Below are 288358 nucleotides of genomic sequence, written 5' to 3'. Positions count from 1 at the left end.
TAATGTTTATTTTTCACATATCCTGCCCAATGCTCCATTAATAATGTCACCAAAATCCTGGCTTAAATTTTTTTGTAGCATTATCTTTTACCTTTATCATTCAATATCTGCTCTAATTGTGCCTTGTTACAATCTGACAAGCGTTTTGAGTGTCGATGAAAAGCTAATATTATTATTCATTATTATTGTTGTACCATGGCCTGGCATAACACAATTCCTTTATCTTGACACACAGTGTTGGGAACAGACTGCAGGTGCACATGTCTAGCTTAACCAACCCACATAGCATGGAAGAGGTGTGCTTTAATAAGACCATGCTTTGTTGCTGACTCACACATTCTTAACATGAGGAGTTTCAACTCTGAACAATGTTTTGTGAAGGTGGCGCACAGGGTGGACCCAGGCGTGCCGTGGCCCACTCCTGTAGGAGACATGATCTGCTGGTGCCTTGCCTCTGTCCTCTTGGCCTCCAACGTCAGATCAGTCCACTTCTTCTTCACCCCTGCCACATTTTGCTCCATGGCACTCACACTATTCATAGCAGTGACGACTGCTGTCACTAACTTGGTTTTCATTTATTAATGATGTCACTAGATGTGACCACGAACAATGTATTTTTATGGCTACTATCACCAGTGCTCACCTCTACCTTGTTCTTTCCTTTATAAATATAAAATGAATTCACCTGTGAATCACTTTCCCTGGTGGGTTTGTTGCATACTGACTATCAGGTAGACCAATCTATACACTTGATACACTCATTTTACCAATAGCGCCAAGATTGAGGGATTGAGGGTTGAAATCCCATTAGTAGTTCCTTTATCTGTGTATTTATTACTGTTGGTACTGAGGTGGAGTAAAGTTTTGTCCAAGGTGCGGGTGTGCCTCGGACTCAAAATTATGACTTTCTTGCATGCATTAATAATAAATGAGTCCAAAGATCAGTCGTCATTACTCATGTTTTTTTTATTTTTTTTTTATTTTATTGAGTTTTTAGATAAAGCACACAGACATTAACAAATGACCCACTGTTTTTGCAGAAAATTGTTTTTAAAATATGTCGTGTTTTCTATTCCTGGTTTCTCCAGTATAGGGTCATATAGTTTTAAGAAGACAATCATAGCTGACTCAGGACACAAGGCTGGGTGCACCCAGTCTAACACATGAACTGACAATCGAGTATGTTTTTGAATTTTAGCAGGATGTAAAAAGTGATGTTTCTTACTGTTTTATGTTCTTATTTTGTTTCTTGTGACGATAGTTCAACCTCAGGAAAAGCTCGCCACATCGGTCTCACATCAAGTTCTTTTCTGTCTAGTAAAACCTTCAAACTTGTTTCATAGTCTCTACATTACTATGTCCAATAAGAAAACACATTGCCATTCTTTTTCAACTAATGCTTGTGTAAGAGCATGTTCTGTTTACTTTTCCAGGCCATCCATCTGGCGTGTCACCAGTCTTTTGTTACTACTGATAGGAGACAGACAACACAATGACAGAAATCATCCTGGTTAGCCAATAAAGATGGCCGCATCTACAGTGGAGATGCTGCACAGTGCAATGTTGTCACTGCACACAGCCCTGGATGCTGTTGCCCTGCTTAAAAAGAAGACAACATTTCATAAAAAGGTTGCCCCCTGGTATAAATCTGAATTGCGTTTTCTAAAACAAATTAGAAAGGAAGTGGCTCACCTCAAACATCATAGAAGTTCATGCTGCCTGGAGAAAAAGTGTGTTAGCTTACAAAAAAGCTCTCCACAAAGCTAGAACCTCTAATTATTCAACTTTAATAGAAGAAAACAAGAATAATCTTCGGTTTCTATCAAACACTGGAGCCAGGCTCACCAAAAGTCAACCTGAGCAGTAAAGACTTCATCAATTTCTTTACTGATAAATATCTAACAATTAGAAACACAGCTAATGTCCCCCTTGCAGGAGTGCACAATATTTTCTTGAACAAAACAACTCCTGAAATATCCACAACATGCAACGTTTATCTACATAGTTTCACTCCAATTGGTCGATCTGAACTAACCTCAATAGTTGGTGCTTCTAAACAACAACCTTTTTTTTTGGATCCAATCCCAACTCCACTATTTAAAGATGTTCCTCCACTCTTTAGCACTAATATGGTGAACTGGATTAACACATCTTTAGTAATAGGTTAGGTGCCACAGGCCTTTAAAACTGCTGCAATCCAAGTTACTTGTCCAATTATAGGCCAATATCCAATCTCCCTTTTGTTTCCAAAATTCTTGGAAAACTCATTGCAGGTCAACTACGTGAACACATAATATACATTTCCATTTGCTATGGGGATGATACACAGCTCTATTTGTCAATGAAATCAGACAAATCAGTTAAATAAAACTCCAAGCTTGTCATAAATATATCACATCCTGGATAAGCTATAATGTTTCTTAACCAGAATAAAACCAAATTGATTTTTTTTTGTCCAAAACACCTTAGAAAGAAAGTATCAGAGCAAATAGCATCTCTGGCATTACTCTGTTACTCAGTACCACAGTAAAAAAAACTAAAGCATTATCTTTGATACCGACTTAAATTTTAACTCTCATATTAAACAAATTACAAGGACAGCTTTCTTCCACTTCCGTAATATCTCTAAAATCAGGAATATCTTGTCCCAGAGTGATGCTGAAAAACAAATCTACGCATTTGTTACATCTAGATTGGATTATTGCAACTCCCTACTGTCAGGATGTCCTAGTAACTCACTAAAAAGTCTCCAGTTTATTCAGAATGCTTCAGCCAGAATACTAACAGGTACTGTTAGAGAGCATATTTCTCCAGTGTTAGCTTCCTTTCATTGTCTTCTTGTAAAATCTAGAATAGAGTTTAAAATCCTCTGGTTAACCCACAAAGCTCTACATGATCATGCTCCTGGATATCTTAGAGACCTATTAGTGCCTGTTCGTCCATGCAGATCACTCCATTCTGACCCACAGTTTCCACTGGATGCGGCTCCGCTGCGTTACGTCACCGCCGCGTCACCGGAGCTGATAGGTTTCCACTTTAGTCTGTGTTAATTTCCACCGGGTCCCCTGCGGTCCGTGTCAGCGCCTTCCCAGATGCGATAGTCCGGTGCCCTCCGCCAGATATACGCAGGGCTTCTATTTCTGGCGGACACAGGAGCACGAAGCATCAATCAGCACAGAGCAAATGAAGCTAAACAGGAAATTATGCACGTACTCTGCAATAAAATATTGGGTTAACATCGCGCTCAAAACGCAACCGGTGTGAATTACCGGACGGCGGACAGCGGGGAAATACCGGATCGGTGCCGTGGCGCAGCGGAGACGTATTCAGTGGAAACCCCGGGTCAGTCTGCTGGTCTTCTTGAAGTTAATAAAGTGTCCAGAAGTAGAACAGGTGGCAGAGTGCTCACCTACCAGGCTCCTCGCCTTTGGAACCAGCTCCCAAACTTAGTACGGGAGGCTGTTACTCTCTCCACCTTTAAAAATAAACTCAAAACCTATTTATTTGCTAAAGCATATATCTTATAATAATTTATAACCTAAAACCGACATGGTCTCGTTGTTTTGGTCACAATAACAGACCATTACATGTAAATTATCAACACCTCAGACCATTGTGAGAGATCGTTACATTCAAAACCTGCTTCTTTACTATAAAGTACACCTTACAATTGCAATATTTACAACGGACAAGCATCACCTCTGTGGTGATTGCAAGATCACTACATGCGCCCAGTAATAGGTGAAACCTCATCTGTAGTGGTAGCATTTGGGCATGGAGGATGGCCACATGACATTTAACATTAATATTAACCTAACCACCAACGAGTGTATCATGTTTTTCCTGCAGTCTGTGCCTTTTTCTCGCCCTCTGCTCTGTTTTCTGTTTTAGGTGTCTTGATGCTAGAGCTGGCAGTTCCTGGTTGATGGTTCATGGCTCAACTTGTCTGGGACACTCTGATGGTCTAACCCTCCCTCCTGTTCTGATCTTCCTTCTGTTCACTAAACCCCAAACAGTCGGGGCAGATGACTGCTACCCCTGAACTTGGTTCTGCCAAAGATTCCTTCCTCTTATGAAAACAAAATAAGGGAGTTTTTTCTTCTCACTGTCATGTTCATATGGATCTTGTTGGGTTCTTTCTTTCTCACAATTAGTTTTATATGGTTAAGTGCTTTGAGATGACTTTGTTGTATCCTGCACTACATAAATAAAGTTGATTTGAATTGAAATAATTTTACATCAGCCGGCATGGTATGCAAACAAGATCTAAGTGTAAAAAGGTACAGCCTTGGAACATCTAAACTGAAAACCAAAGATACAAAGATTTAAAAAAGAGGTGATGTTCACCTTTGTTAAAGATGTGAACTTTTTTAATGTATGCTGGCATTGTGAAAAATGTCTTACACGTGTGCATTTGATTTTAAATGAAAATGTAAGATGACCACATTAGTCACTTTTAGCTGACCTGGTATGTCACTAAATGGGTAAACATGAAAGCTAGATATAATTTGGAGTTCATAAGATACAGACAGTAAATGGTAAATGGACTTGATTTTATATAGTGCTTTATAACCACACTGAAGCAGTCTCAAAGCGCTTTACACATCAGCTCATTCACCCAATCACTCTCACATTCACACACCAGTGGGACAGGACTGCCATGCAAGGCGCTAGTCGACCACTGGGAGCAACTTAGGGTTCAGTGTCTTGCCCAAGGACACTTCGACACATAGTCAGGTACTGGGATCGAATCCCCAACCTCTCGATCAGAAGACGACCCACTACCACCTGAGCCACGGTCGCCCGTGGCTCAGTGAAGTGAAGTTATTGACTGTATATACAGTATTTCGCTTCCCTAATTGCTTCTTTTTTTTTGTCCCCTTGGTGCAATGCTACATAACTTTGGTTCTGTTAATGTGTGTGAATGTTTGACAATTTCCATTTGCTAAGGGGAGCATATAGGAGTTCATCTCAACCCTTCTCACTCGCCTTTCTCCCTTTGTTATATCCACAACTCTCTTATTACCAGATTCCTTCTCTTAATTCTGGTGGATCCGAGGAGCCTGTCCCTTCCTCTCCTATCCCTCCACACAAATTCCCTGCCAATTTAACTGGGAAAGAGTGTGAGTTGGGCAGGCTTACAGGCGCCTTTCTAAACAGGCTGAATATTCATCTTCATTAGTTTTATCAACACCCCTGCTCCAACCAGGGCTGGGCCTTTTTAAAAGAAGCAAGTACTCTAAATTTGAAACGTGGGTGGGGGTGGTTTTGACTGGAAAGGAGGCTTAGAGTAAAAAAAAAAAAACACTATACTTTTCCTATTCTTTTTCTTGTGTTCTGTCTGCAGTTTGGAAGTAATAACAGATAATAGAAATGTTTATGCTTTTGTTGTTTTGATACAGCAAAGGAAATACATTAGCACACATATCTTAGTTGGGGAGCCATTGCCACAGATCCATCACTGCTGAGTGCATATGAAATAGAAAAGAGTTAATTGGCCCATTGTGTGGTGTAAAACATATCAATTGTTTGCTCGTATTGGTTTCATTCAAATAGATTGCTGAGTCGTCAGTGGAGTGAACAGATTAGATTATAGATTGTGGATAGGATGTGTCTCTGCCTCACTTCTCTGTTCAAAGATGTTCCTGCTTAAGAGAAGCATGGCCAGGGAATGAGGCACTTCCACTTATTTAATGTATTATTTGGTGACTATTGGAAAAAAAACAGGTAATCCCAGAGCAGTGAAGTCTCCTTCGTACTGATAGCAGGTAAAGGTCAATGTGCAGGATGTTCTTTAACTTTTCAATACACAATTTCTATAAATAAGATAAAAACATTATGATTAATATTGGTTTAATGTCACATATATAAAGGTACATACGTGAAGTTTATTCACATTTTACCCGTCACTAAGAAGGAATGGGTAACAACAGGTTGGTCATAGTGGGTCATATTTTCCATGCGCGTAAGTCAGAAAAGCCACATAGCGGCTCTGATTCTGCCAGCATGCTATTGTCCCCCTTCACTTAAGTTTTTCAATGCACGCTTTCATCCCAGATACACGTCTGCTTGAGCTTGTTTTCCAGTTATGTGATCGCTTCGATTAGAGACACCTGAAACATTCATTGAGATGAGAACTATTGATGCGATGAGATGAGAACAACTATTTTAATAATATGTCCAACGTAAAGCCACAGTTTGACTCACTACAAGTGAAACAAGCGTCCAAGGTTGGTGAAATGTACATTAGAGGATGGATACCCAAAACGGTTTAGACACATTTAGAAATGATGCTCGGCTTCAGGTTGTGCTCGGTCACATCAGCTCCATAAGGCATTGCACATTTTAAATTTAAAACAGCTTATTATAGGAAACCAATAGGTCTATTTCACATCTCTGTCTACTCAGTAATAAAGCAGGATGCTCTGCAGGATTGCAAACACTGTCAAAGTCCACCTTGCAATATTTCTTTCATTCTAGCAGCACATCACACTCGTGCAGGCACAAGAGCTCACAGGATATTGATGACAGATGATGATAATGACTGACGCATAATAACATTGGGCTTCTCACATAAACAAATGTCAATGTGTTGTTCGTTTGAAAAAAAGGCTTTTAACTGTGGCTTGGACAGAAAAATGTGGCAGATAATCTTATCAAATAAACTGTTACATTGTTCTTCATCTCATCTTATTTCAGCTATATCTTTTTCACTTTTTTTCAATGATTTCCAGACAGCCGGAAAAAAGAAAAAAAAAAAAAAAAACATCATGGCCCAGTCCGCCTCCTTGTAAATCAACATCGGACCAATTTCATTCACACCTTTACATGCGTTGGGTTTATTTACACACGGTGGGCATGTCAGGAGTCTGGATAGGAGAATATGCATATTTAAAAACCTGCTTAAGCACACACCAAAGAAGCGGGCCCTCTTGTTTTTCAACTAGGTGTGCTTCATTTCCTGGTTAGCCTCCTTTGGTGTTTAGCAAAGTGTTTGGACATACAAAGGTTCCTGGATCCTTGTCATTGTTCAGAACGAAATACAACTTGTTGCATTAGTTTCTAGCATTTAAAATATGAAGAGTAAAAACAGATCAGAGTGCTGAGATGGTCACTAGCAGACCCTCTTGATTCTGAACAAGATGAATCATCAATTAAAGGTAGATAATATACTGTAGTAAAAAAGGGTTCATGATCGTCATTTCATTCCCATTCTTTACATTGGTTGGAACTGAGCTGACTAGCACAAGGCATGTTGGACACCATCGAACATTAATAACGTTCACTCCAAGAATTAAAAATTTTGTGAACAAAACATGCATATTTTGGAAGGTGGGTGGATACTGGCGCTAAGATTCACAACAAGGGGGGTGGCTAGTGGACGCGGACAATGTATGACATGTGTCGTGGTAGCTCTGTGGGAATGTGATACTTTACATTATTATTCAATGTTATAAAACTTTCCACTGGTAAGACTCACTCCATGCTGTGCAGTGCTGCTTCTTTGGAGCCTTGAGTGAAGGAATGGCGAGTATTCAGTCGAGAAATGATCCACCTAAAGCCGGCCGTGGTAGGCCACTGCAAGCCTCGGGGGCTGGGTCTCCGGCACAGTCGGATGCTAACGATGTTTTACTACACTGCATTAAAGACATGATGGACAATCTCCAGGCGGAAATCATCACTAAGTTTGAGTCGATAATGTCCGAGTCTGTTAAGACACGAAGTTTTACGTGCCCTGACACTGCTGGAAGAGAAAGTTGACTCCCAAAAAAAAGACTATTTCAGACCTGGAGCTTTCTGCTAATGGTTACGAGGCTCAGCTAATGCAAGGACTTAGAGGCACGTTCCAGGCACAACGATATTCAGCTTGTGGGCCTGCCTGAAGGAACCAAGGGTCCTAGTCCCACAGAGTTTGTGGCTAAACTGTTGAAAGACTTGTTGAGTCTCGATGCTCAGCCTGAGTTGGACAGAGCCCACCGCACACTGCGGGCCAGGCCGCATGGGGACGAGCCGTCTCGACCAATGGTTGTCAGAATCAACAAGTTCCAGCTCAAAAACTTCATTCTGCGTCGTGCTGCGGAGGCTTCACCTCTGATTCACAACAGAAAAAAATGTCTATATATTCCAGGATTTTACCTCTACTGTGGCCAAGCAGAGGGTGGCATTCGTCAAGGTAAAAAGGGAGCTACATGCTTGTGCTAATGTGAAATTCGGCCTCCGGTACCCGGCCACACTACATATCATCCTACCCAATGGCTCAACCCAGGGATTTGTCAACCCGGATCAGGCAATGGAATTCATGACTAAAAGGCTGAGGAACACCCAGGATCCAGATGAGGACTGAGACTGACATCAGGGCAGTGAAGCTACTGTTTTGAGGTTACATACTCCTGTTAAATGTTATCATGCACCATTTCTGTGCCTTCCAACTTTGTTTACTGTTTTCAGATATTATCTATAAGGTATTCCTGCCTGGTTAAGGACTGTATTGTGGGCTCCCGGGAGTGCAGCATTGTCGGTGCAGAGAATGTTTAATATAAAAAATGTTTTAACTGATATCGTGGGACAGTTCGTTTTCATATTCCCCAAATTTATTTTAGGTTAACAAATTGTTATATCTTGATTTTATTTGTCATTAATCATTAATAGCCTCTGAAAAAAACAACTCTTTATTTCAATACTTTTTTAAAGCTATAGGGAGCCATTGCATAAGAGTCAAAGAGCCACATGAGGCTCCAGAGCCACTGGTTGCAGACCACTGGCCCAGCCCAATAGTACACCGCCTAATGTGGATGGAGATATTAAGTTTGAACAATCTGATTAAACAAAGTAAGGTCCTACATTATCTACATCTTAATGCTCATGTCATTTTTCTGCAGGAATCCCATTTGAAAGATACAGACAAATCTTAGATTAAAACGGAGTTGAGTTGGTCAGATATTTCTCTCCTCTTTCTCCAGTAAAGAGAGAGGCGTTGCAATATTTTTTTACATAAAACTATTCCTTTTGTTCATATTAAAACCATATCTGATCCTACAGGCAGGTTCATTATTGTCATTGGCCAAATTTTTGATGGTAGTTTAGTGCTTGCAAATATATATGTGCCTAACTGAGATGATGAGGCTTTCTTTAAACTGGTATTTTCAATGTTACCGGACCTTTCACAGCATAACTTAATTCTGGCGTTACTTTAACCCAGGCAAAATCAGTCTCCTCTAATATATATATTCAGAAATCACATGTGTACGGCCGCCTTGGCGCCTCAACACGCCACTTCTCTTGGAGAAAGAGTTTGTTGAACTTATGTCAATGCAATTTGATTTTTTCTTTCAAATTAATAAAACCTCAGATATTTCAGCTTCTGTGTTGTGGGAATCAATGAAGGCCTTCCTAAGGGAGGAAATTACAGTATCTCCTATGAGGTACACCAAAGGCGACCTATGAGAATGAAACTGAATAAATTATCCCAGCGTATAGCGGTGTTAGACTCTTAGTATGCTACTTCAAAATCACCGGAAAGCGTGTTTCCTTACAAAAAGAATATAATCTTATTACCTCTCAACATTACACCAGACTTCTACTTCTTTCAAGGTCAAAGTTTAATGAGCATGGAGATAAAACTAGTAAACTACTGGCCCACCGATTAATCCCACAGGTGAAAACATCATCAGGTGTCACATCAGACCCATTAGAAATTAATAAAACCTTTACTGAGTTTTACAAATCACTGTATGCATCCGACCATTCTTGTGTTCCTGAAGGTCTTGAGTCTTTCTTTAGTAAGGTTACCCTTCCTGTTTTGAATCGTACTGTGAGTGAAGAACTGCGGTAATTTTATTGAGCCATAAATTAAACTGATCTTACCTTTATAGGCACATCCCCCATTGTTTTCAAATCCTTTTGAAGCTCCATTCATGGTGGTTTTAATCATCAGAGAGATTCTTCATTTTCAATAAATCCACTGCTATTTGGTCTGTTTTAATCTTTCTCTGTCTTTCTCACTCACTTGGTTCTTTCTCTGTCCCTCGTGTCGATTTCGTCAAAACAAAGCGGTATCTTTAATGTTTCTGTTACGTGTGAGTAAAATTACCGCAATGTACCGATACTGGCTGTAAAGAGCAACTTCTTATCTTTCATAAACTGGTGGAATTTCTCTGATAGAGCAAATATGAGCAGAGTTACCTTCATTTAAATTGACGTCTTTCATTCAGGAGCCCTGGGAAACCCAGTTCGTTCGTATAATCCAACCGTAAAAAGAACACATGTCTGGGTATTTCTGGATGTATAGTTACCCTACACAACAGAATATATAAAATTAACAGCATATGCTGTCAACAACAAACCCAGAGTCGCTTAATGGTGATGTAATGCCATATGTGTGTCGTAAATGAACGTGATGACGTGTTTGTCTGTGGGAACCGAGTTGAGCTGGTGATCAAAAGGGACAGGGAGGGGGGATTCGTGCTGTGAACTTGGAACAGCCCGAGTTGGCAGTATGAGTACACCCTTAGTCAGCTGCTCTAAAATCTCACTATGATCTCAATGGTATAACAAGAAATGGGGTGGAGTTGAGGGTCGCCCTTTATACAGATTACCTTTTACTGTTCCTGTCTGACTAATCTTGCTCCATCCCTGCAGCCGTTTCAGTCCTAGAAACTTTTAGTGAGATTTTGGATTATAAATTGAATTTGGATAAAAGTGAAAATTCTCCTGTGAATAAATTTGCGAAGGATTATCCTCTAAAAAAATTTCATTCAAGATGTTGTCGCCCTGCTTAAACAAATCAAGTTAGACTTTGAAAGATGGTCCTTACTTCAACTTTTTGTTGCTGCTAGAATTAATTCTATCAAGAGGAATATTCTTCCACGCTTCCTGTATTTATTGCAATGTGTTCCAATCTTCCCTCCTTTTTCCTTTTTCAAAACAGTAGATTGCCTTATGACATATTTTATTTGGAATAAAAAAAATATCCAGGTTGCGACGTGAGATCCTACAGCGACCCAAGGAGTCAGGTGCAATGGCTCTGCCAAATAATTTATTTTATTATTGGGCAGCAAACAAATGGAACTTAAACTACTGGCTTTGTTTTGAAAGTATTGAGAGCCCTCCACTATGGCTGGCGGTCAAGGCAAATTCCGCACTTCCGGTGACATTGAAATCCTTACTGTACTCACCTATTTTATCTTCCACTTCCATTTATTCAAAAAATGTAATTGTTGCCTCTTGCCTCAAAATTTGGAACCAATTTAGGCGCTTCTTTGGGCTACAAACCTTTTCTCTCCAGGCTCCAGTCTCAGCAAATCATGCCTTTCCTCAATCCCTGATAGACAGTACATTTTCTTTGTGGACTAGGTGGGGCATAAACACTTTTGTAGATCTATATGTAGACTCAACATTTGCCTCTTTTCATCAGCTGGTTGAAAAATTTTCTTTATCTCAAAGCCACTTTTTCAGATACCGCCCTGTTCGTTCTTTGAGTCTGAATTTTCCTACCCTCCCTTCTTCTTCAAATTTAGATATTTTCCCGGTGCCTCTTCCCTCATTGAAGGCTGCAATATCTGTCATTTATTCAAATATTCATAAACTCTGCTCAAATTCTTCTTTAAATACTCTTAAAACTGGGAGATTGATTTGGGACAGAATATTTCAGTTGACGCTTGGGAGGGAATTCTGCAAAGGGTTCACCACTCATCTATTTGTGCTAAACGCAGTTTTACTCAGTGTATGATTTTACATCAAGCTCACTACACTAAAGTGAGGCTGTCCAAAATATTTAATACAGTATACTCTCTCTGTGATAGGTGCAAAAAAACTCCGGCTGATTATATACATACATTCTGGCACTGTCCCTCTTTGAGCACATATTGGTCTGAAATCTTTGTTGTGTTATCCAAGGTCACAGGGAAAACTATAGTTCCAAATGCTTTAACTGCTCTTTTTAGTGTGTTGCTGCCTTTGTCTTTCCTCTAACAAGAAGGACCTGGTAGCATTCTTGTCCTTGCTAACAAGGAGGCTGATTCTGCTGAGATGGAAATCTCCAGCCCCACCTACACATGTGTACTGGATTAAACTTAAAAACTGGAAACAATCCGGTTAACCCTGTCTGGATCTGAGAGGTTCTTTGTAAAAACTTGGAACCCTTTTGTTTCATATGTCAAGAGCACAGAATGTCATCGAAAGTTACGTATGTAACTACGGTTCTATGAATCCCGGATGACCTCCAGAGGTGGTGCTTTAGCACTGGATATCTACATGTCACATATGCACTGGTCGAGCACCTATACCAACAAAGTCACCTGTGACCCCCGAGTGACCCCCGGAGTCTATAAGTTCCGGTGTCACGTGTGGATCTTTTCCTCATTAATCTTCTCACGAAACCACGGTGATTCCGAGTGACTGAACGCTCTGGCGGTCATCCGGAAGCCCACGGAGTAGATACACTCCTCGTTGAGTGACATCTCACCCTGGATGGTGGAGGGAGAGCACTGGCCGTGTAGGCGTGTCTAATGGCGTCCCCCATTCAATGGGATAGCCTCTGTTTTGACAGGGCCCTGCCCTGCCTCGGGCCGCCTTAGCAGACAAGCAGCTGGCCACATCGGCGAATGCTCGATGTAGCGTTAATGTAAGTCTCCAGGGCCCGAACTGGACACAGCAGTTCTGACACCCCTTCTGACGCTGGTACTAAGCATGCCAACCGGATCGGCTGATTAACGTACAAGGGTGACAACACCTTTAGAAGAAAGGCCATGTTCGGCCACAACATGACCCCACCCCCTTCAGGGTGCCACCTCAAACTTGTGTCTTCCACTGAAAGGGCATGTAGCTCCCCAACCCGCTTAGCCGAGAAAATGGCTAAGAGAAACGCGGTTATCACCGACACCCACTTGAGCTCCACTTGTGCCAAGGGTTCTAAGGGATGTCGATCCAGCGCCTCAAGTAACAGGGGCATGTCCCATGCCGGGGCCCTCTGAATCCTCGGAGGCCCCTTTTAGGAAGTGGGTCACCAACCGGTGGGAGCCCACTGTGGCCGAGTCCACCAGGGCACGCCTGCTGAAAATTGCGGCAACAAAGACCTTCAGCGTGGACTGCGAGCGGCCACTATCCAGGAGGGACTGAAGAAACTCCAGGATAGCAGTTACCGGGCAGTGGACAGGGTCCAGCTGCCTGTCAGCACACCAAGCGGAGAACTAATTGAGCTTGTTTTTCTATTGCATTTGGGTGGATGGTGCCAGTCATTCAGCAATGGGTCGGCACCTGCAATGGCCAGGCCCATAGTCGGAGACACCTCGGGTCAAATAGCTCTTCCTCATGTTCACCCTTAGCCCCAGGTGGGCCACATGGGCCAAAAGCCGGGCTGTATCCCTGGCTGCCTGAGCATGAGAAGGCGCACAGACCAGCCAGTCGTCGATGTAGGGAAAAATCTTCAGCCCGTCTGCTTGCAGAGGAGCGAGGGCAGCAGCCACACACCGAGTGAACACCCGGGGAGAGAGGGACAGCCCGAAGGGCAGTACCCTGAACTGATAGTGGTGCCCCAAGAAGGCAAATCGCACATGGAAATACCGATCTTGAACCACTCCCCTTTTGTGATTGTATGCAGGACCTCTCCTGCAGTGAGCATATGAAATGGCAGGACTTTAGGAACCTGTTGAGTCTCCTCAGGTCAAACACTGGTCAAAGGCTGCTGTCCTTTTTTGGAACCAGAAAATAATTTGAGTAGAACCCCCCCCTTGGTTGCAGCAAGGGGGTTGCTATGGGCTCAATGGCACCCTTGGCCAGGAGTGTGGACAACTCCTGGCTCAGAGCCAGGGCTTTCGCCGGGTGGTGGATGACAGTCATCCTTACCCGGCCGGTAAGTAAGGGCCGGCGTCGAAACTGCAAGGCGTGAAGCTCCCTGACATAGTCCTCCGACGGAGGGACTGAAAAGACGCTCGGCGCCTGAAGAAAGCGCTAACGGGAGCAGGGTTTTCCAGTGGGGCATCAAGCTGCAGTCAAGCTAAAGCCCCACGGATTATAGACCCCATAGGTGTCCTCAGCCCCATGCAACAGGCTCTGCCTTGATGAACGGGAGAGCAACCCGGAGGCATGCGACTGGGAGTCCACCCCAAGATCTGCAAACTGATGCAGCAATAGACACAGCGTCTTCGTCAGCCAAGGTCTCCATCTCTGGAGGTGCCAGTGCGGCGGCTCTAGGCTGGAGAGCCTTTCGATGGTTTTTCACGTGAACCAGCTGACAATCGGTCGACCTTTGCTGCAGGCTTATTACCCCTAGGTCTCTTGGCCCTTGGGGCCACCACAGCCCCTTCGGCTGGTCGTTTGACCGCTGGGCCTTGGCAGGGGAGAAGCGGGTCAGCCAGGGAGGTGTCGGCCCCCTCCGAGGCCTAATCCACCTCTCTCAGCCCGGCCATGTGTACTGACCATGGCATGTAGCCACAGTTCACGCACGAGTCCTCAGATAAGCCTGTCTTCACATGATAGATGTCCAAAGAGGGTGGACAAAGATCATGACCGTCCTCCACTTCCAGCGGGGCCAGGCAATCCACACAGGAGTAGGCCATGGCAACAGTAGCGCACCGGGAGCGAGGACACTGCGCAGCGCGTCAACGGCTTGAGCGGGAGCACTGCTGCTGTTCGATGGGCTAACCAGGTTCTAAGCAGTCGTTAGCTTGCGCATGTACATTGCTACTAACGATATGCCACCACACTGGCTGAACGGAAAACAACGGCCCGAGCTGGAACTAGATGGGCTCTAAGCGCCTCGTTAGCTTGAGCGGGAGCGCTGCTGCTAACAAACCGCTACTGAAAGGAAAACAACAGCCAAGGGTGAGATACAGAAAGCGACAGCCAAAGCCGTGAATAACACCGACCGAGGCTGCAATGGCCTCGTTAGCTCGAGTGACAACACTGCTGCTAACCGAGGACAAACCCTGTGTAGGCCAAAACTGCGGCCAAAAACAACATAAAGCGACAGCCGTAGCTGTGAAAACACTAACCGGGGCTGCAATCGCACATTAGCTTGAGCGAAGGCACTGCTGCTAACTGCTAACACAGCGCACACAAGGCAACGTGGAAAATAAGCCGGTTGTACGATACTGTATTACTACGTCTCCTCCAGCCCTTTAGAGGGCGAAAACAGGCTCGCAGCTACAATCTGTAAAGGTCGCGGGGCTGCCGACACTACGGCTCGTTCCGGGTCTTCCTTTCCACGATCTTCATGGGACTAACGTCCAAGCATATGCGCGAGAAGATTCAAAGGAAAAGATACACCGGTGACACAGGAACTTTTAGACTTCGGGGGGTTACTCGGGGGTTGCAGGTGACTTTGTTGGTATAGGTGTTCGACCAGTGCATATGTGAGACGTAGATATCCAGTACTAAAGCACCACCTCTGGCGGTCAGTAGGGATGAAATAGAACTTGATCTTAATAAAAATAACAAACTTTTCTATTGTTCACCTCATTCATAAACAGACCAGAAATATTGTGTTTTGTTTTCTATTAGTTGAAGAATACAAGAAAAATAATGATAACTATACATAGGTTTCAGCTGCAAGCACAAAAACTTGTTTTCAACTCTGCCAGGAGCAGGAAACAAATGTGCCTTTAGCACAAGAAGCTACACGCTGACATTCACATATTGGCACATAATTATGTATAAAGGGGAATATATATTGCAAAGGAACTCTCCTGAGTAGATATGGTAAGTGTTTTGGAAGACTATGACAAATATTGCATCTTAGAATAACATGGATGTAAAAAATACCACTTGTGCCAAAGCATGGCTTGTAAGAGCGTTGGAACATGAGTGTTTCAGAGCAAGTTAGATTTCAGGGCTTGTCTTGGACCTGAGGGCAAAGAGCTTGACGAAGACAGCGAAGCTTCTTCATGCAACCTTTTCAGAGTCTGAGAAAATTCTTTGTTATTGCAGTATGTGTATAAATCTTACTTCTGTTAAAGCAAAGGAAGAACTTCAGCATAACACAAAGCTTCAAATTTCCAAACATTTTCTGACAATTACATCATTTATTCCTCCCAGTTCAGAGTTGAAAAGGGATTTGCCTTTTTTTGTGCCTCTATTCCCAGATGTTTGTCAGATCGAGTGTCATGTCTGTGCCTGAATCTTTTCAGCTGAGCTCTGAAAAATACTTTGTTTGGGGATTGTTATACCTGCCTGGCAATTAGGCACATGATGTGTATAGTTAAAATATTTAATTGAGGCAGCCAGACTGGTTCTAACAATCTCCTGAATATGCAGCACAATTAAAGGCAAAGAGTAGATACTTGTAGGTGTTCCTGCAGCTAATGATTTATGTATTCCTTTTTGTAAACTCAAGGAACACATTTCTTTCTTTCTGTGCAGGTATTGCCACCCGCACATGCATTTATTAGCTAATAAATTCACTTAGACTCACTGTGTTTTAAGATTTTAACTATTCTCTTTCAACAACGAATATTTTCCCTGACAAGTTATACCTGAAAGCTTTAAAGACCTTGGCAAAGTTTAAAATATTAATGTGTTTTGTAATCACATTTCAAAATAGAGCCATATTTGTTTCTCCCAACTAAAGTTTAAAGGGAATTTTCTTCTTGTCAGCGAGCCAGCATTTTTCTATTAAAGTATGACAGAAACTGTCTGTGACAACCGCCACTCAAACTGAAAGGTTCATAATGACAAGAGAGCCAAGAACAGGCTTAATACTATTTATGAATCTTTGAAATGGCAGGGTTTGCACTAAAGTGTGAAGGAATGAACAACGGAGGGTAGGAGGGGGTTGTGTGTGGGTGTTTTTCCTCACCCCAAAGCTTCTTATGACTTTAGTGTTGCTTCAGTCTAAACATAGTTTCAAAATACGAAAAAGCCTTCCATTCCCTAAACAAGCTTGCGTTTTAATCACTGCCACTTCCTTGAGCTGCTGTCCGTGTTTAGTGTGAATCAACTCAAAAAGATTTCTTTGTTGTCCTCTTTACAAAAAAAAACAAACGCTTTTCCACTTCTGCACCAGTTTGTTCATTAATTTTCCAAGTGAGATATTCCTAATCTCCAAAATAGTTTTATCCTGCACGCCATAATTTCAACTTTTGACTCAAAGGCATCTTAATTTTTCAAGAGCAAGTGTTCCGTCGTACAACATCCAGTTCTCAGAAGTCCCAAAGGATTAGCCAGATTATTGAATCACAGCTTTAGATAATACCATCAGTTACAGTTAACTTCAGAGAACAGATGCAGAAAAAAAGTTGGTATGGTAATGTTGTGAATGTGCTAATGATAGCAGCAGACTTTTCCTCCAAACAAGCAGATGTGGCAAAGTTTGAACAGCTGTCAAACATGATAAGCGGGACACAAGCGCCTCCAGTGAGAAAGCTAGGACTCCTCCTATGATACAGCAACCTACACTTCAGCAGAACACATCAGATGACAAATCACACTATCATTTAAACACCTGGTGCTTCTCTTTGAGAGAAGATTTAGGGTTATAGAGGAATTAGAGTTTAATCAAACGCAGAGTACTTAGCTAAAGTGTGTAACGACTGAAAAAATATGAAAAATGAATTCATGTAGACATCAAGTGCACAGTTTTATGTCAGCTTATTTGCAGTGCAGTCTAAAGCCATTGGGTCATCTTATATGATACCTATTCCATGTTTTAGTTTTTTTGAAAACCTATTGAGTGAGAAAAAAAAAAAACCTGGGTGCACAAATATGTGATACAACATTTGTTCTAGTATACAATTGTTGGTTGAGCATTTGCAACCATGCATCACTTCACAGAGCTGCCAAGTCTCACACTTTGAGCGTGACCGTCAAGCAATTTGACACATTCTCACACCACACTTGACATTTCTCACGCTTATATTTCCCCATTCAGTACTCTTTTTATTTTTTTTATGATAATGAACTTTGGTCCTTGTGGCTTGCCGTAGCTCGAGTAACTCTGATTGACTGACCAAGATAACCAATCCCAGACCAATCCATGTCTCCTTGTGCCAAAATCTAACCAACCACGGCAGGCATCACACAATAATAAACCAATCAGAAGCAATGCAAGATGGGTCTTGACGAGCCTAATGACACCTCACATAACACGCACAGAGTCGTCGGCATGCTTTCAGAAAGAAAATATTTCTAGAGAACAGAAGCCGTCTGAGATGGTATGTGACTACCCAATTTTGTTCATTGTTTATATTTCTGTGTGTGTGTTATAGTGTTAGTTTACCTGTCTAAAAAACTAACATTTTGTGTGTGTGTCTCGCGCTCTCACTCACGTGTGTATAAGGGTGTGCGATCTGACAATATTAGATTGTTAAGGATTAAAACATGAGATCGTAGAACCGTCTGTAGTTAACCCTCGCGGTGCCATGTCTGCGTCATGTGTCTGTGGTTCATACACAGTACATCCAAAGTTTTTTTCTCTGGCCAAATCACACCATTTGCTAGTCAGCATGTCAGCATTACAGACACCGAATAATTATTAAGCGCTTAAACAGCGCAGAAGTACGCTATTTGAAAATTACCATGTCTTAAATTATCTTTTATTCCTTTATTCCATTTACGCCAATTATTTTAATTAAGTTAATTGGTTTGTTTTATTGGTAAACAACTTTAAAATAGTCTAAATGAATTGAATGAAAAAAATCGTATTGTTATTGTGATTTTACAAAGAAAAAATTGTGAGATTTTTTTTCCCCATATCATGTGTCTGCGCTCGACGTTAACTTAAATTAATTAAAACTGCTATTCACACTGCTAGTAGCTGAATTGCACTTGTAGGTTTTATCAGCATAAATACATAGTAAATGAAACAAATGCCTTGTCTAATCTAATGTTCATTTGAACTGTTCTTATTTGATTATTTTTGTATGTAATAGTGTCTTTCTATGGACCTTGCGTCTGCTGCTAAGACGTTTATTCAATCACTTGACGTTTTAATGTTTTTTACATGATTAGCTTTTTAACTCACTCAGGGCCATTGATGAGATAACACGTCATTTCAAATCCAAACGCTCAGTGCCACTGATGAGAAAACTCGTCATTTGCGTTTTTTCGCTGAGATTACTAGAAAACACCTTGGCGGAGGTCCCTCATCAATATCTAAGCTGTAATGTGATGTAGCGACCAACTGGTGCCCTAAAGGTGGCAGCAGCGCACTTTTAGATGTGAGATTAGCCACTGATGCGACCTTAGCTAAGGAGGAAGACGTAGGGACGAGTGATATTATGGCGCTACAGAGTGATATTGTGAAGTATCCAGCAGCTCACAGCACCACATACTAACACATAACATGTGTGGACCTGAGTGGATTATTCATAATGTTGCGATCGTGAGATAAAACCATCAACAAACCGGGTCAAAAACGGCCATCGCTGCGTGTCCAGAGGAAGAGGAAGTAACGTCTGTGTGATCGACGGGGGTTAGGTGGGCCTCAACTGTGAGCCAGATAGCAAAATAATAGGTGACATGTAGGTGGTATCAGCGCACCTTTGGATGCAGAGCTCAGAGGGAGAGGAAAGGAGTTTACGAGACAGAAAATGGTGCTACGAGAGATGATGTTGCTGTTGCCACCAGCACACATCGGCTCACAGCCAACCAGAGCATGTGTGTAACTTTAGTGGATTATTGGAGAGTGTGGCGATGGTGAAATTAAATGATATAAAAATGGGGCAAGCAGTGAGACTCGGCATGTCAGGGAGGAAGAGGAAGTTGCGTATGTGCAGACTGATGGGAGAGAAACTTGGAGGAAAGCTAAAATCCATTCAACTCTGACCCAGATAGCAAAATAATAATTTTGCCATCAAAAGGCCCTGTCTGTGTTTTTTTTTTTTTTTAATATTGAAATAAGGAAACAATGTTCAGATGTTAGAGGTGTCACTAAAGCAAAAAATAGCTTTAAAGTCACTGACAGCATTTTTTTTTTTAGAAAAAGGCTGTTTTCTCAGCTTTTTTCTCTGAAACTGAAGATTTGTGTAAAACTTGCTCTATTTAACGGCTGATTACGGGAGAACAAAAGAAGCCAGAAACAAAAAAAATGCTGATGAAATGCTTCAATCTTTCAGAATCTGGTGTTCGATTCAGATAGTCATAGTACAAAATACTCTGTGGGTCTTTAAAATCAGTCAAAATGCTCAAAAAACGGCTTGCCCTGAGGGGGGTAGAAATTCAGAAAATGGCTGGAGTTAATGACCTCCTTTCTGTTGCAGATAAGGAGAGCTGAGTTGAAGGTGGCACTGCCTTGGACCACAGTGTTTTAAGTGGGAGCCCCCTGCCTCTGTCATCAAGGCATCAAAATCTGCGACAAACACCTACAACATGAGACATGTCCCCAGCTAATGATTAATTAAGAAACGAGGTTGGATGTAAAATTATCTGTGTTCAAATTAGGGGACGGATCTAGATAAGCATAATGCTTTTTCCGTCGCCCTTTCCGGCATGAAAAAAGGACAAAAAAAAACAAAAAAAAAAACAATGATGTGATTTTGCTCTGAATGTCAAATGAATTTCTGTGAATGCAACCATGTCGGAAATGAACTGAATAAATAAATAAATAAAAAATGCAGAGTTGGTTGAAATATTGACAAATAAATGTATTTTGTTAAAACTCTTGTTAATTTTCATTTCTAATTTCTGGTTGATTAAAACTAGCATTAGGAGGCCACAGTGCAGGGAGAGTCGCTGGCATGGAGGTGAGGACATCAGTCTTATGGTATAAATCAACGTTAAAACAGGCCAAAGCCAAAGATTTTCACCATTTCTTTTCACCGCACGCATCATGTCACTAAAGTCTCACTCTTGTCATTTCTGAAACTTGGCAGCCCTGTTTCAGCACACCCATGTTAATAGAAGTAGTATAGACATAATATATTGGTGCAATGCCTCACAGAACACCAGTCACCAAAATATATTCAAGAGTGGCAGTCGGGCCGACCTTTAGGATCAAATATTTCTCTGAGATATCCCATAGTAAGTCGTATGGGATAGTTATTATTAGTTTGTCCGATTTTGACAATTAAGATATTAAAAATGTCAGAAAGTTACCAAGATTTATGCTTGTACTATATTCAATTTTTTTTCTTTCCCATTAATTTCTATTGGAATTTTCATCTTTTTTAACTTCCAAGCCTTACATTCCCAGCCATTCTTAAACTGATTGTGACCAGTCAACCTTTAACATGTTCAGCTACTATCTTCAACCCATTTCAATCATTTCAACCCATTTTGCTAGGTTAATGCTTAGTTAATGCTACGTTAATACCATTGTTAGTTTAGCGCTAATGCTAGATTCATGCCATTGCTAGGTTAATGCTAATGCTAGGCTGATGCTAATGCTTGGTGAATGCTACGCTAAGCTAATGGAAGCCTAATCAATCAATCAATCAATCAATCTTTTATTTGTATAGCGCCAAATCATAACCAATGGTATCTCAAGACACTTTACAGTAGAGCAGTCTAAGGACGGACTCTTCATTTTATGGATACACACATATGCATATATACGTATATACACATACATATGTATCCCACACCCAACATGAATTCATCATGGCAGCAGGAAAACCTTCTTTAAGCAGCAGGAACCTTGTGTGGATCCCATTCCTATGGTGAACAACCATCCATGTTGTGTTGGGTGTGTGCAGAGGAAAGGGTGGAGACAGAGTTGTTGAGACTCTGTAACTCCACACTGAGGATCCCACGGACCTGCAAGACAAAAGCCAGAAGGAGTACAGGAGCAAACACACAAGGGAAGAAGCAGACATAGAGGGGTGTTCGAGAGAGGAATGGGACCCTCTCCGTCCCTCTCTAACCTAAATGACCTCTCTCTTAACGCCCTCTCCAACCTCTCTCCAACCGAGCATGCCAGACCCCGCCCCCCCCCCCCCCCCCCCCCGGCAGTCTATGCCTATTGCATCTTAATTATGAGCTATGAGCTGGTTCCTAACTAAAAGCTTAACCAAAGAGGAATGTTTTGAGCCTAACCTTAAAGGTAGAGAGGGTGTCTGCCCCCGAACCGTAGTTGGTAGATGGTTCCAGAGAAGTGGGGCCTGATAACTGAAAGCTCTTCCTCCTATACTACTTCTAGAGACAAATGGAACAACGAGTAGTCCAGCATTTTGAGAGCGTAGTGTTCTGGGAGGATTGTATGGCACTACAAGCTCCTTGAGATAGACTGGTGCCTGTCCATTTAGGGCTTTATAAGTGAGAAGAAGAATCTTGAATTCTATCTATATTTTATGGGAAGCCAATGCAGAGAGGCTAATACAGGAGTAATGTGATCTCGCTCCTAGGTTTAGTCAGTACACGTGCTGCAGCATTTTGAACCAGCTGAAGTGTCTTAAGCGACTTGCTTGGCAGCCTACTAAAAAAGAATTGCATAATGCAGTCGAGAGGTAACAAAAGCATGGACTAGCTTTTGGGCGTCGCTCTGAGACAGGACAGATCTGATTTTAGCAATGTTACGGAGATGAAAGAAGGCAGTTCTTGAAGTTTGTTTTATGTGTGAGTTGAAGGATAAATCCTGCTCAAATGAACCCCAAGATTTCTAACAGTTGTGCTTCGTGCCAGAGTAATGCCATCTAGGGCAGTTAGGCTAGCATAGGTTTTCTCTAAGGTGTCGTGGGCCCAGTACAACGACCTCAGTCTTGTCTGAGTTAAGAAGAAGAAAATTTTGGTCCATCCAGCCCTAATGTCCTTTAGACAGGCCTCAAGTTTAGATAGCTGATTTGTCTCACCTGGCTTCATTGATACATACAGTGGGTATCATCAGCATAGCAGTGAAAGTTAACAGAGTATTTTCTCATAACATTACCAAGGGGAGCATATAGATACAGAAGAGGATTGGACCTAGCACAGAGCCCTGAGGAACCCGTAGCTTACTTTAGTGTACACAGAAGACTTATTATTCACGTGTACAAACTGGTACCTATCAGATAGTAGGACTTAAACCAGTTTAGGGCAGTCCCTGTGATTCCAAGTAATTTCTCTAATCTCTCTAGTAGAATATAGTGATCTATAGTGTCAAAAGCTGCACTAAGATCTAATAAAACCAGCACTGAGAGTCGTCCTTCATCTGAAGCCCAGAGTAGATCATTAGTTACTTTAACTAAAGCAGTCTCTGTGCTGTGTTGAGCTCTAAAACCTGACTGGAAGTCCTCGAACAGGCTGTTGTTTTGAAGGAAGTCACAGAGCTGAGCCGCCACAACTTTCTCAAGAATCTTTGAAATAAAAGAAAGATTAGATATAGGCCTGTAGTTTGCTAAAGTGCTGGAATCAAGAGTAGGTTTTTTGAGAAGGGGTTTGATTACAGCTACTTTAAAGGACTGTGGCACGTAGCCTATTGATAGGGATATATTATTGTCTCCAACAAATATGGGCAGACTAGGGGAACAACTTCTTTAAACAGCTTAGTTGGGATCGGATCTGAAAGGCAGGTTGATGGTTTGGAGGATGAAATAATAGAGTTAAGTTCCTGAAGTCCTATATGTGTGAAACAGTTTAGGTTAGGCCTATTTACATTTAATGGTACAGCAGGCCCAGGTGAAGGCAGGGAGTGGCTAATTTTATCTCTAATCTTATGAATTTTATCGTTAAAAAATGTCATAAAGTCCTCACAGCTGAGGGCTAGAGGAATCATGGGTTCAATAGAGCTCTGACTTTGTGTTAGCCTGGCTACAGTGCTGAAAAGGTACCTTGGATTTTTTATTTTCTTCAATTAGTGAGGAGTAGTATGTAGATCGACTATGTCGTAAGGCTGTCATGTATTTACTATGGCTTTCTTGCCAGAGTATTCGTGACTCCTCTTTTATTGGAGCGCCACATTCTCTCTAATTTACGGGTTGTTAATGCGATGCTAATGTGAATGCTATGCTATGCTAATGCTCATGGAACCAAATACTATTACTAATGCTAACTAATACTAATGCTAAGTAAATGCAGTGCGATGCGGGCCAGCACCTGCCTCTTCACTTGATTTTCTTCAGGAAATGCAAAAATTCTAGTTCATCTTGGTATTTTTCTTATTTTCACCCTGTATGAATCTCTATATGGAAAGAAAACATGTCTGTCAGTTTGTTTGGTTTTGTTTGTTTAGCCTTGGTGGTTCTCTTTTATTTCTATAAGTCTTCGTTTATTCTGTTTAGTTTCAGTTCTAGTTGTTGTTTCATGTTTTCACTCGTCTTTCTGTGCTTCCAAGGTATTCCTGAGGCTGCTCGTGTCTTCACCTCCCAGTGATTATCTACCTCATGTTTTGCACCCATTCTCAATCAAGCGTACCTCACTATTTAGCTGTGTTTGCACACAGAAAAATTGGTGGTTCGTTGTTGATGTTATCGTCCTTGTGTGCTGTGGTGTTTTTGTCTCCTACTCCCAGTTTTCCTTGTGCCTCATTATGTCTTTTGGATTTGGGGTTTTTGTTAATTTTGTTAATAAACGTGGACTTGTTTAATGAATGCAACGCTGCCTGCTGCTTGCATCTCTTTCTGCGCTTGGGTCCTCCACCACCACTGGTTTCCCTGGTGCAAAGCGGTCCTTGGACCTTTCTGTGGGATTTTTACATATTATCTCTGTGCTTCACTGCGTTTCATCAGAGTGCTCTGTCTTTCTCTCACAATGAAAAAAAAAAAACATGACAAACTGGTGACCTGCACAGTGTTTACCCTGCCTTACACCCAATGTGACCATGGAGATACTGTCCCATGGGACCCTGAGTAAAGGAAGACGCAGGTATAAAAAAAAATAGATTGGTGGATTAATTTCTGTTTGAGGAGGATTGATGGAATTGACATGTTTCTAAATAACTGTGGTTTTGGTACCAACTGAAACAATTAATGTGTAATGATAAACAAAAATTATCATTAATCACAGTCAAAAGACCCATTTGCTTCAAGTGTTCTCTGAGTGTAATTATTGTATGGATTGAATAAAGGAGCTTTTAACTGAGTTAAGTTGTCAGTCAATGACAAATTAGATTTTTTACAGTCTTAAAGCAATATGCAACTCACCATGCACTTGGTGATGATAGATCTAAAGCAACAATATGTTACCAAGAAGGTAAGAAAGGTCTTTAGAGTCATTTAAAACACTTCCTAAGCTCCTATTGTGGTCACCTAAAGTGAAGTTTTGTGCTACGCTATAGTTACAGTGCCTGCTTTCTCAGAGTGGCATTTTGTTCCCTGCACTATTATCGCTAAAACTGTGAAGCTTCACTTCTCAGCTGATCTTCATAAATTCAAAATGCTATTTCTTCTGAAATATTTTGTTCGGTTCACCACATATAACTAAGGCTGAGACTTTAACTCTGTAATTTTGTGTGGTGCTACAGATAGTCAGTTGGGTCGATTTATGAACTGCTATGCAGAAAGACAATTTCAAACAAAATTAATCAGCTTAATCTATTTGTTTATTTCATATCACATATATTTTAACTGTTTGCCAATGTTCTGTTACCACTTCTTTAAAATTTTTGTAGTAAGTGTTGTTTTTATTTCAATAAACACAAACTTTTTTTTTTTTTAGATAATTTACAAAAATCCGGAAAAACATGAATATATCTTACTTCAATTTAAGTTTATGCTTTGAACAATGCAATCATAATATTATTTATTCATATTGGATGTTATGCTAGCACTCAGTGAAGAACATGATAAACACAATTTTGATAAAGATTAATTAGAGTTTCTAATCAATTAGATCTTTTTTTATTTTTTTAGCCTAGTCCATCATTAATAGTAACACCATTCTTTTTGACTACACACTTTTGGACAGGCAGGTGTTAACTGTCATTTTCTGCTCACAACTGCATCAGCCATAAATGAGGGATAAAGTAGAATGGATCATCCCAGCTTATGTCAACATTCTTGAATGAATCAATTGAAATTACAACCACGGTGACTCGGTTCGGTATGGTACAATGACGACGCAGCACCAAGCCGCTCACCCGAGCCACGCTAAGTCAGAAAGACCCACCACCCCTCCATAACAGCATAGGCACAAAATACACCTCTCTGCACTCAGTGCAACAGAAAAAAACACACTACAAAGCTGCTCCCCAACAAGGAAAACAGGTATGCAGTGCACTCCCCGTGTCAGAAAGCACAGAGTGGCCATGTTTGCTCCACCCACTGACTGTGAACATCTTTCCAACCCAACAAAACTCGGGAGCAAAGCCCGTCACAAAACGGATCAGCACCAATCATGGCACAGCGTGAACCACGTCCCTGCCTCCCTTAGGGCAGTGGTTCCCAAACTTTTTTTTGGTGTGACCCGTTTTTTAGAAATGACAAACCATCGAGACCCAATTCACAATCGGCCTTGTATATAAACTGTATAACATTCTTGACTATTTTCATCACAATTTCTGCATCACCTTATCTTATCTTGAATAGGTAAAGCAACAATTTTGTTTCATGGCTGTGTTATTGAAAACATATACACGTTAGATACTTTATAAATCACACCAAATAAAAGCTTTTAGGCAGGGTAAACATGCTATATCATTGTTTTTATTTTCTGTCATCAGTAAAACATAGCCTACATTTTAATTGAAGTAGTCCTTCACTATATCGCAGTTCACCTTTCGCGGCCTCTGTGTTTCGCTGATTTTTTTTACCGTGCAATTTTGGATGCATTTTTTTACAGCGAATGAATGCGCATTGTGTTTTGTGTCCTGATTGGCTAATGCTGCGTTCACCCACCAGCGACACATCCAATTCGGTGAGTTTCACTGCCTGCTGAAGCCTCCTCTCGCAAACATAAATCACCAGTGAAAAAAGACGCTGTGATTAGCAGCTAATGCTATTCGAGCTCAGCAGCCCCGGCTCCAGAACCATATTGTGAGGGGGGCATGTGATGACCACGGGGGGGCTGATGATTTTCCCACAGATCTGCACCTACATATGCATACAGTACTTAGGTTACCTAAGTACTCTACCTAAGTTAGGTATTGTACTATGGTCTCTATTATTACCGGGACGAGCACACATTTCAATTCATATGCACATGAAAACCAGTTGTAAAACACCAATCACTCATACAAACTTTATTTTTTTTTTTATTTACAAAAAAAAGAAAAAAAAGGAAAGGAAAATTAAGAACAGGGAGGGCCCAGGGCGCCAGATGTCTCGGGCAGGATGGGTGTACAGGACAGTGCGTCTGCTTTGTTGCCTACCCGGAATAGGACGCAAGGTAGCTACTGGGCCCACTTTTAATCGCATCTCACTCTCCTAGCCTAGGGAAAAAGGGGAGAGAAAAAAATTAAAACACCGGTTGGGTGCAGCATGTTGGGAATGCTGCTGCTGATGATGATTATTATGGTTGCTATTATTGTTATTACTATTATTGATGTTATTATCATTATTATTATTATCATCATTGTTTTTTATTACTATCATTATTCATGTTGTTATAATTATTGGTAGTATCATCATGATAATTATTATCACCATTATAACTGTTATTATAATCTTTGTTATTGTAGCACCGCCACTATATGCTACTATTATTGCTATTATTGATGTTATTATCATTACCACTAGCTTGGCACCCCCTTATTTTGAATTTTATTTTGAATTTTATCTATTTTAATCAAACTGTATACTCAACCCCCCTCATTTTTGTTTTTTGTTTTCTAAATTTATTTAGTTAATTATTTATTTAGTTATTTATTTATTTTTCTTTGTTTCACGATCATTGTCCTTTTCATTTAATTTTACCATACCAAGAAGTGCATACTTGTCTAATTTGTTCGTTTAAGTATTAGTATAATGTATCACGTCTATTCACCCTTTGTTAATCTGTTAATGCACACCTTATCACAATAAAAAAAATAAATAGATATCGTCTCAACTCACCACTTAGTAGAGCTGCAATCGGCGTCTCCCAGAGTTGAACCTCTTCATTACTGCTTCCTTCCATTCAGTAGCAAATCTTTTAGTTAAGTCTCTTTCAAAGGCCAGCTGCACTAAATGTGCTTTTCGTTGGTGCAACATGCTGAGTTTATTGTCTGTGAGAACACTTTTTAAAGTAGAAAAAGAATTCTCACACATGGCTGTTGATGCTCCAAACGTCAGAGCATATTTAAAGGCCGTCATCACACTTGGCATAGCCTCCAGGCTATGCCAACTTTGTAACCTGCTCAGCTGTCGGTCGTGCAGTTTGCGGTAGCGGTGATCGGAAGAATTTTCTGGTATCCATTGTTTAATGTAGTGACTTGTGATATTCGTTTTTTGTGATAACCGTTTCCTTACTTAAACAGACGTTGACACGTCACTTGCGGCAGCACGCACGCGTCACACGACACAAGCCGAGAGTATCTTAAAATATTTCTTTTGAATTTTACATTTTATTGATTTCAGTTAAATGAATATGAATTGATACAATGTGACAAACAAAACGAATAATGGCTCGTTTTAGAAAAAAAAAAAAAATCAGCAGGAAAAAAAAAAATCATTAGGCCTACCACTCTGACAGCCAATGGGGGGGCAAGGAGGTACGGCAGGGGGGGGCATTGCCCCTCTAATTGACCCCCTGACGCCGGGGCTGTAGCTCAGTGCCGACTTTCAAAATGAAAACTACTGAGAGAACATTTACCTGCTACTACCACCTCCTCGCTGATTCTCTTCCAAATCCTTCCTAGTCCGGTCCCGGTTATAAAGGCTGTGTCATACAGCTCCAGGTGGTCAGGGTGGATGAACCATTGACCACCACCAACACTCACTCACACACTACATTCATACTTGGCAATAAGAGTCTTGCCCAAGGACACAATGACAGATACCACTGGAGCGACTGTCCCCCACTGTGGCACCTGGAATTCTCAGTGGGCTCCCATCCAACTACTAACTAGACCTGCTTAGCTTCTGAGACCTAACGAGTCCGGGCAGTGACAGGCTGGTATGGCCACAACTGCATAACATCCAACCGTATTATGAATAATGGTTGGATTATTCATGTATGCTAGTCATGTATGTATTTCCCCAAACTTCTAGACAGTAACTCAAATATGGTAAAACAAGTGTACAATAAAGAGTGTGCAATGCTTTTTGAGTAAGAATGTGCCTTAGTGACTATCCTCAAGCTGCTGCAAGTCCATATCAGTACAAAAACATTGGTATCATCTGCAAATAACACATTTTAGTTTTTCAGTTACTTTACAAATATCATTGATATACTGTACATTATTAACATTTTCGGCCCCAAAACTGACCCCTGTAATACCCCACATTTAATATTAAAACAACATTTGTCCTAGGATATCTGTAACTCTTTATCCAGTCCAAAACAATACCCCTAAAACCCTACTTTTCCATTTCTCTTATAAGTTTAATGGACAACTGTATCAAATGCCTTCTTAACATCTAAGAACACTCTGACTGCATATTCATTTTTATCAATATGTGAATGTATAAACTATATATAAAACTTGTGCTGAATATATAATGAATGTATAGTGTGAAAATAGCAATATAAGTGAAATATTTTTTTGTGTGTGATGTTATGTAGAACAGTGATTCTCAACTTGTGGGTCATGGACAGCAGATCAAAAATAAATAATAGTTTACTTAATGTATCTCATGCTTGACTTGTCTTTTATTTAGAAATAAACTTTTCTTTTAACAGACATGCTGTGAAATGCATGTAGCACATGAAATTATATAAATGTATGTTTTAAAAAAGATTATAAATGTGTTTTTCAACAGCTATTTTTGAAAAATTAAATTTGCTTGAATTCTATAAAAGTGGGTGACGATTTAGTAACCGTGGCAAAATGTGGGTCTCAGGGTGAGACCAGTTGAGTTTTGGTCCAATATTTATAAAATAATGATTGAATCTATTTACTATGTCCTCCTTTTCCTAAATCATATTGCTGTTTTCCATAAAGTATGGGATGACAGTTATCATTAGTTTAATTTCTAATTATACTATTTAATATTTTCCATATACCACGTTATTCTTGTTGTATTCTGGTATATTTATATATTATTATTATCTACACATTCTTATTTTTTAATGAGTTTTTCTATAGTTCTATTTTTTTTATATAAATTCTCTATATAAAGTATTTTGAAACCCTTTTGTCATCCACGGTTTATCACAGTACTTTGACTTCCTTTTATATTTTACTGCTGGACAATTTTCATCATACAGCATTTTCAAATGCTTGATAAGCTGTATTTACTTAATTTTCCTCATATATATAGTATTTCAATTTAGCTTTTGTAGTTCATTCTTGAATTTATTGAGCGTTTTCTCTGTTATGATTCTTTTATACACAGTTTCATATTCTTTCTTAACTTTACAGCCATAGTTGTAGACCGCAAAGACTGCAGATGGTCACTTATATCATTTATTGAGTTTAGTTTACTCATACTGTGCATTGTGTCAATAAATTCAGATGTACCTCTAGTGATACCTGCATTTAATAGGTTATTGTGTATTATGATTTATGTTACAGAACAGTTATTCCATACCTTTAGGGAAAGTATCCATTTTGGATCCCGGAGTTCTATATACACAACTAACAAGGATATTTTTCTTTCTTTCCCTGATAATCTTTACCCAATGGGGTGGCAAGAGGGAGTCAGGAATTTTTTAGAGGTAGCAACATGTAGCAGACGTACATAAAGCATACTGAATTATAGTGCTGGGTACCTCGCAATGCGATATTGTTGGTAATCAATATATCCGGGAAAATTCATCCACGATACATCACGATAACTGTCACTGAAGAAATTCTGAATTTATCTACTGCACTGAATCCATTTCACAGGAATTACAAAACATTGTCAATCAATTTCACATGAATGACAGCCAAATGTATACTGTACAGTGGCTCTTCTTAACACACACTGACCAATGTCCTTGTGTTATGTTTTAGTCTTTAAGGAAAGCCTGATACAAAATATTGACGACTTTCTTTCAGTCACCAGAAATCACCACAAAGAACCGTGGCATTACATAATGAGTTGGTGTGCTGAGGCACACTGAATAATTGATTTGGCATAAACCAAAAACAATTGTTTAGTATTGTTTTATTTCCTGTGTGTTCACCTCATTAGTTATAGCAGCTACAGGGCTAACAAGTTTTAGAAAATGACAAGAGTGAGACTTTAGTGACATGATGCGTTTTAGCAAAAAAAAAATGTGGCCTTTTTTAACATGGCTTTGGCCTTTTAACATTGCTTTATACCATAAGAGTGATGTCCTCACCTCCATGAATGCGGCTTTCCCTGCACTGTGGCCTCCTAATGCTAGTTTTAATCAACCAGAAATTAGAAATGAAAACTAACAAGAATTTTGACAAAATGCATTTATTTGTCAATATTTCAACCAACTCTCCATCATTTAGCTGGGGACATGTCTCATGTTGTAGGTGTTTGTCTCAAATGTTGATGCCTTGATGACAGAGGCGGGGGGCTCCCACTTAAAACACTGTGGCCCAAGGAAGTGCTACCTTTACCTCAGCTCTCCTTGTCTGCAACAGAAAGGAGGTCATTAAAAAGCAAATCATGTAAAAAACATTAAAACATCAAGTGATTTTTGATTGAATGAATGTCTTAGCAGCAGACTCAAGGTCCATAGAAATAAACTATTACATACAAAAATAATCAAATAAGATTAGACAAGGCATTTGTTTCATTTACTATGTATTTATGCTGATATAACCTACAAGTACAATTGAGCTACTAGCAGTGTTTATAACACTGGCAGTAGCTGAATAACAGTTTTAATTATTTTAAGTTAATGCCTAGTACAGGTACACACGCACACACACACGCACTCACACACTCTCACACACACACACACACACACACACACACACACACACACACACACACACACACACACACACACACACGTAAGAGTGGACGATATGGGGGAACAAAAAAAATCACATCATGAATTTTTATTAAATCACCATCACAATACAATTTTTTTCATTCAAATCATTTAGACTATTTTAAAGTTATTTACTAATTAAACAAACCAGTTCACCAACTTAAAATTATCGCCCTAAATGGAAAAAAGGAATAAAAGATCATTTAAGACAAGGACATTTTCAATTTTTGTCGACGAGTCGCTGTGTGTTGTGTGAGGTGTCGTTAGACCTGCCTTACGTTGCTTCTGATTTATTCATTATTGTGTGATGCCTGTCGTGGTTGGTTAGATTTAGGCACAAGGAGACATGGATTGGTCTGGGATTGGTTATCTTGGTCAGTCAATCAGAGTTACTCAAGCTACGGCAAGCCATTAGGACCAAAGTGTATTAATAAGCATGAGAAATGCCAAATGCGTGAAATTGTGTGACTGTCACGCTCAAAGGGTGATGCTTGGCAGCTCTGCTGCTAGTTAAACGTGCACACACACACACAGTGTGCTGCTAATGGGTAAAGTATGCCAGGCTTCTTGTTTAATTTGTCATGAGTAAAGTACTTTAAATCATACTTTCAGAGCAGCTTTGTTTTCATGGAGGCAAAGCCTAGTATGTCACTGACACTATGGAATTTTCTCGAGTTAAATTTGACCAATGTTGCTGCAACATGTGAATTTTCCTTCTGGTGATCAATAAAAGTAGCCTGGAATCCATCCTAATCTCCTTGTATTATTCATACAGGCGATTAGTCTGTATGAGTTCTAGAAGAGCGCACGTGACGACAACCTGCAGATGAAAATGGTGTGCAGTTTGGTACAGATTCCAGTTAATGATTGCTGTCGTTTGTGTCGGAAAAAGGTGTGGTTCATGTTGGGAGCAAATTTTTGAAAAAAAATCACAAGGAAACACGATTTTCAATAGGTGCATGGCCTTGGGGTTGATTTCTAGGCAGGATAAGATCAAGTCATCTCGAAAGGGACTTGCCTTTATTCAATGGAAACAACATGAGGAAAACACTGGCCCTGTCACAGATGAAAGACAAACGCCAGCTTCGCCAGTCATTCCACTCCAGTGCCAAACGTGTACTTGTAACACCATCAAAAACACAGAGAGCTATACAAAAGATTTGTCTTGTTTCTTTGGAACAAAGAGCATAACGCAGGTAAGCTGTACACATTTGTGTGTGTGTGTGTGTGTGTGTGTGTATGTGTGTGAGGTTTAAGATAGCTGCTCTAACTTGTTGCATCTGTATAAAAAGAGACTCCTAATATAATATGAACTCAGTAATTAGTGTTATATGTTTTCCTATTTTGGTGCTGAAAGTAGGCAAGTACATCCTTGAATTTGTTAATGTTTTTTTTTTTTTTTTTTTTTTTTTTTTTTTTAATAATGCTGTAATATAATTATCTCAGTTAGTGTAAATTTGGCAGACCAATTGTTTGATGTTTTGATTGAGTAAGGGGCAGTCACTATAATATTTTTTCTTCTCCCTGCTCCTTTCTGGACATTTAATTTAACAAGGTTAAATATTCCTTGTAATCTGTATCATGACAGATTGAAAATAAATGCAATGAAAAATGACACGATACATTATTAGTCAGCGGTTATTAAGTTTTTGTCATAGGAACTTGGCAAATAAGAATGTTTTTAATAGAGCTGGGGATTATCATGGAATTTTCAGTTTGCCTAACGTCATTTATTGTTAATTCTTATCGTTCCGTTTTCGGGCTCTAAAGCTTGATAAATGTATCCACAGTAATGACACTGCAGTTCATCAAATTGTAATACTGCTCATGCAGTTCCTTTTTTAATATTTCAATTACAAATGCATTGATTGGGGGTGTAACACCTTTCAAATGTAGCTTTAAGCTTTTGGTGAGTTTTTGACATTCAATCCCGAGCTTTGACATGCACCTATATTGTGATTTACTGTCTCCACTATTCCTACCATCCCCCAATAAGCCTGAGTATCTGTATGTGTACACTGATTATAGTTTTGTTCTTGTAGGTGTCCACAAAATATCCTTCAAAAGTGTGGTTACTGTTTCAGCCCAATCTGAAGCAGGGTTAATCCGTCATTTAACACCAGAAACTGGAAAACATCAGCAAATTTAATTTCAAAACACAAAGATCTAATGGAAGAGTTAAAACCAAAAAGTATCAACATTATCCAAGACAAATGTCAGACTCTAACAAATCAACAAAATGGCTGCATGCTGTAGAATATCACTCCTGAGGTCCTCAGAAATGTCTCCATGGCATGATTACTTGTAGACCTTGAACGTCTTTCACCGTTCTTGTTATCAATTTTCAAGATCATCAGCAAAAAACACTATTCTTATTTTATATGCTGCTATAGCAATAGCATGTCTGCTTTTGCTTATTACATTAACTACTACTTCAGCACGTTGGAACAAAGAAAGTACCTTTCAATAGACTTTCAAAAATAAGTATCACCACAGCACACACAAAATTCAGCAATTGGAAAGCAAAAGGAAATAGCTACATGTGGTGAAGCTCTGCAGCTATTAAAAGTTCCTAGGATCTAAAGCAGAAGGAGATTCAGGTGGTCTTTATTCAGTGCATAAGAGCATGGAGGAGCTGTCATTATCAGGTGAGAATTTATTGTAATATTTGCCATTAAAATGAGTTTTTTTATATAATAAAAAGCTAACATTTCTGAACTTTTAATATGTATATGTTTTGTGTTGTGTGTATTTCAAACAGATGACTGCAGGCCCAGAAAATAAAATGGCAGAGCTGATCATTGTACTTCAGTATTTTCAAAAAGAGTAAGTATATGTAATATTTATTTTGAAGTGAAAAGGCCATATCCTGACATTACCTTTCTCTGTTAATTTTCAAGCTATATACCGAGGACTGAAGGAGCCTACAGAAACATTCAGTGGGCTTTTGTAGATGGTGCCACAAAAGAAGACCGATTTGAGGAAATGGTCTTCATGTTTGAAGACTGGCATGCCATTCATAATCTATTTGAAGTTAGTAAATGTAAAACTTTGTGATTATATAATTTTTGTATCATATTTTGTAAAAACCTAAGTCTATTAATTGTATCTATTTTTAAAGATAAATTACAAGATATTCTTCAAGCAGATGTCCGCCAAAGATCCTAGCACCCTCTGCACTAACATGAATACACTCAGGTTAGTGATGTTTAATCTTTATCTTTATAGTGTTTTCTCAAATATTGTGTCTTCAGAGGTTTTTATTTTAATTGTTTACAGTGTTTTTGTGATCATTGTTTTTGATGTACTGAAATTCCTCATTTGTCTTTTTGTGCAGTTTATTTCCGAGACTACATGAATTGTCTGGATACGTCATGAACTAATATTGTCGTGTGACCAGCCACAATGAATTTCGGCACGGTCTTGTCATGTTCTTACTATTACGAAATTTCAAAAAGAGCCATGCATTTTAAAAATAATGAAACGTGATCTTAGTATACATGACTTTAGAGGTCTTCAAATGCCAAGCAGGGTCCTGGTCCAGCTTGCAAAGATTTTTTGAAGAAGGATACAACAACACTGTTTCTGGCTGCAGCCATGGAGCAGTTTGGCCCTAAAGATCTGACAGATACTTATTTGGGTAATATTTATTTTTTTCTGAAGCTGGCCATGACATTTTTGAAAATATGAATGTAGTAATGATGCTGTTTTACATCTCTTCACAGACCATCCCAGTGACTTCACTCCCAAAAATGTCCAGACAGGGACACCTGAGGTGAAAACGGAATGGTTACATCAAAAAGCAGCCAAAGTGGAAGACGCATTTGTCATGCAAAAAAACATAATTGAGACAAGTGATACTGGGTCTGTTGACAAGAGGATTGTGGCAAAAAATGTCAATATGAAAAAGCAAGAGAAAATCATGAAAACATAGCATAGTCTCACACTACATACTATGCTAAAAAAATCACAAAGAGGCCAGACTTGGCTTAGGTTTTGTGAACCTAAACATGCTGGATGCTGTGAAAGAGGGCGATGTCGAACGTCTTCTGAGGCTTTACAGGGTGGCACTCCTACTGTACAAGGCATATGGTTATAACAATATGCTTACAGTACATTTTTTCTCACACTGCAAGTAAACTACACATTGTCCCCAAGGATGGCACACACATGTCAAATGGAATCGGTTCTGGAATGGTAGAGGGGGAGAGACAACAACATCCCACTTGATCTTGACTTGAGTCATTCCTAAAAGGTCTTGGTCCTAACCTGAATGAGGATTCTGCCACTCGAATAAGCAAATCCATTTGTGACCTCAAGGAAATGATAGACAAAACAGACAGAGAGCTGGCAGTTATAAGTCGGAGCAGGTTCTACCATTCTCCTAAAGATGACGATGATACTGTATAAGGATTCTTTTTGCTATTTCTGTAGACTCTGAACTTTTTAGACATCACCCTCAAAGGGAATATAAGTCATTCCAAGCTTTAAAAAAAAAGCTTCTTAGAAACTTGAAGTACGCCGAGTTGTGTCAGTGGATGAGGGCCAAGTGAGAGCATCTAATGAGGGGTTCAAAATACTGTACATACAAATCAATGCATATTTGTTGTTGCTGCTGCTGTTGTTGTTTACAGTAAAGATGACTTTGACTTGACTTTATTTGTCATAATTTTAATTTACTTTACTTGTTAATTTTTCTAAATATTTTTTATTGTTTACTGTTGAGTATGTGTTAAAACATATTTCAGATTTTTTAATTGTACCCTTTGCTTTTATAGTTTTTATGTGGATTTGCAGTAAATCATTTGATATTTCAACTTTTTACTTGTACTGTTGGTATACATTATTTTACATTTGTCAATAAGTGTAAGACCAGTAAATATACTTTATTCTTAAAACTGTTGTTAAATCTTTAAACATTGAACAAAAACTCAAACATATATAAAACTATTATTCTGAACATTGCAGTGCTGATTCCTGACTGGTGAGAGAAGTTTCCTGGCTTTCCATCTCATCAAAATAACCTGTACAGTTCAGATCAGGCAGTGAAGCACTTGGAGAGGAAAAAGTAGCTGGACAGTCATCAATATCCTCAAACACCTCATGCATTATTTCTAATATATTCTTAGCATATTCCAGGGAAAAAAAATGGGAGGTTGGTTAAAATGTATTTCAAATCAAATATTTTTTTAACTATGCAGCAAAATGTTATCTACAAGTTCATCACTGAACCCTGTGTAAACGGCTTTGGTGTTGTACAGGTGTGATGACTCTAGCAGTAAGCTGTTTTGGTATTGGCCTAGCAGATTGGTTAGAAGTGATTTATCTTCATCTGTAACTTCTCTACATTTAGTCAGGGTTGAAATCTCTTTTGAGGGCAACTCATACTGAGGTATGGGTTCTTTACACCCCTTTGGTTTACACTGACATTTAATTAAGGGCTGATGCACGAAATGTTGAAACAAAGACTTCCTATTGCATGAACTTGTGCTTACTTTCAGTAAGCATTTAACTTTATCATTCACTACAGTACGTTGTTTAACACAATACACATCAGCATGGGACTGACTGCCATCCCTCCCAGCTCCCCCAGGCTGTTGTGGCAACTACAACCCTGCAGTTACCTTCTCCACATAAAGAAGACAGCACTCTACACTTGTTGACCTGAGTTTTGCTATGGAACATACCAATCAACATATTTTCTGGCCTCTGCTCAGGATCCCTGCCCACTCAAGCATATTCCCCTAACTCAGCTTTGAGGTAACAAAAAAGTCTGCCTACATCCTTTAACACTAGCATGCCCAAGGTTTTCTTACTCCTGCTGCCCTGCCCAGAGGCCACCAAATGACACTCATTTGCAACTCAGTGGGCCACCTCTCTTATGTAAATAAAGCCATTCGATCGGAATGTGCAGCTGGGCAGTGACAAACTTTGGGGGTTGGTGTAAATGATGGCCAGTGTTGAGAAACCAGTTTCTCCCAGGTAGATGTTTGTTAATCCAAATAACATTATATGGAATTATTGGATAAGAATGGCCAAATTAATATGAGCCATGTGTGTTGTGATCAATTAATAAACCACAATAAATAAAATTAGAAAAATAAAAAAAGTAATAAAGCAACCAAGCTCCTGTTTCCTACTCCTGTATTTTCACTATTTACCTTTATTGTTTTTGTGCTTATAAATCAAATGTATTGTTGCTATTTATGGTAAAGCAAGATTTCCGAGTGTGAAAAGGACTGTTTGAGTTCTCACTTTAAAAAGGTAAATTCACGAGGTCCACCATTCACTAACCAGGTCCATGAATTATTTTATTAAGCTATTATTTTACAAATTTGAAGAAAGTGCACAAGATGCACAAAGAATCAATGCTTCAACAGGGAAAAACAATCTCAATCTCTGTTTACACCATCAGTTATGCTGACATTATCCCTCTTGACCTTTGACCCAATGCGGAAGTACTGAACCATAGTGAAAGTTTGAAAAGGCTTATCACCTCAAGGTGAAAAAATAGCCAACTCAGGGCAGATATTTCACTGACTCTGGCGACTGAGAAGCAAGGATGTCAAAAGTTTACAGCTCTCAGCAGGCTTTGGAGATGATCCTAAATGACGCCAACCCCTGTGACTTCGATGGAGAAGAAATATCCCTTCAGCTGAGTTCTGACTCTGAAATTTCTTCCGGTAAGATTTTCTAAACATCCTTTTTTTTGTTTGCTGATTATGGCAGTTGTGTTTTTAATGTTTCATTAATCACATCTCAAAAATATGATCACCCTATACATGAGGAGGATTCGCCACCTTCAGAAAAGAGAGGTCGCCTGGAGACACACGAGCGGCTGACAGAGACGGCAAAAGACGGCACAGTGTGGCGTGAAGAACAGGTCGGAAGGCCTCTCCATCACAGCCCAATTGAAGGTCACGTCACAGATGGAGAGCCAACTGCTTTGGCCAGAAGAAAGGTGACGAGTCGCTTACAGAGTTTCTTCTGCTTCATAACTCTGGAAATGTTTCGGACCATTCAGGAGTGGACTGTCCAGCATGCACTCCTGACACAACATGAGAACTGGTTCATGGCCATACCTGAACTAATGGCGTTCATTGCCATCCTGCTTCTGTGGGGGATTGTCCGCCTTCCATCGCTGCATGACGCATGGTCAGCAAAACTGGGACCGCCCCTGATCAACAGGATTATGGCTCGAAACCGTTTCAAGGACATCATTCAGCATCTACGCTTCGACGACAAGGACACACGTGGTGAACGAGTTGCGACTGACCGGTTTGCTGCAATCTCTGACGTTTGGGAGTCTTTTGTTGCCAACTGCATCACTTCGTACAACCCAGGCAGGCACATCACCATAGATGAGCAACTTTTTCCAACTAAGACTCGCTGCTGTTTCTTGCAATACATTGCAACGAAGCCGGACAAGTTTGGTATCAAGTTCTGTGTGGCATGTGACCTTAAATCCAAGTATGTGTGCAAAATCATCCCATATCTTGGCAAAGACCCCAGTCGTCCACCTGGGGAGAGATTGTCTGAAAATGTGGTGATGAAGCTTATGGAACCGTTTATGGACAAAGGAAGAATTGTTACAATCGACAATTTTTTCACTTCATTGTCACTAGCACGTCGACTGCACAGCCGGAAGAGCACCCTCCTTGGCACAGTCAATAAGATTCGCCGGGAGCTTCCAGATTCAGCTAAAAAGAATTTGGCCCGTGAGGAATTCAGCACACAAGTGTTTTCAACCTCTGGTGCCACACTGACTGTTTATGTGCCCAAACGAAAGAAGACTGTCTGCCTCCTCAGTAGCGTGCACAGCGTGGTGGAGACTGAGGCTACTCGGAAAAAAAAGCCGAACACAGTCACCGACTACAACAGCATGAAATGCGGTGTGGACGTCATGGACCAGATGGTTCGAAAGTACACTGTGCGTTCAGGAACACGGCGTTGGCCAGTCGCTGTGTTTTACAACATGATTGACATTGCAGCGCTGAACGCACATGTGCTTTATCAGGCATGCACTGGGGTCAAGGAGAGGAGGGTGGACTTCTTGCTGGAGCTTGCAAATGAGCTTGCCCAGTCTCATATGGCAGCCAAGGAGGTGAATGAGCAAAACCTTCAGCAATAACCACCCACACCTGATGTGGGGAAAAGGGCATTGTGCCAGGTGAAGTGTTGCTGCAGGAAAAACCGTGCCACCAAGCGTTGTATGTATTGTGACAAGTTTGCATGTGGCAAATGCATAAAGGAGGTGTGGCAGTGCCAGAAATGTTCACAAAATCTCTATTAAATAAATTTCACCAAGAATGCAAACAAACTGTTGCCGTCTCACTATTACTACTTACTACTTTCTGTTGCAAAAGTTGAAATATAAGTTGCAACCTCTATGTAGCTGCTGTATGGGAAACACAAAGGAGATTACAAAAGGTCTTTGTGTCCTGGAACCTACCTAGCCACCCCCCCACCCTAGCTGAGGGGGGAGTAGTGGCCTCAGTAACATAACAATGGTCACAAGCTGAGTTGTTCACACCCGCCATCTGACACCAGCTTGGACATTAAAGGTATAGGTGTCAAATGACACCACTCTGGTCATGCTAGTGTTAATGTTCGTCCATAAATAATTATTGGTGACATGCTGAGACTGTTTTGTTTCATCTCCCAGTTACAACCCAGTCTAAACAGTCGAGGGATCCATCAGAAAGATGTAAGAGTCCAATTCTGCTATTTAGTCTGTTTGGGGTTTCATTCACTCCTGCTGCATTCTCCAGTAGAAGTAGTTTCTTCACCGTGTTTCTTGACTCAAGGTCAGCTGTTGCTGTAAGTGACAGTGTTGGTGTACCTTTGAGACAGAAATACAATCATTTGAAGAGTATAAAATTTGTATTCAATTTAAATTTCAATATTTAATAAATTAAGGTTGTTGTTTTTTTTCAAACATGGGGGTAAGACAAAAAGAATTTAAACGGTGCAAAGAACTTAAATGTTTGAATTTGTTCATGCTTTGACATTGCTTGAGCCCCGTGTAAGTCTGTTACACAGTGTAACCCATACATTGAAGTACAGAACATTCTTAAAGTTGTGCGCTCAAAAATACATTTTCTCCCTAAAATTTTATCCCCCTCTCTCTGAAATAATTTTTTTCAGAATAATTTTGGGAGTAGTGTGTTTGTTGCTATGTACATGATTTGTGTGGTTTCAAAAATTAACCAGATTACTAAATTTCAAAGTTTTGAATTTTAAGAATAAATAATTAGTGTATTTTCTGTAACCAGTATTGTGGATTATCCTTATGGCTCTTTTCTGCAGTATGGTCAGTGGTTGTAATATAGATTTGTAAATATTTCCCCAAATATCTGCATATCTTATCTATACTTATCTATACTCAAGGGAGGTCTGTGTGTGTGTGTGTGTATGTGTGTGTGTGGATGTGTGTGTGTGTGTGTGTGTGGAGCAAATATCTCCCAGACGCGGTGCCAGTTCGACTTGAAACTCGGTCGACGGGTTCAAAATACCCCGAGTGTGTGTATCTGTTATTTTGGAGTAATTTGTTCATTTCAAAATGTTTATTTAAATGTTATTTCACTTCTGGAAGGCCCCGAAATGAAACCTATTCAGCTTTTGACCTCAGGGTGTGAGGGGGTGATAGCGCACCATGTGTTGAGAGACGACTTCCGGCATCTATTTTGAAAGCGAAACAGATGAACTGTGAATTAACTGCTATTCATCCACGTTCCAAATACCCCGAGTAAGTGCATCTGTTATTTTGGAGTAATTTGGTGACGCAAAACGGTCAAAACATTAATTTTATAAATACGGCTCCCTCGGTCAGAGCGTGCCACTTCCGGTTCCGGGTTCATGACGTCACCGTGTCACAGTTGTTTGAGTTAAAAAAAAAAAAAAGGTCAATATTAAAAACGTTTTTGTACCGCTAAAAGTCATTTAAGTTAATATTTCATAGTTATTTAATATTATTCCCGTCATTCCAAACTTACTTTAAATCTCGGGTCACAGACTTCACTTCCTCCTTCATCTCTATGAGTGTGGGCGGTGCCTGTGCTGACGGTTGTTAGCTTATCGCAAACATTCTGCTTCTTCAAACAGAGGAATGTAACGTTTTTGTGAGCGGATGGGTCCACTATGATTATTGTTTGTTCTGCACAACGGTGAGTGTTTCTTCTCATATTCTACTATGTGCTAAGAAAGATGCTAGCAGCTGCAATGTAAACGAACAAACACACACACACACACACACACACACACACACACACACACACACACACACACACACACACACACACACACACACACACACACAGTATTATATTATTGTTATTGCTATTCTTATATTATTCTTTTTTTGTATTATTCTTTTATTTTATAGTTACTGGTATTCTCATTGTATTATTATTATTGCTATTACCTTATTATTTTATGTTGTTATTGTTTTTATTGTATTATAGTTACTGGATTTTCATTATATTATTTTGTGATTGTTATTGTATAATTTTACTTTTGTATTGAAGTTATTGCTATTCTTATAATTACCATCATATTATTTTTCATTATTAATATATTTTTTTTTATTATAGTTACTGGTGTTCTCGTAGTATTATTAGCATTGCTATATAATCATTATATTATCATTTTATTACCTTATAATTATTTAATATTGTTTATTATTAATATTGTTTTTAGTACATTATTATTTTGTTTTTGCAATTATTACCAATAATATCATTACAACATTAATTGTATTATTATTACTACTTTCACTATTAATATTATATCCCTATTAACATATTTATTATTATCAGGGCTCTACACAAACTTATCCAGTGGTGGCACTGGTGTGACAAACTTTCTCTGTTAGTCGAGGGGTTGTACAGCATAGACATACATGCTGATGAACAGTTGACTTAACTGGCGTACCGTAGTTACCGTGTCTCTCTTAACAACCTGCGATGGTTTATGTACAAGAAGCGCGCGTGCATGTGTGATAGATAACGCACGGAGGAGATGGCTGGCACACACACACACACACACACACACACACATACAGTATTTATAATAAAAAATATACTAAATGAGTAAAATGAAACTAAAAACTAAACAATATTTATACAAAAAGTACACAAAATGACAACAGAAATGCATAAAGATATACAAAAAGGCTCCAAAAACACACAAAATGACTCCAAAATACATTACATACTAAATATTTATACAAGAATACACAAAATAACAACAGAAATGCACAAAACTACACTAAAAAAGACACAAAAATACACAAAAAGATTGCAGAAACACACTGCAATGGCAACAAAAAACTATTATTATACAAAAAATGCACAAAAACACACCAGAAAGATACAAAAATACACAATTATACCTCCCATGAATGCAAACTTCCGACGGGCACTGTACTAGTGAATTTAAATATGGTAAAAATCAATTAATTGTTTTGACTTATTCATTATTGAGATGCTTTGTGAAACTTTGTTTTGAACATGTTTATGTGACTTCCATGTATTGTTTTCATCCAGAATTACAACAAAAAAATTATTTTCTTGAACCCTCATAATATCTACCCCACACACCTTATTAGTACTTGTGTAGTAGTCTTACAATTCCCAAATAACATGAGTTTAGTTTTTTAGATTTAATGCTAATTTCTTTATATAAAAAATCAGCAGTTGTGAAAGATAATTTAAGCAAATAAAGGTCACTAAAGGTTACTCACCAGCTTTCATGAGTGATTTCACTTCACCCAATCTAAAAAAGGACTCACAAAAGGCACCCTTTCCGTTTTCACTTTGTTCCCTAATATAAAAAGAACAGAGCACATTTTACTATAGTTGCAAACCATTCTAGCATAAGTGAATTGGTAATCCTATTTACCATTTAAAAATAAGTTGAACCTCGTCAACAGCAATCCCCACCAGATCTTTCGAAGTAGATAACAAACGTCACCACTTGTTATTTAGTAACCAGGACTCCGGTCTTCCAAATAGCAACATGGTGGCAATGCTTAAAATCTCCGCCTCACTATTCACGCCGACCTGCATTGCGGTGACACCTTGCTTCTGCTTGGTGCAGGGGATATGACGTTTTTCACTATTCGGCTCTGATTGGCTCAATCTATTCTGGATCAAGGAAGTGAGCAGAAACGGCGGCATCACCAGACAACTTACAACAAGTAATGAAGTGGGTGTGGCTTCCCCAGGCAACCTAAATAGGTCCAGTTGTTTGTACATCATCTTGTCTTTTCAGGTCTAGGGGGCATTTCCTTAACAGGTCTCCAATTGTTGGAGAAAACAGAGCACATTTGTCATTCCATTAGTAAATCTTTTCTTGTAGATCTAGTAGGAACTCCTCCGGGTCAGCTATCTTTGAGTCCACCTCAGTGTCCTGCCTCTTCTTCTTTTCCCCCCAAGCCACGGGGGTTTCACTTGGCCCTGGAGCCGCCGAAGTGCACCGGAGAGGTTGAGGTGTTGCCGGCAGATATGGAGCCGGTAAATCTGGCGTAGAACACAGGGAGGTGCAAGAAGAAAGAAATTGCGGTAAACATTATCGCACAAAGGAGAAGAAGAAAAGGGGAAATTTTGTGTGACAGCCTCCCCCCAGGTAGTTATGAGGCTTTCTGCCTGTTTCTTCTCAGCTGAGTTGATTATGGTGTTGTGTCTATAGTGGCTTTCCCACAGGTGTGAGTCTGCATAGGTGTGTGGAAGTGTGATCATTATGGTGTGTCTGTCCACCAGCTCTGTGTCTGTGTCTAAATTTTCAATTCAATTAAAAAAAAGCTTTATTGGCATGACAAACATCTTTACATTGCCAAAGCAAGTGAAACATTGAACAATGTGTGTGATAGTCGTCATACTTATAGTTTTATTGAAGTTCGTCAATAAGCTGCTGTGTCTGTTCTTGACCTTCAGCTCTTCCCCTCTTGTATCAGTTGTCATCAGCAGTCTGTTTGAAGTGTAAGTGCACCCTAAAACCACTTTTTTTCTGCTGAATACATATATGATTAGGTATGAAGTAATGAAGTTTATTGATCCTAGTCCAACTCTTCACAGTTTAGTAATTATGCAGTTTTTGTTGGTAAATGTCAGTGTGACTACCCTCTATGGAGTGAATGCCGGTTATTGCAATTGAATTTAGCTATTGGCTGAGATTAGATCATTGATGTCTTTTTGGATCAGTGATGTCACTAACCATCACTTTTGACCCCGCCCCCCTATAAAAGGTGGGTGAGCATTTATTGACAGCTCCATGTTGAACTGCGCAGCACTTGGGGCCGGCCTGCTGTGACTGGGCGTGTCTTAACTACTGTAGGAGCAACGCCCATAATCAAGCGATTTTTTTTTTTTTTCCTCCAAGTGGCAGGTCAGTAAAAACCTGTGGGTGTGCTTACACATGAAGTTTGGTTTGTGAATTGGCGTTGTCATTGCCTTGTGGACCAACCGGTTTTAAGATACAGTGTTTACCTGAAGAGAAGCCTGAGCAGAGACATTTACAGGTTCACCCAAAAAAACAGCGCTGCTATATACGGTATATTGTCCTTGAAGGAGGCTCATACTCCCACACTTTAAAAACCCCTGCTCTACATGAATACATTTTCCTTATCTTGATATCAGATATTTTTCACTTTACATTTGTGTTTGTTATGTGTGTGAGAGAAACAGCTGAGGAGAGAATTTCAGACTGGTGGTCATTATATTATGGCTTATAGCATAGTACTGGTAAACAGTGTATTATTAAAAAGGACTCTGGATATTGTGATAGTTTTTTTATTCTAAAACTTTAAAACTCTTCCACTGTCCTTGGTTTTAACGGGACTCACACAGGACAGAGTGCAGCCTCTGAGCCAGAGCGCAGTTTTAAATGATCCTCCTCACTCAGACAATCTCCTAAGCTGATCTGCTTCTGGCTCTGCAGTGTTGTGGAATGTCAACGGTTCTAGGATCCATTTTGAGTTTCCAGTGATGGGTATTGGCAAACAGCTTGCCTCTGTGAGCAAGGATAACCTTCCATTTGATCAATCTTGCATCCGTCTCTAAGACTATACCCTCCAATAAATCAATAGCCTTGATGTGTTTACCCTCGTGCTTTTCATTCTCCTCTAGCCCTTCCCATATGCTTCTGTCCTCAAGTGCCTAGCTTTACCATATGCATTTCTCAACATGTCGTCTTCCATGTTATTATCCTTTTATTCATTAGCATTCTTTTTAAAGCCCATTTGTCCATTTGATTTATATGCTGTTGCAAAATGCTTCTCCCTATTTCCCAGCATACAGTGTTTCTTAGTGTTTGCCATCAAATGCTATTTCACACAATTGTGTCTGTTTGGGGTAACTTAAAAGAGAACAAAGGGGAGTTTATTCCGGCAGTGTCGAGGGAGAAACTTTTTTGTGCATGTTAAGATATGGAAATCCAAAGACAGGGGGAATCTATTCAGTACAAATGGCAATTTACCATCAAACAATAGAACAAGACAATAAAAACAAGGGGACTTAAGATATTAGCATTAATATTTTTTCCATTAGGATCATTTCAGCCTAGAGATTGAAGAACGTTTTCCGCTTTTAATTTTATGTTGATGCTGTAACAAAATATTTGCTGTACGGCTGTGCATTCCTTGTAGGTTTAGTGGTTGTTTTCTTTTCCTCATTATTTAACAGAAACGTGAAATGAGATGTAGGGGTTCAAAAGACTTCAAATAATCTCACATTGCATCCATCACATATTCCCATTATTTAGTCGAAACTGGAATCCCTTAGAGAAATAACGTTCATGAAAGAAAATAATTAGTTTGCGACAGATCAGCTACCAAACTGCAACTAATTTTATTCATTTTAAAATTCAAGCTACACTACAGAGTATTGCCACTAAAAGTGATAAACAAAAAATGTTTACATGATTCCCACACTGAACCCGGCTACAAAAATGTATACATGCATCGCCAAATGTCTTTTGATAACAAAAATGACAACTGTTTTGAGCATGTTACTCATCAGGTAGGGCTAAGATGGGCTTTTTAAATACTGATACTTAATGCAGTAACATACACAAATAAGCTGTAAAAAAATCCATGTTTTCACACAATTACAACTTGCAAATCATATTCTGAATCAACATACGGGGCTATAAGGGCTAAGAACCTGGTTACTCCATGCTGTTGTTTTTTGGCCATTAAATTGAGTAGGGTCCTCAAGCCAAGAGCTCCCCAAAGCCTTCAGATTACATACTAAGTTTCCTTGGTTCAGGCAAAAAAAAACAAAAAACATAGAAACCAAAGTGGTTTGTAATTAAATATTTTACTGCAAGGTGGTCTCCAACTATTAATACAAAATAAGTTTGTCTCACACGTAAGATATTTTGAGCTCATTATTTTACTTCCTTTTGTTGATAGATCTAGCCATCACACCAGTCTGGCTTCTTGTTGTAGTCATGCCGCAGACATCATGTGCCTAGCTGGACAATCAGGACACAGATAAGCACCAAAGAGGCCACCTTCACGTTCCAACCAAGAAAAAAGATTGAACCATAAAAGCTAAAACATTTTACAACATCTGACAGAGTTTCACCAGTCAATCACACATCAACACCCCAAAACATACCAGGTAGCCTACATGGGAGTGTAGTGATGAGTAACACACTATTACTCTGTGAACTATTATGCACAACTGTTCACATTAGAATTAAGCTTCAGGATGGGGCCATGTAGGCAATTATTAGATTTTATTATTTCATATACCTAACAATACACTCATTAAATTAAATGCATCTATTAATTTCCTCCTTCTCCACACACTCAAACACATATGTCCAGACTTTGTTTACATCAATCAACAGAGCTGCAGACTCAGCATCAGAATCTGGATCAGAACTACCTGAGCCTCTGTCAGTTATGTACCTTTAAGAGAAGTACAGAAAATGAGAAGGCAACACACAATTAACAGACTGAAGCATATGTGGCTTTAGAGCCCTTTTATTGGCCTAGACATATTATACAATTTCTACCAATACTTTTGCTGGTTTTGCACAATTAACAGCACAACAATTCTTGTCATATTTTGCTGCTTGATTTCACTTGAAAACAATTAGAAATGTCCCGCTTTCTGCCCTTTGGTAGCGCACGCATATCGGTGATGACCTTATACAGAAACCTGTCTATAGTGGTTTCACAAGCACAAAATGTAAAGATCCTCGACGTCCTCAACGGAGAGTAAAGCCTAGCACACGACCTTCCACGAGGCCCAGGAATCCATTGTGTATCCGGCTGCAAATTTTTAAGACTTTTAAGACCTCAGCTAACTCTTTTTTGAGGACCATGCAATTATGTTTAGATTTATTATTCATGAAAACGACATGTCTTAGTCAAATGTCACACATCTAAATGTGGACCTTGAGTTGAGCAGCTTTCCAGATTCCATCCCTTATCCTAAAGCCTAGGTTCCCAAAGTGGGGTATGCAAATTGTTATAAGGAGTACATGGGGAAAAAAAAAAAAAAATAGCATGTCAACATTGGAAATTAGAAAATAACAGCCAGCAGCCAGGAGCCTCCCTGCATTGCCACAAATTACACATTGGCCTATGTAAGACTACCCTCTAGTGGTGACAAACATGAAAACAAAATAAAGAACAAGACTTTGCGTGGAGACCAATTTAGGACTCAGACTTTCTCTAATTCAGCCAAACATTACAAAGTTCTGTGCATCCTCTCAACCTCACCCTTCTCATTAAAGTTGTAGTGAGTTGTATTTCACAGTCTCCGGCTGATTAATATGTTGTATTACTGCTATATGTTCAATCAACAAATGTTTGGGTAGATTTTGTTTTCCAAAACAAAGAGATTGATTCTCAGTGAAAATGTCAGTAGGCATATTAAATAAATAATGTGAGTGATAGTTCTGAATAAGATGTTTTTTTATTGATATACATTATTCATCAACATGATTGGTAAAATTCAGAGACACATTTCACTGTAGGGATACAATTTACCAGTATATGACATTACAATATTTTTTTTTTTAAGTGTGCAAGAGTAAGGGGGTACATGGCTTCAGGTCAAAGGTCTGAAGGGGTACTGCTGTGAAAAGTTTTGGAACAACTGTCCTAAAGCTTGTGTTGGTTTCGCTCTTTATGCTTGGCTGTCAACATGCAAACTGCACAGAAAGTGTCACACCTTTGAGATGGTTTGGTTGTGGAGGACCCAAGCGCAGAGAGAGATTGAGGCTTGATTGGGAACAATTGCATCTGAGTGCAAAACATGAGAGCTAATCATTCAACCCAAACACACTGATGGGAACACAAAGACAATAGTTAAAACATGAAACTAAAATTGAAAACAGAATAAAGAAAGACTCACAGAAAAAACAAAAAGGGGACCACTAAAACTAAACAGAACCTGACAGAAAAACCAGGGTTTTGGAGACTCAAATCAAAGAATAAATAAACTAAACCCTATTGTTACCTTTTTAAAACTGTGCTTTTTGTTCCATGATTAAGTGTATCTGCCATCCCTCAGAATAATGACTTTAAACTTGACATGCCTAAAATACATTGTCACAATAGATAGATATGACCTGCCCACATCAAGATGGAAGTTTCCTCGACTTGTGTCGTGGCGCCGGGTGGGCCTGTGCTGGCCCTGGTGCGGGCACGGGCCTCCCCCCTGCTCGGCCGCTCTCCTTGGCGGCGGGGGGGCGTCGCTCTGGGCAGGCGTGCGGCGGGGGTCGCCCCCTGGGGCACCGGGGGACGGGGTTGGTGCCTGGCTGCGCCCGGGGGTGGGGGGTGCCGCCGTGCTCCGCGGGGCCGTCGCGGTCTGGGGGGTGCCTTGGGGGGGTCTCCGGCTTTGCTGCTCCGGGGCCCACATTGCCGCTTGCCCGTCTGCACCATCTACCATCTCGCGTGGCCCGCCATGCGGACGGGCCCGGCTCACACCGGACAGGCCTCCTACATGTACACTTCACCTCACTCCCAGCTGGTCTGGCCCATTCACAATATGCACCACACACCCATACCCAACCCTTGGGGGGCTGGATGGTGGGACTGGAGGTGGAGGGGGCCGCCACCTGTGTCACTATGTAGTGGCGTGCGCGGCACTCCCACCTCTAGTTACCCTACTAATCCCTCCAATTTTAATCACACCTCAACATGCCATCCCCCGGAGGGTGTATCTTCACTTACACCCTCCGGCCTATTACACCACATACACATATATCCACAGAGGCAGGATGGGGAGCACCGCTCCCCTCCATCCCCCTTCTTTTAATTACACCCCATACATTCACTAAACACACACACTCACACAGGGGATAGGGAAGTGCCTCTCCATTGGGGAATGGAGAGGCACCATAACAGGGTGGTGGGTTGGTTCACATATTTGGGCCTCTCCGGTGGGGGCCTGGCCCCTCTGTTGGTGGCTGGGCCACTGCATAGAGTAAAAATACATCAGGATGGTGCGGTCGGGCGTGGCGGTGGGTCTCGGGGGGGCTTTGCTGGGGTCTCTCCTTGCGGGGTCTTTCCGGGCGGTGTCGGCCTGGTGGGGCACGGGGGCGCTTCCTCCCCTTGGGTGTGGCTTGGTGCATGTTTCGTCGGCTGGTGGCCTTGGGGGCGGGCCCCGCGGTGGGCGGCCTGCCTCGCCGGTTTGGGGGGTGGGTGTGCTGGGGGTGTGCTGGTGTCCTCGCCGGGGTTGGGGCGGGGTTGCTCGGCGCCTCGGAATGATGCTGTTTACTGGGGGGCGGCACTAGCTGTTCCGGTGGTGGAGGTTGCTGTCGGCCGCCTGGTGGGTCTGTCCTGTCATCTGCGGACTGGTGGGTGGGTCCGGGGCATCTTTGGCTGGGGGCTGCTGTTCCGCACTTGATGTGTGCCATTGGGGTGCCTCCGTCCGCGCGGTGGGGATCGCCGGTTGCTCGCGGGCCGGTGCGAGGCGCTGCTCCGTGGCTGGCGCTGCCCGGGGGGCGGCGGGCCCTGGGCTGCTGGCCTTGGGCTGTCCGGGGCTGTGCGGTCCTGCTGGGCTGTGGCCAGGTCCTGGGCGGGGGTGGGGGGTGCGTCCCGGGGGGCTTGGCCCGGGGGCTTGCCCTTGGGGGGTCCGGGTCCCGGGGGGTGCTCCTGGGGCCCGGGGTGATTGGCTGGCTGGCCGGGCCGGTCCTGGCGGGGGTCTTTCGGGGCGGGTGCCGCGTGCCGCGCCCTTGCATACCTACTGGTACGGCCCCTGCTTGGGCAGTGCCCCGTGAGGCAGGGTGTCGGGGCAGGTATAGGGGGCCACATCCCGGCAAGGCGGTCTGGCTTGGCCCTTGGAGGGGGCCCTGGCTTTAAAAAAACTGAAGCCCGTGGCGCGGGCGGCATCAACAAAAGATTATTTGGGGCGCCATGGGGGGCTAGGTTGGGGTGCCTGGGGGCAGGCGGGGAGACTCCCGGCGGCCCCCTGGTGCCTTATGCGGCTTGGGGTGTGGTCGTCCTCCCTGGGCGGGCTGCTCCTGGTGCTGCGTCCGTTCCGGGTCCCTCTGGCCTGGGGTCGGGTCCCTGCTGGCTCTGGGCTCGGCGGCGGGTGCCCTCCGGCTGCCCGTTCGGCGTGGCTCTGGTCGTCTGCTGGGCGTGGGCTTCGGCTCCTCCGCTAGGGTCTCGGGCGGGGAGCTCTCTGGGTTGATAACACAACAATAAGCACAATATAGTTATACACAACCACAATGTATCCCTCTTCCCTGTTAACTTCCCCACCCCCCTCCACCCCCTCACCTTGGTGTAACACTGCCCTCTCTTTTTTACATCCTCCCTTTAATAAAGTATTTCTTACCCTTCCCTAGGGAGAGCTGGTGATGGTCACAATTATGCAATGAAATAAATAAATTTATTTAATTGCAATAACAAAATATGCATTGCTGTTAAAAGATTGCACTTCTTGTAGTGTTAACCTTCAACAGCATGTGCAGACAAAAGAAAAAAAAAAAAAAAAAGATGGAAGTTTCCTATATCTCAAGAAGCAATGCTCTACTTTGGCCTCAAGACTACTGGTGGAGTGCATCCTTTCGTACAGTTAATCTGAGTGGCTACTGCTCTTAATGAGCACGATTAAAGGTAAAGTGTCATTACAGCAGCACTTTATCTCTTCATTACATGCATCAATGTCTGCTGATGTCTATATTCACCTACTAGCAGCACTCATTGGTGAACACTTGTCTCATTCTGTAACCTGCTTTGTATAACAGCACACTTTTTATCTGTGACCTTTTTCAGCAAGTGCTGTCTTTGTTTTCTGCATCAGAAAGCATCAGGGAAATCAGAAAGCAATCACGGTGAGAGACAAACTCCCTGTATTCATATTTCTATCAACATTTTTTCAACTGTGCGAATGGGACATTATAAAAAAAAGTGAGACAGTTATGGAATTACATAGGGTGACCATATTTTGATATCCATATAGGAACCTATTTTGCTCAACCACAGTATGTTTATTTATATAAGCCTTGTAATAGAAATGTTCAATATAGTAAATAAGTAGTTATTTTTTGTTAAAAAATATTATTTTTAGACAAAAGAACATTTCTCTTTATCACATATATAATATGAATTATCTGAAATCCAGAGGTGACTCAAGTCAATTAACGTTAATATGTTTTAAAATAATATGTCCTTGAAAAGTCTCAAAACAATTCAGAAAGGGAAAAACATGTTACAGTTCATTTTGGTCTTCTAGATTGTGGAAATATGGACAGATTAAGCTAAAGTGGAAAGCAGGATGCAAAATAGTGAGTAAGGCTCATAGTGAGGAATCCACTGAAGGTTTGGGTTTAAGATGTCGCAACCCAACCCTAAATAAGTAGAAGAAGACAGAGCCAGGAAGAAAAAATTGAGAGGGTTCTAATTATATTTTTTTAATCTATTTTGGTATGCCAGATAATGAATATAGATTAATCCATAGTGGAGAGGGAGAAGGAGAGAACCTGGACAGCGAGAAAGGCTATTGGTGGAGAATCCACTTAGTGGTTACTGTTTTGCAACACAAATGCAGATTTCTCAACAAGTCCTTTTAACTTCACAGTAAGTATGAATAGAATGTGAAACTGATTGGAGGACTGACAATCGATTATTGCTGTCATCTTACACATGAACATGTCAGATTTTTTTTTAATATGTATTTTGACATTTTGATAAATTATTACTGTTAAAACTCTGAACTCATGCTGTAAGAAGCTTATCCTTTCACCATGATAAAAACGATTAAATGCAGGTTGCTAGTAGGGCTGGGAAATATATCGAGACTCAAGATATATTGAGTTTTCTATTTTGGTGATATAGAAAATGCCAATATTGCCGATATCAATAGTGTATATTTTTTAATAGCTTGTTTTGTTTTTAAAATACTTGTTTTAGGAGTTGCTGCTTTCGCTTCATCTTAGAACAGCATGAAAAGCAGAGTTTGATGGATTACTGAGTGCGTCCTAACCCAGACCTTCCCCTAAATAAGTCACACTACAAAATACACTCACACATAAAGTCCTTTATATGAAAAAAAACCCAACAGTGGCACTTATTATGTAACTGTTAATAAATGTGACTTTTACATCAGCAATTTTAACCCAGAATTATCTTTGGTCAGACTTAAGAATTAAGATTTAAATCGTATATCGCCATTTTGAGGACAAATATTGAAATATGAGTTGTGGTCCATATTGCCCAGCCCTCGTTGCTAATCAACATGCTAAGGTGGGACACGGGAACTACCAACTGCTTTTTTTCACCCTACCCAGTTCTACAAAAGGTAGTGTGAAATTACCAGACTGATACTTTAGGAGTTGAGTAATATTTGGGAACTGCAAAAATTATGAAGGACCAAAAAACTCATCAAAACTAGCCTAGACAAAGAAGTGGCACTTTAAATATCCAAGTCTTAAAGTCAATCTTGGCAGATCAAGGAATGAAAATATCACACATAGAAAAAAAAAAAATACACTTTCTGACAGGTTGAGTCAGTTAACTCATTGAGTGCCGTTCACGTCTATAGACGTTATTTGGTTCAGTAACGTGGAGTGCCATTAGTGAATTGTGTTTTTTGGCTGGGGTTTGGCTGAGGTTGCAGCAGTGCACCGTTGGATGAGAAATCACTCGTGATGAGCAGAGCTCAGAGGGAGAGAAAAAGAGTTTACAAGACAGAAAATGGCGCTATGAGAGTTGATGCTGAAATTCCCACCAGCTCAGAGCAGCGCACACTTGACCAGAGTATGTGTGGAACCAAGTGGACTATTAAGTAAGCAAGCCATTCAACTCTGACCTAGATAGCAAAATAATAATAATGTTGGCATTAAAAACCCGGTCTCAGTGTTGTTTTTATAGTTTTATAGAAGGAAACCAATGTTGAGGTGTCTCTAAAGCAAAAAAAAAAAAATGCTTCAAAGTCACTAATAGGTTTTTTCAGAAAAAGCTGTTATTTTCAGCTTTTTGTCACAAACTGGCGATTCGTGTGAAACTTGCCTCTATTCAACTGCTGAAAGTAGAGAGTCTAATCAGATTGTCATAGGACAAAATATTCTGTGGGTCTTTAAAAATCAGTCAAAATTCTTTAAAACTGCTGGCACTGAGGGGAGTAGAAATTCTGAAAATGGCTGGCACTGAATGAGTTATTAACTCCGGAGATGTGACCTCTGACAGTGTGATAAGGATAGTCTACATTTTTAGTCTTTAAAAACTGATCATTGTCATTGATTGTGTCAACAGGATTGTTTATCATAGCAGCAGTTGTCACTGTACGTGAGCAGTGAGGGGTGGTATGGTTGATTAATTTGCATTATTCAAGATGAGCCCTCTCATCACGTATCTCATTACCCTTCCACTATACACAGTCTTTACAAACACGAGAGGATTAACCAAAAGTCTAACAAATATCTCTGTCACTAAGGACTCATGTTGCTGCACCATCATATGCTCATTTATCCCTCTGCATCTTATTACTTGCATCCTCTAATGAACTAGGAATGGAATTATGGTTTGTTGTGTCAGTGGGGTTCCGACAATTGTCCTGCATAATTGGGAATAGATATGTGAATGTGAATAAATAAACTCAATGTAATTAATGAGGACCAATAATTTGACAGGTGATAATTAAATCTGTCGTGTTTTTCAATTTGCATGATTAATGTTAGTTAACGTTATGTTGTGCTCACACGTTACAGGTTGTCCCTTCTAAAAATGTCATATCAGAATTCTCAACACTGCACTTAATTATCTTCAGGAGCTTTAAAACCATCAGCTAAATCAATTAGGTTTAATATGCAACCGATTAAAGCATGCCTTTTAGGAATGCTAATGCAACACATGTTCGGCCTACCCCAACACACACATTAACCAAAATTTCCTTGCTACTTCCAGTGTGCGTGGGCAGGGGAGATTGGTTCTGCACTGTGCATGTTATGTGCCCCCCTTATTTTATATTCCTTGTTCACTTAAAGTTGGGTTTTTATTCTGATGGTTTATGACTCAACAGAAGTCAGGAGCTATTTGTATTTTTTTGAGTTGGTAAACATTTCAGAGCTCCAACAAAAGGAGTTTTCAAAAACTGTCTGAAATTAGCAGCAGAGGGCTTGGTGAATGGGGCTAAATATAAGGAACCCATCTGAGTTGTTAAATGCACCAATATTACTTAACCATCCAATAGAGCAATAGGCAACACATGACTTTAAGAACATTTAGTACTTCAGAGGCATTCATACGGCTGCCTGCTTGCCACATATTCATTGAGGGGGTACATTTTACAGGTAATGTATGCTTTTTAAACTTGCATTAGTCAAAACAGCTGGAGAAGATGAAGAGTCTGAATAAAGGGATAATCTATCAATATATATATATTTTAGAAGGATGTTTTTTATGAGTTGGCTTCACAGACTGTCCTGACACTTGGATTTTTCGTGGTGAAAAAAAAATATCTTGCTTGCCTAAATCCTGGGACTAACAAATAATTAAATACTTATCCAACTACCCCCGCCTTTCACAATCTCCACAGCTTCACTGGTGGATGATCCAGTTTAACCTCCATGGATAGTTAACTTTAACCGTATTTTTTGTGGAGACAATAACAGTTTCTCAAATGGGTGTATGTGCATCCCTAGGGGTACGCAATCACACTACAGGGGGTACTAGAGAGAGAGAGAGAGAGAGAGAGAGAGAAAGAGAGAGAGAGAGAGGAAAATTAAAAACTTTGAAAACTGTCATTAAGCATTAAACATGTTGATGAAGATACGTTCCTTTAAGTTTCAACTCATCTTACATTTGTGACACTTTAAATTATGCAAACCGGTAACACAACATAAAAATGTGTATCACACCCATTAGATATTTGGGCATCAAAAGCATGAAGTTTCTTAATTTTCTCCTTTCCAAAACCAGAATCTCCTTTGAGAAGCTTTTACTTACTTGAAATGCATGAAAGTGGTCATGGAAAAGAGTTTCATATTCACCATTGTATAAAATAATTGTGGGTATTTTGCTAAACATTGTAGTGTTTATATCAGTGCCTGTGCAAACAAAGTGCCCAACCCATATTCAACACCATCACACTTCACCCTGTTTGTCAGGTTAACAGTGGCTCGTGAATCAATGTGAAGGTGTGCAGAAATATCTTCAGTACATTCTAGTGTTTCAAGTAAACACATTTTGACTGGACCAGACTCAACTGTTTTTAAAGACAAGCATTCCCAATGATAGGCTACTGCAAAATGATGTTTCCTTGCAAGTGACACTGTCAAGTTTTTGAAGTTCTTTACACAGTCCTTGAAAAATATTCTTTGTAGAGTTGGTGATCTTCAATAATAAGATGCTTGATATACACAGTCATCCCATCAGTAATTGAGTATGAAAACACAATGTTTATGATGTTCAGTAACAAAAGCATTAAGCGCCACTACAAATCATCCTTTGGTAGCAGGTCACCAAATATTAAAGGAATGTTTTTGATCAAACACGGAGTTTGTGAGGCATTTAACCCTATTCCATGTCCCACACAATCAATTAATTCAGATCATCATTTAAATCAGTAAAATGCTGGTTCAGAACTGGTGATCTTAAGGTCAAACATGGGTCATCTTCAGAGAAAACTGACTAAGTGGTAGATTTATCAACAACGCAAAATCTAAAATATTAATTTGCACTAAATGATCTAAGAATCCAAAAATGCTGTGCACACCCAAGTTATCACCAGTAACTTGCGCAAGAGCGCCGCGCACAAAAACGTTGGAAAACGGAACAACTACCCCATTTGTTTCTAATATTTTCAAGGGTTTCAGTATTTCATCTAAGCCATATTTCTTAACATCTTGTGCATGGAACAATGATAGCAGATGAATGTTCATTAAGGCAGAATTCATCCTGGGCAGAAGATTCCTGAGAATGAAACCAAGGGAAATTGCACACTCAAATTCATCAAAGTATAACTGAATCTGGAGAGCAAACTTTTCACTTGAAAACAAGGGATGATTTTTGAAGTAGCTCCCATCACAGAAATCTTAATCTGAATTTGTCACCTTATGTAGATTTTTGCATCATCTCACATGTACTTTAGTTTTTTAAAATAAACTGCAGTGTTTTGAGTATTGGAATACATATGAATTTTTCATTGATAGGAACTTGCTCGTTTTTCCATGAAATATTTTTTTCCATTTACTGTCAGAATTCAACAGGCTAAAAAGATTGTCAATATGCTTAAACAACTCTTCAATGGCTGTTCTGGAGAGATTGCTGGCTGGTATACATAAGTTCAACACTTGTTACTGGATATTTGATTGCAAATCTACCACAAATTCCGTCAAGTTCTCAATGGTAGAAAGCACTACAGTATTTGGTACACCACTTCCTAATAGTTTGGCAATATTGCCACACATGTCTTTGCTGGTTGATAACACTGAAGAGCCTGATTTAACATGTTGGTGTTGAGATGAAGAGGAGGGTGTTCATTCAATTTGAGAACTGAAGATGATCATGCTCATGACATCTTCATGAGATGTCTTCTAAATCCAGAATAACTTGATAATTGCTTTAGGCACCTTTTTTGACCACATTTTAGTCTTAAATGCAGATACATTCCATGAATTAGTTTGAGGTGTCTGAACAAAAGTAAGGCTGTACCAAAGGATGACTAACAGAGGAAACAACTCAACATTTTGCTAGTTGGTTGATTGCTGCTTGTTCAAAAGCCTAGTTCTCAACTGACTTTTAGTGTTTCTTCTGTTGTGCCTATAATGATGTTGTACAGAGCAGAAATGTGTACAGACTGGACAGAGCAGCATCATATTTCACACTGAAAACAAAGTGGAACTTGAACAGCTCATCAAATGCACCCAATGCTGCACTGATATGGAAGAAGCTTCCTATCCAAGACTATGTTGAAGCTGAAAACCTGTGCTTTTGATGTTCCTGAGGCCAGAAGATATGGCTGTGGGTTTCCTTCTATTGTGGTGAGATGATTCTGCAGGCTCTGGCAAGCATGAAAAACAAGACGCGTAGATTTTTTTTTTTTTTTTTTTTTTGTGCGAAATGCTGGAAAAGATTGAGTTGCCTTTACAAACCTTCTGAAATTTCACCAGATGATATGCTCCTTCCCTGGCACTGATCTTCTTTGACTGCTTAATTCCAGCTGATTGTGGTGTGAGAAGATGCAGCAGGACAAGAAGAGAGGCCATATCACTGTCCCACTCTGCAGACAGTGTACAAAACAGTGTTAATTTTGACAAGAAATTTTTATTTAGTCTTTTGACTGAAATTCTTTTTAGTTTTAGTCAAGACTTAGTCATCTGATTTGTTTTAATTTTAGTCTTATTTTAGTCGACTAAAATACCAAGCAATTTCAGTCACCTTAATCAGTAACAGATTTACTAGACATTTTTTTTTTACTGCTGGTATAGGAAACAACCTACTAAATTCATATTCCTTGATAACCTTCAATCCTGATGGCTTTGACGTTAGAATCTGTTCAACCGTCTATTTACAATAAATAGATAAGAAAATTGTACTTTTTTTTTTTTTAAACAATAATCAAAATCAAATTATCATAAAAATTATTAATAAGAATACTTTTTCAATTTATGTAACCACTATGTTGAATCTAAATTACAGTTACATTTCTCGCTCGGATGGTGTCCAAGTCAGGCTCAACAGTTTGATGTCCAGCATTACTGATGTCGCCGCTTGGGCTGCTTAAGGTTGAGATGGATAATATATCTGTTAGACTTGAGGAGGAAGGCCCTCCACCTTGCTGCAGGAACTCTGTAAAGTCTGAGGATTAAAAAACAAAAAAAAAAAAACATTTGAGTACAGGGGAACCCTGCCCTGTCAAAATGCCACCATTTACCCTCTGATACAATCAATGATGAATTTGAAATTCCCAGGAGTCATTGACAGACTGGCCCACTTCATGCGCGGTATGGGGAGCCAGTCAGCTTGCCGGCAACACAAGTGTCATGTCCCTTGATGAAAAAAAACAGCATTTAATGTTGCTTTTGGATCATAATCACATAAGCATTAACTTGAATCCTTAAATAGTCTACAGTAATATAATTACAGCAGTAAAGGGATTTTACTGCATGTAGTGATTTTAATGCAAACAGGTCATTGATACAATATAATGTGGCTGACCCACCACCCCAAATAAGTTCCAGTATCCCTTATATTTTAAGACAAGTGTACAGGAAATCTAAAATAGCCACTTGTCAACCACTTACAAATACATTTAGGTGATTAGAATCTGGTAGGCCTACCTTTGTAGACATTGAAATGCTGTGAACATTCCTACTAGGGCTGGGCAATATGGACCAAAACTCATATCTCAATATGTTTTCTCAAAATGGTGATATACAATATAAATCTAGATACTTTTATTTCAAATGAAGTCTGACCAAAAAGACAATGCTGGTTTAAATTTGCTTATGCAAAATGCCACACAGGCTCATGGCTTTTTTACCTGTAAGGGACAGGATGTGTGAGTGAGTTCTGTAGTGTAGCTTGTTATGGGGAAGATTACGACGCACTCAGAAATCCATCTAACTGTGCTTTACATGTTGTTCTGAGAAGTAAAAGCAGCAACTCCTACAAATATTTTTATACAAAATGCAATATACATTGATATATGCGATATTGTCGTTTTCTATATTGCCAAAATAGTAAAATCGATACATCTGGAATCTCGATATATTACCCAGCCCTGATTCCTAAATTATAATACAGCCTAAAATAAAACATAAATGGGTATATGAAGCACATTTTTTATTTAATATACTTACAGTTCATATACAAGTCAACACATTGCATATTTACTGTTAATTTCACGCTGCTTGTCTTTGAGTTAGACATTAACATTTTATTTTCATGACATATTTTCTCATAGTTTCTCATTCTCACTCATGTGGTTCTCCGGTATTCATTAATGACTTATTAGACACATTTGGTGCAGACTTTGACACTTTTTGAAAGGTGTGTTTTTGTGGCGCTGATTTTTCATGCTGACTTACATCGTTCCTTCCCTCGTGGTAGATGCTAAAATCTCAGTTACTAATCTTACAGAACGTGTAACTGTGTCCCATCCTGCTGCTCTTGAAGAAGGTAAACTTTCTGTCCCATTTTCCAAAGTATTTACACTAGTTCTTTGTTTTTTTTTTGCCGGAACGTCTTCTTACATCCATCTCTCTTCTGAGTTGTTTCCAGGTTTGTTACCGCTGTCGGCACTAATCTCCCGAGAACTGCCACTCAGGCCATTTCAGGTGGTAGTTCTCACGAGTCTAGTGACAGCGTTCAGTTTAGTTGGCAGAGGAATGTTTTTATTTATTTGTTTTTTAATTGTTATTACATAAAAATACAGGATATTTACGGGGAAATACTAATATGGGACGACGGCGAGAAAGAGGGGTAAATATGATCAACTTTTGTGGCCAAAACGGGATACGTGACAGGTATGTTTATTTCCCCTTTCTTTTTCTCTTTCTCATGGCACGACCCAGCGGCCCACCGGGGAAATCCCCAGTGTCCCTGTACACCAGTCCGCCCATGGTTTTATCACATACGTCTGCGTATATGCATGTATCAATTTATTTGTTGCGTGTGTCTATATATAAGGGGTTGAACAACTTCATAATTTTAAAGGTCGACTTTATGTGCAGACTAGTCGAGTCGACCTCGACTAGTCGATGATGTCACCAAGAGCGGAAGTCGAGCTGAGTGGCAGCCAAGTGCCGATGTTGTGCCAAAATCTGTAACCCCAAAAAATCTATGACCGCAGGTGGCGACATTTCCAACCCGACGTTCCAGTGGTGGTGTAAATGCATACTGGAAAAGAACGTGTTTAAGGGGAGTGAATGTCCGCTGAGAAGACACAGGGGTTGGAACTGTCGCCGCCTGGTCTCATATGTTTATGAGAGGAGAAAAAGGAGCAGAGCTCCTCGCTTCAGCAGGCAGTGAAACTCACCAAGTTAGATGTGTCGCAGGTGGGTGAACGCAGCATTGACTATTCAGGACGCAGAACACAATGCACGTTCGTACGCTGTAAAGAAAAATGCATCCAAAATTGCACTACGCTGTTGCAGATATGTGTATGTTGTAAAATGATGTTATCATGAGCTTTATTATTTGGGTTTAAAGGGCCCGGTCATTTGCCCCGCCCCCGGCCTTTCCTCTTCTGGCTCTTCATCATGTAACATAGCAACCTCCAACCCAATAAGCAACGGACTTTCACAATAAAATAATAATTAAAAAACTGCGTTAATGCTTGATAAAATAATTGTCGGCGTTAATTAATTACTGCATTAACGCGTTTACTTGCCCAGATTACAGATTACATGCCCAAAAATGTGATTTGTAACGTAATTCTTTACATTACTCAATCTGAATGCTGTAATCTGATTACTTGGATTACTTCCATATTAATTTATATTTTTTGTGTACAAATGCCGCTATCATTGAAAGGAATAAAGACTATTGTAAATACAACATTGTTTATTGGTGCTGATGGTGATATTACACTTCACAGTAATAACACACACTCATAGCAATCATCTGTTTTAAATGTAATGTGTGAAGTCCAGTCGTCTATTCAACAAACCATGTTAGCACATCATAAAGGACTTGGTATGTAAGGAACACCAGACAGTAGCCAGGCGCTAACTGTAGACAGTAGGCTGTCTGTAACTAACTACACATTAATAAGAAAATAAAGATTAGGAATGTTTCTTTATTGACTAGTCTATTACAGACAGTTCAACTTAAGCACAAAAATAATCTATAAGGTCAAATCAATGTCTTTAATAATATTGTGTGTATTTAATATTTATCTGAACCCCTCCTCTGTATAACTAGTTAGTATATTTTAAATACTAGTGAGATATTCACACTGAGAGACGAGCAGCTGACCTCTGGAATCAATGTGTGCCATTTCCAAGCATTCCTTAAGTTTAAAGCTTACAAATATTTGGACAATAAACAGGCATACAGGCAGAACCGAGAATATTGATCAATAATCAATGTGATCAACAACTGCAGCACATATTATTGAACAGTGACTTGTAGAATAAGAGAACTGTGGGATATCCTCCTGTTACTGAACACAAAATAAAGCTTTCACTACTTCATCATACAAACAGAGCAGCCATGGAATTATTAGCAGGTAGTAAACCTTCACGTTAAAAACATCTGATATATAGCCTCTGTTTGGCTGCTGTAAGTGACATTGTGCTGATGCTGCTGTTGCTGAGGTGTGTGCACATAGAGAGAGAGAAGCGCTACAGTAATACGCTTATAACAGAGCATGTTATATTACTATGATGTTGCCTTCGGGCTAACGTTAGCTTGTTAGCTCCTCTGAGGGAGGAACTTTGGAAAGTTTGGAGGCAGGGCAAGAGAGCAGCAGGGAGGGAGAGGGAGAGAGGGATCTGAAAGGGACTGCACCTTTAAACAATGACGCAGCTAAATTGTGGATTTTTCCCAGTTTTATAAGCTTCATGCCGCCACAAAGTTGAACTCCGTCACATTAGACCAGGTGGAACAATTTAAATTGTTAACATTAAATTGTTCTTGCTCGCAGTGAATAATTTTGATCACATTTTGTCATGATGCACACTGCCTCATCATAGCAACGACACACAGAGAGAGAGAGAGAGAGAGAGACCACTGCAGCAACAGCAGTGGGGATGAAGTGAAAGTCAGCCAGTTTGTATTAGAAGGAAAAACATAATAAAGTTGTTCCGCGTTAGGTTTGTTCAGGATCGATCGGTGCTCTGGACTCTGAGGCTGATGGAGACGCTTCCGTAAGGACGGAGATCAGAACAGCCTGGATAAGGCTGTATCCAGGCTGTTCTGAATTTCGCTCCGTCTACAGTAAAAATCAGGCAGTTTTTAATAGTAGCATAACAGCAGGAAGTTGCAAAATCACCACGTTGGATTTGTTCAGAAGCAATCGCGTTTGTATTTCGACTCAGAGTCCGACTCGCTGTGATCACTCCACGGTAGTTCATGGTAAGAAGAGCGGACGAAGCGGTGTATCAGTCTGGTTCCAGTAAAAAGTCACCATAAAAAGCTGTAAATGGACTGATATGTAGACATGGGACAGTGAGGAGGAGACTTCATGTCGTAAAGGAAACTTATCAGTGGAAACACGGACACTTCCGTGCAACTTAACTTGAGTACAGCAGCCAGCCTACCTGCCCGTTCTGATGGGCCGAGTTGTCTGAAGGGCACCCTCATCAGCCAATAGAGTGCGGCCTTGGCTGCGGCATTTGTGTGGATTTTTCTTTGAAAATGCTAAATTATTGTAATACAGCCAATAAAACAGTGCACTTTGTAGCCCGGAAACTACGGTGCGCACTTTTTGCCTCTTTCCTGTGCGTATTCTTCGGTCCAGGGTCCTGACACTCCAAGTGTGCGTAAATCGACCAAAAGCTCGTAGTCTGTGAATGAAGGCGGTCTGAAGCCAGGGAGACGGACTGGGCCATGATGTCATTTTTTTAAAGGAACATGGAGTTTTCCCAGCGCTTGTAAATGTCAATGAAATTTGTGAAAATTATAAACCAAACTTTTAATTTAAAACACCTTTGTTAAAAAAACAATGTAACAGGTTGATTTGATCAGATTACTGCAGTGTGAGGATTGGATACATTGTTCTGTCTGAGCGACAGTTAAAATCTCTTTTTTCACCCTCATATTAACGCCAGATTAAAGTTTTGTTTGTGTGGAAAGCCTGATTTTATTTACTTCTTACATTTCTGTCATTGTTGACCTCCCACATCATGAAGACCCTGTAGAGACTTAACCAGGTGCAGCTCCGACCATCTATAAGACCACACCTGGACCCGCTACAGTTTGCCTAGCAGCCCAAGGTCGTAGTTGAGAACGCCTTCACCTTCCTGCTCAACCATGTCAACTCTCATCTGGACAAGCCGGCGAGCACTGTGAGAGTCATGTTCTTTGACTTTTCCAGTACTTTTAACACTATTTGTCTGGTTCTACTGGGTGAGAAGCTGACAGAGATGCAGGTTGACTCCTCCATTGTGTCCTGGATTGTGGACTACTTAACTGACAGACCACAGTATGTACGCCTGCGACACTGTGTGACTGACAAAGTGGTCAGCAACATCAGGGCCCCTCAAGGGACTGTACTCTCTCCCTTCTTCTTCACCACCTATACCATGGACTTCAGCTACTGCACTGAGACCTGTCATCTCTAGAAGTTCTCAGATGACTCTGCAGTGGTTGGATGTATCAGGGAGGGGGATGAGGTGGAGTACAGAGCTGCTGTGGACAGCTTTGTCACATGGAGTGAGCAGAACCATCTACAGCTCAATGTGACAAAGACCAAGGAGCTGATTGTGGACCTGAGGAGAACCAAAAGGCCAGTCAGCCCTGTCTCCATCCAGGGGGTCAGTGTGGACATTGTGGAGGAGTACAAATACCTGGGAATGGTGATTGACAATAAGCTGGACTGGGGAGGAACACTGACTCCCTATACAGGAAGAGCCAAAGCCGCCTCTATTTTCTGAGAAGGCTGAGGTCCTTCAACATCTGTAGAAAAATGCTGAGGATGTTTTATGAGTCTGTGGTGCCGAGTGCAATCCTCTACGCCACATGTGTCAAACTCCAGTCCTTGAGGGCCGGATTCCTGAGACTTTTTGATGTGTCCCTACTCAAACACTCCTGGTGGAGACCAATGTGTTGTGATCAAGCTCTGCAGAAGCATGATAACGAGCCATTCATTTGATTCAGGTGTGCTGGAGCAGGGACACATCTAAAAGTCTGAGGAATCCGGCCCTCGAGGACTGGAGTTCGACACCCCTGCTCTACGCTGTTGTTTGTTGGGGGAATAGACTGAGGGTCGCAGACGCCAACAGACTAAACAGACTCATCCGCAAGGCCAGTGACATTGTGGGGATTAAACTGGACTCTCTGACAGTGTTGACACAGAATAGGAGCCTGTCCAAGGTGAAGGCCATCTTGGTCAATGAGTCCCACCCACTCCATGATGTGCTGGTCAGTCACAGAAGCACCTTCAACACCAGGCTGATCCAACCACGGTGCTCCACAGGAGGAAATCTGCCTGTTGCAATCAAACTGTATAAATAATCACTGTAACCTCACAGCTTGATTGTTGTAAATATCTCTATCATATTTGTTTATAATTTGTATATTATTATTATTATTATTATTATTATTATTATTATTATTGTTATTATTATTATTATTATTATTATTATTATTATTATTATTATTATTATTATTATTATTATTATTATTATTATTATTATCTACACTACTATATTTTCTACCACTGTATTGTGTGTGTATCTGATCCCTATTTTTTACCAGTCTTTTATTTAATTATACATTTATTTAACGTTTTTTTTCTTTCTTTCGTCTTTGTTAAACGTTTTATTCTTTCATTTGTGATTATTTTCTGTGGCTGTAACATAAGCAATTTCCCCCTGGAATTAATAAAGGGATTCTGATTCTAATTCTTATCAATATTTCACTTGTTATTAACTCTTGAAGTGGATCAAACAGTGGCTTTACGTCATACACAGTGTTAAATTAGTTTAATCATTCTGACGTCGGTCAGAGTTTCATTTACCGAGGTGCAGCCGACGTGCACACCTCGGGTGCACACAGCTGATCAGCTCCGCAATGCAGCAGGTTCAGAAGAGGAAAATAACTTAAGCAAATGGGAGAATGCGCGTATGGCCAGATTTGAATGGGAACACCCATTTCAGGGCAGCTCGACCCAGAGTGCGTAACTGGGATAAAGGCACGCAGCGACTGATTAAGTACAGGGGCAAAATGGCACGCAGCCAAAAACAGAGCTGCTGCGAAATCTGGTGTACATTAGAATGATCAGTTTTGGAAATCATGTGCAGTTTCAAACAGTTATGACACTGCAATGTCCTACAGATTACCCAACTTTTGTAAATGGCCTGAACTGTTTCCTAAACACAACAGTTGCTTCCCATTCTCAGACACTAATGAACGAATGAACAAAGGAATGGTTTCACTTTGTTTATCAGTGTTCATGTTGTTATGCCTGTTTAGTGTGAGCCCAATCTGTTCCCCGAGGACAACATGATCCTGGTCAGCATAAGTACTTATAAAAGGTGATTTAATGTGATTGTAAATGGTTAATGGACTCGGCTCACATAGCATTTTTATTACCACCAAAGTAGTCCCAAAACACTTAACAATATCAGCTATATTCACACTCACACACCAATAGACAGAGCTGCCATGCAGGGTGACAATCTATTTAGTACAGTGTTTTGCTCAGGGAGACTTCCACACACGAATCAAACCCCTAACCTCTCAAAAGAAGATGACCCCTCTACCACCTGACCCATTGTTGCCCTTGTTTAAAATCATCAACTGTAATTTTGACCTACTTCCAAACAATTTATTTGCAGCAAAGTATTGTAGCAGTGTTGAAAATGGAGTCCAAAAAGGGATAGGTACATGTATATGTCAGAGAACTGCAACAGCTTTTTGTTTTTAAAGGTCATGCATTTAACATCTGTTAATGGTAGCTTGTCATATACACTCTTGTTTTCAGACTGGTATGGTTCTTCTTCAGGAACACTTGGGCATCAGATTTCTATGAGTTTCTGAATCATATGTCCGGGTTTTGTTGTTTTTTTATTTTTGTTTTAAATGGTTTTGGCTATTTATTAAATGTGTTTATTGAAGTAAAATACATTTTGTACTTAATTTGAAACTGTGCAGCCTGAGATCACCGTGGCACACAATGGTAAACCATCACAGAAACCTGAACTGGGACATTTCTTTGTCAAGTTCTCTTCATGCTTGTGTGAGTTTTGTCCAAGTATCTCACTCTTTTCCACCTCAGTCTGAAAACATGTCAGGCCAGGCAAGGGGCGGCAGATACAAAATACAGTAAGCAAACCATTCAACTGTGAGCCAGATAGCAAAATAATTATAATTTTGCCATCAAAAGCCTTGTCTCAGTGTTGTTATTTTTTTTATTTTTTTAGAAGGAAACCAATGTTCAGATGTTATAGTTTTCAATAAGTCACTGACAGATTTTTTTTTTAAGAAAAAGCCTGTTTTCTCAGCGTTTTGCTCTGAAACTGGCGATTTGTGAAAAACTTGCTCTAGTCAATGAAACAAGCTACAAACAATTTTTTTTCTGATGAAACTACAGACTAATCTTTCAGAATCTGGTGTCATATTTCAGATTGTCAAAGTACAAAATATTCTGTGGGTCTTTAAAAATCAGTCAAAATGCTCTAAAACGGGTGGCACTGAGTTGGTAGAAATTCTGAAAATGTCTGGCACTGAATGAGTTCATTTAAAGCCCTGGTTGTGACATATTCATTCAAATGCATCTTGCCTTAGTGGAGAATGTTTTACTTCATTTTGTGATGGAAGCGATTTGCAGAGGCAGCAGAAGTACTAGTCTTTGGTAATCAAGTAAAAGTATAGATACAAAAAAAAATTATAGCGGCATTCGTACACAAAAAAAATTACTCTCGGAAAAGTTAAAGTATAAAGTTCCTCCCTTCCTTGAGTAAAAGTAAAAAAGCGCTATATGTACTAAAGTAAAAAAAACAAAAGTTAAAAGTAAACCAAATTGAGGCTCATGATTGAGGTTCCATTGTGATAAAGGGTGCACTGTAATGTTAGCCGTAATGTTTCACTGACAAAAAAGAAGTAGAACAGAATTCAGCTAAGTGGATTAAGAATCATCAAGTTTAAAGCATAGTTTACACTTTCTGGTTATCTTAACCTCAAGCTGAATTTGTTTCGTGCTAGGCTGCTCATTGTGATGAGTATAGGTGCTGAGTCCGTAACAGCAAACTGAGAGGGGATACTATTGGTAGTGGTAGTGGCTATTAATGGCTCCTGTTGTTTAGATTGACCATTCTTTGGTGTACACATGAGTAGACCACTACATTAAATGATTTGGGAGGGAAAGAAACACCACAACAACAAACTGTGTAGATAAACAGTCCCTGTGCAGTGGGGATTTGTGTTGAAGTCTGGGGCGCACGCTGCAATAGCTCTGTGATTAATACCACTGACAAAGCAGTAACTAATGATCGATTGAGGATGCCTGTGATCTAAAGACCATTTCCCCTTCACTTACTTTGCCTTTTTCAAAGCCATCTCATATTTTGATCAGTGGCAGAGGCCATGTCAGTGGAATTAATCACTGATTTAAAGCTGCAACCCTCTCATTTTGCATAGCAATAATATATATATATATATATATATATATATATATATATATATATATATTTTTTTTTTTAAAGTTAAAATAAATTAAAAATAACAAAAACTTGGCGAATCCTGAATGATTAGTCATTTTCGGATTCACCTGACAGTCTGATATTAATCAAGAGTTTGTGTCTGTGTTTTGAAATCTGACACTGACTGTCTTTTGTAGGGGGCACTAACAAATAAAAAAAAAGATTAAACTGCACCACAGAAATATTGGCTCCCTCACTGTAAACTCCTTTTAAGCTTTAAAAAAAATCTAAGCTTTAACACTTAGAGAAATTTTAAATGAACAACCCTTTTTGAAGCTGTCATCTTCACACATCGCTCTCTCTTCACACACTTTCTCGACGCCCACAGCGTGGGTCAATGAAATCTTCATTCATATAGCAAAAAGAGAAACATAGCTCAACATTTACAGTCTAATGCATTATGTATCAGGAGCTTTTAAAGAGATGATTACGAAATTCCCATATGAAGTGCAGCTGTAGCATCAAAGCACGAGTGGGAGGAAAATTAAATGTACAGAAATAAATAATGGTCGACTTGATGGCTTTGTTAATTGGGATCTCTGGCTCTTTGGTTGAAAGGCCTCTCCCCATAGAGACATGGGTATATTTTGCTGAAGCGGTGAGGTTCAACGTGTATCAACTGCTAATATTTCATAAGCTTGCAACAACAACAAAAAAGTTAACTATTAAACTAAGTTATATTTTAAAATGTACATTCCAAAATAATTGCATGAAGATGATAACAACTGATCTAATGTATTCTGTCTTGCACAATACACAACAGTAAATCACAGAAATATGCACATTTATGTTTATCAATTTAGAATCTTAGATTAAGTTTTGTGTTTTTGAACAATAAATAAAAAAAAAAAAAACGATGTACCAAAATAAAACTCACACCACAATGAATATGCCATGTGTCGTATGTCATTTTCTTTATTTTCACCTGTGTGTGGTGGAGGCAAGGGTTTATAGCGTGTTAACGTTGTAAAGCACTTTAATGATAATCAATAATAATAATAATCAGCCTTTATTGTTATATACTGTATATTTACAGTCAGGTACATGCACAATATTAGTATTCCCTGAGGAGCAGTGAGCTGCCACTGTGCAGCCCCCGGGGAGCAGTTATGGTTTAGGAACTTGCTTGACATCCCACAGTGATGGACCTGGTTGGATTTGAACCTGTGACCTACTGATTATTAGCCAGTTTCCTTAACCATTAGGCTGTATGAAAAGTGCTTTTAAAATTAAAAAAAATGATTGATTGATTGACTTATAACTCCAGCCATTGAGGTTCCATCCTTATGCCTTCTTACTGTGAGGTCGTAATGACAAAAAAAAAAAAAAGTGTATTAATCAATGTCTTGAATTTGACAGCACACTCCCTGGCGCTGAACGAGATGATAGAATAAATAATGCAGCAAGACACCTCTTTTGTGTTACTGAATAATTAAAATTTTGCTGAATATTTTCACATGACAGTTACTTTATGGACTTTTGAACCAAATTTTAAGGCTTCAGACTAAATGTAACATCACTGGATTTAATACTTAAGTGACAAAAATGTTAGAGTTAAAAATGAAAACAAACAACGAAAAAGTCATCCTTCCTATTTGTAAGATGCCATGTGTAGGCGTGCCTGGGTGTTGCCAACTAGGCACACAAACACTAGAGGGCTCTGTTTATGGACAGCAGCCTGCACCACGCGCAACAAGCAGTCACACACGGGGACACAAATAAAACTGTGGCAGATGTGACGTGCCTTTTTTTTTTTCTTTTCTTTTTGTGTGACGTGCCTTTTAATAAACATGTCATTTTTACGCACGGCTATACGTGCAGATGGTAGATATTATAACTCAAACTGTGAAAAAGGAGGAAAGTAAAACATTTAGTGGCAACATTTATTTAGATTTTGTATTTGTGTGAGTTCTTTCATTGGTAGTTTAACGCGCACATCACATGACGATGTAAATAAGCAGCCCCGGTGTCATCTCACAGTCACCTGGACTCTTTCTTGTCATTAACCGTCGGGAAACCCGTGCGTCACAGGAAAGATGTGGGAATATGATTAATTAATGCATTTGGTATCTCCAAAGTGTGCGTGCACAGCTCTGTGTGATATTTGCCTATCATATTCTGTGCGCGTCCTTGCCCATGTGAGCTGCGCAGCGCTCATCCATTTGCGCGCCTGTTGACCCGGCTCTTCACAAACCCAATGAGCGCACTGGAGGGGAGGCTCACTTCACTGCCTGCATCTCTCCACCATCTCCTCCTCACTTTTCCAGTCGGCCAGCAATCCTGTCGGATCTCCTCTCCACTCCGAGCACCCAAACCCCGTCACTCCGCAGTGACTCACTGCACAGCCGGACATTTTTTTTGCCTTCCTCGGCGTCTGTTTAACCGTTTCCTCTCTGCTTGAGGAAAACGCATCGGAGTTTTTGGGCGTTTTTTGTTTGTTTAGTTTTTTTTTTTTTTTTTTTTGTTTTATCAAAGAGAGGCGATATCATGCAGCACCAGCACCAGCTGCAGCTGCAGCAGCAGCGGGGAAAGATACAAGTCTAGTAAGTATCATCCACGACAAAATAGGTTTGCTGTCGTTTCATGGACTATTATTCATTTATTTATTTTTCCTGTCATCAAGGCTTCAGTGCATTTTTACCTGGAAAATAACATGGCGGAAGACCGACTGAAAATTCAGCAACTTAGTCTCCAATTCTACCTCTAAGTTAAATGTTAACTGGCTTCTCCTTCAGTGTAAGCCGGTCATGTGCTGCCTGTGTCCGGTTTGTTTGGCGTAAATCGGACGGCTTATCCATACCGGTGCCACATGAGACAGACGTATTTTGAGGCTAAAACTTCAGCGAGAGAGAACGTGGGGAACCATCTATGTACTAAACACTGTTCCAAAAGCGTAATGCCAAAAATCAGCGCAAATTATCCACACTTGCTTTTATTTTAATCACAAATTGTTCAAATCTAACAGTTTATTACTTCATTGGTACCATGGACAGCTCCTCCGCTGTAACACTGAGCTTTGTGCACCGGTTGTGCCGCTGAGCTGTCCGTGGTGTTTGTTCTGCAGCGCGGTCAATGAAAACGCACGGATTTCTTTACTATGTAATCCAATTTACTCACATTTGATTTTCACATGTAAAATTGCTCTTCATATAATACACAACACTTACTATCCATTACTCACTATTTTGATATTATAGTTTCCCCCCTGCTGATTTACAACACCCAGACTGGTTTGAAAACGCTATGGCTCATTGTTACTGAGATAAAACAAAGCGCATTAACCCCCCGTGTTGCAAAAGTTGCTATGCCGTCCAAAGCAGCCCATCATACATTCCTTTTAGATTTACACACAAAATCAAGCACCTGACATGATGATGGAAGCCCAAACTGCTTCTGATTAAAGGGCAACATTACCATACGAAGTAGCAGCTTCTTATTTACTGGATTTTTAATTTATTTGTTAGAATGCAATTTTGAAGTTCTTCACAATCAGAAAATATAATCAATTTGTCCCAAACAGACTCATTTAATATCTCATTGAGCTGCTGACAGTGCTCACCTGCAGACCAGTCCCTGTCCGTCAGAGCCAATGAGCTACTGATGCCCATATTCATGCATAGAACTATAATTATGGATGTAATTACACAGGAAAACATTGTGGGAAAAATATTTCATAAAGGCCATGTAAACATTTAAACCCTCAACAATTTGAAGTAATGCAGTGATATTGTAGGATTATGCCTGAGAATTAAAGCATCCTGTTTGTTGTTCAGTTAGAGAAAGATAATCTTGAACTGAGAAGAAAGACAGCTGTGCTGCTGCAAACGGATCATTAATGGAGATAATGAGTTTATGTTTTCAAAAGTTTCATTGAATATTGAAAAAATTTATAGTTTTCAGAGAAAGCGTTAAAAACAATAAAGCAGTCCCAGCTGATTGGTTCCAGTGTTTGTTTGAATTTGCTTTGGTTTCCCACCTCACCACCAACCCCCCAGCCCCTGACAACTCTCCACAAGACTTTGAGACAGCTAACAAACTGCGATTGCTTCCTTATAGGTCTCCACCTCGGAGTAATGCCAAATGGATGCTGCGCTGAGAGCTTCACCCCCTCACCAACTGCTATGGAGGCATGCCAAGCCATGCAAGTGACCTTTATCACGCCATGAATGCAAGCTCCACCGGCCAGAGAGGACACAAGTAACCTTTTCTTGGTAACCAAGAAGGAAACCGTTGATCTTAAGAAAAGGAGGAGCGGGAAGGAGGAGGTGGTGGTGGTGGGGGGACCGTGAAGGCAGAGACACAGAGAGAAGAGTCTTGTAAACAAACAAACAGAACAAAACACACAGCGACAGGATGCCAAAGAGGTCTGAAGAGATGCCCATGGATCTGTGCATGTCCTTGCTGCTGGTGTGGATTACTTGTGTTCCATGCGTGTCAATGGCTTCTGTCATAGGCCAGTCCAAAAGTATACAAACTGGTGGGTCCACGGCGATGGCGAGCAGTTTTGGCGAAGGACAAAGATTACTGAGCCGAGCCAAGAGAGGATGGGTTTGGAATCAAATGTTTGTGCTGGAAGAATTTTCTGGACCAGATCCAATCCTGGTTGGCAGGGTGAGTGCAGTGATTGTCAGCATTATATTAAGCTTGCTTATCATGTGGAAACATTGATACCAGCATTTGAATGCTGCGATCTTTGTTTCTGCTCACGGGGCAGTTGATAGTGTTTCTAGTTATCAGGGGGAAACTAGGATATTGGCACTAGAATGGTGGGCAGTGTAGTTGTCATGTTCAAGCGCTCATCTTTTTAATTCTATTATTGTCCAAAGTAATACAGTAACTTTAAATAAAGTTACTTTATTGTAGAAAATATAACATAATTCTGAAAAAAATGGTAGTGATTAGAACTATGTTACAATAGTTCATCTGATTTCAATATTTAAATAAATCCAATCACATGGTTCTCTAATATAATCAAGAGGCAAAGGCAATTATTTCAAATATCAATTACAGAGAAAATTCATCTTTTTGCCAAATGAATGGTTAAACATATTTTATTAAGCAACAATGATTTAACATTTGTTTTTGGCTGTGAAATTCAACACAAAGAGTTGCTTTACAGACACAAAACAGTTTATTTTATAAATACATAAGAACTCAAAACCAACACAGACAAATGCTTCCTTTCATATTTGTTTCTTCTATCTCCAATTTTCTTTGTAAACGTGTTCATCATAGATTTGATCTAAGTTGTGAAAAGAGAGGTTGTTTCAAATGTGTTTTTTATTTTCTACTGCATGACAAAACCCTGTGGTGTAAGGGCCCCCTGGTCCAGGGCTCTTTGCTGAGCGGAAATATGAGCGCAGGTTTCAGAGTGGAAGAGTAGAAAAAGGAAAGCAGATCGAGGCTGCCGAACAGCCTTGGCCAAAGCAGCTTGTTCGCAGCTTGTGGCTGGGATTTACCTGGGGAGAGTCAGGCTGGCAGCTCGCAGAGCTCACATCCCTCTCATAGAATCTCTTCCAATAACTGAGGCACCGGGTAGGATCTCAGTGCATCAGGCATTATATTTGATCCTGTTCTAAAACAGCTTTCACAAACAGCTAATCACCACCTATTGTTTAATGACTGCTTTGTGTGCCTTTACTGTTTATGATGCATCATCATTGCACTGCACTGAGATAGTTTTGAATGGAACAGCTGAAGCAATAAAAGCTGCTCTATATTTTATGTACACTGAACAATGTAGTCGTCCACGTTGGAACCGTTTCTTTTACTTTGCCTCTTTTTCTTTCTTCTATTGTGAAAATTGTTGTCTGACAGCATCAATTAAACATGTGCAACCATGAGGGATTTGCACCTGTGTTTTCTCAATACCATAGGAACACAAAAATGCTGTTAAGTGAGGCATTAATTTTTCAGGGGAATCAATTAGCCAGCCTCTGCTGGATTCGACAATGACTGCTCATCAAAATGCTGAAACAAACAAATGCACGCTGGGGCCAATGTGACCGCACGTGTACTTTCAGTGTAGCGTGTGGATTATAGTGCATTGAAGGTAAGAAAGACCTTGACATAAATTAATGAAATATGAAGCTTTTTTTATTTGGAGTAAATTGTGTGTTATAAAAACAATATTACATATCCAGTAGATGAGGAGAATTTAAAAGAATACTCGAATACCAGATGAGATTAAACAATTCTTTGGATTGCATAAAATAAATATGAAGGTGCTTACAAAAAAATGTACATATTCATATTTAAGACTACTGACAATCTATAAATATATAAATACAAAATGTTTTTGGTCTTATCATTTTCAAATTTCTATAAAACAAACGTGTTTACTAATGTATTTACACTTAGAAATAGAAAGATACAATATGTGAATATTTTTCAATGTCCAGTATAACCGTATGGCAAATATCCCAACATTAGTCTAAACAATCCTCTCCTGGTTGAATTTGTAGATTACAGATTTTTTAGTGCAGTTGGGCTCGTTCAAGGCTCCTCCTGTCAACCTTTGCTTGTGTACAAGCATTCCTTCTAGTTGAAGGACAGCGGAAAGGATGTGGGTGGAATGGTGCAGAATAAAAGAACGTTGTTATCCTTTTTTTAACCTCTCCAAAGCGATGATGATGTGTTGCGTTCTCAGCCAGGTTAAGTGCTCATGAGTATGCCTGGCAGAGCTCAGATAAGTCCTGTGTCTGAATAGGATGGCACTGAATTTGTTGGAAACCATAAATCTAAATCCTGCTCATTCCCTCGTGTGGTTTTTCTTTCCCTTTCTCTGTTTTTCACACCTAATTTGAAAATGAATCACATGGGTGGGAGGTGGGATTCAAATGGGTCAAACTGTTTACTGTGGGCTTTACATTATGTTCTCTGCTGTGTGTGATGTGGCCTGTATCTGTGCTTGAAGGATGTTGAAGAGAGATTTGACTTGTTCATTCACATTTGTATTGCTGGTGTAATCATAAATATGGAACCTCTTTCTCCCACTAGTAAATCTTAGGCAGGGACTGGAATTACCTTCAACTCCATGTAACGCAGGGAATAAGAATAAGAGAAAGTGTTTCGTGAGTGAGATTGCACCATCGATTTTCAACATTGTGTCATCCACACTGTTTCTCTCTCTGTCTCTCTCTCTTCTCCCGCAGCTCCAGCTATTAGCATAAACCCAGGAGGGGGTGAGGTGGGGGCGGAGGTGTGCAGAAGCAAGAAGGACAGCCACAAGGCGTGACAGCACACCCTCCTCCGCCCCTATCTACCACCACCCCTTATCCTTCGCTGTTCTTCTAGTGTGTCGTTTCTTGACATTGTGATTCAGTGAGCGGCGTGTTCGTCAGCCCCCGTCAGTCCTGTTGTCGTCTAGGAGGCAGACATGCAGTACCTGTTAAAGTGAAGCAGGGGAGACAGCTGTGAAGAGCCTGTTGCTCGGCTGTTGCTTAAAAGGAACACAAGCGTTGGAAGGGATTTTCAGGATTACTCATCAGGAGCCAGGAAAGGCTTAGATATAACCCATCATTAGGAACAGAAATAGGCAAATAAAGTGTGGAGATAGGCAGACTTAACAGTATCCTTCATGTGGGTTTGAGCAAAGGGTGGCACACTTGTACTCATTTACGACAGTAAATGAGAATTACCACATGGCAGACATAGCTTAGCAAAGACCCTTAGACCACGATGGCTGGTTGTACAATTCTTTTTTAGGCAAATTAGCTCTTGATACCTTCACATGCAAAAACTGTGGAGTGTGTACAGTTATAATCTTGTAGAAGACCTTTCGTCATGTCCCTCCTCTCATATGCTTCTTCAATCAAGGCTATTTCAATTATTCAAACATATTCCAAAGCACATCATTTACAGCGGGCCATTAAAGACAGAACACTGCCTTAGAAAAAAAAAAGATAAACAGTGAACAAATTGCTGTGTTTATACCAAAGAGATATGAGAGTGTGTTTTCTTTGTAAAACGAGGCAGATTGACGGCAGCTTGCACTGGAATATGTTCCAGCTTCAGACGTAACTTCCAGACTGCTTTCCTTCTAGCTTTTCGTATAGCATACTAAGTCTTAGAACTGCTAATGACGGATTCCAGCGCATGATCGACGGGTAGAGGCGGTAAATCCACTGATCCCTCATTCCCATTGTCCAACACTTTAATCCACCGCAGCATTGTGTGTGTTTTCACACAAAGAGAATTGATAATAAACCATTAATATTCATCGTTCGCAGGGAGAACTGGTAGATTGCATCGTCTTGACAGTGATACAGAGGGAGAGAAGTGAAAAAAAAAGCTTTGATTCCTGTTGCAGCAAGAGAAAGGGGGAATGTTCGTGAGAAAACCAAAGAAGCTTTGTTTTTTGTTGGGTAGGGCAACATGCTTCATTCCTACATATAAGCTGTACGACAGGCTTCCCAACACGAACAGCCACTTTGGTGTCAGACTGCGGAAGTATTCCAGGATGGATGCATAGACGATTGCTCTCTTTTATTTGGAAATAATTTTATTTACTGACTAAGGATGGGAATTTAGAAGAATTTAGTGATTCCGATTCCATTATCAATACTGCTTATCGATTTGATTCCTTGCCGATTCTCTTGTCGATTATCATTGGTTGAGGGAATGAAATAATACAAATGGATTTGTTTGCTTTAACTCTTTATTATATTATATTACTAATTCAGACTTAAAACAAATAATTATTGTGTAAAAAAAAAATAAATAAATAAATAACATATTAACCAAAAGTACAGCTGCACTTATCTATGATAGATTAACAATTTTTCTGCAGAAAAAATTGTATGTTTGCTATGTCAGGAATGATACGAGATCGTTCTGGACCTAGGATGTCTGCAGCTGTGGAGAACACCCTTTCAGATGGTGTTGAGGATGCTTGGACACAGATATTTCTCAACTAAAGCTGACACCATTGTGTCCCTCTTCATCTACCACCAGAGGGTGGCGCTGTCTTTGGTTGGGATGGGAGGAATTTTTCTATATAGTTGGACTTTTTCATCAACTCTTTGGACTATGTAGGGCCCTATACAATCCACGTTAACAGAATCGCGGACGGAATCACAAAATCGATTAATGAAAACAGAATTCACTGTTAAACACGGAAATTGAAAGAATCGTCATGAAACGCTGTCACTGGAACATTTTTTTATGGGGAATTGTTTCTGGGGGGACTGCTCATCAGGTGCACCGCCTGCAAATAATCACTGACTCCTAAATACGGAGCCTCCAGTCTATGGTTTAAACAACACGCTGTTTGTGTGTGATGTCATCATGTATTTGCGACGTAATAGGAACCAATAAGCGGAATTGACAAGCAAGCAAACAAACGATTCCTAGGAATTGAATTATTGGGAACTGTTAATCAGAAAGAACTGGTTTTTAATTACCATCCCTAGTACTGACCTGTATAAACTAGTTTGGTTGTAATAATTCTGTGGAAAATCACATACCATTGTGTATTTCCTTCTTTTCTCAGTTGTGTATTTAGTGTTTTGGTAGCTTGCAGTGAGTTCGTCTCATGTTTTTATCACCCGACTCTCAACTTCTCGTACTAAATTTTGGAGAGTTTACTGATTTAAATTCAAACCCTTTTGTAACCCTCTTCACTTTGACCAGCTTGTACAAGATGTGGGACATTGGTCTATAAATACTAATGCAAGCTACTTCCTCTTTGCTAGATTGTGTCTCACTGTGTCTACACGCCAACCTTCACCTCCGCTGCTTCTCGTTCTCTCTTTTTTTTCTTGCTTTCTCTGTGGTTCAGTGACGAAGTGATTATGGAGACAGTGGCTCTTGAGTCCGGTAAGCTTGCCCCCAGGGCTGATGGGGTGTGGTATGATGACATTGTTAAAAAGTCTCAGTGTCAGGCTCTGACCATGAGGCGGGAAGGCAGAGCTCATGTGGGATTGAGGCCTGTAAATGCTGCGTGACACTCTGACTGTTGTGTGCTGTTGCTTAAAGGGCCCTTGTGCTGTTTGATCAAAGCTCCTTTGACTGAATGGTGCCAATTTTGCCCTCTGATTAATGAGCTTCCTCCACCTTTATCTGTTTTTACTCCAGCAGTGAAGGGCCTGATTGATAGATGAGAAGTGGGAGGTAATGAGATTATTAGTCAAGTAATTTCCAGTGATTGATAGCCATTATGACACATAAATTATAAGCATTAGCTCAGTTATAATATATTGTGAAATATAGCCCAAATTAGACACAGGTTTCAGTGCCACAGGAATGAAAGAAGCTGTCATTAAATTCAAGAAAAAAAAAGAAAAGCCTATCGATGTTTGTTGGCCTTCTTTCCATTCCATTCGGTTTCTCACACCCACGGCAGCTCCTGGAACACAGCTCTGTAATCTCTCCTCAGGCAGCACCACACACATCCATATTGAGTTGCGGTCTAACTGTAGCTCCTCAGCCCGTGGATTTCTATTCACTTCTCATGTGGGAATTAGTTTTTAAAAAGCAAACATGTTAACATCCCTCTATCCACTGACTGTACCACAATTCCCCTGGTTTATTACCACACACCTGTCTCAAAGAAGTTCACCTGCAGTGTAAGTCACAAATACCAACAGGGCTGTTGTAACATTGACTCATGGCTACATTCTCTCTCTTTCCAATCTATTTCTCTTCCTGTACCTCCCGGTCTGTAATAAAACACTGGGCGCCAGTGGTGGCTCTGATAGAGCTGTGGGATCGCATTAGGGCTGCCCTCCAAGAGCTTGACAGGTTGTCTATGACTTTGTATTGCCATCCTGGTTGCCATCAACCAGCTGCATTTTTATTCTTATGTGCTACTGCTGCTGTATTGAAATCCATTCAGGAAAGAGTTAGAAAAATAGATGAGAAAAAAGTGCTTTGTAAGGAGTGTATTTAGAAATAAAGATTGTCCATACAAAATACATGTATTTATTAGTTTATTTAGGAGGGACAGAACAGAAAGCATGTCCATGGGCCATCTAGCCCAACATAAAACAGAGAAAGGCAAACAGTGAGACATAGATATACATAAAACATGCTGAAATACAAATAATTTACAGACTTTTAAAATGATTTTAGTTATTGCAGGCTTGGTTTAACTTTAACCTGCGCTTTACTTTGCTGTTGAATAAGTTCAGATTTGTGAGGGTTTTCAGTTTGGCAGGTACGTTGTTCCAGAACTGTATGTGGATCCTTTACTGTGAAGTTGCTTTGACCGAAAGTGGTTTTACATTTGGCTGATTTACAGTCACCTCTAGTGGTGACACTATGTTAATAGGAGCGCTGTCACCATTTTACATCCAATGTCAGGCACAAGATTATACACACATTTGAAATTTGATTTTAAAAATGCATATTTAATAAAACTATCAAAACTTAAAACAATTAAAATAAATTAAACACACAAAGCTGCTATGTATTAGTGATGAACAAGGTTGTCTATAAACTGTTTAATATGTACTTTAAGATTAAGTTTCCAGGTTAGGATCTGCTGGGTTTTGATTCTGCATGACCTCATCCTTACTTTGTGTAAGGGTTTCTCTAAAAAACAAAACTGTCACATGCATCCTAAATTATGTGGCAAGGTTATTTCATTTTTGTCTAAGCAGCAGTACATACATTTTTTCTCAAAACAATAACTTTCATAAGTGTAATTTTCCCTGTACGTGTTAAACAACATCCAACAAAATGAATCATCCAGCTTTTGTTTTTTTTTTTTTTATTCAGTGAAAAACTATACATGTAAATACTAAATTATAGTAGGGTTATAGTCTGTGAATGCAATGAAATATCTTAGTTAAAATGTTTTTACAGCCACAATCAATTTGCAATAGCATCAATTTAATTATTTTACTATTTGCTTCATTACGCTCAAGGCATTGTATCTAAAAAAAGATTTTAGTTAATTAATTCAATAATATTTAAGAAATTACATCTTTCCTTAAATAGTATTAAATGAAAAAAGGTAAACTGAATAATAATAATAATAATAATAATAATAATAATAATAATAATAATAATAATAATAATAATAATAATAATAATAATAATTATTATTATTATTATTATTATTATTATTATTATTATTATTATTATTATTATTATTATTATTTTACTGAAATATAAAATTGAAGGTGCTATTCTTTAGGATAATCAAATTAAATTTGAAAAATATACGGTCTTACATATGTAGCAAAATAAAAGCACTATAGATTTCAAATCTATATAACAGCTGCTTAGGCGTAGTTGTGGAGGAGTTCAGTGCAAAGTGACTACCGTGCATTGGGATACATACAGCATTCTTTCATTGTGTGTTTCCATTAGGGAGCTGAAATCATGTTTCAGACAAGTGTATTATAAGGCGCGTCTCGGCAGTGATCCCTGGAAGCTCTCCTGTGTACATGCATCAGCTGCAATAATAATTTAACATTAAAATACATCCATTCACACAGCGTCAGAGTCCCTGAGGAAAATAACAAGCTTTCTGCTATCACTCACATCTGCGTCACAGCATGATCAAATCCATGTTGTATGCTTAGCTCTGTGCACAGGGCTCACTTTTTTTTTTTTTTATAAGAAACTACATCAGCGCTAAGTTTTTAAAAATGTCCCCCATATAGTTTCACAACAAACATCCATCAATACAATTAGCTTCCTCCCATGTTGGTGGTTGCTTTTTGACTGAGTCCTAACTCAAAGAAAAGCCCTTTTCACTCATTAAGCCTTCCCTAACCATGTCCCTCCCTCTCACACTCTCTCACTTAGCCGCCTTTTCCACTCTCCTCCTCCCTCACCAGGCTTGGCCTGCACTGCATGGCTGTGCGGAGGTGTAGTGCTTAGTGGGCTAAATCATCTGGCTCTCAGCTTTGAACTTTGCTCTAACTAATTTATAGGAATTAAAATGATTCACCTCAAAGGCTTGGCTGATGCATTTTCTTGTTGAAATTAGCCTGTTTGCTAATATGCTTTATTTCTGGATTCTATGAAGCCAGATTCATAATTTAAGAGAATTAGGCTGGTTGTGCCGTATTTGTTCTTGTTTTGTTTCATTTCCCTGACAAAACAGCAGCCTGTGCGAAACCTTTTTTTTTTTTTTTCTTTTTTTTTTACTTCAGTAGACTAAAATAGTGATAAAAGGAAAAAAAGAACATGTTGAGCATTCTACTTAATTATGAACATGTTTTTAAGTTGGACTACTGGCCAGCCATTTACTGCTAAGTAAATGAGGTTACAAGTATTTAAATCTCATTATTCAAATCTAGAGATCATGATTATCTGCAGTCTGCTTAATGGGCCCTTTCCAAAAGAAGTCCATACTTCTTGAACAGCAGCAGCAGGAGTGAAGGATCCCTGGTTTCTGTGCCAGCTTGTTGTTGTGGGCTCAGTATTTGGCTCAACTCCCCAGGCAGGCTCTTCTCCTATGGTTAGGTCCCATTGCATGAGATATGCTGCAGGCGGCTGGTGCCACTGCTGCTCCAACAAGCAGCGGCTTATCATCGTGCCTATGCTTCCCATATGAGCCCATCAGCCAAACTGGGACTGCCGGAGTAATCTTGTAAAGAATGGATGTTGTTATTGTGCAACTGGAATGTGGCTTCATGGTTAGCTGGGAGGACATGTGGGGAGGAAAAGGGGAGACAATAGGGATTGGAGCTGTGCTTCCAAGTGCCTGTTTTTACCACTCAAAAGCCATCAGACACATTTTTTCTCCTCTGCCTTTTCACTTTCGCTTCCTCTCTCCCCCCTCCCCCTCTCCCCGTATGACATAATGACGACAAAGCGGCCCCTGTAAACAGTGGATATGACATTTACTTGGAGATCAGTGTCTTCACCTGTAACAGGGTCTTAAAGATGATGATCATCATTCCTGCTGAGCGGGATCCTCGATGTTGACCACCTCAATCACTGAGTTGACAATAGAGGGAAAAAATACATGGGCTGAATTCATTTGTTCATCTTTTTGTTTATTCATTGCCTAAAATGTAACCACACCTTACTCTGCTATACAGGTGCTAACAGACTACAGCTTTGACCTTTCTTTGCAAATGAATTTTTTCGTTTTAATGATCCCTTCGGTGGAAGAAGAAAAATATCGTTAAAGTAAAAAAAAAGAGGTGTGTGTGTGTGTGTGTGTATGTGTATAGGTGTGTGTGTGTGTGTCTGTCTGTCTGTGTATGTGTGTGTGTGTTTGTGTGTGTGTGTGTTTGTGTGCATGCTCCCTCATATTATCCTATTTTACCCTTCACAGCCTAGCAGCAAAAGAAGCACCTGAATCTTTACATGAAAGGTTTTTCTTCTTGTGTTAATGTTTCCAAGGTTCACATCCACATAGGTTTTTTATTTTGATATAAATCAAGTTACTTCAAGGTGATAAGCGAGAATTCCTCTTATTGTGTTAACTCCCAAGATTTAATCAGTATGTGCTGTCATACAAAGCTTGCTAACGGGGCTAAATCACCATGGTAACTTAGGCTGGACGACTAACCTGGTCTGCACCAGGTTTTGTTCTGGCTCGGATCTGAGCGAGTGCTAAAGCCCCGCCGTTTTGTTATCGACCTTTGTAGGACAGCTTCTCTCTGAGAGGGAATGTTTGGTTAGGTGAAGCCCGCTAATTGAGATAAATCCAGGCTCTAATTATCTAGCTTCGTAGCATAAGCCCCAAATGTCATTGAGAAACAGGCGTCTTTGTGTATGCGTGCAAAAGGGACACTGGAGATTTTTCTTTACTTCCCTGGGTGGCATGAGCTGAGAGGAAGATGGTGAGGTGCATCAAAAATTTAAACCGTTATAATATAAAATCCAGATGAATAATGAATGCTTGATGGGAATCAAGGCTGAACACGTGGGATGTCAAAAGTGTCCTCTAAGTATCATTGTGCCTATCATTTGCCAACACTGCGTTCACAACAAGGGACGAGGCATGTTACGTGCATTTCTCTGCTGCTCCCTCTACGTGGTGTTAAGAGACAGCAAGTGGATGATAACAGAGTCATGTGAGAAGCTTTTGCGTCTAATTGCCACCCTCCTACCTAGTTTGTTGTTGTCCTTTTTGTAATGGTCTTCTGTTGAAAAATCAACAAATCTTTGCAAAGCACTCACTCCTGTCATTTGTGATTTAATGAAATGCTCAGTTCCAAGGCAAAACTTCTGGTGTTTATGAATTCATGAAAGATCAGATCAGTGTAACATCACTGCAGATGAGTTTGATGATAGCACAGAGTGGGAGAAATGTTAGAGGAGGGGAGCATTTAGATATCAAAGTGTTAGAACGGAGCTGCGTTGCTGAGGTTGTCTGCTTTTGGCTTGATGACGACGTCAGAAGAGTTCAACCCTTCTAAAGTGTGTTTAGTTAAAAGTGCAGGAAAAAATAGGAATCATAACAACAATTATAACAAAAAAGATTTGTTTTTCTACTTTTATCTCTGACACAGGTTGTCACATCTCACAAGCATTCAAATCTTCATGAAGTTATTATTCACAGTTAGAGCATGGGTAAGACCAAAGATGAAATAGTCTGTGTTGGACAAGCTTTATCAGTAAACCTTTTGAAGTTCTACAAGGGGTACTCATTTTTTGAGAGTGGCATTTCTTATTGTTTATTGTGCAAGACTAGAATCACTGTTTCTGCTGTCTGCAACCACCTACTTAAAGAGTAACTAAACCCCAAACCCATTTTTTTATGCTGAATACATATGTATTTGGGTATTACGTACTACTGTAGATTGACCCGAGTCCAACTTTTATAATTTTACAAAAAGTATTTCTAATTTTGCGAATTTACAGTAGTTGTAAAATGTCAGAGTGACTGGCCTCTAAGAGTGAAATGCCAGCTATTACAATTGAATATTTGGATTATCGTGCTTCATCAATTTTCACTGTTGGCCCCGCCCCTCCTGTAAAAGCTGAGAGAAGGGAGGAGAGTTTCCTCTAATCACAGTCCTCAGTGAGCATCGATTGACAGTTTTAATGAGGAACTCCTTTCTTCAGCGGTGATGTTTTTGACCCTGTGCTTCAATAGAAAGCAGATTCTGGTCTAATCAGAAGGTTCATCAAGCTTTGTGTGTATGTGCAGACACATTGTATGTTTATCCTTGTCACTATCTTCATATGCGTGAACATGCATGTACTTCTCGCTGCTGTGTGTCTTTATTAGTGTTGTTCCGATGCACTTTTATGAAACAGGAAAGAAATACCAACACAGAATAAATGCAGGATAACTTTTTTTATTGCCTACCTGGTATGGGTGACAACACTGAAACCTGAATTTTGGCTCTCAAATGCCAACCCGTAACCATACGTGTTCCTGTGATCAGGAGTCAGGGCAGCAGTGAGAGTCGGAGGAGGGTTGGACATCATTTGAACGATTCTGTTTCTTTTAAGAGAGATGGTCAAATGAGCTAAGCTTACCATGAACCTCTTCATGAATTTTAATCCTATTAACTTTGTAAGAAGGAGAGATGAGTTATTATTAATGGGTTATATAACTAAGAATATTAATTATGATTATTAATATTACTTCAAATTTGCGGGGTGCCACTCCTTTTAACAGGAGAAATATGTCTAAGTTTTTAGACTAAACTCATCAATGTGAAACCAGGGAAAAGTGAATTCTACCAGCCATCTACACCATAACCACAGCTTTAATGAATCAGAGGAATCAAATATTATGTTCAACCTTTTATTCAAAAGTCAACAATTAACACAGTCAAAATATCAATTGAAATGGGATAATTAAATCATGATAAAATGCATTTCTAGGCTAATAAAGGTGAGGATTATACGTAATAAAGTGAAATTACTAATCTAGAAGGATGCTAATCTACTAAATATTGAATAAAAATGCAGGATACATATTCAATAATAAAATCATAAAATCAAAGAATAAAATAAAGAGAGCTCATAACAAAGAGAGGAGGACGGACAAGGGGGAGATGAACAAACATGAATGAGAGGTACTGTGTGTGTAGCATGTTGTTAATGCATGTAAGTTTGTAGTTATGGAAATATGTATGTGATCTATTGTAGATGAAAGTTGCTGATGAGAGTTCATTCTTGTACCTTGAAGATGTCAGGGTTGGACCTGGAGGTGCTGTTTGAGCAATGCAGCAGGACGTGCCACCGTTGGTTCTGTTTCGGTTCAACAGAGTGTAGCCCCTTCAGCCGATCCGGGCGGTTAGGCCTTCGCAGCTGGCTTAGAGAATGGCTCTTGGCTAACCCCAACGGGTCGCGGGCCGGGCTTCCTTTCGGCTGTTACGCACGTCACTAGATGCTGTATTCGTCCGAACCAAGCAGCTGTTGTCTCAAAAATCTAACTGTTTCTACCATGAAATAAATGAAAGCTGGAACATGAGGGAACACGGGTGAGCATGAACGCCCGCGTCCAAAAACTGTAGTTTCTGGTCGCGCGTCTTTTTTTAAAGGGCGTTTGGCGACGCCTTTTGGAGGAGGCGTCTTCGTTGATTATTCTGTGATCATGTCGGTGATTGGTCACTGTCACTGCTTTCAGCTTGTGGGTGTGTGTGAGTGTGAGACAGAGACAGACGACAAGGGATGATTCTAAACATAAAAGAATGCCTAATAATTAATTCCACATATTTCAAAACATCTTTTCAACATCATATCCTGAGATATCATGTATTACGAAAGAGTTTGATACCAAACACGACTAGGAAATAGCCTCGAATCACTTTAGGAACTAATTAATGCATTTTACCTGTAATTACTCATAACATAAATGTCAAAAATCATGTTATGCCTCCTCTTAACTATACGGTCGCAGTAAATACCTCAAACTAACTTTTGTGATGTTTTTCTGGTAATTTTAAGCACTTTTAAATGATAAACACTTTAAAATAGCATTCTGTTGTTATTAAATTACATGACACGAGTGCAGACACATTTGCAATTTCAATTACAGTAGAAATCATTCCAAAAATGTTTTCATTTGTAACTTTTCAGTCCAGCACATGTCCTTTGTTCTCATTTGAGCGGGAGAACTGGGATTATTCCATCGTCCTGTGTAACCGTTGGTTTGGGTTCGGGAGGTGACAACATCTGCAGGGGGTCAAAGGGGTCATTGGGACAGTTCTTTGATGTTACAGCATCCAGAGGTATCTGTTTGAATAGGAGGAAGGAGAGGGATGTTCTTCTTTTGATCGTAATGTAGCAGGGAGATGATAACAGGAGACGACTGTTCTGGGATCTTTTTGTTCGGCAGGAAGGGGAGAAGACCCCCCTTGGGGCACGTTTGCATTTCACAGCAGGAGGTAGACTCTCTGACTCCACGGACTGGTGAAGCCGGTGTTCTAAGTCAGGGCAACTTGGGGGTTTAGTTCCCTACATAATCCCCCTGTTGATAAGGTTTCAATGCTTTGAAGCACTTATCAAAAAGTTCTTTTGAGGAAACAAAAGAGGGAACGAACCTTCAAGTTGAAGAAAACTGGAAACAGGTAAAGGTGTGTTGAGGTCCTCACACACCCTGACGAAAGTTCAGGAGTGACAAAAGTCCAACGTCCTTGTTGGAACTTGGAGGTGTTTCCCCCTGTAGGGTAGGGAAATCACTCTCACCCTGACGTTGAGATGAGCAGCATTGCCAGGAAGTCAATACTGGAGGCAACGCTGGGAGGTTGAAGCTAGAGCCCCTGGTGGTTGAGGCTGGAGCCCCGGAGGTTGAAGACTGGAGCCCTGGCGGTTGAAGACTGGAGCCCCTGGAGGTTGAAGACTGGAGCCCCGGAGGTTTGAGGCTGGAGCCCCGGAGGTTTGAGGCTGGAGCCCCGGAGGTTGAAGCCTGGAGCCCCTGGTGGCTGGCGTTGGAGCATTGCCTGGTGTTAATGCCCGTGGACCATGGAGGTAGGAGTTGGGCGGCCATGGAGTCGATTCTAAGGTGCCGCTTGGCAGTGGGCACCCGTAGACCAGGAGGCAGACTAGGTGTGTGTACTATATGTTGCTATGCGTCCCTCAACAATGCTCGGTGCGAACATGCAATTTGGGATCAGCAGGATGGGGTAACATAAAAGTGTACACATAACACATAGATAGCGTGGTATCGGTCAGTTACTCCTGGTGCACATCAATAAGACAAAGACAAAGCATGCAGGGTATAAAAGAATCAAATCTAAACACACAAAAGTAAGTCCCTAAGGGAGCTTAAACTAAATGAGAGAAAAAGAAGAGCTTTCTTTTGCTCTAACTAAATTAGGCCTGTGCCTATATAATGAGACGAGTAGGTGGTCTCAGTAGCAGGGTGTTAGATCAACTAATGTTTGGGGCCTGATCAATGGGATGGCTGATTGGAAGTTTACGGATCAACCAGCACGGTTAAATCCTGACCCTCAGGTGTGTCCTCGGTGGGACCAGATAGCGTAGTGGATTCTAGTTCCTAGGTCTGAGTTTATGTCGTCCTTGAGGTGGTAGATGTTATTGAACGTGACGACTGGTAGGTTAATTAGGAATGCTATCTCTCGGCTCGTAGGGTTTATTCAGCTCGCGGTTGATGGCTTGTCTGTTGATTTTGGTGTTCTGTATAGCTTAATTTGGTTTCGGTGGACCCATTTGAGCTTTGGTTTGGTTTTTGTGCTCGGAATCTTTATTTGGTACACCACTGGAGACAGTTTATCGGTGACCAGGTAGGGTCCTGTTCATTTGGGAAGAAATTTCTTCACCCGTTTGGTTGCATGGTGATCATTTTTGCCGGCGGGCGGAGCAACGCTATAATACCCGACGCGGTCCTCCACCTGTAGTTCCTCTTGTGAGGCTTTTTGGTCGTAGTAGATTTTACGGCCCTTCGCGCTCTCTTTGAGGTGTTTTTGAGCAAACGCGAACGTAGCTCGAAGGTGGTTCTCAGGATCGGTCATGTATTGGTGGGTGGTGTAAGTGGTAGCGGTGTTAGCTTGGTTTTGACTTTGACTCCTCTGTGTCTAGCGTAGGGCATGTCATGGGCATGTGCCAATATCACCCCCCTTTGGTTCTGTGGGACAACGAACGCATGCGTTTGGGAGTCTGCAGAAACATGGACCAAGGTGCCCTTGACTGTCTGTAATGAGCGACGGACAGCGAACAGATGGCTGGGTGTGGAGGCAAAGTCAGAGGAGACTTTTAACGTCATTGGGTCATTGTCGGTGAAAGCGGATTTTACCGGTGCGATGACCTGCGAGGACGTTGGAGCGATGGTCTCGGCAGCCGCACGAGAGCGCGTAATAGCATTTACTGACAACGGGTGGTGTGCAGCGAGCTGGGTGGTGTCAAAGGACCAGGGTGTCCCTGATAGTGCTCCCTGTTTGGCGAGAGCATCGTTGATGTGTTGGTTCTGAAACGCAAGACCATCGGTAGCGAGGGGGTTGTTGGTTAACGAGCACAGGGAGGTACTTCTGGTCGTTAGGGTACGGTCTACGGTTTTAGTAGCCGGACGCATTTGGGCTGGAGACCGGCTGGGGGTCTCCTTTAGAGCCCGAGAGTGGTTCAGTTGGTAGCACTGAACTCCGTCGAGTGAGTCATGCTGCAGCGGCAGTGGCTGCCTGACTTGTGCCCAGATTTTCAGGTTTTGAAAGTCGATCAGGGGCTCAAATCGGTTGAGCAGATCGATACCTATGAGAAGAGGAATCTGGTTGTGGTCTGAGATGTAAAACGGGTGCACCAGGGTCAGGTGCCCTATGGTGACTTGTACGAGAGCCTTCTTCGTGATAACGGTGGCGTTGTCGCCATAAGGTTCAATGTCAATGTGGCAGTCTTGGAGTATCAACCTTAGGTTGGTCTCCTTGGCTAGGCTGCGCAGCTCATTGAACAGTTGGGCGGACATGAGGGATATGTCTGCTCCTGTGTCAAGTAAGGCTTCATTGGTAAGCACACCTTCAAAAGTGGCTGATATATAAAACTTTCGGGCGATTCCTCTTTCGTAGAGGTCGCACAAGAATTGGTGAATTGGTGGTTCACCCTCAATGGACTGATGTCCATTGGCAAAACGGTGGTTTGGTGCATGTGTTTGCACCAGCAAGATAGCACTAGGCGAATCATCGTCATCTTTGCATTTTGATTGTTTTTGCTTTCTATTGATTTTGTCATCTATCATTTGTTCGAACATTTTCTTGATGGATGCCATTTCTTTAGTGATTTGGTTAGATAACCTAATTTCTAAACTTTCTATTTCATTAGATTCATCGTCTGATCTTGATCTGTTTGGCTGCTGGTCGTATGACCTTTGATTATTTTTGTGATACCAAGGTTTTGAGCGTTTGTTTCTGAGTGGAGGTGTTCGGCGGTCGTTGTCGTGTCTTTTCCACTGGTCAGAACGGTTGTAATCATACCACGGTGGTCGCGGTCGGCGATCTTGGTGGTGTGAGTTAGGGCGAGAATTTTGGTGCCGAAAGTTTTGTTTTGACGCATAATCTCGATAATCGGTGTTATCTTGGTATCGTTTTGGCTTTATTCCATGGTACGGTTGCTGGTTGTACCGCGGAGGGGTCTGTGGTGCTTGCGGTGGAGGCATTTGAGGACTGTCGGGTGTCCTTTTTGTGCCTTCCAATTGCAGCGAGTGAGAGTTATTCTTTATCGGGAACATTTCGCGAGGTGTGGATTTTGTCGAATTTTGTTTGTACAAGAGGAAGCCTCTGATTGCAAGATTGCGAAGTTTCTTACTAGACATGGTAGAGGGATCTGCCGCGACGCCGAGATGGGTGCTCGTGCTGTGGTGAAGGTTTCTGAGGAACAGTTGTTTGAACTGCTCTTCTTCCTCCATACCAGGGTCGTTGCGATTACCAAAGTATGCCTGTAGCAAGGTGTGGTAATATTGTTGGGGTGATTCGTTTTTCCCCTGTTTAACGGTGTGGGCATAGTCGAAACCTGTTTGGTGAAGTGCGTCAGAAAATTTATCCACCAGGAGGCGGCACAGTGTTGTGTAATCATTTCTGACCTGAGGTAGTTGACGTTCAATGAAATCATTGACAAGCCTGCTCGAGGTTGCTTTGATTAGGTAGATTTTATCTTCAACATTAGCCATTGGATAACTTTTTAGATAAAAATCAATGTCTCTCAAAAATGCTCTAGCATTTTGGGGTTCGTCGAACTTTGGTTCAAATCTCGGAATGTTTCTGGCGATTTTATCCAGGTCGCGGTTGGACGGTTGATTGCTATTAGGGGGCCTGGCGGGCGTCGGTCCGCCGTCAATAGGAGGGTCCGCGGAGGCATCCCGGGGTCTCCTTAAGCGACGCGGACGTACCGGTGGGTCGGTGGTGCGCAGGACTTGTCGAGTTGCGTCTTCACCGTCGGAGTCAGGATCGCCATCGGTCTCCGACATTGACAATGATGAGAGAACGTGCCCGAGCTCACGTCTTGCGTCTAGGAGCTCTCTCCTGGTGAGTTTCAATTGTCGTTGAACCTTAGCAGTAGCTACTTTACCGTCAGCTACTTGTTGTAATAAGTCATTAACCCTCTCTCGTTCTGCGTCTAATTCTCTAGAGAGCAGTTTAGTTTTGGCTTTTGAGGCTTTGATCGCCCCTTCTGCCTCAAGGAGGAGTTTCTTCCCATCATTTGACTCGTGTAGTTGTGCGTCTAATTCCCGGGTGGTGGTGTCGAAATCATGTTCGAGAACGCGTATTTTATCACCGAGTAGCACTTTGGATTTTTCTAATTCTTTATTGTCAGTGATTAATTGATTAACCTGATCTTCCGCTTCTTCTAGGTAAGTCACACGCATTTGGAGCAATTCATTTTCTTCACGTGTTTCTTCATACTGGACCGTGAGGTTCGCGCAGCGGGCTTCGCGTTCCTCGATGGCTTCGAGTTGAGCGTCTCGTTCGCGCTCGAGGGTTTTAACCCGATCCTGTTCGTATTTTAACTGGGCGGAGAATGCTGATATTACAAAGCCGAGCTGTTTAACCAGCTCCTTATCTTTCAGCTTTTTTGAAATGGCTGCAGTGACGCAATCGGCCACAAGGTCTCCTAATTCTTGAGGGGGAGATTCTCGGATTTTGGCATCAATTGTGGATTTTCCGTCCCCTAAAATTTCTGTGAGGAGGAATTCTAAGTTCTCGGCTGGATGGTCTTCTGAGGAGACAGACATGTTGATTTGTTGTGGGTCAAAATCGTACGAAGAACTCTAAAGAATTTCAAAATTTCAAATAATTTTTCAAACAAAGTTTAAAAATTACAATGGTAGTAAATTGTTTTATCTTATTTTGTTTGTTCTTAGCAATTCACTGTTTGGTAAATAAAAACTGAGTGGTAAACTTGAAAAAGTTTGGTGTGGTTTGTTTAATTTAAACAATTGTTCTTACTCATTTAAGGCTTGTCCTTACTGATTTAAGACTTTTATTTAAATTAACTTTACTTTAATTCAATTTCGTTGAATTAATCAACAGGTATTTTTAATCAATTAAAAAAAATGTTTTTATTGAAATTAAATTCAAATCCTATTTGAATTTATTTTAATCAATAAATGTTTTTCCTCAATTAATTTAAACTTTAGTTTAAATTAGCTTTACCTTGATTCAGTTTCCTTAGATTAATCAGGTGATCAATCAATTGGAAAAAAAAAAAAAAAAAAAATTTTTTTTTTGAAATTAAATTCAAATCTTAATGAATTTATTGTAATCAATAAATGTTATTTTTAATCAATTAAATTCTGTTTTAATTTATCAGTTTTATTTCAGTTGTAATTTTCTTGAGGTTGATTTTTAAGAATGGTTTGTGTTTAAATTCGGTTGTGTTGAATTTAATTACCTTAATTAAAACTGGTTTAACTTTTATTAAACTTATTTTAATTAATAAATCTTCTTAAATTAGTTGCTTTCATTTAATTAACTTCCTATTCAATTTAATTGTTTTTAATCAAATTGATTTAATTTTAATCACACTGGATTAATCATTTAGTAAAATGTGTATTTTACTTTAATCATTAGTTTATTTATTTAAACTGTTTTAGTTTAATTATTTTTTCAAATTGGTTTAAATCTTTTTAAACCTTGATTTTAGTGCGTCACTTGTATTTAAATGAGTTACCTTAGTTTTATTAAGATTACCCTTTTAATGGCTTAACTTCCGTTTAGTTATGGGCCTTGTGTGTGCGTGCGTGCGCGCGTGCGTGCGTTTCTGAGAGATGACAAAATCAAATCGAGCACATTTAAAACCACACGATTTCAGCAAAGTGACGGTAAAGACAGCTGTATCGATGCACAGTTGTCAAGCAAAACGTGTCTAAAGACACGCTGTAACTTAGATGTGTTTAAAGCCTCACTGGGCGCTTTAGGTTAGCTGAATGCTAATTGCTTAATAGCAGACGGTTTGCTGCTATGCTTCGGCTCTCGTTAGCCTGTTATTCGCGAGCTCGCCACGAGGGGCAGTCGCGTCTCAAAAAGGGACAGGAAGGCCTGTCTTTGTGTGTGCACGGTGGCTTGACACACTTGCTTCCGGTTTCCGGAGCGTTACCCACGTGTTCCAACCACAATGAGCTAACATGAGCTAATACAACGATAGCTTGTCCGTTTTAAGGAACGGAAGATTCAGACGACTTACTCTTTGTTTGCGTCGGCAGATACCAGAGTTTCAGAGCTCTTCGGGGTAGCAAAGTCCTAGTTTGCACTGTCTGCGTATCTTTTCTTTTTATACGGGATTTTCCCGGTTCTGGCAACTTACTGTTTACCTCTGACGTCACAGTCACTGACGGCGCAGTGATTAATTTTAACTTTTTCTTTTGGCGCGGCGGCCTTTCATAACATTAGCGCTTTAAACACAGAGACACGGCGGTCTTATTTATTCAGTTTCTAAGCATTAGCGCGGCGGCTTTGCTTAGAATACAACATTGGTCGGGGCTCGGCGGCTTCCGAACCAATCTGGCAACACGAGTGTTCAGTTTTTAGACCGGCTTTTGATTCCAATGATTATTCATTAACGCTGTGTTCATGGCTTCAGCTAGTCCCATCTGGGGTGCCAGAAATAATGTAGGAGGATGAGTTATTATTAATGGGTTATATAACTAAGAATATTAATTATGATTATTAATATTACTTCAAATTTGCGGGGTGCCACTCCTTTTAACAGGAGAAATATGTCTAAGTTTTCAGACTAAACTCATCAATGTGAAACCAGGGAAAAGTGAATTCTAACAGCAACATCTACACCATAACCACAGCTTTAATGAATCAGAGGAATCAAATATTATGTTCAACCTTTTATTCAAAAGTCAACAATTAACACAGTCAAAATATCAATTGAAATGGGATAATTAAATCATGATAAAATGCATTTCTAGGCTAATAAAGGTGAGGATTATACGTAATAAAGTGAAATTACTAATCTAGAAGGATGCTAATCTACTAAATATTGAATAAAAATGCAGGATACATATTCAATAATAAAATCATAAAATCAAAGAATAAAATAAAGAGAGCTCATAACAAAGAGAGGAGGACGGACAAGGGGGAGACGAACAAACATGAATGAGAGGTACTGTGTGTAGCATGTTGTTAATGCGTGTAAGTTTGTAGTTATGGAAATATGTATGTGATCTATTGTAGATGAAAGTTGCTGATGAGAGTTCATTATTGTACCTTGAAGATGTCAGGGTTGGACCTGGAGGTGCTGTTTGAGCAATGCAGCAGGACGTGCCACCGTTGATTCTGTTTCGGTTCAACAGAGTGTAGCCCCTTCAGCCGATCCGGGCGGTTAGGCCTTCGCAGCTGGCTTAGAGAATGGCTCTTGGCTAACCCCAACGGGTCGCGGGCCGGGCTTCCTTTCGGCTGTTACGCACGTCACTAGATGCTGTATTCGTCCGAACCAAGCAGCTGTTGTCTCAAAAATCTAACTGTTTCTACCATGAAATAAATGAAAGCTGGAACATGAGGGAACACGGGTGAGCATGAACGCCCGCGTCCAAAAACTGTAGTTTCTGGTCGCGCGTCTTTTTTTAAAGGGCGTTTGGCGACGCCTTTTGGAGGAGGCGTCTTCGTTGATTATTCTGTGATCATGTCGGTGATTGGTCACTGTCACTGCTTTCAGCTTGTGGGTGTGTGTGAGTGTGAGACAGAGACCGACGACAAGGGATGATTCTAAACATAAAAGAATGCCTAATAATTAATTCCACATATTTCAAAACATCTTTTCAACATCATATCCTGAGATATCATGTATTACGAAAGAGTTTGATACCAAACACGACTAGGAAATAGCCTCGAATCACTTTAGGAACTAATTAATGCATTTTACCTGTAATTACTCATAACATAAATGTCAAAAATCATGTTATGCCTCCTCTTAACTATACGGTCGCAGTAAATACCTCAAACTAACTTTTGTGATGTTTTTCTGGTAATTTTAAGCACTTTTAAATGATAAACACTTTAAAATAGCATTCTGTTGTTATTAAATTACATGACACGAGTGCAGACACATTTGCAATTTCAATTACAGTAGAAATCATTCCAAAAATGTTTTCATTTGTAACTTTTCAGTCCAGCACATGTCCTTTGTTCTCATTTGAGCGGGAGAACTGGGGTTATTCCATCGTCCTGTGTAACCATTGGTTTGGGTTCGGGAGGTGACAACATCTGCAGGGGGTCAAAGGGGTCATTGGGACAGTTCTTTGATGTTACAGCATCCAGAGGTATCTGTTTGAACAGGAGGAAGGAGAGGGATGTTCTTCTTTTGATCGTAATGTAGCAGGGAGATGATAACAGGAGACGACTGTTCTGGGATCCTTCTATCTTTTTGTTCGGCAGGAAGGGGAGAAGACCCCCCTTGGGGAATGTTTGCATTTCACAGCAGGAGGTAGACTCTCTGACTCCACGGACTGGTGAAGCCGGTGTTCTAAGTCAGGGCAACTTGGGGGTTTAGTTCCCTACAACTTTTTACAAACTTTATTAGGGATATCTCACAGGGCTGTTTTCAAATAGTATATGCATTTGAATATAAATATTCTAAATTTTCTGTGTGTGATGCTGCTACCTAAACATGTTACTGTGCTCCCAGTGATGTGTTAACCCGGTGCACAATAACGCCGCCATGGCCCTCGGAGCCGGCCACGTCGCTATGGGGAGGTCGGCTGCTCAAGGAAAGAGGAGTGGCAGGGGGGAGAGGGTGAGACCCGTACTCTTTCGGAGGGAGCGGGGTGGCCATAGACCCCTCGGTGTGGAGCGGTAGACCCCCGACGAGGTGACGATGGATTTCTCTTTGTTGGTGTTTGGTGGCGTCTTCTACCGTTCGGCGGACTGGTTATTGAACGTTTGAAATGATAGGAGTTTGAAAAAGTGTTCGGCGTGTTGATAGTTGATAGTTGCTGATACCGATACAGCCTTTTAGTGCCGTATCAGGACTCCTCCTGATACTAGTATTGGTATCGGCATTAGTCTTTTTGTGTGTGTGTGAGGCTGTGGTGTTCTGAGGTTCATGGCGGAAGTAGAACAGGGACTGTTTGTGAGTAATACAGTGTCTGTGAGGCTGTGTGTGCTGTGTGCTTATGCTTGTGGGCTGTTTATTGTGTGTAGTAGTTGAGCAGGCAACAATCTGTTAGGCAACGATATATATATTGATGTATTGATATATATGAAGCACATGTGTTTATTTAATATACTTACAGTTTATATATAAGTCAACACATTGAATATTTATTATTAATTTCTTGTTGCTTGTCTTTAAGTTAGACAATAACATTTTATTTTCATTATATATTTTCTTTTAATTTCTCATGCTCACTGATGTGATTATCTGGTATTCACTAATGACTTATTAGACACATTTATTACAGACTTTACATTCTTTAACACTTTTTGAAAGGGGTGTACATTTGTGTCGCTTGTGATTGGCTGATTTTTCATGCTGACTTACGTCGTTCCTTCCGCTGTGGGAGACGTTAAAATCTCAGTTACTAATTTTACAGAACGTGTAACTGTGTCCCATCCTGCTGCTCGTATTTACACCAGTTCTTAGTTTTTTTCACCAAAACGTCTTCATTCATTCATCATCTCTCTTCTGAGTTGTTTCCTGGTTTGTTGCCGCTGTCGGCACTAATCTTGCGAGAGCTGCCACCCAGACCATTTCAGGTGGTAGTTCTCGCGAGGCGAGAGACGGCGTTCAGTTTAGTTAGGCATCTTTTATCAATGATTACATTAAAATACGGGATATTTACGGGAAAATAATAATACAGGAAGATGGCGGGAAAGAGGGGTAAAATAAGAGCAAAACAGGATACTTGACAGGTATGGTCAGAGTTGTGTGGTTTTCTTACTGTATTTTGGCCTTTTTCCAAGTCTCTCCTCCCTTAGTCTCCACACACACAACTTCCTCCTCCTTCCGGACATATCGAGTCTCACCTTTTGCCCTGGTTTGTTGATCCTTTTCTCTCACGATCGCAACACTCTCAATAGTCCACTACGGTTCCACACATGCTCTGGTCGAGTGTGCGCTGCTGTGAGCTGCTGGGAGCCTCACCATCAACTCTCATAGAGCCATTTTTTTGCCTCGTATACTTCTTTGCTCTCCCTCTAACCTCTGCTGATCACGGGTGATCTCTTATCCAAAAGGTGTGCTGCTGCCAACTACAGGGCAAAAGTTGATTGATATTCATGAGCGATGTCCTAGCAATCCCTGTCCAAAAACACAATTGATGTAAATGGCAGCGAGCGTTTGGATTTGAAATGATGTATATTCATGTCAAAGGCAGTGAGTGAGTTAACATCAAACTCACAAAATGCACAAGTCAGAAAATGAGGTGTGGTCAGAGGCTGGCCATATTGATAATCAAAGTAAAAAGTTAAAGGGTGTAGAGCAGAAAGCTCGTTTTGAGACTACTTAGTCAGCTTTACCATTTGAATCTGTGTTTTTATTTTCACCCAGTACAAAGAACATCATCCACACCCAATGCAGGGTAAAAAAGGGTAACTTTCCTCAGGAGACTAACTTTAATAAGAAATTAATGATTTTTTAGAAATGGCAGTGATCTTCCCTCACCCCCACACATTCAAAATATTAATACCTTATATGTAAATATGTTAATAATTAGGTTTGTCTTGACAATAGCTAAATATTAGCTTGTGTATTGCTATAAGTAGAAAACTGTGATGATTGGTAATGGGAAAGAGTTCTAGTAGCTTCCTAAATTATTGTGTCATTCAGATATAAACTGATACACTTTTTCAAAGACGGAACCAGCAGGAAACACTTGGCTGTGCGCTTGTAAAGATTTTATCTTCACAGCAGGTTTGGTTTGTATCCCAGCTAATAGTGAGTAAATATTTACAAAATAAAATCCTGTCATCTAACAATTATTGTTGTGACATTTGGGCATATTCTTGCACTGAACATTCCCTTGAAGTTTAGTGTTGATTTTCCATTTTACAAGCAGTGACGTTTGGTGAAGATATGGCTGATTAGAGTCACTAAATATGTCACACATTCATTAAATAGCTACATTCGACTGCCAGTGGAAATTTAGCATGTATAGTAGCCTTTTTTTTTTTTTTTTTTTTTTTTTTTTTTTTTTTTGTATGTATAGTAGCCTAAATTTTAATTCCTGCCTCAACCTTCTCCCATGTATTAGAACAGCCAATGTATAAATGCAGCGATTTTGAACAAAAAATGTTGAAATCATACAGAAAACAAATTTATAGAAGAGTCAAGTGGTGAAATGGATTTTCTCTTATTATTGTTAGTATTTTAATTGTCATGAGCCTCACCTGCCTCCCTTGAATGCACTTCACTGGTTACAAATGAGCTGCACTCTCTGAGTACAGACCCTCTGCACAATACACAGCACCCACTGACTGAATGTCTACTCAAACTGACTGACTCAGAAGTCGCAGATGGAACTGAATGTTGACAACAATTTCAGCCCACTTGCTGGTTAACTGTGTGGTCAGTGGAACTGAAACAAATTATTTTAACGGCTCACCCACACAGAACTTGTACGGCTCAAATTAAGTGACAATATCATTCACAAGCAAACAATGTCTGCTCCCTGGGAGGCACTATCAGTGTGCTTTAGACCAAAATTATTCGATGATTAGGTATTCTTTGTTTTTCCAATTTCCCTCCACTTCTAAACAAACGCTCACACACTTTGATAAGAAAAGAACACAAAATAACAATGTTGTTCTCTCTTTATTGCCCTGCATTGATCTGGTCCAGGGCCACCTAGGGCCTTGGAGCCTGCCCCAGTTTGCATTGGACAGGAGGTGATGAAATGGCACCCTCGCAGGCTACTAATCCGTCAGACAACACATTCACACTCACATTCACACCTTCAGGCTATTGAGAATGTCCAATTCATCAAATACCTTTAAGTAAGTAAAAAAAAAAAAAAAAAACATTTAGGGGAAACAAAGATAAAAAACTTGATTCAGTGATTAATATTGCTGTTTGAGCAATAAAATTTTGTCAACAATGTTATCAGTTTTTTTCAGTAAAATAGAGCATGGAGAGCATGTCTGACTGTAAATCTGACATATAAAGGCACGGAGCAGTGTCTTCCAGGGAAACCCTCTTTAAGTCTCATGAGATGACTTTCCTTGCTTCTGAGGAGAGCAGCTCTCTGCCAAATGGCACGGCGCCCTTTCATGTTACTTTTCTTTGCTTCATCTGCGTTACGTTGCTGCTGTCAGCCAACAGAGACAAGATGTGGTGAGGCAGCAATATTTTAATGGCTCCCGCAGATCCTGCCCATAGCTGGTGAGACCTGGGCAGTCCTTTCTCAAAAAAAAAAAAACAAACCCATTGTGGGCTCCATCTGGAGGAAGGCAGCCACACAGGTCCTCATTTCCCTTCATCTCAATCTGTGCAGTACTCCGTGTTTACAGTCGCTTGTGCCCGTCTCATCCACCACTTGCCAAGATGAGGCCAGTTTATTAGCATTCCTCTCCTGCTCTCTGCACACATGGCCACATAAACACAGATGAACAAGCCAACACAAACATACTTTATCTGTGTGTCTGATTGAGTGGTCAGATTATAAAACATGACATTAGAATTTTTTTTCTTTGTGTAAACCTGTTCTGTCATTGTATGTGTAGTGCTATAATCTGTCTTGACCTTTAATTATTTGATGGTGCCCTGTTTTTTTCTTTACAAATGCTTTGCTGTTATCCTGCAATGTGTAATTACTGCAATGCAGCACACACCGCTGCTTTATTCGTTTTCTGACAGTGCCTGTCCTCATCACACTGAGCGCTGCATGTTTGAGTGTGCGAGGCCATTTTTTCACCCTGATTATACAATGTACGTTGTAAACTTAAACCTGTAGCTTTAACTAAAATATTGATTCCAAACAACTAAATCTATGTGTAGTTTGTGTCAACATTATTTACGCTTAGTCTAAGCCTGAATGACAAAGAACATGTGGAAACTGTTAAAATATCAGTTGATCCAACATGTACAGTATATGATTGAACAGGAGGAATACGCAGACAAACCCCCACAAGCACCAGGAGAACCTACAAGGAAATATCCCAAAGAAACAAACCACTACACTACTATAACTGGAGTTAAAACTGTCTTTTTGGTATAAAACTAATGTGTCAGAAAACAGCACACAGTATCATCTATCTATATTATAATGTGAGAAAGGTCTGTGTGTGTGTGTGTGTGTGTGTGCGCGTGTGTGTGTCCTGAAACTTTGTCAACAGCTTCCAAATACCACGAGTTTGTGCATCCATTATTTTGGAGTCACTTGGTTATTTCAAAACGTTAATTTTAATTTTATTTCACCTGGACGGCACATTCAAGTTTGCCCAGAAGTGAAACCTATTCAGCTTTTGACCTGAGTGTGAGGGGGCGCTAGCGTGCCATCTATATCTATTTCATTGCACAGTTCCTCACTGTGGTAGTCACGTGTTCGGCCAGAGCCAATCGCTGCGCACACAGCCAAGCAGACACGGACTGCAAACACACATGTGAGAGAGCGAAAGAGCTTCTGTGGACTTTTTGACTGTTTCTTATTTGGTGATAACATTTCAAAACGTTTATTTTCATTTTATTTTGAAATCACTGCGGAATCAACGCGGGTTACACCGGACGTAGGTCGGAGGGGGGGAGGGGCGTCTGAGCTGCCGCGCTCACACCGACATACTAGCAAAGCTCTCAAGTCTCACTTATTGGGCGTGATGTGAGTCACTCATGTGCACGGCTGAAGCACGTGTGTGTGTGTGTGAGACCCGTGGCTCACACACACACATACACACACAGACACACAAAACTAAATATTTAAACAAAAAATACACAAAATGACAACAAAAAATGCACAAAAACACAACATAAAGATACAAAAATACACATAATGACTCCAGAAAACATACATTACAGAAAAATACACCATACAAAAAAAATATAGAAAAACAAACACATTTATCATGCGCATGTCCCATAGAATTGAACCAGGGAAATCGCACACACTATTTTACTTTGCACCCACAAATAAACCCTTTTTATAACACTACAGAGTACAGAGTATGTACACCTCTTTGTACATCCAACCTTCAAACACATACTCATTTGCCCATAATTGACCACTCTACTTAAGCTCCCACTATATGAATACATACTGTACTTCCGACGGGCACTGTACTAGTTTATATAAATGGACTATATACATGAAAAAGACACAACTTCAAATCTTCTTCAGGCAGTTTCTCCTTAATGGGTGTCCCTGAAGATTAACAGAGGAGGCTTGTGAAGTTAGCTTGTGGTATTTTTGTCCACTAAATAAGGAAGGTTCATTGAGTATAACAACAAAATAGAGAGATAATATAATTAAAACAAAACCCTTTTTTAAATAGGTTTTTTGTTACAGCTAAACGTGTAGATCAATGAAAAATTTGACATCTCAGCCGTGCCCTGCATTGTGGGATCAGGTTTATGAGAAGCCATCTTTACTGTGTGAATTATACAAGTAAAACCAGCCAATCAAATCCACAAGGTGCTATTCATCCCTTATGCTGCCGCTCACACACGTTTGATGACGAGATAAGTTCATGTATGAAGATATTGCTTCTACTTATGTATCACTTTAGTTTGACATTGGTTACAATATCCATTATATCTGCTTTCTCATTCAGTTATTCATTCAGAGAAGCCTCTTAAAAATGATTGCCAGGGATTTATAAATGGATCATATCCAGTCCAACATTCAGATGACAATATGATGGAGGATTTCATGCAGCAGATATGTGAGTGTGCTGTATCACTTTGACAAATACCACATCAAATTGACTTCGGAACAGGATCAGGTGTCTCCAGCTGGATTCCGGCTCACACAGCATGTCCTTGCTAACATTTACAATGCAGACTCAGGATACCTTTTATTGCATGTCAAAAAGGTTTTTGCACCTAGAGAATGCTTATTCTGCTTCGCAACAGCTCAGTGTTTGTCGAATCATATCCCGCAGGTCTGACTAGAGGAGATTAGGGTAGAGCCCGTTTGATCTTGGTGGTTTTGCATAAAAATCACAAGTCTCCTGAATTCTTTTAAAAATGAGCTGAGTTTGCTTATTTAGAGGCGCTTCCTGGATTCATACTGAGCTGGGCTATTTATGCTACAGCTTCACATAGTGTCCTCGAGATGCCTTTGACAACACCACAATCACAGTGCAGTCAGAGTATTGTGTTAATAATGCTTTTAAAGAGCTGTAGAATCGAATGGTTCTTTGTAACATGAAGCAATCCATTGTGGCAAAGCTTTTAAACAGAGCTTACTCAATAATGTGTACACACACAAATAGACGCCTGCCCACCATGCAGCAAACAATCTCACTGGAAGCCCTACCCATCATTTATCTCATAATGTACTTGTAAAAAGCTGTCAACACTTCCTTGATTTATTAATGATAAATATATTACTTTTTTTTTTTTTTACAGCAATTACCCTGAACACCCTTATTGAAAATTTGGCCTGTAAGTCTTTATCAGTTGACTACTAATTTTAATGAGGTTAATTGGGTGCATAGAAGTTGGATGTACTTTCCAAGCCTTAGCTAGCTTCCGCAGTCATAAACGTGTATGTATATTGCACTTTGTTGATTAAGTGTAGGAGTGAGTGTGTGGATGGATGGTTGAATGCTTTACCTTTAGTGGAGAGAGAGTCACCTCACTGCAGTGAATGCAACCCATGCCTGATCATGACATCTATGATTGATTTTTAAAAGCAATAAAAAAGGTTAATCACTTCATTTGCTAAATCACTGTAATATGCAGTGTAGGAGCAATGAAATCCTGAAATGCTCTGGAGATGCATTCAAGGACCCCTGTGTTTACATCAGCTTGGTGTTGCCCAAACAGCTAGCACAGCTAAAAGGGAGGGATGGGGTTGTGCCTGTTACGGAGCTTAATTGCTACTAATGACCATTAGGAGTTTGTTTTTCATCCTCGAGGGAACACAGAAAAGGCCTTCCATCTTATCAGTTTATTAGCAACAAATAGAAAGAGCCAGATCCTGCCTATTAAGTAAACAGGAGGGTGAGGGTTAAAATAGTGTTACTTTATCTGGGGATAGCTTAACAGAGTGGCTGGAGGTTTAACCACTACTGATGTACAACTGCTCAAATATGTTGCTCCACATGTCAAATATATCAAACATTTATCTAATTTGAACCAGAAAAGCAAACGAAACAACATCATTTTATCAGCCTCAGGGCTTGGACTTATTTTATTGTTCTGTTCCTAAGAGCAAAACACTGGTGGACCTTAGTGCTTCTTTGTAGTAAGAACACTGATAGGCTTCAGCAGCGGTGCCGATATCCATCTGTCAGCAAAAGAAATAAAGATGTTTATTTTTTTATCTTCATGGATTCATTTGCATTATGCAAATGAACAATTGATATGGATCTTTTCCCTTCAATTAATATTTTGAGCAGCAACTCACCAAGCAAGTAATTACTTATTGACAGAATGATACTATGCTGGAAATTGCTGCATAGAATGGCAAACCCATTTCTGTGAGATAGTGATGAAAAAATAACTAGAACACCAAAAAATACCAATGATAAAATAAAAAAATCTTCAGTTAAATGGACATGAGTTCTGAAAGCTTGTGCCTGCCATGGCTCTTCACTGCCACCTGTGGTTGCTCTCAGGGCTCGTGGCTTTGCATTTTAATTAATTAGAAACATTATTAAGAATACAAATTCAACGTCTCACTCAGCTGTGTCGTCTAGTTGAGCTGCAGGAATATCAGCAATTATCCATATTGTGATGGAATATTTATGCAGTGCTTGTGCACCCAGCTTGTCATATTGTGTTGTGACTAGTGATAAATGTCATTTTTTTCTTTTTTTCTTTTGTTTCTAATTCCGACACAGTGAAACTGTAAAAAGGACTAATCTTGGAGTTACTGCTAATTGGTGTCACAATTGTCTACATGCATGCTGCAAGAAAAGACAAGTTTGGTTCCACCCTAATCTTGCTACAATACAATTTTTTTTTTTTTAATTACATGCATGAATTCAAAAGAGAGAAAACTATATACAAGGATACACATTTTTCTGTTTTTTTTTGTTTTTTTTTTACTCCCATTACACAGAATGCAATTATGTGATGTCAAAGAAATATAAAAATGCAGTACTTTAGGAGTTTGACCTCCTTTAACCTTGGCAGAAACAATAACAAATAATTCATCACCAGCCTGTAACACGATTAATATTAAATTTGGTCTTTTATAGTTATTGCATTCACAACAATCTCACTTATATTTTTTTTGTCTTGTTTCTACCTTTGTTGTTGAAACAAAATGATTTCCCCGATGCGTTTGCGTCAGCGCCATTCCGGCCCTAATATCGAGGATCCCAAGAGATTGGCACCTGGAGGAAAAACTGGAGGAGAAAAAAATTCTGGGGTGTGCAGCTGCATTTTCTTCCACAGTAATCGAATCCCTCAAAAGGAGTCCATTTTTCTTCATCTCTCTAGGTCCACAGGACCTTCAAACAGAGAAAGGCACCAAAAGAAGGGCCATAGAACACAATTATAATTCCAATATAAGTCTTGTAAAGAAAATGTAAACAGATAGCAAAGCTGAAAGGCTGCCCCCATTTTCCCAGAAGACTGGTAATAAAGTAGAAAAGATGTAATACTGGAAGAGGCTTTTTACCCTCTGTCCTTTTCTCACTCCAGAATTTGAAAAGTGTGTCTTTGCTGCAATGACGCTGGAGGAAGAAAGGATGCTCAGGAATGTATTGTACATTTAAAGAAGGAGGCATACAAGGGGCAGATATTACCAGAGGCAATAATAGGGTTTTGTCAATTATTTTTAATGCATGAGTATTGATGACGATAATTGAAGCTCTGCTTTGCTGGTAGAACCCCCATTCAGTAAACCAAGTGCTTCTTTTTCTTTTCTTTCCTCCCATTCTATGTTGCAGAACCTTCCACAGTTTCACAGGGGCAGCACAAGCGGCCCTCCATCCCCTGCAGAAATCTGAACAAGAGCAAATTGGTGGCAAATTTCAATTTGTGTGAACATGTGGCTTTCCCATTGGCACATTTTCACATCCTCCTGTCACAGAGTAGTTTCCTTAGGTCTTGTCTCCTCTCTTTGTTCTACATTGTCTTGGGGGGTAGCATTCGTTACATGCCAGATTCTCTATTCCTCTGTAGTTTTTCTTTGCAGAATAAACTAATAAAATAGCTGCCCTAATAATATTACTGTTATATGTAATATTTACTTTGTGTCAGTGTAGGACATTTTGTTGCATTTCTCGACAGCAGTCTGTACTCTGAAATTAATTTATCAATCATACTTCTAAAGATTTTTGCGGCCATTCAAGGTAAAAAAAGAAGAAAAAAAATGTTCAGCTTGAAAAATAAGTTGGATGTTGAGAAAGTGTGCCTGGACTTTCAGTTTTTTGTTTTTTGTTTTTTTGTTAAAAAAAAAAAAAAAAAAAATTGTTACAGCGATGCAGAGGACCATATCATTTATTTTTCCCACTGTACACCTTTAAGAGGTAATATACACACAAACAGTGAAATCTGTATGCCAAACGTCAAAAACACTGACAGTACATTTTATTTGGACAGTTAAATCTGTACGAAGATGTTAAAAATATTGCTGGAGACAATCTTATAGGACTTTTTTTTTTTAATTCTCATTGTAATGCATGAAATACTTTTTTGTATGGTACAAATCTGACTATGCCTGCTCCATCAGCAGAAAACAGAGTTGGTTCTTTTCTGACATTTAGGCATATACATATGCAATATATATTAATAGCATAGACATATAATTGTTGCATACTGTACCTATTTTTCTTGTATATCCTTTGTCTATATATTTTGCCAACAATTGTTAGTACTTGGTTTGTTTAAAAGAGAAGGAGAAAAAGACGGAATACCTGAATCATCCGAGTTTACAATAATTTACTGTATTCATTTTAATTTTAACTGGTGTACGGTGTAAGTTTCAATTGCTCTTAATTGGCATAACTCAGTTCTAAACAAACACAAATGTTTCTAAATCAATCTTTGGAATTTTTTTTTAGAGGGCCATTTGTTTTTATTTGATTATTTTTTTACGATTGATCCACCCACTTATTACCACATAAAACAGAAAATATTTTTAGACAATATCAGAGGCCTTTGCTTACAGTAGATTCAAAAGTGGCATCTGGCACAAAAAGGCTGTTTTTAAAGGTTAAGTTGCTCTTCCATTCTTTGGATGCCTTTTTATTTTGCAAAATAAATAAATATATAAACAATTCTGTGAGAGAGGTTCACTTTACCTACATTATCTGAAGCTCGTTTTTGAACGTTCAGTTCACTGCGATGTTCAATGGCTGTTACAGTCCAGTCATTCTGCTTTCACTGGACAAGTCTGTCGACTGACTGAAAAAAAAAAATCCACACTTAGAGCGCACCGCCACATTGCCCGCACCCCTCGACTTTAATTGAAAAAAAAAAAAAAGGCATATACCTCGGAAAATACGGTAAATGAAACTCCTAGCCATGTCCATTCAGATTTGGGTTGAGTAGTCAAAGCTCTAGTCGATGGCTACAAATAATCCTTTCTCTGATCTGACTTTTATTAATGGTACATCACTAGCAATAAGCACTGAAGTTCTGAGAGCCTGGACCAGAGTTGTGGAGGTCTGAGCAACATCATCTTGTCCAATTGGTCATTTATCAAAAGTTGCTGCTGTACTTTATGTACAAACTACAGCAAATGACATGTGGCTACAATAATGGCCACGGTTACATGATGTTTTTTTTAAATTTAAAATTAGTTGTTCTGAATTAAATCTTTCCAAATTAAAGTGTTCTGCTTCGTGTTTACATGGAAATAATAATTTACGAATTGAGATTTACATGGAAAACTGATTTATTAGGCTTTATTTATGTCAACTTTAGGTCTGGGGGTTGGGAAGGGCTCTGATTGGACAGTGGGCGAACGTGACGTATCACATCTATTGGGAAAAACACACAGCAAAAATTGTCGATTGTCTATAAATATTGCTATAACACAGAAGACCACATGAGAACTGTTTTCACTTTTATTATGATTGTAGTTTTGAAGCAGCAGCTGGACAATGACACACTGCTTCAGTTTGGACCGCGGAGCGGAAGAGAGATAGGAACTAATCACCGCTAAAAACCCCAGTAAAACTTCAGAAAACAATCATCAGGAATAAATAGTTGCTCTAAAGTAAAGATTGTAGCTCTAACAACAGGTAAAATGATAAACTTGGTGATATTACAGCCTGTGAATGCCTTACTCCGCCCTTGGGTTTTAGTGCCAGTCGTCCGGTGAAGCCTGTTTTGTTTACCGCGTTTATCGAGGTCCGTGTGTGTTTAATAAGTCAGTGTGTGTCCGTGTGAAAGTCTTGCTATCTTGGATTATGTCGTCATTGCGGTAAATTGCGCACGCGCAAAAAATGACCCGAATGAAGTTAAAGCGGAATTAAGCAAGTTAATGTTTACAAGAAAGAGGAATTATCTAATTCGAAATTAAAATCGGAATAAACCAGCCACCTAATTTGGATTTAAATTTGATTCGGAATTAAATTAGCATTAGGAATTATGTTTACATGGTCAGTTTAAAGAGGAATTAACTTTTATTCTGCTTTAAAGAGGAATTAAAGCTCCCATGTAGTAAATGTGGCCAATGTTGTAGCTAACTTTGTGACAGGCATACAGAGAGATGGCAGGTCCTCTATTGAGAAGAGGGATAATGAATTAGACCAATGAATGTGTCAGTAGTAGTTCGATCTTTAACACATAGATTGAGTCTTGATGAGTTACTCCCTGTGCCTGAGAGAATAGTCTCTCAGACAGACTGTGTGCCCGTGCAGCTTTCCACTGAGTACAAATCACAGGCAGGAAGAAGGTGGCATGGACATTTGTTCCTGTGAGAGTGGGAATTATGAGTTTCTAATTTGCTGTGTGTTTGTATCTGTGTCTGTATATTTGCAATCTCAGATCCCATCCAAGAAACAGTAAGCCCCGGCAGGCAGAGAAGGCATGGGGGGTGGTTTGGATGGTGTGACAGTTCAGTGGAGGAAGGGGAAATGACATGGTGCTACCGAAGCTCGTCATCCATCTGCTGTGACACCCAGTGTGTGTGGAAGATGTCCCCAGGACTCGGCAAAGGCCAGAAAGGAAGTTTGGTTTTGCAGAAGAGTGGGCGGCCGAGTGGAAGTGTCATCCTCTTTGTATGTGTCACTGTCTTTGGTTCCCTGTCTTCTTCTGGCCACAGTGTGTGTGCTTTGACACTAGTGCTTTCCAAATGTTCAACCACACAAATAAGCTGTCTTTTTAACCCATTAAAGTGTGAACCTCCTCTCAGGGCTCACACAAACTTTTGTTTATGGTTTAGTATATACTTTGGTCTGGTTGTTTTTCACAGCATGAAAATGCTGATATACTTTGAATATGAATTTGGAGAACACAGCACTAATAATACTTATAAAATATTTTCCTATTGGTATAATGATAAGACTTATAAAAAAGGCTATTTCAATCTGTCCTACAATATCTAGGACAGCAAAAAAATCCAGTTTGTCGGACATACACTCAAACCATATGCCTTGTTCCAAAAACATCCGCACGAACGAACAAGTACCATATTGCTAAGTATAAACTCTTTTGATCTGTTAGGTGGTCATAATGTTATGGCTAATGAGCTTCTCCTTTTCCTCTTGCATCATGTGCTTGATTCTTCTGAATGGCAGCTGCAATAGCTTGGCTTCAACGTATTAGATTACAGGTTATGTGGTTCACAACAAGCTTTGTAGAAAAGTAGCCAGGTACATATATCTGTCTCTCAACAGGGGCATGAACTACTTTAAAAGGTGAGCACCATTGCTTCATTGTGAATAAACAGACCCCCTCTTTTTTTTTTTTTTTTGACAGAGCTGATGTTTTAAAGAAGTGTGCATTTGTTGTGGATCCTTAAGGTACAGTTCATCATACAATCAACAGTAGGTCCACAACACTATAAAAAATACGTAGGGACAATATAATACTCTTAAACTCTATACTGCATATACTAATTTTCTTACATAATTATACCAGAGGAAGGTCTTCTAGACGGGTTGAATGCCACATGAATAGTCAGGGCAAAATATGCTCAGAATAACAGACACCTACAACTTATTGCTTCAATTTTACTTTAACATCTTTACCTACGCAGGGTACTCAAAGTGATCTTTTAGGTTTGTGTGATCTGGCCTTTTTAGTGGGCAGAATATGTATCCTCTATAATACTTTATAGGTAGAATGGGCTATATAAGTTGAATGGGTAGTCAATGAATGACATCCACGTTTATGTCCTTGCCAATTTCTTTTTTTCATTACAGCAAAGTCAGTCAGAGTTATTGTTGTGTGATGTGCTGGTCTTGTTGAGATATGAGTGGAATTATTTCAAAGAGGGGAACATGGAGTAAATTGTGGTCAGTTATTGGGTATCTTAAAATGATTCATTTGAAACCAAAATATGTATTTACTATAATCTGTTCAGCAGTTTATGGATTGTTTGTGAACATGCAAATTAACTCATTCAGTGCCATTGACGTGATCAATCATCATTTCAAAGCCAAACGCTCAGTACCATTGATGAGAAAACTCGTCAATTGGGTTTTATCATGGAGATTACTAGAAGACACCCTGGCGGAGGTCCTTCATCAATATCTAAACTTTAATGTGATGTGGTGACCAACTGGTGCCCTGAAGGTGGCAGCTGAGCACCTTTAGATGTGAGATTAGTGGATTATCGATAATGTCGTGATCGTGAGATAAAACCATCAACTAACTGGGACAAGCGGGTCATCTCTGTGTGTCTGGAGGAAGAGGAAGTTACGTCTGTGTGATTAATGTGTTGGGGGGGTACAAAATATGATAAGAAAAAACATTCAACTGTGAGCCAGATAGTAAAATAATAATAGTTTTGCCATCCAAAGCCTTGTCTCAGTGTCTAAACCAATGTTTAGATGTTATAGTTTTCAATACAGCAAAAATAAAAAATGAATGCTTTCTCAGATTTTTGCTCTGAAACTGGTGATTTGAGTAAAACTTGCTCTATTCAACTGTTGATTAGGCAAGAACTAAACAAGCTAAAAACATTTTTTTTTTTTTTTTTTTTTGATGAAAGAAGATTCTTTAATCTTTCAGAATCTGGTGTCAGATTTCAGATTGTCATAGTACAAAATATTCTGTGGGTCTTTAAAAATCTGCCTAAATGCTCTAAAACGGCTGGTACTGAGGGGGGTAGAAATTCTGGAAATTGCTGGCCCTGAATGAGTTAACAATGACGTTGATGTTGAACACCAAGTTCAACCAGCCGCCTTTGTCTCCATCCATCTATTCTTAAAATGTTTCTTGATCAGCCTCTTTGAAGACTCAAGCACTGACTCGGAGTACAATTGCATGCTGCATCTATTGCAAACCAAAGTAGCTAGAAGTCACCTATGACCACTCAGAAAGAGCATCTAACTTTACTTTACTTTCACCTATTATTTTGTCTGTCTTAAGTGTCTCGTGTGGGGTTTTTCTCTCCTTTGTAAAGGGTCTGAGTTTTCTCAAATCATTTTTATGTAATAATGTGTTACTTCTTCCGTTTTGCCAAAGGGAATTGTGATTGTCATCAAAATTCAGGACAATTTATACATTTTATTTTCACATGATTTAGCTCCTTTATTAAACATCTCCCTGAATTCCAACAACAGCAAATTGTTAACCAACATATTTGGGAACTTATGTTAGTAAAGGAGGAAAAGAAGGAGGACAGAGACAGAAGGGAAAGCACAGTTTCTTGGATTTTAATGTCATCGACGTACCAAACGTTGTCACAAACCTCTAGTATACAAATAAGGATTAATCAAAAGCCCCTCATTGTGTGAGTGACAGCATCAAAGTGCGTATACATACTAGGGGAATTCTGACTACTTTCTGATTTCTTCACAATTAAACAGGATACAAGAATGGAAATGCATGCTGTGATGATTTCTTCCTCTCCATCGTCCCTACTCTTCCTAACTCCCTCTCTTTCTATAAACAACATGAGCTCCTCTGCAGTATGCCTGTTATGTTTGTGTACATTATTTCCCCCAAACCTCAGGAGGCCTGGAAGAAAGGAGGAAGAGAGAAAGGGAATTAAAAAGGGAGAAGAACTGAGGGGTGAAACTGTAGACAAGTCAGTAAAAGAAGTGAGAGGCAGGCAGAGTGAGAGAGCTGTTTTTCACACCATTAGTGTTTGAAGAACATTTTAGCACCCTGAGAAACTACACAATGTCAGAGAATAGCTGTAGAAAAGAAGAAGAAGAAGAAGAAAAAAAAGACATCTTCCTAAAACACAACAGCATGACCCACAGCAGGAGCAGCTGACCAACAAACTATAAACACAATTTGAAAGCCATAATTTACTGGCTTTTCTTCTGTATTCTCCAGCCTTCCTTTTTTCTTCTGCATATTTTGCCATAAATATTTTGGACCCTTTAACTCATCCAAAACACATTTGAAGGAGTAGGAGGGTGACGCAAAATAAATAATATTTGTTAGGTTACTAGGATTTCATCTCCATCCCCTTCGCTCACACCCACTAACAGATTGGCTACACCAGTGCTGCTTCCGGACACGGGAATGTCGAAACTCAACAGGAGTCAAAATGAAAGAAATGACTGTCCTTCTTTCTCTGAGTGGCACTTGTACAAGCACAGAAAATGTGTCACTATGTAACTGAGTTTGGTGAAAATAAAATCTGTCTTTCTGAACATGAGAACCAAAAAAAATGAAAGTACTTATTGTAGTTGAAGCTTCTTGGATTGAGTCCAACACATAAAACTAACAGATTGAATGTATGAATTAAATCAATGCATGCATGGGCTACTATGCTCATTGGCCTCTACTTTGGCAGTATGATGTGCACGGCCCTCACAGAGGCCAATTTTGAAATACATTTTCAATGTGTGGTCAGAAGGTGTGTTCTCCTTGAAGTAGAGGCAAGGCAATTTTTTGCTCAGGATTGGGCCCATTTCATTCAGCTGGATCAAATACCCTCATTATTCAACGGTGTGGTCCAGTAAGATAAACCTGCCTGAGGCAGAGAGAGAGCCGACAGTGGTCGTCAGTAAAAGCTCATTCAGCTATTCCACTAGAACAGCCACAGTGCACAGGTACCAGTCTGTGAACCATTTGGTACTGGGCTGTACACCTGCCTCACTCAAACCTAATTTAATCCCAGATGACACCAATATTTTTTTGAAAATCAACAAAGGAAAATTGAGTAATAAATATGAGACATTTGGTTTAGCCCACAGTTACAAAAGTGTTTTTTTAACTCTTGTGACAGAGCAGTTTATGAGTGACAGAAAAATATTTGAGTATAGTTACAGCTAAACAAAATAAACCCATTTAAGAGCAGTGGTTCTCTTTTTTTGGATCAAGTACCCCCTTTCTGTTATTTCTGAATCTAAGAGCCTCCTTTGTCTGACTACAACGTTATGCTTAGAAAACTATTTAAAAACAACTATAGAACTATAGAATTTTTTTTTTTTATTTTACTGTATTTTAGTTGAACTAGATTTATATTTCATAAAGTGAAAATATAGAAAGACAGTTGTTTAAGGTTGTGTTTTAATTTTTTTTAAAAAGAAGAATAATGAAAAATATTCAAAAATCAATTTAATTTTTTCAGAAAATCCAGGCAACCCCAAGTTTGAAAAAAACTCATTTAGTGGCTCCTGAATAGATTGATTTCTATAGTTTTTATCATTTCCATTCTTCCAAGATCAAGACTGACACTTTATTTGCTCATTTCCCCCTGTCTCTCTCTCAAGTACCCCCTGTAGTACCATCACGTACCCCTAGGGGTACACGTACCACCATTTGAGAAATACTGTGGTAGAGTATTAATAGTTTACAGATTGCTCTATAACCATTTTGATTCATTCTTCAATTATAGCACACATGTTGCTGACTTTCATACTACTGAAAATGAAAAAGCGCTGATTTATACAGGTAAGGAGATACTGTATCCCCCCCTCCTGTTTCTCTTATTTCCAAAAAATGGTGCTGATCTACTAAAATCCCTAATAAAGAGCTCTAGACTAATAAATTGCACATGCTGTGTGTTCACCCATTGCAAGTGGTTTAAGACTCCCAAAGCATTGAGAACACATGCAGAAGTGGAGACAGCCTCATCTGAAATAGAACTTAATGGACATAAGCTGATGTTGGGACACAGTGTGGCCAAGGAGTGACCGCCGTAATATAAAATGTTGGAGGTAATAGTGATAATAATTCATTGTTGAAATACAGCACCTGCTGTAACCTGAAAATATTTCACATCATTTCACTAATTCTGAGACAACTTGCCTAAATTTGAAATCAAAGAAGGTTAAAAATAAATATGGCTTATTTTCTTAATATTTTATATTTAAATAGTTCATATGAAATGGTTAAATCATATTGTTACATAATTTATTCAAAAATACCTTTGATTTTTTTAAACGGCCTCATTTCATTCACGCCTACAGACGTTTTGCAAAAAGCTAAAAGTTAACACCTGCCCTTCAAATATGCTAAATAAACACAAAATAATATCCGTGAATCAGTAAGATTTTTTGTCAAACACATTGCATGTAGTATAAGGTCTATTTGCAGCCACTAGATGAGGCGTCTGCAACTGTTAGCACCTTAGAAACCACTTAAGTCCCACCCACCAAGCAAACAGGGCAGGTTAGAGCCACAAATCATCCATCCATCCATCCATCCATCCATCCATCCATCCATCTATCTTCTGACCTGCTTGGTTCTTTTTTTAGGGTTGCGGGGGTCTGCTGGTGTCAATCCCCAGCTCTCATTGGTGTTAAGCCTCAAATCAATCACTGTGATTTAGTCTCTTATATACACAGGCTGGGCAGACACTCTCACTTTAAACATAAAAGCATACCCAGCATTAGCATAAAAATAAAAATGTAATTACTATATTAAAAAAAGGTTTTCCTTTGAATAAGTTTACTTTATCAAGTGCAAACAAATATATATATATATAATTTATAAAAATGAAATTCAAAAAGTTCAATAAAGTTGTGGCTAATAAAAAGACAGACAAAGCCAGATGTTTTTAGTTTCAAATGCCTTGAGTGTCACAGATAGCTTGACTTGAATTTTTGGGGAAGCAGCATTTTAATTTTTTGTGTTTTGTCTCTCTGGTTTCAACAAAGAACATTCAAGGGGTTTTCCTCTGAAAAAAAGCAAATAATGTGTTTTTGAATTGTATATGTGTGTGTTGGAGTTTGATCTGTGATGAAGTTAAATTTCTCATTATAGGTAAATCATTTGACACCAAATTAACATATTAGGCATTAAAATCACATCAACTCTACATTCTAAATATTTTAAAATGATTCCTATTCATGTTTTCTCCTGAAATATGAACATACAGTGTTTAGCTTATAGTCAGATATGTTAGTGATTTCAACCTTCTTTTTAAAGGGGATAGGGCAGAGTGAGAAACATGTGGGAACAGATTAATACATTTAGAAATGATATTCAATGATTTTCAAGGGGATGACGGTGGGAAACATTTTTTTAATGATCCTCTTTGGATCTCCGTCAGTGGAATTTCTCCATGTCTCTACAGAGGGGAAAATGTCAAAAACAAATGTAGGGAAAATGGCGTCCTGGTGTCAGCTCAACAGAGGACAAAAAGGGGAAGGAAGGATTTCTGAGCATTAGAATGAGTTAAACTACACAGTCTAATTTGGTCTGTCCTGAAAAGAAATGTATAAACAAAAACCTTCTTTGCATCCTCTGTCTGCAGAGGAGAATCAAGACTCCTTTATGGCTGTTGCTATACCAATAAATCTTAAAACACTATGGTTAACACAGCCATAAACTCATCATGGGCTTTTGGTAGACCTCTCTATTTGCTCTTCTCTTGCCTGACTAATGATTTTCATAGTTATAAGCAAAGCTAAACTTTAATTGTTCACATGCTCAAACAGATCCTTCCTCATCCTTTGACGTCCTTGTGTCCCTGTCTCCCAGAGCAGACAGAGTGGGTCAATAGGGCTTGCCACCTCTTTTCTGTGTATGTAAGCACTTTTGTCAGCATCTGGAGCTACTAAATGGATATTGGAAGCTGTTGTCAGAGCTAAAAGAATGTTGGACAATGGTTGAGATTGATGATTGTTTGGGCGCTTTCCCTGTGACCCCATCGCATCTGGTAGGAACAAAGTCATGCAGGTGTGACAGCCAGCATCCATCTACTAGTCAGCTGTAATAGGAAAAGAGCATTTGTACACACAAAACCACACACAACAGTGTAGCACACGGACCAAAGGCTGTGCTTTTCCACGTTTCAGCAAACAGGTGCATATAGGTCACACTTGCACACACATGCAAAGCATATTAAACAAGTGTACACACACATTTTTTTTCAAACAAACACAAGACGTGCACGGTCCTGCATGCACAAGTACGGTCTTAGAAGAAATGAAATAAATAAGGAGACTTCCTGGCAAGTGTAATGGTTTTTTTTTCCAGGACAGAGTCTTGTAATGCAGACTTCCTTCAAACGACTGTGAGCTCTCATGTCTTATTACAGAAGACAAATGAGTTGTGTCCACATTGTGTGCCGACTCTTTGGCTTCAGCCTCAGCAAACATAGCAGCGTATCTGATTTAGTCAAGGGTTGGTCTCCACTGGTTTTGACCAGTGTCTTCTATAGGTTAAGGCTTTTGAAAAAATATATTATTATTAAGGGCAGTAGATCCTTCAGAAAGTGTGCAGTCCTTTCATCCATCCATCCAAGCAAAATATCATTTGAATAAAATATTTTTTAAGCTTTTATTTTTCACTCAGTAGACTCACTATAAAAGGAGTCCGAAAAATTCACCTTTGTCCTGTTTGACAACTATGAGTGTATTATTGCAGAGGATCACAGTATATGCCACGCACAGACATTCTCTTCTTATACCAAAAGGGTGATGTGAGGGTTTAAAATATAACACATTTTCAAGTGAGGTAATTTAAAATTAAAGCATGTTTTTATGTTAATTAAAACTAATTTGATCTAATTATAAACCAATGTATAAATGTGTCCAAATTAGTTGTACTTCTGTTTAGCTTGTCTTTTACTTTCCTGTTTTTACATTGTTCATGTCAAATCCAAGAATCAAGAATCAAGGGTAGTACATGTACAACAAAATCAGAATGTTGTATTGCCATTGTTGATGAACAGAATTCACAACTCGGAATTTGCTTAGGCTTACAGGTGCTTCAAAAAGGTGTAATAGCAAACAATAGAATAGAATAGAAAAGATTAAATAAAAATAAGGCATAAGTGATACTCACTTGCGTTTTTATGACACATGCTCCAAATGAATGCAACAACATGCAAGCAGCAGACTGTATACCTTCTTGTTAACTGTTGACGCAACAAATTTAATGAGACAATTGTAAATAAAACTAAATAAATAAATAGATAAAAGAAAGTAAATTAAAAATTAAATGAATGAAATAATTAGTTGTATAAATACTGTAGAGGGTTCACAGAAACACCACTTATAATGGTTAGGAAGAAAAATACTGTAATACAACATGTACTGCTCATTTCTATTTGCTTGGTTCAATTCTGTCCTCAGATTTTTAAGATTAACATTTTTTATTTGAGCTGAAACTGATAAAATTAAAATTGATTAAAAAAAAAAACAAAACAACTAGAAATGTTAAAGATATTCTAATCATCGAAAAATATTAAACTATAAAGATCAAACTACATTTTTAGCAATAACTGCATATTGCTGGAAAACAGTCGGACTAAATGCTTTCCTTGCATGGTCCTAAAATGGTAAAAGTCTGAGACAGAAATATTATACTTCAAAACCTCAAACCTTCTGGTGGGGCTTATGGCTATATGCACAAGTACATATCATCCCGTTCCCAGAACACACCAAAAATAACTCAGTGAGACCTGTGTTTCGTGTGAGGAGAATCATGACATTTAGGGAGTTACCTGTGTGGTTAGATATAGCAGCACAGGCACTTTTTCTGTAAACGCATCTTTAAGATGGCTTGTCTGTGCCACCATTACTAGTGGTGCATTAGTGCACCAGGCACCAGGGTACACCCCAGGGTGTGCACCACCCTCAACCATCATCACCACACTCATCACTCCTCTTATTACACTTTGCTGACATGGGACATTCCCATGAGCCTCTTCTCTGATGTAAATCTCAGGTAGGGGAAATGTGAGCCTGGCTGATGCACCGGTACTGTGCCGTGAAATCTCTGACATTACCGATGGGTGATTCTAGAAAAAGACAGAGCAGGAGTTAGACAACAGTCGGGTGGGGGTGGAAAGTGATGAAGAGCAAAAAAAAAAAAGCAATGTAAAGAGACATTTAAGGACTAACTAACTTTTGACTTCTTTTTTTTTGACTGAAGGTCGTGTCTGAGGGAAGATTGATTGTTTGCTTTTATTCCCTCTGTGTCTTTTTAGGACTTATTATTGTCAGTCTTTACCTACACAGTTTGGGAATCTTTTATTTCCACCCCTTTACCTGTTTTTTTGTAATAAGGTTTTTTTTTTCTTTTTTTTTTTCATAGCACAATCAGCTTTTTTATTAATGTGAAAAGATTAAGTTAGACTTAGTTTGAAAGCAAATAGAGCATGAGGTAAAATAGATTATACAAAGTAATCTCTGCCATCACTCGTTTTTTTCATGAATTTGTTTCACCTAACATAGAAAATAAATAGAGGTGCTATATGTTGGCATTATTTTCTTCAATGCCACATGATGTTTTTTTTTTTTTTTTTAAATGACAATCATTCACAAGTTTCATACATACTTGTCCAAAGTGCAGCAAAATTGTGCACTTTTGGGAGTGTTGGTTATTGGTCAAAAGCATTAATCTTTTTTGACTATTCTAAACCTCTTTTGGTGTCATTTATTTGTTTGGTAATAATTTTTTGGAAACCCCAAAACAAGAGCCTTATTGCAGGTAGTAGGCATGGATTCAGTCCACTTTGGTCACATTTTACTCCTAAGGTCTACAGTTTTTTATTTTTTTTTATTTTTACTGGAGTGCGTTTCATTGTCCAAAAAAGTATTATTAGGTTAGAGTCTGTTATTGACTGACACTGAATACCTTATCTGTCACAATGAGGAAACTGGATGAATTTACAAGTTACATGTAACTATTTATTTAACACACTTATCTAAATTAAAAACACTATTAATTAAAAACTGATTAATTATTCTCATGGATGGGTTGCCCTTCCGATCGACTTTCAAAAATTATGTCAAGTTTGAAAAAAAGCCGATGTGAAAAATCTGTAAAAGAAAAACTACATAAACACCAAAATGTATACATAAACACTGAAAATATGCTTGTTGCAACAGTGGCTGTCAGAGCAAATTTCTAACATGAGACAACTGTAATGGCTAGTTAAAAAGTGAAACCAGTAGATTAAGTTTACATGAAAAAGTTGAAGTTATTTGTAATGGCATACCAAATGGCATATGTTTTTTAGCAAGTTAGCATGCAGCCCAATTCACAATAGCTTCCTCTTTTCAGTCGTCCAGATGTAAAACATAAGAAAATCAAACAACTACAAAAAATAATACCTTATTCATGCTAAATTTTAGAAATCAATTTGATCACTAAGGATTTCAGAGTATTTGGACAGCACTTGAACGCACTGGTTTAGTTGGGATCACGTTGCTAGAGGCTAGGATAAGCTAAGTAGTAGGATTTGGGTTATCTGTCTGATTTGCTCTCGCTGCACTCGCTGAAGGAGTGCTTGTGTTTGTAGCTGCCGTCCACTCCAAGGTGATCTGACATCTTAAAGCAGTGCTCTGTGCAAACGCAATTGCACTTTGACAGTCGTGTTGATGCCGCTTGGACCCAATCAACAACCACCACCTTCCTACTCCACTTTAAGGCTGGCTGCCAAGCCAGGGGATGCAAAGAGAGTGCTTCAATTGTCTCTTCCATACATCTTCCTGTTCTTCATTTTTCTGTCTTTCCTTGCTAATCCCAGCACTGGGTAAAATGGAACTGTTATTTGCATGTCTAATATTGACACTAAATTGCAAAGGTCTCTTAACGGCGAAGGCACAGATGATTATTCATAACCAGTGAAGCCCTCATTTATATGCCTATTGTTCATATAAGCCTGAGCAACGACTGCTTACACAGATGTGTTTTTAAATAGCTACATTCCGGAGGAATATGTCGGTTGTTGTAATCAAATACAGGTATATCTAACAAAATGTAGAAAATCATGGAAAGGTTTATTAAATTTTTCCATAAATGACATAAAGTAGACTCATGACACACAGTCAACTATTTCAAGCCATCATTTTTTTTATGAAATTTTGATGATTAAGGCTTACAGATAAGGGGAACCCAAAATTCAGTGTCTCAGAAAATTAGAATAATTCACAAGATCAATTAAAAAAAGGACATTTTAAACAGAAATGTCAGGCGTCTAAAAAGTATGTTCATTTCTATGCACTCAATAGTTAGTTGGGCTTCCTTTTGCATGAATAACTGCATCAATGCGGTGTGGCATGGAGGTGATCAACCTGTGGCACTGCTCAGGTGTAATGGAAGCCCAAATCAGCCTTCAGATCATCTGTATTGTTGGATCTGGTGTCTTTCAACTTCATCTTGACAATAGAATAGAATAGAATAAACCTTTATTGATCCCCATAGGGGAAAATTCACATGTTGCAGAAACACAATAGAATAGCAGACAGTAAGAACAAAATCTAATACCAACATAGGATAATAGTGCAAACATACGACTGTGGGACAGACATACATTAGAAAATACCCCATATATTCTCTATGGAGTATAGTCAGTGATTCTCTATGAGCTCAATGAAGCATAATAACACAATGGTCTTTGAAACAGCTTTTGGTACCTTTGGCAGTGTGGGCAGCCCAAACCATCACTGACTGTGACATTTTGAATGTCATTTGGAAATCAAGGTCCCAGAGTCTGGAGGAAGAATGCAGAGGCACAGAATCCATGTGGCTTGAAGTCCAGCGTGAAGTTTCCACAGTCTCTAGCTGCATTTCTATTACCCTTGGAAATGCGCAAAATCTAAATAGCGCAATAAAAACTGATAATGGAAAAACCACAATTTTGAAAAAACACTCAAATATCACAAAAAAAGTTTTTACGCTTTTATGAGGAGGTATTTCAGATGTTTCAATATTAAATTGTGTGGCAAAAGTGCTATGGAATACACATCACAGGATGAGAAGTACCTGGTCACATGACCACTTCTCCACTCCGAGTAAACATGATCTGGACATTTCTTAGTGTTATACTTAAAACATATTACTGCCACATTAGGCCTGAAACAACAAAGGAACACAGAGTGTTATAAGGAGGTTTGGAATGTCTATCTTCCTGTGGCGAAGTCTCGCGGGATGAGATTTTACAGGAGTTGCGAGGCTCCTGCCCAAAACAACCTTCAATGGAAACACGGTCAATGCGCAATTATACTTTGTCGACATTTAGAAATATTGCTTTTATTTTGCAAAAATCAAAGCAAAAATCCTCATTGTAAAACCCCACTTACCGCTTATTTATATAGTGGTAAGACCAATATCTATTATTGATTTAATTTTTATTGTATTTAAATTTTTTTGCTCTAATTTTTCCTTTTTGTATTTATATTGAGCTTTCTTGTTTGCTTGCTCTTTGTGTTTTTTGCTACTGTAACGTGTGAATTTTCCCACTGTGGGATAAAATAAAGGATAATCTAATTTAATCTAATCTAGTGATGATTTTGGCTGCCCTGTCATCTGCTGATGTTGGTCCACTATGTTTTCTGAAGTCCACTAAATTTTCTGAGACACTGGATTTTGCGTGACCATTAGCTGTAAGCCAGAGCCACCACCCACCCCCACCTGCTCACGTGCTATGGTTATTGCGACTGTGTTTTCTTTAACTGTGTTTTGCTTAATGCATGTATGGTGAGAGGGTTTTTCCTAATTTTATACTTATTCTACAATTCAGTTCATTTCTCATCTAAATAAAAGGCGCCGCCGTTGTTGCGAAGCGCAGTTCTCCCGCTCCTGTGCTCCCGTGTTATGTTTTATGTGTGATTGTCTCTTCATGTTTTCTTGGACAGGATGAAACTGAAATGAAATATTGTTGCTCTGTTGCTCTGTAACATGTGCAATGACAAATAAAATAGATTCTGATTCTGATTTTGATTCTGATTTATTTTAGTAGTAGTACCTTTTGGCATTAACTGATAGTGTGCCTGCTTTTATGTCACATTACCAATATGAATGATGCTATTAGCCTGAAGCGCTGTTTGTGAGAAATGGACCTATGGTAGTATTTTGCCACAAGACAAACAAAAAGTGCTTAGCTAAGGCTGTCAGAGCCCATTACTCAAACTCTCAGCAAAGAGAACTTATTGCATTCGATACCTGTGAGAATTTTTAACACCAGCAATGCAGGCCTCTTCAGCAGTGGCAGCTGGCACTGAAAGTGGCTAATTTGCAAGACTCCTCAGGCTGAGAACAAGGACTTTGACAGCTCGAACAGGCACTGTAGAACACATCTGCATTTTTCCTGTTGGAAAAAACCCCAAAGAACAGCTCTGACTGTGAGCCTTTCAATTAAGAAGATTTAAATGACTTTACATTCATTAGATTTAAACACATCTCAAATCATGCCAGTAAGAATATAATGTAAACTAAATAGAGAAATGTTAATTCCTGTCTGAGAAAAGTGTATAAAGTGTGTGGTAAGAGGTTTTACAGCCTTAAAACATGTATAATATTAGTAAAAAATAAAGCTGACTACTTTGCGGATTTCGCCTATTGTTGGTTATTTTTAGAATGTAGCCCCCGCGATAAACGAGGACCTACTGTATTAGTATTTTATATATCTTTAATCTAACTTCTATAGGCCTACCTGATTTTCAAGTTTGTTAGCCACTAGAACCAATGACAGCATTTGAATGCATGGGTAGTATTATTTACACTGGCTATCCACTGGATTCGTAACTGTTCCACTGCAATGCAATTTGCAGTCCCTTCTGCTTCCGGTTTTGCTCAGTATCTATTGCAGCAAGGACTCAGAAGATCTCACTAATTCAAGTGTAAGCGCACCTATATATATATATATATATATATATATATATATATATATTTTTTTTTTTTTTTTTTTTTTTTTTGTCAAAATCTATTCTAAAATTTCAAGCTTTTTTCTAGATTTATTAAACACATTTCTATGTAAAACCTAGAAAGTGAAGGCGTGAAATGGTAAGTGGAACCCTTAGCACTGTAGTTGTTTAGTCCCGGTTGCATATAGTGAATGCACTTCCTGGTTCTTGCTGTGTTTTTTCCCCTGAGACTCTACCTTTACAGGTCAGTACTTGGTTAAAGTCACCATAAATGAAAGCCTTAAGCTTTGTGTTACTTATAAAAAAGCTGTAGGTAATATAGTGATGATTTGTGTAGCTTTTGGATCGTTTTGTAGAGGTTTAATAAACCGCAACAGTAAAACATGTTTATTTTAGAGAAAATCTCCATATTAATTAAATTACCTTGCCCCAGTATTTTCCTAGGATTTCCTGATGTGACTTTAGAAGATGATTGAATATATAAAAGTGCCAAATATGCACTTTTTGTTCATTTAATGTACAGAATATAATGTTAAAAGCTATGCGAGAATGTTGATTTATTATTCAATTTTGTTTTGCTGAGTAAACTAAGCTAATGAATGTATGTTTATACATATTTTGAATATATTTGTACTGGATTTATAGACAAAATGTAAATTGTAAATGTTTTCAAAAAGAAGTTCAATTATAAATGTGTTTTAAAGGAAATAAGAGATGCAATGTGGAGTATATGTGTTTGTGTGTTTCTTCCTCTGAGACTCTGCCTTTATTTTACAGATTTTATCTTTTTTTTTTTTTTTTTATGGTGGTCGCCATGCCTGGGACCGGTTACAAAAACAAACTTCATCTTTAAAGTGATTGACCAATGTCTGTCACAAAACTTAACCAGTGATCAGAATGTGGGTTACTGGAGCAGCTAGATACAGCGGTTGGACAATGGCTAAACGGGCTAAACAGTTATCTTTGAGCAACTTTAAAAAAAAAAAAAAACCTTGTCAGACTGTGTATGTATATCAGAACAAAGGTTGTGGAGTAGCGGTATCTACTCTATATCCACTCATATGTATATTATACCACAGGCTAATTTACAGTGGCCAGGCATATTTTATTATAGCCTATCATAAATCTTTAACATACATCTCATATCAGCTTTAAAAATAATCAGGCCCATCCTGATGTTTCCAAGCCCACCCATTAGCTACAACCTGGCTCCGCCACTGCCCCCGAGTTTGAATATGTGCTTGGTTTTTGGGTGGATTCTGAAATGGGGCCGCTGGAGGCCCCGGAAGATCAGTGTTTTCCTCTACCAGGGGTGACCTCGTTCAATGGATGGAATTAGAATCTGCCTTGAACATTGAGTATTTTATTTTGAAAATCCACAATATGATACAATGGACTATATTGGGCTCACAATAACAATATAATGCAATATTTTGGGAAGCAAAAAAATACAAAAAAAAAAATAATCAGTTGGTTAAATACAAAAGCTTTTAATTTCACTTTAACTTTGGACACAGATACATATTTACTTAAAAAAAAAAAAGAAAAAAAACAGAGGGAGGGGAGATCATTTTGAGTGCATTGGCTATATGAATATTGTTTGTTGTGTAAACCATACTCTTAGGCTACATATTGTAGCATAGGCTAGAGGCCTATTTTGAACACAAACTGTGCAAAATAAAATAAACAAAATTTGAATTATTTCCCCATATCAGTTTAACATAGAATGTGAAATATCACAAAGTGTTGTCAATTTTCTTTTCTTTCTTTCTTTTTATGTGGTTATCAGGTATAACTCAGTCTCACTGTCAGACTACAAAACAGTCTGCTCTGATGATGCACTTCAGCCTTTTTTCTGCTTTCCAGCGGATCAATACTAGTGTGGTGTCCCTGCTTCACCAACATCTCTACACATTTGTAAGTCAGGAAGGAGGCAACATCTGGTGGATTTACAGAGGGGGAAAGCAGATTATTCAGTGTGGACATGTTGGCCCTTATTATTGATGACCGTAGGGCCAAGTTGTGTAATTTTTCCAAATGTGGACATGAGGGGTGTTCTCCCTGGAAAAGAGGAGGTACCTTTGCCTTCAGGACTGTGAGCACCTCATTCAGCTGGATTAAATGTACTTATTATTTATGGTTGTGGTTCAGTAAGATAAACCTGGCTGACTGAAATAGCGAAAAGGAAGCGATGTTTGCGGAATCTGTTTTCTTGCGTATATGCGAGCAGCTGCAGCAGCAGGCTGATACTGACCTGCTGCTGAGCTACATGTGGTTCATGTTCAGGTACTAGAACCTCTTTCACTTTTGGCTGTGGACACTGGAAGCGTGTCGACAGAGGGGGAACTTTGTGTAAGTGCAACGCCTCTTACTCACTCCCAGTAGATTGAAATGGCAGTACAGCCAGAATGAACATGGAACCTGTGTAATTTAGTTGTTAATAATAATGATGTAATGGTGAAATTACTTAGCTGTGGAGCGTATATATTTTGTCCCTACCAAGGATGAAAATAGTTCAGCAGAGGGTAAGATGTTTAACCTGGGGGGAGGGGCAAATCACACCTTGCAAATCTGTGCATGAACTTTGCATAATAAGTCTTTTAAAACACAACAGTCTACACAGGGTAGATTTAAGTAATAGACAAAATCTCTTTCAAGAATATTAGCATGTCTACATTTTCTGGCAGCAGTTGAGGCCTTTTGGCATTGACTATGACAAAAGGCTAAAGTTGAAAAGACTCCCTCACAAGAGACAGATGTAGCAGAGATAGAAAGGCATACTTCACTCCTTGAAATATTGGGATACCATTTGCATCATTGACACACTATTGTCACAGAATATATCTCCCACATATTCTTAAAACCTTTTAAATGCCCAATCTTTCTCTCTGCTCTTAGGATAGTAGAAGTGAGACGGAGTGTGTTTTTTTTAATTTATTTATATTTTAATCAAACTCCATTCTATATTTTGACCAAGAGTAAGACTGTAGCTAGTTTTTACTTTTTGGCTTAGAGAAGGAACTATAGATAGAAATACTGTAAGCAGGTTCCATCAGCTCTACTTGCTATGGGTACCGGTACATGCAAATCTAGTGTAAAGTTGGACTGCATCCACATCATCCTCCAACTCGGATAAACTTTTTTCCATGTCATAAGCACTCAGGAAAAGAATTCAACACCATGGAAGCATTTGTGAATTATTGCTTTCAGAGTTGTGATAATGTTGCTTTTAATCAATATGTTGCACTTTGATAATACATCTGAAATTCATATTGATGCCTATATCAATAGTTACATTTTCAATTTAAAGTAATCAAAATTAAATTCAAAACCCTCTGTTGAAGAGTGAAACATTGAAAAGCCAAATATTATTTTTTATTGTTGTTGTAATTTTACAATTATTTTAATGAGGCTTTCATTTTCAGTTTTAACGAGGAACTTTCCGTTCCTTCTGTTCCTGACACAAGCCCCCCCACCCCCCAATCTGAATACCACCCGGCAGCATGTGCTGTTCCTGACATTTAACAAGATCACGAATCACATGTTTGACGGATGAGTTTGTGATGCTTGTCTACACCAAAACTCATTTAACGAATGGTTAAACTATGATGATTAAAAGGATGGAAAACGGGGACAGTGAGAGAAACGGGGCAATTGAAGTGGCGGGATAGTGAGTGAAATGTTAAAATATGAATTACAAACCCGAGCAGCGCCATCTGGGCAGAGAAAACGCACATCATGGTGGAGTGCAGCACATTGAATTAGACTTGCTACGGGATCCATCTGCACCTTGTGAAATCAATCTCATTTCTTGATTTGATTAGGTCAGCCACACAGAAGAAAGAGAAAACTGTTGCAGTCCTTGATTAAGCTTGTTTGGTTTGGCTCCCCACCTACCGTTGGCGTGCTGCGTCTACCAATGAGTTCAGGGTCCACAGGTAGAGTAACAATAGCATTGGCAGTAAATGCAAAAATTAAAATAAAAAATCATCATTTTAACAAGCAGCATGTGTGCTGTAACCCAGTAGTGTATGTTTCTCTCTTTGTCTATAATATCTGTGTGTCTCTCTAAAGCTCTTCAGAGGACACAAGTCGTACAAATGCTTTATGTCACAAGAGCCGTCGAGGGGCTACATCAGGCACACTCGAATGAGCAGCTTCATTGTCCGATACTCTCTTGTTCTATCAACAGGCTGTAATGAGAGGCAGTGAAAATCTATAGTGAAGATTGGTTGTACACAACAGGTCTTACGTGAAGTGAGAGCCATGAGCGTTATGCAGAGTTGTTTTTCTGTTTTCTTGTCTCCCTCTGCAGTAACACATTCTTCCCGTGATTATAATGCACCCTCACATGTTTTCACACACACAATGAAAGGCATATCATGGGTGGTTAAATTTAATTGTGTTGCCCTCTTGTTCTAAAGGCAGCTGCTTTGACTTTGACTTATTTTCGAGAAACAATAAAGAGCTGGCGGCAACGAATGGGGTACATGCACCATTGCTCAAAGTGCAGGGATGGACATAGAACACATTAGCCCTGATTGTCCTTGTTCCAATTTATGAAAAAAAAAAAAAAAAAAAAAAAGCTGGATAAAAGGTCTACTTCTATGTTTTCTTCATTAATTGAGAGTTGCCTGATAGAAAAATAAAAGCAGAATGAAGGTGATGATTCACCTTTCTTCAAAAAAAAAAAAAAAAAAAAAGCAAATGTGTTAGATTTTAGGGGAAGTAGATGTAACATTAGGACAAAGTGTGCTGATTGTAATTATTGTACCTTTTCTGAGTGGCTTCCATTACTAACCAACCCCATTTACCTGTGTGTGGGTCATGACACCATCTATTTCCCACTGTCTCAATAAATAATGAAAGGGAAAACATGCAAGGCACCTTTTCCCCTCTCTGCCCTCCACAGATACAGCATTTGACTTGTCAATGAAGTAATATTGATTATAGTTCTATTACAACAGATACCCACAAATTCCTCATGGATTTTGATCCTTTGTGTTCCCCTGTGAGAAAATTACAGATCTATATTCATTTACCAGAGCAACAAATAAATAAATAAGTAAATTAAGTAATCTCATTGCAGTTTACTTAACTCTTTAAAGTTACTAAAAGTATCTTGTTTTGGGCTTGATAACCTCAGAGTACCGCTTTTGTATTCCAGCACTGTAATCACTCCCTATGTGGTTTCTTCCAATAAAAGGGTGTTGTGCTTTGGTTCAGTAGAGAACTTTTCTGTCCAATTTGATAAACCACTAAGTGCCACAAGAGACACTGGAGGGAAAATGTACCCAAGAATAGCTAAGTGTGTCATACATCATGCATTGTGCCATCTGTTCTGTACATTCAAAATGTTATTGCAATATTTAGAATTACAGATTATTCATGTAGGTGTAATTAAGAGAGTCAAATTCCAACTAATTAGAGGAAGCTTCTATTAATTTCATTGCGTATTTGAGCAGAATCTATCATAAGTAACTTTTAAGTCTGAAAGGCATAAGGGATACACAGATGGAGGGAGAAGATCCAATTTACCCAGTTTTAGGCTTTTAATGAGATCCTTTTGTGCTCTTACTGGCCAATGAAACAGTTGCTCTGGTCTGGTATTGTGGTGCTGTGTTACCCTGACCAGATGAAGCAGATCTGGGTCATAATAAGTGACTGAACTGAGCAGAAAAAGGTCAACATCTGGCTGTTAGTGAGGTGCTATGTAAACTAGTCCACGCAGTGCATGGCCTGAGGGGTTTCCATACATTTTACATACCAACATGCAATGCACTGCATATTTAATGGTTAACATGACATTTCCCGCTCGAATGATTGCTGGTCTGATCATGCACAACTTGGTTAAACAAGCCCGTTATTTTTACATCAGATCGTACTAAAAGTGACATTTAGAGTCAACACAGTGATGCATTATACAGAGCACTCTCTGACTCCTCTCTGCCCCCGCCAATTTGTTGCTACCATTTCTACACATTCTCTTGTCAAAACAATAGAATAAAGTGACCCCCCCCCCTTAATAAATGTCTATTTGTATTACCCCACATATAATGGATATTTAACCTCTGTGACTTCATATTATCCTGTTGTGCTAGATTTATTAAAAAAATGTGTTCATGTAGTTTTAAATATTAGCTGCATCATGGAACCTGTAACATTTTTCTTCAGTAACAGAATAGCAAAATATAGTAGTGAGTTTCTTATTGACTTCACTAATGAGGTATTTGATGACAGGGCTGGACTCTCTTTGGGCACATCCATTGTCCATTTACTGTACATTTTGTGGAATCCTGGGGAATAGTCCACAAAACTCGATGCAGATTGAAGGTCTTTACCTGCATGAGAAATAATTTCTTCAGCTATTTTGGTGATCTCAAGCACAGCAATATTGATTTCATAGTTATTGAAGGTGTGGGTAAAGGGTATGTCCCCTCTGACGGAGAGACAGGGCACCTTTGTACTCAAGATTGTTCCCACCTAATATAGCTCAATCAAACACCCTCATTATTCATGGGCGGGGTTCAATTAGACAATTCTTCCTGTTGGGAAATGGAGAAAGGGAGGCGGCAATGGTCCTTGGTAAGACTGAAGAAATCTTTTTTTCCAGAAGGAGAAGAGCTCATTCAGTCATCTAACAAGTAGCTCTGTTGGCCATTTGGTGCTGGGCCACACACTCATCTCACCCAACCTCAATTCCATGGGTTATATTACGTGCTAAAGTGTTGAATACCACTCTGTTTGAAATTGGGATTTGTGGACACAGGTTGGTGTGGGAAAGCGGTGGCTGAGGAGAGTGACCACATACTGTATGCCATGAGAAATGTTGGAGGTGATAGTGGAAGAGGCAAATAGACATGTTGTGGAATTACATCAAATTATGCAACTTGTAGACTTTTACCAAAACTTTGTTAATTTAGAGTTTAAAATAGTATTTGCCTAAAACAGACGTATAAAAGTCTAAAAATTATGTTTGGATAAATACATTTTTGGCATTTCTATTGTTCTACATCTTCTCCTTGCAACATTCACTATAGCTTTTTCAGTGTAATGCTGTGACAATTACAACCTAACTGTCATAGTTGTCAAAATGGTTGCATGATACACAAATACAATAATGCATGCTGCATTATTGTATTTGTTTTTTATTCTCCTAATATGTAGCGGATGGATGATCAGCCCACATTGTGTTTTCATCAGAGGCCAACACACTAAATAGATTGTGTGTGCCATGTTGCATGCTTGACAGATGCAATCCTGATTGCATGGGGTTGTTAGATCCCCCGTAATGTCCATCAACACATATTGACATTTGTGGAAATTTCTAAATGTGCAAAGTCGGCCCCTTGATTTTTTTAATACAAGCGGAGTTCACTTCACCACATCTGTAGTGGAAATCTCAGACCCCTTACTGTGGACTAGCTTAGATAGCATTCAGATGAAGCAGTAGAATATGTATTGTCTACAGTGTGTGCTTTCAGACAGTAGCTGACAAGTTGCATCACAGTGACAGCATCTCCTCCCTCTGGCGCCTCACTTTCGTCTCCCTCTCCTTTAGTCCGACTGGTACATTTATAGGAGGACAACTTGTCTTATCTACCATTTGCCCTGACAAGGAGCAAAATCATTTGTCTTCTCTGCTGGGCTATACTTAAGCACTAGGAACCCTGAGCCTGAGGCGGGGTGCAGAGTAGGGAGGGGTGATACGTGGGAGTACTGTATAAGCTGTAGAATCTTTCTCATTAGGACATGTGATTGTTCTAGTGATTGTAGAGGAAGCTCATCTTCAACAGAGACTGACATATTTCCTCTTTTTCAACTGCTGACAGGAAAAACAGTTCTGATTTGGAAATGTGATTAGCAAAAGGAGACACAGCAGTCAGTGTGGGGATGTGAATCTACAGACAGCATACCACCATGGGAAAAATTCTTCAGCCAACCAAGCTCCTCTTCCTCAGTCGGAACTATAGCTTTTAATCATCTGGAGGTCTGTCTTTTTACCAGCTCAGCAGAGAGGCCAGGAGCCATAATAACTTTATCATTCTGAATACAGTCTCCATACTCCCTGATGACATGTATTTTTTCCCTGATAGATAGTGTTTTCATTTATATATTGTAATCCAATCGCAGCTTACTTTGGTTACAAGAAAATGAAACCACACAACCACCGTACGTTTTAGTGTTATATGAGGAGTCATGGGGTATTGAATTTCTAAGTTGGAGAGAGAAAGCTCAAGTTCTTTATCTAGGTTGTTTCCTTCAATACTAGAACATAGCAACAGTGTTCATGTGAAAGGCTTTGTTTACCATGTGCTTCAAAACATGTATTGGTGTTTAGTGGGTCTAGTGTGTATTGTAACACATAGTCATGTTGTTATTCATTATCAGCTTGCTTCCTAAACATCAAAGTCAATGTCACAGATTGTCGGTTCTGTTTTAGTTGCCCAGGCAACTCAGTTACCGGGACCCGTGACAGATTCACCCCACCACCCCCCACTCCCACCCCTTTTTTAGTAATTGTACTGTTTGATGACCATTTGTGCACTGCAGTGTGAAGGCTGTCAACAAACCAGGTGAGCAGGGCATTTAGAGGAGAAATCACAGCAGAGAACTCACTTCACCTTAACTCTCAGGAGTTAGAGTTGCTTCAAGCAAAAATGATGACTGATGAATGTATGACTTTCTCTTTCAAAGAAAGAACACCAACTGCTTATTTTTTGAAAAGATGATTTATTTACCCATTGTTTTTAGACTGCTGCAATGCCACATCCTGTTACCGTGACAACTATGTTTTTTGTATTTTAATTTAAAAATGTTTATTGTTTAGAAGTGCAGACAAGAAGTCGAGTCAGGCCTATAAAAAGAACAGAAGTCATACTGAGGACACACACTTTTTCAGAACAACAACAAGTTTTCCTCTCCTCTTGAAAAAGCACAACATCATCACACTACAATGAATCAATGACAGGATGACCTTTCAGATCAAAACAGACAATTCCCAGAAATGTTTTATTGGGGTGCCAAAATTGTCAGAAATTTTTCACTCCACCCTTTTCTCCCTTTTTATTTGCAAAACCTAGCAATTGTCAGAATCTGGGGTTCTGTGGTTATTTTGTAATTTTTTTTTATTGCTAATGTTCTTCAGTTTAGTGGCACAACTAGCATTTTTGCATGTGTAATGCTAAAGCTCATGGGTCCAAACTGTGGTGCTTTCTTTTGCTTTAGTTCTTGTTTTGTATTGTTTCCTAACCTATTATGTTGTTAATAACAATAATAATAATAAAGGCTTGGATTTATAGCACTTTTTTCTATGAGACTCAAAGCGCCTTACAGAAACCGTTATTCAGTCATACCTGTGGTGGTGAGCTACAACGTAGCCACAGCTGTCCTGTGACATATTACGACCCCTCTGACCACTACCAACATTAATTCACTATTAAAAACCTATTCATACGAGACAACGTGGGTAAAGTGCCTTGCCTAAGGGTAGAGCTTGATTTGAACCCCCATCTTTTGGGTTAGGCCTTCCTTGTGTATTTGACCCCCAATAACTTTACTATGTGTGAGAGGGTGTGTTGATTTTTGCTTACTGTCTCCACTCAGGTGTACCTCATTCACTGGTGTTTCCAGTACTACTTAAGGTGTGTGTTCTATGGATTATGGATTTAGTTTTTAATACCATGTTGGATTTAGGGAGTTTTTGTTGGTGGGCACTTGTTTAAATTATTACTTGTTTTTTAAAAAATACTATTATATTTGTATCATCATCTTTATTATTATCAGGGCTATACACAAACTTATCCAGTGGTGGCACTGGTGTGACCAACTAGAACTGCAAGCAGTTATAAATTTTTCATAATTGCAGTGCCCCCTAGAGGCCTAATTTATTCAAATTTGCGCAATATTTTGCGAATATTTTGCCCAAACTAAAAAAAATTTCTGAACTGTAGATCAGGTCCACATGAGACACTCTGCGTGCGAAGTTTCACGCTGATTGGACAAAACCCCAAAGATGAATTTGAAAAGTAGGTTTTTGATATGTAGTGACTTACAAAGAGCAATGTGCTGTGGAAGTGGGCGTGGCCTATATCAGAAAATGCGACTCTATGTAGGGAACATGTGGATATGAATTTTATGAAGATGTGAATTAAATTGTGAAAGTTAAAGGCCAAAATGTTTTTGCAAATACAGCACCACCTAGTGGCGCAATTTTTGGTATGGGTGGTCTATGTGGTCTTCTATGTCTACCCTGTAAATTTCACTGCCCTCAACATAATAATTCAGCAGAAAGAAATGTTTGTTTATTTATGTGTTATGATGTCATTAGCCACGCCCACTTTGACCAATCGTGAATAACTTTGAGATATCGCCTCAGGAGGGACCCAAGATCATACCCTCCAAATTTGGTAAAAATTGGTCCTGCCATTTAAGAGATATAAATATTTGTTTTTGTAGCGCCCCCTAGTGGCCTACATCATTCAAATTTGGCACATTTCCTCACAGTCACATGCCAACTAAGGAGTTCAGATTTGGTGTTGTTAGCAATTATTTTGACCAAGATATGAGTTTGCGTTTTAATAGCTAGCTAGAAAACTTTACTTGTGAATATTTTGCACATATTTTGCCTGAACAAATTTTTTTGCTTAACTGTAGAACAGATCCAAATTAAGACTCTATGTGCCAATTTTCACACTGATTGGACAAAACCCCAAAGATGAATTTGAAAAAGTAGGTTTTTGATATGTAGTGATATGTAGGAGGAGTTCAAAAAAGTATGTTTTCCAGTTTTTACAATTTTGCTCCAGAAAAGTTAAGGCGGAAATGGGCGTGGCCTAGCCTAGGTGATTCAGTGCTATTCAAGGAATCTGTGGATATGAAGGTTTTAAATTTGCAACAAACGGTGTGGGAGTTATTGGCCAAAACGCGTAGACCTTTGTTATAGCGCCACCTGTCGACGAATAAATGTGAATTTTTGCGTCCAAGGTCCCCTGGGGGTTTTGGACCCAACGACCTAAGGGCACCACCCTACCTTGCACAGTTTATTCTGCAGCACCACTTTTACCAACGGAACTATAAAAGGTAACAATAATAATCGGAACGATTACAATAGGGTTCCTAGCACCGCTGGTCATAGGAACCGCGTATGCTTACATAGCGGGTCCCTGGCCCCGCGGGCTTGGCCCCCTAATAATAATAATAATAATGGGTCCTCTATGATTGTTTGTTCTGTGCAAGGGTGAGTCTCTCTTATATTATTCTATGTGCTAAGAAAGATGCTAGCAGCTACAATGTAAACACACACACACACACATGGCTGATGCACGTTCGTGCACTACACAGGGATGAAAATACTGAACTCACACAGAGCCGTTTAGAGAGTTGAGACTTTGGTGTTGCAAAACGTTTATTTTTTGTGGTACTTCTGTGTCTCTCTTAACAACCTGCGACGGATTATGTGCAAGACGCACGCGAGAGATAACGCACGGAGGAGATCGATGAAGACACACACACACACACACACACACAGTATTTATGATAGAAATATACTAAATGAGTAAAATAAAATAAACAATATTTATACAAAAAATACAACAACTGACTGCAGAATCACACTACAATGGCAACAAAAAACAATAACTGAAAGATAAAAAAAACACATAATGATGACATTAAACCAGGAAAATTGCACCCACATTTTGCACCCGCAAATATACCCCTTATGCTCCCACATGAATGCATACTTCCGACAGGCACTGTACTTGTAATAATAATAATAATAATAAGGCTCAGTCCCAAGTCCAATCACAATTGTTTTGTTGAAATAAAAAATATGATTATTGTGTGTATTAGACTGACAGTTTGACAGATAATTCTGATGAAAGACATTACACAAATGTCTGATATAAAAAGTTCTAAAGTAATATAAGTTCACTGTAAATCGAAGGCAGCTTGGCAAGCCTCAGAAATGAAACATTTTTGTCATATAAATATACTCTACTTGATGTAACATTTAAAAATAACACATAGAAAACTATTTATGTGCAGTCTACCTTCAAATGAGCTTTAAAAAAAAACATTTGATTGATGGAGGTTTTTCTTATGTTTCTTGTGGATTGGTGGATCAGTGAGTATGGTGTTTGTGCTGTGTGTAACCAAGTGTAAAGTAGTATTATAGTAGAAGTGATGCGGTGGATTTTAAGAAGTAGCTTGTTATCCTTATTTTGGGCTGAATGGTTTGTATCATTAAAATGTGTGAAAGAAGGACAACATCTAACAGGACAAGAGTCAGAACAGGATTAAACCTTTAACCTTTAAAGGTTTTAGCTTTAGCCTATATCAGTTTGTTTACTTGGAGTATTGTTACGTAGTAGATGTTCTTTTAATTGATTTTCCACAACTTTCTGAAATTATTTTGCTGATTTCAGTTACTTAATCAAAACAGTTTTTGTTGAATATTTTGCATCCTTGACTTATAGTGTTTTTAGTTAATCAAATGCACAAAATATATCACATTTAATTGAAAAAAGAATGAACATTCTTGAGTAAGGGGATATTATATATCAGTGTATAAATGACCTATTTGTGTCCCACAAACAGATCTGCTTTTTAAATACTTTTAAAGCAGTTTAAAATTTTAAGAATTGTAACTGTGTCATCCTCCGAGAACCTCAGGGATTTTCTTTCAATGACTCAAAGATTGGGAATAACAACTCATTTTAGAGAGAGGTTTTGGCACCAACAACCACCTTTTACAAGATGTGTAGAAAAATCATATATATATATTAGTATGCGAGTAACCTTACCTGACAGCATTAGTGCCAAATAAGATTGTCACTTCTTAGCAAACGTGGATTAAATGCTTAATGCTTAGCTAAAAAAAATGTATATATAGCACAGCCGTAATCCATATGTTATATAAAGAATGGAACATTTGATAAGCACAGACATACACACATACATGATGATCTGCAGGCATTGCACTACAAGAATTCATACATTGGATGAAAAACTGACAGACCGTCATTAATTTTGGCTCATTTAAAGAGTTTCTCAGCATGCAGGATGTTGCGAGGCATTTGTGGTAATGAGCTTCATCGTTCATTGAAAGTGATGGCACAATTAGGAAAACAAAAGTGCAAGGTGTGACAATTTAAGCGAATATGCTTTGTCAGTGTCTGTGAACAACACTTTGGAGACAGTACATGCATAAAAGCTGTCTTATAAAAAATTTGCTGGGGGTTTTGGAGGTCGGGATGCCTGTTTTCTACCTCCTACCTCACTGCTCTACAGCCCAATTCACACTCCCTTGGGGATCTGGGCACAAATGCCTTGGCAGAAAATGAAATTAAAGCTGCTGAATACAGATGTCCTGATGCATGCCTGTGAGCTTGTGGGAGTGTTTTTATTTCGAGAGGCATGTGAGCTAACAAAAAAGCAAGTGGATGTAAGCAGGGCTGCAAGTGAGAGCAAGTATACAGTTGTATTTGCAAATGCTGCCTTTCACCTTCGCCTCTGGGTGTCACTACTGGGATCAGGAGGGTTGTAACAATGGTGACTTAGAGTAAAAGAACCCGCATCATGTCTATAGGTATTTGCTTTTTGTCATGTCAACACGTCCAAGCTTTTTCATTTCTCTGCCCTTCAGATTGACACAGCACTTAGGGTTTGTCTCTTCCTCCATCCATGGATGTTAGAGCAGCCTAATGCACCATTGTCAGGCTCATTAGTTATACACAGCCCGTTGCAGCCAGCGGAATCCGACCACTCAGCCTAGCGCATAATTCAGCTTTAGTGAACTAATAAAACTGTAATTACAAAAATAATGAGGAAAACACAGCATTGTCCAGTATCTTTGGGGCTAGTTATTCTGTGGGTGCAAGCTTGTGTGCAGAATTTCCTCTTTAATTTTTTATGGATTTTTTCCACTCTTCTTGCTGTGTTATTGAATGCACATTCAAAGCATTTTTAGCTTCCCTGCTTTTCAGACTGTGGGGAGCAATATGCTTCTGCAATGTGTTTGTGTGATGTATTTGTGATGTATAACAAGGAACCAAGTATGCTAAGGTCCATTTCCTGTGCTGCTTATAAAGTTATTGTCCTCAGCGGGACTCATTTAGCAACAATGAGCCACGTTTAGTGTCTGCACTATGCTAGTTTTTGCTAAGTGCAGCAGCAAAAAAACACCACATATTGAACACTTATATGCATTTACATGAAACAAACTTCCAGAATATGCTGAGCATATCACCTTGAATTCATGTATATAGGCCTATTTGTGCATTAACAGTTTGATATATGCTTCACAACTTCACAATTTCTCTTATGATTTCATCTTTTGCAGCTCCACACGGACCTGGATGTGGGCGGTAAGAAAATCAAGTATGTCCTTGCTGGCGAGGGTGCAGGCACCATCTTTGCCATCAATGAGTTTACGGGTGACATCCATGCCATGAAGAAACTGGACCGGGAGGAGAAGGCTGAGTACACGCTAACAGCCCAGGTCATTAACGCTGAGACAGACGAGCCATTGGAACCTCCGTCTGAGTTCATCATCAAAGTCCAGGACATAAACGACAATCCGCCACAGTTCAATGAAGGCCCATACCGAGCTTCTGTTCCAGAAATGTCTGCTGTTGGTAAGTCACAAAAGAAGGACCTCATTTTTGCTCTGCTTCATTCAGCAGCGTAATCATTTACTGAGATTTTCGAGGCAGCTGATCTCTAATGGGCCATTGCATGAAAATAATGAGTGAAAATGAAAGAATGAAATGAGCATGCATATTTACATTCTTTGTCACAATTACTGTTTTGGTAAATGAAAATAAAAGAACGATAAATCAGAAAAAATAACCGAGGACCATAGTGCAAGGGAAATGTCATGGAAAAGGGTAATGTTCTACACACAAAAAGCTTATAATTTATGAATCTGTGCACATGTGTCACCTCCCTGTCCATGCCGCCATTTAAATATGCAAATCATATTAAAATAAAAGCGGCATCGGAATTCCCTCAAACGTATCGGGTGATTGCAGCCCTTACCATCAGTGAAACAGAAAAAAAGATACTTTTTAAGTGATTAGACCTTAGGAAACATGTTAATCAGAGATGAATCAATACACAATAAGTCTTTAGAATCTAGATTTGAAAATACCAGTGTATGGAAGAGGATATCTAAGAATACGATTCATGAATAAACTGTATTATTTTATTCTTTTAATTGATAAAATGAGACATGAGAGGAAACAAAGTCAAGTGCATCACTACTGAGTGTCGCCAAAAGCATCAATAGCTGTAAAAATGTATGTACGCCACCCTTTGAGGTTTTATGATCCCTGCACGTTTCCATGTATATTTTAGTTTTGATACATTCAGATTTTACCATAAAAAAGAGCGGAGGCAGATTTCTGTGCGCATGCATGTGTACATGAGGCCTCAGGACTGACATTATGAAGCCTGCCTTTGAAAGACAATACAATGATTATGGTGCATAGTGAGGTGTTTTTTAAGACCAGATCTTCGAATAAGTACATTTGGAAGCTTTTAGGCCAAACTTGTGAAAACAGTGTAGGATCGACTTGTTAACAATAAGCAAAATAATCAGCCAATCAGTTTCAGAAAACCTCTTAGAAAAACTTCAACATCAAGCAAGTAGTAAATGCCACTACAAATGTCATTCCATCTCCCCTAAACCAGGACTAGATCAAAACCCTTTGCCCCACTGAGTGGCAAAGTCTAACCTTCACTATAGTACTGAAAGCCAGAAAAAGAAAACTCAGTAAACATAACAATTCAGACTCCTTCCTGCAGTGTCAGCATGTGGCGCCCCAGCACCTGCCCTTCTAAAAGTCTTCAATTATACACCTTCCTATTATGTATAGGTCAAGACTGTCTATATCCTTTGATGTGTATCATTTGGGAAAATATGGAATCCTTGCTGCATTCTTTAACATTTCCCTGTGTGCGGACTGTGATGTGATTTGAACTGAGAATCACTAAATATTCATGGCAACAGTCAAGAACTCTGAATATTATATTAGATTTGTGACAAAAAACTGCCGAAAAGTAGACCTGCTTTATTACTGAAAGGAATGCCTCTTCAGATATCTAATAAGCACTAGGAATTGATTATTATTTTTTTTAAAGGTACGGTAGGTGATTTTCAAAAGCTAGCATAATTTTGAATGTAGCCTCCCCGACGGCTCCGCCTTTACCCCCCTCGCTTCTCCCCTTCTGTGCTCCGTTTCACTTACATGCATGCGTACAGCTGTTGCAGAGGAGGAGCTCAGCTCATCACTTGTATTGTCTAGTAACTTTGTTGTCTCATGTCCCATTCAGCAGTAAGTAAACAATAAACTTTACCATTATATATGTTACAAAATGTGACCAAAAACTTTGTTTTAACTCTGTCAGTGGTGACACGCTTTCAGTGTGAGCTCGTGCATGCGAGGGATCGAGAACGAGCAGGCAGACAGGGAGACGTGATTGGTTAAAAAAAAAGTTTCATTTTTTTTCTCCATTGGTCGAAGTTATTACAGGTTTACAGCTGCTACAGTTGACAGATTTTTGTCGTTCCTTTTTTAGAGCACATAAGATCTTCATATCTGTCAGGACATAAAGACAATTTCAACCAAAAACTTAAAAAGAAAATTGCCTACCCTAGCTTTAAGGAACATTACTATTAAATGTTATCGGTAATACTTTTTATGAAGAACAATATTAAACATGTGATATTTACACTTCCTGGATTCATATAGACTGTTTTATTAGGATCTGAGAGAATGTGACTAAATTATACATTTTTCATAGAGTATAGAGGTATACTGCCTCAAGCCGCTCTAGATTTCTGAACAAGGCTTGATATTTGCTGAATATATATGAAATATGTTTTTGTGTTTCCTGGTATTTCTTTTTTTGCTTGGGTAGTTAATTGTTCTGTTTATTGTAACATAATTTAACTGCTGGCAGTTTTTAATTGTATGCATTACATGTGATGAAATTTAGTAGAGCAGTAGGTGGGATTTGTACAATTTGATTGAGAAAGTACTTGTTTTTAATCTGTATATGTGCACAAGCATAAAATCCAAACTATCAATAGGTTGTAGTTTGACACCAGCTTTATAGACCTGTCTAAAACTATGGATGGTGCAAACTAATATCCAAGAACCTTCAACATCTGTGAAAACAAGTGGAGCAGTGTGTGTTCACTTACCTTACCAACTTACCAACTTACTTACCAACCATACAAATAATCCGTCCATTAGTTAGATTGCACTGGCTAATGGTAATACTAATTGGCACAAACAACCATTTTTCAAGCATACAGAAAGTGGAAAAAACCTGTCTATGGCACAGTATGCAAATGTATTCATATATTTCCATTCATATTCTGCTCATGCATTTAAATGACCACAGTAGGATGATAATGCAGAGCTCATCTCAGATTAGCAGCAACCTGCAAGTGGATTGTTAGGCTCTGATTTGTTCTTGAGCAGAGGCTCAGCTCTGACCCCAGATCAGCAAGAGTGTTGTAAAAAAAAAAAAAAGTCTTATCAACAGTAGGAAAGAGATCTGAGTCTTTCATAATGCCTTTTGACATTGAACAAGTTCAGGTGTGGTGCTGGAGTCTGTTATTGAGTGATGTGTTTGGTATTGTGTTTCCTTCACAAGCTTATTCTTGTAAACTGTCATGGGCTTGACATATTGAGGCACATGGCGTTTAATAGGATCAGTATTATACTGCTCTTTGAGGCCCTGTTTACATGAGAACGTTTTCTCGTTGAAACGCAAAAGTTTTGTTGCTTTTTGGTGGTGCATTTACACTGCAACTGTGTTTTGGTCCTTCGAAACGGAACTTTTTAAAAACGTTTTTGAAAACGCTTTTTCCTACATCTCCGCGTAAACAGGGAAACAACACTTTCTGTGTCACGTGCATGCGAACTGATGCTGCAGAGCCTCAGACGTTAGCTTTAATCATACCTACAAAGTCAGACCCAACCCAGCCCGTAGCTGTCAGAATATCGCCCGAACCCGAATAAAATCGATCTCTTTTTAAGCCTGACACTATTCACATCCGTGCGCAATGCACACGTGTAAGCAAGTTTCTTTAATAACTCAGCTTTATTTGATAGTTACTCATCCTGCATTAAACTGTTAACGAGAACAGTCTGTGTAAAAAAGATACAAATTAAGCCCAACCCCAGGTTCGTGAACATAGCTCTCTGTAGGATTGCAGCATTGTGATTGTCGTCAGAATCTGGTGCAGGCATAAATACGTCTCTGCTGACCCAAGTGACCATAGGTGTAAAATACAAGGTAATATTCAAACCTAACTAATTTAACTGCCCCAATATTTTTGTCCAAACATAAATTTCAAAGCGTTTAATTTAAAATTTCCTACGTTGATGTGTGATGTGTTTTACAACCATTTAATGACAAAACACGTAACACATTTATATGCCGCACCCTTTCCCAGCTCCACACTTGGTAGCTTCCATCCCCACACACGAATCGTTCGCCCACCCCTCCTCCTTTCATCCTCACTCAATTATAATACCTGTCAAGTCTCCCATTTTGGCCGGGAAACTCACGTATTTTACCCTTGTTATAATAAGTCATTAGTGAATGCCAGAGAACCACACGAGTGAGCATAAGAAATAAAATAAAATATGTGATGAAGATAAAATGTAAATGCAAACTTAAAGACAACCAACGTGAAAATAAATATGCAATGTGTTGACTTGTATATGAACTGTAACTATATTAAATAAACAAATGTGCTTCATATATCCATTTTGTTTTCATTTAGGCTGTATTACAGTATAATGAAGGAATTAGGGCTGGGCGATATATCAAGATTCAAGATATATCGAGTTTTCTATTTTGGCGATATAGAAAACTACAATATTGCAGATATTGATAATATGTTAACATACATACAATATTGCAGATGTGTGTATATATATATATACAGTATAAATATCAATATATGCAATATTGTAGTTTTCTATATCACTAAACTGCAATATCGCAGATATTGATATGTATATATATTAGCGATGCACCAAAATGAAAATTTGTGGCCGAAACCTAAACCAAATAAAATTTAAACGCTTGTCCAAATACCAAATATTGAATGCAGTTGTTTAGTTTTTCACATTTTTTTTAAAGAAAGTAAATGTTTATTGAATATTCTGACATTTTTTAGATATTCCAGTAGCCTTTACTTTTCAAAAAAAGCACAACAAAACCCCAGCTTCAAATAAAACAAAACATGCATTCCAAATAAATAAAAAAAGTGCGTTAAAGGGGAGGTATGACAAAAAAAAAAATCACTTTCTAATAGTTTTGCTACAGTGATATACATCCCTTTAGCCTCATTCAGATGGACAAAGTGCAGAAAGTTATGTTTCCTCCCTTCCTTGTTATTCCACATTTTGTAAAAAGTCAGCTCCAAACGGGCAAGTTGGATTTTGCCCACATTGGTAGGTGACGTCACCTAACACGCCTCCTAGAATATTAACTCCTCCCTCTCCAACTATCTAACAGCAAAAACAAACACTGCGGTTTAAAATAGAATATTTATTATACTTTATTACCATATATGTAGGTGCAAACTGCACAACTTTTTCTGATCGTGTTGGGAATCACTGCTTGGAGCCACGAACCCATTGTTTACACACAGTTGTTAGCAATTCGTGCTAATGCTACACCAGCCTATGCAGCAACACCCGGTGTAGTGTAAGGAGGAAACGATGGGGATGTTTACTCATTTGTGGTTCACAGCGCTAACAACGGACTTGGTTGTGGAATTGGACGGCTTCCAACTTTTACATGGAGGAGAGAGTCTGGTTGTGTTTGTGTGGAAAAGAGGAGCTGTTGTTGCTGTGCTCCTGCAGCAACGCGCACACACTTTTCCGACTCAAAATCACTGCCCGTTGTTTGATTTCGTCATTGCGTCACATCATTGCGTCACACGCTACTATTTGGCCTTGCTTTTAACAGTGACACTTGGCATGTCCGGGAGGAGGAGGAAGTTGTGTGTGTACAGACTGATGGTAGATAAACTTGGAGGAACGCCAAAATACAGTAAGAAATCCATTCAACTCTGACCCAGATAGCAAAACAAGCCAGAAACAAATCTCAAATCTCAGATAGTCATAGTACAAAATATTCTGTGGGTTTTAAAAAATCAGTCAAAATGCTCAAAAACAGCTGGCACTGAGGGTGGTCGAAATTCTGAAAATGGCTGGCACTGAATGAGTTAAAGAGCCTAAAAAAGTCTTAAATATATATTTTCAATAAAAGGTTTTAAAAAGTATTAAATTGTCTTAAATTCAGATCAGATAGGTCTTAAATGTGCTTTAGTCACGTCACCACGCTCTTCTCATCCTATTCCATCTTGCCGTCTGCGGCTCATTCACAGCACAACCAAAGGGTTTTTTCTCAGGCAAATCACACCATTTACGAGTCAGGCTCATGTTACTACTACAGACTACAAATGCGATAATGTGCATGTGGGTCAGATTAAAGCCACAAACCATTCACACTGGAGTCTGATGCAGGTCACATTTTAAATGATAATGTGAACGGACAATAAAAAAAATCAGAATTGAGCATTAAGGCTTGCAGTGTGAACCCAACCTCTGTCTCTCTCTCGCCTCCGCGCTGTCACCCGACGACAACCCATTCAACACTGACACAAAAGTGCTCCTGGACATAGCATCATGTCTCGGCATTAAATACATTTGATTTCATATTTCATCCGTATCTCCTAGATAAGTGCTTTCGTTTTTTATTTATTTATTATTGTATTTTATCATTATTATCAGTGTTGGGAACGTTACTTTAAAAAAGTAATTAGTTACAGTTACTCATTACTTGTCCCAAAAAGTAACTGAGTTAGTAACTGAATTACTCTATAATAAAAGTAACTAATTACCAAGGAAAGTAACTATTTGCGTTACTGTTAAAAAAAAAAAAAAGTTGCTATATGTCAAAGAATTAATATTTTTTAGATGCGCGTTGTCGTGAGGTGCTTCATTAAATTTGAGTTGCTCACAACGGATGTCGACAAAGTCTTCACTCCTGGATATAATGTAAACTTCACATGCACATTCTTGTCTTTGACCACAATTAATTTAAAGTAGTGTTTGTATCGCCACCATCTCTGCTGCTTCATCAAATCTGCAGTGTGTGTGTGTGTGTGTGTGTGTGTGTGTGCTGGCACAGTGTAAAAACACTGGCTCTGATTGGCTACTATGAAACATGATGCCGCCTTAGCCAATCATAATCGCTCACCTTGTTTTTAACCCACCTCCTCACTACAGCTGAGTAAAAAGCCAGGGTTGTTTATTCAATCAATACATGTAACGCACAACATTTAACATTCAGTAACGATTACGGCGTTGTAAGGGCGTAAATAGTAATTAGTTAGATTAGTTATCATAACGCCATCTATTAGCCTGGCATGTTTACTACATCGTTTTGAATGCTTCCAGCAGTCCCATGTAAACATAGATTGTTTTGAAAACATTGCAGTGTGAATGTAGAACTCTTTGGAAACAAAAACAGAAGCAAAACGTTGTCGTGTGAACAGGGCCTGAAAGAGCTTTAGCTCATTGCCATGATTGCAGCTGAATATTTATATTACCTGCTTTGGTTGAGGCAAAAGGTAAAGGCCTGAGGTGTAAATACATTGTATCCTATCTGTCTAATTCTGGCTCCTTGATCCCTGCTGAAAAGTAGTGTTGCTCTCCAACATTTTGTCAGATCAAAGCATAGGCAGCCGTGGTGATGGGATTCAATGCCAAGTGGTAGTTGGCAGTAATCTACATTTTCCAGTGCAATATTGCATAAGAAATGCAAATCTGCATCTCTTTGTTGATTGTTGTTCTCTTTTGTCACTCCTTGTACAATAATCATTCAGGAACGTTTTGTTGTTGGTTTAAAAATATTTTTTATTTGTAAGCTGCTACAATCTTTGTAACATTTTCATATGCTGCAGCAGCATGAGCAAAGTAAACACCCTGGACAGACAAATGGTGAGTCATTTATCCACCTGCCTTGTATATATGAATTATTATTTTTTTTCATTTACAGCTGTGTTTCATCTTTATCATACCAAAATGAGAATTTGTGCGAGCACCAATGAATTAATGCAAGCGTGTGGAGCAGTTTATTACTAACACTGTCCATGGTAAATAAAGAGTGAATAAATAAATAATGCATATGAGCAGATCTCCAAGTGGCAAGCATGAAAATGTAATTACAGCAATTGGTAAAAAAGATGCAGCGTTCTCGCTGGGCGTTAAATTGTAAGTGCTGAGTATGCAGATGTGTTGGTGCTTTGCTTGAACCCCACCTGGGTGGAATAATCAGAAATTTAATCCAGACCGTAACTGCCTGCTTCTCCTGACAATGTCATCCACTTAGAGTGCTTGTCAGTTCCAGTCCAGGTTTCATCAGTGTCTTCACGGCTTCATGCTTATCAAAAGCATATCCGTCTGGTATCAGCAAGACCAGGAACAAAAATCAACACCCACATTTTATCTGGACTATGGCTAGATAGAACCCCTTACCTACACAGTCATCCTCACAATGAATGTCACCCCCACCCCTGCAGGAAACAGTCCCTATAGCCCGATGAGATATGTGACATGGGCCACCGAGGTCGCCATGTTTCCTGTGCGTAGAGGAGCATAGAGGTTAATGGGAAATGAAGGAGAAAGACCTTTTGTTCTTTCTTTAAAAGGGCCAGTCGGATAAGACGTGGGGCTTTCAGTGACTTTTCTCTGACTTTCATTTTCACTGAATAGCTGAGAGACTGAAGGTGATGACCATTTTAATCGGTGAGTGGATTGTCTGACAATGTCAAGTTTGAGAATAGAGAGAAGCAAAGAGCAAATGGGTTAGCCTAACTGAAGGAGAAATGGCTAGACAGAACTCAGTTTTATGTTATTAGTGTAAGTGGCCAGTAGCTAAGTACAAGTTGGTGACTAGTAATGAGTTGGGAACTCTATTGCAAATGAAAAGTGTCAACGAGGGGCATTCGTATTGTGTTGAATGTGGGTGTTATGACATCAACAATTTTACTGAAAAGTTAAGAGCAACTGCAGTTTATTTCAAATGTTTGCACACAATTTAAAAAATATTAATAATTTACTACCCAGCAGTCAGTGTCATTATTATGTTTTTGGTACACTGTCCATGATATCTGTGTTCAGCAAGAGAAATGCTAGCTATCAATTTTCTTAAGCAATTGAGAAAATAAATATGTGGAAGCATCATTTTATTGATTAAACATTATAAATCTGTCATTACTGTAATATCTTACTATGTTCTTGCTGATAAAAGCTTTCCTTATTATTACAAAACTACCTGCAGTTAGCCACAAGCTATTCATTCTATTCTGGCATTAGCTGATGCAACAGTTTGCCAGCTTCAGGCTAACTGCAGCAACATTAAGTGACATTATGAATGTAGGATATTATGTATTACATCATCTACTTGCTCCAGACTAACCCTGCATTTCTCTGCCATCATTATTTCTAAATTTTTAGCACTGTTGCTTTTTTTAAGTCATACCATTGCATGGTTTTTTTCTGTATGAGTTGCTAGTTCACTTGCACAGTAAAATAAAATGTGGGACATGGGGTAAAACACAATGTGGTGCTAAGAGTAATTTATATTTTTAGATCTGGCAATGAGTAAGCACAAAAATCAGTAACACTAAGCAGCCATTTTGCTAACTATGTTCAAATCTCTCTTTGGAGCATTTTACAAGGTAACCTATCACCCTGCATCGTGATGACAATGCACTCTGTAACGTAGGCATCAATAGGCCCTGCACTCTGCAGCAAAAGTTTCCCACCTGAGTTAGCACAAGAGCGTATAGTCTTGCAGGATGATCCACCCATCATCCATCTCATCAAAATATTCTATTTGATTTGTCCCTGTCCTCCAGACTTAATTAAAAAGAAAAAATAAATCATGACAAAAAAAAAAAAAAAAAAAAAAAAAAAAACAGTCATCCTTCTAATCAACATCCACGGGGAAATCAGATATTGTTTTTAACTGCTGAGTTACAAGAAAGTTTCCCAGCTTGTGCAAATTAATATAGGTAATGGTGAATTGGTCATCCTTTCTGTGGTCTCAGAAGATCTCCTACTGTGTTGTGCAGAGACCTACTGTAAACAGGGCATGTGCTCAAAGTCAAAAAAGGTCAAATGTAACAGTGGTTATCATTGCTCCAGCAGAAACAAATATTTAGGTGTGGATTCACTAAGATCTAAAATAAAGGGTAGTAAACTACACGCGTTCCTAAATCCTTTGGTGGCACTGCTGTGGGAAATTCACTAACATTGCGGCACAAATTAGTGCGCGTTTAGACGTGGTTGAGACCGCCCCATTTGTATGAACATTTTGCTGGTTTAACATGGAGAGGTGAGTGCACAGAAGCATAAAATGACATTTGAAGAAGTGAAATTAGAAGGAAGTGGACTTCTCTGTCTGCTGCACAAACATTCAATCATGTAGAAAACAAAATAAAAAAATAAAAATGCTATTTAAATAACTTCATTAAACCTAATGTTATTTTTTCCCCCTAATTTAATGTGGATCTTCCAGTCCATGGAAAACAGGAACAGCTTTGGACGGAACCATCACCCACCATGTCTGAACTCCTGAATAGTGCTTTGTCAGGCAAACGCTAAAAGAACCTTGTGCCATTGCTGCGTAAATTACGCAGCTGGTCAGCTGACCCTGGCCTGACGCTCCTTGGCATCAACACGACACAAGTAAAAACATGGAGAGGGAGACACAGCTCAGGTGCATCTGAAGTGACATCCATGCAGCTCCGTGCACCGCAGCCACACCTGACTCCAGCTGTTTCTCTCCCTCACACACACTTGTCTGGATTTTTTTCACTGGCTGTTATTGACTATTGTTTTATTTAAATTATTTTCTTATACTAGGTATATTAACTGGAGCATTTCTTTCCATCTCCACTGTGTCAACATTCTGCCAGCTATGATCTCTGTGTGTGAGTTTGCACCTGTCTCTGAGTCGTACAACTTTTTGGCGCAGACACAGTCCCTGCAAACATTTCCAGGTTTTATGAATTTCAATGCATCCACTGCATTAATTTATTTGCATTTCCACCTGCTGTTTTTTTTCTCCCCTTTTGGGATCCACCTACATTACATATTCATCAGAGGGAAACGTGCTAAATGGATTGTGGGCTCATCGTGATGCGCTGAACAAGCTTGATTCCCTGGGGTTTGTACTAGGCTTGGGCAGTATCCAAATTTTGATACCGTTATACCGCCTCCCTATTTTACCACGGTCAGCATCACCAAACTGAATTTCAGGGTGACCGCGGGTCGTTAAAGAGCCTTAAAAAGTATTAAATTGTCTTAAATTCAGATCAGATCTTAAATGTGCTTTAGTCACGTCACCACAATAATTTTTGGTGAGCATGGAGTGAACGCTCTTCTCGACCCATTCCATCTCACCGTCTGTGGCTCATAAACATCACAACCAAAGGGTTTTTCCTCTGGCAAATCACATCCTTTGCTCATGTTAGTACGACAGACAGACCAAAGAATTATGGTAATCGGAGCTCGATCCTCGCGAAAATTAAGCTCCGCTTCCCCGTGCGCTGATTTGATGTTGACATTAACAGTTGTTCGTTAATATAACAGCAGGCTTACCACTAAAACAAGTATAGTAAATATGTCATTTCTATGAGGCAAAAATGATGTTTTAACTGTCGGTTTCGGGTCCGGCGTGGATATAAATACCTAATGTCTGTTGGGTACCTGTCGGGTTTGGGTCAGTGCTTGAAGGTTCAAATCATAAATGGTCTGTGTTTAAAAGCAAATTGGCACCACAAAAAGCCAAAAAAAAAAAAAAAATAAATAAATATATCTATATATATATATATATATATATATATATGTATATATACATAGTTATATACATGTGTCTCTCTTTTTATTTCTCCTCGTCCTTCTCCACCTGCTCATTCATTCTCCGACTCCACTGCACAAAAACTTTGACACAAACGCGACAATGCGCATGCGGGTCAGATTGGAGTCATACCGTTCCTGCTGGAGGCTGATATCAGTCACATTTTAAATGGTAATGTGAACGGACAAATAACGCAGTGTGAACTTAAAACAAAGTTTTAAGAAAGGGAGCCAAAGGGGCAAGTACTTGACCACCCTTCACAGATGCATGTTTCAACTGCAAGATTAACAAGCAGAATAGCTATGGAGCAATATTTGATCACAAGAGATTTTTTTAACTCTGGATTGAGTGTGTGCATTAAAAATGTTGTACAAATGTAATTAACAAATAACTCAACTTTGATTAAGTTAAAAAAATGTTTTTGTGTCACTTCATAAAATAGAACTAAAGATCTAGCCAACAATATTTTATTTCATTCTGTGAAGGTGTTGGTTCAGTTACCTATAACATTGAGTTATTGAATATATATATATAAATATATATTTTTTTTCAACCTATCTTTTAAAACCTCTCTTCAAGGTGCTTTCATCATGACTAGAGTATCATTATATCACCTAATTTAAAATGTATATCTTTGTCTCTATTGTACTTTATATGATACAACTACAAATCATCAAAATTAGAGTTTAGGCCTCATTCTTGTAATATAAATGGCTGTCTCCCATATTATGCTTACTAATGTATTGTACTGAAGGAAGAGTAAGAATCGCATTAATCTCCCAGTCTTTGAAATGTATCGAATTAATTTGGTTTTTGGATGTACAAACCTAAAGTATATGCATTTAATCTCCACATCATTAGAGATTAATAGAAATCCCTCATATCATTTGTATTACTTATGAAATGTACCCAATTCAATGGCTGCTTCAAAACTGTTTTGTATGTTTATTGCTTTTTTTATTTTCTAGGACCATGTTTCCCGAATTTAAAGTCTGCAAATGCAGCCATTTTCTTCTAAACACATTAAATAGGTCATACATGTATTCCTTAAAAAACGTAAAAAGCCATTCAATCATTTATTATTCAATTGTGGAGCTAGGCTTCACAAACTGTTTCAAATTTCTGTGTTTAGAATTTACTGACCGGGTCAGAAATTATAGCCGCGTTAACGTAGCCATCATTAGCATAAACCCGACCCTGCTGCTGAAGCACACCAGCCTCCAGCAGGTGCAATTCGAACCCCTAGCCAAAAACAAACCACATATTTGGACTCGGGGGAATAAAACTCGTCTGCTGGTGCCACATTTTCCATGAAATGAGCACTTTTTTGCATCACAAGTTGTTACTCTACCGAGAGAAAGATGCACATAGTTGGACTCAGGCAAAGCAGACCTTTCTGCTGACACCTTTAGCCCTTTCCGAGCACTTATGGAAAACCAATGGGAGAAGCTTTCACACTGCTCTCTCCCATAGACACAGTACATGGTTCCAGCGCCTCTAACTGACACGCCCCCAGCGTTTCAGAGGAGACTCAGAGATAATGGCTTGTTTTTCCATGATTCTGAGTCCTAGTTTTATATACTTAGCCATTTTTTTCATCTTTCAAATTTGGCTCAGTGGTCATTGACACATGTTTCTGTGGTGTGACAAATTCACGACATAAATTTATTTCTGCTTTACATGGATTGTTCTACACATCCCACAGGCTTAGCAAATCCTGTTTACTTGTTAATGAGGTCTTTGGCTTTAGGGTCGCAACAAGATGACAAATTTTCCCTGCACACGCCTGTCAACCATATGCTGTAATTCTGAGGCGCCGCCCCCCATATGCGGCTAACAAGAGGTTTATGATGAAGTTAGAGATAACAAAGGTTTATTGTTTATTGACATATGTGCAGTTAGAAACACGTTTTCCTGTACAATGAAATTACTACCTTGCTTATGAACTAAGATATAATAATGTGTTTATACAAGTTAAATCTAACAGTGGAAAATACAACACTGCCAATAGAACTAACAACAGCTGGATTAACCTTGATGAAGAGACAAAACAAGCTGCAAACTTGTGTGTCCAAAAGAGACATTCCCGAGTGGTGACATTATGGATGAAAAGGGAAAAACCTTCCAAACACCTTCGAAAGAGGAACTATTCTTGAACTGGAGGAATGCTAACAACGTCTGGCAGGGAACAAGGCCAACACAAACAACGATAGAGAGGAGGAGGAATAAAAAAATTAAAAAAAAGACAACACTGACTACAGATGAGAATACACAAAAAAGGACTGTTCAGAACAACTCAAGAATGTTTGACCAGAGAGACATGTAAACCCATGTAAATTTGCGATGGTAAAACAGATAAGCAAACTGTTTCTCTCGTCTCCTTTTTTGGCATGTACAAAAAAAAAAAAAAAATGTAAAAAAAAAAAGTGAACGTAACCATGTCGGAAATAAACTGAATAAATAAAAAAAAAATTAAAAATTAAAAAGGGAAGGGACACCTCAGGTAATTAGGAGGTCAAGAAGTGCCATCCAAGTGCTAAAGGAAGAAGGGGGTACAGGTAGTGTGGAAATGACCATATTTGCCACTCTTCCAGACATACTTGTGAAAAGTTGTTTCTGCTGATGGAACTAACGTGAGAGGTGCCCCAGGAGTGCTGGGCTGAGAGCAAGCTTCATTATCAGGGTGATTAATAAATACTGTTCAGACAGATGGCCCGTTTCCTCTGCTCACAGCCATGCTCTCTATAACCCGACAGAAATGAATACCTGCATTGAGGCGCAGACATTCGCCAAAGATCAGCTAAATTGGAGTGTAGACATGAAATTTGAAGTGACATTAATAGATTACCTGGAGTTGATTTGCATTTTCAGTGTTATTATGGGTGCTGCTTGCAGGACTAACAGGCACAGGCGTCTATGTAGGGTCTGTAATGATGTTTCTGATTACATTCTCATCACTGCCAGCAGCTGGGAAATAAGTAAAGGCTTGTTGCTGTGGAGTTGAGCAATAAATGAGCAGACATGATCAAGGAGAGACATATGGAAATGAGTGTTATGCAGACCTTTATCCGAGTCGAGTGTTTTGTGTGTTCAACTTACAGTAGAGAGCTTGTTATGATCACAGTTTATGTAACTCACAGTTTTACAAGAGATATAACTCTGCAGGGTTCCACAATCAAATATCACTGCTTCCTATATCAAAGCTTTTGTCTGTCTCTTTCTCTTATTACGTTTCAATAGCTATACATCTATTAAAGATGACAAGTAAGACCTTTGATTAACTTTAGGAGTTTTAAGGGTAACACTTCATAATAACCATCATCTATAAAGGGTAAATAATGGTAAATAAATAGTTGATTAACCTTTAGTTAATATTTATTTACTGTTAACAAACAATGAAATGATAGTTAATAATGTTTTTTTTTTTTTAATAATAATTTGTAATGCTATAATTGATGTTATATGAACAGTTTATTGATGCACACATAACATTTTATAGACTATATAAATTGTTTGTTAATGATTAACAAAGGATTATTAAACCTTATGGTTTATAAGACATCTATAAGCATTACAGAGACAGTATTATAATCTCTTATTAATGCTTTATAAAGTATCTATAAACATCTTATAGATAGATAATTAATACTTTACTCATGGTTAGGGACGGTGTCATGTACAGTGCGCATCGTACTGAGATTGTATATACGCATGCGTGCACATGCACACTACCGGAGAATTAATTTTTGCGAAAACAAAATGTTTGTTTCCAAAGTGAATGGACACGTGTTTTATTTATTTATTGGATTATGTTAGGGTTATAATCTCAGTACGGAGGTAAACTCAGTATGTGACATCGGGACAAAGCGTCATCGATGACGTTGATGCCGTCAGACCAAAACAAAAATGGCGGCGCCGGAGAATATCTAACGCGAGTGGCTCTTCCGAGTTTCAAAAGTGAAAGACAGTGAAGGCACGCACTCTTTCGTCAAAGGTAGCTGTTTCCTGTAACCCTCGTCCTTTATCCCGGGTGTGACTGGACAGCGCGCGTCAAGGAGGGAACACCAGCCGTGGCAGCAGCGGCAAGCACACTTTCTGACTCTGAATGCATTATTTTGTACTTTTATATTCTTACTTGAACTTTACTTTGGAATTTTGAGTTGAAGAGCAATAGACATATATTGCAATGTTAAGGAATTCATGTCTTTGTTTGTATGAATTACTTTTAGTCAATTAATGGAGAGATAATCGAATCAAGTAGAAACAAACTGGAAAAATGAATCATTAAATTAATCGACGCATCAAAAAAATAATAGTTTATAATGAAACCATAACCAACGTTTACTAAGGTTTACGGCCACCAAATATATTCGGCCAAATATTGCAAAAAAGCAACATTCGGCCTTTAGTTTTGTGAGTTAAAAGCAAGGCCGAATAGTAGCGTGTGTATGATGCAATCAAACAACATGCAGTGATTTTGAGTCCGAAAAGTGTGTGTGCGTTGCTGCAGAACCAGCAGCAGCTCCTCCTTTCTACACAAACACAGCCAGACTCTCTCCTTACCGCTCTCCGTCGTCCGTCACCGCGTAAAAGTTTGAAGCAGTCCAAATCCACAACCGAGTCTGTTGTTAGCGCTGTGAGCCACAAAACATCCTCATCGTTTCCTCCTTACACTACACCGGGTCTCGCTGCATAGGGTGGTGTAGCATTAGCATGGAGTGCTAACAGCTGATGTGTGCAAACAATGGGTCCGTGGCTCCAAGCAGTGACTCCCAACGCAATCGGCAGCAGAAAAAGTAGTGCAGTTTGCATTTACATATATGGCAATAAAGTATAATATATATTCTATAGTAAACCACAGTGTTATTTTAGCTGTTGGATAGTTGGAGAGGGAGGAGTTCACATTCTAGGAGGCGTGTTAGGTGATGTCACCTGCCAACGTGGTCAAAATCCAACTCGCCCATTTAAAGCTGACTTTTTACAAAATCGGGAATAACAAGGGACTATGCACTACGCATTGGATATTCGGTATTTGGCCAAGCGTTTATATTTTATTCGGCTTCGGCTTCAAATTGTCATTTTCAATGCATCCCTACTATAGTTTCATTGTTTGTTAACAGTAAATAACTATTAAGTAAAGGTTAATTAACTATCTATTTACCATTATTTACCTTTTATAGATTATGGTTAGTATAAAGTGTTACTGTTTAAAGAGTTATGCTTAAGTCGTTGACAGGTTTGTGACAAAATCCAGCGGCTCGGGCTCTGCTGGCTAAAGTCTGCATTTACTCGTGGATCAGAGTGGCAGCCATGCACTGTTTTAAAGGGGGAATAAAGCCCCCTTAGAAGTAAACAACTCGGTCTCCAGCCACTAGAGTCCGAGCCACTGGTTTTTTGTCACAAACCTGTCCGCGAATTAAGCAAAACTCTTGAAAAAAGTATAAAAATTGCATTACGCACACTGCCACTTACGCATGCCAGACCTCTCCATCCACTCCCTTTTTGCTTACTACATGTAAAGAGCAGCACTAACACAGTTGTGTGCTCATGCTCAGGACTCCAGGAGATTGTTAAATTGTTTTCTAGCATCAGGGCGATGTTATTAATATGTAGGGAACTTACGTGGTGATGATTTTTGCCAATGGTCAACCAATATAATAAATGTTATGTGGTTGGTATATAAAGGATTTTTTTTTTTTTTTCAATAATTGAATGTATTTTGTAATGTATATGTAAATGTAAAATTCATATTTAATTATTAATATTAATACTGTTATTTTTTTTATGTTTCTCCCTGAGAGATTTTCACCTTATTTCAGTCATGGGGTTTGTGTGCCTCAGTTATTGTTTTCAAGAGCAATACATGCAGTTTTGTCTTAGGGTAGAGGCTCAACAAACAGCAATCCGTTTGTCTGGGGTCAGATACAGCTATTAAACCCAATCCCATTAAGAAAACAAAAATAAAATTCTGCTGGAGCAAGAGTTTTCTCATAAAGAGAATCACCTGGCCTGACTGGGTATACCCTGAATCGGAGTTTTTATTTATTTTTTTTATTCATTTATTTATGTATTTATTTATTTTAATATGAATCAGCCCTTTAACAATTATTGTTGTAAATATCTGACATTGCGTACATAATGTGCATACATTGTAATAACCTTTTGTCTACAATTATTTTGTTCCTTGTCGTTTTTTACACGTCACTGCATCAATGTTCGTCAATTTTAAACTTCCTCGAAAATGCAATTGCCCTCTGTGAAAAGTCCAAATGTGTTTAAAATGGCTTGACTAAATAACCCTGTGTTGTATTATTATTATTATTATTATTATTATTATTATTATTATTATTATTATTATTATATGTTATTTCAGGGTCACACTGACCCACAAAAGTTTTTTTTAAAAGCCCATTTATAGTGCATCTTTTATCTGCTGTTCCTCTGTTGAGCTGTGAGTGGATTTTGGGAGGTGCTGTTTGAGTTCAGCTCTTGTCTGATCCTATACTCTGATCTGCAGCATGGCAGATGGACTAGGTGGCAAGGGGCCCCTGGCCCTTTAACACAGTGCAGCTGGGCCCGGTGCTGAGACTGGGACACATCTGACGGCTGGGCCCCCAGGCTGGGCAGGGACATGGGAGAACGGGGTTATGATGGTGATGGTGGTTTGGCTCATAAGCCAAGTTTAAGAGGGTTGGGGATTACAAGCTTTTGAACCTGGCCAAGGCCATGACTCTCCTAGGACAGTCTGAGTGCCAGGAATCATGGATGCCAGTTCACTCTTTTCTGTGGCTGTGCTAAAAGGGGATAGTACAAGCCTTGGAGGCAGAAAAGGATTTAACTGACATGCTGGAGCTACTCTGTAAATAACCTGATACTTCCGTCCTTTTCACCACATTTGCCAAGAGCTACTGCACTTAAGTGAGTGAACTGATGTGCATGGTGTATTCACTGACTTATCTTATCAGCTGTCCTTTAGTGTGGTGTTTTTTTTTTTTTTTTTCTTTCCATTTTTTATTTACATTGTGTTTTGTGTTTTTCTAAAATTTTTAGTAAAGTTGTAAAATAACATGGATGACATGGTTTGCGTTTAATTGTTCATTGTTTGAAAATAGGGGAAAGACATTTTAATTCAGGTTTTTAAGGGATTGAAGTTTTACGATAAGTATACGAGTAATAATCGGAAATGATTTATTCATGCAAGAGTTACAATTAAAGGCATATATTGATTACTAATATCCCATTAAATGACAATCCAATGTATACAGTCGAATATCTTTGATTATATGGAAGACGGCATCAATAAATGGTCATTTTAGAAATTCATCAATTTTTTTAATATTCCATTTTCCTCCATGTCTTTATTCTTTTACCTTATTCCAGAAAAGCTTTTATCCCCACCACCAGTTTTTATTGATTTTAATTTTAGAATAAACAAATTTCTAACGTGCAGTACCATTGCAAATCCAGGAACAAGTCGGGATGTGAGAAATTGAGAAAAAGCTCAAAACCCTTCGTTTTCTGAGAAAATTATTTTCATTTTTCGTTAAGTCAGCAGTTTCAAACACTTAGTCGTGCTGCAGTCACGTCACTTTCTTCTCCTCCTCCTCACATCTTCGACCACAAAAGTAATACATTTCAGCAGTAATTTAGTTTTTTTCCCTACCGCCGCGCCACATTAAGTCAAACAAGCAGAGAACACGTCAGCTCGTCCATCCTTCCATCCATCCATCCATCTTCATACCCGCTTATTCCCGTTTATCAGGGTTGCGGGGGTCTGCCGGTGCCAATCTCCGGCTCTCATAGGGCGCTGTGCGGGGGTACACCCTGGACAGGGCGCCAGTCCATCACAGGGCAACACAGACAGACAACCACTCACTCACTCATTCACTCCTATGGGCAATTTAGAGACTCGAATCAACCTTACAGTCATGTTTTTGGATTGTGGGAGGAAGCCGGAGTACCCGGAGGAAACCCACGCAGCACGGGGAGAACATGCAAACTCTACACAGAAAGGACCCAAGTGTCCACCCTATGCTGTGAGGCGGACGTGCTAACCACTAAGCCACCGTGCGCCCGTCAGCTCGTCCAATACAAGTGAAACAAGCTGCTTCATCATCAATTTATGATGAATATATAATATATTTATGAATCAACAATATGGTTTGATTTTGCCTTTAAATAACTAATAACTGTTTTGAGAACAACATCCTTATTTATTAGGTCATAAAGTTATCCTGTTTTCTACACTGCTAACGATTACTTTTCTACACTGCTAACGATTACTTCACAAGATGGCTACAAAGGCAGAACCACATAATAAAAGTTAAAGGGGCGGTATTATGAAAAAAGCACTTTATAATAGATTAGCTACAGTGATATACATCCCTTTAGCCTCAATCAGAGGGCCAAAGTTGAAAAGGTTCTGTTTCCTTCCTTCCTTGTTATTCCACATTTTGTAAAAAGTCAGCTCTAAATGAGCAAGTTGTATTTTCCCCGCTACTTGACGTCACCTAGCGTAAACTCCTCCTCCTGTCAATCCTGGCTCCTCCAACACTATAAGAATGTGAGCTCCTCCATCTTAAACTAGCTCACAGCTAAAAGAAACGCGGTTTAATATAGAATATACATTATACTTTATTGTCATCTATGTAAAGCTACACAGCAATTTCAAAAGTGTTACATTTTTGGTGTTGGTAGACTTTGTACAAAAGCAGAGTTAATTTTACTCTAATAGAGTCACATTATTTTTATGTAACGCTGGGGTGTATAATATTAGTAGTTAAAATCGAGTGTTAAAACAGTGTTTCTATATCAAATCTGAAGGTGTTACAATGGAAACAATAACTCCATCCATCCATCCATCCATCCATCTTCTCCCGCTTAGCCGTTTCCGGGTCGCGGGGGCAGCATCCTCAGTAGGGAGGCCCAGACTTCCCTCTCCCCGGCCACTTCCTCCAGCTCTTCCGGGGGGACCCCGAGACGTTCCCAGGCCAGCCGAGAGACATAGTCTCTCCAGCGTGTCCTTGGTCTTCCCCGGGGCCTCCTTCCGGAGGGACGTGCCCTGAACGCCTCACTAGGGAGGCGTTCAGGGGGCATCCTAATTAGGTGCCTGAGCCACCTCATCTGGCTCTTCTCGATGCGGAGGAGCAGCGACTCTGCTTTGAGCCCCTCCCGAATGACTGAGCTTCTCACCCTATCTCTAAGGGAGAGCCCAGCCACCCTACGGAAGAAACTCATTTCGGCCGCTTGTACCCGTGATCTTGTTCTTTCGGTCATGACCCAAAGTTCATGACCATAGGTGAGGGTTGGAACGTAGACCGACCTGTAAATAGAGAGCTTCGCTTTTTGGCTCAGCTCCCTCTTTACAATGACGGACTGGTGCAGACTCCGCATCACTGCAGACGCCGCACCAATCCGCCTGTCGATCTCTCGCTTCATCCTTCCCTCACTCGTGAACAAGACCCCGAGGTACTTGAACTCCTCCACCTGGGGCAGAACCTCATCTCCAACCCGGAGAAGGTACTCCACCTTTTTCCGGCCTAGAACCATGGACTCGGATTTGGAGGTGCTGATTCTCATTCCGGCCGCTTCACACTCGGCTGCGAACCGATCCAGTGAGAGTTGAAGGTCACGGTATGTTGGAGCCAACAGGACCACATCATCTGCAAAAAGCAGTGATGCAATACTGAGGCCCCCGAACCGGACCCCCTCAACGCCCTGACTGCGCCTAGAAATTCTGCCCATAAAAGTTATGAACAGAATCGGTGACAAAGGGCAGCCCTGGCGGAGTCCAACCCTCACCGGAAACAATTTCGACTTACTGCCGGCAATGCGGACCAGACTCTGACTCCGGTCATACAGGGAAAGAACAGCTCCTATCAGGAGGTTCGATACCCCATACTCCTGGAGGACCCCCCACAGGAATCCCCGAGGGACACGGTCAAATGCCTTTTCCAGGTCCACAAAGCACATGTGGACTGGTTGGGCGAATTCCCATGACCCCTCAAGGACCCTGCTGAGGGTGTAGAGCTGGTCCACAGTTCCACGGCAAGGACGAAAACCACATTGCTCCTCCTGAATCCGAGGTTCAACTATCCGGCGGACCCTCCTCTCCAGTACCCCTGAATAGACCTTACCGGGGAGGCTGAGAAGTGTGATCCCTCTATAATTGGAACACACCCTCCGGTCCACCTTCTTAAAAAGGGGGACCACCACCCCTGTCTGCCAATCCAGAGGCACTGCCCCCGATGTCCACGCGATGTTGCAGAGTCGTGTCAGCCATGACAGCCCCACAACATCCAGGGCCTTGAGGAACTCCGGGCGGATCTCATCCACCCCCGGAGCCCTGCCACCGAGGAGCTTTTTAACCATCTCGGCAACCTCAGCCCCAGAGATAGGAGAGCCCACTCTCGGGTCCCTGGGTCCTGCTTCCTGATTGGAAGGCGTGTCGGTGGGATTGAGGAGGTCTTCGAAGTATTCCCCCCACCGATCCACAACGTCTCGAGTCGAAGTCAGCAGCGCACCATCCGCACCATACAGAGTGTTGACGGTGCACTGCTTCCCCCTCCTGAGACGCCGGATAGTGGTCCAGAATCTCTTCGAAGCCGTCCAGAAGTCATTCTCCATGGCCTCACCAAACTCCTCCCATGTCCGGGCTTTTGCCTCGGCGACCGCCGTGGCTGCACTTCGCTTGGCCCGTCGGTACCTGTCTGCTGCCTCCGGAGTCCCACAGGCCAAAAAGGCCCGGTAGGACTCCTTCTTCAGCTTGACGGCATCCCTCACCCCCGGTGTCCACCAACGGGTTCGGGTATTGCCGCCACGACAGGCACCGACTACCTTGCGACCACAGCACCGATCAGCCGCCTCAGCAACAGAGGCACGGAACATGGCCCACTCGGACTCAATGTCCCCCGCCTCCTCCGAGACATGGTTGAAGTTTTCCCGGAGGTGGGAGTTGAAGCTCCTTCTGACGGGAGACTCTGCCAGGCGTTCCCAGCAGACCCTCACTATACGTTTGGGTCTGCCAGGTCTAACCGGCATCCTCCCCCGCCATCGGAGCCAACTCACCACCAGGTGGTGATCAGTTGACAGCTCCGCCCCTCTCTTTACCCGAGTGTCCAAGACATGCGGCCGCAAGTCCGATGACACGACTACGAAGTCGATCATCGAACTGCGGCCTAGGGTGTGCTGGTGCCAAGTGCACATATGGACACCCTTATGCTTGAACATGGTGTTTATTATGGACAATCTGTGACGAGCACAGAAGTCCAACAACAAAACACCGCTCGGGTTCCGATCAGGGGGGCCGTTCCTCCCAATCACGCTCCTCCAGGTCTCACTGTCGCTGCCAACGTGAGCGTTGAAGTCCCCCAGCAGAACGAGGGAATCCCCAGAAGGAGCACTCTCCAGTACTCCCTCTAAGGAATCCAAGAAGGGTGGATACTCCGAGCAGCTGTTTGGCCCATAGGCACAAACAACAGTCAAGATCCATCCCCCCACCCGAAGGCGGAGGGAGGCTACCCTCTCGTCTACCGGGGTAAACTCCAACGTACAGACACTAAGTCGGGGGGCAAGAAGTATAGCCACCCCGGCCCGGCGCCTCTCACCATTGGCGACTCCAGAGTAGAAGAGAGTCCAACCCCTGTCGAGAAGGCTGGTTCCAGAGCCCTTGTTATGTGTCGAGGTGAGACCGACTATATCTAGTCCGATCTTCTCCACCTCGCACACAAGCTCAGGCTCCTTCCCCGCCAGAGAGGTGACATTCCACGTCCCTAACGCTAGCTTCTGTAGCCGGGGATCAGATCGCCAAGGCCCCCGCCCTGGACGACTGCCCGATCCACACTGCACCGGCCTCATATGATCCCTCCTGCGGGTGGTGGGCCTACGGGAAGGCGGGCCCACGTCGTCCTTTCGGGCTCTGCCCGGCCGGGGCCCGTGGGCAAAGCCCCGGCCACCAGGCGCTCGCACTCGAGCCCCAACCCCGGGCCTGGCTCCAAGGTGGGGCCCCGGTGGCGCCAATCCGGGCGACGTGAACTGCCTTTGTTTTTTATTATACATATATGGTTATTGAACCGCTCTTAGTCGGACCCGTCACCTGGGACCTGTTTGCCTTGGGAGACCCTACCAGGGACATTAAGCCCCCGACAACATAGCTCCCAGGATCATTCGGGTACTCAAACCCCTCCACCACGTTAAGGTGGCGGTTCATGGAGGAGACTCTTGACTTTTTAACTCTAAACTCCCACAGTGTCTATAACACATAAAGAGTAAATTCACTGACTCCGCCCCCAGCATCACAGGCTCTCACTGAAGAGACCATTCAGAACAATTTGCTTTCCACATGACTGAGGTGTTTGCCAAGCATGGTAAGTCATTTTAATTTGAGATGTTTTTATTTGTCACTATTATTTTGGGCTGAGACCAACCTGTGTTATAGGCATTAGCCACATTGCTAGGTGATATATAAATCTGGTTTGGCACGCCGAAGTTCATTGTTTGCGGGCAAAACTTTAGTTTTATAAAACCGTGCAGGTGAACATTCAAATATTTGGCTAACTTAAATACAGTAGTTCCTCATTTATCGCGGGAGTTACGTTCTAAAAATAACCCGCAATAGACGAAATCCGCGAAGTTGTCAGATTTATTTTTTACTAATTTCATACATGTTTTAAGGCTGTAAAACCACATTTCTCTCTTGTTTAAACACTCTCACAGTTCAAAACTTCGTAGATTTTAAAACATAAACCTGTTTTCAAACATACAGCACTACAAAGTCACACTGCTAGTGATCAGACATTGATGAGTCTTTGTTGACGATGACGTCACGTCAACACGTACACTGGTCTGTTCACCCATTCAACCATGGAGTAGAAGCTGTGTGTGACCACCTGGAGCTGTATGACACGGCCTTTATAACCGGGACTTGGAAGGATTTGTTGTGGAGGAGAATCAGAGAGGAGGTGGTAGTAGCAGGTAAAAGTTCTCTCTGTAGCACTGAGCTAGCATAGCATTCAATTAATCACACCAGCTTTTTTCACTGGTGGTGTATGAGATGAGAAAAAGGAGCACAGCTCCTCACTACAGCAGACAGTGAAACTCACTGAGTTGGATGTGTTACTGGTGGGTGAACGCAGCATTAGCCAATCAGGACACAGAACACAATGCGCATTCATACACTGTAAAAAAATGCATCCAAAATTGCACTGTAAAAAATCCGTGAAACAGCGAGGGACTACTGTACACCTAAAGCAATTTTCAGATCGTGAAAGGTTGACATACAATTATGCCACGACTTGAAGACAGAAGTTCTGATTGGGTTCTACGTTAACATTTAGATCCCTTCAGATCTTTGTGCACACGGTTTAGGTAAAAATGAAAAAGGTAGAGGTTTTGTATTTATTTCTGCACTAACTATTGTCTGTGTGCGTTGATTAAGAGCGCACAATTTTAACAAACAAGTTCTGTTCTCTGTTATTGTAAAGCACTTTGTAATTTTTATCTGCGAAAAGCGCTATATAAATAAATGTTATTTACTTACTTACTTTTGAGTTTAAAATTGCCTTTAAAGATGAACAATAGTATCTACAATTGTCTTCTTGTAAAATGATTGGGCTTACACAACTTCTGGTTCATTTTTTTAATCTCCATGCAGGAGATGCAAAGATGGAATATGGGGGAGTGCAGAAGTACATTAAAGTTCCACAAAGTGATGAATGCTTCCATTTCCTTCAGTTTCTTCAAGAGGGTTTGTATTTATGTGCAATTTAAATTGGTATAGACTAATTACCTCTGAGTGAACAACTTGAATTGGTGGTTTTAATAGTTTATGACATTTTATTTCTCTTAATTTATTTCAGTTATGGAGAAATTCAGCTTTCAGTCTCAGCTTTTCACAGAGGGTGGACTTATCCTGATGTACACTTCCATGCATAATGTATTGAAATAAAAAAAAAATAATTAAAATGCTGTTATTTGCATTGACCAGCTCACATATGTCAGACCCTTTGATAAGCAATATTCTGATGAAAGTGAGAGCATGTACATTGTTCCACATTGTGACATGTTTTAGAAATTGTTTTCTAATTGTGATGCATGTTTTGAAATAAATGTATTTCAGAAAATAATTGCCTCTTAAATGTTTATTTCCCAAGGAATTTCTAAAAGTAAAAACTAAATTTATACCTTTTTACACTTATGTAGTTAAAAGAAAAAAAAAAAAAAAACTCTTGGAGAGTTAATCAGAATCAAAATCAGAAGAGCTTTATTGACCAGGTACAGTTTAGAACAATACGAGGAATTTGACTTGGTAGTTGCAGTGAAAGAAGACACATCAACACACCGGAGCAGCCATTTGCGGCGCCCACATATTTAGGTGAAAAAGGGATCAACAACAGGAGGAGAGGAGGGGTGAGGGGAAAAAAAAAAATTGCCAGTTTGAAACTGATTTCCCTAAACAGAGAAAGCAGTGTGAAACCAGGAAAACGCCTCTGCAAACATAAATGTAAGCATGACACAGTCAAACAACTCGAGACAAGGCATGTGGGAAGGGTTAGGTGGGAGGTTGGCTGGGGGAGGGGGTCAAGTGGGAAGAACAGCAGGATTCCAGCTGTTTGGGGACATGGGCGTGCTGCCAATGGGCGCTGCAACCACGCCTCCATGCAGCTGCGGATGGGAGGTGGGGAAAGATGGCCAACGAGGCCAAGTTGAAGTCCTGTAGCTGCGTTACTGACAACCAGATGACGTGTGGAAAAGTTCAGCATCAACAGTTCCAGGTGGGAATGTAGGGAAGGAGTGGGGGGAGGGAGTGGGGGTAAGAGCCGCCGTCTGCAGAAACTTCCTGGTGATAAGAGTTGAGACAACCTTGGCTTTAGCCTTGGCTGACTGGGGAGCCGAAAGGGAGATAAGCAATGTGATTTGATACAGGCTATGTCAATTTCCAATGGCCTTCTGTCCTGGGTCTCTCTGCTGTAATCCAATGAGTGACCTAGTTTCCACTTCCAAGCCGGGTCTCCAACTTCTCCCAGTTGTTATCCATAACGAGTAGACCATCCAAAAGCAGCTCTTGCTTGCTTTTGATATCGATCAACACATGAGTCTGAGTGTTCAGAGCCCTGCTACATCCTTCAGAAATCACTGGCAGCTTTTCCAAAACAGTCGCCAGCGTAGTACGGACTTTTCGATAGATTAGGAAGCCACCAGCTCCGATCAGCAGCATGCCTACTATCATTATTCCAATCATGTAGATGTCCTCCACGTCTTCCACGGAAAGGATGGACAGACACACAACTCGCCACTTGTTCCAAGGGTCAAGTGCGTATCCAGCTGCAAACGTCCAGCTTGGACTTGCGGGTTCACCACCCCAGGTTCTTTTCGTGGAAAAAATCTGATCGATAGCACTGAGAGACCAACTAATTAGTTCCATTATTCCGGTTTTGGATGAGTTACAGAGAGAGGCTCTTGTTAGGCTCACAAGACCAGACAAAGCAGCAGCTGGGAGAGAGATAAGAATGGAAGAGAGGGAGAAACAGAGAGTGCGACTGTCCTCGTCGAGAGAAGCAAGAAGAATAAAGAATAAAGAATAAGAAGAATATTTAGACTCTAACACTGAGTTAGAGTTAAAGAGTTAAATGAACACTCTCCGGTGTGGACCCATATAGACATTTTAAAAGTGTTGAAATCAAATCTGTTAATTTGGGCATGCTGGATTTGCTGTGTACATACACAAAATGTGTTCTCTGCATTTAACCCTTTCTTGAGGAGCAGTGGGCAGCAACTGTGTAGAACTCAGGGAGCAGTTCCATTTTTAGTATCCGTTATATCGCCTCGTCTCCCCTTTGACTTGATCTGATGTGTTTGCGGCACAATGCAACACAGCAGTAGGACAAAACAAATGATTATCATCTTAAATGCAGTATTCCTGTAGTTAATAGAGATAAGGAGGAGAAGAAAGTGACTTAGCAGCTTAACGCTCCGGTCGGTGTTTGAAGCAGCTGAATTACTCAGCTGCTGCTGATGTGATAAACACACAGCCTGAAGCGCTGAGATGGACAATCACAATAGCCGCTTAAATAGCCATGTGTTTTACTGTAAAGTGCAGTTTTTTCGATGAAAACAATAACAGTGTGTAAATAGCAAAAAGAAAATCGCTTTGGGGATCAGTGATCTCCCTCGCAAGAGCGATGCATGTAGTCTGCATCTACAGACACGCCCACACATTAATATTCATAAGTAGGCCCCACAACAGCCCATTTTTAGAACTGCTCAGAAAGTCACTTTTCAGAGGGCTATATCTCTAGAAAGTAAGCCTCAAGTACTAGGATAATACCGGCCCTTTAAGCTCAGATAAGAAGCGATAAGAAGTGATAAAATGAGATAATGATGAAGAGTACTTTTGTACATTTTGCACAAAAACTATTTAGATAAAACCTACAAAGAATAATGCAGATGGCTACACAAAGATTTGCAATAGAACAACAGTACATGTTGTTGATTATTCAAGGGCTGTGTGAGTATATTTAATGTTTCAGGTTAAATATGACCAGAGAAAATGACAAGAGCTCAATATTTTGACGCAGTGACGTATTGTTTTTTCGAGTCACAGACTTTGGCACAACACCGCCAGCCCCAGGGACACGGGACATGCTATAGAAGCTAAGTAAACCCAGGAACACTGCTGCTTTGCCTAATGTGAGTCTACGGTAACTGTTAAGTCCTGAGGCTTCCTCAGAGCCGGGCGTTTAGATTTTGTTTGGGCTGGTTTACAGTACCTTCAGTTTCCTTCACCGAAGCAGGTGTTGTGCCAAAGTCTGTGACCGCTGCGGCTTCTCGGCGGCAGAAGAATTACAAACATGTTTAAGGGGGAGTAAATGTCCCTCCCAGAAGCCGCAGGGGTTGGAACTGTCGCCTTCTCTGGTCTTTCCCCGCTAACTGAGCCTCCGTCCTGCACTGCTGATGTTTTCCAGATCTGCTTAATACACAGACATGTTACCACTATAGCTAACGTTAGCATGTATATTAGCCGTAGTGTCTGCCTACCAGCTGCAGTTTGAGCACAAACCAGGAAGGAGTGAGAAACACTTGATGTTGTGCTGCCTTGCCGCGCAGGGGTACTAGGACCCTTGTTTGCTGTGTTGCGCCGCCATCTTGGGCAAAAGTCAGGTACCACGACTCGTCGACGTCACGTGGATAGAGTTGCGAGACAACTAGTCAACAAGTCTGTTCAATCCCTAGTGCACACTATAAGATACAGACTCAAGTGTTCGCATAAAGGTCCTCAACAGATATAAATATGTTGTTTTTTTAAGTATAATTTCTACATTTTCCCTTGTGGAGTCTGTAGAGACATGCTTTTGGACAACCATTCTTTCTTCACTTTTGTGTGTACTCTCTCTCCATTTTACTCACCATTGCTCACCTTTGCTAAGGTAATGCTCATGCTCACTCTTCCCTTGAGGGAGAACAAAAAGTTGCTGGCTTCTAGGTAATGAAGCCCTTCATTGCAATCTGCATAGAAATACCTTGCCCCAATGAATAGCAAATAGACTCTCAATGAGAGCAAGGACAAAAAAGCCACCTCTCTTCTCAGCCAAAGTGTCATTTCACAACCGAAGGCGCTTGGCCATGAAGAAGAAAGGGAAATAGGAATGAAAAGAAAGACGATAAATAACAAACAAAGCTAATGAAAGGGAAGGTAAATCAAAGCTAGAAAGCTTATTTACATGAGCACATGCATAAACCTTGGTCCACATGTATTTCATAATAATTGGAGAGAAGAGCTGCCACAAATGCCCCATTGATTGGAATACATTGATTTCATGCCACAGGACCAACAGTGGTATGAATGGGACATGTCCAAATATGAGGAAGAATATTAAAATAGTTTGGCTGAATGTTGTATTTATTATTTAAGATTCTTATAACTGCAGTGTTTGAATTAAGCCTAGGTGAAATATTGAGATTTGCGATATATCGAGATTTCTATTCTAGGCAATATGGAAAATGACACACACATACACACACACAACTCTCTTCTTTTCTCTTTCTTACACACGTGTTCGCGTGGTCTCATCTCACTTATAGTGTGTTAATTATGACTACAAATTTAGATTTAGATTTAGTTGTTGTCTTTTGACTAAATTGCAACTCAGTTTTAGTGAAAATGCAGTCATCAGGACTATTTCAGGTGTAGTTTAGTTGTAGTCAACTAAATGACATTAAGATTTTATTTGACTAAATCTGTTAACTAAAATATTAACCGTGAGAGTTAATGCACTTTTTTCACTCAATAGCTATTTATCAAACTGACATGGGAAAGTAATAGTGTTTAAATACACACAGATAGATGTGATTGTGATCAATGGGTAAAGCCACATGAGTCGTCTTACGTCCACAAACAAAATCAGCTTACTTCCTGTTGAATCAATAACCAGCTTCTATGCAACAAAAGTAGTTCTGATTCAAAGTTTTGGTTGATTTCGTCCCATGTGCACATTATAGTTCATTTTTTACAAGTTGAAAAAAAATATATCTATCATTTTATCTAGTTTTTGTTCACAAACATTTTTTAATTAGTTGTCGAAAGGTCAACAAGGTCAGTTAATCAATCTGAGAGGAAACTCAAGGACCTGACATGTTCTCATCCACATAGCTGTGGCCAGATATTAGAATGGTTCCACTGAAGTGTGGTGTTTCCAAATTGTAATGCTTCTTATCAACCACCAGAAGAAAAAAAAAACACATATATATATATAGACTCTAATTACTAGGAATATAAAACAAAGACCATTTTTGTTTATTAAATATGCAGACAAGCTTATGTCATAATGTAAAACAAAACTGCTTTGCTGAGAAGAACTACAAGTGCTTTCTCTTCCTCTGAATGAAGGAAGGGAATATCATCCACTGCACACTGTCATAAACTCAATGTCACAGAACTCGTTGAAAGTCACAGAATGCATTGCATACCAGTTTTTGCTTTTTTCTTGTCCCCATCATGACTTGCAAATTAACTTAAACCTCTACTTTGAATTTTGAAGCGAGTCGGGTGGGAGTAACCTTCAGCACAGGCCTACTACGCTATTGATTAGAATAGTGCGTCCATGCTAGAGAACCACAGATTGCTGTATATTCAGCTTCTTCCTCTCACATCTGTTACTGCTGATATATTGGTTTGACCTATTTTCATGGTACTGTAAAAAAGATTTAACCCTCGGGGGTCTTTGGTACCAAAAGTTACATTTTTTGGTGTTTTTATTTGCTTGTCTGTCAACAGTCATTTTAAAAGCTAGCTGTATGATCTTTTTCCACTTTGGTTTTTTCATGTTTATTTGCTTAATTCCAAAGTCCTATGTATTAGAAGTGTATAGAAAAGGAGATATGCATCATACTGACACTTAGTAACCTCATGACCAAATATGCCCCATTGACTCTCATTGTAACCACATATTTCCATACACTGTAATCAAGACATTGTATAATGTTTTTGCAATAAAGATCTAAGCCCAGGCCTTCAAAATAAATGGAAAATATGTTTCAGGTTTAATGACCCCCTTCCAATAGGGTTGGGATTTTAACTATTCTGATTCCGATTCCAATTCTCAATTTCGATTACGTTCTAAACGACTCACGATTCCGATTCTTTGAGTTGTGCAGGTCAACAGGCCACAGGTTTCACAGGATATTTTTTTCATTTGAAAAATCCTTTACACAGGCCATTTTTATTAATTAACTTAGTTGATACACTTTAATTTGGTTGCTGTACTGTAACTAGGGTATTCAATTACAAAGGTCCCCAACTGTAACTGTAAAAGTGAAACTTGCTGAAATAAAACTACATACAAGTTGGCAGCAGTCTAAAAAACAAGGAGCTGCAGCCCAGGTAGATGTAAAACAAAATAAAACAAACTCAAACCCTGGAGCATTCATGACCAATCAATCAACAGTTCTTGTTGAGAAAGATTAAATTAATGTCGGTCGTTCTGCGCTTGCGCGACTTGCGGTGATGACACGCTGGTGACAACATAATACAAGATGGCGGCGGCCCGGATTCCAGCCGACACTTATTAATAAGAGCCTTAAAAGAGATGAATATAATGAAAAGAGTGGATGGGCGGAGGCATAAACATGCGGACTTTCACACAGGCACACACGGACTCAATAAGCACACACTGACCTCGTTAATCGCAGTAAACGGAACAGGCTTCGCCGGAAGGCTGGCACTAGGACCCGGAGGAGGATAAATGCATTCTCGTACTGCATTCACAGGCTGTAATATCACCACGTTATCATTTTATCTGTTGTTAGAGCTACTATCTTTTTCAGGGAGCAAATATTTATTCCTGGTGTTTAGCTCCTATCTCTCTTACACTCATCGGTCTAAACTGAAACCGTAGCCAGACACACACACACACACACTGCAGTCGCTATAGCTGCGTTCTGAACGCACCTGTAATCGCAACCGTAAAAGCGTAAACAAACAGAGCAAGCCGCAGAAACAAGCTAGTGTGGGCATTTAGGAATCGAAAAAAAGAATCAAAATGCAAACATCTTTGTAACGGTTCTGGAACCGGACGTTAGGAACCGGTTCTAAATCGGTGCCCAACCCTAACTACCAACCAGAGACCATTGCATAAAGTTTTAGGGATATTTCAGTGACCCTACATTGCAGGACTGTGATGCTGTGAGACAATGAGCACCCTGAAGAGCCCCAAAGCAGTTCCAATTTCTTGCTGTAGTTGAAGGCAAAATAACAGGTCTAAAAAACTACTGTACAGCTCGCTAAGTTGTTTGCCTAAAGCAAAATGTGTAAAATGATAGTAAGTAACAGTACACACCACTGCTTGATTGTGTTGATCCAATGGCAACAGCCTACGCCACTGGATTTGCCGACAGTGATTGGCTTATAGAAAGTTCAACTTAGACAACAACACTAGCACACAGAGATTGCTAACAATAAGGAGACACAACATTAGAGACAGACACCTACCAAGTGACCAGAAATGATGACATCTCTGGCCGTCATTTGTCACCTTACTCCTTGAAACACGAAGGAGATTGACTCTATATTTCACTTCACTAATCTTGAGCCTCCACCTTGAAACTGTGGTGGTGGTGTAGATCTTCCAATGTTGACAGTTTAAATGAATGCAGGAAGCACCAATATTGTTTAATACCAGTGTTTTTTAAAAGTCCCATATTATGCTGTTTTTTTTCGGCCAAAAAACTGCACATTACAGTAAACCACATGGCTGTTTAAGCAGCTATTGTGATTGTGAGTCAGAAAAACATTGTTTCATGAAATGTGTGTGCGCCACGCGCCAGCAGTATACTGTATGTAGGGCCCTATACAATTTGCGTTAACGGAATCGCGGATGGAATCACAGAATTGACCAATTAAACGTGGAAATGGACAACATCGGCATGAAACACCATCACCGTGGGGCAAAGAACATTTCTTTTATGGGGAAATGTTTCGGGGACCGCTTATTAGTGGCATTAAACTCATGTTAAACCACCACAAACACCCTCGAAAAAGCAACACAAATCATCACTGACTCCTAACTACAGAGCCTCATTTGCTGTCCCTGTGAAGCTCTGCCTGTTTTTTGTGTAGTGCAGCTGTGCACCGTGAAAACGTGATCAGCTTTAATCCTCTTCCCCTGCTCAGTGTTCGAACTGATGTGCGTGACTAACCAAGAATACTGTAACTCAGTCTGTGTTGTCTTTTAATTCTTTTAATTTCAGCCTCGTAGGTACACATTCACAGTCAGCAAGGTACCTTAAGTGCAACCGTTTCAGTGGGAACTTCCGGTTTACAAAATAAAAGTCTGTTGGAGCAACGTTATTAGACTGTTACATTCAAACATCTAATCAGAACTACAGAAGACAGGATAAATTAAATGAGGTTAATTTAAACAATGAATCTGCTCAGATTCAGTAAACCATTGATCCCTGAGAGGAAATTTGGTGACATTAATGCTGTTCTCATACATCTTTAAATGACATATAAATAATTAAAAAGGAGCAGTCAGAATAAATCATGCTACTAAAACTTATATCTACCTTTTATTGTATCTGTATTTTTGATATACATTTTTGTTTAATTATGAGGTTTTTTTTATTTATTAGTATTTATTTTGTTTTCTCACAGGAGCTAAAAATGAATGCATTCTTTAAAAAAAAATCAATATTAAAAAAAAAGAAGAAAAAAAACGAATTTTAAAAAAATAAAGTGGAAAAAATGGAATTTGGGATTAAATCAAAAGGAATTTGGAAAAAAATAAAACGGATTTTATAGGTCCCTATATACTGTCTGCAGAGCCAGAGCAGCAGCAGCAAAAACAGAGGAGTTCAAACACTTCAAAAGCTTACCGAAGCTACTAAGTCACTTTCTTGCCATTATCTCCTCTTGTGATTAAAGGAATAGTCCATTTAAGGTGATTGTCCACTATCACCACTATATGTCAGCAGAGATCACTCAGGTTGTCATGGTATGGTCATAGTTGAGTGGTAGATCTGCTCAGTATTGTTACTTAAGGAACCAAACTAAAGGGTTTCCTCTACACCTTGTCTCTTGACAAATGCTTACTCATATTTACTGAGATTTCAGGTAGCATTCTGGAACAAATCCATACTCAGCCGTGACTCACCTATTAATTATTCACAAGGAAGGTCGTGGATATTTTATGTTGTGTTTTCAAAGGCATTCCTTTGGTAATTTACCTTTTCCAGCTCTGCATTATTCTCTTCCAGAGATGAATGTAGGGCTGTACTGAGACCAAAAAAATGGCCCTGGCATTGTATGACCACCATACAATATGCGAATGCACACAACATAAGAGAATATATATCTGCACATTGTATTGTTTAAAAAAACAAGTTGTAGCAGCCTAAATGGAAGACAGAAACTAATTAAAACTTCCATATGCTGTTTCAATTCTATAAAGATGCTTATCTTGGGAGAACTGACCACAGTGTCACAATTCCCATCTTGAATGGAAAGTGGATATCAAAGGCACACACTCGAGATGTCTTTTCAGTGTTTAATGAAATATGCTGTTTATTTAAATACACAATTGTGCCCACGGTAAAACCATTGATCCATGTAAAATAATAATATAATATATAGATAGATTCAATTATCAATCAGCAAAGGCAAGGTTATAAACAAAACTCTATAGACATTTTATTGTGCATGTATTGAGTTTCACTGAATACAACGTGTCTTGTTATTTGTACACTTTAGACTAGAATTTCCCCAAATATTATTAAGGGTCTCTAATAATCTTTTGTAATAATGCAATTGTATTAATTTAAACTGTTAATTTATTATTATTATTATTATTATTATTATTATTATTATTATTATTATTATTATTATTATTATTATCATAGATATCATCATCTAGGCAGTCCAGCAGTTTTTCTGACTGCTTGGATTTGAGCTCGTCTGCCAATAAATATCCTTTCCCCCTTTTTTTTTTACACTTTCATCCAATTTTTGTAATTTCTTTAACATTTTGTTTTGCCATTTCCTTCAAATAAACTACCTTTTGCCCAATAAATTCATCCATCCATCTCTTTTTTTATCAGTTTGGAGAGGAATGTTTATTTGAATTCATCTTTTAATTATTACTATATTAAAATACAGGTTATTTACGGAAGAATACTAATACGGGATGATGGCGAGAAATAGGTATAGAATACAGGAGTTTCCTGGCCAAAACGGGAGACTAGACAGGTATGGTCTGATGGGTCATGTCAGAATAATTATTAAAAAATACGTAGAGCACCGGACCGGCCCACTTCGGGTCGACCGCCCACCGGGCATTGCTTGGTATGCCAGATGGCTTGTCCATGCCTTAATTTATGCTTTTTAATATGTCCTTTTTCCTCTTTGGCTCTAATTAAATGTGCATACTCTTGCATGTATGTGTGTTTAATAGCTTAAGTCTTTGCAACACTGGCCACGTTTACATGGGAGCTTTATTCCTCTTTAATTCAGAATAAAAGTTAATTGCTCTTTAAACTGGCCTTGTAAACACTGAATTCCTAATGCCAATTTCATTCCGAATTAAACTTAAATCCAAATTTGGCGGCTGGTTTATTCCAATTTTAATTCTGAATTAAATAATTCTTCTTTCTAGTAAACTCTTAATTCCTCTTTAAGTTAATTCCGGTCGTTCTGCTCGACTTGCTGCAATGACGCGCTGGTGACGACGTAGTCCAGGATGGGTGCCCGGACTTCAGCCGAGACTGTTTATTTAATAAGAGCCATAGAAGATACGGATATAATGAAAAGAGTGAATGGATGGAAGCATTAACATGCGGACATTCACACGGATTTATTATGCACGCAAACATCGGCAAACGGAACATGGTTTGGTGTTGCGGGGTGTGAAACACCAGACCTTCACTAATGACACGCGGATCATTATTAAGTTCATTTTTCACACAACGTCCTGTATAGTGAAGGTAGAACGTTCGTCCCCTGTCCAATCAGAAAAATTCTCAACCCCAAAACCTAAAGCGGAATCATAAATTTTGTCATGTAAACCTCAATTCGGAATGATTATTTCCATGTAAACACAAAGCAGAACACTTTTCGAATAATATAATTCCAAATAATTTAATTCCAAATAACTAATTCCGAATTAAAAAACATCATGTCACCGTGGCCAATGTCGTTCTTGGGGTGATATTAGAGTGTTGAACTGCAACAACAGGATCCCCCCACGCCTGCATTATTAATTGTCAGAGCTATCGACCTTAGCTTTTTGGATCCCGCAGGCACCCAGAACTCACTACCCAAAATTAAAAAAGCAATTACTTCCAAATGAAAGCCATAATAACGGTCATACTTAATAGCTGTTATGTTTTGTTTGCACAAAAATGTCAACTTTCTTGAACTGCATGCAAATGAAAAACGATTAAAAAAAAGAAGTGTAATTCTTTTTACCTTTTGTGTGTGTGTGTGTGTGTATGTGGATAGAGTCATTGTCGTAGAGTGTACTGTAGCTGGTGTAGTAGAGGGATTGGTCAATGCAATATAAACAGGGATGGGACACATTTATCAAGGTGGCAGAGGTTTGAGATTCCAGAGGCTTATCCAATCACTGGTGGAGAATAAAGGGAAGAGGCATAGCAGTCTAGCACCAAGGTCATTTGAAAAAGAAGCTGATAAAACGAAAGGCTCAAATCTCTTTCTCTTGATGTCCATTCCCATTAAAGGGAAAGTGAAATACTTCATCAAACGGATACAGTATATTTCACTAATTGGTAATAACTAGGGGATGATACACTGAGTTCACGATACAATGCAATACAAGATAGAAATAATGCAATATATATATATATATTTATGGAAAAAAGACAAAACAATATTATAACATTCATTATTATCATATTTATTAAGTTATTATTTTTTTAAATTACAGTAAACTCTGAGATTTTCAAATTTCAAACCAAATATAGAAACTGAAACTAGCACCACACAGCTAATAAATGGTCATCTTTAACATCCAAACAGTTTACACAACAACTTTTAGGATTTTCTGATATAACATGAACCCCCAGATGATACAGCTCATGACATTTTAATTCCATGAGATTACGTTGTACGAGAGATTATTCCATCACTAGTAATAAAGCATTTTTACTTTTGAAAATGAAAAAAGTTTTTGGAAGTATCTTGGTCAGTTTGTTTGTGTGTGTGTGTGTGTGTGTGTGTGTGTGTGTGTGTGTGTTTGTGTTTTTGTGTTTGTCTGTTTGTGTACACAATAGCTTTCAATTTTCAGGAAATGTTGATGATGGGACAAGGAACAGCTGATTAAATTTTGGTGATGTTCTGGCTATCAAAAGAGAATATATAGATATATCTCATTAATTTTCCCATCCACACTGTGGAACTCCTGTTAAACATTGTTTTAGAACACTGGTGATGTCATCAACAGTGATGTCATCAGTGTACGATCGCGTACACAAACAGACATACATAAACACGCACGCTAAGCAAGCGCAGGTTTATTTTTTATATTCTTTTTTTGTTAATTAGAGCCTCTTGAAAGGTGCTTTTTTTGAGACAATGAGCTACTATTTTGTGTGTGACATTGCGGACATTGTTCGGTGTGTCTGTAAATAACCACAACAACATTGCCAGAAACAGGCACACTTCAACAAGCCCAAGAAAAACAGATATTAAGTGTTATAATGCGCCATTCACAGTTTTACATTACTGACCGCGTGTACTAAACTTCCATGGCTTAATCGTTGAGACAAAACAACTAGCTGCTAAGCTAAACTAGCAGGGGAAACAGCTGAGGGGTATTCCATAAAGCGGGTTTTGTTCGAACTCTGAGTATGTTTGGGCTCAAATGAAGGAAACTCTGAGTATCCCATTCTTAAATGCGAGGTATGTTCTTCTCTGAGTATGTCACCATGGCAACATTGTCCGTGAACTAAGTCTGGTCGCTGGCAGGTTTTATCGAAGAAACCCTGGGTTTCTACCTGGCTCCGCCCATCTGAACACCGTTTCTGAACACCTGAATGTACCTTGATACTCTTTTCTGAAACACATTAGTAACATCACATACCACAGACGTGTTCACATCATTACTAATGTTGTGATTCTTTAAGTTTAATTTTTTTGTTTTTTAGTTTTCTTCATAACAATGTTGATGCAGAGCATTTAGGGAAAGACACTGAGAGGTTGATCTGCATTAAAACGACATCTGTAGTAAGTTCCTTGGATACAAACCTGTGTAGAATGTAAAGGAGGAGATGACATTTGAAATGAATCCACTTTAAAGACTCTGTTGTTTTATATTGTCATACAGTTTGACCTATAGATCACACATCTTTGACGTTATGATGACGCAGTCAATAAAGACACTGCTCTTGGAAGGAATGGGTTGCGGGTTTGCATCCCGCTTCAGTCTTTTTTTGTGAAATATTTTTTAGACGTAGAGATGACTCTGGCAACAATATTACCTTAAAAATCTGATATCAAGCGGCAGTCATTGTCTTTATAGCCAGTGTAACAGGAGGGCTCTCTATGCAGCCATCCTATGCTGCTGTCACATCTCTCTAGACACATTTTATTCATATTATTCCCCACTCGTCACGTTACTGAAGCGATAAAGTGATGAAGCGACCAAAAAGCGTGACTAATCATGGGTGATTTAAGCCACTATAGTTGCTGAAGTGGCGTTCAGTGTGAACGCACCTTGACAACAGACTCATATTCCTCAAACACCGGCTTATTTCATCCATCAGGGTGAATAAATCACTCTCTTCCGGGTGGTTACCATGGTAGTTCGTCTAACCTTTGATCCACTGGCTTTTTATTGCGCGCGTGCACGTAAGTAATCCAAGGTTTACATACTCAGGGTTGATTCACCCACTTCATACCAGCTGTAATGGAATCCAATACCCAGAGTTTCCCATCGTGGGGTAAGTTGACCCAGAGTTTATGGATAGACTCAGAGAAAGAGAATATATACTTAAAAATGCACACAAAGTTTGATAAAGACCCCAGTGGACCTAATCAATGGAGCAAAATGAAGGGAAGGCAAAGAAAAAAGTATGTCATGTATTCACGGCTTACATTTTGTCATCTGAGCTTTAAATGTGTTTTTATTGTATCTTACAGTGTCCAAATACCAAGTAATCTCTGTTAGATGTTTATCATAATTATATTTTCACTTTTTTGTCATGTCCTCTGGCAATTTATGTTAGTGTATTTGCTTTTATAATTCACTTGCTGCCTCAGTATCATTGTAGTCAGTTTGTGCTTTTGCCATGGTCACAGTTTGCCCCCCTGAACGTCACACACACAGAGCCAAATCCCTGACAGGTTTGCCATGTCACGCAGAGGGCCAGTGTGTAATTGGCTGGATCAGCTCACCAGCATGCTATGAGGGTAGCCCCTTTAAAATTTTACTTAACTTCAAAGAGAGTAAACAAATATTAGAATTACTTGTGTTGTACATCTAAAATCCAACACTTCTGTGGAAACCTGGCTTTGTTTGCTCAGTGTTAGGCTTGTTTGTCTGTCTGTCTTGTGACTTGTCAGTACCATACCAAGTGTATAAATACATTGTCTGTCTACATTATGGATGCCTGTACATACTGTATGTGTGTAGGCATACATTTTAGCATGTCTCTAATGAGGACAGGACACTTTAAGTACCCACGTGCAGCTCTCTGTTTGTGTGTTCCCGTTGATGGATGGCTTGTCAGACGGGCGGTGTAGCACCACACTCACCTGCTGATGGAGACATTAAGTCACCAGTCACGGAGGCGTAGTAGGATTCAAAGTTCCTCTGGGAAAATGCTTTAACCCTTGTCTTGCTGGGGCAGCTGCTAGATGACAGTGTGTGTTACTAAGAAGGTTTTCAGTGTAAAACCACCATTGTAACTGGATTCAGCTGAGCTCAGTGTCTAAAAATGTTGTGTTGGAGGCAGAGGATCTTTGACACAAACTGCTTTTAGGTTGGCCAAATGCTTGAGTTATAGGCTACTGACTGTGCTGTAGCCATCATTGGTAGGCATTGGGGCTTTACCTTTATTTTTACCATTGCTGCCTCTCCGAATAAAAAAAAGTGATCGACTGAGAACATCTTTTGTACTTTAACAGTGAGTGGAAGTTGTTGCTGAGGGAGGAACTGCAAAGATTCCCTCATACTCTATGCTTTGTTTTTAAGGCAACATCATCCTCAGAGCTGTGGCTGCTGTCTCAGGAATATGAAAATAACTCAAAGGATATGAATGCTGGCACCTAAAGAAAATGTATATTTTATTTTGAATCAGATGTGGCCAGGATCTGATTTCTAACTAGCTGCTTACATAAATATACATTCTCAGGATACAACAATTCAGCCATTCTTTCAACCATCCAAGTCCTCTAGTCAGTGGATGATGAACTGTATGGCTTCTGTTTGAGTATTTTCCTCATTATCTACATTTGGTTATACACAATTATAGCCATGGTTTGCCCTATATTTGTACATACAAAGTTAGTCGCGTTTGTATATGGAAGGGTGTCAAAGTTACCAAAGCAATTTCATCATTACAGTTTGTTTAAGGGTGGCAATGTTTACAAAAAGGGCTAAACTATTACTATTATTACTATTATGCCGCTATTAGTTAAAAACACTGCAGGTTAGACTGCAAAGCTTACTCCCAAAGAGACTGAAATTCACATAAACATGGGATCTTATTTGCTGTTTGCACATCGAATGATAGGTTCATTCTCAATAACATTATTAGGCTTTAAAGTTCATTTTGGTAGCTTGAACATTTTTTAATCTTGAAAAAAATATTTTTTTGTGTACTTTTTTCTCCCACGCTCCAAAAACATGGTTGTTAGGTTGATTGGAGTCTTTAGATTGCTCATAATAATGAATGGGCAATTTTTAGGCAATCAAAATGCATTTGTCAAATTTAGATATTTTATTCTATATAAATACCAGGTACACTGTAAATATCCCAAATATACTGTATTCATCAAGTACTAATGTTTTAACCTTTGTCAAATATCAACATGACACAAGGCTTTCACGGTTAAAACATGGAGAAAAAGGAGCTCAGTGGGCAGTGAGCCCAAAGCGATATCGATCCATGGTCATATCCTTATATCCATCTCAGCACACAACTACCCTCTTTCTCAATTTCTCTCTTTCTCTCACACACACACAAAAGTACTCTAAGAATGAATGAAATGACAACAGTAATACACAAAATTACTCCAAATAACACAAAATGACCACGAAAATACACAGAATGACTCAAAAACATATACAAATTTACAGAAAACAAAAACAAAAGTACAAAAAGACAAGAAAAAAAAAACAACATAAAACTGGAGCCTTTTTTCATCTCCGCTGTGTTTTTTGTCAATTGCGTGTTTGTCTGCACCTGCTTCTCAGTTGTACTACTAAAACAATCACCGCAAACAGTTCCAGATTTCATGAATCGCATTGCGTCCCCTGCCATAATTTATTTGCATTTCCTCCTCCCCTGGGAAATTTGCCTACTATGCATATTCATTAGAGGGAAACGCGCTAAATGGAATGAGGGCACATTTTGACGCGCTGAAGACGCGCAGTCCTGATTCCCTGGGCTTTATACTCCTTATTAGCGTGTGGAGTGACGTTTGCACACATTTTAATACCACTAAACTTTTAGTGAATCTGCCCCTGAGAGTGTGGTGACAGCGCTACTCAGGACCCCAGACCTGTTGAATGATGTTTTCCATGGACTAATGAGAGCAAAGTTACAGGAACTGATGGAGCAGCCACATTAAATTTGTGGGGGGGAACAACATTAGATTTTAAAGTTTATTAAACAACATTTGTATTTGTTTATTTTGTTTCTATATTATTAATTTTTGTGCAGCAGACAGATAAGTCAATCTGCCTCCAATTTCACTTCTTCAAATGTCATTTTGTGCTTCTATGCACTCACCTCTCCATGTTCAATGTGCAAAATGTTCATTTAAATGGGACGGTCTCAACCATGTCTATACGAATACCAATTTGTGCCGCAATGTTAGTGAATTCCCTACAGCAGGTGAGCAAGCAGCTTCACCAAAGGATTTAGGGACGCACCTGGTTTACTACCCTATGTTTCAGATCTTATTGAATCTGCCCCATTTGTGGGATCTATTGAGCAGCTCATTTTGAACAGTGTTGGGCTTTTTGGCAGCTGTATAACAAAGTAATTCAATTCTGGTATTAAGTAATGGCGTTGATGTCTTGTGTCTCCTCTCATGGGGCATCCATATTCACACAGATTATCTCAAAGCTATTTTATTTGTTGCTTTGAGGATACATAGCTATTATGAAGCACTCTTTGACCTGTGGCATAGTTAGGTATAATTTTGTTAATTTAGCTGTCTGTGATGAAGATGTTTATTAGACACTATAGACACACTTTGATTGTTATTATTGCCATTGTACTCACCAAGTGGAAATTAAACACTGAAGTGCACAATTTTTTATTTTTGACTTTTATTCTTAAACATTATCTGCATGTTGCACACAACTAATGAACTAATTAAATGTATTTAACGACAAGTCTTTCAAACAGCAGCACGTCATGGCCATTAGTGAAGAACAAAGGCCCGTTTTGATTGTTTTGTTACTGCTTTTCAGTAACTGCCTTGTCAAAGCAGTCGACTCGGTTTCTGACTTTCTGAAAAGTCATGCAGAACCAACTATTCCCATGCAGATGAACGTACGAACACTAACATTTCTCTACATTGACTTTTTTGTGTCTAATGAAAGACATGTGATTGTGGTGCCACAATAACAGTGCACGTTTTACAGCCCCGAGCTCTTCAAAAGTGCAGCATTCCCTATCCATTACTCAGGGGATCTATTTCTGGATGCTGACAACCATATCTGATCTTTAAGACATTTTTTTTCCACTCACATTGGTCTCTAGCCTTTGTCCTATGTTTCATTTTGCAGTCTAACATTAAGAAGTGTGTTACAGCCACACAGCCCCACAAACCCATATATCCTGATTCCTACCACCTGTGCAGGGTGTCCTTTTCCATTTACTCGCACCCCCACTGCTACGTGCAGTTTAGCGTAGAGGTATTAGTTCAGTTATGAAGACTGATGGGCTGAGGGTAACCATGCCTTGTTTCAACCTAGCATTTATTTACTCTGTGTCATTGTAATGTGAAATACTTATTTCTTCCTGATATAAATGCAACACATTACGGTGGAGTTGACAAACAGCTTTTAATGGCCACTGAGGTTGTAACTGTGTGAGGTAGAAAATGGAGGGCTGCAAGGTTTGAATTTGTGCTGACAGGTGATAAAAACACTTGATGGCTGTTTATTAGCATGGTTATGTGTTTAAGGCTTTCCTTTAATGCCCATCTGCATTGTTGCCATAAATTGCCATCTGTAGTTCGGGGATCTAAAACTGGCTCTGGCTACAGTCAGAAAATCAACTGGCTGGGCTCCAAGTATGTCATCTTCTCATCGTAGAGAGTGGATGGACAGGGATGGATGGATGAATGCGTTGACACACTGGTTTTGTCCACCTACTTTGTCCATTTTACTAATTTATTTAGAGCACTACCCCAAGCTGGCGCAGCACAACACACTTTGTGTTTGAAAGCACGCTGCCTCACATTGCTAATCGCCTCTTATTTTTGCATTAGTCTACATCCGTGGGCACGCATTTCAATCACCTAGTTGGTACCGTCCAAAATTAGTGGCTGGTAACAAAGCCTGTAGAAAGGCCTGTCAGACTCTGTCTGATCTTGAGCAATTATCTTTTCAGCTCACATACAGGAGGTGGTACACTGGTATCGAGTGATCATGATCAATACAAAATCACTTTCTGTCACTGTGGCACAATCGGTGTCCTGTCCAGCTTGGGCAGACCAGCTACTTTACAGAAAGGGTTTGGCGCACCATCGGTCTGACCTAGAAAACTGAGAAAGCAGCAGTTCACTGAGCCATTGAGGAGTCATTTAAAAAGTCATTGCCACGGTGGTATTACTTTTCAGCTTCCTTGGATCCATTAAACAGTCAGTAAGGCACAAAAATTGCATTCCATTATATACATACAAAACATAATATTATCCAATGCATACCAACTATCTTATAAAACATAAATAAATAATATATTTATTTGATGAAGTACTCTATATATATATATATATATATATATATATATATATATATATATATATATATATATATATATATATATATACAGTATATATATATTTATATATATATATTAGAGTTCTGGCCGTGCTCGGGCCTCATTCTCATTCTTTATTACATTCATATTATTTTTTAATAAACACAAAAACACTACTATATTGTTGTGGTATCATTTCTAAAGTTATTTCTGCTAGTAGTGGGACGGGATATTGACACCGTTGTTGCGTTTTGTTGTTCAGCGTTCACATTCACTGAATATTATTTGCTGATTTTGCTCATTCCTCACTTGCTGCTGGAGCGCAGGGAACAAATATGATTGCGTGCTTCAGTCAGGTCTGTGCACCACGCACGGGCCACCTGATCTGGTCTGCAAAGCAACGCAGTGGTTTCCAACCTTTCTTGTCTTGTGTACCCCTTGAGCCATACCATGATTAGCCCTTAATCATACGTGTTCATAATTCTCCAAAAGTAGAACAAAACACAACTGAAAGTTCAACACAAGTCATTTTATTTCATCGTCTTGAATTGAACAATTAATATTCAGGCATTTTCTTCTTGTTTAACTCAAATTAAACATCAAATTATATTGCCTTCAAGGCAAAAATATATATAAAGATAAGAAACAATATTAAAGAAAACATTTGTATTATTAATACTGTATTATTAATACTACTATATTGTGATTATGTTGTTATTAAAAAAATAATAAAGTTGAAATTAGTAAAAAAAACAAGGGCCCGAGTGGCGAGTCTGCCGCGGCGGTGTCGGCATCGTCAGTGGCATCACTAACTTTGCTCAAGAAACCAAACTCCAAAAGTCCCATTTGGAACTATTTTGACTTTAATCGAGGCAGAGACGGTAAAGCAATAGGAGATCCACTGTGCAGGCGCTGCCACCAGCTATAGGAACCAAAGGAGGGAACACTTTTTTTTTTTGCTTTTCTGCACGGACTCAAAGCGATTTTTTTTTTAATATCAACCATATAATTCTAACTTCATTTATTATTTTTTTTTTTTTTTTATTGCTTATATGCTTTCTTATCATGCACCACACAACACTAAAGTAATTAATAAGTATTTCTAACTTGCACAAATACATTGCAGTTCATAAAAATATTAATAATAAAAAAAGGCTTCAGTATCATGATATTACCCGGAAACGTGATACTATGTCTGGTATAATATCGTGGTTACTCATTTTGGTTTTGTCACAACTTTACTTGTGTGTATTCAGTGGTTAACTGATGCTGAAATTTCCCATGGCCGAGAAGGCATCATACTTACGTGCAGCTTTCTCTGCCAATGTGTGTTTTTGTTTCCATGTGTTCTGAGTGTTGATTGGCTGGGAGGCTGGGGAAAGGGCGGGCGTAAGCTGATAAAAGACTAGTGTACAATTCTGTTACTACGGTAGTGTGAGTGTATGATGGTGTAAGGCAGTTCTTTCTGTGTTTGATTGTTTATTTTTGGAGTGTTACTAACGACTCGAGTCTCGTCATTACAATACCTTTTGGGCTGCGGTGAGTGTGTGCGTGCCCCCCTCTCTGCTCGAGGCGCTGCGCTAATAATCTACTGGCTGCAATACGTTCAATAAAATAATAATTTACGTCGGGTTTGCTTTGGGCTCGGGCCTACAATTTAAGTTAATGGGTCGGGCTTGGGTTGGGCTTTATGGGCCTGAGCCAAACTGTAATGTATATATATATATATATATATATATATATATATATTGCAGATGCATATTACAGCTGTGTTAATGCAACATTTGTTATTAAATATATTGAAAAAAAGTTTAAAAGTAAAGATCCACGAGTATTGTACAGATTGCCTATAGGCCAAAATTCTTTTTTAAATTTATTTATTTTTTAACGTCATAATATGACAACTTGGACGAATAAATTGAACCAATAAAGACGACAAAGAAGAAACAGCAAAATGGAGATAACAACATAGTTATCTAAGAAAAAACCAAATACTGGTGTAGATTGGATGAAGTTTTAAATAGCTGCTGGCTGCACTCTGTAATAGAGTGATGCCCTTGTCTTTTGGTGTTTGTTAATGGCTGATATTTACAGGAACAGGGAATCATTCTACTTTCTCTTTTAGCTGTTGGTGTTGTGCACACTTTGTTCCTCATGTTAATTGTGTGCTTTTTGTGTCTGCCTTGGGTAATTGAGTTTTTGTGGGTTTCTGAGTGGGCATGTACGTTGGTGATCAGAAGCTTCTGTGCTAGTGTAAGCTTGGTTAGATCCGTGCTTACCAAACTTTCCACAGTCCCTACCCCTTCAGAGATTTAACCTGAAGCCATGTACCCCCTATTCCTACTCACTTAAAAACATAACGATGTAATGCCATACACAGTGCAGCCCTACAGTAAAATGTGTCTCTGAATTTTACCTATCCTGTTGAGGAATAATATGTAATAGAAATAATAATCTGTAAGCGCACGAGAAAACATCTTATTCAGATTTTTCACTTTTTTGCTTTACTTAATTAATTAGCCTACTAGCAGTTTCAGTGATGAAATAAAATCTACGAAATATGTGTTGATTAAACATACAGCACTAACAACATATTCATCACCCTGAAACTATCTAATATACAACTCGCTACAACTTTAATGAGAAGGGTGAGGTTGAGAAGATGCACAGAACTTAGGTTAGACTAAATTTCATTTTCGCAGAAATAGGCAGAAGATCTGGTTCATGAACAATCTGCTCAAACAGCCAGAAAACAAAAAAATAATAATAGCATACACATTATTTAAATGGTAAATGAACTTGATTTTATATAGCGCTTTATCACCACACTGAAGCAGTCTCAAAGCGCTTTACATATCAGCTCATTCACCCAATCACTCTCACATTCACGCACCAGTGGGACAGGACTGCCATGCAAGGCGCTAGTCGACCACTGGGAGCAACTTAGGGTTCAGTGTCTTGCCCAAGGACACTTCGACACATGGTACTGGGATCGAACCCCCAACCTCTCAATCAGAAGATGACCCTCTACCACCTGAGCCACGGTCACCCTGGTATTTACAAATGATGAGGAACAGCCTGGTGTCAAAATTCTAAAAATGTTTGTTTTGTTTTGGTTTAAATTTTCTGTGCTTTCAGTAAGCTTCTGAGCCATGTTTTGTTGGGGGTTGTTTTCTTAATGACTGCACTTTCAAATTCTAAATAAAATGTGTGAATTATGAAATATTGAAGTGTTATAATAGATTATATATTTTTGAATTTGCTCCTACTCCTCTAATAAAGCATGGCATTCCAGTGACTGAAAGTTTGGGGGGACTTTTGTCTACACCCCTCACCTGGCCACTGTGAACGTGTGAAAAAACCTGAAAATTAAGATTGTGTCTCCCATCTCGAAATGTATTGTAATATAATTTCTGTTCAATCAACTTTTTTTTATGTAACACTTGCTAAAAATTGTTCTTATAAAATGACCTGTTTGACACTTGTTTTAAAGCAGAACTAAGTAACTTTGTTCACTTTCATAAATCCTTCTCGTAGTCCCTGTGAGGGTAATACAAGTGTTTATGGGGTGATTCGGGGGTCTTTCATCTCTCCCTGCCAGAAAACCGCACTTGCAACTTTCCCTGTCTCCGACCCGGTGGCAAGACGTACTGCTTTACGGCAGCCCAATACAAACTAATGCTAGATCATGATTATGCACATGGTTGTCTACAAATTCACTTTTCTCAAACTTATATAATAGCGGAGCCAGCAAAAAAAGGCTGAGAAGGCCTTTGTCTGAGGAACGGAGCAACTCCATGCAGTGACAGCTCAGCAGCAACACACAGCAAATCACAGACTGTCGTCGCGGCAACAGGCACACACACACAAACAAACCAGTGTTCCATCAGGCAACACACACACAAATATCCATCCATCTATCCATCCATCCATCCATCCATCCATCCATCCATCCAACCATTTTCAGAGCCGCACACAAACAAACACATCACACACATTTCCACACTCCCTTCCGTATTACTCCCATGTCATTAATTTATTTTACTTTTCTTTTCTTCATAGTGTTCACATGGTCACATGGGACTATATGTGTGAAAGCACCTTTAGTGTCACTGTTGTATTAGGATTTTTCAGTGAGTGGTTGCTACCGTTTTGGGAGAGCAAAGGTGCGCTGTGGGGTAGGGAAGGCGGCGGGTGGTGTGGAGTGTTTACGACAGTGACATAACCAAAAAGGACCTTTAGAGGGAGCGCTAAGCGCAAGTTACTTAGTTAAGATAAAATATTGTCTTTTTATGCTAATAATAATAATAATAATAATAATAATCAGAACTGCAAGCAGTTATGAAAGGGGGCAAAGCCTTTCCGTGCAACTCGGCTCCCATGTTTTGCGGAGATGACGGGCTTGGGGCGAGCGTCAGGACACAGGCCAACGTGCCATTTGCAGTGAACAGGTGGATATGAAGTTTTGGAAGATGTGATTTAAAATGTGAAAGGCCAAAATGTGTTCGCACCAATTATAGCACCACCTAGTGGCACACTTTTAGGTATGGGTGATCTGTGTGCTCTTTTATAGTTACCCTGTAAATTTCACAGCCCTCAACATATTACTTCAGCTGAAATACATGTTTGTTGTTTATGTCATAATAAGCCACGCCCACTTTGACCAATCACAATTAACTTCGAGATATGGCCTCAGGAGCGACCCAAGGTCATACCCACCAAATTTGGTAAAAATCAGTCTTGCCATTTAAAATATAAACATTTCCCATATTTGCAGTTCCCCCTAGAGGCCAACATTATTCAAATTAGGCTCATACCCCCACAGTCACATGCCAACCAAGAATATCAGATTTGGTGTTAACATTTATTTTGACCAAGATATGCCACAGTTTGCGTTTTTGTAGCTAGCTAGAACACTTTATATGTTAATAATTTGCACATATTTTGATCGAACAAAATTTTTTAGGCAAGGCAAGGCAAATTTATTTGTATAGCGCATTTCATACTCAAGGCAACTCAATGTGCTTTACATGATAAAACATTCAATTGTTTAAAATCAATAAGAACATTTAAAATCATCAGTAAAATCAATTAAAAGCATCAGTAAAATCATCATTACATCAACAACATGACCAAAAATCTCTCTCTCAATCATATGCAGTAGAGAAAAAAAGTGCCTTTAACTTTGATTTAAAAATGTTCACATTGGATGCTGACTTCAGCTCTGCTGGCAGTTTGTTCCACTTCTTTGCAGCATAACAACTAAAAGCAGCATCACCATGTTTACTGTGAGCTCTGGGCTCCACTATCTGATCTGTGTCCATAGATCTGAGAGACCTGCTGGGTTCATACCTGACTATCATGTCACTGATGTATTCTGGACCAAACCCATTCACAGATTTATACACCAGCATATTATACTCAACTTTAGATCTCTTTTGGGATATTGAGCAGTAATAATAATAATCATGGCTTGGAGTAATACTGCACCTTACTAACCAATGCTCATCCAAAGCCCTTAGTCATATTTAAAACAATCATAGTGATGAAAGTCAGTTGCTGCAGCTCTAATGAATACATTATGCACACATCTGCTTCTTTACCTTGACCACATGACACACGTAAATGCTCAAATGTAAACTTAGCTAATGCTGAAGACATGCTCCAGAAGGTGTGTGGACCAGATGATTGGTGTTTAATTCTGCAGAATGACTTAGTATTAGTGATACAACTGATTGATTTCAATGTAATATCAATTATATACGATAGTGCCATGTGATTTAATATCATATTTATGAAAATAGGTAATGAAGTGCATGATAATATCTCCTAATATCTGTATCTTTGTATAACTGATTTGTGTTTTTGTTTAATGGTGCAGAATACAGTGGTAGATAACAAGCTTAATTTAAATAGGGCAACCTTTCTAACTTGTTTCTTTTGGGAAAATCTTGATCAAAAATCAAATTGACGAGACATTTCTCCAAAAATTGTAGCATGGTATAGACCCCTTAATGGCCCACGTCACGAGTGACATCACAACTCTAGCTGGAGGCAAAAACAGGAAACGCTGTTGGCTAAAGACTGTGGAGGCTAGTAATGTTACTGCTTTAGAATGTTGCCTTGTTGTGTGTTTGGGTGCCAGAATAGGAGGAATAACGTTAGTGGATGTACATTAAAGATTTATATAATTCCAGCGGACACTTTATATCAGGGTCTATATATCAGTGTTTAATAATGAATAATAATACTAATAAATTTTATTTAAAAGGCCACCCAATGACATTTTACAAAAAAACTGAATAATAAAAACAAAGTAATAAAAACAGTGCAATACATTAGAAACAGTATAATACAAAGAAGAGAAAAGAAAAGTGGCCATACCAGCCTGTCATTGTCCAATCCTGTTAGATCTCGGAAGCTAAGCAGGTCTGAAAGAATAATGCCTTAATTATGCAAAGCGACTTTGACTGTCTATGATACAGTGCTATAGAAAATTGATGCATTATTATTATTATCATTTTTAAAAGCACTGAAGGTGAAATTAAGGATGAGATTTTACAGAGAGTGGGCTGATTGGAAGAGATGGGTTGTGAGTCTGGATTTGAAGAGGGGTAAGGTGTCAATGTTTCTGATGTCCGGAGGGAGGGAGTTCCAGAGTTTGAGAGCAGAGCAACTGAAAGCTCTGCTCCTCATGGTTCTGAGGCAGGCAGTGGGTACAGTGAGGTGGATGGAGGATGAAGACCTCAGGGAGTGACAATACGAAGGTAGGGAGGGTGAGTTTGTGGATGGCCTTTAAAGTGTACAGGAGGATTTTGAAGTTGATTCTGAATTTGATGGGGAGCCAGTGGAGCTGCTGAAGGACAGAGGAGATGTGGTCAGAGGAGGGGGTTCTGGTGATGATACGGGCTGCAGAGTTTTTGACCAGTTGGAGTTTATGGAGGAATTTGTGAGGGACACAAAAAAGCAGTGAGTGGCAAAAATCGATCCGGGAAGTGACAAGGCTGTGAACCAGGATGGCAGTGGAGTGAAGAGTGAGAGATGGGTGGAGACTCTTGATGTTGTGTAGATGGAAGTATGAAGACCGGGTTATGTTATTGATGTGGGAGTGAAATGATAGGGAGCTGTCGAGGATGACACCCAGACTCTTGACCCGAGGGGAGGAGGACACGGTGGAGCTGAGGGAGAATGAGTTAAGTTTTGAGATATGTTTTTCATATGAGGGTAGGGGTACCTAGGGGTACGCAATGACAACACAACAAGGGGTACTAGAGAGAGAGAGAGAGAGAGAGAGAGAGAGAGAGAGAGAGAGAGAGAGATAAAATTAACAAATGCAACCATGAACTAAAAATACAAGGTTCTACACCAGGTGGGAGATGAACAGAAATGATGCACACTATCAAAAAAAATCTATTCGGAGGCACAAAATAATGTTTCTTTCCACTTATTTACAAAACGAGATTTTTTTAAATGTGTGTTATCACTCATCCATTCTATAGTTGTTTTTTCATAGTATTCTGAGCAAATTGTTATAGTTGGACAAAGGGGGTAATTGGATTCAGAAATAAGAAAAGGGTTTTTACTTCAGGTAAAAAAGTTTAAGAACCACGTATATATATAATGTATTTATTAATTTTTTTAAAGAAAACTAATATTTTAAACAGCCAAGTGCAACAGCTAATTGGATTTTACTGCTGTTTTGCACATTGCTATTCCTCAAAATTTCATCCACTTTTCGTCCCTTCCTTTTTTGACCACTGCAGCATAAAGCCAGCCAGACATACTGTAAATAGTATTGTTTTACCCAGGTAGGGCTCATAGCAGGGCACTGTTAGCCCACGCCTCATGCAGCCCACTACTCTCTCAATGCCTCAGTGATATCTCTGTGCCATGGCTCACTGCCTGCATACATATGAATGCCCTTTCTTCCTGCCTTTATACATCAGAGCTGCTCCAAACAGTGAAGAGCTCAGATGTTACATGGCCGCCATGCTTGTTGAGCAGAGGAGCTTTCAAGAAAAGAAAAAATGTAGTATTTCAATACAGTTATATCACTTCCAATGACATTCCTGAGAGTGATTATAGGTACGTTGGTGCGTGAGCATTGAGTAAGAGCTCCCTGTGGTGGTGTTTGTTGAGAGGGTAAATTCTGGGCAATGATGGGGAGAAAAATGTGTGTCTTTGAAGGATGAGTAGGAAAACACAACTGTTTTCTAGCAGTTGTCAAGAAGTGATTCAGATGTCTTTGATTTACAATAGACTTTCAAACACTGGTGTTAATTTGACAAGAAGAAGTTGTTTGCAGTTTATTTCACTACATACAAATGGACAAAAGTGTTCACGTCTTGTTATTGCCATTCAGTTCTTTAGCAATTCACTAATTGCTTTTAATGTCACGAGAGTAAGAAAGATCATAAGTCCAGAGCTGCTGACGGTGTCATTGGCTATTAGATCTCTGTTGCCGGTGAGATGTGCCAACCACTTAATGTTAGGCCATTGTTAAGAGCTCTGTTGAAACGGATGAGCTGCCTCATTTATAAAGCTTGCTTACGTACAAAATGGTTTATGTTTATTTCTTATTTCATATTTACTTGTCAATCTAAAAAAAAAAAAAAGCACAAGAATAAAAGCTGTCAATGAAAGTAAAAGAAAAAAAGCACAGTGCAAGTTTCAGAAGGGGCTGATTTAAGCTAAGTTTATCATGTTCATGCCCCCTTACGTCTTCATGTAGATTATCTGATCCATAAACACGTAAATAACCCCAAAATGTTTTAAAATAATTAAATATATATAGACCTTCAACTTTAATACATGATAGAGGTCTGCTTTTAAAACACAAACGAAAAATATGTTCTAAATTAAGTACAAAGTATAATGTTAGCAGTCCAATTCCAAGAGTAGTTATTTGTACCTGCGTTTAACTTTTTGCACATTTTTACTTCTTCATATATGTTATTGCACAATCTCCCACCGCAGACTGAGATGCGCATTCAGAGTGGAATGGATGGTTCGTGGTTTTTTTTGGATTGCTTAAGCATGATTTTCAAAACAGGGCCCGTGTTTTCAAAACACTAGACACAAATAGCACAACCACACACTCAATTAGCAAAACACTACAGATCCTTTGCATAATTAAACACTCTTGTAAAAACTATACACTTCTTTTTAAAAACCACACTTTGTTACCATATGAAACACACACGTTTCACATTACTGTACTCTGTTTGCACGAGTTACACTCTGCTGTGATAAACCTAAAACACTTTTAGCACTTCTACTTCCCTATGATTAGAGTAGGCTACTATCAACAAAGTACAAATATAATGTAAATTCACCAACCACTACACAAGACCAATGTGTGACTGAAGAAACTCATTTATTTCTCAACACGCCTAAAATGTTGACATGGAGATTTATACATACTGAAACAAAACAAAAAAAAATAAATAAATAACTATATATCGTCTCTTCGTCTAGCTGGATCTGGCCAGAGAATTTCATCTACATCGCAGGCAATGTCGTCATTAGCAAGACACCTTGGAAAGAAACGTCTTGAATGACGAATCCAACCTTGCATTGCTGCTACCTCCATCTGGTCACAGGCCTCCTCCATGGACTGGATGAGGGGTACCTTAGCCTGGAAACGGAGGTCATATACCTTCCACCGCCATGCCGAGAAAAAACTCTTCTATAGCATTGAGGAATGGAGAGTATGGTGGAAGATATAAGACGGTGAAATGTGGATGTTGCTGAAACCAGTTTTGAACCAGAGTAAAGCGGTGGAAAGACACATTGTCCCATACAAAAATGTATTGCATATGATTTATTTGATTTGCTGCTGTTATGTTGTGCAATTGATCCAAGAATGTAAGTATGAGTGCTGTGTTGTACGGGCCCATATGAGCATGGGACCCCATTCTGTGTAATGGCTGCACAGAGTGTTACTGTATTCCCCCCACGTTGCCCTGGGACATTGACTATAGCCCTGTGGCCAATGATGTTTCAGCCCCTCCCTCGTGTTCTCGTCAGGTTGAACCCAGCCTCATCTACGTACATGAACTCATGCTGGATCTCCTCTCCATCCATTTGCGCAGATCTCATTTGTCAGATTCAGTCCTCTTTGAGAACGTTCTTGTGTTCCTCTACCTCCAGCATGGCCTCCTTCTCTTCCTCTGTTGATTCCTTTTTCTCCTCCTCGTCCTCCTCCTCGTCTTACTCTTTTGCTGACTCTTTCCATTGTGCTTGAAGACCGATGAACTCACCTGCTGCTTTTTATAGGGTTTACACACCTGATTGGTGTGTCTACAATTAAGCAGTTTGCACACCTGATGACTGTGTTGAACCAATTGGTTGGAAGGTGTGGTTATTTGACAGTCAGTACTTTGGCATTGCAAGGAAGTGACTTCATGATAGATTTTTGTGTGCAATGTATGTTTAGTGTGTGTAGTGTTTTGCAAATCACTGTGTGTAGAGTTTTGCAACAAGTGTGAGGTTTACAATGTGCTTATATTTGTGCAAATATGGGCTAATGTTTTGCTTCTTGAGTGTAAGGTTTTGCTAATTGTGTACTACTTTTAATTTTAGTGTGGAAGCAATCCAAAAAAACTGTAAAATGATGATTTCCTCTTGAATAGTATTTTCCTTCTCTGACCATGAACCACTGAACATCCATTGGATATTATTTAACAGGTTTTTTTTTTTTTTTTTGGCTTTAAACAAAATCTGAAGAATTTTGAATTTAACTGGTTTTCTGAATTTTAAAATACCTGATTTTAGGCACAAATTAGTAGTATCAAGGTACTTAGCATGAAGAACCATCCTTTTGATTTTTTTTTGTATTTTGCATTGTATGTTGTAAGGTTTTGAACAGCTTTCGAGGAAAGATGACAAGAGTAATTCTATTTCAGTGTAGTTTATTCTTTAGTTGAGGAAAGCATGATGTAACCAGCTTGCGAGCTGTAGCAGGACTCAAAACCCAAGCATTTTGCAACTAGCACGCAGGATGTTCACAGGCTGAAGCAGAAGCAAGACTCCATAGAATTTTCGCAGGGAGTACAGATATCTTGCACATATTATTTGAGTTGAGGTTTCCAGTACAGCTTATGATCAATGAAAACACAAATAAACCTATTCTTGCTTAACTTGATGTCTTCCGATACCTTTTTTGTTCAGGTTTAATGATAATTTGTTTACATTCAACGATTACTTTAATCTTAGCATTTCACTTTTGAACACCATTAGAAGCTACCGTAAATCCCCCCCCTGAGCAAATAACATTTGTATAATACACAAAATATTAAAACACTTTCTATCTATCATTTATGTATAAGGTAAATAGTTAGGATCCACATAATGACCCCTGGAGAACACCACAAGTAATGTTCAAGCACATTGATTCATGGTTAACCATATAGACAAACTACTTCTTATTGCTGAACTTTGTAACCACTTTAACTCTATGCTCTATTTATTTATCATAATGTATGTTTTGCAATGTCCCATCACTAATAGTATCAAAAGAAGTGAAAGTTGAGCTAGATTATCTAAAACTACACTGATCATCCAGTCCAGTATCTTTGATCACTGTGATGTATGGAAACAGGTCAATCGTCTTTGAATGGATGTATTATTAATAACTTCAGAGAGAGCCGTTTGATCTAAGGTGTCTGCTTTGAATGACAAGTTGTACATATGATTGAGTGTATTAGCTACTCTCTCAATAATTTTTTTATCAGCTATAAATCAATGACATTCCAATCCATGGAAGTTTTATTGGTACTTTATTCATAATTTTAATTATTTATCAATTTCCATTTTCTTAGCTGTTCCCAAAAACATTGAATCTCCATTTCTCTCTCCACATTCTAATTCCACAGTTTTTTTTTTCCTCAGCATAATTTATTGTATTAGCAAGATAAGCCCAACCTCAACAAAGGAGCTATTAAAACCTTCCACCACTTCCTTCATTGTAAGAATTTGCTTTCCTTTATCTGTACAGGGATTGCGATGTTTGATTCATTTGTTTATTTCTAATTATTTTATTTGACATATTCCATATACCTTTAACAATATTTTTATTTAATACTTTAGTATAATAATTATTCTTCCTCATCTCATAATGGTTATTAATGTATTAGTATATTAGTTTTATTTGGCCTCTTTCACTTAATTTTTCTAACTAATAGTATATAAAACCTATTCTTTTTACATGCATTGTGAAGCCTCTCGGTCATCCATTCTACACAGTTTAACAGGGCAGTGCTTATCATATTCAGTATGAATGTCTCTAAAAACAAGTCATGAGTCTTATCTACCACAATTTCTATGTACACACTAATCCAATTCCAATTAATGAGATCATTTTTTTTAAACCAACATAAGATTAATTGGACCTAATTATCTTATATTTAATTTATGTTAACTCCCTCTATTTATTTTTACAATTGCATTCATAAATTAGACAGGCCAGTGATTACTGATATCAATCATTAACATTCCAATTATCACTTTACTGTCCATAATATTTGTAAAGATATAGTCAATTAGGGTGGGACACAGGGATGTTACAGAAACACTATTTAAATTTAAAGCGCTAAAGCCTGATTTAAAATCACTCTTCTGTTGTATCTCACAGGTGACAGGCTGATGCTTTAGTGTGGGCATACTCGGTGCAGAAACCATGTTGTTTACATATGTGACGCTTGAAAAATTAAAAAATGACAATGAATGAACCGCTGTTAAGGCTCGAAAATAGTTCATAGTATGTGGAAAGCTTGTCATCTGAGAATGCGGTCGCTTATTTAAGGCAACTCACTTTAAGTAAAGGTGAACTATTGCGGGACCCATGCAGCATTCCTTGAAACGAGTGGTCATCCGATGTGCACTCCTGGCCCGATGTTCAATGGGCACACATTTATACCTATCTGATAGAAAAACCCAATGTATATAAGAAAGAAAACCTAAAAGCATTAAGTCTCTAGATGCTTATAACTACTTAAGAACGGGCAGGTAGGTGAGTTGCTATAGTCCTTATACCGAGTGTTTCTGTGTATTTCCTAGTATTCTGATCAGTTTCAATGGATGAGTTTCCATCTCTACATTAAGTCTCCTCCTCACTGTTCCACGTCTGCATATCAGTCCATCTACAGATTTTTATGATCACTTTTTATTGAATCCAATAGCGCTCCGTCCGCTGCCGTGCACGTGTAATGTGGTTATTTGGCAACTTTATGCTATTTATTTCTATCATAAACTGGCTGATTTTTACTTTATCCGGAATGTTTCAGCACTCTCTCTCTCTCCGTGTGTGTGTGTGTGTGTGTGTGTGTGTGTCAGATACGTCAGCTGTCAGCCTCTATTTGATAGCACACAACCATAAGTCTCGTCTATTATTCTGTAAAGGGTGCCCATCAGCCAGTATGTTGTAAAATGTAAGTCCTGGATTGTTGGTACTCCTATTTGTGCAATCAACAATGCAACACAATGGCATGGTGTTGTTTTTCTACAAAAAAAAAGTGTTTCAATTGCGTGCTAATGCTAGCATAATGTAGTTCTCCGGTAGTTTTTCACCAAGCCTGCGGGAACATGCACCTAATTTAGTATGCATACTTCACATGAAAAGGGTCTATAGCCCTTATTTGTCAACCTTACTAAATTTTTCCACTAAGTAAAAGTTTTATTTCCTTTATTTGTTCATTTCAGTTAAATACATTTTAAGATCCAACTAAAGACAATTAATTACATTTTCAAATAATCTTGTCGCATAAACTTCATAAACCCAATATATTGTATAGCGTAAACTTAGTGTAACATTCCACACCTTTTTAGCAGGCTTTTTAAGATTAAAAAAAAAAAAAAAAAAAACCTTCATAATGATCTTGCTATTCAGCATTTATAGCAGAATGTGTGCTATTGGTGGTATATGAAGTGAAGCTTTAATCTATTAATCTATAAAGAGTAACGTAAATGCAGGTAAGCTCAATACAGTTTTATAAATGTCCTTGTTACTGGAGAATGTGCCTATAGAGAGAGAAAGAACACTGAGTGAGTGAAAATGTCTTTGGTGCATTTTAATAAAACTTGTAAAAGTTGTGACAGAGTTTGAGAATACAACCTATTGTTGATTCAGAAAGTTTGCCTACTCCAACAGATGTCCACTGATCCTTTATACTCGTGGTTCTCAAACTTTTTTGACTTAAGTACCCCTTTTTTTCTTATTTCTGAATCCAAAGTACCCCCTTTGTCCAATTACAACATTTTGCTTAGAAAACTATTTAAAAATGAACACAGAGCATAATGATTGAATGAACGAGTAATAACACCATTTTAAAGAATCTCATTTTGTAAATATGTGGAAATAAACAGTATTTAGTGCAGTGGTTCCAAACATTTTTTAGATCATGACCCCATTTTGATATCGAGAATTTCTGGAGACCTTAAAGACATTTTTTTTTAGAATTAGTTTTTGATCATCTTGAACTCAGACATATATATATATTTTTTAACTGCATTTTAGTTGAACTAGATGTATAGTTCACAAAGTGAAAGTATAGAAAAACAGTTGTTTAAGATTGTGTGTTGTTTTCATTTTAAATAATAATAATAATAATAATAATAATAATAATAATAATAATAATAATAATAATAATAATAATAATAATAATAATAATTAAAAAATCTATTTTTCAGAAATTACAGGCGACACCCATTTAAACTCCATATGACCCCACATGGGGTCCTGACCCCAAGGTTGAAAAACACTGTTTTAGTGTCTCCTGAATAGATTGATTTCTAGATTGATATTTTGTTTGTTAATTTTTTTTTCTCTCTCTCTCTCTCTCTCTCTCTCTCTAGTACCCCCTGTAGTGTCATTGCGTACCCCTGGTATACATACCCCAATTTGAGAAACACTGCTTTATACCATCTAATGCTTGTCGCAGGTCATTTTGACATCAGTATTGTAAACAGGACCTTCAGTCAGTATGTGTGCAAGTTAGTGTATTGAGTAACTTTGAATAAGTTGAATTATTTTTTTTTTTTTAATTTTTTTGTTTATTTGAGTGAGACACAGTGTTTATGAATCTACAGCCAAAGTTGTAAATACACCGAATTTAGCTAAACACTAAATTCCATCTGTAGAATTTCATATTTAGTTTTTATTAGTTGAAAAAAATACCAATATATTTTTATATAGTTTTTTTTGTTGAGTCATAGTCTTGTTATTGTCACTTATTAAATTAAAAACATAAAACTATAATGGAAAATTTTTGTCAACAAAAGTAGCCCTAGTTTTAATGCCTGAATTAAAATCAAAGATGACAAAATGTTAGGCAGCCATTAATAGGTCAACTGTTGGGATTTTGACATATTTCCTGTGTAAGATGAAGTCTGGCAGATTATTGACATAGATTCTGCTGAGAGCTGCTGTTTAAAAAAAAAAAAAAAAACACCTTTTTTTTAAATGACACTACATACGAGCGTGGTGCCTGATTTTCAACTTCATTTCCTTCTTCTGCTCCCACACAGTGTAAAGTGAGCAGCTGCAAATGAGCGCCTCGTGATGGCTCAGAGCTACATCTTTATGACTTTCCCCGTTGTTTGATTATCCTTGCAATACTTCCACCAAGGAAATAAGCAGACTGCACTGACAGAGCTATGCTGCAGGATACAGAAATAATACAGTGTTACAGAAATAAGCTGCAACGTCCTTCCACATTCGTTGTGTGTCACACCAGCTCCATCCCTCTGTGGTTCAAAGGAGATTCCTATTGATTTCCTATCACCAAGCCTGTGTAAAGAGTAAATAAGAAGCCCTAGTATTTTTCTGTCTTGATAAAACACAATGCTATAGAATATAATGTCTTTATCACAAGGCTCCTTTAGTTGCTGTATGCCCTTCAGCCGACAAAACCTGTAAGCTGTAAATTTTATGTAAATGCCTCATGTACAGTAATGACATCCTTTGAAAACAATGAATGTTTGAATTATTATTGTTTTCGACATCCTTTGAAAACAATGCATGTTTGAATTATTATCGTGTGATTACATCCACAATGCTGCAGGACTTGATTAATGAGATTACTTTTAGTGTGGGTAAACAACTGTGAAAGCAGGCTGTATTTTCATACATGCTTAATGCGTGCCAGCCTGCAGGGCCCAATGCCCGAACCAACAGAGGGAGATTTGGGTTCCCAGGAGAAGGTTATGAGCAGTCTTTCAGTGTGCGGGCATCTGCTAGACAGCCACAGAAGCAGGAGAAATTCATTTAGAGTAGCGATAGCACGATTGGACCAATATTTCTATAGCTTTGACCAACAGTGGCCTGTAACATTTTTCAGGTAGGAATAGTATCAGTAACGGACATGAGTTGCATTTCAAATAATGTACTTTGTGATTCAATTCATGCTATTGGAGAATCATATAGGAAAAATGCAGAGCAACAAAGATGAAACTAATAATCAGTTTTATTTTAAATCATTAAAACTTTCACAGTATAGTGGAACAGTGTAATCTGTAGCTGTGAACATAAGAACAGTATTGTGTTTGTAGTGTACTAAAGTCTACAAGAAGTTATATATTTCTCGATTTTTTTTAACATGTAACAAAGCTTCATTGCAATTTCACTTCTTGGCCTTTTTTCTTGGTTTAATTAATCAAAATTATGTTTGATAAATAAAATGATGTGTTTACAATATGATAGATTCAGTGACGTGCCGTGACCACTAGGGTTGGGTAGGCACATTGCAAATCAAAACCACCAATGACAATTTCATATGTTTCTGCTGTCAAGTGTTAATTCAATTCAAATTAATTTTATTTGAATGAAGCAATTTCCAACAATGTCATCTCAATGCGCTTATCAAAATATAAAATTCATAATAAGAAAGAAAAAACCCAACAAGATCCACATGAACAAGTATTTAGCCATCTAACAAAATCATCATCGTAAAACACCATTAAAGAAACATAAACAATTATTTAATATAGCCTTCATACTCTCCCAACAAGATATATCTCATGACACAGCAGCGCATCCGTTTGTTTGTGTTGGAAACACAGAAACACGGAAAAAAAGACAACAACAACAACAACTCGGAACAACCTCAGTGAGACGCATCCACAAAGCCAATCCTTCCTTTTGTATCATTCACGGAGGAAAGTATGAAATATTTTCTGACCTTACCTTTGCTGAAGGTCTGGTAGCTCAGGTGTTGGTCTTCATCTTTAAAAAGCTGTCGCTTTTCCTCAAAAAAAAGTTTCTCTATCATCTCTGGCGCTGTTATCCTGCCTGTAGTGTTATCCCTCCCACTAGCTAGAGAACGTAGCAGCAGCGGTCACTTGGCGTCGATTCACTCATGTACTGTGAACATATGTATAGCATTTAGCATAGCACGGTTTCGTAAATGATTGTCATCTTGGGGACCTGACTGCTCATGTGCAAACACGTAAAAACACGCAACGGGAATGGAGGCAGAGGAGCAACGTATCTTTGGGAGGGGGCGTGGCCTCCCTCTGCCTTAGAGCGGAGTGAGACGGCAGCTGTTCCAGGAATTAGCGCTGTTTAGTAATGTGGGCTATGAAACGCACAAAATGCGGACACTTTCTTATAGGTACTGTAGGCTATTGGAAATGGAAAAGTAAATAATTTATAATTATGTTATAATTAAAACAAATAATCAAAATATCAATTCACCCATGGGTAGGCACTGCCTACCTTGCCTACCCTGATGGCATGTCACTGGATAGATTGATGAAATACAAATACAGTTATAAGTTACAGTACTTTTTTTTCCCATTGCAACACATTTTAAAGTTTTATTTACATTCATTATTTCTTTCTTTTCAAACTGATTTCATGTTTAGAAATACTTGACTTTTGATGTAGAATAGTTTTTGTTTGCAGGAGCCATATTTTTCAAAATGTAAAAGTGTGTGTTCTGCATTTGTCACTATACTGTCATAATGTTAAAGCGTGGATTGGATTAGTTTGTAGTGTCTTTACAGTTTAATAATTATATGTGTAGGCAGGAACAATATTATTGCAGAAAGGGTATGTTGTATTATTTTACTCTTCATTCCATCTTTTGTGCATATTTTAATGAAAATGTTGTTTTTTTTAGTTACAATTATATTTTCAACTCTTATGAAGAAACAATGTCTTTAATTGAAACCTATCCAGCACTTCACTTTCCAAAAGTTTTACACCACAGGTACAGGTGTTGTGTTTCTGTTTTTAATGCTCCAGGTGCTTCAGGCTTTAGAAGCAGCTAAGACACAATGTTCCTCCTACTATTGGGTTTCTGTGTTTGTCGCCTGGTCCTTCAGCTGCAGCCATTTCTGCAGCGTCCCTTATATTTCTGAGCATTATCAGGGCGAAGGATGAACTAATCTGCATTGATTTGAAACAGGTCCAAAACACAGGTTTTTCTCATCCCTCAATTTTATCAGTGATGCTGAGGGGCTCCTTCCCCCTGTGGGAGGGAAAGAAAGGGAGAGCTATTTCGTGCTTCACTGCTTCTACTGTTTTTATGAAAATGTTCCTTCTATTCTTACTTCCCACTTCAAGTCATGATGTATTCATGAGGCCAGTTTGCAACAGGCAGGCACCTTTTAGAAGCATGGTGGTCCTTTTAATAATTAGGCATGGGTAGCTGGCTGCCGTCACCCTCTGTAGAAGTAGGAGTAATTTAAGTTTAAAAGAGATAAGGCTCTGTATCTCTGACAGAGGAAGGTGCAATTTCCTTAGCTGTCTTTCATTTCATTCATTTGACAATTGGCAAACACCTTCAGCACACAGGATAAAGTTTCCCACCTGGAAATACAGCACGGACACACGGTTTTGGATTAGCACACACATCTGCGGGATATAATTCGTTTACTTAAGTTTTCTCACATTCTGTCAACCAATTTATTATATATTTTCTCACTCATGACACACATTTAAAGAAATTCCTTTCAACATGTCATGTTTTTCTTTTGAATTGCTAACTAGTACTGATTTAGAGATTTTTGATTATGCTTATCTTCTCAGCAGCAGAAGCAACTTCTGGGGTGTGTTTAAGGCATCATTTAGATGAGATACCCAGACGTATAAAATGTATTTTATATTACTCAATTTACCTGTCAATAATATGTAACTTATTTTGATAATTATTTGAGAATATTATATTTAGTGCCTTACAGTTCACAATGTAGCCTTCGTCACAACAAACAGATCTTCTTTGTTGTCCCTAGAGTTACAGTAATTGAGAAATTGGGAAATATGCTTTCTGTGTTTGGGCCCCTCATGACTGGAACAACCTTTCAGCATTAATTTGCTCCCCTACGTCTTTTCCTCTGTTCCAAAATGCTCTGTTAACACATCTTCAGAATACTTGTCTTTGTTTCTAGCCTTTCGTATATGAGGTGTTAACTTTGTCATTAATATTTGTGATGTAGTGTTACACATCATGAAATTTATTGTATTTTATGTTACACCAGTGGTCACCCCGCAAAAAAATACAAAATGCTTGACCTTCAAAGCACCTTCATGCTGAGCCCAAGATTAAAAATTTGACTTATAAAGGGTATAAAATGTGTCTAAAATCTATCCAAACCTGACTAAATAATGTCTAAATTAAGTGAAAATGCCTTACTTTAGTAAAATTAGAAAAACACATGTATGAATACAGTCTAACACTTGAAGAATTTTGCCAGTGGTATACAATACATACCACAGTTTTCGAACCACTGTACTTTGCTGTACTCCTTCTGTGATGGGTGGGCAGGTGAATAGTGAGGTGTGTGTTTGTGTGTGTGTGTGTGTGTTTTGTTGTATTTTGTTTTATTTGATTGTAGCTACTTTGCTGTGGCAAAGTATATGAGACTAAATATATAAATATATATATATATATATATGTACAGCACTTCTCTCTCTCTCTCTCTCTCTCTCTATATATATATATATATATATATATATTAGGTCTTTCATGTACCGTATTTTTCGGACTATTATTATCTATTAGTAACCATGACAAAGTGAAGTCTAGACATACACGGAAACTTCTTCTTACAGCAGCGATTGATGCTTCAAACAAGCAGTGACTCTGGAAACTGTTGAAGTTTTATGAAAAATAAAAAGGAAAAACTAAAAACTCACCTTTTCCATTTTGGTGGGTGTTTGTCAAAGACAGTGTCCCTGCAATGCAGGTAGAGTTACAGCATGTTTGGAACAGTGTAACGGCTGTAAGGCAAAGAACAAGGTTGCCATATTTGAGTTTTAAACAATTGGTGGAACTTTGACATTTGGCTGTATGTTTTGAGAAATTGCATTAAAAGCATATATATATATATATATATATATATATATATATATATATATATATAAAGGATTATGATTGAATAAAAAAAAAACAGTGCAATATTATTTACAATGAGGGAAAAAAGCCAACAGCAACATGAAAGCTTCAGTGTTCATTAGAAAAAATGCCTTTAATGACAAAGAAGTGTGAAACAGTCTCATGTAACTAAAAATGCTTTGGAGCAGAATATGCTTCTCCTTGTACTCTTCAAGGTTTGAAAATGTGTGAACAAGAAGCAATAAGCAGACAGTCACATGAGGTTTACATAAACTGATGATGGTGTGACACTGGCATGACACTGGCTGTCGAGGGATGCTGTAAACCTTTCAGGAACTGATATGAAGTCATAATTGGTTGTTTTATTTAAGGCCTGTATAGAAAAAAAAGAAAAAAAATTACTTATTTAGCCCATGTCAAAACATTTAAAAATAAACGAAGAATAATAAGGTACAACATTTAAAAGGTAAGCAACACAACAGCACAGGTCATAGTAAGACTTTGAATTACTGGAACACTTATTTCCCCGGGGACCAATTGAGGTTCTCTCACTATGTAATAACTGGGTTGTGACAGCAAAATACTGCATTCTGGGTTAGTGTGCTACATGTTTTTCATTTTTATACATATTTTTGCTGTTAAAGGAACATACAGCCAATAATGATGAATCAATGGTCAAATCATGCAGCCAATAGAGAACAATCCGTTAATTGTGCAGGCGCTACAATCTATTTAAAAATAAAGTAAAATACAACATAACAGCCTACATGACACAGTTGTCTAATTTAGTAAATTGTATATTTTAATCTCTGAAAGTGGTCCTATAGTGTTGATCTTTTTTGGTTAATGTGGACAGAACAGAATTGGATGTTTGTTGCAGAGGATGTGCACTGTGCAGTTTGGGAGAACATCATCCCTTTGTTGTCAGAACACCTCTAAACATCTGTTACAAAACCAAATACTATCCCATATGTAGCTTCCTGCCAGTGTGTTGCTCACTGTGCTATGCAATGCCAGCTTCTTTTGCTCCTGCTCCTTCATGTTATTACTAATTATGAGCTTGGTCACCCTAAATTAAAATGAGTTATCATAATTGAGTTACTTTTCTTTTTTTACTCAGTCTTCTTTTCTTCTTTCTTTCTACCTCCAAATTCAGTTGTCAGTGGTGGATTAAACTGTCACTACTCCATTTTCTGATTTGCCTTGAGCATTCTGCAGTGTCAGAATATTGATGAAGGACCTTGCATACATTTTCTGAAAAGCTCATGAAGTGAGTTTATTAAAGAAGCTAAATTCTGCTATATTGAGCTTTACTGATGTGAGGCTAACAGTTAATTGCCTCAGCATTAAAGGCTTTGTGATAGGCAATTAGCATTTTAAAACACACTCTAACAGCTATGCTAAAAGTCTAATAGAGTAAGAGTTAAACAGTAGGTGAAGGGGTTTTTTTTTTGTGAGCTTGAATCTGCTTTGAGTGAGATAGAAACATCTAATTACAGCATGTACTAACTTGATTTGTTTGTTTAAGAAGAGCAGTGAAAACCATGTAAGTTAATCATTGAATTATTATTGGATGTACAAATACATCACTGTCATTTGATTAACACAGGCTAACCCGCTGGTGTCAAACTTAAGGACCGTGGGCCAAATCCGGCCTCCATGAGGATCCAATTTGGTTATAGATCAAAGTAAAGGTTACATTTGAAACACTATTCCTGATTTGTTAACTCATTTTATCTCAGGGCCAACATTCAACCCACTTTGATATCAAATGGACAAAAACCATATTCATCTGATTTTGTGCATATGATGATATGACTACTTAAACATAAAAAGAAAATCTTCTTAAAAACTAATTGGTGATGCACAAATACATTTCTATATAGGGTCTTACTTACTCCCAGTCATTTTCTCTTTCAAATTAACAAACCTCAGAGACTGTGATGGGTTCAAAATAGAGACAGGCTTTATTTCCAACATGTGCATTAGCAGTGGCATTTTTGGTATGGAAATTCTGGTGGGGCCTCACTATATTGATGCATGAAAATGTGGTGCAATCCAAACATATTATTATTCTATAATAATAATAATAATATAATAATAATTAAAGCCGCGAGCGGCGTCATAGGGTCCGATGAAGCGGCCGGGGGCGGTAACCCACGGTCACGTATACCACTGTTGGGGATTTGAGAATTGGCCTGAGCAAATTTGGTGTAAATTGGTGTAAAAACAACTGAGATATTGCATTTACCAAGAAATGGCGAAAGATTTTCCTGTCATTTTAGGCCCCTCCTACTGATGACGCTAGTGTTTTGAAGTCAACACGACATGTCGTCTTGCCGCTAGAGCTGGTGGCGTAGGACGGCCCAAGAAGCGGCGCCCTCTGAGAGCGCAAGGCATTGTGGGTGTTTTTGGTTATCGTTTGTTGTTTGGGGCTGTACGGTCATCATGTGTATCAAATATGAAACACTTTGAACTTAGCATTCTGGAGTTGTAAGCGTTTTCGTTGAAACGGCGTAGTTATGGCGAAGGATTTTCCTGTGTCATGATAGGCCCCTCCCACTTTTCACAGCCTGCTCTATTTGACATAGCAATGTACTTCCATCTAATAAGATTCATCCTACAGTGTTTTGAAGTCAACACGACATGTCGTCTTGCCGCTAGAGCTGCTGGCGTAGGACGGCCCAAGAAGCGGCGCCCTCTGAGAGCGCAAGGCATTGTGGGAGTTTTTGGTTATCGTTTGTTGTTTGGGGCTGTACGGTCATCATGTGTATCAAATATGAAGCACTTTGAACTTTGCATTCTGGAGTTGCAAGCGTTTTCGTATAACGGCGTAGTTATGGCGAAGGATTTTCCTGTGTGATTATAGGCCCCTCCCACTGGCCATGATGGGTAATTTGGTCATCGAGCGTTGTTTATGGATGGACAATCATCGTGTGTATCAAATATGAAGCAGTTTGAACTTTGCATTGGAGCGGTATAAGCATTTTCCTATTACAGCGTGTTGATGGCGAAGGATTTTCCAGTGACATTATAGGCCCCTCCCACTGATCACAGCCTGTTTTTTCTTCCATAGCAATTTGCTACCCTCTGTGTAGGTTCATCCTACAGTGTTTTGAAGTCAACACGACATATCGTCTGTCCGCTACAGCTGCTCGTGTAGGACGACCACAGAAGCGGCGCCCTCTGAGAACGCAAAGCATTGTGGGTAAATTGATTATCGTGTTTTGTTTAGAGCTGGACAGTCGTCATGTGTATCAAATATGAAGCAGTTTGAACTTTGCAATCTAGAGTTATAAGCTTTTTCCTAGAACGGCGTCCTGTTGATGCTAACCGTGTACATGACCATAAATGCCACCGGTCGAAAACACAATGCATGATGGGAAATGTTTCAAAGCAGTCATGACCAAGCTTGGGCACATGTCCTTTGTGTGAAATTTGAAGCTGATCGTAGTTTGTGTGCCAGAGTTATGGAGATTTGGACATTTCTGCGTGCTAACGAAAATTAGCATTGCATTTTTGTGGCGGCGCCACGACCAAACCGTGACAGATACGCAAATTCTTTCGATTACTTTTTATCTTCAATGGGTCCTATGTGGTGTTGCCAAGTTTTAAGCGAATCGGATGAATCCCTTCAGACTAGTTCGCGCAGATGCGTTTCGAGGGCGAAACGCCATTTTTGACCTTTGACCCAAGATGGCTGACTTCCTGTTTGGTTTTGGGCAGGGTCACAATGTAACTTTTTGCTCATTCTGGGCCGAAGACTATATGTGGCGATTTTCGTACATATCGGTCAAACCTGGCGGTCGTGCGGTTCCATCGTTTTTTTGGCGGCAAAAACGCACCACCAAATAATCGAATTTTTTGCCAGGCGCGAGGTGCGTGCAATTTTCGGTGAGTTTTCGGGCATTTTTAGGGGGTCGAATTAGCGTGGGGAGGTACATAATAATAATAAATAAAAGCGAAAACAATAGGTTCCTCTGTCCCATTCTGGGACATCGGACCCTAATAATAATAATAATAACCCACTAATCAGCATTGGCACAGTTTCATCACTAATGTACTTGATGTTTTATGAAGTATTTCACAATTTTTAACAAAGAGGTTTAACATTAGAATTGTTTTCACTATTATTAATAATTCCTTTATAGTATTGTTTCAGGTATAGTTTCTTCCCTGGTATCGTTGTTTAGTTCTTTTCTGTTAGTTTCCTGTCACTCTCTCCTGTTAGCAGCGTGATTGAGTAATTAGATCATCCCACCTTCTCTACAGATGCTGCCCTTCTTGTTAACCCCACTATTTATGGAATGTATTTCACTGTGTGCTTTTTCTTGACATGGTATTGATTGTGATCTACAATGTGGTTAGTTTAGTATTCATTATTTTGTTTCAGCTGATGTTTCCTACTTTTTTAGATTATTAGATTTGGTCTTCTTCCTGTGTTTGTATTCTGCTAAATAAATCATTAACCGCTCTGTATCCAGCCGACCTTTGTTGACTTCAACCATGCCTTGTCGCAATATGAAGGGCATTTATAATGTATTCCCATTTTCTTTGTTTTCCAGATATTGACATGCGATCATGGTATACCTTGATGTGTAAAGAATATGTACTTTTTTTGTTTTCATTTGCGGTTATGGCGGGATTGACTGAATGACAAAAAAATCTAAAAAGCTTAAATGTTGCAGCTCAGTTGGAAGTGGAGGAATCCAGTGATATCTGAGGGTATTTGACCTCTGACAAGGTCATAGAGTCTTACCCTCTAGGTCTCAGCTGTAGTCACGGCTTTGTTCTGTAGATCTTCGCCTACTCAGGTCATGACTTTGTTTTTCTGCACTACAGGTACCCCAGTTACCAGAATAACTGCAACAGATGCTGATGATCCAGTGTATGGAAATAGTGCCAAATTAGTCTACAGCATACTAGAGGGACAACCATATTTCTCTGTAGACCCCAACTCAGGTAAGTGTGTTTATACATTGCTTTTACAAGTTAAGTTTATAGTTTTTCATTTTATAGGGCTAAAAATATTTTACAGGTATATCTAACCATTTATCCATTGGTGGTTGACATGCAAGAATAATGTATTTCTTAAAGAGGGGTGTCATGTAAAAATCACTTTTTCAAGCTTTATATCATGATAGTGTGTCATTCCCTACTGAAAAACGTACCTTCAGTGTTGCTCAGATTGATTTACGTATTTTTGAGTAACATTTAAATCTCCTGCCAGCAGCCATTTTTCTTCTGTTTTGCTGGCCAGGAACTGCTTTTAAAGCTGTTAGTCAGTGTTTGCCTGGCACACCCTGAATAATATTCTGCAAGATCAAGATAATGCCTCATTAATGTTTATGCCTGTGATTCACAAAGTGCAAAAGTTATTTATCTGTTTCAAACTGATGAATAGCGTTATTTCAGAATGTAGGTACCATATCCATGAAAGGAGAAAAAAGGGAAAAATAGGCTTTACAGTACTTTCAATCTGAGGATTATTGCTGTCACTTATATGCTCGTGCCAGGTACCAGACCAAAACCTTTTAGTATTTAAACATTGTCTTCTTTCATTACTTACCTGGACTTAGATAAATGAGCTTACAATGTCACCATAGGTCAAGCTGTGGGCTGTTACTATTTGACCAAGTGTCTGCTTAAGCCTGTGAGAGTGACAGTTATGAATAACTTTAGCTTAAGAGGGTCACACTTATTGTAGTGAGAAAAAAAGAGAAAGATGTGGCTCCATCAAACATTTGTGTGCCATTTTTTCAACTTTAAGAATCCAAGAGCGTAGCAGGAACAACTTTACACAGTGTAAATATTTTATAAGAAGCTATGGGATTTCATATACGTCTACTACATTATTTTGACAGAAGCTGAAATGTCGCAGTAAGCTCTTTATTAGTGCACACTGAATAAACACGAGATGAAACACTAAAAAGTCATTGTAGTGATGAAGATCTTAATATACATGAGCCGTTATGTAAGACTGTTCACAAACAGAATCCTTGCAGTTATCAGCTCATATAATGGTTAATTTGGGATAATTTTATATATAAACATTAAAGACTATATATTGCCAAAATTGTTGGATTTATGTCATTTTGTTAGGAAAATGCAATTTCACTTAGTTAATTACACATTGTGAAACATACAGTTTGTTATTTTGAACAAAAAGGTGACTTCACAGTAGATTATATTTAAAGGGAAGTGGGAATGAAAGATATACAAGCCTACAAACTAAGGGCTGGCTCACAACAATGGAAACTAGAATATAAATAGACCAGCAGTCAGGAGCCTCCGGGCATTGCCACAAATTACACATTGGCCTCTGGAAGACAACCATCAAGCGGTGACATCATAAAAAGTGCAAAAGATGGCTTTTCGCAACCTAAACGTGCCTGATACCCTTTGCCTCCATGTGTCTTTTCAGCTTTGACTAACATGAAAACAAATTACAGAACAAAACTTTGCGTGGAGAACAATTTTAGACTCTCAAATTTAGCAAAACATTACAGATTTCTGTTCATCCTCTCAACCTCACTCTTCTCATTAAAGTTGTAGCAAGTTGTATTTCACAGTTTCAGGGTGAGGAATATGTTGTATTACTGATAGATGTTCAATCAACATGTGTTTGGTAGATTTCATTTTCCAAAATATAAGAAATCGTTTCTCAATGAAAATTCTAGTATTCCAGTAATCAATTCAATAAATTGAGTGATAATTCGAAATAAGATGTTGTCTTGTGTGCTTACAGATTTTTATTTTTTTTTTCCTTTTTTTTAAATTATATTTTATTCCTCAACAGGAAAGATAAAAATCAGACAAATTTCACTGTCGGGTTAAATTGTATATGACATTACATTATGTTTTTTAAATGTGCAGGAGTAGGGGGTAAATGGCTTTAGGTGAAATGTATGAAGGGGTACGGGACTGTGAAAAGTTTGGGAACCACTGGTCTAAACCAACATACAGTTTGGGACAGTGTAATGAATATGTATATCCCAGCAGAGAAGATCTCACTGTGTTTTTTCACTAAACCTTTACAAGCAAGATATCAGCTTTTTCCTCAGCCCCATGATTTATTTAGTCATTAAAGAGCAGGACTTTTGCTGCATTGTGTTTCCATAATACCTAGCAGTGCATTTCAGATAAAACATAAGAAAAACCTCTTTACAAGTCAAGAAGATTACATTCATATACGGTATAGTTACTACCTAAAATAACCACTCAATTGTTGAGAGACATGTTGGTTATAACTTGCAAACTGCTACTTCTATGGTACACTGGAAGATGCTTTGAATCTGCAAAAAGAGGAATTTATAAATGTAACTGTACAATAATTATTATTGATTTTAATACAGATAAGAATACATCGTGTGTATGTGAGTAAGCTTAATCAGATAAAATAAGAATTATGTAAATGAATGAATAAACATCATGCTTTATTCAGTGCATTGTATCATCCAGTATGGATGTTTTAAAAACACGATGGCAAGATAAGTTGCGACTAGGAATGATAAGGTGCACGACTCATCTTCAACTCATCGGGGGAAAAAAAATCTTGTAAGAAAAGCAAGAGAGCACAAACAAGTCAGTCATTCATCCATGCACACACACTAACACACATACCATTCTGCTAAGAGCAACACTCTCATCTCTGTTGATCATTGTTAATTATTCAAATTAATTCCTAATCACTGAAAAGGGAGGATAGACAAACACTCATTTCCATACACATTTGCTTCAACTTTATTTTTTTCACCAACCATTAGCCAAGTGATGAATTGGGGCGCAATGCTTATTGATTTATTGCAAGCCTTTCATTTCCAATACAGGGTTGTCAGCGTCAAACACCTTCTAATGGTTGTTTCCCTCTTACCATTTTAAAATTTCATTAACATTCATTAAAACATCTGGCTCACTTGAGTGAACCATCTGCATGTGCACCTCAACCTCACAAAGCGTGCATGCTAGTGCTTAAGTTAAGGGCCTTGCTTTTTCCCACTGCAGTCGAGATGTCGGCGACGCCTATGGAAGCACAAACACTCGAAATGTTGTTCGTAATTATGCACATAAATTTTTGGTGAGCCGCCTTTTTTGTTGCTTGTTTATTGGACACTGTTTTCCAAAATGTGAGTCGTCAATTTCCATTTCATTTCTTATTCATGTATTTCCACTTTTATTTAATCATACTGCTCACAGACACATGTTAGAAAGTCAGCTGAAAACCAATTAAAGATCCAATCTTGAGTCTGCTTCGAGATAACTTTACGCATGATGACACTGCCAAAGAGTTTGCCTTGTGAAAAGAGGTAATAACGCTCTTATTTGAATTTAGGTACACAATGCAATATGTTTTGTTTGAATTTTTTTCATTTAAGGTAAAAGTGCTTGGAAATCCCAGGTTGCAGGTTAAGTTTGAGCATGATTTATAGGTCAGCTAATACTAATAACCCTGTAAAATAAAGCTTTGCTGAATGTTTATTCGAGATTTTAATAGATAATTTCTTTTGGGGGGGGAGAAGGAGGAATAAAAACCTAACCACTAATCAAAATCTATTTATTTATCCCAGGGGGATAAACAGAAAGAAAGAGAAAGAAACACGTGCATAATTAAGTAAAAAACTGTTAATTAAATAAGGATTGTATACAAGTGCACACATTGCAGTAGAAATGAGATTAATAATAATAATAATAATAATAATAATAATAATAATAATAATAATAATAATGTACAAATACTGTGTATACAACAATCAACGCTAATTGAAAACGCAAATTATTATTAAATGAACTTGTTACAGGTGTCTCATGGCCCATTAAGTCGAGCCACATTTTTAAACATATCTTGAGCATTTATTCATTCACAGGCAACCATTTACGCACATTTAAACACGTATGATAACTCATTTACAGAAAAAAAAAGAAAGTGGAATCACATCCCTCAAAATTTTCATTGCAGGGTTTCTCAAACTTTCAGGAATCAAAAACCTTTACAGGAGAAAGAAATGTCACAGACTGACTCATAATACTCATGACAATTACTAAAATAATTTCAGCCTAATCGGCTCCAGCGTGTTGTCGGGATCATTCATATGTCTTATGCCTTGCTTCAGCAAAATTCACAAAAAACCTTTTGAATTTCAAGGGAACTAATGTAATCAGTTCTTTAAGTCTTTGGGAAATTAACAACCATAACCATAGTTTGAACTTTGTATCATTTAATGATGGAGTAAATGGATTAATCATTCACTATACCAGCTGGATCATTAATAAAGGGAGCAATACAAGCAGTTGATTATTGTAAGACGCACAGGACACAAAGAACTAATGATCCTGATGCGTTTTTGGCTGTTAATAAAAGTGCTTATGTGGAATTTTGCACCATTGACTTTCACTCAGAATCAGCTTTCTGGTAAGACTTTTTTAAGAAAAAAAATCTAGATTTTTATTGTGCATTACCATTTTGATAAATGCTCCGTATCACCCACCGTGCTGAAAAGCATACCTTCTTAATATAATCGTTTTGATTTCCAGATAAAATGGCAAGTTGACGGTCATGTTCAAACATTTGGTCAATATTAGACATTTATGTTTGCATACATTTAAACAAAACACAAATTAAAAGGATTAAATTGTTTTTCTTCCACAATGCCCAAATCCAAAAATAGATTATTTTATCCTGATAATTTATTGTGTTACCATTAATCATGTGAATGTTCTATAATCAAGCACCAACAAAGACAGTGCATTTTTCCTCCTCTGAAAGGAAGCATAACTGTGTTTTCAGCAACCTACACTCATAAACTCCTTGTGTTGTGTAGGCCTAGATATATACTGTATATGGCTTTATTGATCCCCAAAGGGGAAAGTAGTTTTAAGGCAGTAGTTCACATAAATCACCCATTACAGCTTGATGACTGATGCAGCAAAATCACTCTTTTCACACAGACAAAAGTCATGTTTTAGACTAGATGAGTCCTTTCAGCACAGCTTGTTGGGTGTTTCATCCAACTGGGTAAAATAATCAGGCCTTCAAGTTCCTCCTGAACTAAAGTTTTGCATGCACACTTTATCTTGTGCTATTGGAGAGTTTTCTGATATTTTAGAGACATGAAAGCACGTATCACTTGCTGCTGTGAAGAAGGTCAGAGTCACAGCTGCTCCACAAACACAAGCAGTCGATCTCAGCTGATCAGAGCAGACACACTCCGTCCACACTGCAGATTAATTGGGTCTGTTTTTTCCACCTTAGATAATTTTTAATAAGCTATTTATTCCATCTGTTCTCACTCTCTCTCTCTGACTCCTTAACACGTCTGTGCCTTTTTCCTGTTGCTTTGCCATGTAACCGCTGTGCCAAAAGCCGTATTAGAGACTTCAGCTGGAATAATATAATGTCATGGGACTGTCCCTACTCTCAGATCCAGAATCATCAACTTTTACAAACTCCAGCTGAGAAGGTAGTCTCCCTTCCCTCCAGGACATTTAGAGCACCTGTTTCACCCGCAAAGCCCTCTGTATTGTTGGTGACCCCACCCACCCACTACACAACCTTTACAGTCTGCTGCCATCTGGGAGGAAGCTGCAGAGTCTCCGGGCCAGGACCAGCAGACTGAGGGACAGCTTCATCCCCGAGGCTCTAAGAAATCCCCCTGCACACAATAACTCTGGAATAACCCTCTCCAAAAGAAGTCTCATTTACACCAGCCACTTTCTGCAACATCACACTGCCCTGCACTACTTTACTATATAATAGTTATAATTATATATATTTATTTTCATATTCTTATCTGCATTCTCACTGTAAATATTGTAAATACTTGTTGTGTTGTTGCATGTGTGTGATTGCTGTATTTTATCACAGATGTTACTGCAGCGCAGCGCTGCTTTAGTGGGCTTGTCTGACTGCTTCAGTAGTAACGCCCATAATCAAGGCAGTTTTTGAATTCCCTCCTCGTGGCAGGTCAGCAGAAAGCAGGGGTTTAGTTAATCTTTATGCGTACGTCTTCAGAAGACCTGTAAGCGATATCACAGAGTTTATAATCAGAGATATGAGGATGCATGTGCTGCAGCTTTGACTTAGAGTAAACGCCAGTAGAAACCAATGCTGACACTAATAGCAGAGGTGTAAAGATTACCGATATATCTTACTCATGTAGAAGTACTGTACTTAATTGAAATTGTACTCAAGTACAAAAACAAGGAAGTCATCAAAAACTTAAGTACAAGCAAAAAGTAGCTCAATTAAAAAGCACACAAAGTAAGTTACTTTCACCCCCCACATTTATTTTTTGGTAATACGTCTTGCCACGGTTCCCTTGCATACAGTAAACATCTCATGTATAAACTTAAAAAGAGATAAAATATTGCACAATTAGAACTTAAAGCTGCAGTTTGTAATTTTTTTTTGGCAGCATTTGGTCAAAAATCCATAATCATCTTTGAGCATAGTGTTCTGAGAGGAGAGTGAATCTCTTCTTCTGACCCTATAAATAACATTAATAAATCCGGGAGCGTGAGGCTGGATGTCAGCCTATCAGAGATCTTTCTACAAACACATGTGCTCCATGAGCTGTTTTGGGTGTTTTTATTGGCTGCTCAACTGAAGTCAGGCACGTTCACGTACGTATCGGTAATAAAGGTGCAAAGTCTCCATCTCACCTTTAGGCATAACAGTTAAGTGACAAATCAAGAAGAAAAAGGCAGACTGAGGTGGAGAAGCAACAGATAGAAGTCACAAACACTGAGGGGGAATGGATCGCTTTGCGTCCTCACGGACCTGTGCAAGGTCCATAGCACGTACTGGTGATAACAGATGGGATAAATCATGTGTAAACTTAAGAGAAGCGTATTCAAGGTAAATTCATTTTACAGTCTGGATGCAGTGATGGTTATCAGTCTGCGCTGGCTCAACAAACATAACCTACGTCGGTCGGTCTGGTCTATGTGACATCCAAAATAGGTCGGCATCTGAATGCCACGACCACAACCTCATCTGGACGTTGATATGACGTTCAACGTTTGAAGCGATTTCACTTCTCATATGAAATTTAAACAGCCTTGCAATTCCACACACAGTCACAGACACATGTGTGTGTGTGTATGTGCTTCTGTTTATTAAAAATCATTATTCAGTATTATCCACCCTCACTAGGTATATATCCAGGTGCATGCAAACTTTTAAAGTAATAAATAATGTTGAGCTCCCATTGAGCAAGTCATCGTTGTTTCAACAGAAGACAATTTTTTTGGACGTCGTCGGGTCAGGTTCATTTAACAAACGCACACACAACAAGAACGTTAAAATTACATGTAAAAATACCCCCAAAGGTAATGGTATTGTATGCTCTTACAGTGCAAAACAGTTATTAAAACATATTTTAAAGTTTCAAATAACTAACAAAATACCTTTGAAAAATGATGTTTATAGAAAATATTTTCTTGTGGTTATAGTCGCTGTGCACTTGAAAGCATAAGGTCAGGGGGATCGTACCCATCGTGGGCCACCTTTATTATTCCGTCTTTTTGGGATGTCTAGAATACGTCGTTTTCGGCTGTCCAAAAAAAACGTCGTAAAAACTTTCACTCTGCATCCGCCAGAGACGTCTTCTCAACGTCAGGCCATCACGTCTGCTCAGTGGGATGGATTATGTTCAGTGTGCTTTCATAACCCAATCTGATTGGTCAGCTATGATGTAATGCATTTGCTTGTTGTCTGGTCATTACATTTTTTGTAGTTTCACAATGTCCCATGATCATTTCAAAACAAAAAAATAATAACAATTTACTCAGTAATGGTTGGTTGTAGAAATGTAATGAATTATTTTAACTTCTGCTAAAACATACCTAAGTACAAGTAAAATTACTGATTTAGAAATATACTAAACAAAATACCCATGAAAACAACTCAATTAAGCAGTAACGTGAGTAGTTGTAATCTATTACTTTCTCCTCTGACCATAAGGATGTGACATCATCTGTTACTGAGCAGTGAGCAACATGAGGAGAAAGAAAACAGGACAGAAGTTTCTTGCGGTTTCAACATTTTAAAAGTATTTAAGGGTTAAAGTTGGCGTTATTTAGTCAATTTATCATAGAGAATAACTGGTCAGACACTGATTCATGAGTTTGCTGAGTTAACTGTTTCTAAAAATGTATTTATTCATTTAAATTTTTTTAATAAATATGTAATTTATGAGACTTGTGAGACATTTTATGAATAGTTTCTTGGAATTCAGTACTCATTAAATTCTAATGAACAGAGGGAGCAGCTGTGCTGTGTTGGATGCTGCTTGATGCAACAGTGCAGCCGCTCACTCCGTGCGCACATCTCAGCGATACTGTTCTTGGATTTTTTCATTGGGGAGCCTTCGTGCTGCCCTGTGAATCTCCCTAAACACCCTCTCCCTCTCTGTATATTAAGAGGTTTGTTATTATGAATGTCTGGATCCTGAATGAATGGATATGACATGGTAAACGGGAGGCAATGGATGGTTTAAAATACATGGAGACAGTGATCATCTCATTAAAAAGTATGGTACACATTAAACACTTACTGAGTCGATAATTCTAATGCCTTTTTTATCGATTTAAAATCATAAGTAAACATTTATGAGTGCTTCTGCAGCCTACAGCAGGTAGACCAATCCTGCTGCTTAAACCTGGTCGGGAGCAGGTTTGCGCCACAGACAGTGTTTCCATGGAAACCAAGGTGTTTTCTCTTTGAGAAAATGGCTGTTTCAGGAAGCTCCTGGTTTAACTGAGCCAGACTTTCAGGTTAAACTTTGAAATAATTCTGAGCTAGGTTTGATGAAATAGCCATGGGAACACCAAGACACAAGAGTTAACACAAAAATCAACAGAAACAACTACAAACTGAAACTACACAAAAGCAGTGGCGGCTCCAGAGATTTATTACTGGGGGATCCATGGGGGGGCCGGATTGTTTATAGGAGGTACTAGTGAGCTCTGACACAACAAATACCACATATTCGTGACCAGCACTCTCCATGCGCCGTGACGCACGGGATTCAGCCCGCATGAGGCCACCCACAGCTGGGATTCTCTTATGTGGAGGCAACCGAGGCGGATTACAAAAATGGCAGATGCCATCAGCCTGAGTAACCAAAGACATAATCATTTCAATAACTGTTTTGCACTGTAAAAGCATACAATACCATTAGTTTTGACAGTATTGTAATGTTTATATGTAATTTTGATGTTCTTGTTGTGTGTGCGTTTGTTAAATTAACCTGACCCGACAACGTCCAAAAAAGATGTCTTCTAAACGTTGACTTGCTCAATGGGAGCTTGCAGAGCATAATAAATGTTAATGAAATACACCTGGATATATACCTAGTGACTCTGGATAATACTGAACAATGATTTGTAATAAGTGGAAACATATACACACACGCATGTGTCTGATTTTTTGTGGGTTTGCAAGGCTGTTTAACTTTCACATGAGAAGTGAAATCACTTCAAACGTTGAACGTCACATCAAGGTCTAGATGAGGTCATGGTCATGACGTTCAAATGCCAACCTATTTTGGATGTCATATAGACGTACAGTTGTGGTCCAGACCGACCGATGTGATATGAACATGGTCTAGAAGTCCGGGGACGTCGGATGTTTAGTGGGACCGTTGCGCAGAGAAGCGTGCCGTGAAGGGCACCGAGCACAGGGACAGCACCAGGAAAACAATTTCCTGTGCTGGGGACAACATGCTCTTTTCCATGTTTAATCGTGTTTATCACAAATCCTAACGTGATGTAACAGAACGTGTGTGTGCTCGCTGGCCTTCGTTTGTGCCAAAAGCAGCCAATCTTCCAGATACGTGGCCAAGCGGATGAAGAGAGTGATGTATTTATTTTTTGTATATATATAAATTCATATTTTGAGGGAAGGGGAGGCATAAAGGGGGGTCCCAGATGTTTACAGGAGGGTCTTAAGACCCTTCTTGCCCCTCCCTCCCACCACCGGTACACATAAGTAAATAAACTACTGACTAAAAATGTACAACTAAAACACCACAAGGGCCAAAAACAAACAAAATACAGAACCTAACAGCAATTCAACACCATAGTGAGGGGAACGAAAGGGAAGGAGAGTAAACATTAAATATGCCTTTGGATTTGCATTGTGTAAACTGTATATATAATGTCAATGCTCGTATAGTGCATTGTTAAACCTACAATCGATAAGCTATGTTGTTGACCTGTGCAAAAAGAAACCAACAAAACACTCCAATGAAAACACAAAGACCCAATAACCAAAGGGGGATCAGCCTTTCTCTGTGTAGTATCACAGCTGGCCCACCCGACCAGCAGAATGGTATGCTCTACTGCCCGGAAATAAGTATAAAAGTTTTAAATATTTTTTTGTTGGACAGACGCTAGTAAATTTTGCTATACAATAATATATAGAAAAATGAAAAATACTCTCAAAATTTAGAGTTCCATCACTGATGATGACTTATTTTGTCAGTTCAGGGTGGTGTGGTGATGGAAGCCATGGTATACTCTTTTTCCAATCCAGTATATGCCATACTGACTTTACCTTTATATATTTATCCCTAATAATTACAACATTATTTATGATTATGTTATTCTCTGTTGCTTCACTTTCAAATAAATATTAAAATAAATATTTAGTAAGTTTAACTCTCTCATCTTGTAAAGATACTGTATGTGTAAGCGAGACTTGGTCCAAGCCAAACTGAATTAAAAATGTGGCTTTAGGTGCATTGTAAAACTTCCTTATAATCTTTCTGCTAATTTAATGCCTTAGAAATAAGTTAGAAAATAGTTCTACTTTACTTTTGTTTAAAAAACAATAAAATAAGTTTTATTGCTTGTTTTGAAATTACTCTTGGCTACAGACAAGTTAAAAATCAAGTTTTCCTTCTGATCTTTCTGAATAGCTGTGTGAACACACTGTGGGGAACAAGTCCTTGTCCGGTAAGAGGCTATAACTTCTATGCCTAGTTTTAAGTACAGACAATGGTTTATTAGTTGTGTCATTAGTCTAGCCAGCCCAAGATCTGTGGTATAAATATAACTCCTAATTAACTCTACTGGGATCCTGAATGGTTATAATTTTTAGCGATGTGTTCAACACATTTTAAAAATTCAGTTCGTTTCTCCAGTTTCCAAAGTTGCATTTATATTTCATGTTTCAATTTAGCCTATATACTTCACACCTTAGTACTGAAACTGCCAGTAATGGGTGTTTGCCCCAGTGTGCCGTTTATGTTTTGCAGCTAGAGTGTACACGATTTAGCAGCTGTAAATGGAAGTGGTTGAGAGGTAGAGCGAGCATGGCAGACCAGAGTTAACAGCAGAGTTAACAGCAGCCTCATGCTGCAATAATTTACAAGCATTTCAAAAACCAGATGGGCTGAGGTGCCTGCATACCTCTTATAGTTATTGTTAGCGCCATCAATAATGCTTACTTAAAGGCTTGTCTAATGATTGTAGTTCGATACAGAAATGATTAATAATTACCCACACACTGTGCAGTGTGACATCTATGTGATCCCTTACCCACCTGGAATAAATGATAACTTTCAGGATTTTCCCAAACATTCTCAAAGAGTAACTAAACCCCAAAACAACTTGTTTTCTGCTGAATACATATGTATTTGGGTATTAAGTAGTGCTGTTGATTGATCCTGGTCCAACTCTCAATCAGTTAGTTAAATTATTTCATTTTGGCATATTTTGTTATAAAATGTAAGAGTACCTGCCCTGTATGGGTTATAGCCTGGCTATTGCAATTGATTTTTGCAATTGGCTGAGAACGAGTCTTAGTGATGTTTTAGGACCATCTTGCATTACAAACAAGTACTGTTAGCCCCACCCCTCCTATAAAAACTAGCCGTGGACTCTACAATCTGTGGCAAGTAGGTTGGATTGAGATAATTGTGAATAGAGGTATAGTTCGCGCAGGGCGGCATAGTGGTTAGCACGTCCACCTCACAGCAAGATGGTCCTGGGTTCAAGCCCTGGGGAAGACACTTGGATCTTTTCTGTGTGGAGTTTGCATGTTCTCCCCGTGCTGCGTGGATTTTCTCCGGGTACTCCGGCTTCCTCCCACAATCCAAAAACATGACTGTTAGGTTGATTAGAGTCTCTAAATTGCCCATAGGAGTGAATGTGTGTGAGTGGTTATTTGCCTGTGTGTTTCCCTGCGATGGACTGGCGCCCTTGTCCAGGGTGTACCCCCGCCTAGCGCCCAGTGTGAGCCAGAGATAGGCACCGGCAGACACCCGCAACCCTGAAATAGGACAAAGCGGGTCTGAAAATTAATGGATGGATGAAGAGGTATAGTCAGTATTGAGTAGGTAGTTAACGTAGCATAGATTGTTCTTTGAAGATAATATTGTATAGACTGGACGTGTCTTAACTGGTCCAGGAGCCCCGCCCATAATCAAGACATTTTTTGAATTTCCCCCTAGTGGCAGATCAGCAAAAACATGGGGGTTTCGTTACACTTTAAAGAGTAATGTATTTGTTGCATGTGAAGTAGTGTTGTTGAGGCATTTTTTTTAAAATTCCAGCTCGTGGCACATCAGGCAATGCCAGGGATTTAGTTATATTATGTATCATAAACTCAAAATAGAATTTATCAAAGGTGGAAATAAATAGTTGCTAACAATGAGCCACATGTTGGTGCCCAAGCTATTCCTAGGCCTTAAAATGTGAGTGAAGTGGATAGTGTGTTATTCAAGCTTCAGTTATCCAGCTTTTGAGTAGCATGCTAATAGTAGACAGCTCAGGAAAGTCATAAAATCATAGGCTGAACAAGGGAGAAACAAGTAGGCGATGTCTATCTACATCTACTGTCTTTTTAAAATAGAAAAAGGGCACTGACTGATGAGAATGATGATGCAATTCTATAAAATACGGTCAGTGGTTTTAAAATAGTAACTGTTGTATGTGCATAAAAAACTGTTTTCAGAAACGTGAATATTTAGTTTAGTTTATTTTCATTTGAAGTTTAGTACATAAACGTTGTTCACACATTCTGCAAATGGTATTGAGGCTAGATTAAAAGCTGGTGGTTTTTTCTATTATGTTAACTGATGGCATTGACTAAGTGTCACTGCAAAGCAAAAATTTTTATATCTGAGAAAACCACAACATGTATATCCTAGTTTAGCAATTTTAAGGGCAACCCATAGTCTTTTCTTATCAGGGACTTTACATGTTCATCATGAGCGTGTGTGGGTTCACTCACATGAACAAATAATACTTAAAGGGACGGATTCACAAAACCTTTAGTGGTATTAAAACGTGTGTAAATGTCACTCCACATGCTAATCAGGAGTACAAAGCCAAGGGAATCAGGACTGGGCGTCTTCAGCACGTCAGAATGTACCCTCATTCCATTTAGCGCGTTTACCCCTAATGAATATGCATAGTAGGCAGATCTCCCAGGGGGAGCAAAAATATGGGCGGAGGAAATGCAAATAAATTATGGCAGGGGATGCAATGCGATTCATGAAATCTGGAACTGTTTGCGGGGATTGTTTTAGTACGGAGAAATAGTACAACTGAGAAGCAGGTGCAAACAAACACGCAGTTGACAGAAAACACAGCGGAGATGGAAAAAATGCTCAAGTTGGAAAGCTGGACATGCTGCCCCGGCAGCTGGGGTGCAGACAGTCGTTGTGCGCAGAGAGGGATATATGGATATGAACATGGATCGGACGCACTGCTCCAGTCTGTGTCTTTCTCTCCATGTTTTGACCATCAAAGTCTTGTGTCGTGTTGATGTCAGGCCAGAATCAGCAGATCAGATGCATTATTTACAAAGTGGTGATCACTGATGGACCAATGTTCACATATGAGAGTGTGTGCAACAGTGCTGCTCAGACCTACTAGATTATGGTCAGTAGATCATCTTCAAATATTACATACTGAATGACAGACTGCATTAACTCAGATCAATGGCAGATCAATAGGACGGTTTCTGTCCAAATCTGCCTATTTTTTATGGACTGATCAGAGCAAAGTTACAGGTCCTGACGAAGCACCAACATTAAATTAGGGGAGAAAAACATAATTTGGTTTTTAAGTTGTTTAAAAAAAAAAAAAAAAAAAAAAAAAAAACATTTGTCTTTGTTTCTTTACTTTTCTACATTATTAAATATTAAATCTGCCTCAAATTGAACTTCCTCAAACGTCAGTGTGCTTGTGCGCACTGACGTCTCCACATTAAACAAGCAAAATGCTCATTTAAATAAGGGTGGTCTGCACCAGTTCTGCTCGTGCACTAATCAAAGCTGTAATCTTAGTGAATTCCACGCAGCAGGTGAGGAAACTGTGTCACAAAAGGAATTAGGGAAGCAACTGAATTATCAACCTTTATTTCAGATCTTTGTGAATCGGCTCCTGGGTTTCTAAAAATGAATAAAAGTGCAAGCACTGAAATAGACTGGAATCCTTGCCAGGGTGTACTCCACCTTGTGTCAAGTGAAAGCAGCAGATCCCAGTGAACCTGAACATGTATTATTTAATAAAATTGGAATGGAAGAACATTTCCCTTTATTACTGTCTCTTTATCATTAAGGATTGATAGTGGGTTTCAAAGCTAGTTAAGAACCACTGCTCTAAGGGACAGACGGAATACACTGGATCAGAAACATTGTTCCATTGACCTGCAATGGCTATTCATCCCAATACAACATGTTTCCTTACGCCCACAGTCACCAAATGTTCTATTTTATTTTGAAACCAAAATCATCTTCCAATAGTAATGAGGTTCCTGACATCATCTCCTCCTGCTCATTCACACCCTCACTTTGTATAGATAGTCTGCTTTTGTGTGTGACCCCCAGAAAACAAATACAACCCTGAAATTATTGACATTTCACAGGAAAACCTTTCTGATGCATTAAAGGCAGACAGACAGAATCCTTACCTCTCCCATGTTTTTCATCAAAGCCTAGCACATTATTATTGTCTGAGGCAGCCCAGGACCAATACGGGGTGTTATGCCAAACCCTGGCTTTCATGAGGGGTTTTATTTTTATGTGATGATCCTGCGGGCCTCTGTTTCCTGAGTGGATTATCCCTATATGCCAGCACTGAGCCCTTTTGATATTCAGAGCTGCGGCAGCGTCAATAAGGTCCATTCTGCATACAATATTCAAGATTATACAAGACAGACAGCATAATTCATACTCATTCAGAATACAAATGACTGTCGAGAGTGGAACAGCACATCGGGAAACAAACACAGCTGACTCTCTGAGCTGGGACTGGCTCAGCTATGACTGCCTTAATATACTCACAGAAGCCTCGCTTTTTTTCAGGATAAGAACATGCAGGGATGATGTTTTTTTTTCCCCATTCTACTTAGTGTGGAGTATTCAAGAAAAGTGTTAAAGTGTAGTATAAAAGTAATAAAAGAAGTGGAGTGAAAATTAAAAAGAAGTGTGGAGTATATTGTGAATGTTCTGATATAAACCTGGTTAGAAACTGCAGAGAATTATTGGTATTGGTATAATACATTTCTTTCCTTTGTCTTGTCTTTGCCTGTCTGTCCTCATAGGGGTGTTATTAAAATGAGTATGGGTCATGTTTATAATTGTAATAATAAGTTGGAACTTGTTTCACCAGCTACCATCAAAATTGCTCTGCATGGGATGGATCGGGAGATGAGGGAGGAGTACCTGGTGGTGATTCAGGCTAAAGACATGGGAGGTCACATGGGAGGTTTGTCAGGGACAACCACTGTTACCGTCACACTCACAGATATCAACGACAATCCACCGAAATTCTCCAAAAGTAAGTCAAACTCAAACATCATCATTAATATTTTGGGTATTAGATCAAACAATAATAGACACTTGCATTATCCTGTAATCCATCAGGTTTGTATGACTTTACAATCCCAGAAGATTTGCCCATCGGCAAAATGGGTGGGAAGGTGAAAGCCAATGATCGCGACATTGGTGAGAATGCCAAATCAACATACAGCATTATCGAGGGAGATGACCAAAACGTTTTCGAGATCGTTACTGATGCTCAAACACAAGAAGGAATTCTTCGGGTGAAAAAGGTAAGGCTTTCAAGTACAGTTTGCATGTTGTTCTCTTCATGTTTGAAGGCATTCAAGACAATCATTGGCTTGTAAAGATAAAGCTTTAAACCAAGATACATATAAATATTATTCAGCACCTTCTTGTGAAGTGATTTCCTTTGGAGACAAAGTTTGGTTTTGAAATGTATGGGTTTGAAAAATAGATAAAAACAAGTTTAAGCATATATATAAGCCAGTAGCGGAACAAATCAGAGCCGGGTCGGGGGCAGGGCTAATGACCGAGCCCTTTAAATCAAAATAAAAAAAGCTCATGATAACATCATTTTACAACATACAAATGCCTGCAACAACGGGGCTTACAATCTTCGACACCATGGAGAGTGACTATGTCATTTTGAAGTCCATCAAACGGACATGAAGTACAACAAAACAAGAGAACAACAAAAACATTAGGATGGTCAATAACACAAATTCAAAGCATCTCAGCACCACGGATAGCGACCGTTTTATTTTGACACCCACTTTAACCATTTCAACTCAGAGCCTGTATCATTGGATATAAAGTTTAGTAAAACTGGCACAGCGGCCCACATGTTCACAAACACTATTTCAATATGAAGTTCTATAGGCATACTCACCACTATTTGAAGAGCATACAATGAGCCTTGCGTTCCATGAACTCGTCCACAGTGCTCTGTATGTCCTTTTTCTTTGTTCTCTCATTCTCTATGGACAACATGGCAAGTCCACTCAGTCTCTCCTGTCCCACTGTGCTCATCAACTGGTTTTTAATAAGTTTTAACTAGGAATATGAGCAGGACACATGACTGACATGCGCGCGCAAATGCTGTACATAAACCATGTTGTTTACATATGTGACACTTGAAAAATTGAAAAATGGCAATGAATGAACCGCTGTTAAGGCTCAAAAATAGTTTGTAGTATGTAGAAAGCTTGTCACCTGAGGATGCGGCAGCTTATTTAAGGAAACTTAAGTACAGGTTACAGGACCAATGCAGCATTCCTGAAAACGAGTGGTCATCAGATGTCCGCTCCTGGCCCGATGTTCAATGGCCAGACATTTATACATATCTGATAGAAAAACCCAGTGTATAAACGAAAGAAAACCTAAAAGCATTAAGTCTCTAGATGTTTATAACTGTTATGAACGGGCAGGTAGGACGGCTGCTATACTCCTGTTACCAAAGGTTTCCATGTAATTCTGATCAGTACATTACGTCTGCTCCTCACTGTCCCACGTCTGCATATCAGTCCATTTACAGCTTTTTATGATCACTTTTTACTGAACTGAGATAGCGCTCTGTCCGCTGCCGTGCACGCTCGGATGCACCTAATTTAATATGCATACGTCACACAAAATGGGTCTATATAACCCCTGTATTAATCTGCATGATGAGTGATGTTAAACAGACTGCTCATACTCTGTGCACCTCTGGGCACAAGTCATGGAGGGCCCGCCTTCTCCAGCTCTCCTGAGCCAGTTCCCTTAAGTCCTACCTCCTATCTGGGCCCTTCCCGGCCTCCCAGCCCCCCCTATAGCTCCGCCCCTGATATAAGCGATATCACACAAAAAGGAGTGCTGTTGTGATGAAATATCATAACTGGTGTGATTCAGTCGTAGATAATCAAACCAGTGCTGATATTTCACATGACCTTGCATGACCTCAAGTATGATATTGCTTTTATACAACAGTTCTACAACTACATTTCATTAGTTAACAGTAATAAGTGACAAGAAATTATGATTTGTTTTGTATATTTAATCATTTGGCTTCACCAACAAAAATAGTTCCACAAGTGAGGAACACACACACACACACACGCTATTTTCACACTGTAGGCAAATGCAACTTAAATCCGATCTTTTTGCCCATATGCAACTTGTATCTGATATGTTAAAGACATTCTGAATAGCACAATTAAGATTTAAATGAACTCTTCATCATTGAAGCCACTGACGATTTCTATCCCAACACTGTTGACTCAGACTCCGCATCCAAACACTCCGCTGTAAAGATGTAGCAGCCATCACAGCAAACGGATAGAGCGATGAACCTTCTTTCTGTTTCAGTTTCCTTAGAGTTGTGAAGTGCTGACTTCGGGTGGAAAGAATATTTTTCTGTGAAACACAGTCCTACACTGGACACCATATTTACTTCCATAAACACCGTACGTGCATGAGGGGTCAAGGGTCACCGTTGGCCCTCTTCTGCACATGCGTGTCACTTCAGCGTTGCATTTGAGTATTTGAAAAAATCCAAATTGTGCATTAAGACCTGTAGTGTGAAAGTAGTGACAGTGTACTGTGGTGCGTAGCCCAAGATGTAACAGTAAATAACAGTATTTAGATCAGATCAGTTGTACAGCGGAGTGGTATGATTTGTATGAAGTCCCAGTGCTGTTGTTGCTCTATATCAGCACTTTGATATAGAGCAACAACATATTTACTACATATATTTGTATTATATTCTTTATAGGGCTTGCAGGTTAACAAGCACAGAACTGTAAAACGTCCACAACAATGATCTGTGCAGGGCTGAATTAATAAATACAGTACATATAGTGCACAAAAAAGTCAAATCATTGTGTTTCCCTTAAAGAAAATGCCAAAATTAGTGAATTATGTGTTTGAACACTTTGAAAGCACCATGCTTTCAAACTTATTTTATTATACCATTTTTGTTGAACTTTAGAAAGTTCAGTTTGATTTGACTGATCTTTATAATGGTAAACTTCATCCATCAGCTGCCTGTCAATAATCCTCATGTTATTTTAACATTTTCTTTGAGTTGTCCCCACTGCTAAATACTCCTCATCAGAGTACATTATTGATGAAGGGAAATAGAATATTAAATAGCCTACTTAATGTCTCATTTTTGAAGTTGGATTATTAATGTTTTGAAGGGAAATAGGTTATCAAAAATATTGCATTATTGGGTACAGTATATGGTATGCAAAAACTATATGGTATGCAAAAACTTCCCACTCCCCTAAAAGGTGTGCCTGCCCTGTTAAGGAACCACTGCTCTGTTGCATAATAATAATAGTAGTTTTAACTGACTATATACAGTATGTGGAACATTTTGGGCAAAATGTTTTACAATTTAAGCAGTTATTCTAAAAATGTGAAATATTGTTGTTGTGGTGCAAAAACATGTTTTTGCTAGCCTTTGCTACTCTTTTCTTTGTGCATAAAGAACCTGTTTTCACACTATACTGATAAATAGATTTTGTGTAGATGGTTGTTGTTGCTTGGCAGTGTATGATTCTGAATTTCGATAAGCACAAACCATCACCATTTTTGTTATGGCCCGAAGGTACTAAAAATGTAGTAAAATAAAAAAAACACTAAGGAAGGCTTTTTAGCATCCAGCTGAATTTGATGCCACAAAGAATTACAACAGATCGGATGCAGAGTTTACTACATACTATAAAGAATGGCACTAAATGTGAACCTTAAATTTGATAAAACACGCTGCCTCTACCTAGCTTTAAGTGATTACTGTGTGTTTGTGTTCTTGACTGTAGGAGAAATTATCGCTGAAAGACAATAAATGTTTCACCCAGTTGCCCTCTGAGCAGCTAGGAAAGTAAAGGTGAGCTTAAGCGAATACTTCTAAATTACAATTGTTTTTTTTCAATAACATCTCAAGTGAAACTATGACATAACATTGCGCAAAAAAAGAGAAAAAAGCTGTAGCTCACTTAGCTTAGGGCAAACTGCAACATGCTGTTAATTGGCTCAGTTTATTGTCTCATTTTAGTAAAAATGTTTGTTTTGCTGACACATAATCCCATCGCCTAGAATAGAGCTTCACTAGCCCGTTGTAGATGAAACATATCCACAGCTGAACCAAAAGCAGCAATAATGAAGTGTTACCTTGTTAATTACTTGCCAAAAAGCAAACTGTATTAAAAAAAAGCTATGTTCAAAATGTGAAGGTCACCATTACATTTGTAGCATTTTATGAATGATAAAATGAATTAGGAATACCTAAATTCCTGAAAGGCTTAAACCATTTCATATACATGCTCAGTCAGCCATGAAAATATGGAATAGATGATGGATTATTTCTTTAGAATGCCTCCTGGGACAGGGCATTTTCCAAAACTTTAGCTAATATGCAGTGTACCCTGGCTGTGGTGGTTAGTGTTTCATCCAAAGTAGGCAGATACCAAAAAGAAGGCAATGCATTAAACTTGGCCCAGGGACCAATAACAGCCAAGCCCCATTGAGGAACATGTTGAACCATATAATGAGTATCAGGCTGACTCATTTTAAATGCACACACCAAAACAATACACCAACACTATTGTCTGAGAATGGGGACTGGACCAAAGAACAACAAGAACATTCTTGATATCTTGCATGTGGAAGGTGAAACAAAATACAACAAAGATAGTGGAGTCAGATTTTAATTTAAATTTCTTGTAATTTTAAATTTATCTTCATTTGTTTTTAAGGATTTAAGTGGTTTTAAGGGGCCATTACAGGATGCTTCAAAGGCTGGATCTTGCCAGTGAGCCACTAATTTGAGAGCCTTGGAAGATAATTTCGTTTAATACATGGTCTGATGGGTCAATATTTTTTTGCAACAATAAATGGAAAAACGAACAAGGAATTGAATTTGTGATATTTAAGCAAAGAAAACCAAAAAACAAAACAAAAAAAAAAAAAAAAAACAGCACAACTTAAGTTTTCCAGTAATCTGTATTTCAAACTTTTCTAGGATTTGTTTTTCAATCACATGTTGAATCAATGTTTACAAAGAAAAACCCAACATCCTTTCGACGCGTCAGGCTATTTTGTGATGCAAAATGACTTTACTCCAGGGATGTATGCTAGGACTTTGTTGTAGTGTGAACAATGAGGTGTGTGGGAGGTGGAAAGTAGAAAATCTGATGGGAACACAATTGACAGGCACCAAAGATAACATCAGAGCTGAAGAACAAGCATCACACATAGTCATAACATCTACTGTTGACAAGGCAAATGTCAAATGTGTTAGTCATAGCAAACCTCTTATTCAGTGTCCCACAGAGAGATTTGTTCCTTCCATCTCTATTCAGCTTTCTTTCTCAAGTCCCACGTTGGGTTCTCACTTAAGCAAAGTGCAATGGATGGTAATGTGCGCAGAAAGGTGTAAGGCACTTGTGCACGGACTTTTCTTACCACCCTCCATAAACTTGAAATGAGGTGAAACAAGTAGCTGTGCTTCCTTTCCTTTGTTGTACACCCCTCTCTGGTGTTACTCTTCAACAAGGGTGACAGGAGAAAATATTTTGTGCAACATCTGTGCAGATCTACAAGCCTCCATCTGATGCCAAATTCAAACATTTTAGAGATCCTTTCCGGCAAGGTTAGAACATATTGATCTAACTAAGGCTGGAGGGCTACGGACCATGGGAGAAATTATTTGCTGTTGGAGTTTTAAGCTTTTTATCTGCCCGCCCCAGGCCTGTTGAGAGATGTTAGTGGGGATGCTGAGTTTTCACCCCTGCAGCCACGCTGCACTTTGAATTCTCTAAATGCCCCATGTGTTTACATTGATTTGGGGCCAACACTCTGGTGAGACAAAAACCTGACACATCAAGATTGTGGATGAATACAATGACAAAAATGAACTCTCATATTGAAAATTAGAATTAGTTAGACTATGAGGTGTGTACACACTATGTATTTATTTGTCCTTATTTTTCATCATTTTATTTACACTGTAAATCAACAGTAAATCTATTTACTAAGTGAAGCTCTCTAGCATTTCCTCATACAAAATGTTTTATTATATATATATATATATATATGCTAATACAGTAATAGCATAATAATAGCACTATATATATATATATACATAATACAGTTCAAAACTGCTATTAGCCTTGTTTAATATTTTAGTTGCTCTTTTAGTTAAGAATACCGTATTTTTCAATTTTTTTTAAACTCAAGGGCATTATAAAATATATAAAGGTTTCATTTTCAATGTGGAAGTTGTTTTTAAGGAAAAAAACAACAGCACAAAATATATTGTATTTATTTTGAATCTATAAAGGAACGTTTATGTCAGGAAACCAAGTGTTTTTCTTCCATTGTACAACTTATGGATTGTTAAAAAGTATTGCATTTCAGCCTTTCTTGCAACCTACATAATGACAATGACTTTTCCCACAGTAAAACATAATACAACATGTTTGTTCATATTTTTCTGGAGTTATTTTTTTTGTAAAGGGGAGATGAAGATATATGTTCATATTTTAAGCCTATACCAAAAAAAAAGAATAAAAAATGCTTGTGGCATATTCATAAAACCCCATTGTTTTTGTTTTTTTTTCAGCAAAAACAAGATTTCTAATAGTCGTAGCTTTACAGCGGTTGGATATACATTTATTTTGTAAACTCTAAAAAAAATATATATATATATATATATATATATATATATATATATATTTACTCATTGTATTTGCATACTGTATTGTCACTGTTTATTGGAGTTAGGAAATCATTAATGTTTCCTCAGTCCCTAAGGTATTTACTGTTATTTTCAACACAGAAAGCATCATTATCACCTCACTTTCATAGTAAGACTGTTTGTCATGGTCAGTAAAATCAACTGCTGAGTTACAAAGAACTCGTCTAAACATAAAAAAAAATCTTGCTTTTACTGTGATTTTCTCTGCATCTCTTCATGCGCTCTCATCTTTGAATCCTCTCTGCTCTATTTGCACTCTGTCCTGTGCTTTTAACTTCCAAAAATGAAATACAAACTCATCTCTTAAAAGCTTTTGTAATCAAACTGAAGCAAGAAGATTAGTCGTTATATAACCATTATTATGTAATTATTTTTTTCTCATCCTAATCTTCTATCATTAGCACTTTAAGTGTGGCTTTTGTCTTTTTCCAAAAGTAACCACAGAGAGTGACTGTATCTTGCTCCACATACGTTGTAGTCAATGGGGCAATTTAATGTTTAATGCCAATTGTACTTCTTGCTCCAAGTGGAAATCAATACCAAGTTTTATTTATTGCAAGGACAACACAGATTGCACATATCCGACCCCCAAAAAAATAAACCAAATACAAACCCACAAGGATTTTCTGAAAAACAACTATTACCAAAAATAACTTGGTAACTGTTCCCCTATCTCAACATCATTTTTGAGTATTGGTGCATTTAGATCTTGATTTAAATATGACATAATCTACCCTATGATATCTTAATGTGTTATAGTATCAAGTCACCTAGAAAACATGCCCCTCTTGCCTCGACTCTCTCCCAAAATGGAAGTAATTCTATCAAGATTGTGGAATGATAATAATTGAAAAGGGAATGATGTCATACGAGCAAGAAAATACTTTATTATTGAGTGGATGGATGAGAGAGAATATGTGGGGTTTGCACAGGCTTGAGGAGACTTCAGAGTGTGTGCGCTAGCATCTTGTCTCATTGGTGCTATTGCTGTCTTTATGTCTGTATTCACAGATACCCTTCCTCCGACAAGCACCTTAATTACAAGCCTGAAGCACACGGCAACTGGCCCTGTCTGACCCCGGGGACATTTCCTTTGGCTGCAAGATGTTTAATCAAAACTAAATATGTTCAATTTGTTCATTTATTCATTTGACTGATCTTTACAATGGTAAACTTCATCCATCAGCTGCCTGTCAATAATCCTCATGTTATTTTACCATTTTCTTTGAGTCCCCACTGCTAAATACTCCTCATCAGAGTACATTATTGATGAAGGGAAATAGAATATTAAATAGCCTACTTAATGTCTCATTTTTGAAGTTGGATTATTAATGTTTTGAAGGGAATAGGTTGTCAAAAGATATTGCATTATTGGATACAGTGAGGCCCATTTGAATTTCCCAAAAAATAAACTTTTGTTTAGTTAGGGTAGAAGTAATTCTATCTCTTTATTCTAGAATTGAGTAGAATAGGAAGTAAACCTAGAGGTGATACTGAATGTATATTTTTCTGTCTCGGGCATCCTGGGAAAAGCCAACAAAGTACTACTCCTATGAAATGAACAAAGAACTATCAGTCAAGAACATTATGTAGGGTAATGGTATGCCAATTTCAATTATTGTAGCAAATGGTGCAAAATGGCTTTGTTTTGAACAAATGTCCACTTTTATAATTATTCCAGTGTAATGATGATTCTCATTCCCTTTTAGATGAGACAGTTCTGATGGTGAATTTAAAATGCAAAGCATGTGTTGTTTTCGAAGAAACAAGAAATAATTTCTGTTCTTTTGCACAGATAAATTATTGAAATGTTTGTAGTTTGTGTTACTTTGAAAACACTAGTACAGTGTAGGATGCAGATCAATTTGATGATGAATAAAGTTGTGTTTGTAGCAAAAACAAAGAGTTGATATTGTCATGAACACAACAGGTTGTGTGAATCAAAAAATGTAATTTAAGTGAGCATAAATGCAATAGTTCAAGTTAAATGGCTTAACACCTTTTGCCAGGCAAGCCAGAACTTAGAGTACTGGACTGCATTTATATATTCAGTTGTTCTCTATCCATATTCAAAACCCAGCCCCCCATGTACTCATGTGACAAGTTCCATTGCTGCATTCACCTGCATTCTCCACCATTAAACTTAATCATCTTTTATTGCTTTCTCATGGCAGACTGAACTCTTAAAGCAGGCACTCTATTTGGCTTTCTGATTCTGTACTTCTAATATGCAAAATGACATAAAGAGAGCCCGAGGCAAAACACATGACTAATGCATCTCATTAGTAGAGATCTAAATAGATATACATTCAATGTTAGTGCCAGCTCTCAGCTTTTTATGATGCTTTTCAAGGATGTGTGAAATTATTCATTAAAGAGATATAGTATTATTCTCAGAAAGGGAAGCAGGCTCATCATTATATGGAAGAACTGGAAGTTTAAAGGAAAGGCTGAAATCAGAAGGCATGTTGTGATCTGCTTAGGCTCGTATACATTTTTATATTAGCCCATCTACATCTGATATTAGGCATACAACCCTTTGCAGGCCATCACAGGGCCGCATAGAGACAAATAACCATCTATGCACTAAGTGCCATACCCTCCCATGTGCAGATTCTGGCTACGCATTTTTCTCCCCTTCCACTTTACAAAATTACAATTTTATTTAGCAGACCCTTTTATCCAAAGTGACATACAACACGAGCAGTTAGGACTGAGGGGCTTGCTCAACTTCCCACAGGGATGACTCAGGTTGGATTTGAATCGGTGACCCTCCGATTACACAGTGCACACCTCTGGGTGGAGTGGCGCTGAAATGTGGGCGTTCCAAGTCAAATCTGGCCTTACGCACATTATCCCATCTGCTTCAGCCCTTTTCTTCCTACGATCTTCTGAACCTGGAATAAGTGCGGCGCCCCTGGAAGCTCACACATTATTATTGCACTAGAAGTTTGGACGCATTTACAATTTACGCAACACAGACTAATAATATTGCAAAAGAGACTCCCAGAAAGAATATATGAACTTATTTTTCTTTCTTTTCATTCTTGAACAATTTGATACACCTGTAAAATTTTCCTTTTCTTTCCACGACAACGTTCATTGATCTGAAATGAACACAAATGGTTTAATAATGATTATCAATCAGCCAGATATGTGACACCTGAAACGTTCATTGAGATGAGAGCATGTGGGGAGGGCAGCACATGTATGCCAAAGGATTGTCCATCTGCATTTCTAATATGTTCACATTCACAAATTTACCAGTTAAAGACTGGACAAAACTGAATGCATCAGCTCAGTGAAACACTGACGGACCTTAGACTTCTATTCATGCTGGTCACACTGATATCCAACTATTTCCGTACTATGCACAACATAAAGCCACAGTTTGGTCACACTATAAGCTTAAATAACAGTGAAACAAGCTGTCATCTATGCACATTAGAGAATTAATTTAGAAATGATGCTCGGCTTCAGGTCGAGCACAGTCACATCAGCTCCATAAGGCATTGGACATTTTAAATTTAAAATAGCTTATTATGTTGGAAGCCAATGCGTCTATTTCACTGGATGTAAACAACATCTATGTCTCCTCAGTAATAATGCAGGATGCTCTGTGGGATCACAGACACTGTCAAAGTCCACCTCGCATTATTTCCGTCAAACCTGCAGCGCATCACACTTATGCAGGCTTTAGAGCTCACAGGGTGATGCGCTCATCTTTTCTGAATGTAGGTATTTCCTACAGTAGTTTAATAAAATTAGACTTTCCACAAAAATGTAAATGTGTCATTAGTATGAGATATAACATATTTTAACTGTGGCTCGGACAAAATCTGCACACTACAATAAACTTATCAAATGAACTGTAACAATGTTCTTCAACAAATAAGGCATTTTAAATTAAATTTGTGTTTTACCATTTCAACAGATTTAATGATATTTACAAGTGTTAGGAAAACTCCATGTTTCATGACTTCCAGACAACCAAAAAACCGACATCATGGCCCTGTTCACCTCCTTGTAAATGAACCATATCAGACCACCTTCATTTACAACCTTATGCGTGTTGGGTCTATTTATGCGTGGTGGGCGTGTCAGGAGTCCGAATGGGAGAATATGCACGTAAAAAATCACTGAAGCGCAAATGGGAGAATAGGGCCCTTATTCACTCTTATTCATCTTATACATGGTACAAACATTTATAGATTTATAGATAATGGAAAACACATTAAATATAAACACAAAACAATTTGTGGGATGAGTTCTTAAATATTATAATGTCAGATATTAATATGTGGGCGGGTGAATAAATACATAGACATTTGTAAAACAATATTATAAAATCTCTTACTTTTGTATTACAAAAGAGAAAAAGATGATGGATTGGTCTCTTACAAAAAAATGCTAATGTAAAAGGAGTTGTTAAGGGATTATCCATCTTAGGGAAGAATTTCTATCCCAAGCTATATAATCAAAGTCACAAGTAGGCGGACAGTGGTCCATACCCACAGCTGACATGTCCATTTACACTTACAATATGACAAACGTAAAAATTTGGCCAGAGATTATATGTTCCCCTATGAGTTCTTGCCAACAATGTCTTTACTGATTGTTAGGAATTATACATTGAGACTATAGGGAATAGTAAAAATGAAAGCGGGACTATCAGCTAGTCACAGGCAAGAGAGGCTGAGGCAGTAACAATGACAGAAAGCCATCCAAAGTATTGAGAGGGAGAAAAAGAGAAGAGTGTAGTTTGCATATTCTCTCATGTTTGTATGGGTTTACTGTGGGTATTCCGGCATCTTCCCACAGTCCTAAAGCATTTATGTCAAATTCATTGGAGTTTCTCAAATTTCCAGCAAGAAGTGACTTGTGGTAAAAATAACTGTCAGTCTTATGTGTGATTTATGTGATGGACTGACATCTCATCCAGGGCAGATCTGTGCCTTGCAATCGATGTAACCTCTAACACAGTGGTGCCCAAACACAGGGCTACAAACCGGTACCAGGTAGTCTGCCGACCATTTGTCGAATTTTGTGACCTTTGCTTTTGCCCTCACATCTCCTATTGTTGACTACATTTCATTAGACTCCAAAGCAGCCAGGAAGCATATTTACTGTGAGGGAGATGCCTATGACATACAAAAAGTTAGGCCAACTGCTTTAAATGGCACCAGAAAACTCCTGACTATTTGCACAGAATTGAGCAGGTACCAAAGATAAATTAGAAAATTAACATTGGTTATTTACCTTAAATAAACAGCCCAACTAATTGCCAGTACAGGTGGATAACTATCGGAGATTGTAGCATGTGTGAGATAGAGTTCATGTGAGTAGAGAGTAACTAATAGAGAGCTTGACTTGACAAGTGGCCTTTTTACCTTCTTTCCTTACAGCCCTTGGACTATGAGACCAGAAGAGCCTACACCCTCAAAGTTGAAGCCACCAACGTCCGCACAGAGCCTGGCAGCAGTGGGCCTTTCAAAGACACAGCAACAATGAAGATTGTGGTGGATGACTCAGATGAGCCTCCCATTTTCACCAAACCCATGTACTTGCTGGAAGTGAATGAGAATGCCCCCATCAACACAGTCATTGGGATGGTTGCAGCTAGGGACCCAGATTCCACTGGAAGCCAAGTCAGGTAAGTTGGAGGCAATGTTTTTGTCTTTCCAGTCTTTAATAGACAGTTTTACTTAAATGGTTGATACTGGGTTTTCCTATTAATTACTTCAAGCTTCTGATCTTTAGAAAATGTATTTTCATGATCTTCACTCCAGCTTTTTTGTTTTTCTCTCGTATCTAATTATGTTATGTATGTGCCACAAAGTCACCTTGACAAGAGGGTATCCAGGCCATTTCAGGCCATTTCTTTCATTCTATCTTGGCATTTCATTAATGCTCTAGTGACTTCCAGCCCACTTTCCCCAGGACAACACTCAACATGTTCAATGTAATAGGTTGGTGTACATGAAGAATGCTGGAAATTTTAGATTGGTTCTGGCTCCACAGCAACTATTTCTATATTTTTCCCTCTTTCCAACAGCATCATCAAGTAAGGAGAGGTGATTCTTGAGAGAAAGGGTTTTGCATGATGTCCCTGAAAAAGTAGAACATTGATGACCACTTTTGACTTTTGCTTTAATTTTAATGTGGCTAAATGGTGCCGTTCACAGTCCTGTGGAAATCCTACAATACATATTTTATATTACAGTAATTAGGAATATGAATTTTCTTTTTCTTTATTTTCTTAACTTTGAAATTTCTGAATACACATTAATCTGGAATAGTTTCAGTATTAATAGGAATATCCTTTCTTTCGTCTTGCCCTTTTGAGTGATTTACAGTATAATATAAGAAAATGTAACTAAATAAATTATGTTGGTAGGTGGCAGCAACCCACTGAAATGATCTCCTTGATCAAACCTATTGTTCGCTTTCATTTTCACACAGTCGTGATTAGACTTTTTTGTCTTTTTATTCTTTTGTTAGGAAATTGGTATGCTCAGAAAATATTATTTCTCAATGATGTGAGTGTTCCAAGCCAAATAGTAAGAGTTGTTTGGATACAAAAAAAGGCTCTTTCAGAAGACTATGAAGAGTTGTTACCTTTTTTTATGATATCCTTGCAGTCAAACTTTCAGGCCTCTATCACGGTGCCCTAAATTGCAGCTTTGCACTGTGTCAATCACAGCACCTGATTTCTCATTGCACTGTTTAGCTCCCTGCACTGTTGTATGGCTAAACATTGGGCATGGTGGCACTGATCCGGTTTTCCCCGCTGTCCGTCGTCACGTAATCCCCACCGGTTGCGTTTTGAGTGCGCCACGGTGCGCTTCAGTTAGGCGACTGTGATGTCGCGAGACAGAGGAGTTCTCACGGTATTTATATAATCGTGCGAGAACACAGTTTTAAGGTATGTGTTATAAATGCAACAATAAACAGATAAACAGGTCAGTGTTCCTAACAAAGAACCACAAGAAGGTTGGACTTTCTGGATTTGTCATAGCCACATTTTTTAGCAACAGCCAACAGAGAAGAGATAAAACTGTACCAGTAAAACATAAACAATTATGTAAGTTATCACATAGAATAACATCAGACTCTTGTGTTTGACTGGCTGTCAGCTTTACATACAATGGCTGCAGCAGCTTGGCTTGAAAAAGCTCACTTTGCAACCTGGCTGAATGATATGGCGGACCTGGAGTGCCACAATTAAATAAATAAATTCACCGTTCATTAATACATTAAAAGTGTCAATCATTAATTAAATGTGTCAATAATTAATGAAATCATTTTTTTTAATTTTGTGGTTTGGTGTTGCAGCAGTTCATAATTCAATATTATCTGTCAAACTCCCTCGTCACAATCTGTGGGGGCGGTTTCCTAACACTGACTAGTTACCTGAACATCAAGTCAAGCTAAATCGATCCTTGACAATGGATTGGGGCAAATCTCGTAAACATTATTCTGATACACTGGGTGGCACTATATAATCTGTACGTTGGTTTTGTACTATATTCCTGCTTCTACATTCCCAGTGAGGCCTAAAATCTCTCTCACCAACTCCCTGGAAAGTTCATGCACATCCTCCATTGTTGTAGCCACCATGAATGGAAAGAGTGAAGACCAAAGCAATGGATTTCGATGGATTGATGTTAGTTTGACAGCGTTTGACTGTTAAAAGTAATTCACACAGCACAACGGTGCGTAGGACCCTATTGTATTGCACCTCCATCCATCCATCATCTTCTGCCTCCGCCAGGTCGCGGCAGCAGTCTCAGCAGAGATGCCCAGACCTTCCGATCAACGCACACCTCCTCCAGCTGTTCTGGGGGGACCCCGAGGCGACACCAGGCCAGCTCAGAGACATAGTCCCTCCAGCGTGTCCTGGGCCTTCCACGAGGCTTCTTCCCAATAGGACATGCCTGAAACACCTCCCGAAGGACGCGACCAGGAGGCATCCGAAACAGATGCCCGAGCCACCTCAGCTGGCTCCTTTTGACGTGAAGGAGCAGCGACTCTACTCTGAGATCCTCCCGAGTGACTGAGCTTCTCACCATATCTCGAAGGGTGCGCCCAGCCACCCTGCGAAGGAAACTCATTTCGGCCGCCTGTATCCGCAATCTTGTCCTTTCGGTCATTACCCAAATCTCATGACCATAGGTGAGGGTAGGAATGTAGATCGATCGGTAAATTCAGAACTTTGCCCCCCAGCTCAGCTCCCTCTTCACCACAACAGTCCGATACAGCGACCGCATCACTGCTGACGCCGCACCGATCCGTCTATTGATCTCACGCTCCATCCTACCATCACGAACAGGACCCCGAGATACTTGAACTCCTCCACTTGAGGCAAGGACTCTCCACCGATCCAGAGAGGGGAAGCCACTTTATTCCGGTGGAGAACCATGACCTCAGATTTGGAGGTGCTGATCCTCATCCTGGCCGCTTCACACTCGGCTGCAAACCGCCCCAGTGCATGCTGAAGGTCCTGATTTGAGGAAGCCAACAGAACAACATCATCTGCAAACAGCAGAGATGAAATCCTGAGGTTCCCAAATCGGACCCCCTCCGGTCCCTGGCTGCACCTAGAAATTCTGTCCATAAAAGTAATGAACAGAACCGGTGACAAAGGGCAGCCCTGGCGAAGACCAACATGCACTGGGAACAGGTCTGACTTACTGCCGGCAATGCGAACCAGGCTCCTGCTGCGGTCATACAAAGGGCCCCGGACCCCATACTCCCGCAGCACCCCCCACAGGGCACCATGAGGGACACGGTCGAACGCCTTCTCCAGATCCACAAAGCACATGTGGACTGGTTGGGCGAACTCCCACGAACCCTCGAGCACCCGATGAAGGGTATACAGCTAGTCCAGTGTGCGTGACTGGGACAAAAACCGCATTGTTTTTCCTGAATCCGAGGTTCGACTATCGCGGGATCCTCCTCTCCAGCACCCTGGAGTAGACCTTGCCGGGGAGGCTGAGGAGTGTGATCCCTCTGTAGTTGGAGCACACCCTCCGATCCCCCTTCTTAAAGAGAGGGACCACCACCCCGGTCTGCAGATCCAGAGGCACTGTCCCCAACTGCCACGCGATGTTGCAGAGTCGTGTCAACCAAGACAGTCCTACAACATCAAGAGACTTAAGGTACTCAGGACAAAGCTCATCCACCCCCGGAGCCCTGCCCCCGAGGAGCTTTTCAACCACCTTGGTGACTTCAGCCCGGGTGATGGGCGAGTCCGCCTCTGAGTCCCCAGCCTTTACTTCCTCATCGGAAAACGTGGCAGTGGGATTGAGGAGACGATCGAGGTACTCCTTCCACCGCCCGACAACATCCCCAGTTGAGGTCAGCAGCTACCCCAGTGCACTGTAAACAGTGTTGGTGAAGCTTTGTTTCCCCCTCCTGAGGCGCCGAACGGTTTGCCAGAATCTCTTCGAGGCCGACTGATAGTCCGCCTCCATGGCTTCTCCGAACTCCTCCCAGACCCGAGTTTTTGCCTCTGCGACCACGTGGGTTGCAGCACGCTTGGCCTGCCGGTACCTCTCAGCTGTCCTACCAGCCAAAAAGGCCAGGTAGGTCTCCTTTTTCAGCTTGACGGCATCCCTTACTTCCGGGCGCCACCACCAGGTTCGGGGATTGCCGCCACGACAGGCACCTGAGACTTTGCGGCCACAGCTGCGAATGGCCGCATCGACAATGGAGGAGGAGAACATGGTCCACTCGGACTCCATGTCTCCCACCTCCCTCAGGATCTGGGTGAAGCTCATCCGGAGGTGGGAGTTGAAGACCCCACTGACAGAGGGATCCACCAGACGTTCCCAACAGACCCTCACCACACGTTTGGGCCAGCCAGGTCTGACCGGCTTCCTCCCCTGCCAGCGGATCCAGCTCACCACCAGGTGGTTATCAGTTGACAGCTCAGCCCCTCTCTTCACCCGAGTGTCCGAGACACGCTGCCGGAGATCAGGTGATACAACTACAAAGTCGATCATTGACCTCCGGCCGAGAGTGTCCTGGTGCCACGAGCACTTATGGACACCCTTGTGCTGGAACATGGTGTTCATTATGGACAAACTTTAACTAGCACAGAAGTCCAATAACAAAACACCACTCGGGTTCAGATCGAGGAGGCCGTTCTTCCCAATCACCCCTGTCCAGGTCTCACTGTCGCGGCCCACGTGGGTGTTGAAGTCCCCCAGTAGAACAATGGAGTCCCCAGTCGGGACACTGTCTAGTACCCTTCCCAGGGACTCCAGGAAGGCCGGGTACTCTGCGCCGATGTTGGGCCCGTAGGCCGAAATAACGGTGAGAGACCTGTCCCCAACCCGAAGGCGTAGGGACGTGACCCTCTCGTTCACTGGGGTAAACTCCAACACGTGGCGGCTGAGCTGGGGGCAATAAGCAAGCCCACCCCAGCCCGCGGCCTCTTCCCGTGGGCATCGCCAGAGAAGTGGAGCTTCCAGCCTCTCTCCAGGAGAGGCATTACTGAGAGGTACCGACTATATTTAGCCGGTACCTCTCAACCTCCCGCACAAGCTCAGGCTCCTTCCCCCCCAGCGAGGTGACGTTCCATGTCCCAACAGCCAGAAGCTGTGGATGCGGACCGGGCCGCCGAGGCAACCCCCCTTGACCGCCACCCAGTCCTCTCTGCACCCGACCCCTACGGATCCCTCTGCGGGTGGTGGGTCCACAGGAGGGCGGGCCCATGTCGTCCTTCTGGGCTAGCCCCGGCCGGGCCCCATGGGCAAAGGCCCGACCACCAGGCGCATTCGAGCCCCAGCCCTAGGCCTGGCTCCAAGGTGGGGCCCCAGGCTGCGCTATACCGGGCGACGTCACAGTCCTTGCTTTTATAATGTCCATAGAGGGTCTTCTGAACTGCGCTTAGTCTGACCGGTCACCAAAGACCTGTTTGACATGGGAGACCCTACCAGGGGCATAATGCCCCAGACAACATAGCTCCTTGGATCATTTGGGCACTCAAACAACCCCACCACGTTAAGGTGGCAGTTCACGGGGTTGTATTGCATCTCGTTTGTAATATTTTTCTTATAGAGGAAACTATTGCAATTTTTAGGACCTAAACACGTTCAAAAACTCAAATTTGTACGCATATTAGGACTGGTGAATAATTTGATATTTTGTGGGAATTGTGTCTATGAATGGCAAACTTCTATGCAGTTCTTTAGAATTCTGACATCATCACTGTAGAGAGGGATGATGTCAGAATTCTTCAGTGTACTGAAGAACTATTACTTCAGTACACTGAAGATTTCCCTGAGAACTGCGTTTTCTTTCTATAACACTACCACAACAGGGTTCTCACCAGGAATTTTTCACAGCATAGGGCGATTGTGTGGCACGCGAGTGAGTGCGAAGCTTATGGTAGTTATTAAAAGTTTGCCAAAAAAATGAGTTATGGTTCAATCCAACCGTCATTCATAGTCATAGCGCCACTTATTGGTGAAAGGAAATCATAAGCATTATATTTGTACAGAACATTGCAAGAAAGTTTGTGATATAATCCTTGAAAATGGTTGAACCCTGCTTCATATTTTTCAAAATGAAAATGAAAGGTAAAATGTATTAATTGTTGGCACGTTTAATTAATTATTGTCACTTTTAATTAGTTAGGGCTCTATTCTCCCATGCACATAAGTCCAAAAAGCCGCACAGCGGTGCTGTTTTTAGCTGTGTGCTATTCTCCCCTGTACTTAAGTCAGTCGCTGCATGCCTTCATCCCAGTTACACACTGTGGGTGGAGCAGCCCTGAACACGCTTCTAATCCTGGAATAAGTGCAGAGCCCCGATAAGGTGAAACATTATATTGCACTAGAAATATAGACTTAGTTACATTTGAAGCCACACGGACTCGTGCGTCACGCAGCAGCAGCTGAGTGATCACAGCTGCTGCTGTGCGATTAATTAAAGTTCTGACAGACGCAGACTTCTGTCCACATTGGTCACAGTGAGTCAACTGTTTTCATACTATGTAAACGTGAAGTCACAGTTTTATCCACTACAGAATGAAACAAGCTGTCATATGCAGATGAGGATGGACCAGAAACTGTTCCCACACATATTTTAATGAGGCTCAGCTCAGGTCACTTTAAACAATTTATATTTAAAACTGGAAGCCAATAGTTCTGTTTCACTGCAAACATCCCTCTGTGTTAGCAGGACGCTCTGCGGCCAGGTTATTTCCTCATATCTCCAGCGCATCTAACTTTGTCACACTTTACGGCGATGATGATGATGATGATGATGATGATGATGATGATGATGATGATGATGATGATGATGATGATGATGATGAAGTATATGAAGACGATGATGCCAATGAAGTGCTGATCAAAGAAAGATATTTTTACTGTGACCCAGTCACATCGCAAGAATCTGATCAATGATCTGATCAAATAACCTGTTATATTGTTTATTAATGAAGGCGTTTCAAATTAAAAGGTTTCACACAGATTTCAATGACATTTACAAGAGTTGGAAAAACTCCATGTTCCGTGATTTCTAGACAGCCCAAACAAATTACATCACCGCCTCCTTTCCTTCAGACCACCTTCATTCACACATACGCGCTTTTTGGTTCCTTACGCACGGTGGGCGTGTCAGCAGCCTGGATCGGAGAATACGCGTTGGAGGGAAGCGCGTGCAAAAAAGCGCTTAAGTCTAGATGGGAGAATAGACCCTTTAATTAAGTGTATTTATTTATTTAATTGTGGCACTCCTCGTCCTCCATAGAATGAGAGCTTGTATTAAAAATATATAAAGAATTGATTATTGCTTGAGGCAACATTCCGGGCACCACTGTGCTCCAGGCTGGCACTGGTCTCTGAGCCACATCTGGTCAGGAAAGACAGCCACAGACCCCACACTGCACTCAGTGTAACACAGAGAACACACTGCAGATCTGCCCTCCTTAACCAGCTTTATAGTGTGCACCCCACGCTACACAGCACAGAGTTCCGTACAAAGTGTCAGCAACTGAGGTGCACAGTGCACACAGTCAATGCGCACATGGTGGCACAGTGTACCACTGAACCACGTCCCTGAGTAATGACAATGTTTGATCCAGCTGAGTGAGGTGTGTGAATCTCCTCCTGGACACACTTTCTAACCACGCCTTGAAGAATTACACAACCCGGCCTCCAGGTGTGCCTACTCAAAATAGGTGCCTACATTATGCTTTCAAAAAGAAAGGGGATGAAAAAGGAAGTGCATGCTAGAATACTGTGTAGGTCTGTTGCCAGCAACAACAACAACAACAGTATTTGCCAGTTGTTTTCTTGTCACATAAATGTATTTATGTATTGCCTGTTACTGTTTAAATCAGTGGCTAATCTAAATTAACAATCTGACAAAATCAATCAAATGGTTTCATACAGTATTAATATGCTCAAGATGAGATCTATAAAAAATAGTTTAAATTTTTTTTTTCATGAATTTGTGGAATAATACATTTGCAGGTTTGCAGGTGTATGTCTTTGTTTACCTGTACAGTTTTTGCTGTACAGGTAAAAAGTTTTCTTTAAAATAAATCAATGAAATGAAATAAAATAAGTTTAGTTGCGGCAACTGCGCAGTAAACATACCCTTAAAAATATATACCTTTAATATACTATAGCATTTTACCTCCGCCAAGGAGGTAATGTTTGTTTGTCAGTTAGCAGGATCATATTAAAATGAACCTATTTTGTCAAATATTTAAACCAAAAATAGTCTTTTTACTATAGAAGATTCCATTACATTTTCATAGGGATTTAGATGAATAAATTAATTCTAGATCGGTTTCAAACCAGCCTGTCATTGTCCAAAAAAACACTACATGAAATTGATGTATTATTAAAAATCAAAAAATTACTATCTCTTATCATATGCAAAAATTCATAACTTGGTTCACATTTGAGTCAGCTTTGTCGGTTTGTGGCCTCAAGTACCTTATTCTGATTGGATCCGGATTGTTTATTTCACCAGAATTGTATTTAAAAATGGGGGTGCCCATACATTTCTACCTAATGTTTCGTTATTAATGAGGATAGAACTTTTTTATGATCCTTTAAAGTGTGAATGATCATGATACCATGAGCAGGATCATTGATCCAGATAATTGTGAATATCTGGCAAAGAGGATATTTGCGCTTGGTGGAGGTTTACACTCTGACTGCTCTTGTCAGTAAAATGGGAAGTGTTTCTTTTTTAGACAGAACAACCTATTTCATCGTAGACCAGGTATATCTTATCATTAAGTATAAGTATACTAATAATAATTGTTATACACTGTATCAATGTACAAATACAGTATGTCTATACATGGTATAGTATGTATACATACGTATATTTCCAGTTGTGCAACTAATCTTCAAATATTACAACTAGTGCTGTCAATAGATAAAAAAGAATGTGTGATTAATTAATTATGCTCTATAATTAATTAATTAATCTAATTAATCTATTTTTTTTTTTTTTATCTAACCTAAAAATTGCCTGGAAACGCCCTCAACTTGAGGTAGTTTCATTTAAATTACATTATTGTGTCAGATCAAAAGATTGATAAATAACAGTGTTTATATAAAGTCATTGTTTTAACAGACTTGAACAGATGCAAGCATAACATTTACATTCCTCTGTATTTGAGGCTAGTCTTTAGTTTTTACCATCAGAGGGAAGAATGATGTGTACTTTTGTCAATCTCCAAATAATAGAAAATAAAAAGGAAATAAAACATCAGGTCCGTATGAAGTGCTATAAGTTAGCACATCAAAAATAGGAAGAACACTTTTATGAGCATTACAATTATTGAACACAGTACTTTTGTTCTCTTCTTCAGTTAATAAAAAATAAATAAAACAAACCAATCAATCACAATGCTGTAAACCACTCTACCACTGAGAGTGGTCCATTGTCCTACAATCATTATCCACAGACTTTGTTCATTTGTCACTTATAGACTAATGGCTCTGAACCCTGTCATCTTGTCCAGTGTGGATTGTATTAGACACTCTGTCTGCTCTGGTCTAGAGTAGCGTCTGAAGGACCGTTGTTCGTGCTAGCTGCTACATGTTTAGCATTGAGGTGGGAGAGCTTCGCTGGAGGAGGAAGACCTTCGGTGATCCACAAACTCTTTCATGCACAATTTGCATACAACTGGGCTTTTGTATTCCATCTGGTGTGGGTTTTTTCAAACTAAAATTAACACGCATGAAGCACAAAGACTTCTCCTCCGGTTCTACCGTTGTAGCCGGTGCATGTTTGGGGTGCAAAAAAGAAAAGCAATTAACTGCGTAAATTTTTTTAGTAGGTTATTTTTTTTCCTATAATTAATTAATTGCAATTAATGATCAGTGCTGCCGGTCTTGTCCTGTCTCAACAATGTAAACCCCATGTTTTACTTTCAGAGTTGTGAAGGTCAAAAGTCAGTACTATATGTGTAATCCTTTTCATTCCTACTATTTTGAGCATATGTATCAAAACAAAAGAAGTCAACAGGTTCCTTCAAGTATATTGTCGATCAGTGTTGGTGTTCTATTGCCACCATCTAGATGACTTCTCTAGTTGACCCTGTGATTAAAATCACTCTTCCTCCTTGTGTTTTCATCTCCTTCCTCATCACCTCTTGTAAGTTCCCCTCATGTTTGTCGGGCCAGACCAAACCAGTCTCAGTCTACACCACTCTGGGCAAAAGCTTGGCTGGGCTGTTGCTTTTTCTGCACTCAGGAGACAAACAACCCCTCAGCTCTACCTAATGTATCCAACCAATAACATTTCAGGTACACTCTATGAAATACCCTTTGGTATTGCTTCTCTCCTGAGCCTGTGATCTGTCATTTTTTTACCTGACTGATCACAAAGAAAAGCCACTGTGGCATCTGGCACTCACCACTGTCTAGTACATGTATTTCATTGGAAATATTTTGCTCAGTGTTATTCATTGTAATATTATTCAATGACAAAGATGCTTTGCTTTTCATCATTTTAATTACATTTTCCCCCATCAGTATTTAAAAATAATGTTCTGAAATAGATTTTTCTCTGTTGGGTTTTGGTTTTAGTTGGAGAACCACTGACAGTTGACATGCAGGCAGATAAATAATAAGTGTTTACAAAATATCAAAAGAGAATATGAGGGCAGTAGAGCAAGCCTAACTTGTTTTTGGGGGTACGTTCTTCCATTGTTGTTAATGATTAAAGCTAATTTGAGGTCACAACCAGATAACAAGTTCAAACATTTTAAATGCAGTAATGCCTTAAGAACTATCTAAGACAACATGAAAATAGTTGTTAATCTTTACACTTGCTCATCAAAGCATTGGAAACACTTGTGTTTGGATTTATTGCTCACTAAGCACACAGGTCATTATACACTCACAGATATGCATTACTGATAAAGTATTTATAAGGATGCTATTATGCATGACAGGTTGCTCATGTCTTTCCAACTCACGAGAATGAAAGTGCATTCTGAGAGATGAGTTAATTAGGAGGTTACACTAGGTTTACTGTGAGGGGCGGTTTATATAGTTGTTATGGAGACATAGTGCAGCTTGGATTGCTAATGATTGCTAATATTAAAATCTTAAATCTAAGTTTATGGTATGATGATGTCCTTTTCATACCAAAGCACAATCTGATGCTAGATTTTTTGCAGGGTTTGCTTCCTAAATGCTAATGTGCCATTTTTTTATTATTAATTATTCTGAGGTAAAATATTTGAGCAAAGAAAGATATGAATACATTTACATATATATATATAGTGTTTAAATTAGCAATGCTCATGGTTAACTGTTTAACCGTTTAGGACAATAATATGCATTTACACACTATGTTCCCCCTGAAAACAGGTGACTTAATTTTTAGTAAATGTACAAAACAGTCAAATATATTCAATCTCGCTCATAATCCAGTCAGAATCTATTACTATAATCACACAGCTGCAGGGAATTTTGTGAAAACTTGCGTCTTTAAAGGTACTTAAAGGTTTCACATCATTAAATGGCAAAATAAATGAATCAATCCCATTTACATGGTATTTTTCAATAAAAACAACATGCTGTGTGATGCCCTGTTGTCACACAACCGTGCTTCAAACGAGCTTGTTGTCACTGCTAGGCAGCATCAGTGTCATCTGTGTTAAACATGCTAAAACCTTGTTATTCTGGTGAGTTTCCTCAAAAATCTGCACACATCTGCCCGTTTTAACAGCTTTCCGTCTGCATGAGCCATGTTTTAACTTTTACTGGCGCTCAGGTCTACGTCAGAGCTGCAACTTTGATTGGAATTCTTGGCTTTCATAGTTTAATCTGAAGTATACACAGTCAATCATAAAAATAATAATAGTAGTTGACTCAAATAACCCTATTCGGCATGCTTGACATGATTTTGGAAGGTTTAGTTGCCAGCAAAGTAGTAAAAGTAAGTAACGGTAAACTAAATTTAGAAAAATGCAGAAATGGGTATACAATGAAACAGAATGGAGGACATTTTGAAATGGAGATTCTGAGACACTATTAACAGTTATTAATCGTTAATGAGAGTTGGATAATAGTCATGAAAAATATTTAGAATGTGTTCTACCCTTCGCTACTCTAGGAACTTTTCACCAAGTTGAGTAGTAATTTATTTTAAGTAATACAGTATTCCTTAACTGTAGCCAATATAAAAATCATGAAAATCTCTCTTTGTTTCCCAGGAGAATTCCTTAGTGTTACTTCACCAGACATGTAGTAATTGAGCTACTTTAAATTCATTTCAGTTTTACAAAATATAGGCCTATATACTGTATATATATATATATATATATATATATATATATATATATATATATATATATATATTTTTTTTTATTTTTTTTTTATTTTTTTTAATTGTACAGTTTGAACAAGTTTGTTGTTGTGTATAGTGAAGTATAAGTTTAATTATAATCAAAATGTAAATATGTATCACGGGGGGTTAGCAAGAGCAATGGTAGCCGTCATGCTAACGAGACAAAAGATTACCTCCCACAGCCTCTCCAGTGGAGATGTCATCCTGACTGTACTGTTTGACAGACAGGGAAACTGTGAGGAATGCAGAGCACATCAGTGCAGAGATCCATAAATGAGGAAACAAGAAAAACAACTCTCTGATTACAGTGTATAGTTATCTCTTTGTGTACACAGAATGGCTTGTGTCCCGCTGATGCATTTTGATTAGTGCATTATGTTATTTTTTTTTTTTTTGCACTGAATCATTCTTGATGTGTGCTTTTAGTAAAAGAATCTCTCTGCTGTACGTACCGTTTGACTGTTACACTGAGGTCAGTCAATGCCATTTATATTTATAAAGCTTTAGTGTACAATTTTTCACTTTTTCTTCAACATCAGACTCAGGAGAACCAAGCAAATATGATGGCGGATATCTTATTTTATTTTATTTTTTTATTGCATTTAATTCTTTTCACATCATGTTGTCAGCTTGAATGACAGGTGGCAGAACATTTCAGGGTCTGTCTCCTCACTTCCACGTAAGGCTGTCAGAAGTTTGACTGCATGGGATCAACTCATTCTGCAGGAGAGAGGCTGTTCCCAGGTGGTTTGATGCTGTCTGCCTGCCTTGAAAGTGCTTTGCGTCTGCAGGGCAACAGAGAAAGAGGGATGGGGGTGAAGGGGAGGTGGGGAGGAGGCTGGAGCTGGGCAGAGAATTGGTTAGAGGAAGGGAGTGGGCCATGAGAGTGTCCTCATGGACCACTCCCAGCCTCGCGTCTACGGGATTTTACACCATTTCATCTCAAAAATGGAAATGTCACGGCTTGGTACATCTCCCCAACAATTGGAATCTGGGCCAGTGGTTTATTTATTTCATTTTCAAACACCCTTGTATAAGCTGCACTCTTTTTCATATAAATAGTTGTGATGTTGTCTCTGGCAATTTTTTCGCTGCTTTCGCCTCATTTCAGTCTTCCTTCCCGCTTCTCCCTTGCATATGCACTACAGGGTTTCTGCCAACAGGTATTCAGTGATAGGGAAGAGCAGTTCTAGTGCAGGATGCAAAGAAAACAAAGGGTGATGGAGGGGGGAGTAACTGAGAAAGGCATGGTGGCCGAGGGTTTCCAGCATGGGGAAGGAAGGGAGGAGGGGGTCCTTTAGCAAAGAATTGGATATGGGGATTGGATTAGGAAAAGCCTGAACCCCAGCTGGATAGAGAGAGAGAGAGAGAGAGAGAGAGAGAGAGAGAGAGATTTTTTTTTTACTGTCATAGAGAGAGGAAGGTGGATTGTGTGGGAGGATGGTGAATAGGGAGCAGAGACAGTTTGTCCTGGAAACACTGTACATGGTGAAATTAGCTCACGTGAATCACTGCGGCCTGGTGTTCCAGGTGTGTAGGATGTTTGTGACAGTCACACATAATGGCGAATGAAACCAGAGATGACCCATAATGACGGATCTTTTTTTATAGGCTTTTTTGTGTGGGTTTGTCCCAAGAATCTGCGCTGTGCACAGCAGTACATGAAAGCGTTATTTCACAGCTTCAAATTCTCTTTTATGTGCATTCCAATTTCATACCCGCCGCTTCAGTCCTTTTTATTCCTCATAGAGAGCCTTATGTGTTGCCACTGTGCTCTAAAGACTGTAAACGTCTCAAAGAGTCTGTGTTTCACAGGCAGGGTCACAAAGGGTTAAAATAAGCAGAGGTTCGGCAAATAAATTATATGCTGGATCACTTTAAAACTGTTTTTGATTTACAAACTTCATCTGAAAAGTGATGCTGTGTTTAAAATTCCAAGATGAGATGTATTGACAATTTTATGTGCTATTTTAAGGTTCTGCAATAAAGTGATATGCTGCTAACAGACACAGAAGTTTCTGAGTTATTGTCACAGCTTTCATTAAACAAGGGGCCTCATGTACAAACAGTGCGTATGATAAAATCCAGATGTTTCAAAACTGAAATGTGCAGTGCTTCACTGCAAGTCCCGAGGTGTCGTATGCACATCTATTGATGCTTTAAATTCTAATGCTGCGTTCACACCAAATGCGTCTTCTGCGGCACCGTACGCATCTGCTGCACGTAACGTACCGAAGGGCCCGCAAGATCAAAAAATGTCCCCAATTCGCTTCATACACACGTCTGAAGCGAAGCCCCGCCCACCAGCGACACATCCAACTCGTTGGGTTTTACTGCATGCTGAAGCGAGAAGCTGCGCTCCTTTTTCTCCTCTCATACACCTAAACCACCAGTGTAAAAAGCCGGTGTGATTAGCGGCTAATGCTATGCTAGCTCAGTGCTACAGAGAGAACTTTTACCTGCTACTACCACCTCCTCGCTGATTCTCCTCCAAGCCAAATCCTTCTGAGTCTGGTCTTGGTTATAAAGGCCGTGTCATACAGCTCCAGGTGGTCACACACAGCTTCTACTCCATGGTTGAATGGGTGAACAGACCGGTGTCCGTGTTGACAGCCTGTTCAATATTTTCAACTCTTGCGAATGAGCGGATATGTGTAAAATCGGGAGCGTGCTCGCACGACCAACGCACTTGATGTGCGGATCGGACCGCACCGCCGCACTTGAAAGATTTTGCATCTGGGACGCATCTATTCATTGACTTTGTATGTAATCTGGACATACGGACATTTTGTGACACATCCGGTGTGAACGCAGCATAAGGATTTATTGAGCCTAAAATAGTACAATGCATTCCCACATGAACCTATCTGTGATGGGCTGTGAGCTGCTGTTGACCTGAGTTACAACTGTATTTATACATCTTTTTTACTTTGTCTGCAAATGCTGTCGAAGGTCAACACTGCAAGAAGTGCAACATTTTAAAGACATCATGCATGTTTTGTTATTGCAATAAAATAAATGAATTTATTTCATTGTTGTATTTATACGTCTAATCCGAGCCAGCTACATGTACTTTGTGATTGACATATTTGTCAATAGATCTCAGTTATAGAGCGCTTTTGTCTCAAAGTGCTTTACTGTGTGTCACATTCACCTGTTTTATGCTGAGCCAGTGGAAGACAACAAGCTATACAATAAGCCTATACGTATATGTGTGCCTCCAGAATGAGTCTCATTCAGTCCAAAAAAGAAGGGTTACCTGTTGTATTGCTCTGTCCCTACCCTTTATTGTTACTTAGAGACATATTTTGCGCTTATTATTATTATTATTATTATTATTATTATTATTATTAGTAGTAGTAGTAGTAGTAGTAGTAGTAGTAGTAGTAGTAGTAGTTGTAGTAGTAGTAGTAGTTGTAGTAGTAGTAGTAGTTGTAGTAGTAGTAGTAGTAGTAGTAGTATTTGTATTTTCCTTCTCTTCCGTTATCCACTTCCCACTTCTTAACACCCACATTCAGAAATACAGTCAACCATTAAGCGAACTGTGTTTGTCTAAATTAATTAAAGTCTATTCACTCGAAAATCATCTCCATCATATATGTTGCTGTCGGTCTAATAATTTACAAATGTCTTCTTTCTTGTGTTACTGGTGGTAAGAACCGCATGTTTCTGATCATGCTGTGTGGAATTCCGCTGCCGGTCTCATTTTATTATGATTTGCATATTTAACTGTGGATATGGACAGGAAGGGGGCACGTGTGCTCAATTCCATGCTGATTTGGATGTTCAAAATAATTATACGTGGATTAATTCATACGCACAGATTTATACATCTGAATTTCTATGTGCATATGCATTTTTTTAAGAATTTAAGCGTAAGGCTGTATCCACGCCATTTTAAATGCAATACTTTGTACATGAGGTTCCCAGGTCCAGGAGGATAGAATTAAAAAATGCATCTTTTCCCTCAGTTTGCATTGGTTCTGAAACATACCCACAGTTGACATGTGTTGAAAAATCTTTGAATCTGTGACGTAGTTTTTTTTCTAATGTGTTAGTATTTTGCTCTTGTTGTTGATCTGAGTCTGTTTCTATTGGGACACTGAGGTCACTGTTAGTTTAAAGGAAAACAAATGAATGTGGTAAAACCAGAACAAGGTGACTCTTTACTTTGAGGCCATTGGTTCACATGGATTGCATTCATTATTCCCACACTTCTCTGTTGGAAGTTTGTTGTGTGACAGTGACATAATACTGTCCTAAGTCATTATTGCAAAGCCTTCGGGACCAATGAGTGTTGACAGATTCCAAACAGGGTTAACACCACTGCATTCTTTACCCTGACAGGACATGTATTAATGGGATATTTGTGCTGGAGGCAGTGTAATGGCGATCTGGGAGAGGGCCTACTCCATTTTAATGCCCCATGCTGCTCATTTGAAGGCTCTAATTAGTCCACAGATGATACCTATTGATTTCCTACTTCTTGTAATGTGTGCAGATCTTTTGGTTCTTCTTAATGAATATCCTGTTAGCTGGAACACCCAAAGGACTCAGAAAAAGCTGCAGCACAGCTTTCTCTTAAGGGCCATTGTGAGGGAAATCAACAGTCTGTTTTGTTGCAACTTCTCCACTTCATGGAAATTATAGTGTGCTTAAATTTAGAACCTGGTAATATGGATACAGAACAAGCGTGTATCTGTGTATATATATATATATATATATATATATATATATATATTTTTTTTTTTTTTTTTTTTTTTTTTTTCAAGCATCAATTGCTATGCGTCACATTAAAAAGCATATCTGTTCCTTTATTAAATAATGAGTGACTGAAAAGTTACGTAAAAACCTGAATTAATCGTATAGGCTATCATGTAACCAACTAATAGGACATTGATTGAACAAAACAAGAAAAAAAAATGCGATAAGGCAAGCCAGTAACATGCCCTATGTGGTCCTTGGATTCAATTCTTGCTGTTGTGTGTGGTATATTTACTTTCTTTGCAGGTACTTCATCGATCGTCACACTGATATGGAGCGGCAGTTCAACATAAATGTGGATGACGGGAAAATCACTTTGGCTAAAGCACTGGACAGGGAGACTGACATGTGGCACAACATCACAGTGACTGCAACAGAAGTCGGTAAGTAACCTTTGAGTGCCTCTGGACTGGAAAGTAATTAGCACCAAATTAAACATTACTGGAACTAATACAAACTGTGGAATAAATTATGATCCATATTTTAGTTTTATCTTTATTAGCAGATGGTCTTACAATGAGATCTCAGCATGATTAACAATTAGGTATATATTAGGCGATTACTGGCACGTGTATGTGAATGAATAATTGCAATTATTTCATCTTGTTTGGTTCCGCAGGTCATCTCAGTAAACAATCCTGGGCTTGCTTTGCACAATCCTCTGCTGAACAGTGCAGCACTTTGTAAACCATCACTTTAAACTGAAGTGAGAGTAAACAGACTGCATTGGAATTCACAGAGGCATTACTTTTGCTGAGCGTTGATTGAGTTAAACAGCTCAGTAGTCAATTTGTGAAAGTACAAAAAACATTAAGACGTATCAAATGAACTGTTTTAAAGACATGTTCCAGACTGGATCGGTCCAATGCCAACATCTATTACAGACTAAAGAACATCTGCGAACCACAAAACTCACTGACTACGTATAAATTCTTGCCGGCTGAGCTACAAACAGCTCCAGCCATATGTAAGGCTTTATTTGCATACAGATTGTTTCAGGGTGGCTGTATGTTGTGATAAAGCTCAATGTACCCCTTAAAGCTATTGGAATTTACACTGGAACCTATTCTGTCTGCAACTACTGCGTCTCTTCTTCCTTCTCTTAAAGTCCAATCATCCAGCTATTATTTCTATTCCCTCCATTTCAGGAAGCACACAACAATTGTAGGACAAAAAATGAAAGCTCAAGGTGTAATGTTTATGCCATGCACTACAGACAAATCTAAACATTTGTAACAAGCCTGTTGGAGGTGTTTAATAAGCTTCCTTTGGCTCGCTGGTTCCCCTGTCACGTCACACAACCTAACATAGAAAACCCATTTCTATGAATGTTGGAGAAAGATAGTGCCATCTCTGAGAACACTTATTATGACGTTGCCGAAATAGATATTGTGGTTTTATTAATTCATTTACTTGCTATTTCTGATAGAAACTGGGCCATTTCAGGTAAAAAGAAAAAAAAAAAAGAAAAGGAAAAAAACTATGCCTTCTATCTCGATGCCATTTGCCAGCCCAAAGGAGGCACATTTTGCTGCACGCACCAGTTGACATCTGACTAATCAGATTCAATTCCCCGTCTGCTGCTGGGGAGAAAAATCACTTAAGTGAGGAGAGAGTTTGCCTCCACCCCTTCCTCCCCCTCCACCCCCTCTGTTCTAATCCATCTATCACTGTCTATCACACCGTCAATTTCCACTTACCTCACCACATACCTCTTTTTTTAAAGCTATCTGAAGGGCAAGAAGCGTCTGGGACTATATGGTTATAGTTGTACTTTTATAAATGTTAGACTTTAATTTGCTATTCTCAATTCCCTCTCTAAGACAAATGTCAGTATATCAGCATCAGCATTAGAGTTAACAAAATATATTAGAAATAATCCTGATACCAGGGTGTTAAACCTCTTAGTTTAAGATATACTGTAATACCAAAATGATGAATGTATATAATGTGTGTTTCTCATAATATACATCAACCTGAAACATCACAAACTACATTTTTTTTATTCATTAACTTGGCATCCAGATGATTTCCTATGAATTACCGTCATGTAAGTGGGACTTTTTTTAAAGCTTCTCCACTACTGCTAATGAACAATTCCCATTTAAAGATAATAAAATTAAACAACCTTTTATTGTCTTTTTAGACTATACTCACTAATGACTCATTATGATGCACATTTTAACCCTGATGTTTTAAACATGAATGTGCATTGGGATTGTTTCAAAAGCTCCTCACTTTGAGTTTTTTTTTTTTTTTTTTTTTACCTTTCTGTACTTAATTCTTGGTCTTTTTGTTGGCTTGGATTCTGGTTAGCATAAATACGGTAATTCCATCTGAAATGTGGAGTGATGCCGTTTATCATCTGTCATCCCATCAGATCAAAATATGAGGGGGGAAATATGGTGAATAATAAAGGAAATTAAAATCTAAGTCACTAAAATTGCCTTTCATATTATGATTATTCTTGGTTTTAGTGGCTTTACTCTTACATTGTGTATTATTTAATGTTTCCCTCTGGTTCTCTCTTTCAATTTGTATCTTTAGGAAATGACAGTCAGATATCAAGAGCAATCGTGGCCATCAGAGTAAAGGACATTAATGACAATGCACCAGAGTTTGCCACTGAATATGAGGCCTTTCTGTGTGAAAATGGAAAACCCGGACAGGTAAGAAAAGAGGTGACTCATTCACCGAAGCTGTGATCTATCACTTTCTTACTCCCTGTCCTTTTCTTTCTCCTTCTCCTCCCCTGTAATGATTGGCCGCAGTGAATTATAGGCTATTTATTTCCCTGGAAAAAGACAGAGGTGGGAGTGTGCTCCTTATTCTTTGCAACAGCCCTACCCTGACACAGTGTGCATTGAGCAAAGGGGAAATGAGAGCAGTCAAGATTGATCAGAGTGGATCATAATTCAAGACTGTCTTTCATGTCCTCCTCCAGATGGCACAATGCATTTCACAGCCAAAAAAATCCTGGACAAGTACTTAGCATTCTCCCTCTCATCAATCGACCTCATTCAGGCAGCCATGTGTGTGTACAATGGGGAGCTTTATTGAAAAATGGAGAAGAAGAAAGGAAAAGAAAGACTGTACTGCAGTGTGTGAATTGTAATTTCTAATCAATCATAAAGACGTACAACTTGATAAAACCTATGATGACAGATTAACAGATAGAGCTGGAAGGCTGAAAGTGTGCCAGAGTAGACAGCACCTCATTGATAATAATCTCAAAACTCGAAGAATGAATGGGGTATATATTTCATCAGGTGTGATTTGGCCACTATTGCACTGCAGTGGCAGAGCACGGTAATAAATAGCTTTGAGTTCTCTTCTGTGTATCTACTTGTCGCTTTGCTTTTTTTTCAACACAGGTGATTCAGACTGTCAGTGCAGTGGACAAAGATGACCCAATCCAGGGCCACTACTTCGACTATCGTCTCGTGCCGGAGATGCTCAACAATCCCAATTTTACCATCAAAAACAACCAAGGTGAGAAACAAAAGAAATCTCAAAGAAATATACTGTGGCAGCGTGATTTAAAGTACTTGAGAGTACTTTGAATCTCCAACCCACGGCATGTTTGCCATTCTGCCAAAGAAATCTGGTGTCTAAGTGTAGCTCACAATTAGCAGATGTGAAATTGCCTGGACACCAGCTTTTTTAATATCCCTAGTGCATTTTGAGGGAATCTAAGTGAATGGCTTATTGTGTTTGTCGTCTTGTTGCTCAATTTAGAGTGACTTCCTTAGAGCTGTTGCAGCGTGGCAGATGGTACTAAATTTATTTGCTAAATACTGTGATTGGTTTATTTGCAATTATCCCTTGTCTTTCGCTGGGGTCCTCTTCCCCAAACAGGCTGTCTTTTCCTTGATGATGTGTTATGCTTTGGGCTCGAAGCAAGAAAAAAAAAATCTTCATATGGCACCAGCCGTCTGTTAGGGCATGGAGTCTTCCGGCTAATCTAATGCAAACTCTCTCATGAAGAGATTTTTTTTTTTTTTTTTTTAACCTGCTTCATGTTAGCACACATGTATACCTGCTTTTGCTTTTCAGGGTTGCAATGTGCACTGTCAATGCAATTTTAAAGGTAGAATGAAATGTTTAACCTGGATATATCCATTAACAGAATAAGAAACATTCAGAAACACAAACTTTTAACAGTGATTATATGTCAATAACATAAACAAATTGGCATTGTATGAATAAACGGAAAAAGTGTAATGACAATTCAAATACATATTCTACAATATAGTATCTGTTTCAGTTTTGCAGGTATAAGTAATAGCTAGAGCGTTTGGGCCATGCGAGTCACACACACACACACACACACACACACACACACACACATACCATGTTTCCTCTGGAAGTGTGAGCCACACACATAATTTAAAGATTAAGTTATTCTTAGTCTGCTCGCTAAATTACATCTGTTTGTATATTAATTGCTAACCTTGGATGATAATCACCCCTGCACTAAAAAATGTTAAATGCTAAATAAATAGTTTTATTTGTACCAATTTACATCTTTCATCAGATTCTACCAAAACCTCAGCATTGGTGCAAACTTTATCAATTTATCATGCGCACCTCCCCGAGAATTAAACCAGGGAAATCTCACACACTATTTTATTTTGCACTCGCCAATATACCCCTTTATAACACTACAGAGTACAGAGTATGTACAATTATTTGTACATGCAACCTTCAAACACATACTCATTTGGCCATTATTGACAACTCTACTTAAGCTCTCACATGAATACATACTTCCGACTGGCACTGTACTAATCAACATAAATACAGATAGATAGATACATAAAACTTTAATATAAGTTCAAACTTTATGTTTAATGCATAGCAAAAAGACAATGTACAAGCATTTTTTTAATTAAACCTCATTAAACATAACAAAGATAGAGGTAGACATGTTTCTCCAGTCAACTCTAAGCTGGGTGACATCACACACAAAAAGCCTCGTTAGGCTGAAACAGAATCAAATACGTGTTGTGATTTAACTCACATATACAACATAACACACACCACACCAGCTGCCTGTCTAACTGACTATGATGTTGTGGTTGAAGAATAAATCTCCTCCACCACCACCACCTAGCACTTCAGTGACTGTTTCCATTTGAATCGGCAGCTGTGGGAGACACTTCAGTGAAGAGCACCAGGTTCCACTGGGCCTCTGTGTGCTGCTTTTGTTTGCAGTGATGAGTCTAATTGTAAGGTGCAGAGTACAGAGGTGAGGGGTTGCCTGCCATGGGGGGGAAGACTGAAGTTCTGACCAGCTGTGCACAACACATCAAGGAGAACTCAGTAGGAAGGGTGGGATCAGAGTAGAGAGCCCCTTTCTCTCCCAAATAACATCCACAGAATAATGGCAAACACAAATCTGCTGTTGCATTTACTATTGTTACTCTTGATAAGAGGAAAGGACACAATGCTGCTCCAGCACATATGACATACCATCCATGTTTAGCACAAATGTTTTAATAAAGTACACAAAGGAATGTATGCACCCCGTAGTGTTCTGTAACAGAATATAGTGATTTGACTCACTTTGGTGAAAAACCAGGTTTACAGTCCAACTTAATACAAATTTAGCATTTTGGGTTATCAGCAACAGTGACCAACACAGAAATATAAATGAATGTGTTTTAACCAATGACAAACACTGTATGACTTTAGTGGGATATATTGTGACATCACACTGCAAAAATCCTAACTCTTGGAATTATACAATTAAAGTTTAATTAAAGTTCCATGAATGTGAGCCACCTCATCATTTAACTATTGACCAAATGACTCCAAAAAATATTAAAGAAAATAAAGAAGGGAAAAAAAAAAAACAATATCCTTGTAAAATGCTAAATGATGTCCATGTATCAATGGTGTTAAGTATTATAACTGTTCAATCAGTGGTTCTATTACCAATTTTAATTGTCTAAGAATAAACAGCTTGGGTCAGGTTTACACCATCACTTGTCATTAATAGTCAAAATTATAATTCAATGTGGTGTCAAATCAAATTGAATTTCTAAATTGCTATTTCAATTATGATCACAATTGCATCATTCAAATTACAAAAGCATATTAGGTAAAACTTTATTTTTCAAAAAAAAAATAATTTTATTAAACTTGAATATAAAATACATTATGAAATCTAATTAAGGGAAATTTTAAAAGATGACTTGACTTTTTCAGAACTGTGAAAGCAATAGACAAGAAAAAAAACTATCTTTCTAACCACCCCCTCAAATCTAATCAATCATGAATTTATAAGTTTTGTATAGTTTTTAGTCTTTCTATTACAAAACAGTAAGTACACTACAAAATCCCTCTTTAGTCTTTAATAAGGAGAAATAAAATATACCCCAAGGTATGGTGATTTTTGTGCTCTAATAATCTTGTTAAGCACTTTCTTTTGACTCATCAGGCCATGAAGTTTTTCTGGTTTAGTATCCTACATTGTTTAATTTGTTTCCATTTGCATAATCTTTACAGAATGGTGAAATGTAAAAGCACTCAGGCTGTTTGCGTCACATCCACTATCTCTGTTGTCATTTGCAACTGCCTGAATTGTAAGTTATTTATAGCTAAATCTTAAACATGGTTGTGATTTTTCATAACGTCTTTAAATTTTCCAATGCACACAGCATTTATTAAAACACTACAGTGGATAGATAAAACTCTTAATAGGTCTTAATCTGTGAAAGAGGCTTGGAAAATGAAAAACATACTTGTTACTGCTTTGTGTTCAGTCTGATTAAAATGTATCTTCCTTAGCTGCACACTTCCTTTGGGTTTTGGGCCATTTGGACTAATTCATTCTGTTTTTACCATCAGTTATCAAAGATTTCCTACTAACATCTTCACATGACTATAGGACCCACAGTCTTGTTGATTGTTTTTACTTCTGCTCTGCTGAAAGTCCAATACAACAGGACATGCTGGTGCTAACAAGGTGAAGCCTAGCACACTGTTGCGGAACTCACAAGAAAATGAGTTGAAGCATATGTTCACATCAATTACAGACTGTGTAGAGCAGATAATTTCCTCATGAAGCATTCCATCCTTTGATTGGGTTTGCTATGTCAACACATCCCATCTCTCTTTGCCTTGCTGCACCCTCAGCAAGGCAAAGGTTAGACTATAAGAAATCTTGTAAAATTTCCTATTAGACCCACCGGAGTAGAGTCTTCTGGGAATGCAAGTGTTTGATAATGTGCACAGGAGTAAGGAGTGCCAGCTAATGAGCAGACAGCTTCACAGAAATGCCATCAAAGAGCAGCTGGCACCTCTCTGTGTAGACATGTGCCATCTTGGTAGCCAGTGCAGCCTGCCATGCCAACTTGACACAGGCTTTTTAATTTCCGCTGCCATTAAAGAGGATGGACAACTTCAAAACTTAACCTTCTTTCAGAATTCCCAAATTGCTCTGTCAAGAAAGTGCAGGGATACTGTCTGAAAGTCATTTACTGCAGTGGAACGTGAGAATGCTAAAAAGCCCAGAGACGATTGATGTGAAATTAGTTTACCCTCATGCTGCACTGATCTTCACACAATTTAATAATAGAACTTCGGTCTCTAACCACCATGAATATTAATAGCTTTTTCACTTTCACCCTGCCTTTATCTTCTCCCTTCCTCACAGACAATTCAATCAGCGTTCTAGCCAAGCATGATACTTTCCAACGACAAAAACAGAAGATGTACTTCCTGCCAATCATTGTGACGGACAATGGGAACCCACCAATGAGCAGCACTAACACCTTGACGATCAGAGTCTGCGGGTGCAGCAAAGATGGAACCGTCCAATCCTGCAATGTGGAGGCTTACGTCTTACCCATCGGTCTAAGCATGGGAGCTCTCATTGCCATCCTGGCCTGCATTATACTTCTCTTAGGTGAGGTGTTTAATTTTGTCATTGTCTTAATATAACTGTGAAGTGGTTTTTAAATGTAAGCTATAAAGTCTGACCATCATAAATTATCTATAGGAATTAACCGATCATCTGTTTGTCAAAGCTTGACCTAGATTTCCCTTTTCCATCTCTTTTTTTCATTTTCTTTCTGATAGTAATAGTAGTCCTATTTGTTACCCTGAGGAGACACAAGAATGAGCCTCTAATTATTAAAGATGACGAAGATGTAAGGGAGAATATCATTCGTTATGATGATGAAGGTGGCGGTGAAGAAGATACAGAGGCTTTCGACATTGCCACACTGCAGAACCCTGATGGTATCAATGGGTACCTGCCACGCAAGGACATCAAGCCTGACCTGCAGTTCATGCCACGGGCAGGCCAGCATTCTGGGCCAAACGGCGTGGATGTGGACGAATTCATTAATGTGCGGCTTCATGAGGCAGACAACGATCCCACGGCTCCGCCTTACGACTCCATCCAGATCTATGGTTACGAAGGCCGGGGATCCATTGCGGGCTCGCTCAGCTCACTGGAAACAGCATCTTCAGACTCAGACCAGAACTATGACTATCTCAGAGAGTGGGGGCCACGCTTCAGAAGACTTGGGGAGCTCTACTCTGTGGGGGAAAGTGACAGAGAAACCTGACAGCTGTACTGTTAGATAAAAAAGAACTTTGAGATTTTTTTTGTCCACATACTTGTGTAGTAAATACTAGGGGGATTTCTGGCTTTTAGAAACAACTGTTTAAAAAAAAAGAAGAAAAAAAAAAAAAAAAAAAAAAAAACTATTGTTAATAACAGTAATGGGGGAGGTCACCTTTTTGTATCCTTTTTAGAGTGAGGTTTAGCAATTGTCATCCACTAGGGCAAGAGCATTGTACTTGTTGAGCCAAACAATGTTGTTATTAGGAAGAATTTTGATGCTTGTGAAGTGTCTAGCAGTATTGATGCTTGTGGAGTGTCTAGCAGTATTTTGGATGTTATTCATTTACTGTGGCTGCCAGAAACTGACGTTACTGGTCTTTGCTCATTAAGTGGGTCCTTGTTCTTTTAAGCTTGAGATGACTCCATGCTACATGGACTCCAAGCAGGACTCCAGAAACTGCAGATGGCTCTGGATTTACATCTTCTTGAGCAACTAAGGTGATCTGTATAAAATAACAAAGAAAAAGCAATATATGATCTACATTACAGTGATGAATGTATGTGTGATTTGCAATGGAAAATGGCTAAGAGATGAACCAGTTTTTGCTTTGAAATGAATTTGTTATCATTTGATATGTGGCCACATTTATAAACTTTGAAGCCTGGAGAATGGCTTGCTTTATACAACTCTTTGTATTTACTGGCTTACCAGTGGTCACAAGTGTTACTCGCCTATAAAAGACTGAAGCGTAGAGAAAAAAGAGAAATGTAGAAACTCTGAGGCCTTCTTTTTACAGAAGCAGCATTAAATACAATTGTAATCAACTGTTTTTCCAAAAAGAAATGTGTTAATTATTAATTATTGTTTACTGAGTTTTTGTAAACTTGTTCTTAAGTCATTATTTCTGTGCTGACTATCTATTCCAAGTGAGTGTGTTTAGATTGTTTCACATTCAACATTTTTTTCACCTCAACACTGTTTGATATTTGAACTGTATCATTGACATTTCTGAATTAGACTAGATGAAAGCAGGCATACACGAGCTGCACATTACTGTAACAATACAGATAAACTGTTTAATTGCTACAGCGAAACCAAGATCTTCCTGAATGAAGTGTAAAACGTATCTCATGAAACTATTTCAAAGTGCGGCCAGTGGGCGTCTGAGCACAATAGTCTAAAAGATACACGTGTGTGATGACTTCTTCCAACCATTTAATCTCATTTAGGAAACACAGATCACATTAGCTAAAAAACAAAACAAAACAAAACAAAAAAAATTACACAAATCCTAATCATATGTGCATATTGTGCTTACATTGTACTATATCAATAGAAATACTTGTACTGTACATAGCAACTGCTAACGTCATTAGCTTTCTATGAGGTGGTAGGTCTGTCTGCACGTTAGCTCTTGCACATAATGAGAATTTCAATGGCACTACAGCTGCGTGCGTTTGTACTGATACAGTATTATGGCAGTTCTCTGTAGACTAAACTATATATGGAATAGTCCTACATGCAGATCATATTTTCTACTGTGCTTTAATGCTTAAAAACATGTATGTTCAATTATTTACTCCCTGTACTGTAATCTAAGATAACCTGTATTGTTTCCTACTTTGTGAAATATATTTTTATACATATGGCTGAATGGGTGTTCTTCCCTCAGAAGCTATTGGTCATTTTGGGGTGTCAGAAAAAACAAAAAAACAATTTCAACATCGTTGTTTCCAGACAATGCACTTTGTCACTTTCTCTGACAAACACAATCTATCCAACATACAGACAGTACTTGAAGCATCTCAAACATGACATAAATGTTGTGTGAACATCTCGGCAGAAGATGCTTGTTGGTTGAACTGCATTACAGGTGAGTTTGCTTGTGAACAATTGTTTGTATAAATAAATATTCAAAATATATATTTTTTCTTCTTTTTAATGGAATAAGGTGTATTGATATGTTTACTAAAGTGCTAGACAAAATCAAATTAATTCAACATTTAGAGCTCAAAGTTTGCAACTTCAGATTTTATTCAAGAGCTTTGCATCATCTTAACAATCTTGGTTTGAAATTATGACTTCCTTAGTATTTTTGAATTCTGCAAGGCTAATTTAATAAAAGGCCTATCTACTCTATGACTATCAACTGCACGACATGTTCAACAAGTAAAACCAATTTTAAGAAAAACAATTATGTACAAACTCCAAGGAATTAATGTGTCTCTTTTTGTCTTTACTAAACATTGCATCAATGTCAATGCAGCTTATAGAATTAAATTGCTATATGGTCATTGCTAGATAATGTCATTGCATAGTTTGAATATATTATCATATAAAATTAGCCTACTTAAAGGAAGACAGGAACTCTGTGTGCTTGGATGTGGGAGAGACAAAATATATAATTACAGTAAATACATAAAAAACCAAAACACCCTATACAACTTTAGGCAAAACCAAACAGCAGCTCTTTGCGTGTAATAACAGGTTGAAAATGGTTGTCAAAAATTCAAGCAAAAATCTGAAAATACAAATATTGCACATAGACCGCAGTAATATTTTGGTGATTTGTTTTTAAAAATCATGTATTGGCTCTATAAGTGGCCATTTTTCCATTCACACCAATTGTACGCAGAAGATTCCAAAGAAAATGTTCCAAATGCTGTGAAATATTCAATAAAATGTACTAAATGCAATGAATAAAGCTCAACAAATATTCAGGTGTATGGATTTAGATTTTGAAGTGTTGCTTTCAAATTCGAGTATAACCTGAGGTGACCATATTTTGGTTTCCAAAAACGTAGAACATTGGGCTGACCTCAGCATACTTAAAAAGTACTCATCAATTTCCTGAATAAGCCTTGTCACGACAGAATACAATAAAGTAATAAGTAAGTTGCTATTCTCCGTAAGTTTTACAAATTAATTTATCTCTTTATAACTTTTTAAAGACTTTAAAAAGTTATCACCTTTATGATGCAATAAATATTGAATATTAATAAACATTCAGATGTCACACACTGTGAGTACATGCAAAGTGTGGTGTATACACTGCTAAAACATAATGTAAAATCTTGGTAACTTGTTTACACTATTATTAAGAAAATCATCTAATAAAAAATTACAATTACACACAGTTTAAACTAACATAATCGATACACTTTTAAAAACCTCCCCACAAATTGCAAGCATCTATTTATGCTGGGGTTACACAGAGCCCCGACAGGTTCTAATTTGTTCTTTCTTCATTTCCAATCAAAATCCAGAACAATTAGGAGCTCCTTGAACACAACCGTTCTCAGAGCTGATCAAAAGCAGGAAGTATCTGCAATGATGTAGAGTGCACGATATTGTGGATAGTCAGGAGAGCCGACGATGCTGCAAAACAGAGCTTTAAAACCACCAAAAGCATGGAAACTTGTTGCTGCTCCATTGTTGAATGTTGTGAAAGAACAAAGAATGGAGGCAGAAGTCTCTGCACACTCTTTATTGTTCGCTTTGACCCATAGTTGAGAGCCTCTTCTTTGGGTTTCTGTTTTTCTGCCTAGAAAACTCTCTACTCCAGTAACTATTGTGTATAAATCAGGAGGACGGCGACTGTGTGTCTCATTGAAAACAGTTTTATTTTCCTTTTGCATTACCCAAAATGCCTCGGGAGCCCGGGCTACCGTTTACCAGCAGCAGTAACACCTTATGTCAGTCATACGTCACACTGTCGCGACACACAAACATACACATGTCGCTGTGGTACATGACAGTAACGGCTACCTCAAGTGGTTAGCTCATGCAACTGCACCAGAGGCTGTCTGGAGCAGGTCAGAAGTTGTTCTCTGAATGCAAACCAATCCAAACCAAGGTGATAAATTTATCAGCTGTCCTCCGCCCATTTGGACTAAAGTCTGGGACTAAAACAGTGTGAAAGCACCCTTAGTCAGTTGGCACATGATACTGTAGACTTAGATTTAGACTTAAACTTTATTTATTTTCATTCAAACTTGAACTTTACTGAACAGATAAGAACAAAACTCTGTTGCATTGCTTAAAAAAGTTTAAGATGTGCTTAAACAACATTGGAAGAAATATGTCAAACCTATTTTTGGGTCTTTTTTTCCAGCACCTCCACTTAGGGTAAAAAATGCCTTGGATATTTACAGTGTCGGCGTCATGGGGGGGGGGGGGAATTCACGGGCAGTGCCCCCCAAGCTGACCTACTGTTGTTACCCATGTTTTGTGGAGTTTACGGCTGCTCCAATCGTTCTGAGAAAAGGAAAATGTAATTTATAGAGTACCGAAGATTGTCGTTCACAAAGGTGAGAAGTGTAAAAAGCTCACAGAACAACAACATAAAAAGTGGATTTTAAACCTACTTCTGCTGTCGGGAGGAGCAGAGTCTGCTTATCTCCATGTCTGTAGCAACCACTTCCTCAGAGGTATGTTAGCGAGCTTACTTTGCTTTTATTGCTGTGAATATATTGCATTATGTTGTCGTTAAATGATCATTTACTATTATTTACCTTCTTTCTTTCACCCCTGCTGCACACTGCGCACACAAAGCTGAACACCCAAATGCTATTTCACTACATGTCATAAAGTACTATTCAGTAGTAGTATACAGTATATATGTATGTGACAAACAAACCTCATGTATCCTTGACTGCACATGACTAGCTGAGAATAAACTGGCAGTGACAACAAACACTTCCATAGATAAGCCCTTTACTCAAAATATAGAGCACAAATACCCCATAAACACTGTGCTGAGCAGTACAGAACAACATGCAACACAAACTAAAGCCCACAATAGAGGAGTTAACAATAAAAATATCATCAAAATGAAAACTACAAGCATAACACAAAACAATGAAAAAAACATTAAATGTGGACGATTAAATATCAGATTGCTTTCGTCTAAATCCCTCTTAGTGAGTGATCTTAAAACTGACCATCATTTAGGTGTATTATGCCTCACAGAGACTTGGCTCAAAAATGAAGATTGTATTGCTCTTAATGAAACCAGCCCTCACAGTTAGGGCTATCACCATAATCCCCGTGAGAGTGGTTGGAGAGGAGGAGTGGCCGCAGTTTTTCACTGAAGCTTATCATTTACCCCAAAAACCAAATTTAACCAAAATTCATTCGAAAGCCTCTCACTTAAAATGTGTAATCCCCAAAACAAGATAGAAACCCCACTTTACTGGTTATAGTTTACCGTCCTCCTGGTCCAAATTCAGAGTTTCTCTCTGAATTCTCTGACTTTCTCATCTGGTGCTGAGCACTGGTAAAGCTATCATAGTAGGTGACTTTAACATCCATTCATTGTTTCATGAAAACAACAGCCTAAATTATTTAGCTCACTATTAGATTCAATCGGCTTTACACAAAATGTAAACAAACCAACTCATTATCTTAATAATGCCCTGGACCTTGTTCTAACATGTGGTTTAGATATTGACCACCTGACAATATATCCTCAAAATCCTATTCTTTCAGATCACTTCCTGTTATCCTTTGAATTCAAAATTTCAGCCTGCTTAAATTCTGAGAGGAGAGTACACTATAGTAGATCACTGTCTGAAAAAGCTGTAGCTAGAATTAAAGATTTAGTTCCATTACTGCTTACCTCTGATCCATATGATATCTCAACAGAAAGTAGCTATTAATGTATAACGACAGATAAAATAGATAATCTTGTCAACAGTGCAATGTTGCCACTGCACACAGCTCTGGATGATGTTGCTCCGCTTAAAAAGAAGACGATATGTCACTAAAAGGTTGCTGGCATAATTCTGAATTGCTTCTTTTAAAACAGGCATCGCGAAAATTGGAAAAGAAGTGGCTCTCTTCAAACATGGTAGAAGTTCATATTGCTTGGAGATGGAGTTTGTTAACTTAAAAAAAGGCACTTCGCAAAGCTAGAACCTCCTATTACTCAACTTTAATAGAGGAAAACAAAAATAATCCTTGGTTTCTATTCAAGACCGTAGCCAGGCTCACCAAAAGCCACAGCTATGTTCAACCCTCTATTCCTGTCAACCTGAGCAGTGATGACTTTATCAACTTCTTTACTGATAAAATTCTAACAATTAGAAACAAAGCTAATGTCCCCCCTGAAGGAGTGCTAAATAATTTCTTAAACAAAACAGCTCCTGAAATATCCCCAACATGCAGCTTTTATTTACATAGTTTCACTCCAATTGGTCTATCTGAACTGACCTTGATAATTATTGCTTCTAAACCAACAACCTGTCTTTTAGATCCAATCCCAACTCGACTATTTAAAGATGTTCTTCCACTAATTAGCACTAATATGGTGAGCTGGATTAACACATCTTTAGCAACAGGTTATGTACCACAGGCCTTTAAAACCGCTGTAATCAAACCTCTCCTTAAAAAACCTACCCTCGATCCAAGTGACTTGTCCAATTATAGGCCAATATCCAATCTCCCTTTTGTTTCTAAAATTCTTGAAAAAGTCATTGCAGGTCAACTACGTGATCCTACCTACCTGGTTTAAAACCTACCAATCAGACAGAACCCACTTTGTTCATGTTAATAATCTCTCCTCTGCGCATGCCTGAGCTAATCATGGAGTTCCACAAGGTTCAGTTTTGGGACCAATACTCTTTACATTATATGTTTCCACAAGGTAACATTATCAGAGAACATGATATATATTTTCATGGCTATGTGCATGATAGACAGCTCTATTTGTCAATGAAATCAGATGAAACTCATCAGTTATTAAAACTCCAGGCTTGTCCTAAAGACATCATCATGGTGGCCTTGGACCCGCTGTTGTTTGGGGTGTGCTGGCGTCGGGGGGGTGTCTCGTGCCGGTGCGTGGGTCATCGGGGATTGCCTCCGTGGGGGGGGGGGGGCTCTATTGGCGCCGTTGGTGTGGGGGGGCGGTTCCGGGCTGGGGGTGCTTCGGTACTCTGGCTTGCCGGTCCGTGGCTGGCGGGATGGCCCTGCTTGGCGGTGGATGGCGTCCTCTCTCGTTGGGGGGGCCGGGGCCGCCTCCCGGTGGAGAGTGTTGTATCGTGGCGCCGGGTGGGCCTGTGCTGGCCCTGGTGCGGGCATGGGCCTCCCCCCTGCTCGGCCGCTCCCCTTGGTGGCGGGGTGGCGTTGCTCCGGGCCGGCGGGCGGCGGGGGTCGCCCCCTGGGGTGCCGGGGGATGTTGTTGGTGCCTGGCTGTGCCCGGGGGTGGGGGGTGTCGCCGTGCTCCGCGGGGCCGGCGCGGTCTGGGGGGTGCCGTGGGGGGGGGTCTCCGGCTGTGCTGTTCCGGGGCCCGCAGTGCCACTTGCCCGTCTGCGCCATCTACCCTCTCGCGTGGCCCGCCACGCGGACGGGCCCGGCTCACACTGGACAGGCCTCCTACATGTTCACTTCACCCCACTCCCAGCTGGTCTGGCTCACTCACAAAATGCACCACACACCAATACCCAACCCTTGGGGGGCTGGATGGTGGGGCTGGGGGTGGAGGGGGCCGCCACCTGTGTTACTATGTAGTGGCGTGGGGGCGGCCCTCCCACCTCTAGTTGCCCTACTAATCCCTCCAATTTTAATCGCATCTCAACATGTCACCCCCCGGAGGGTGTATCATCTTTTACACCCTCCGGCCTATTACACCACATACACATAAATCCACAGAGGCTGGAGGGGGAGCACCGCTCCCCTCCATCCCCCTTCTTTTAATTACACCCCATACATTCACCAAACACACACATTCACACAGGGGATCGGGAAGTGCCTCTCCATTGGGGAATGGAGAGGCACCATAAGAGGGTGGTGGGTTGGTACACATATTTGGGCCTCTCCGGTGGGGGCCTGGCCCCTCTGTTGGTGGCTGGGCCACTGCATAGAGCAAAAGCACATCAAGATGGTGCGGTCGGGCGTGGCGGTGGGTCTCGGGGGGGCTTTGCCGGGGTCTCTCCTTGCGGGGTCTTTCCGGGCTGTGTCGGCCGGGTGGGGCGCGGGGGTGCCTCTCCCCCTTGGGTGTGGCTTGGTGCTTGCTTTGTCTCCTGGTGGCCTTGGGGGCGGGCCCCGCGGTGTGCGGGCCCGGGGCGGCCTGCCTCGCCGGTTTGGGGGGTGGGTGTGCTGGGGGGGTGCTGGTGTCCTCGCCGGGGTTGGGGCGGGGTTGCTTGGCGCCTCGGGGTGATGCTGTTTACTGGGGGGCGGCGCTAGCTGTTCCGGTGGTGGAGGTTGCTGTCGGCCGCCTGGTGGGTCTATCCTGCCGTTTGCGGACTGGTGGGTGGGTCCGGGGCATCTTTGGCTGGGGGCTGCTGTCCCGCACTTGATGTGTGCCGTTGGGGTGCCTCCGTCCCCGCGGTGGGGATCGCCGGTTGCTCGCGGGCCGGCGGGGGGCGGCCCCTGCTTGGGCAGTGCCCCGTGAGGTAGGGTGTCGGGGGCCGGAATAGGGGGCCACATCCCGGCGGGGCGGTCTGGCTTGGCCCTTGGAGGGGGCCCTGGCTTTAAAAAAAAAAAAAAAAAGAACTGAAGCTCGTGGCGCGGGCGGCATCAGTGAAGGGTGATCTGGGGCGCCGTGGGGGGCTAGGTTGGGGTGCCTGGGGGCCGGCGGGGAGACTCCCAGCGGCCCCCTGGTGCCTTATGCGGCTTGGGGTGTGGTCGTCCTCCCTGGGCGGGCTGCTCCTGGTGCTGCATCCGTTCCGGGTCCTTCTGGCCTGGGGTCGGGCCCCTGCTGGCTCTGGGCTCGCCGGCGGGTGCCCACTGGCTGCCTGTTCGGCGCGGTTCTGGTCGTCTGCTGGGTGTGGGCTTCGGCTCCTCCGCTGGGGCCTCGGGCAGGGAGTTCTCTGGGCCCTCCCCTCGGGGGGTTAGGCGCGGGGGTGGGGCGGGGGGGTGGGGGGGTCGATGGGGTGGGGGGTCTGGGGGTTGGGGTGGGATCGGTGGCGTGGTGCGCTGGGTCCTTGGCTCCTTGGGGCTTTCTCGGGTGTGTATGGGGGGGCGATGGCTGCCTCTCGGCTTGGGATCTTGGGGGCGTTCGGGGGACTGCTTGGCCGTGGGGTGGTCGCCGGGGGCCCTTAGGCTGCCTGCTCTTGCTGCTGGCCTGACTGCTTCTTCGGGCCCGGGGGCGGCTCTTGGGTTTTGCAGTGGCGGTACTTGGAAATACATTTGTCATGGATGCACTGGCCTTGGGCTGTGGGATAACACTCATACTGGGCTCAACCTTAGACACGTTGTTCCCAAATACCTGTTTTATGGAATTTCCACTCACCTCTTCCTCTGTTCACAGCCACCACCATTATTCCTAAACCACACACTGGTCACCAAACTGGCTTGACAACACAACAATAAACACAATATACACAACCACAATTTCACATCGCATCACTTAAAACTATTCCTCACCCATTCCATATCCTATCTTGTATCCCTCTTCCCTGCTAACTTCCCCACCCCCCTCCAACCCCTCACCTTGGTGTAACACTGCCCTCTCTTTTTTACATCCTCCCTTTAATAAAGTATTTCTTACCCTTCCCTAGGGAGGGCTGGTGACGGTCACAATTATGCAATGAAATAAATAAATTTATTTAATTGCAATAATAAAATATGCATTGCTGTCAAAAGATTGCACAAAAAAAAAAAAAAAAAAAAAAAAAAAAAAAAAAAAAAAAAAAAAAAAAAAAATCATCATCATCATCATATCCTGGATGAGCTGTAACTTTCTCCTTCTTAACCAGGATAAAACTGAAGTGATTTTATTTGGTTCAAAGCACCTCAGAGATAAATTACCAGAGCAAATAGTGTCCCTGGATGGCATTACTATGTCACCCAGCGCCACAGTAAAAAAAAATTAGGTGTTATTTTTGATACTGACTTATCCTTTAATTCTCATATTAAACAAATCTCAAGGACAGCTTTCTTCTACCTCTGTAATATCTATAAAATCATGAATGCCCAGAGTGATGCTGAAAAACTGATCCATGCATTAGTTACATCTAGACTAGATTATTGTAACGCTCTACTTTCAGGATGTTCCAGTAACTTACTAAAATATCTCCAGGTAATTCAGAATGCTGCAGCCAGAATATTAACTGCAACAAACAGGAGCGAGCATATTTCTACAGTATTGGCTTCCCTTCATTGGCTTCCTGTAAAATCTAGAATATAGTTTAAAATCCTCCTGTTAGCATACAAAGCTCTGCATGATCAAGCTCCTGTATATCTTAGAGACCTATCAGTGCCCTATAGTCCAGGCAGAACACTCTCAATTTGCTGGCCTTCTTGAAGTTCCTAGCGTGTCTAGAAGTAGAACAGGAGGAAGAGCTTTCAGCTATCAGGCCTCTCACCTTTGAAACCAGCTTCCAGTCTCAGTACGGGAGGCTGCTACTCTCTCCACCTTTAAGGCTAAACTCAAAACCTACTTATATGCTGAAGCATATACTGTATAATAGCATCATCTTAACCGCTAGAGCGGACATGGGCTCGTCCACAAACGGTCGCATTTTACAGTCCTCAGAGTCGCTGTTAGATTGCATATAAACGAGAAAAAATTCAAATTCTGATGTATACTGGTTATGATTTACAGTCTGCATAAACAGGACTGAATCATAACATAACCTAATCACTAGAGCGGACATGGGGTTGTCTGTAAACGGTCACATTTACAGACCTCAGAGTTGCTGTTAGCTTACCAATAAAAGAGATTTGTCACCTTTATAATAAGTATTGAGAAATCCACTGAGAGTGAGGCCCAAGGCCAAGGAAGGCTGACTTGATAATAATGTATCATGTTTTTCTGCAGTCAGTGCCTTCTCCTCGCCCTTCTCTCTCTGCTCTGTTTCAGGTGTCGTGAAGCTGATGATGTCAGTTCCTGATCTGTGGTTCATGGCTCAACAAGTCTGGGACACTGATGTTCTATCTCTCTATCCTGTTCTGTTGGTCCTTCTGTCCACTAACCCCAACCAGTTGTCATGATGGCCAACACCTCTGAACCTGGTTCTAACTGAGATTTCTTCCTGTTAAAAGAGAGTTGTTTCTTCCCACTGTCGCTAAATGCTTGTTCATGTGGATCTTGGTGGGTTTTTTCTTTCTTATTATGAATTTTATATTTTGATAAGCACGTTGAGATGACTTTGTTGAAAACTGCGCTATACAAATAGAGTTGAATTGAATTGAATTGGACTGTCAGGCTAACTTTTCATATGTGTAAAAAGTAGCCACTTTGGTATTTAAAAAAATAAAAGGAAAGAAGCTGCAGTAAGAATAAGCTGTATCAGTTTGACATTAATGAGAAAAAAAAAATCGCCTTTTAAGGCTACAGCAAACAATGTAGCAAAGCATCCATTTTTGCCTCAGTAAAAAGTAATAGTGACTACATAACCCCAGCACCCTTGAAAATCAAAAATTTGAATTGACGGCACGAGACACCTGCTTTTTTAAAAACGTGCACTATCATCAATTCTGAAATATAATTTTGCTCATATCTACTGTATGTATTAACGTGCATTTAGTTACAGATAGCCTACTGTCTTCAGTTCGTGCTAGGCTACTGTCTTATGTGTTTCTTTGTTTTAAATAACAAAGGAATTATTATTATTATTATTATTATTATTATTATTATTATTATTATTATTATTATTATTATTATTATTATTATTACTTTGAAGTGTAATTTCACAATCGGTACCTAGGATGTTGTATTTACAATAGTACTCTTTATTCTTCCCTTTCATGGCAACATTTCTACATTTATAAAAACCAGTTATTCGTGGAACTATTCCAAGTAACATTTCTCAGATTGAGTCATGTAAGAGATTATGTTACAAATTACATTTTTGGGCATCTATTTTGTAATCTGTAATGAATTACATTTTGAAAGTATCCTTCCCATCACTGGTATAATTGGTGGATAGACGGATAGACAGGCTTGTATTAAACATTGTGATTGAAACACAATAATGTGCTCTAAATCACTTTCAGGCTGAATCATTCTCATTTCAAATGTAATAAAAAATACATATTAGAAGCCTTAGTCTAATGTTTCTCATACTTGTTTTACAAAGACTTACTGCAATAAGTATGTTTTAGCTGAGAAAGCTCTTCATTGCAATAATTAGTCAGTGCAGAGATTTGCTGTATTACAATAATGCTTTTCCTCCCCTGATATTTATCTCTTTATGTTTATTATAAGAAAAGAAGATTAAGTATAATGCAATTTCCCATTTTCCTGCTTTTCTTTGTTCTTATTTGGATTCTCTTCCTTTTAAACATTGCCTTCTTTTTGTTAATCTTGTTGAAAGATTAGACTTTTGTACAGCTTGATCTGATATTGTGGTTTTCTCATAAATAACAAAAGCTTTTGATGATATCAATTACCGACACAGCCTTGGCAAACGAAAAGGCACTAATCCACTCACCATGCCTATATATAGAGCTCATAGAGCAAAGTACACTTACTTCAGAAAGCGCTGATTTGGTATTTTGAAACAGCCACCATACAACCTTAGTCAGAGTGTTTACAGTGTGTTTTAAGGTATGTTTTGGTTAAGCCTACTCGGAAGGAAAGCAGTGTTAAACATGGAGGCTGTTATCTTTATTCACCTGAACAATGTGTCAAATATCAGCCACGAAACACATTTCACCAACTGGTGCCATCCACAAATGACAGCACAAATTGTTTTCCAAGAATGTGTGGCCCCAGCTAGCTAATTTGTAGTCAATCCTAATGTACCACCCGCTGGTGTTTGTGACTGCCAGTCTGACAGAGGTGGCCCAACTAAATAGTAAATCAAATTACCATCGCACTTTTGTCACGTAATGGAAATGTCACTTGGTTGACAATCTTGTGGTTGTTGTTCCCTGCTGATAAAGGATAGATTTTATATGGTGGACCTGTGGCTCTGGCTGGCATGGTGGAGAAACAGTAATTACCCAAACTGAAGATTGGCAGACATGACCACAATTACTAACAAAGTTGGCTGCAAACAAATTACAAAATATTCTGTTTCAAATATGAAATTATGCAACCATGTAATATAGTTGCGGTTTTTAACCTTTAAAAAAAAAAAAAAAAAAACTGTATTCCCCAATGTTTTTTACATTCTAAAAGCAAATAATAGCGCTACAATGTGGACTCTAACTGAACTCTGTTACTCTCACTTTAAGCATATCACTTGGACCCCTTTATAATGCCCAGCTAATGCACAGAAAACAACATAGCCCATTATTTATATTTAACCTTTGACTACAATAACCGTCAGGTTCTCTTGAGTCATAGTTAAAGCATGTCCCAGGTTTACAGTGCATCAGTTAGTTTGCTATAATTTTATTAACCACAAATTCATTCAGCAGTATCCACATAACCACATGTACGACAGACATATTAAGTGGTGTCCTTCCCAGTTAAAGGCTCCAGGGCTGTCCAGTTTGCTCCATGCATCTTTTTTTTAATGCAAATGAAAAACTGTTGTTACTACAAATGTCTATGACTGTAACGATTTTACCGGTAAACTACAGCTCAAATGTATTAAATCTTAACGAAAATAGGTAGCCTACACAGTCTAGTGTTATAATGTGGATCAGCCCTTTCCTTTCTGTCGGGTGTTTTTTAAAAAAAAAAATTAGTTTCATTAGTGGTAGAATGTAGTTGAATGAAAGACACCACATAAGTGAGTTTTGACCGAACATGTGTGTGCAGACATCTAACCCAAGCCAGCCAGCAATCAGACGTTAACAATGGTAATTAAATAAAACAGTTGCAGGATAAAATTAATTTTTTTTTTTTTTTAAAGGATTTTTTTGGCTCTAGTGGCCTTTATATGACAGTTGCTTGACAGGAAAGGGGGTCAGAGAGAGCAGGGAATGACACGCAGGAAAGGGTCCAAGGCCGGGAATCGAACCTGGACCCGCTGCAGGTGAGAAACTATAGCCTCTGTACATGGGGCGGGCGCTCAACCCACTGAGCTAAACACCGCCGGATACAATTAAATTTAACACATACAAAAGATTATGGTTTTATTAGAGCTGAATTTATCCTCTCGTGAATTTCTCAACGGGCAGCCCCCCATTGATAAAGTACATATCACCATATGCTCAGGGAAAAGAGCTGTGGGTTGATAAAATACAGCAGATCCCAAGAAATACATCAGACATCTCAGTCCAGAAAAGTGCAGTGCCAGGAACAGCAAAAATACTGCGCAAAACCCTCAAGCTCCGAGGCCTCTGGTGGAGAACCTGAGCTTAAAGAAAAAAGAGACCGCCCGCGGTGGGTGAGGATTAGTTAGTGTATATATATATATATATATATATATATATATATATATATACATGCAAAAATGCATTTCAAACATGTTTAGATTATTTGTATTGGAATGAAAAGGGAGTAAAAGGGAGTGTAAAAATAAGCAGTTGATATATCACATGACTATGTTCCGATAAATTTAGAAATTACCAGAAAAGGGGGTGGCCCCCATTTCAAAAAGGTCTTTGAAAGGCTCCTGACATTCGCTCATAGAATATCAATGTCAAATTAAAGCCCAATTCAATGAGCATTATCGAGTCATTTGAAAATTGGAGCCAACTGGCTCCCCCGTGGCAAATGCAGAGTAATGGGCCCCATTCATATATTGGCATATGTCAATGATTATGTACCACCAACTGTCACAATATTTGACTCATAAATAAATGAGAAAATGACTTTAATGGAAATTGCCTAAAAAGGGGGGTGGGTCCCCTGACCCCTTGGGCCCCTAATCATATTGTGCAAGGCATAATCAAAATTTACTTTGAATTACCTTTGAAACAATATATCACACAACTATGTTCCCATACATTTTGAAATTACTGGAAATGGGAGGTTGGCCCCTTGGCCCCATTTAAATAAAAAGGCATTTCATCATATTCATAGCAAACTGCATTCCGATCTAACAAGAACTAACGGAGGAGCAGTCATTTTAAAAATGGGGCCCCCGGGGTCTCTCTTGCGCCCCGGTAACACATACGGGGTAATGGGCCCCATTTATATATTGATATGTGCCAATGATTTGGTACCACTAACCATCATAATATTTTACTCGCACATAAATGCAAAATTTACTTTCTTTCTTTTTTTCTTTTCCCCTGGGCCCCAAATCAAAAATTACACCTACCAAATTCCAGCCTGATCCATTCACGAATAACAGAGGAGTACAGATTTAAACTGGTGTGCACAACAAGAAGAACAAGAAGAACAAGAAGAACAAAGTGATTGGCGTTGTGAGTCTGGTAGCCTGGCCTAAAAATGAGCGCATAGCACGCTTTACAAAGCCAAAAAATACGACGAACCGCACAACTGGCAGGTTTGACCGATGTATCCACTTGTATTCTTGGCCCCACGATGAGCACAAAGTTACATTATGGCCACGCCCAAAACCAAACAGGAAGTCAGCATCTTGGTTCAAAGGTCAAAAACTAGTCTGAGGGGCTTCATCCAATTTGCTTCAAATTCGGCCAGAACAATATCTGGCCAAGTTTGAAGTTCAAAACTTCAATTTATTCAAAGGAATTTGCGGTTTGGTCGTGGCTGCAAAGTTGCAATGCTATTTTTTGTTAGCACGCAACAATTTCGAAATCCTTCTAACCCACAAAATTTGATCAGCTTCAAATTTCACACAAATGACATTTGCCCAAGCCTACTCATGACTGCCTTGAAACTCATTTTAGTTTTCGAGCGGCACCATTTACGGTTATGATCACTGTTGCAATTATAGCATGTCATAATAGGAAAATGTGATATATATGTTGACCGTCCAGCCCTAAACAAAACTCATTGTGAAAATTATCCATCATACCTTGCGTTTTCAGAGGGCGCCGCTTTTAGCAGTGTCCGACGCTAACAACTCTAGCGGAAAGACGATGTCGTGTTGACCTCAAAATACTGTTGGATGAATCTAGACAGATGGGAACAGGTCTCTGATGAAGAAAAAACAGTCTGTTATCAGTGGGAGGGGCCTATAAAGTGACTGGAAAATCCTTCGCTCTCACATTCTAAATGTTGTATCTTGGCTATTTTTCAATGGATTCACATCAAATTCATTGAGAGTGATTTCTAACTGTTTTTTTTTTTTCTTTTATACTGGGTTTTTAACTAATACTACTGTGTAAACAGGCCTTCTAAATGGTTTTTCTGGTTATACTGTTTTTTTCCTGTTCTACTGCAATATCATTGTTATTGCTCGGCTAATGCTAGTTTATTGCTATGTTAATGCTAATGCTACTTTAATGTTAATGCTTGGTTCATGCTAATGCTAGGTTACTGTTAGCTAATGGTTATGCTAGGTAAATGCTATTGCAAGGTTTAAGCTAATGTTAGGTTAATGCTTTTGCTAGGCTAATGCAAATACAAGGTTATTGCTAATGAAAATTGTGATACCTGACCTTAAGTTACCGACACCGGGCCACTTCTTCGGATCTTATAACGTCGCTTGCAGCTTTAATTTATTTATTTATTTTTTTTAAATACGCATCACATGCAATAAATATCAAATTGCTGTATCATATACTTTCTCAAATATATGTACAAATAAAAAGCAGTATTAAAATATCTAAGGTGGCTACTCTGTATTTGTAAAACACTTAAAGCAGATATCCGGAGGATGAAAAGAGAGAGAGACACTTCAAAAGTGAACGTCTCGATGTTCCTCCCTAAACAACTCCACTTCCTGCCCCTGCCTTTGCCAATCTTCCAGAAGCCACGCCTCTACTTTTGTGCACGTGCATTGCGGAACATAACAAGGTCGCACCATGTCGCATTGATATACTGTAGGTCAATGGGTCATTGTTATTCTTTTGGCAATGGACATTTCTGAGGTAAGAGCCAAAATAATATCTATATAGCTATGCTAACAAAGACACTTCACCCATGTTGCCTAGTATGAATGTGGTGTCTGAGTGAATGTTGATAGTGGTCAGAGCAGGGGTGCTCAATACGTCGATCGCAAAGGTAGTATTGGTAGATTGCATGACATCAAAAAAATAGACGTCAGCAGCTGATGTCAGCCTATTATCCATCCCGTCAAAAAAGCGAGGGCTTAAAGTCGGAGGTAACTAGCTTAGCGCCGTTGTTTGTGCATGCGCGGTGACCTAAAGGTCAGCCTATCAGCCATCCCGTCACTTGATTGACATACAGGGCAGCCAGTCAGATGACTACTGAATTTTTCTGACCTTTAGGTCACCGCACATGCGGAAACAACAGTGCTAAGTGCAGCAAACCTCCGATTTTAAGCTAAGGAAAGCTTATAGTCATCAAAAATTACGGGGTTGCTGGACCAGGTAAGAAGACCAAAACTTATGACCTCGTATCCACCTCCCATTCATACGGAATGGGAGGTGGACTTTTTTTTCACTGTCATTTTCTAAGACATCTCATATGCCGGTCTGCCATCGCAATACCAAGGAAAGGAAATGTGGAGGGGCATTTCCAGACTGTTCATGGAAAATACGACACCGACTCCCCGCCAAAAAGAGAGCTGAGAAAGAGAAAGGTGAATGAACTAAAATCCTAGTTGTCCGGACAGCAGTCATTTTTCACACAACATACTTCAAAAGCAAAAGCCGCCACCGAAGCATCATTCCGGGTGAGTCACGTCATCGTTAATAACATGAAGTCCTTCCAAGATGGAGAGATGGCAAAAGAGGCATTCGTAGAAGCAGCTGACACATTGTTTCGAGACTTTAAAAATAAGGCAGAAATATTATTTTCAATCAAAGCTCTGCAGCTGTCAAGAAGTACAGTTACACAGTGCTGTGAAGGATGTAACCCAGCAAATGTGGAAGGACATCAGAGATTGTGAGTGTTTCTCACTGCAGTTGGACGAATCTACTGACGTGAGTGACACAGCCGAGATGTGCATTTTCATTCGTATGGTGTTTAGTGATATCACTGCAAAAGAGGAGCTATTAACAGTACTTCCCATGAAAGAGCACACGCGAGGAAAGGACATATTTCAGTCGTTTAAAAACTTTATTGAGAAAACTCAGCTCCCAGTGTACAAATTGGTGTCTATCACCATGGATGGAGCACCCGCAATGGTTGGCCGCGTGAATAGATCTATTGCCAATTGCAGGCAGGAAGATGCTTTCCCGGACTTCTTGAATTACCATTGCATAATCCACCAACAAGCATTATGCGCTAAAATGCTCAACATGAAAGAGATCATGGATTTGGCAATGAAGATCGCCTGTTCTATTCAAGCCAGATCTCTTCAAAGACGGTTATTCCGTGCACATCTGGAGAAGGCTGACTGCGACCACTCTGAGTTGTTGCTACATACTGACGTGAGATGGCTTAGTCGAGGGAAATTCCTGCAAAGATTTCGAGAGCTCTGTCCGGAGATTAAGGAGTTTTTCTGTGTAGCTGAATACAGAATACAAGCAACTAAATGACGATCAGTGGCTGTTAGACGTGGGATTTTTAACCAATCTGGCAAACATGTTGAATGACCTTTATCTACAGCTGCAAGGAAAAGACAAAATAGTGATCAATATGATCAGCTCAGTTAATGCTTTCAAACGAAAGATGCAACATCTCTCCTCAAAGCTGCAGTGCCATGATTTGGCAAATTTCCCAAACCTGGCGTCAGAGCTGGAGACGCAAGAGAAGGCCTGCGTGCAACTTGACAGTGCACGCTACACGGAGCAGATTGACAATTGTCTGTCAGAGTTTGACAAACGCTTTCAAGACTTTTCTTCGCTCGAGCCAGTCGCTACATTCATGTGCTATTCTTTTCGGGAAGATGCTGATATTGATTCACTCACATTAAAAATTGCAACAATGTTTGACCTGAACTCTTCTGGAGCGGAAGATGAGATTTTGACTCTACAAGCCGACATTGAGCTGAAGTCAAGAGCTCATGGACAGTTCTGGAACCTACTCACAGAGGTAAAGTACCCCAACATGAGGAAATGTGCTACCTCCTTGACTGCATTATTCGGCTCCACTTATTTATGTGAGTCAGCCTTTTCCCACATGAAGATCATTAAGTCCACCGTTCCACCATGACTGATGAACATTTGGAAGTGTGCTTGAGGCTGGACTATGCATTCCTCACTGATTCAGTTCAGTCCAAGTCATCAAAGTAAACTCGGGTAATTACAAAAAATGTTCATAGTTAATTATGTTGTGTTGTGCCAAATTAGTTCATGAGGTTATGCAAGGTACATCAACATACATTGTACATGTAAAGAATCCTCAATATATGTGAAAATAAATATATATGAAATATGTGTTTTGCATTTTTGTGGTGGGTAGATCTGGGGTAGATCATTGTGACTTGGTAATTTTATAAGTAGCTCACATGCTGAAAAAGTGTGAGCACACCTGGGTCAGAGGGACCAATGGCTCACTACGACAGCCTCGCTTCTGTCAGTCTGCCACAGGGGAGCTGTGGCTGTAAGAGTAGCTTACCACCACTGTGTGTGGAGTGAAAGTATAATACACATCAATGTAATGCACTTTGAATCTCTATGAAAAGCGCTATAAAAAAAATCCAGTGCATTATTATTATTAACCAAGAGTGGGTTGCCTTCAGAATCAGCTGAAGCAATTCTATTTCAATTTAGAAAAAATCCTGCTGAGCAGGAAGACAACAAAGATTTGTCTGAGGAAACGGAATAGTGAATGAATCATCTACCATACAGTATATGATTTACTGTGCTTGTGTGACACTAAAACTCTCCCATTTCCACATTTCATTTGTCAAACATGTTTTTTCTTTATTTTTGTCAATCTGAATTGCAGAGATTTCCCCTAATCCCATATTTTTTACGAAAGACTGGTGTCTTGTTCAGGGTGAACCCTGCCTTCTGCCAGATGTGAGTGAGGATAGACACCAGCAGACTCCTGCAACTCTATGCAGGGAAACGTGGTTCCAATACAATAATGAATGAAACAATAATTACCTAGTTAAATTAGCATTATTGATGGATAATATTTGGTAATTTTTGTGCCTGGTGCATCGCACATGACTTTAGATACTTAATTTGAATTAAAAATTTCTTTTAAATTCTCAATGTATTTCATACATTTGTTGATATTTAAAAAGTTGGGACAGTTATGGACTGGCACTAGACCAGGTCTGGGGTCTCCATGTTAAATGCATTACCCAACGTGTGTTACAGACAATGTGTCTATTTAAGGCCATGGCTTTTTATTTCATCTACTGGCATGCAAAGAACTGAAATAAAATCTATTTTGTTCTCTCTTTCTAGTGACTATTCTAAAAAGAAAAAAAAAACTAAAACATCACTTGAAGCTGCTATCCGGAGTTTCTGAGAGAACGTATTGTCTCTGCCAATCTACCAGAAGTTATGCCTCTACATTTGTACCACGCGCATTGCATAGCATAACAAAGTTGCATAATTTAAACAATAACACATTTATTGTTCAAGTGGCATAACTTTTGATTAAAACGTGTTTATTACCTGTCCATGAGAAATGTCGCCAAATCCTGGTCTGTTTGGAATCCTTTTAAAAAAAGCAAGTCCCTCTACCGTTGAAAAGCAGCTCAGAGATAAATTCTGTTGCAGTCACGAAGCTTTGTACCCGGATTTTTCTTTTGTCTTTTAAGCTTTATACAGTACGTTGGCAATCGTGGAATGGGTAACGCTGAAGTCTTGTAGTGCTCCTCCATGACGTTCTGCTGCTCGGAGTGATACTTGTTTGCGATGCGCTGCCTCGTTTCCGTGCAGTTTACGCAGCACACACATTCACTTTGATTTTTTTCATCTGTATAAGGGTCTATAGGACGAAGGAGGGACTTATATACATTAATGTATATGAATGACCACAGGCAGTAGACCCCGCATTTCAAAAGAACATAAATATAGATTTTGGATATCAGCTTTAAATAAGCAAAGATGGAGTTACTCAAATAGTTGTTCAAACCTGAGATTAGTCAGTGAGACAGAGTCGGAGGAAATGCTTATTTTGAATCAAATGATCAATCATTCAATAACAAACATTTAAAAAAAAAACATAAATGAAATCAACTGGAATAACAGGACATGCAACCCTCTCAACTATATGTACAAAGACCAAGGTCCAACTGCCCAGTAGCCAGGTTCATCCACCTCCAGCCACAATCTTTGTTCTCCACATTTTATACAGCAGTCATTATCTCATTCCTCCTCTTCCTTGTTGGGGGACATGCAGCTTTTTTCTTTCGTCGGCCTGTTTATGTATGTGCCAATGCAGTTTATATGATCTACAGTGTTAAAACAGTGCAATTGTAATGGGGGTGGGGTGTTGCTGGGGAAAGTTTGAATAACAGTGAATTGACCAAAAGTTTATGGAGGGAGAGTAAAGCGACCGGGTGTGAGCACCCCTTGGTTACCAAGGAGGACAGCAACCATGATGTCACAAATTTATTAAAAAGATTAAGGTAAAACAGATTAAAATGCCCACAAATTAAAATCAATGTTTGCTAAAATCTATTAACGATGTGGGCTAATGAACAAATAAAATAAGGGTAAAAGTCACTGTCCACAATAAAATGCAATGTGCAGCTACGCCCAGGTCCTCCGCTCTCCCTTGTCCCAAGGCGGTAGATCCCACTGGTCACAGGCTCAGGGTCCCCTGAAAATGCAAAACATAGGCCAGCATGGGGGTCCGAGACTACGTCCGAAGGAGGGGTGTTGCCACGTCACTTACAGGGCAAGGCAGAGTTCCCCTCTGCCTTTGCGTGTATGTGGCTCTTAACACTCCAATCAGTCTCGATACTTCCCGCTGGCTCCAGCCCTCCACACGCTGGGACACACGGAAGGCAGAGTCCTCCTCTGCCCCTGCGTGTATATCGCCTCGCAACACTTGTGATCCCGGCGTGCTTGTGGTCCCCGATGCGTGTGCCATCCTGTGCCCTGGGAACCTGGAGGGCAGAGTCCTCCTCTGCCCCTGGGAACCTGGGGAGGACCCACAGCTTCCCTGCTGCTCCTTCTCCTGTCTGTGTCGTTTTTTTTCCTCCCTCTGCTCCTGTCTGCCCCTTTTATTGTGCTCCAGCCACAGGTGCTGATTAACCTCAGGTGTGTTGATTAGCCTCAGGGTTTGAACATAGTCATGTGATGGGGTTGATCAAATGACAGCATGTGATTGGCAAGGTTCATAAAACAAAAGCTAAAATGCACTGCAAAAATAAAACCAATACAAAACACACTAAAAACACAGCACACAATACAAAATAAAATACCATTACACAGCAGGATCACACCCCCCCACGCTCTGAGGTTGTCAGTCCCTGAAACATATACAGTTCAGTTTCTTTACCGTGTCGGTATTTGTCCAAAGTTTGAGCGATTTGACCTTCTTGGGGCAAAATCCACAATGTCCTGCTCGGCCTGGGCTGGTGCTAAAGGTCTTTTCAAGTCAAAATTATCCATCAGGATGCAGCTCCTCTCAAGCATAAGGGATCACTGGTGAGGAACAAATGCACAAAGCCTACAAGAGGCACATGCAATGAGCACTATGGTGCTGCAGAAGGGGGCAAACAGTCCAGATTTGACTCCAGTTCAGATCACATGAAAAGGAATCCTCAAAGAAGAAGAAGCTCACAGAACGAGTTCACAATCCATAAAATGAGCAAACACCTATTGAATTAAGCCTGTCATTTCCACACAAATGGAGCATGTTACCTCTGATGCAGCGCTACCATATTCCGAGTCCAATGACAATGCCTCCTCTTGTAGCGCTGCAAAGTCATCACCTGGGTGTCGACGAGAATACACCTTTAGTGCCTGGGCCATTGGTCCTTCACACAGTCCTAGAAGCAACTGATCTCGCAGAGCTGCCATGGAGGGGGGGGAGGTCATCATGTCGCCGTAGCCTGCAATGTTAATTCACTGAGACGTAAAATAAAAGACGGACAGTTTCACCCAGCTTCTGAGCACAGCTAAAAAATTGTGACCTTACAATAGAGATTGGTGTTTGGTCACCATAGAGGAAGCCAAGATAAGTAAAAATTTTCCAGGCTGCATCTTTTTCATGATCATCTAAGATGCTGATTTAATGCTTAGCTTCACCGGCCAACGCTCCTAAAACAATGGCAACTTTTCGGGGCTCAGTCAGCTCTTGCGACCCTAACAACCCTTCAATTTGTTCCTTCCAATCATTAAGTTTTAACTCATCCCCTGGCCCTTTAAACTTGGGGAGCCAGGGGGCACCAGGATAAACAGGCATCATCATGGCTACTTCCTCCTCGGTAACAAGTGTGCTCGAGACCCAGATCCTGTCAACAACGCCAGAAAATGTAATGGGGGTGGGGTGTTGCTGGGGAAAGTTTGAATAACAGTGAATTGACCAAAAGTTTATGGAGGGAGAGTAAAGCGACCGGGTGTGAGCACCCCTTGGTTACCAAGGAGGACAGCAACCATGATGTCACAAATTTATTAAAAAGATTAAGGTAAAACAGATTAAAATGCCCACAAATTAAAATCAATGTTTGCTAAAATCTATTAACGATGTGGGCTAATGAACAAATAAAATAAGGGTAAAAGTCACTGTCCACAATAAAATGCAATGTGCAGCTACGCCCAGGTCCTCCGCTCTCCCTTGTCCCAAGGCGGTAGATCCCACTGGTCACAGGCTCAGGGTCCCCTGAAAATGCAAAACATAGGCCAGCATGGGGGTCCGAGACTACGTCCGAAGGAGGGGTGTTGCCACGTCACTTACAGGGCAAGGCAGAGTTCCCCTCTGCCTTTGCGTGTATGTGGCTCTTAACACTCCAATCAGTCTCGATACTTCCCGCTGGCTCCAGCCCTCCACACGCTGGGACACACGGAAGGCAGAGTCCTCCTCTGCCCCTGCGTGTATATCGCCTCGCAACACTTGTGATCCCGGCGTGCTTGTGGTCCCCGATGCGTGTGCCATCCTGTGCCCTGGGAACCTGGAGGACCCACAGCTTCCCTGCTGCTCCTTCTCCTGTCTGTGTCGTTTTTTTTCCTCCCTCTGCTCCTGTCTGCCCCTTTTATTGTGCTCCAGCCACAGGTGCTGATTAACCTCAGGTGTGTTGATTAGCCTCAGGGTTTGAACATAGTCATGTGATGGGGTTGATCAAATGACAGCATGTGATTGGCAAGGTTCATAAAACAAAAGCTAAAATGCACTGCAAAAATAAAACCAATACAAAACACACTAAAAACACAGCACACAATACAAAATAAAATACCATTACACAGCAGGATCACACAATAACAATGCATATAACTTTATAAATTACCAAGTAAAATTTATTTTAATAACTAACTATATTAACTTTGACTTTCATTAGACTTGTATCTTGTACCATCAACCTTGAAGTTACAATTGCTTGGAACAATTTTTAGCATCTCTTCCATGCAATAAAAAAGTACAAAGACGTTTCTAAAGATCAAACTAGGTAATTTTTTGAATTTTTATTAAAGAACACAATTTCAAAAAACCCGTACATAAGAACAAGACATGGTGTGGCTAACCTGGATAACTAAAATAAAATAAATGTCAAGGATGTCAATTTGATGAGGAAAGTGTCAATACATCCAATTACTCTAAGAAACGATTTAGTGATGCTGTTCATAATATATACGTTTGTTGTGTTAAAATTACACTAACTTTGAGGTTTTTACTGTAAAAATAACCAGGTTTCATTGGATTAATTTAATAGTAATAGATGTCAAGGCTACAAAACACAGGAGATTAAATCAAACACAACCATTTTACTTATATCAGACGTGCACGCAATATGACGCATTCTCAGCGATGCGCAGTAGCTACTCTGGAAGCACCTGGACTCAGCTCGCTTTCCCTGTGCGCAGGTTGTGCACGGCTTCATTCCGTCGTCGTCCTTCAAAAACGTGGTAAGTGAAAATGTTTCCTTAAAAATACAGTGTGAAATTGATATTGTGTTAACCTATTTCAGTGTTCTCAGTGTTTTTAATCACACTCGGTTGTGTGTTTTGGTAGAGTTTTGAAAACCGTAATAGCTAGCCACATACTCATGCATGCAGTTTATTGGTAATGTATTTTTCATATTATTTTTTACCATATTAACTCACAATGTTTTAGCTGTAAGATAATATATGATCACAAGTCACTACTCGAGTTTCGAACTAAACGTTGCAGGTAGCCGAGGCACTGTAGCGGGCCGGCCGATGTGTGGGTAAACGCCAGGACAACCCGCGGCCTAAGAAACAGCGGGTTTTCCTGCCAGCACCCGCTGCCACTGGAGCAGACGGAGGCAGCGCGACGGACAACTGAAGCATTGCTGCAGCGGAGGACTTTCGGCTAAAGGCTAAGCCGTGGAGATGGTGTGCACACAACGCACACACAAGTCATCTGCTTCTGCAGCGGCACACACTTTTCGGACTCAAAAACACAATAACCGCTTAAATAGCCATGTGTTTGACTGCAATTTTACTGATAGCCTAAACAGACACACCTAATCATGAAGCAAGGTGAACACTGTTTACAGTAGTCCCTCCCATCAGTCCGCATGTGGCTTTAAAGGAGGACTGACAGGCAGCATGGCAGTAACAATGTTTGTAAGGCTTGAGGATTAATGCAACCTTAAAATACCTTCATCAGGACCAGTGAGGTTGTAGCTTTATGGTCCAAGTAGACCGACAGACGTGGCCCCAGGGCCGTTTTGATATCGGGTTTCGGTACCCATCCCTATATATGATATGGGCCATTGATACTGTCATGTTCTGTTGGTTAAGTTTAGTTATTCTGTGTCTTTGTTTATTTTGAGTCTAGTCTTGTGTTAACTCTTGTCTGTGTTTCAGGGATTCCTGCTTGTGGCTCCACCCCCCAGTGATGTCTGTGTGCTTGGTTGGTGATTGATTAGGTCCCTCATGTTTTCACCCAGGTGTGGTCCATTCCTAATCAGGCCTCCTCCACTATTTAACTGTGTGCTTGGTCACAGTGTGGTTGCTGGTTCGTTGTGTGATGTTGTCAGGTTCGTTGTCTCCCTTCGTGTGCAGTTGTGTCTAGTCTTGCTCCCTGTTCCTGCTCCCCTGTTTTTGAGTTTGGATTTTGAATAAGTTTGTTTGAGGAATAAACATGGACTGGTTCCACGAACGTTATTCCTCTATCCTGCCTCCGTCTCTCCTTGCATTTGGGTCCACACCAACACCGGACCGTGACAGATACAGTGTGATACTGTTTGGAATCCTGCTATTTAGCTCCAAAATGGCGACTTCGGGTTGATGACGTGCCGTGAAAACCCTCTATACTGAACAATGTTTGTATATGCTAAATTCAGTGCTGGTCAAGAGTATTTTTATATATTTCATAAGCAGGCTTGTTTTTTGTGACTGTGTATATACACGTGGTTATTTGTAAATGCCTTGAATGTTGCCAAATTTTAATAAAGGCTAAATTGAAATTAAGCAACTTTAATTGTATTTATTTAAGACTGAGGTGTTGCAGTAACACAAATCTACCACATTCATAGTTATTTTGTTAATTGAAAGTTAATTGAACTCAGTATTCAACTCATTAAATAAATCTACTTTTGTGTATGCAAATTCAACATAATGTTGTTGTGTTTTTGCTATGTAATGATATAATATAGCTTTAAAGTAAGACACTTATGTAAGATTTACTAAATATGTGTCGTTCACATTAATATTGTTTTACCTTTCCATTTTAAACAATGCCCTTGCGTGGAACCGGTTGACATAACATAGTCACAATCAACTTTTTTTTTCTTAGATTTTAATAAAACACCTCTGAAAGCAAGAAATGCGTACAGTATGTGATATACAGTCTATAAAAGGTGGAATGTTAAAAACTTTGCCAATCCCTGTGAAATTGATACATTTGTGTGAGTTAATCGAACATTGCACATTTCACAACACATATCATATAATAATAATGCAGCAATTTTATATAGCGCTTTATCATAGACACTCAAAGACGCTTTTACAGAATTAAGGCATTTATTCTTTCACTCCACACTTAGTGGTGGCAAACTACTGTTGTAGCCACAGCTACCCTGGGGCAGACTGACGGAAGCGAGGCTGCCATAGTGCGCCATCGGACCCTCCGACCACCACCAACATTCACTCACACACTACGTCCATACTAGGCAATGTAGGTGAAGTACCTTGCCCAAGGACACAATGACAGATACCACTGCAGCGACTGCCACCCCACTGTGGCACCTGGAATTCTCAGTGGTCTCCCATCCAACTACTAACCAGGCTCAGACCTGCTTAGCTTCCGAGATCTAACGGGATCGGGCAATGACAGGCTGGTATGGCATATATGAAGGATACATTTGCCAAAAAGGAAGGAGGAATAAATTATGCTGATGCCCCAGAGTGACTTGTGCAAAACAAACACAGTTTTATTTTAATAATAATAATTGTAATTAAAATCACATGATCATTGCGCAAAACTGTTGATCAATTGGCTGCAACACCTGTAGCTGTTATGAAAAGGAACGCACTCACTATGCGTAAAGACGCACAGTGGCTTATCTGGCGCTACTGAAGGGCAAGAGACCAGAAAGACCTATTGGCAGGACCAGGACCCCCTGTGAGGACACGGTGCAGCAGGAGGGAGGAAGAGGCTGCGGTGGGAAGGAGGATGAGCTGGTGTGGAGCCCCCGGCCTGCACTCACCAGTAAACACCCAGGGACTGATGAAAAATATGGTTTTACTAGAAATTAAATATTGTAATTAATGTAACGGAAACAGACGTGGGGTGAGCGGGCAGGATTTATTTTACTCTGCAATGGAATATATTTCCAATGTAGCAAAGTGCTGTTACTTGAAACAAAATTGACTTAAGGAAAAGTAAAATTACAGATTTTAGAAAGTACTCAAAAAAAGTAGAAGAACACAAAAAAGCTACTCAATTACAGTAATGAAAGTAAATGTAATGCATTACTTTTCACCACTGACAATAGCATTTATTATGTCATATTATTATATTATGTACAGTTATTGTGTTGATATGGGATTATTGATTAATCAGTATTTTTGAATGATGGATATACAAAGTGTGATTTGGACATTATAATTAATTGGTTATTGTAATGTTATATACAATGTCATTGTAATATATATATTTTTTTTGGATCCACACAACATTTTTCAAGGACTGGACTAACTTTTTTTAAGAAAAATTCTTAGCTGGCAACATGACATGATTATAAAAAAAAAAAAGTACAAGTATTTTTGAACTTATGAAACGCAGATTGTTTTCAGATACTATTTACACAAAAAAAACCCCACATTGATCTATGTTCATGTGTGTTAATAATAGTTATATTTCCTTTAACTTAGTTTAAACAACAACCATGAATTTCAGAGTCTTAACAAGATACACAAGAAAAAGTTTATTTGTGTAAATTATCCATGTCACTCCCTGCAGTATTTTATATTTTGTAATTACATGATACACAATCCCCAAACAAATTTTCCACTGATTAAATTAACATTGACCTGCTCAATCCTGGAATCACAGCACGTCGGGGGCCTTGAACACTGAAGTCCTTATTTTGATTTTCTACCATAGGCCCTCAGCTCTCAGCGC

The 288358-nt window shown here is 39.4% G+C and overlaps 1 protein-coding gene across 2 annotated transcripts; it reads left to right on the top strand.

Moving 5' to 3' along the window:
- The first annotated feature begins 71076 nt into the window (after positions 1-71076).
- On the top strand, positions 71077-261505 carry cdh8 (cadherin 8). 2 transcript variants are annotated; one of them, XM_028434324.1, is made up of 12 exons: positions 71077-71141; positions 72655-73209; positions 136495-136789; positions 205967-206086; positions 221750-221917; positions 222004-222191; positions 234067-234314; positions 251516-251652; positions 253817-253938; positions 254644-254761; positions 258933-259184; positions 259364-261505. In XM_028434324.1, exons 2-12 carry the CDS (start codon positions 72952-72954, stop codon positions 259849-259851), a joined length of 2394 nt encoding a protein of 797 aa, XP_028290125.1. In that variant the 5' UTR covers positions 71077-71141; positions 72655-72951; the 3' UTR covers positions 259852-261505. The 2 variants fall into 2 exon arrangements, with proteins under 2 accessions (XP_028290125.1, XP_028290116.1); XM_028434315.1 differs by having other exon boundaries at positions 259358-261505.
- The last annotated feature ends 26853 nt before the right edge of the window (positions 261506-288358 follow it).

The sequence above is a fragment of the Gouania willdenowi genome, chromosome 3, assembly GCF_900634775.1.
Source record: "Gouania willdenowi chromosome 3, fGouWil2.1, whole genome shotgun sequence".
In the NCBI taxonomy this organism is placed as follows: Eukaryota; Metazoa; Chordata; class Actinopteri; order Blenniiformes; family Gobiesocidae; genus Gouania; species Gouania willdenowi.
Note: the sequence above shows the minus strand (reverse complement) of the source record. Positions and strands in the feature narration are given on the sequence as shown.

Excerpts from the sequence above, each read along its gene's own strand:
- cdh8 (XM_028434315.1), top strand. The coding sequence starts at position 72,952 with ATGCCAAAGAGGTCTGAAGAGATGCCCATGGATCTGTGCATGTCCTTG. Across the intron at positions 206,087-221,749 it reads CTCTGTAGACCCCAACTCAG|CTACCATCAAAATTGCTCTG; the intron begins GTAAGTGTGTTT and ends TTGTTTCACCAG. Across the intron at positions 221,918-222,003 it reads TCCACCGAAATTCTCCAAAA|GTTTGTATGACTTTACAATC; the intron begins GTAAGTCAAACT and ends GTAATCCATCAG.